The sequence below is a fragment of the Momordica charantia genome (genome assembly GCF_013281855.1).
Source record: "Momordica charantia cultivar OHB3-1 chromosome 10 unlocalized genomic scaffold, Mcharantia_2.0 BLBB01000010.1, whole genome shotgun sequence".
NCBI lineage: Eukaryota > Viridiplantae > Streptophyta > Magnoliopsida > Cucurbitales > Cucurbitaceae > Momordica > Momordica charantia.
Window position 1 is genome coordinate 6435792 of NW_028275158.1, and position 275573 is coordinate 6711364.

The 275573-nt window shown below is 32.4% G+C and overlaps 25 protein-coding genes, 3 long non-coding RNA genes, 2 other non-coding genes and 3 pseudogenes across 42 annotated transcripts; 14 read left to right on the top strand and 19 right to left on the bottom strand.

The window, feature by feature from the left end:
• The first annotated feature begins 314 nt into the window (after positions 1 to 314).
• LOC111008102 (cellulose synthase-like protein G3) lies at positions 315 to 5495 on the top strand. Of its 4 annotated transcripts, none has more exons than XM_088118781.1 (6): positions 315 to 967; positions 2778 to 2978; positions 3131 to 3280; positions 3376 to 3819; positions 3950 to 4297; positions 4910 to 5495. In XM_088118781.1, the coding sequence occupies exons 1-6, from the start codon at positions 362 to 364 to the stop codon at positions 5474 to 5476; spliced, it is 2316 nt and encodes a 771-aa protein (XP_087974907.1). In that variant the 5' UTR covers positions 315 to 361; the 3' UTR covers positions 5477 to 5495. The 4 variants fall into 4 exon arrangements, with proteins under 4 accessions (XP_087974907.1, XP_022136378.1, XP_087974908.1 ...); XM_022280686.2 differs by having other exon boundaries at positions 316 to 967; positions 3155 to 3280; XM_088118782.1 differs by having other exon boundaries at positions 316 to 967; positions 2829 to 2978.
• A 4798-nt stretch (positions 5496 to 10293) lies between these two features.
• TRNAS-GCU (transfer RNA serine (anticodon GCU)) lies at positions 10294 to 10375 on the bottom strand. Its single transcript has one exon. It is a non-coding gene; the product is annotated as a tRNA-Ser (tRNA).
• Positions 10376 to 10551: 176 nt separating this feature from the next.
• Positions 10552 to 15426, top strand: LOC111008124 (cellulose synthase-like protein G3). Its single transcript, XM_022280713.2, has 6 exons — positions 10552 to 11313; positions 12562 to 12711; positions 12906 to 13031; positions 13134 to 13577; positions 13662 to 14009; positions 14716 to 15426. The coding sequence occupies exons 1-6, from the start codon at positions 10702 to 10704 to the stop codon at positions 15277 to 15279; spliced, it is 2244 nt and encodes a 747-aa protein (XP_022136405.2). The 5' UTR covers positions 10552 to 10701; the 3' UTR covers positions 15280 to 15426.
• A 4649-nt stretch (positions 15427 to 20075) lies between these two features.
• Positions 20076 to 23099, top strand: LOC111008489 (26S proteasome non-ATPase regulatory subunit 8 homolog A). Its single transcript, XM_022281220.2, has 6 exons — positions 20076 to 20278; positions 20374 to 20452; positions 21184 to 21286; positions 21977 to 22240; positions 22396 to 22507; positions 22767 to 23099. The coding sequence occupies exons 1-6, from the start codon at positions 20174 to 20176 to the stop codon at positions 22905 to 22907; spliced, it is 804 nt and encodes a 267-aa protein (XP_022136912.1). The 5' UTR covers positions 20076 to 20173; the 3' UTR covers positions 22908 to 23099.
• An 8803-nt stretch (positions 23100 to 31902) lies between these two features.
• Positions 31903 to 36371, top strand: LOC111008287 (protein NLP6). Its single transcript, XM_022280933.2, has 5 exons — positions 31903 to 32409; positions 33097 to 33680; positions 33849 to 33896; positions 34023 to 34965; positions 35067 to 36371. Exons 1-5 carry the CDS (start codon positions 32139 to 32141, stop codon positions 36209 to 36211), a joined length of 2991 nt encoding a protein of 996 aa, XP_022136625.1. The 5' UTR covers positions 31903 to 32138; the 3' UTR covers positions 36212 to 36371.
• Positions 36372 to 37040: 669 nt separating this feature from the next.
• Positions 37041 to 40894, bottom strand: SWEET7 (Nodulin MtN3 family protein). The gene is made up of 5 exons (XM_022281067.2): positions 40769 to 40894; positions 40632 to 40668; positions 40134 to 40512; positions 38393 to 38512; positions 37041 to 37431 (listed from the first exon to the last, which is right to left on the bottom strand). Exons 1-5 carry the CDS (start codon positions 40809 to 40811, stop codon positions 37237 to 37239), a joined length of 774 nt encoding a protein of 257 aa, XP_022136759.1. The 5' UTR covers positions 40812 to 40894; the 3' UTR covers positions 37041 to 37236.
• Positions 40895 to 51602: 10708 nt separating this feature from the next.
• On the bottom strand, positions 51603 to 54890 carry KLCR1 (Tetratricopeptide repeat (TPR)-like superfamily protein). Its single transcript, XM_022280988.2, has 3 exons — positions 53983 to 54890; positions 52472 to 53380; positions 51603 to 52123 (listed from the first exon to the last, which is right to left on the bottom strand). The coding sequence occupies exons 1-3, from the start codon at positions 54618 to 54620 to the stop codon at positions 51889 to 51891; spliced, it is 1782 nt and encodes a 593-aa protein (XP_022136680.1). The 5' UTR covers positions 54621 to 54890; the 3' UTR covers positions 51603 to 51888.
• A 5390-nt stretch (positions 54891 to 60280) lies between these two features.
• On the bottom strand, positions 60281 to 61858 carry LOC148208456 (uncharacterized). Its single transcript, XR_015788502.1, has 3 exons — positions 61688 to 61858; positions 61483 to 61541; positions 60281 to 60656 (listed from the first exon to the last, which is right to left on the bottom strand). It is a non-coding gene; the product is annotated as an uncharacterized LOC148208456 (long non-coding RNA).
• A 7657-nt stretch (positions 61859 to 69515) lies between these two features.
• On the bottom strand, positions 69516 to 70487 carry LOC148208457 (uncharacterized). The gene is made up of 3 exons (XR_015788554.1): positions 70383 to 70487; positions 70053 to 70114; positions 69516 to 69813 (listed from the first exon to the last, which is right to left on the bottom strand). It is a non-coding gene; the product is annotated as an uncharacterized LOC148208457 (long non-coding RNA).
• Positions 70488 to 76379: 5892 nt separating this feature from the next.
• Positions 76380 to 80415, bottom strand: LOC111008250 (phytochrome-interacting ankyrin-repeat protein 2). The gene is made up of 3 exons (XM_022280883.2): positions 79604 to 80415; positions 78093 to 78264; positions 76380 to 76772 (listed from the first exon to the last, which is right to left on the bottom strand). The coding sequence occupies exons 1-3, from the start codon at positions 79736 to 79738 to the stop codon at positions 76558 to 76560; spliced, it is 522 nt and encodes a 173-aa protein (XP_022136575.1). The 5' UTR covers positions 79739 to 80415; the 3' UTR covers positions 76380 to 76557.
• Positions 80416 to 82564: 2149 nt separating this feature from the next.
• LOC111008249 (trihelix transcription factor GT-3a) lies at positions 82565 to 86628 on the top strand. Its single transcript, XM_022280882.2, has 2 exons — positions 82565 to 83008; positions 85812 to 86628. The coding sequence occupies exons 1-2, from the start codon at positions 82751 to 82753 to the stop codon at positions 86403 to 86405; spliced, it is 852 nt and encodes a 283-aa protein (XP_022136574.1). The 5' UTR covers positions 82565 to 82750; the 3' UTR covers positions 86406 to 86628.
• Positions 86629 to 87399: 771 nt separating this feature from the next.
• LOC111008155 (uncharacterized) lies at positions 87400 to 89014 on the bottom strand. Its single transcript, XM_088118005.1, has 2 exons — positions 88817 to 89014; positions 87400 to 87707 (listed from the first exon to the last, which is right to left on the bottom strand). Exons 1-2 carry the CDS (start codon positions 88937 to 88939, stop codon positions 87624 to 87626), a joined length of 207 nt encoding a protein of 68 aa, XP_087974131.1. The 5' UTR covers positions 88940 to 89014; the 3' UTR covers positions 87400 to 87623.
• A 1797-nt stretch (positions 89015 to 90811) lies between these two features.
• Positions 90812 to 101514, bottom strand: LOC111008223 (LRR receptor-like serine/threonine-protein kinase FEI 1). 2 transcript variants are annotated; one of them, XR_015788280.1, is made up of 15 exons: positions 101355 to 101514; positions 100125 to 100321; positions 98695 to 98830; positions 97828 to 97899; positions 97661 to 97732; positions 96987 to 97058; positions 96364 to 96435; positions 96176 to 96247; positions 95896 to 95993; positions 95500 to 95664; positions 95030 to 95362; positions 94559 to 94804; positions 93971 to 94104; positions 91892 to 92216; positions 90812 to 91097 (listed from the first exon to the last, which is right to left on the bottom strand). XR_015788280.1 is itself a non-coding variant. In XM_088118678.1 (14 exons), exons 2-14 carry the CDS (start codon positions 100219 to 100221, stop codon positions 91998 to 92000), a joined length of 1788 nt encoding a protein of 595 aa, XP_087974804.1. In that variant the 5' UTR covers positions 100222 to 100321; positions 101355 to 101514; the 3' UTR covers positions 91461 to 91997. The 2 variants fall into 2 exon arrangements, 1 of the variants encoding a protein (XP_087974804.1); XM_088118678.1 differs by lacking the exon at positions 90812 to 91097 and having other exon boundaries at positions 91461 to 92216.
• A 2841-nt stretch (positions 101515 to 104355) lies between these two features.
• On the bottom strand, positions 104356 to 105784 carry LOC148208458 (aspartic proteinase CDR1 pseudogene; annotated as a pseudogene).
• Positions 105785 to 110349: 4565 nt separating this feature from the next.
• Positions 110350 to 111630, bottom strand: LOC111008307 (aspartic proteinase CDR1 pseudogene; annotated as a pseudogene).
• Positions 111631 to 115226: 3596 nt separating this feature from the next.
• Positions 115227 to 116549, bottom strand: LOC148208459 (aspartic proteinase CDR1 pseudogene; annotated as a pseudogene).
• A 7057-nt stretch (positions 116550 to 123606) lies between these two features.
• On the bottom strand, positions 123607 to 124795 carry LOC111008511 (vitellogenin-2 protein). The gene has a single exon (XM_022281247.2). It carries the CDS (start codon positions 124705 to 124707, stop codon positions 123832 to 123834), a length of 876 nt encoding a protein of 291 aa, XP_022136939.1. The 5' UTR covers positions 124708 to 124795; the 3' UTR covers positions 123607 to 123831.
• A 2596-nt stretch (positions 124796 to 127391) lies between these two features.
• On the top strand, positions 127392 to 130365 carry LOC111008510 (Protein kinase superfamily protein). Its single transcript, XM_022281246.2, has 5 exons — positions 127392 to 128094; positions 128863 to 128998; positions 129080 to 129216; positions 129336 to 129459; positions 129774 to 130365. The coding sequence occupies exons 1-5, from the start codon at positions 127678 to 127680 to the stop codon at positions 130220 to 130222; spliced, it is 1263 nt and encodes a 420-aa protein (XP_022136938.1). The 5' UTR covers positions 127392 to 127677; the 3' UTR covers positions 130223 to 130365.
• A 522-nt stretch (positions 130366 to 130887) lies between these two features.
• LOC111008509 (UDP-Glycosyltransferase superfamily protein) lies at positions 130888 to 132746 on the top strand. Its single transcript, XM_022281245.2, has one exon. It carries the CDS (start codon positions 131148 to 131150, stop codon positions 132606 to 132608), a length of 1461 nt encoding a protein of 486 aa, XP_022136937.1. The 5' UTR covers positions 130888 to 131147; the 3' UTR covers positions 132609 to 132746.
• A 1706-nt stretch (positions 132747 to 134452) lies between these two features.
• LOC111008508 (Major facilitator superfamily protein) lies at positions 134453 to 140599 on the bottom strand. The gene is made up of 3 exons (XM_022281244.2): positions 140140 to 140599; positions 135095 to 136026; positions 134453 to 135005 (listed from the first exon to the last, which is right to left on the bottom strand). The coding sequence occupies exons 1-3, from the start codon at positions 140446 to 140448 to the stop codon at positions 134537 to 134539; spliced, it is 1710 nt and encodes a 569-aa protein (XP_022136936.1). The 5' UTR covers positions 140449 to 140599; the 3' UTR covers positions 134453 to 134536.
• A 13553-nt stretch (positions 140600 to 154152) lies between these two features.
• On the bottom strand, positions 154153 to 161357 carry LOC111008305 (Tetratricopeptide repeat (TPR)-like superfamily protein). Of its 3 annotated transcripts, none has more exons than XM_088118927.1 (8): positions 158644 to 161357; positions 158418 to 158539; positions 158150 to 158293; positions 157937 to 158052; positions 156112 to 156180; positions 155953 to 156018; positions 155398 to 155637; positions 154153 to 154858 (listed from the first exon to the last, which is right to left on the bottom strand). In XM_088118927.1, the coding sequence occupies exon 1, from the start codon at positions 161132 to 161134 to the stop codon at positions 158660 to 158662; it is 2475 nt and encodes an 824-aa protein (XP_087975053.1). In that variant the 5' UTR covers positions 161135 to 161357; the 3' UTR covers positions 154153 to 154858; positions 155398 to 155637; positions 155953 to 156018; positions 156112 to 156180; positions 157937 to 158052; positions 158150 to 158293; positions 158418 to 158539; positions 158644 to 158659. The 3 variants fall into 3 exon arrangements, with proteins under 3 accessions (XP_087975053.1, XP_087975054.1, XP_022136653.2); XM_088118928.1 differs by having other exon boundaries at positions 154153 to 154777; positions 155953 to 156021; XM_022280961.2 differs by having other exon boundaries at positions 154153 to 154777; positions 158644 to 161356.
• LOC111008306 (F-box/RNI superfamily protein) lies at positions 154571 to 155946 on the top strand. The gene is made up of 2 exons (XM_022280962.2): positions 154571 to 154711; positions 155432 to 155946. The coding sequence occupies exons 1-2, from the start codon at positions 154659 to 154661 to the stop codon at positions 155682 to 155684; spliced, it is 306 nt and encodes a 101-aa protein (XP_022136654.1). The 5' UTR covers positions 154571 to 154658; the 3' UTR covers positions 155685 to 155946.
• Positions 161358 to 162291: 934 nt separating the features above from the next.
• On the bottom strand, positions 162292 to 164054 carry LOC111008304 (HXXXD-type acyl-transferase family protein). The gene has a single exon (XM_022280960.2). It carries the CDS (start codon positions 163998 to 164000, stop codon positions 162645 to 162647), a length of 1356 nt encoding a protein of 451 aa, XP_022136652.1. The 5' UTR covers positions 164001 to 164054; the 3' UTR covers positions 162292 to 162644.
• A 5512-nt stretch (positions 164055 to 169566) lies between these two features.
• LOC148208460 (small nucleolar RNA R71) lies at positions 169567 to 169673 on the bottom strand. Its single transcript, XR_015788568.1, has one exon. It is a non-coding gene; the product is annotated as a small nucleolar RNA R71 (small nucleolar RNA).
• A 10270-nt stretch (positions 169674 to 179943) lies between these two features.
• LOC111008290 (pectin acetylesterase 8) lies at positions 179944 to 183604 on the top strand. 4 transcript variants are annotated; one of them, XM_022280938.2, is made up of 13 exons: positions 179944 to 180177; positions 180695 to 180822; positions 180948 to 181030; positions 181312 to 181441; positions 181535 to 181614; positions 181736 to 181822; positions 181913 to 182037; positions 182135 to 182195; positions 182363 to 182416; positions 182507 to 182584; positions 182720 to 182825; positions 182924 to 183069; positions 183191 to 183604. In XM_022280938.2, the coding sequence occupies exons 2-13, from the start codon at positions 180702 to 180704 to the stop codon at positions 183314 to 183316; spliced, it is 1197 nt and encodes a 398-aa protein (XP_022136630.2). In that variant the 5' UTR covers positions 179944 to 180177; positions 180695 to 180701; the 3' UTR covers positions 183317 to 183604. The 4 variants fall into 4 exon arrangements, with proteins under 4 accessions (XP_022136630.2, XP_087974935.1, XP_022136629.2 ...); XM_088118809.1 differs by lacking the exon at positions 179944 to 180177 and adding an exon at positions 180220 to 180241; XM_022280937.2 differs by lacking the exon at positions 179944 to 180177 and adding an exon at positions 180257 to 180300.
• A 1198-nt stretch (positions 183605 to 184802) lies between these two features.
• Positions 184803 to 187082, top strand: LOC111008291 (Profilin family protein). Of its 2 annotated transcripts, none has more exons than XM_088118810.1 (5): positions 184803 to 185079; positions 185175 to 185239; positions 185790 to 185899; positions 186655 to 186769; positions 186913 to 187082. In XM_088118810.1, the coding sequence occupies exons 2-5, from the start codon at positions 185190 to 185192 to the stop codon at positions 186995 to 186997; spliced, it is 360 nt and encodes a 119-aa protein (XP_087974936.1). In that variant the 5' UTR covers positions 184803 to 185079; positions 185175 to 185189; the 3' UTR covers positions 186998 to 187082. The 2 variants fall into 2 exon arrangements, with proteins under 2 accessions (XP_087974936.1, XP_022136632.1); XM_022280940.2 differs by having other exon boundaries at positions 184806 to 185079; positions 185170 to 185239.
• A 7138-nt stretch (positions 187083 to 194220) lies between these two features.
• Positions 194221 to 198116, top strand: LOC111008422 (RING/U-box superfamily protein). Of its 3 annotated transcripts, XM_088128340.1 has the most exons (7): positions 194226 to 194385; positions 194535 to 194786; positions 195526 to 196605; positions 196758 to 196952; positions 197038 to 197189; positions 197422 to 197532; positions 197843 to 198116. In XM_088128340.1, exons 2-7 carry the CDS (start codon positions 194607 to 194609, stop codon positions 197907 to 197909), a joined length of 1785 nt encoding a protein of 594 aa, XP_087984466.1. In that variant the 5' UTR covers positions 194226 to 194385; positions 194535 to 194606; the 3' UTR covers positions 197910 to 198116. The 3 variants fall into 3 exon arrangements, with proteins under 3 accessions (XP_022136818.1, XP_022136817.1, XP_087984466.1); XM_022281126.2 differs by having other exon boundaries at positions 194221 to 194786; positions 197059 to 197189; XM_022281125.2 differs by having other exon boundaries at positions 194225 to 194786.
• Positions 198117 to 199463: 1347 nt separating this feature from the next.
• Positions 199464 to 206691, top strand: BMY2 (beta-amylase 2). The gene is made up of 10 exons (XM_022281013.2): positions 199464 to 200061; positions 200675 to 200896; positions 201499 to 201579; positions 201699 to 201902; positions 202460 to 202654; positions 202897 to 203061; positions 203366 to 203626; positions 204782 to 204994; positions 205378 to 205597; positions 206391 to 206691. Exons 1-10 carry the CDS (start codon positions 199654 to 199656, stop codon positions 206420 to 206422), a joined length of 2001 nt encoding a protein of 666 aa, XP_022136705.1. The 5' UTR covers positions 199464 to 199653; the 3' UTR covers positions 206423 to 206691.
• A 13209-nt stretch (positions 206692 to 219900) lies between these two features.
• On the bottom strand, positions 219901 to 222514 carry LOC111008115 (uncharacterized). The gene has a single exon (XM_022280702.2). The coding sequence runs from the start codon at positions 220622 to 220624 to the stop codon at positions 220022 to 220024; it is 603 nt and encodes a 200-aa protein (XP_022136394.1). The 5' UTR covers positions 220625 to 222514; the 3' UTR covers positions 219901 to 220021.
• A 2639-nt stretch (positions 222515 to 225153) lies between these two features.
• LOC148208461 (uncharacterized) lies at positions 225154 to 226497 on the bottom strand. Its single transcript, XR_015788517.1, has 2 exons — positions 226355 to 226497; positions 225154 to 225626 (listed from the first exon to the last, which is right to left on the bottom strand). It is a non-coding gene; the product is annotated as an uncharacterized LOC148208461 (long non-coding RNA).
• LOC111008116 (protein MODIFYING WALL LIGNIN-1) lies at positions 225515 to 226606 on the top strand. Its single transcript, XM_022280703.2, has 3 exons — positions 225515 to 225649; positions 225728 to 225942; positions 226343 to 226606. Exons 1-3 carry the CDS (start codon positions 225545 to 225547, stop codon positions 226578 to 226580), a joined length of 558 nt encoding a protein of 185 aa, XP_022136395.1. The 5' UTR covers positions 225515 to 225544; the 3' UTR covers positions 226581 to 226606.
• Positions 226607 to 229826: 3220 nt separating this feature from the next.
• Positions 229827 to 234456, top strand: EMB3006 (embryo defective 3006). Its single transcript, XM_022280696.2, has 8 exons — positions 229827 to 230176; positions 230386 to 230454; positions 230651 to 230680; positions 231470 to 231502; positions 232233 to 232303; positions 232803 to 232884; positions 233745 to 233837; positions 234119 to 234456. The coding sequence occupies exons 1-8, from the start codon at positions 230069 to 230071 to the stop codon at positions 234176 to 234178; spliced, it is 546 nt and encodes a 181-aa protein (XP_022136388.1). The 5' UTR covers positions 229827 to 230068; the 3' UTR covers positions 234179 to 234456.
• A 6497-nt stretch (positions 234457 to 240953) lies between these two features.
• CYP707A1 (cytochrome P450, family 707, subfamily A, polypeptide 1) lies at positions 240954 to 243704 on the bottom strand. Its single transcript, XM_022281221.2, has 7 exons — positions 243455 to 243704; positions 243024 to 243342; positions 242488 to 242874; positions 242226 to 242394; positions 242025 to 242131; positions 241738 to 241856; positions 240954 to 241651 (listed from the first exon to the last, which is right to left on the bottom strand). The coding sequence occupies exons 1-7, from the start codon at positions 243640 to 243642 to the stop codon at positions 241558 to 241560; spliced, it is 1383 nt and encodes a 460-aa protein (XP_022136913.1). The 5' UTR covers positions 243643 to 243704; the 3' UTR covers positions 240954 to 241557.
• Positions 243705 to 275573: the final 31869 nt, after the last annotated feature.

Below are 275573 nucleotides of genomic sequence, written 5' to 3' on the forward strand. Positions count from 1 at the left end.
GGAATATGTTTAACACTAAAAGTTGGATTTTTTTTTTTTGAAAGTGGTGTGTTTTGAACGAGATTTTTACCTTTCTTTTTTCTAAAATTAATAAGTAAATTTAGTTGAATATGTATTTATAGAAACAACGAAAAATAAATATTTATTTTCAAATACAATAAATTCAAATCAAAGGTTAAACATAACGGTAGAACAAAAAAAATATATTTATGAGGATTTTTTAAATTTTATATTAAATTTATAAAATGGTGAATTTATCATTTATTATTATTTTTTTATATGTAATAATTTCCTATAAAGTTGGGACTTCAAACTTCACATCATCTCCATACCTCTGCCGTAAAGAAAGGGAAAAAAAATCATGGAGGAATACAGAGCGCGCACCGCCGCCGCCAGGCCCTTGCCTCTTCATACCGAGCACCAATCTCGACGCGCCACCGCCTTCAACCGCCTCTTCGCGGCGGTTTACGGCGGCGGAATTTTGGGTCTGTTTTATTACCACTTAGCTTCACTTCTAAAACCCGCGTCTTTGGGTTCCTTCTTCGTCTCTATTTCTCTGTTCTTCTCCGACGTCGTTTTGGCCTTCATGTGGGTCACCACTCAGTCCTATCGGATAAATTCTCTCCGCCGCCGGGAGTTTCCCGAAAACCTGAAAGCGTTGGTGAAAGATTCGGATTTTCCGGCGATGGATGTGTTCATTTGCACGGCGGATCCGTACAAGGAGCCGCCGATGAGCGTCGTCAACACGGCGCTGTCGGTCATGGCCTACGACTACCCCGCCGGGAAGATCTCCGTCTACGTCTCCGACGACGGCGGCTCCGCCGTGACGCTCTTCGCTCTGATGGAAGCGGCGAGGTTCGCCGGCGAGTGGCTGCCGTTTTGCAGGAAAAACGACGTCGTAGAGAGGAATCCTGATGCCTTCTTTGCGTCGAACCAGTATTGGAACTCTGAGTCGGAGAAGATGAAGGTATTATTTTAAATTGATTTTAGTTTTTATCTTTTTAACAAAATAGTTGGAAATTTATTTTAAGAAAAAAAAACAAATTTAATCAACCAATCCTCTAATGTAATATGAAAACTAGAAAATTATTACAATTTGGCTTATAAAAGATTATAATATTAAGCATTTAAATTTTGGCTTTCAAATAATTAAGTTGGCATCTCGATTTAAGAAAAATGAAAAATTAATGTAAAACACTAGATTTATTGTTTGAGTTTTATTATATGATAAGGGTTTGCCAAGTATATAGATTATGTAGATTATGTGATTCGGAATATACACATCTTAATGTGTTAATTATGTGTATTTATTAGAGTCACATCAGCTAGTTAAAATGAAATAGAACCATTCGATTTTAGGAGACCAAAGGAACATTAAAATAATTATTTTCTCAATAATTTAGGTTCTAAAATAAACCTTCAAAATTAAGTACTTTAAAATGAAATAGAACCATTCGATTTTAGGAGACCAAAGGAACATTAAAATAATTATTTTCTCAATAATTTAGGTTCTAAAATAAACCTTCAAAATTAAGTACTAAAATACTCTATTTGATAAGCATTTAAATTTTCTTTTTAAATTAGGTGTAAAAACATCATTTTCACTCTTATTATATAGTTTTTCAAAATATTTTCAAAATTTTGGTTAAATTTGGAAAATTAAAGAAATAATTACCGAACGACGACCTTAATATTTTTAATATTTTAGAACAATATTATACTTTAAAAATTTAAGAACCAAAATAAAATACACAAAAAATGAAATTTAAACCGACTGTAGCAACCGACAAGTCCTGATAGACATTAAATTGGTGGTTTTGAGTAGCAGACAAAAAAATAAATAAATAAATAAAATAAATTCCCTCGTAGTTGCATCTGGACAGAATAATTCCCTTCACGACAGTCAAAAAATTTTACTCAGAAATCAGAACTTCCATGTCAAGATTTTCCATTCAGTTAAAATTAATTTTAAATGGAGGAATGACTTTTTAAACTTTAATAAAAATAAAATACAAATTTTATCTACGATCCGATTTACTTTCAGGGCATGAAAATCAATACTTTTAATCCCTTGGATGGCTTTTTACTCGAGAATGAGATTTTATCCGTGAGGCTTATTTAAACTTTCCAATCGCTTTCACTAAAAATGTATAATCTCATCTTTCTCGAACAATTTTATTCTTATTTCCTATTCCATAGATTCCGGATCTTTCTAATAATGAAATTGCAACTTCTATCGTTTTTATGTTATCTAATAACAAAATCATAACTTTCTTTTTTTTTATACTACTAATAGTTTTTTCCTAATAAAAATTTATACAACTTTTATATGATTTTATTGTAAAATATTACATGTTACTTTGTTATTATTAATTAATATCAGTAATTTTTTAAATAGAATTTATTATTATGAAATATTAGAATAATAAAATTTAATAATATTTCATATTAAATGATAGTTGTTTCTAATAAGAATTATTTTAATCAGTGTAATTTATTTTAATTATTTATTAATATTAAATTATAAAGTGTTTGAATAAAAAAAATATTTACTGTCCATAATAATACAAATTAAAAGATTTTTGATACACTAGTATTTGTTATATATATATATATATATATATATATATATATATATATATATATATATATATTATTCCCTAGTCAAAGACAGTTTAAACAACATCAAAGGATTTTTTATTTGGATTCTAAAAATTTCTAGTAAACAATTTCAAAAGAATAATATTTCCATTTTGATTGATTTTGATTCTACGTAGGAAAACAAGATTGGAGTGAGTGTTTTAAAGGTGTTATGTTTGGGATTTCAGATAATGTATGAGAAAATGAAAATGAGAGTAGGAAATGTGTTGGAGAAAGGTAAGGTTGGAGATGAGTTCGTCAATGGAGAAGAAGAGCGTACGGCTTTCAATAAATGGACCAAATCCTTTACTCGTAAACAACATCCTGCTGTGATTCAGGTACTATTTTACTTGTATTAAAATCTTTTGTTTTAATCTAAGACTTTGCTATTCATATCTTTTAAATATGTAAAAATAGAATGGAATGAGGGTAACAGATTATGAAGAAGGAGGTAGTATTTATTATGTTTTTATCTTTTTGACATAATTAGAATAGAATTTCATGTGGAGGGCAGGTTTTGTTGGAGAGCGGTAAAAACAAAGACATGATTGGAGAGTCATTGCCAAATCTCATATACGTTTCAAGGGAAAAGAGTGTAACTTCTCACCACCATTTCAAGGCCGGTGCCCTCAATGCTTTGGTAAACTATAAATTCCTTTCTTACTTACTCTTAATATATAACATTTTTAGCTCTCCCCTAATTAATTTATGTCTATGGTTTTTTTCATGCAATAGCTTCGCGTATCAGCTATAATGAGCAACGCGCCAATTATTGTGACTTTGGATTGTGACATGTATTCCAATGACCCACAAACACCAAGTCGGGCCTTGTGTTACTTCTTGGACTCGAAACTTATGAGCAATTTGGGCTATGTTCAGTTCCCTCAACGCTTTCACGGAGTTAACAAAAATGACATCTATGGTTGCGAGTTGAAGCGATTGTTTATAAACTATCCAATTGGTATGGACGGGCTATTAGGCCCATGCTACGTCGGCACAGGGTGTTTTTTTGTTCGGCGGGCTTTCTTTGGAGGCCCATCATCACCCAAGTCACCTGAACTCCCCGAACTCAGCCCAAATCTTGTGGTGGAAAAGAAAATTCAGTCCGAAGAAGTTCTGGATTTGGCCCATTTGGTTGCAGGTTGTGGTTACGAGAACGAGACCAAGTGGGGTTATGAGGTATGATTTCTATAACTACACATATTATGAATCGCGTTCGATTATATATTTTTAATTTAACAAAATTCTTATTTTGGCATCACTCATACAAGAACAAATAAATATAGTTTCTTAAATTTGAATTGTGCAGTTGGGGTTTAGATATGGGTCTCTAGTGGAGGACCATTTCACAGGGTATCGCTTGCAATCCGAGGGATGGAATAGTGTATTCTGCAATCCAAACAGAGCGGCATTCTATGGCCAAGCCCTAATTAGCCTCCTGGACACGCTGAATCAAGCCAAAAGATGGGCCATTGGGCTGCTCGAAATCATTTTCTCCAAGTACAACCCGATCACATTCGGAGTCAGGTCCATGGGCCTTCTAATGGGCCTTTCTTACGCCAATAATGCATTCTGGCCCAGTTGGTCCATTCCGGTCACCGTTTATGCCTTCCTCCCCCCCTTGGCTCTAATCAACGGCATCTCCATCTTCCCCAAGGTAAAATTTGGAGTTTCAAAATCAAAGTTTTGAATTTATATTTAAATATTATTTTGCTCCCTATATTTCTCTTACTTTGATTCAATTTAGTTATTTTTAAAACTTTCATTTTGGTTCGTATGCTTTCAAATTTTATTCATTATACTTTCAAAACATCTCATTTTTATTTTTACACCATATTAAAATGGAGATTCGAACTTTCAACCTCAAATTAAATACACAAGTCTTGACCTATTGAACTATATTTATGCTCTGGTTGGCACATTTCAAAAAAGTTAATAAGTTAAGTATAATGTTAAAATTATAATTTAAAGAAATTAGATGAGAATACTAATGATGTTGTGAACTATCATGGGTGGCTCATCGGACGAGAGTAAAGTGAGATGGAACGTGTTCAAACAAGAAAAAAATTGGCCCCTTAAAATTAAGGAAAAACTTTCTCCCTAATATTGTTGCATGTTTCACAATTCATTATTTTTTATAACTTTTTTATTTGTCAAGTATTTAATTAACTTAATTTTAAGGTATTTTTCATAAACTTTTTAAGTATTAATTCTTATGCGTTTGTGGTTGTAATTAATGTGTTTTTGGGGTGTAAATTTGTATTGTTAGGTTTGGAGTCGATGGTTTGTATTATACGCGTTCCTGGTGGTGGGAGGGTACGGGCAAGATCTTGTGGAATTTATGGTCGTCGGAGGAACATTCCGGCGGTGGTGGAACGACCAGAGAATGTGGAACATAAGAGCGCTGTCAAGCTACTGGTTTGGATTCATGGAGTTCTTGGCGAATTCTGTGGGGATTTCGGCGATGGGTTTCGACGTCACCAGCAAACTAATGGACTCGGAGCAGAGCAAGAGATACGAGAAGGGGTTGTTCGAATTCGGACTGCCGTCGCCGATGTTCCTCCCATTGGCCACGGCGGCCGCCCTCAACTTGGCTGCCTTCGCCGCCGGATTCATTGGGATTTGGAAAGGCGGCGGCGGCGCGTGGGGACAAGTTCTGGTGGGGGAGATGTTGGTGGCTGGATTTGCGGTGGCCAATTGCTGGCCCATTTATGAGGCCATGGCCTTTAGGGCCGACGCTGGGAAATTGCCACCCAAAATTACCTTCTTGTCCCTCTTACTCGCTTTCCTTCTCTGCTCCTTTTTTGCTGCCTTTTTCCATCCATCAATGTTTTAATCAGCCTGCCCTTTCAATCTTTCTTCTTCTTAAATTTTACAAACAATGTAACTTTTTAAAAAAATTACAAAAATAGAGTAGACGTCAAAGTAATAATAAAAAAAAAATTCTAAGACTAAGGTATATATACAAATTATTGATAAAAACAAATTAGTTTATCACATACGATGCGCGTAATGGCACATATAAGATTTTATGTCGAGGGCACAAATGTATGTAAACATAGAAAAATATCAATTTTAAACTTGAACTTGGTAATGTGTATCGATTTGCATCTTATATTATAAATTTTACCCTTCAATTTTCATTTAAAAATTTGTTGAAAAATTATTCTCGTGCGTCAAAGGTAAAAAACAATTTTGATATGATTTAGAAAAAAACAACATTAGAGTTAGTTTTTTTAACTTAAATTTTGTAGTTTTTGTAGGATTATTTAATAGTAGATTTGTCGAGAAGTAAAAATATATATATATATATATATAATATTAGATTTGTGTATTAATGAAACATAAACGTCATTTTTATTAAATTAGTGAATTTTTGTGAATTTTTTTTATTGAATGGAGGGATAAAAATTATAACATATATAAGTTTAGTATTATGAATTTTTAATTTATTAAAAAATAATTAATTAGAAAATTTATTTATTTTTTTAATAAAAAACATTAAAAACAATATTTAAAAATTAGAATAGGACCGAGATTCAATCCCATTACAATAAAAATATATTTTAAAAAATAGATGTGCTAAAGAAAAAGAAAAACAGAAAAAAATAATAAAGATGTGCTAAAAATGAAAAATAAAAACATTTAAAAAGAAAAATAAAAGGAAAATAAAAACAATGCCCGACGATTTTCAGGTGAACCATCCAATTCTGAAAGCTTTCTTTTCAGGAGAGGAAAAAATGAAAAAAAAAAAAAGTCTTCCACCAAAAAGGAAATTTGAAGCAAAAAACTAAAATAAAAAAAAACTCAAAAAGAGAGAAATATAACACCAAATGAAGGAAAAAACAATCAACTAGAAAGCGAAGATATAAAATAGTTCAATCCTACTTTCTCGAACTCTTACTTCTTCACTCCCTCCTTTTTACCCGTCAGAATCCTACTTCTTCACTTCTTCCTCCTTTTTACTGGTCAGAATATTAATAAGGAAGATTTAGATGAAAATGATTGTTGTGTTGTGTAAAAACTACTGTCTTAGAAATAATTCGACACGAATCTAGTTCTAAATCATATGTATGTCGTTGCTCCTCAAATTAATATGACACCCAAATTGAACAACACTCGTTAGAGTAGATTGGAATCGAAGAACTAGCTTAGAATTTTGTAAATAACTAATAAATAAAAGGCAACAGAAACGTGTGGAAAAATCTTTTATAATTGAATATCTCTTTCTTAACCACGTGAGCTATGTTCGATTTAACGATGTAGTTGGATTACAACTTTTCAAGAAAATAATACCATATCTTCATATGTCATATCTAAAGAAATTATTGTCATATCAACATTGTCATTATTATTTTTCTAAAAAATTTTGTCATATCAAAAATTTATACACCAAGTCCATTAGAAATTTTTTCTTTGAGTCAGAAATAAATATTATAACTCGGAAATATATATCAATTATCGTTGAACTATGTTCGATTTGACATCACTAATTCTTTTTGTATATATCTTCCATGAAAGAAATTATTTTCATAGTTGTCACCTACTTATTAATTAATAATGATGTTTGACAAAATCTTATTTTCGACTTTTTGTAAAATTTCAATCCACATACCTCATTTCATTTTTCAATTTCAAGAAATAGGGACAGGTTTTTAGGATGTCCCACAAAAATAAATACCCCATATAACTCTTTTTCCTTTTATTGTATAATTAAAAATGACTAAATACATTTTTAAAACCTACATTTTGAAGTTAAAACAAAGAGAAAATTAATTTCTAAATTATTTATTATTTTTAATCATTTTTTCTCTCAAAAAGAAAAAGTCCTGTTTTCCATCATCAATTAAATTACGGAATTTATTATCCTTTATTTGGGGTAGATATCCTTAAAAGAACTCTATTTTAATTTTTTTTAGTTCAATAACATGTGGGTCGTAGATTCAAACTTTCTATATTTATTTTGATCGATAATATATATCTTAACTAATTAATTTAATTCAAAATCCACACATCAGTATTTTTCAGGATTCGGAGACATAATTATTACCATTCAAAAAAAGTCTCTTTCATACAAGTTACAAAGGTCACCATTACACTAAAAAAAAGAAATAAAGGGTCACTATCGATCAAAATATAGCCACCAATAGTTGCCACAAAACAACAAAAGTAACTTATTATTATTATTATTATTATTTTCTTTTTGAGTTTTAATAGCGACTTTAAAAACTTGAATCTTTCATCTTTGAGAAGAGTTCGGTAATATTTTAATAAGCTGAATTACATTTTAAGGCTGATCTAAAAATAACTATTATTATTTTAACACAATAAATATGGAGATGAAAAAAAGTAGTTATTAATTTCTATAATAATGGTTACATCAACAAGATATTTTTAAATAATAATTGGTACGCGATGGAAAACAAACATGACTTGGTTGACCAATAAGAACACTTGATCCTAGGTTGAGGTACGATGTCTCAGACTCATTTTTCGAATAGAAATACGTTAGCATTAATTTATAGTTCAGCCACGAAATACCTCGATATTAATTTATAGTTTGGCCATCTTCTTATCCGTATCGAGCTAAATAACACATCACTAGCTACCTGTAACTGCTGGCCAACTAAATCCTGTATACTGCATTAGAATCACATAATGGTTGAAAGGGACTGATAGGTGGGACCTATACTATGCACCTAACCCAATTTATATGCAGGTATGAAATTCTGATTAGTTCATTTTTCAAGAGAGATCACACTACTACTAGAACATTGGAGTATCTACTCTCTTTTGTGCATGTCTTTCCTCACATATATCGCTCTTTTATAGACTTGCTCGTCGAGTCAAGAGGTCAGAATCCAACATAAAAAAAAACAATAAAACCTACCGTCCATAATTGAGCAAAAGCTTAACAAAAATAAATTATATGAAATACTAAAAGTTACCATATACAAAAATTTGCTGACTTAAAATTAATTAAAATTTAAACAAACCTCATTATCACGTATACAAGCCCCATCCAAAATAATATATATTATGTATTTTTTTTAAAACAATATATATTTTATGTACTTAACCGGGCATTGAAATGAACAATATAGGATGCAATTTTTATTTTTTTTATTTACATAAACAAACACATGAGATGGGAGATCGAACCTTTCAATTTATGAGAGGTAATATATACCTTATCTATTAAGTTAGGCTCAGATTCACATGTATAATAAACCTATCAATGATAATTTTATGGATAGAATGATAAAATTGTATATGAAAAATATACTAAAATTTTATCATTGAAAAAATAATAAAATAAATATACATATAAAAGATGGCATTTATAGTAGAAGATGGCATTTATAGTATATTGTTTATTTAAGTAAAAAAAAAAAAGAAAAATATATATAGACACATACATTATACTACATTAGAAAAAATAGGTCTGATGAAAGTGACCTTAGTAAAAAAAATGACTACAAAATTGGGTTAAAAGTCTTATAATAAATGGTAGAATAGTGACAAAAGTGGTAAAAAAGAGAGAAGGAAATTCCAAACTCCATTTTAAATTTATCCCAATAATACATCAAACAATCCAATAAATATGAAAATTCATTGCAAATGTTAAATAATGATAAATTAATCATGAAGGGCAAAACTGGTAGAAAAGTAGCATACATCAAGGTTTTAAATTTCTTCTGCTTATATTTACAATTTTATAGAAAATGTCTCTATTGACTCTCTTACATTTTCTTGGAGATAAGACTGCGACTATTTTATATTGTTGTTATTATTATTATTAAATAATATTTAATAGCAATATCAAGATATTATGTTCTATTTAATTGCAAAATTTTTTTAAAATTTAAAATTAAATTATAAATTTATTCATTTTTTATATATAAAATTAAATATCCAATTAAGCCTACCTAGATGTTTTGGTGACGTATTTACTTAGTACCTTCCTAATACCTATTCTAAGTTTTCTCTCGTAAATAACTTTTTAATGTTAGTAGACAATAATATTCATATGAATGACTATAATTATACTACTATACTATGGAAATTTTGTCCAATTTTGTTACCCTAACAAATAATTATTTTGTCCAATATGATTTTGATAAGAAATAAAAAAGTGATTTTAGCGGGGAACCAATAAAGTTAGACAATAAAGAAAAATTAAAAGTACGCCACATGTATAAAATTATACTCAGTAATTCTCATATTAAAATTCTTAATTTTATTTTTAATGTAGTGAAATTTCTCAATTAAGTCATTTAAGAAAAATTGAGTGTCTCATTAAAATTATTGCTTTATTAACTTGAAATGTATAGTTTAGATTCACGTACCAAAATTTAATGATCAACAATATTTAGTGTTTACTGGCCACTATTAAAAGTTTGATAGCTTTTTAAATTTTTATAAAAGAGAAAAAATATATCTTTTTATACATTTCTATCCACATGTTGAAATATGTTAATAAAACAATAGGTTAAAAATCGATCAATTTTGTGGTAATAAAATTTGTTTGACTACCCAGAATTGTTGATACATTAGAAGTAAATTTGAGAATTTTAAAAGATTATTAATTATAATTAGGAAAATACTTAACCCCTTTAACTTCAAAGCCTTAAAACCTCCTAAAATAATCATCGTCGCCTGAGAGATTTGAACTCTCGCGGGGAAACCCCATGTACTTAGCAGGCACACGCCTTAACCACTCGGCCAAAGCGACAAATTGTTGATAATTATATAAAATAACAAAACTAGTGAAATTGTTTGATGATCGAATCTTATCCTCGCCCCCTTAAAAAATTGACAATTTATTTTAGGTCTGTTTTAGCATTTTTATTTCTTCGTTGCAAAGTAGTGGTGACGATAAAATTAGTTCCGAGTAAAACATTTTTCAATTAATTATGAGTTGGGACCTCACTAATGTACTTAAGAATTTAAGAAAAATGGAGAATTTTGTCAATAAATTCCCTATAAAGTTGGGGACCTCACAACTGTACTTTATCATCTGAATCTGCAGGCTGAGCGAAGCGCAGGAGAAGCAAAATCATGGACGAAGACAGAGCACGCGCCGCCGCCAGAGCTTTGCCACTACTAAACTCTCAGCACATCTCTCGACGCGCCACCGCCTTCAACCGACTCTTCGCGGCGGTTTACGGCGGCGGCATTTTGGCTCTGTTTTATTACCACTTAGCTTCACTTCTCAAACCCGCCTCTACGGCTGCCTTTTTAGTCTCTCTCTCTCTCTTCATCTCCGACGTCGTTTTGGCCTTCTTGTGGGCCACCACTCAAGCCAACCGGATGAACCCGCTCCGCCGCCGGGAGTTTCCCGGAAATCTCAACCGGTTCCTCCAGATTACGGATTCCGATCTCCCGGCGGTGGATGTGTTCATCTGCACGGCGGATCCGTACAAGGAGCCGCCGATGAGCGTCGTCAACACGGCGTTGTCGGTCATGGCCTACGACTACCCCGCCGGGAAGCTCTCCGTCTACGTGTCCGACGACGGCGGCTCCGCCGTGACGCTGTTCGCTTTCGTGGAGGCGGCCAGGTTCGCCGGAGAGTGGTTGCCGTTTTGCAGGAAAAACGACGTCGTAGAGAGGAATCCTGAAGCCTTCTTTGCTTCGGATCGGGATTGGAACTCGGAGACTGAGAAAATAAAGGTATTATTATTTTGAAAATTGAAATTAAATTATCTAAAATGTAACCTAATTTGCAAAGAAAACTTGAATTGTTTATTGAATTAACAAAAGGTTACACATATAGCAATGGGTTGACTATGACCTATAAGGAAACCCCATTGATATAGTCTGGAGTAAATAGAATGTAATCTGTTACAAAAGGGAATGATTATATCAATAAATACAAATTGATTGCATAAATATACAGCTACACAAATCTCCAACAATCACTCTTTATCATTATCAATTTTATTTATTAATTAATTTATTCAGCCTGTAGAAATCGACAAAATTATGAACTTGGGAAAAGTAATTGGAGTGGCAGACGAAGCATTGTTCATGTTGGAGGAAAGGACCATTTTTTTTTTCCATAAAAAAACAACAAATTGATATGATAGAGACACCCACTACTTATTCATTCGAGGAGATTGAAATAAATTGACCCACAATTTCGTCTTTAAATATTATTTTTACAGAAAGTTTTTTAATATTTTCAAATTTTTAATTCAAATTTTAAAAACTTTTAAATAGTAATCTTCAAAAACTTATTTACCATTTTTAAAGAAGATGAAGTTACTAATGAAAATAGAAAAAACATGCTTAATCTTAACCATCTTTAGTAAGATAATTAATGTATTTAATGATTTAAAAGGGAGGGTATTTTTCTAAAACTTGTGAGATTAAGTTTTCTTTATTTGTTTTGCAGGTTTAAAAAATTATAATTTAGTTTTCTATGTTAGTAAAAAGTAAGTTTTATTTTTATGCCTAAACTTTTAAAATTTTTATTGCTCAAATGTAGGTCATGTGAGTTTTCAAATGTAGGCTAAAATATGCTCAAGAAACTAAAATGATTATTTTATTAAAATTTTGGGACTAAAATATAAATACGAAGATTTAGTAACCATCAACTTAGAATGTACCTGACTTACTAACTTTCCTTTTTATTTCAAAACTTAAAAATACTTTCATAATTTTACCAAATGTCAAGAGCTGACAAAATGAATAGTTTCCCAATACCTGTTTTTTAAAAGTTGTTACACAGAATAATATAAATAGTTATTAAATGAACTTAAAATATTTATATTTAGGATTAGGCTAAAAATGAGCATTTAACTCAACCACTAAAGTGTATTGCTCATCTTTTAGAGGTCGGAAGTTCAATCTTCTGTCTTCACGTCTGTTGTATTAAGAAAACTTAAAATATTTAAAATTTGTTGATTTTAATTTCAGGTAATGTACGAGAAAATGAAAATGAGAGTAGAAAATGTTTTGGAGAAAGGAAAGGTTGGAGATGAGTTCGTCAATGGAGAAGAAGAGAGTATGGCTTTTGATAAATGGACCAAATCATTTACTCGTCAACAACATCCTACTATCATTCAGGTACCAACTCACTCCAATTTAGATGTTCTTGTTTTAGTCAGAGAAATTTTTGAGTGGAAAGAATTTTAAAAGATTTAAGGATAGAATTAAAAATTATTGTTTTTCATTCCCAAAAAAATAAAATTATTTAAAAAATCATATGATAAAAATAAAATATAAAATAGGATTATTTGATGAAAAATTTGTGGAGGCAGGTTTTATTGGACAGTAGTAAAAACAAGGACATTGTCGGAGAGCCGCTTCCAAATCTCATCTATGTTTCCAGAGAAAAGAGCGTAACCTCTCGCCACCATTTCAAGGCGGGTGCTCTTAATGCTCTGGTAAAGTCTAAACCTCTTCTCATTTTTATAGCGGTTAGATGTATGTGAGAACTATTTTTTCTCGGTCTCTCTAATCTTATTTATCATTTTTCAATGCAATAGCTTCGAGTATCAGCTGTAATGACCAATGCACCAATTTTTCTCACTTTGGATTGCGACACATATTCCAATGACCCACAAACATTGAATCGAGTCTTATGTTACTTCTTGGACCCACAACTTGCCAGCAATATCGGTTATGTTCAATTCCCTCAATGCTTTCATGGAATTAGCAAAAACGACATCTATGGTAGCGAGTATTTGCGGTTGTTTATATTCAATCCAATTGGAATGGATGGGCTGTTCGGGCCAGGTTATCTTGGCACGGGCTGTTTTTTCGTCCGACGGGCATTCCACGGAGGCCCATCGTCACTCGAGTTACCTGAACTCCCCGAACTCAACCCAAACAATGTCGTGGAAAGGCCCATTCGATCTCGAGAAGTCTTGGATTTGGCACATTTGGTTGCGGGTTGTGACTACGAGAATAACACCAAATGGGGTTCCAAGGTATGTGATTGTCATTCGTTGAAAATTCAAATAATTAAACGTTATTTTCTTGTCTAAAAATTGGAATGTATTATGATTTTGCAGTTGGGTTTTAGATATGGGTCTCTAGTGGAGGACTATTTCACAGCATATGTTTTGAAATCCGAGGGGTGGAAGAGCGTATTCTGCAATCCAAACAAGCCGGCTTTCTACGGCGACGCGCCGATCTGCCTCCTGGACGCGGTGAACCAAGTCAAAAGATGGGCCATTGGGCTTCTCGAAGTCACTTTCTCAAAGTACAGCCCAATTACATTCGGAGTCAGGTCCATGGGCTTTCTAATGGGCCTCTCTTACTGCCATAACGCGTTCTGGGCCTTCCTGTCCTTTCCGGTCACCGTTTACGCCTTCCTCCCACAGTTGGCTCTCATCAACGGCGTCTCCATCTTCCCAAAGGTAAAATTACACTAATTTCATGACCACGTTTCTTAAAAACATATTTCACCTCTTAATTAAATTTAAAAAATAAAAATAAAAATTTTAAAACTATATATATATATATATATATTTTAAAAATTTTAAAAAAGTTGATTCCGTGGTAAATAAATGTAGAGATGAAAGTTGTAAAAATACATGGTTATCAAATGAAGTAAAAGAGAAAAAAAAAAGAGAAATATACGGTGTTTATTTGTCAATACCCATCTTTTATTTACCACCCTTAAATGTTTGACAAGTAAAAGAGAAAAAAAAAAAATATATATATATATAAAGATTTTCTTTCTCATAGCAAGAACCTGAGTAAAGTAAGAGATCCTGCCTTGAGATAGTGTCTCTTTTTAACTTACCAATCTTGGGTCCGATCTCATTTTCTAGATGAGGTACTCATATTTTGAACTTAGATAACATGTTAGTATTCCTAGAATTCCATTTCAAAATCCATTAACAATTAGATAAATAACCCTATAATATAAAGTTAGGTCGAGCCTTTTATTTTATCTAGGATAAGAAAAGTGTTTCAAGAGACTTAACTAAAGGCAACTAGACCATAATCTTAGAAGCTAAACTCAAATTTATAAAAGATTTAACCAAGATCTTACCTAGCGTGGAAACTTTGTGTTGGGCATTTCGTCGAACACTTGATGTGCTCATCAATCATTTGCAGGCTTCGGATCCCTGGTTTGCATTGTACGCGTTCCTGTTCCTGGGAGCCTACGGGCAAGACCTTCTGGAATTCCTGCAAGAAGGAAGCACATTCGGGAAGTGGTGGAACGACCAGAGAATATGGAGCATAAGAGCGCTGTCCAGCTACTTGTTCGCATCTATGGAGTTCGCGTTGAAGTCCCTCGGCATTTCTGCGCTGGGTTTCAACGTCACCAGCAAAGTAGTCGATCCAGACCAGAGCAAGAGATACGAGCAGGAGATGTTCGAGTTCGGAACCTCCTCGCCGATGCTCGTGCCGATAGCCACGGCGGCCACCGTCAACTTGGCGGGATTCGCCGCCGGATTGATCGGGATTTTGAGAGGCGGCGGCGGCGCGTGGGGAGAAGTTCTGGTGGGGGAGATGTTGGTGGCTGGATTTGCGGTGGCGAATTGCTGGCCGGTTTATGAGGCCATGGCGTTTAGGAGCGACGCAGGGAAAATGCCGCCCAAAATCACCTTCTTGGCCCTCCTCCTCTGTTTGCTTCTCTCTTCTTTTGCTGCTTTTCATTATTCACAAATGATTTAGATAGTTAATTGCTGGTCGCTCTTTTTCTTGTTAAAGTATTATTTTGCTCCATTGTAATTTCAAAATGTTCTACATTCGAAAATAGTTGTTTTTTATACTACACTCCGTATATTTCTTGATATATGATTATTTTCAAGAGTTTCTGTTTATATGTAAGATTTGTACTAAAATATTTGTAAAAAGAATTAAAATGAATATTTTAAAAGCAAAAGAAGTAAAATGAATTAAATTTAAAATACAATGATTAAAATGAACCAAATCGATAAAACTTGCCTTTTAACCTTTTTTTAGTGGAAAAAACTTTATTATTGTTGTTATTATTATTTATTAAATGAATTTTTATGTCTAACATGTTCTACAAAAGTATCTAATAGGTATTTAAATTTTTTATTTTATATTTGATAGATTATCGATCTATTAGACATTTTAAGTGTAATTTGTCATTGAAGATCCATTAGATTTTTAGAGTCTTAGAGATGTATTAGATTTAGAATTGAAAGTTCAAGAATGTATTAAATATTTTAAGGCCTAGAACATAACAATTTAAGGACTATAATTGTAATTTAACATTTTCCTTCTTCTCATGTATAAAATTCAGAAATTTCATTTGTGTGGAAGATATTGTTTATCTATAGTTTGGTTGCTGTCTTTGTATTGGGATGAATAGGATATTAAATATCTGTTGATACGTCAACATTTTCATTGAAATTTTTATGTATCTATAAATTCGACATCAACATAAAATGGTAAATTGACATTTACGTAGTATTACAAAAAAAAACGACAAAAATATCATTAATATAGACATAATATTAATATTAGTCCTTTTAAATTTATTTAGAAATGTGAAATTGCTTATTTGTTAATTTAAAGTCTTTTTTCTTTATTATTATTATATTTTAATTAAACACTCGTTCTTGGATAACATAATACTCATAGAATGAGAGAGAAATTTAGGGTCGCTGCTTTTAACACCCTTAGTTGGCACTATCCCACATCGGATAAATGTGAAAGATAATTTGCACATCAAATAGCATACAAGACATTACTATATTAGTTCTCATTATTGGATTCTAAGCCCTAATTTGGTATTATAGACTTTAGTATATTAATTATATTAAAGGTTTTTGATACCATGTCAGAAAGTCTACTAGTTAGCATTCTTTCTGATCTTTATGTATTTCATTCTCTCTACCAAAAATTTTAAATCTGAAACGAAAGTTAGAAAGTCAGGAAGCTTGATAGGACACAAAGTTATTAATAGGGTGCGGGAAAGGAGTGTAGGATTGGTATGTGTCACGCGCAGACTGCCCTAGCTCCCAATTCATTCGGAGAACGTCTTTGCTTCAATCCAGTCAACTTCCTTTCCTGCCGCCGAAGGAACCTGTACCTTTACCGCTGGTGCTACTTCAATGGATTATGGGTAAATGTTCTCTAGAGCCTCTAAAATAATAGGAAGGGATTCCGGATTCCCGAACTTTTTGGCTGAAGTCGACCGGCCACAGGCGCATCCGATGGATTCCGCGGATACTTTGCGCTTAAAGGCTTCTATCATTCTGGAGTCGTATTTGGATTCCCTTACTCGTGAGCGATACACCTGGTTAGACGTAACATAAAGTCTTGCTCAAAGGGTCAGCTCCGAGGATATAGTAACTCGAGATGAGCTCAGTATGCTGCTCGACCAATTGTATAATCCATGTAGTGAAAACGAATCACCAAGACCCGATTCGACGCGCCCCTAAGCTAGACGCTTCACTTACCTGACCTTAGAGAGAATAGAATGAGTCGCCCTAGCAGGACTTGAAGCTCTTGCCTTACCAACGAGCCGACGGCTGCACGACTACTACCAAAAAAATTCCTAAAAGGTATTATTTTAATAGATGAAATTTTACATTTCATTCTTTTAAAATTTTCAATTATTTTGTCTCTAAAATTAGATAAATTTTATAGTCTTCTAACAAAGTTATTACTCATCGTGACAATGTAAATAAAATATATTTTATTATTATTTTCAAATATTTTTAAAAAATTTTGTTTAAAATGTTAAAAAAAATCTGTAATTTTCTCTTTTACTCATTATTTAACATTTAATTCTAATTTTAACTATCTAATAAATATTTTATTATTTGAAATTTTTAATTACATGTTTGTTTTAATTTCATTTATTCTAATAAATACAGTAAATTTTAATTGTTTATCTGTAAATTTGTGTATCTAATTAAATGAAATTAACTTTTTTTTACTATTTGAATTTCTAATTACAGGAGAAATTTTAATCACATGTAAATTTAATTGAAGTTTTTTTTAATTGAAAAAGACAAATTTAACAAACTGTAATATACCTTTTTTTTTTAAGTACAAACTATAAAATACTTTATTTTAAAAGTAAGTATTAATACAATAATTGAAGATTATGTTTACTTATTAGATTGATTACTTTTTTTTAACGGTATTAGATTGAGTACTTAAACCTTGTCATTAGAGATTATTTTAAACATTAAATTCAAGAAAAAAAATGATTATTTTAAACAATAAAAAACATGCGGACTGCGGAATACAGACTGTACAGTGATGGGAGAAAATTTTCTCACCCTATTTTATTATTTTTATTTTTAATTGATCATGTATTTGTTTATTATTTATTATTTTTGTTTGCTTAAATTAAATAAACATCAAATCTTAAAAATCACTTTAAATTAGTGGAATGTTATATTTCTATTTTGTCCTTTACTTTAACATTGTTCCTATTTTATTTTATTTTCAATCAAAATATCATTTTTTAAGATAAAAATATTAGTTAATAAACTTAATTATACAATACATTTCATATATATTTTAAAATTTTTCAAATGACTTCATCTCCAATAAATTCATTCACAATTGTGATAGTTTTAATAAATTGTATTTAACTAGTCATATATAATTATTTATATATTTTTTAAAATGTGATATTGTGTACATTTATCCTAGAAAAACTGTCTTTTGATTTTTAATTTAATAGGGTGACTTGGCAGAAGAAACTTGTAATTCTATCTTTGCCCATATTTAATATTTAATTCCAATTTTAGTGATTTTCTCTCTCGACTATTTAAATTTTGGACACATATATGAATTTGAATTATTAAAAAAAAAGCTGACATTAATTTTTGAAATTTACAATATATTGATACCCTCTCAGATTGCTCATTTTATTGTTTTTATTTTTTTACTTCTGATTCTATAAAATTTCAATAAAAATATTATATAAATCACATTTATTTAAGTACAATTTAAAATGTTGAAAAACAGGTGCAACGTGTCACAATCGCACTTTAACGGGACTCACGAAGCGATTGTGCGGCACTTGCTTTCACCCTCTAGCAAGTCAGCCAATGCGGAAACGAATAGCCGGTGGCACAAAGACTATATGTCGCAACCTCCACCCCCGTTCTCGAGAAAACGGTTTTGGAAAACGAAGTTAGAGAAAAAAGAAAACGGAATTAGAGAAAAAGGTTCTGGAAAACGTTTGAAAGCATTTTAGAAAGTTGTTGTAAGCTTGAATGCAAGAGAATAGATTAGCGGCAAGACAATAATACAACGTAATGTAGGGAGGATGACTAGGTGTACCCCTAAGGTAGATTATAAAGCATTTTGCCTTTGGCAGGCGTGAACATGCAAAGTGGCGAGGAGTCACTCGCCACCCAAAGTAACAGGAAAACAAAACAACAAGTAAAACTAAATACATGACATAAAAGTATGTGGGAAGAGGTTGTTATGGGCATGCGGCCACATGCAACAGGCCCTAGACAAGCATGGCCACGACACCACGCAGGTAAATACTAACCAATATATCTAAATTTTTGTTAATAAGTTGCTTCCATGTTAGATTATTTTGCATGTTAATATTAATATTTATAATTGATTTTGATACCATGTAAGTATTTGTACGCAATATAATGGAAGACATGCTTGGGAGATTGACTAAATAGGTCATTCTTCAACTAAATTACATATTGAATCAATTTTTCAAATCTAAATAAAACTCCTAACTTCAAGCGAGAAAAAAAATATCATTGGACTGCTTATAATAGTTGCTTCATATTGCATTTAAATTGAAAAAATAATTGATAATTTAATATAAGACTTAACAAAAAAGTATGAATTAAAATCTATAAACATAGTATAAAATTTTAAAATTTTGGAAGTAAAAAGATTAAATTGATATAATGTGTCAATGTTAGTTCAGTCCAATAGTTCAGGCATCTTTATTCTTTTTATTGAAGTTAGAACTAGAGATTCAATCTCTTATTGATAGTTCTAAATATCCGTCGACACGTCGATATTTCCATCGACATATCCATATTTTCATGAGTTCGAAATCAACATGAAAGGCAAATAGTATAAGAAAATCGACAAAATATAAAAAATATCAACAAAATGTCAATAATATATACATAATATTAGTATTAATTATTTTTAACTAGTTTAGAAATAGGAAAATGTGTATTTGTTAATTTAAATATATTTTTCCGATTTTCTTATTTTTCTAACTTTTATAGAAATATCCATCGACATTGATATTTTATCGATATTTCCATCCACATTTGACATCGATATCAACATTTAAAAATTTTCTGTTATCCCGCGTTTCTCGTACTAAGAAAAGAAAAAGATGTAACTAAAAAGAAAGTTTCTTTCCTCGTGAGACGAGTTCGGTAATTACATTTACAGTACAACTTGTTGGGCCGGGTATGGATATCGGGTCGGAGACGGGGCCCAGTTTCGAGCCCTAGAGAAAAGTGGAATTCCTTCTTGAAGAGCAAGCAAAGGCAGCAACAAATAGTGACCAATTTCCATTCCCGTACCAATTTCAGCAGAGATTCAGAGGAAGAAGTTGAAGGAGACGAAGATCGCCATGGATCCCAAGCTAACTGAGGTCTCGCAGCTCTTCGAGCGCTTCAAAGCTGCTCTTGTCAGGCATGATTATGATTCTTGTAACGATCTCCTCTCTCAGCTGAAGGTATCGATTTGATTTCAGAACCCTAATGTTTCTCCCAGTTTCTACTCCGTCGTTGGTTTTTCAGCGTGCTTTCTTCCTTCGTTTTCTCTTTGTAGGTTTTGTTGACTGGATTCAAAAGTCTTCCTCCGTTGTTTGAAGATACGCCCATTGCTGTCCATGAATTGACAGTAGCCAGTAAGAATTTCACGCCATAGTCTCTGGCTTAGTTTTGTAGCTATTTTGCTCTGGCCTACGTCTTTTATCCGCTAATTACTATATGTTTTCGATTCTTCAACTGGCTCAATGTGCTAGGATTGAACTTCGTACACATACAACTAACTTTGAATTTTCTGTGGCTTGGATCTTGAAATACTCAATTGTGGAGAAAATTATAATACAATCCATGTACCTTCATATTAACAGATAGAAATTTATATTCGTGTGGAACTTGGTAATTATTATTAACTTTCATGATTAGTGACTGTTGAACTACCACTCGAACTATGAGCTTAAAATATTAGATGAAGTTAAGTTTAATTCTTTTTTATCTATTGTCTACAATGATAAGATTATATTGGGGTTTTGTAACTATTTTCCCACCTTAGATGAAATTAAGTCTCATTCTTTCTTATCTATTATCTACAGCGATAAGATTATATTGGGGTTTTGTAACTTTTTTCCCACCTTAGATGACTGATGTCATAGATTGATTAACTATCTAATAGGAGTTGGTTAAACTCAGAAACTACATCACTTGGACATGAATAAGGAATTTACTTTCTGGATCACTGAATATTCTGTTGCAGAACTTTCTGTCCAAAAGAGTTTGTTATCTGTGTGGAACTTCGTTTTTTTTTTCCTTTTTCGTATAGTCATTTTCTAAATTTAAATCTTACACAATTTCTGTCTTTACTTGGGATCTTCAGGGGATATTTATGAGCATGCTGTGTTGCTTAGTGTGAAGGTTGAGGATCAAGATGCATTTGAAAGAGATTTCTTCCAGTTGAAGCCTTACTATACTGATGCTCGGTAGGTTGCTCTTTCTAAATGAAAGTGAAATTTGATTTCCTGTCTGAAATGATTAAGATGCGTTATTATCATGACACATTGCTTGTTTATTTCAGATGGGGTGAAAAATATAAAAATGTGTAATTTGACCTTTTCTTAGTTAGTGCCTTGGGTTTGGGTTTGTTTTTCTTCGTAACATTCTTGGAAAGTTATGTTAAATTCCAAGAGTTAGACTATTTATACTCTTTTGCAAAAGAAAAGAGCCTGTCATTGCTGTAGTAAGATAAAGAGGACAAAATTATAGATTTAACTGGAGTTCCATTAAACAATTTGATTCTTTTTTCATTTGAAGTGGAATTTCCTCGAAGACAAAAGCTACATATTGATATTATTGACGATTATATTTCTTTTAGTGGTGACTACTCTCTAGTTTACTTCAGTGTATTATATTCCTTCTTTCATGAAAATGAGTTAATTTAATTTAACTGAACTGTTCTGATGAGACGGTTGACTGACAATGAACTGCTACAGAGTAACAAATAAATTCTAACTAATTAGAAAAACGTCTGAGTTATCTTGAGGTTTAAAATTGAAGTATATGATTTGAGTGGTAGCCACCTTCCACTGGAATTACACACTGAGATTACTTGATGTAACCTTTAACCTTTTGGGTACAATTTTTTCTCATGAAATTTTGTTCTTTTGGAGCAGTAACCGACTTCCACCATCCCCTCAGGAGTATCCAATCTTGGGTCTCAACCTTTTGAGGCTTCTCGTGCAGAATAGAATTGCTGAATTCCATACTGAACTTGAACTTCTTTCCACCTCTGCTTTGGAGAACCCATGCATTAAACACGCCGTGGAACTGGAGCAATCTTTCATGGAAGGGGCTTACAACCGTGTGTTGAGTGCTCGACAGACTGTGCCACATGAAACTTTTGTTTATTTCATGGACCTCCTGGCAAAGACTGTAAGGTAACTCATCTAAATAAATATCTCTAGCCAATATAATGATAATGAGAAACCACCTCCTGCGAAGTGTTTGCCAAATTTTCTCCTCTCTCTCTCTCTCTCTCTATCTCCTCTCATTCCTAGTTTCATTCATAGTCTGTCTTTTCTGCCACTTCCAGAGATGAAATAGCCGGTTGCAGTGAGAAGGCGTATGATTATCTTTCTATAAGTGATGCACGCCAAATGCTGTTATTTTCCTCTGACCAAGAACTTTTGGGATATGTCAAGGAGGTAAGTTCTGTTGGGTGCATTTAATCATAAATTAATCTACATAATCGCTAATAATTTTTAGGTTAGATGAGAGTTTTATTTTTAATGAATTTCCAAACACTTCTACCTTGATTTGGGGTATGTACTCCTTTGGACTAACCTCCGGTTTGAAGGCTAGGAGTACTTTCATAAGAGAGAGTTTGCACCCATTATTCCAGATCTTATTCTTACCATGTTTACATGATGCACCCGTTGATGATAATCTGTTGTTGCAATGCAGGAGCATCCCGAGTGGGAGATAAAGAACGGTGTTGTATATTTCCAGATGGCGAAAGAATCCGCACCTTGCAAGGAAATACCTTCTCTTCAACTCATCAACCAAACCCTGAGTTATGCAAGAGAGTTGGAGCGGATTGTATGAACCAAGCTAGCAGCTTCTCATGATTTCTCTCTGCTTATTTACAACTTGCCCAGGTCGATGCTTATTCCTCCCCCACCTTTTATGTGATCTTTATGGGATTTTTGCATACGAAATTATTACTTTTAGTGACTTCGAGTCAGATTTTCGTCAATTTATTGGTACTTCTATAATCATGAGAATATTGTTGTTGCATCTGTCTTCTCTCTGTGTCTGTTTACCTGGCTCTGGACTGTAAGATTCAAGTGGCAAGGAAGTCATTACTGCTTGATTATACTCCTATGGGGGTGGGTTCTTATTTAAAATGTCATAGGCAGTGATTTTAGGAGTGCAGCTCATCGAGTCACGCTCTTTAGAACCTTAAACATCGTGTTTTAGAGACCCCGGACCTCACTATTTGGCTCATAGGTTGGATTTATGTAGTTTGAGAAAAATTAAGTTAAGCTTTAATTTCACCCACATCTTAAACTACACACTTGTGCATAAACCTTCACCAAATCTCCCCTCTTTGCACTCTCTAGATCGACCGTAAGGAAGCTTCGAAACCTTTTGGGTGGATTTGCAGAGTCAATCATAGGAATTTTATCAAGGGATGAAAAAAATTAATTTTCAAATGTCAATACAGAGAAGAAAGGTACGTTAGAATTTTTGAAATGCAAATCGAGTAAATATTAAAGAAAAAGAGTCAATTGAAATGACGTTGCCTAAGTTTAATTAGTAAGACAGCATGTTAGTTTAACTCTTATCTTCTTTAATATAAAAAGAAAAGGAAACTTACAGGGTTGTTAATATATTAGAATTTTGATTCATTCACCCTCATTTTGATGGTTAAAGTATAATTTAGTCTTTTTTAGTCTCTAGATTTTAAATTGTTTTAGTTATGTTTATGAACTTTAAATGTGTGATGGGGATAGCGTTGTACGGTCATCTTTTGTAGTAGGTTATGTCTCTTTTTTTAATCCGTTTGTACATTTGTAATCATCTTAATGAAATCAAGTTTTCATTAGGAAAAAAAAAAAGAAGAAAACGTCATGATTTTAAAAGTATATACAGGCCAAAAAAAAGATTATAAAACAACCTGGTTTTTCTTTTTTAATCCAATGAATCTTAAAATTAAAAGAACTAAAGAAAAAACAGATAAGATTTGAAGGACCAAAATTATACATAACAATGATTTATTAGCAATTTAAAAGTTGATGATTCGACAACGACATCCCACCCACTATGCAATTGTTTAACCAAAAAAGGACCAAAATTTATAGAGATTATAGAATAGAGGTCCAATTTGTTAGGGGCTGGGGAACGGCGGTGGCAGCCGCGGCGGCGCGGGAAGTTTGGCGGTGGGGGCAGCCCCCATGACTCTGGAGTCTGAACTTCCCCTTCGCTGTCAAACCTCGAATCTTTCAAATACCCATTTTTTTGAGTTGTGGCTTACAACTTTCTATTTTTTTTTCTTTTAATTTTTTTTGGGAATTTGGATATTTTTTCCAAACTTTTATTATTTTTCTTTAAAAAAAATCTCAAATTGCTATGTATGGTCCCCATTTTCTCCCACTCTTCCAATCCATTTGAGTTTGATTCCCTCTTGAAAAATTATTCGTTGTTTTAACTTTTCTTATGTCGGTAACTCTCATTTCTAGGCTCGTTTAGTAGTATTTTTGTGTTTGAAAATTGTTTATTATTTTCAAGAAATGATACCACTTGTAATTTTCTTTTATCAGAAAAAAAATATTTGGGTTTGACTCATATTCCGGATTTTGTTTGTGTGAAAGACCGAACCTATGCTATGTATCGTAGGTTTGCTAATTGCAAATTATAAATTTGTTAAAGCATAGACAGGGTGACAGTAGAATGAGTGATTTTGAAAAATAAAAATTTAAATATAATTGATTTTTTAAAATCACCTCCCAAATGATATGTTAAAAATCAATTGAAAGTGATTTTAAACTTTTCTAAAATCAAAATTTTAATTTGTCAAGCATGATCAATAGAAATAGAAAGGGGAGTGATTTTGACCATGACAAAATTGACCTTTTTTTAATATAAAAGAAAAAAAATTGCATAGCTCTCAACAACCCATAAATTTAAGAATGATAGAACAATGTTTTATTATATTTTGGAACAAAATGGAAACGAGAATATGAATTGCATGGTCCCAACATCCATGAATTCAAGTATTCACGAACTCACAACCTATTGATTGGAAGTTATGTCAATTACTGCTGAACTATGCTCGCTTTGGCTATTTTTCTTTTTTTCTTAAATCTATTAGGTTGCTTTGTAACATAAGCTTTGGCCAAAAACCAACCGTTAATTATAAACCTAAACTTAATTAAAATTTATAAATTCCAACATAGGATAAATTCATATAATTGCATAAAGTAATTAACAAAGTAAACTTAAAAGTTAAAACCAAAATATTTTTATCGAATTCTTAAATTCTAAACCATCACTTTTTAATATTGCCGACCTTAATTTTTCTTTTCTTTGTTCTTTGTTCTCTACTTTGCGCTGTCTTTAATTTTAATTTTTTTAATTTGTACTTTGAAATAGTCAATTAATTCACTAGTTAATGTTTTTTTTTTTGGAGTACTAGTTAATGTTGTATTTATCACCAACATCGAACCCACATCATCCTATTTGCTGGACCCAAACACTTGGAAAATGATGTTCGGTTGACAAAATTATACAAATCAATTTAAAAAAAAATAAAATAAAATATCGATTGATATTATAATATAAAACAACCAATTGTTGAGATGATAATATATAAAGATATTATGCTCTCCTCTCTCAAAATTTCTGTCTTTGAAAAAAACAATACATTTTTCAATGTTGACAGATAGCTAATAAAATAAATATATTGTATTTTTGGTTTCCATTGGAAATGGAGAACTCCTAAATGTTTGACCTATTGATATATGTCAACTATATAATTTTGTAAGCTTTCCAAGTTTGATTAATTTAATATGATAATTAGAAGTTGAATAGTAAGTAATGTTTGTAATTAGCAAGACGATCAAAGAAACAAGTTGGGATATTTCAAGAGATAGAATTGTACACGTCTTCAAATTGTCTAGTTGAATTGATTACAATAATTTATATCACGTTTATTAAAATTGTTTGACTTGAATCAAAAGAAAAAAAAAATAGCTCAATTGGTTAAAATGTCAGAAGTTTGAATTTTCACTCAAACAAATTATGATTTATTGTCCAAAAGAGCGAAGGTAAATTGAGAGAGAATGAGTTCAAATTTCATGATGACTACTAACTTCTAAATATTTAGGGCTGTAGGGTCAGACAACTAGCTCGTGAAATTAATGGAGGTGTGCCCAAAATGATCCAGATTAAAAAAAAAAAAAAAATCTCCCCTGATCTAGAAAGGACAAAGAAAAGAAAAAAAGAAAAAATAAGAGAGAGAATGGGTTCTCCATGACTATAGATTCTATGCCATAAATACATTAGAATATTCCTCCCTCTTAGAAAGCTAGAATCTTTTCCATAAATATTGGATTCTTTTTTTTTTCTTTTTTTTTTTTTGGGGAGAAAAAGTCATAAACTTTAAGCCTTGTCTAATCAGTAATCACATACACAAAATATTTGGTTATATTTTTAATACTATTTTTTGAAAATTCATTTACAAAATTTCCCATCCTCCCCTCCGCCTTCAAATCGAATTCTCTTCCCAATCATTTGATTTATAATATACTTCATGGAGAAAAATAATGAATTTACATCCTTAACCTTCCACAGGATATTATTTCATTTAAATTACAACGATTTAATTTTATTCTGATAATTTTGATTCAACTTTTCATTAATATCTCATTATTGATTTTATTTCTAGTTTAAAAATAAACAAAATTAGCCAACACTGATACTTAAAGTTAAATTAATTAATGTTATATACTTAAGCCTAGGTGATCGATATTAGATGTTAACTGCTTTTTTTAGATGTTATACTTAAATTAAATTGATTCTTCTTCTTTCCTTTTTTTTTTTTGTTAAAAAACCTATTTTTTTTAATTACATCACATGTTAATTTGAACATAACTCAACTAATTAAGGTATTATTAACTTTTCCTAGAGATAATTCAAACTCAAGGAGAAAAAAAAAGAAAAGAAAGAAAGAAAGAAAGAAAGAAGAAGAAAAAGAAAAAAGAGAGATGATAGATTAGGTTAAATTTATAATTTTTATTCTATCTATTCTCAACATATGAAAAAAAAAATCTATTTACTAAAACTTAGTGACATATAGCACTTTTAAATGCATTTTTTTATTTTATATTTTAAGTGAGCAAATAAAGAGAAATCAAATACTATAGGTTAGATAGGACTAAAATTTGACAAAATAATCGATTGTTTAGGGAAATTATTCTTAAACAATAATTTGAAGTGCACACAAAAAAATTTGTGACTTCATAAACATTCTCCAAGCTATTCTCTCGAGAGAAAAGATTTTTTTTTTTAAAAAAAAAGCTATTGAGCAAGGTTTTAAATATTGGCATTTCCAATATGGATAAAATGTTGATACTGGAAGACATCCTTAAAAATATTTATAAAAATAATTCATAACAAATATTTTAATTAATAGATAAGTCCCTACATATTAATAATATTTTGTTAATACCTTTCATTATTTTGTTAATTTTCAGCAATACTACAGAAATGTTGATTCATCTCTCGACGAAAGAGGCGAAAGAAGCAATCTATAGAAAGATATGATGTCGCTCACTAAATTCTGTGGTTAATGATATTTGTAAATCGGTGGTTCTTGTTTGGAGAAGAATCAACAGAATAGCTAATAGCATAAAAATGGATCTCATAAAAGTATAAAGGAAAAATTGATATACTGCCTTGATCTTTCTTTGCCTCGAACCCCGTACCCCTATAATAATGGTAGAGTAAGGGGTGGCCCCAAAGCGGAATTGACCGATGGTAGTTGGTCGAAGCTCCAGTAGGTAGTAGTCACTCCCTTTTTAGGGAACCGTACGTGAGACTTCCGCATTATACGACTCTGTCCCGAGCTTCCATCGTCGGCCCTTGTCATTAGACCACTATCTATGCGCATGTATTTTCAGTTTGGACTCTCGAATCTTTTGCTTCTCGGATAGTGGCGAACAATGCAGCTTGATGTCAAATCCATTGATATTTACAAACGTTGAGCCGAAATTTAATACCCTGTTCATGAGTTATCGAAAAAAATATCTAAGAATTGAATAGTCCTCGAATCCTTTAATTATTTTCATATGTCATACATCATTCTTGTTTAATTACACCATATAAAACATTATATATATATATATATATATATATATTATAAGATGTTTTTAACTCATCCAAGAAAACATAGTTTTGTCTGAGGATATGGATGAACCCTAAAACCATTGACAGCCACACCTCCTTGGAGCTTTCCCACATCAAAGGAAGAAAATAATAATAATAAAAATAGTCAAAATAAAAATTATATAAAAAAGGTTGGTGGTAACAAAAGAAAAGCACCATATTCAAGTTGAAGAAACAAGTGGGCTAAGAGAAAGGAATCTCAATCTCTTTCTTAAATGAGACAAAAGAGCTTTAAAATAATATCTTTTAAATTTTTTTTGCAAAATATCAACCAAACTCTATTTTATGTGTATTACAAATTTTGTTCTACAAATGGAGTTGGAATTTCAAGTTGATAACCACTCAATTATATTTTGGTTTGCCTATGCATATTAAGAATTGGTTCACAATCATTTTTTTTCTCCCTTTTTAAGTATGCTTGATAATTTTCTTTGTGGGTTTGAGTACCTTGGAAAATATTTTGAATAATCTTAGATGTCTTTAAAAATTAAAAAATTAAGATTTATTTAAGAGTCGGTTATTATTCTGAATTTAACTCAGTAAAATTAGACATCTATTACTTACCTCTGTTGAACTCAAAAAGAAAAAAATTAATCTCTTTTTACCTTTTCATAAGATAAAACTTAATATACGAATAAATGGTTTTTGTCTCAAAATTTCTATCCATTCTTTCATTCCTGTCCCTAAAAACTTTTTCTACTTTTTTTTAAACTTGAATTTTGTTTATTTAAGCTCTGTTATGTAACCATTGTGTTTTTAATTTCCTATTTCTAAAAATTAGCTTATTTAATTTTCTTCGCCATCTTTTCATTTTATTTTTGATATTTTTCACATTTCTTAAAAATACACATTTGACTTTTTAGTAAAATTTAAAAGATAAAAACAATTTTTTACAAATTAATATTTTGAAATAATTAAAAATAATAATAAAAATGAAGAAATACAAGTAGAAATAATATTTATAAGTTTAATTTTAAAAAAATAAAAAATAAAATAATTTATGAAATGAGACCTTGTAACTCAAATAAAATTTTATGTTTTTTTTTGTCATAGAATTAGATAATATAATATGACAAATATATACACACCATATAGTTTCATATTCAAAGTTAAGATTTTCCACCAACATGAACATATTTTAGTGGTAATCAGTCCATACTCCTTTTTTCAAGGTGATTCCAGAAGTTAAAAGATTTTTTATTTTTAGAAGATATCTTCTCATATAGTTTTTCATTTTTTTCCTAAAAAAAAAAAAAATTTAAAATTTTGGACCAGTAGAATACAGACGTGAACCCTAAAACAAAATTTTCAAACACCTGATCATTTTAAAATCTTTTTTAGGCTTAAATATAGTAGATAGCGGGTTTAGCCTACATGATTACAAATTTATCCTACTATAAAATATTTTAAAAAAATAGTACAAATGTGTATTTTATATTAGATGTATTAAGAATATGTTTTATTAACAATTCAAATACGGTATATTAGTGATATATTTTATATTAATATATGAATAATATACTTTATCACATAAATGATTATATGAGATATATTAGTCATATATTTTATGAATTGATAGAAAAATTCTATAACAATGATAGAGAAAAAGTTTTTATATTTAAAAATTATTTTTATGTGGTAAATTTACAAATATGCTTTTTCTAAAAATTTATATATATTTTTCCACTGCCAAAAATAAAATCCAATTAATAAAGTATTAAATCAGTCACTATCTCATCAGCATAAAAATCTTGGAGAGATCAGAGTCTTCACACTCCCTCGAGATTTCTAAAAACTTTATGCTCTCTCATTATATTAATTTTTTAAACGAATTATGTTAATTAATATATGCCAATGTCACTAATTAATAAATTAAAAATTTGCCTTTATTCCAAGAGTAAAGTAATTTTATTTAAAAACATAAGAGAATAATAATGGGGTGGGCAGCTTTGTTATTTAATAATTAAACACCTTTGTCTTCATTTAGGGAAAAAGAAAATATTATTTAAAATAAAGCACCATCATTACCAATATATAATTTGGAGTGCCCCAATCAAAATTGGTTCAAAGACTTAGCATTAAAAGTCAATTAGGAAATAATTATAATTAATATATAATTCCAAGCTTATCTTAATGTTAATGCTAACAACTTTTCCAAAAATTTATATTTTTTTTGCCATAAACAATATTAATATAAACCAACTAATTATTGTTGTTTTTACCTTGTCTTTTTCTCGTATATAATACAAAAAGGAAAAAACATATATTTAAAAAATTGATGACGAAAGACATAAGTCCAATTAGCCAAAAAAAGGGGTAAAAAATTGTAAAGTTTATATAGCTTTATGTAAATGCTTTGTGACATTGGATGGCACATTGAACCAATGTATTCATTAAAAATAGACCACTTCACTAACCCACATGCTTAATTATTGCAATTATCCATAATTGTTTTTAAGAAAATGAAAGTACCAAAAGTTATTTCTATAAATTAATAAATAGCTATAATTTATTGAAAATTTGTTGACTTCATATTATAATAATTAAGAACAACAAAGCACTGGTTTCTAATGGTACTAATGTCTAGATTACTTGTCGTGGATGACCGATGTTGGTCTGATCGAATTATAATCATTTCCGAAAGAAGTAAGGTTCGAAACACCAACTACGAAGATGAAAACTGGTGTATATTGTAGATATTAAATTTAAAATAAAATAAGCTCTTGGACCGTATGAGCACAATCAAACCAAAACTCTATATGAGCGAGTATTGGTAGCTGGTGTTTTATGTACTAAGTTAGACCAAATTAGGGAAATTTGTAAGTGGACCCTTACTTATGCAAGTGAGATCAAAAGCTATTAAGTAGGACATAACTTGACAGGCCGTAAGACTAGACGCCGTTTAACTGAAGTGATTTGTAGCTTAAACACCAAGAATAGATACAAAGGCTAAATGAGGTTATGTTGGGAGCCTTACATGAATGTCAGGCAACGTAACCGACTAGTAGTATGCCGTCATATTCTATGCCTACCTACCAACATCTAGTTGTAGTGTCGACTTATCTTACATGATACCAATGTCATTGCAACCACTCGTAATATAGTCACAACTTGTCCAAGACATCCTATAAGCAAGTGACAGCTAAAGCTATAATAGGTGACTACCTCGAGGTGGGTTGTGATTGGTATATATTCTCGATGCAACCTTACCAACAAACCTATAATTATAACATACTTTCATTTTTCATATATACAGTGAGAAGAATAAAGGTACAATATTCTCTATCATACTAAAATTCCATGAAACTCAATTTCAAATAAACTAAACTCAATTTCAAACAAACTCAAGTTTCAAAAGGTATTTGAGAGACGTCACACTAATGTTTAAGACCCTTCAATCGCAACTCTCCATCAATGCTTATGATTTCACAACCTGATCAACTTCGATCATGGCGCATGCAGTCAAATCTAGTGGATTATTCAACCAAACCACTCAACAATGCATAATTTGAGATAAAAAGAATATGTTTAGCCATTGATTTCCCTTAAAACATAAACACTAGAGAAATGTAAGTGAAGGGTGCTCTCGTTTACTTGATGATTCTCTTGATTTACACACTAGCGTCTAGTCCAGCACAATGGTAGAGATGGGAGAGACAAAAAAGTCTGCGGAGTATCGATTGTGGTAGTGGGTCGCAACACGGAATCAAATCTGTTTATTTTATCCAAAAACTCTCGCAAAAACCAACTTGTACAACTCGTTGTTGGATTCCATGGAATCACACTCCCCAATCAACCACCACCTCTCACCCATTTTCCTTCATCTTTTTGCGCTTTGGAAATCTCTGCATCCATAAAACCACAGCCCCTCTTCCATTTTCCGACGATATGACCGAGCCGGACGCCGATCACCCATCTGGATTTTGCCCCAAGTCCGGTAACCGGCCGCCCAGTGCCGACGACAGGACCCCACTTATGGATTTCGATCTGGACTTGGACATTTCTTGGCCCTTGGATCAAATCCATTCGTTTGCTTCCAACCCCATGTCCCCCTTTTTGATTTCCACCTCCGATCATCTTGGTTCCCCTCTTTGGGCCTTCTCCGAAGCTGATGATGACCATGATTCCAAGTTCGTTAACGACGCTTGCTCTGTTCTCGGTGGGTTTTGGCTCGATTTTGATTTCTTTTTGCCCCCCCCTTTTTTTGGAATTTCTTGTTTGGTGAAGTTGGGTGAAGTTGGAGTTTAATGGGATTTTGCCATGGTGGGTTTTATGATTTTCTATTAATTTTTCCGTCTCCAATCTGGTTTCTGAATATGGAAGAACGAGCTGAGAAGTGAGAATAAATTGAGTGATTCCTAACAGCTTAAGTTTTTGAGATTGGGGTTAGTGGGGATTTGAGGAACTTCCTGTCAGATGGATGGAAAACCAAGCTTACTTTTGCTTCTTTGACTATGAGTAACTTTCTAACTTTTTCATCTTCAGGTTTCTTTTATCTCTTTCCTATGTTCAATCAATGGAGTTTTGGAAATTTTTCTGTCTGATAACGCCATTGATACATAAAATTTCTGGAAACAAATGGCTGATTTAAAGTAACATAAAAAACAATTCATGAATAGGGATAAAAACTACTATAAGATTGAAAACCTTTTTAGGCTTTATTTGCAATATGTTTGTTTATTCAAGTATAAGATTCTCTATGTGGTTTCTGGATGTTGGTCTTCTAAGAGTTTTTATCTTGTCAATTGTGAGTTGTGGTTTGATATTGTCTTATTGCTCTGTTCTTGGATTTAGTTAGGAGGACTCTTTTCCATTTAAAATGGCTTAACTTTACAGCTGAGAGCAGGTACTTCCAATTCGAATTCTGTAGCGCAAAAGCCAACTGAGAACCACAAGTTTAAGATTCTTCCAGTTCCATCTTCGTCGTGGGGACTAACGCCATCGGAGAATCCAGATGGTTATTGCCTAATTAAAGAGAAAATGGCACAAGCCCTTCGGTACATAAAAGAATCGTCTGACCAGCATGTTCTAGCTCAGGTTTGGGCACCCATTAAGAGAGATGGGAAGGTTGTCCTTTCTACTTACGGGCAACCGTTTGTCCTTGATACACAGAGCAATGGACTTCATCAGTATAGGATGGTCTCTTTGATGTTTATGTTTTCTCTGGACACCGACCCAGATGGATATCTCGGACTCCCTGGTCGTGTTTATCAACAAAAATTGCCTGAATGGACTCCAAATGTGCAGTATTACTCGAGCAAGGAGTATCCACGACTTAGTCATGCTCTTCACTACAATGTTCAGGGGACCTTGGCTTTGCCTGTTTTCGACCCTTCCGGGCAGTCTTGTCTTGGTGTTCTCGAGCTAATCATGACCTCACCGAAGATCAATTATGCACCGGAGGTGGACAAAATCTGCAAGGCTCTTGAGGTTTGAGTTCTGTTCCCCTTGTTGAATTACATAAGTTTTATCCCTTGTTGTGTCGTATCAAGTGTTGTGCACTCATGTTAATGCTACTCGATTTCGATTGTACCAGACAAAGGATATGACATGTCTTATCAAGTATTTTGCTAATTCTATAAGTCTCTTCTTCTGCAGGCTGTCAATCTTAAAAGTTCTGAGATTTTGGATCGTGCGAATAACCAGGTCAGTGGCGAAAAGTCATATATATGAAACTGGTACTTTATTGCACTCTGGAAGATGAATATTGTCTAGTTTGTTTTTTCTCGCTCGTTCTCACAGATACGTACTTGGCAATGCTTTTGAAACCAGATTTGCAACGAAGGTCGACAGAATGCGCTTGCTGAAATTTTGGAGGTACTCACAGTTGTATGCGAAACTCATAACTTACCATTGGCTCAAACCTGGGTTCCATGCAGGCATCGTAACGTACTCGCCTATGGTGGAGGTTTCAAGAAAAACTGTACTACCTTTGATGGTAGTTGCATGGGACGAATTTGTATGTCTGCAACTGAGGTAGCGTTCTATGTTGTCGATGCTCACATGTGGGGTTTTCGAGAGGCGTGTTTAGAACATCATTTGCAAAAAGGTCAAGGGGTTTCTGGGAGAGCGTTTTCATCCCACAGCTCATGTTTTTGTGGAGATATCACCCAATTCTGCAAGACTGAATACCCTTTGGTACACTATGCACTCATGTTCGGATTAAAGAGCTGTTTTTCGATCTGCTTACGGAGCACGTTTACTGGAGATGATGAGTACATTCTAGAGTTTTTTCTGCCGCCAAGCATTGTTGATTATCAGGAACAGAAGAATTTGTTGGGTGCACTAATGGCAACGATGAAGCAGCATTTCTACACTCTCAAAGTTGCTTCTGGAATCAACCTTGAGGAGGAGGAAGGACTTGTCGAGGTCATTCAAGCATCGGGAAATGAAGGGTTCGAGTCTAGACTCGAATACATTCAAATTCCCCAACCTATGGAGTTGCCACCCAAGACTGATGCCATGGCAAATGCAGGAGAGATAGCTGCATCAGAACCATTGAAACAGCAATCTTTTGTGGTTGGTGATGCCGCAAAGGACGAAAACAATTCCGCTCGGGAGGGGGAAAACCACAACCCTGTTCCTTGTCCACAGAATAAGGAAGTAAAAAAGCCATCTGAAAGGAAACGTGGCAAAGCCGAGAAATCAATCAGTCTGGAGGTTTTACAACAATATTTTGCTGGCAGTCTTAAGGATGCTGCTAAAAGCCTCGGCGGTATGTTGTTGATTCTGCAGTTTAAGATTAAAACCTATGTTTTGCTTATCTATCCTTACAGAAATGAACTTCTATTTGGAACATTTTTTCCACATCGACAGTTTGTCCTACAACGATGAAGCGGATCTGTAGACAACACGGGATCTCACGGTGGCCATCTCGGAAGATCAACAAGGTCAATCGCTCTCTTTCAAAGCTAAAACGCGTGATTGAATCTGTGCAAGGGGCTGAAGGAGCATTTGGAATATCTTCTCTGGCTACAAGTCCAATTCCTGTTACTGTTAGTTCGAGTTCTCATCCTCTAACTCCGGATGGGTCTAATCAGCAGAACTTTGCTGCTTCTCAACCCTCTGATCCTCAACATAAAGAAACAAACACCTCAGAAACACAGACATATGACACACGAGCTAGATTGGATGATCAATTACACAGGGGTGTGTTGAGTCCGGAAGAACTGATTCATGAGCAGAACGGATTTTTGCCGAAGTTTGCAAATGGCTTAAACAATTATAGAACAGGGAGTGGATCACGGGAAGGGAGCATTGGGACGCCTACTTCTCACGGTTCGTGCCAAGGTAGTCCTGCAAACGACAGTGCAGCAGTAGCGAACAATCCGCTTTCTATTCCCCACCAAGAACAATGTGTAAGAAGAGAATCTCCTGAAGTAACGTTGCATCCAATGGATAGACTGAACATATTGGCGCCCGCTTGTCCCATCCCGGATACACTCGCGATGGTTGAGGCCGAGGAACCATTTGGAGGAATGCTGATCGAGGATGCAGGAAGTTCCAAGGACCTAAAAAATCTTTGTGCTTCTGTCGGTGATGCTGTCCTCGACGAGCAAATACTCGAATTTTCTTGGCCCAACCCTCCTGATAATCAAGCTCTGAAACAACCGATGGACTCTACTATTTGTCACACAGTTCCTCATATATCAGTTAGGCAAGAGCCAAGGAGGATGACAATCAAGGCCACTTATAAGGAAGATATTATTCGGTTTCGGATTCCCTTGAGTTCCGGTATTGTCGAGTTAAGAGAAGAAGTGGCAAAGAGACTGAAGTTGGAGGTCGGTACGTTTGATATCAAATACATGGACGACGATCGAGAATGGGTTCTCATTGCTTGCGATGCAGACCTACAAGAGTGTGTAGATATCTCAAGATCATCAGGTAGCAATATAATAAGATTGTTGGTTCATGATTTAACTGTTAATCTTGGGAGTTCTTGTGAGAGTACCGGGGAGTGAGGGTCGGGTTGTAGATATCGAAAAATCCGTCGACATCTCCTCTCATTATATATTGTATTAGCAGTACTAGGAAGTGAAGATTTAGATCTAGGTATTGATATTATTTGCTCAAACTGTATACAATTTTTCCTGTGAATTGTAAAGATTCTCTCATTTGCTATGTGACCTTTTGTTTCTTCTCTGTTACATTGGTCTTCAAAGGGTGGTGGGTTGAGTTTAAAGATTGAAACTTTGGGGAATTTGAGTTTATGAGAAATCTCAGGCACCGAAAAGGCGGTCGAAAACCCGAATATGAACGTCTAGACTGATCTTGATTGAAACCATTGCTAGGATCATATTATATTAGAGGTGATCTTCAGCTCGAGCTCAAACTTCCCGACCTTGGTGATTTCTCATCGGCCATTTGTTCGAAATTGTTAGAGATAATCTCATGAGAGTTTTGAATGAATGAATTTCACGAAGAGGATCTTGTTCAGCTGTTCCAAAGAGAGGACTGTTGCAAGATTACCAATTTCAGACTGATGAGACTAATTGAGTCCATACTTGATTAAATTTTTGTGGGGTATTTTGTAATTTGTATTTTAATCTTGCTGTATATTTTTCTTTTCTTGGTATTATTTTTTCATGTACTTTCCATATTTGTAATTCATCATAGTTGTGCTTAAATAAAATAATTACATTTCCCCCATTTTCTTTTTTAATTTCCCATGACATTGTATTTGAAAACAACCCATCAAACAATTTCCATTTTAAGTAAATAAATTATTTTAAGAAAGAATGTTTCCTACTTTGATATTTGAGATTGACCCATATACTCAAAATTAATAAATAACCATCCAAACAAAAAAGTTATTCATTTTCTTTGATAGCATGCGAATTACATCCGTCGATTGACCAACATAAACATAGTTCAATTAGTCAAGACATTACGCTACTAGTTTGTGTGATGATCTTTTGTTATTACCCTCAAAATTAAAACACGAGGGAATTTACTGAAAAAGACATGAATTAAAAAGAGTATTACATCAAGCTCCATGGACCTCACCCTCAAGGCCCTCCTTCTTCCATGAGTGATCTTTTGATCCATTGGTGATGACCTCTGATAAAATCACCTGCCCTTTCCCTTCCCTTTCTGCCTTTTGGAGTTTTGTTGATTTGTAGTAGCTCCCATACAGTATCAATTGGGCCAGCCCAAATAGTGTGCCCAGCCCATTTGGAATCTGCAATTTTTTTTTCATTTATTCAACATCAACAATAACAAAAAAAAAATAAATAAAAAAAAAAAATTGCACCAACAATTATGTGGTTATGCTAATTCATACTGTGATTGGTCTATGCCTGAACATATTAATATTTTGTCAACTTAAATATAACTCAACTGATTAAGATATTAATATTTTAATAAGTATGGTTAGTAAGATGATCGAATAATTTTTTGGTCTATTTAAGTAACATTTTACAACATTATTTAACAAATATTCCATTTAGAAAACTATTAAGTTACTTGTTTCCTACTTAATGAACATAATTGTGCTATAAACAGACTTTTTTTTTAATACAAAAAGTTATTACTATTATTATTTTTGGGGGTATATGAAGTACTTTTAGAAATACAATAATTCAAGTAGACTTATGCCCTTATATTTAAAATGTATTTTTCTAGAGAAACATTTTTTTTTTTGGGTGAGTTAGATGCCTGTTGTCTATAACATTGACCTTATACTTTTTTAGAAAAGTAACATTTTATGAAGTATCAATTAGCAAATGGATATAATTCTAAGAACTTAACATTAAATACCATATAACATACCCATTGGTATTTTTTAATCAACTCAAAAGAAACATTAAGATAATGATTCCTTTCCTTTCCCCCAAAATTTCATATTTTATGTATAAAGAATTTCAAAACTTTCCTTGGGTATGAGAGAATAGAATATAAAATCAATAAAAAAAAACCTAATGGGTGTCGGAAGGCTATATATTTTGAACCAATTAGATTTTATCAATTAAACTATCACTATAGACAATTATAACGGACTATAATATAAGATTTGTCTTTTTTGACAAAAATATAAGTGAAGGTGAGAGAATTTGAACCAAGGACGGGTTTTGTGAATTAAATTATTGTTACTCGAGATTAGGGTACGAGATTGAGGAGGAAAAATAAGAGAGGGTGATTACCAAAATATAAGGGTCAAAAGGGAGGCAAGCATAAATAGACCAAGCCACACCATTGGCAAAAGAGGCAATGGAGAGTGATAAAGGCATATATTCCACGCTCTTTGTTGTAATCACCAATTTCTGCAACAAATTAAATTAAAAAAAAAACAAATCATAATTAATTTCACATTTGATGATATCATACTACATATATAGATATAAGTATAATTTTAATTAATGTAATTTCTAATTTCAAAAGGAAAATGTGGGGAAATACTCATGCCTTTGTGTGTATTGTTTTTATTAATTCACTTTATCACAAATAATTGATATGGTAGGGATAAACATTTTGGTAGCAATTAGTTAATTAGGAATTGTAATTTGGAAGTGTTTCTGAAAAATGGTTTACACTTTTTAGAATAAAGTTTAATCAACATGATTGGCTGTTACTGAAAAGTTATAATTTTAGGGAATGATTAGATTTAAGTGAATAAATATTTTTTAGATTAAATTAAAAGCACAATCTATAAATTTTTAGGAGTACTCCTTGAATTTTAAAAAATAATTTTAATGGTTTTGAACTACCTGAACTTTTGCCTAATAGAACATTGATTTTTTTTTTCTAATAGATCACAATCAGTAAAAAATAGGTTTAATAGCGTCGAACTTATTAGACACAAAATTTAAATATTGTTTGGTTTAACCGTCACATGTTTCTTGTTTCTTATTTTTCAATAAATAAAGAAAAACATAATAGTATTTAGTAATTGTTATTTATTTATTTTTAGGAAGAAAAAAGAAACTAAACATGGTTGGTAATTGTCTCTTGTTCTTGTAAGTTTTTTTTGCATGAGATATTTATTATGCTTTTATAAGTAAAAAATTATAAAATAATCCTTTTAATTATGTTTTAAAAGAATTAGAACTAGAAACAGTAAACAAGAAACTTTATTTGATTGTTTACAAAATCTGTATACAACTAACATTTCTTCAAAATAAGATTCGAGATTCAAGAATAATTAGGGTCCATTTGATATTGTTCTCGTTTCTTATTTTTTGTTTCCAATTTTATTAAGAAATGTAAATATTTGACAACTATTTATGTTCATTGTTTCTCATTTTTTAAAAACATTCTCAAATTTGTATAGAAATTTTGGAAACAATAAAAACAAGTTTCTTATTTTTAGTTCTCATTTCCAATTTGTTCTAACATAAATAAAAATCTTGATTTATCATTCTTAAATCCATGACTCTTGGGACCATGATAATTTATTTTTCTTTATTAAAAAGAAGAAACAAAAATAAGAATCGAGGACGTTACCAAATACTATGCTTCTAAAAAAAATTAGAAACTAGAAAAAAAACAACATTATCAAAGAGGCGTCAAACTAAGCATATCTCAAGTGGTTTAGGCACCTATCTCTAACTGTCATGAGTTCGACCCCACCCCTGATGTTGTACTTAAAAAAGAAAAGTTATCAAAGAGGTTTCATAGGAAACTTATTTAACACTTTTAATGTTTGAAAGTTTTTTTACACTCTCTCAAAGTTCACCAAGTAAACTTGTAATTAAACCTACTCTTTTATCATTCAGTCATTAATTAAAACATTAAACAATCAAACCATAAAGTAAATTCCTTTATGATCTGTTGAGATCACCTCATTTGAAACCATAAACAGTAACAAAAACAGTAGAGATTCTACAAAGAAAAAATAACTTAAAAGAAACATTTCATATATCTAGAGAGAGAGGAGAAACTGACCATGACTGATAATGGAGAAGCATACATGCCGATGTTGAAGAGAATGCAGATGGTTCCGACCACCATGGATCTCTTGGTGTGAGTGTGGAAGAACAGCAGCACCACAAGGCTGAGAAGGGTGATGAAGACGAGCTCGACGAGCAGCACGAGCACGAGCTTCACCCGCTTCTTCCGATCAGAGAACACAAAGAAGAGCACGATGTAAACGAGCTCGATTAGGGTTCCCGCACCGTTAATGGTGATCACCAGAATGCTCCCGGGATGCACCGCCGGCAGCCCGTAGAGCACCCACACCAGGCAGTTCACCAGCGTCGCCAGGTACGGGATCGCCGAGAACTGCTCCACCGATCCCTTCTTCCATATTCCCACAAACGTCGGCCTGTGGAAATAAACAGAATAATAAATGACTAGTGAAAACCTATCTAATGCTCACCACCATTGAAAATATAGGAAGAGAAAAATGAGGAGTAATGAAAATTGAAGGGTAATTATTCTTACAATGGAGACAAGAACAGGAAAAGTGCTATTATGTTTCCTGCAGAAAATGAAACAAGCTTTATTATTTTATTATTGTAAAAATGGGAGCTTTATTATTATTATTATTATTATTTCTTTTTGTATGTTATTTTACTTACCTATAATACCAACAACTGTTCTTGCAAGCTCCAAAGAAACCATTGTTGAAGAGGGAGAGAGAAACAGGGAATTAATAGAGAGAGATTTTTGATGAACTCCACAGGCTTAAGCTGGGGGGCTTTTTATAAACTCATATATCCATTGCATGGCCATGTGATGGGGCCCTCCAACCAGAAAGAGATAATTTTTTGATTTATCGAATCTTCGTTAAATAAAGATAATAAATGTTTTATCTGTTGAATTACGTTCCGAGGGATAAAAGTAAAGTGAATAATAAATAGAGGGTGATGATTGAACTTTTAACCTTAAAAGTACCTGTGATAGATATTATTATTTACTGAATCGTGTTCCAGAATGGATAAAAGCTCGTCAAAATCTTGAGAGAGAGAATTTAACAATCCCATCAATCTTGTCTTAGCTGATTAGATGTCTATGTTACATTGCCCCACTACAAATAATTCCAAGCCATCCACATCTAGTTTGGAATTTTCGTGCTTCAAAGTAGAGTTCAAAGAGAAGTTCACTCAAATAATTCATCTAACTTCTTTTAGGAGTTATAATATTTAAAATACTATTTTCAAATTATAAATTTTTAATTAATCAAATTCAATTTTTCTCGTATTATCTCAGAGTATTCATTCACAGCTCGAAACTAATATGTTTCAATTTCGACTTTCTGTAAGTGAGATTGGACAATTATTCCCTCGCGGAGTTCTTCTAAATTTTAAACTTTAGTTCAATGAATAAGACATTAATTACTTTCTTTGAATATAGCTTTGGAGATAAGATACAAATCCATCTTTTTTTTGAAAAAATTAAATCATTTATACTACTTAAAATACTATTTTAAAAAACCATCTAGATTCATTATTAATTTCATTGATTAATATTTTTTTGGTACTTTAAACAACAAATCAATGATTGAATTGCATATCAAAGCTCAACTTATTACTTAAGGTAGTAGTTGTTCTTTTGTTTGGATTTGAAGTAACAAAAGATGGGAGAGGTTTGAAACTTTTATTTGTTAGTTAAATTGTCCCTATTAAAGAGTTGCGATTGTTATTATAATTATGTGAGACAATTACCATATTTATCATAAAAAAAGGAAAATTACCATAAATGGAAAAATAAAAATGTGTATCTATAGATATATTAACAATTTTAAAATTTTGGACAAATAACATAATTTGAATTGAATTCTAAATAAAAAAGTATCACATAAAATGAAAAAAAAAATCAAGCTTATGACATGCTTGGAAAAAAAAGGTAAAATATATATAATATTTTCTTATTACAATATCCAAAGGGCATGTGATTTTATGACACTTGTGACTACTTATATTTCGGATTACTTAAAAAAAATATTTAAGTTGTTTTATAGATGAAAAAACATGTTTTATATTATTTTTCAGTTAAAAATTTGTTTAAAAAGATATCTTTTATCCTGTGTCACACTAATTTCTTTTTCCAATTAATTCGAAAATATAATATATTGGAGTCAAATTATACCAAAAAAGTAATTAATGATTACATAGAAAAATAACAAAATATTGTTTGTGGTAGATTTAAGTTAAAAAGATTTTTTTAATACATGGAGGTTTTAAAACATTATAGATGAAATTTCAAAAGAATAGATTATTGGAATATCAAATGATATATATTATATTTAGATTTTAAAGCAGAAAATGTATAAAAAAATGTTAAATTTTCACTATAATTATGAAAATTATATATCACATCATTCCACGTTCATCTCAGTAGGATATCATATTAAAATTCTTATATTTGATTTTTGAATTTTTTTCCCTTACATTTGTTAGTCAAAATTTTAATGTTGCTGTTCATTTGATCTTGATAATAACCCTTTGTTCCAGGGCACTTTTTTTTTCTTTTTTTCTTTTTCTTCGAAAAGAATTTGTAACTTATTTGTAACTATTACTTTAGATATTAAATGAAACTTTGCAAAATTCAGATGTACTAAAAAAACATTCAACTTTTAATTTGCATTAATTTATCATATTCAATTTGATTTCGAGGATCAAATTTTATATATTTGTGTGAAGATTTGGATAAAAACTTTTAAACCAACTAAATTTAAATATCAGTTAAAGTTATCACTATTAGATGGTCCAAGTTTTATGTGTTGATGATATAAAGATATGAGGATATATAGCTAATTTATATGCATCCAAATTATATACCCCTTTTAAAATTATATCTTTTATTAATTTTTTTTACTCTTCATTTTTTTATATATAAAAAAAGAAATATAGTTATTAAGTAAAAATCATATGGAGAGTAATTCAAGTATTAACAACTCTGAAAGATAAATAATTGATTATATTTTCGTCAGTTGAATATTTACTGTATATGTTTCCTTGATATACCATAAAAAAATAAATAATAAAAACACTTTACGATTAAGTTTTGATAATTAGCTATAGTTTCTAATAAAATTGAAAGCTAAAAACAAAGCAATTATCAAACAGATGGTTAAAAAAATGGTTTTAAATAATCACTCCAAGTACATATATATATTTTTTATTATTAAATATGCTAATTCCCAATTGGCTTTAATCTATCCATTATTTTGGAACCCATAATCTCCTATTTCGAAAAGCTTTCTTCCTTTTAATAAATTGCAAATGGGGTTTGAACAACAGAATAATCCCCACTTTATATCATATCAATGTCAAAATTTCAAGATGCATACATATTATTATAAACTCCAATTAAATACTAATGCATTAATCTCACTAATTCAACCCAAAAAATATATATTAATATTTACATGTAGTTAAATTATGACATGTAATCGATTAGAGCATAGTAATTCAAGTAATTTTCTTAATATAAAAAAAGTACATCCCTTTTATTACACAGTGAAAATATTTTTTTAATATATTAATATATAAAATACAAATTTTTTGTTTTTTCTTTGTCCTCTCTGTCACTAAGTAACAAATACATGTGTTGCTTTAAAGTTTCATATTCTAAAGAATAATTCCATGATATAAAAGAGGAATCAAAATCATGATTTAGTGGAATTGAAAGGCTCATCAATCTTCCCCTCCATTATTATGAATATATTCTTTTTGTCAACCCATATTCTTAATTATCTTTATTTTATTTTCTTAGTGATGAATTATATTGGGAATAAATAATCTATAGTCTCTTCATGGAAGAAAAAGTGCATAATATATATTATACTTTAGCATATATATATATATATATATATTGTTTTATATTAGTGTAGAGGAATTATTCTATTGCTTTTCAATTAATAACAAATTTTGTTTATTACACATTTATAAAATGCTATAGAAACGACAAAACTACAAGAAACTGATTGTTTTAGCGATGGAACTTCTATTGACAAAAACCAATTTGTAAGTAAAAAATGCCCTTTCGACAATGAGTCTGTTATTATATGAGACCAAATGTAATTTCGTTGACATGTTATTTAATTTACATTTTTCATTTACAATTTTATATTTCTTGAGTTCGAATTTATGCTAAATTGATATCTTCCTAGTTTCGCAGAGAAATCGGTAAAATATAAAAAGTATCTGCATAAAATAACTAATATAGATAGAACTACTAATATATTAATATAGGTAATTAGGAATCGGTTTATAATAAAACAATATATTATGATACATCAAAATTGATATACGTACGAAAGTAAAAATGGAAATTCTTATCATAACTACATTAATGTTTCATATTATCATTCAATCTCAGTTTTATTTTTAAAATTACAATAAATCTATATAATATTATATAGATTTATTGAATATATGTTAGTGAACCAGACCATTTTTTTCTCAAGATTATTATCTTTATCCATGAGAAATTATTTAAATGAGGTTGTTTGCCTTTCTCCCACCTACGAGAGGTGGTGCCAAAGCGAGCATATTTTTCAACCGCAATTGACATTATTTTTAACCAAGAGGTTATGAGTTTGATCCCTACTTCCACATGATATACTAAAAAAAACCTATGAGAGGTGATTAACTTGAACATAAAACATATATATCATCACAAATGGTTCAATTCCACACCTCAAACTTAAAAGATAAATAATAATAATAAGAAAAAAGAGATGTATTATAAAAAAAGTTTTTTTTATTCTTTTTTTTTTTCTAACTTCTCGCTTGGACATCTAATAATGTGTGCAAAATGACAATAACATTATATATTAGCTAGGTAAAAATAGACTTGGTCACGTGAAGAGTTAGGAAAAGATTTTCCCCAGTAACTTGGAGACATGATGTGACCGACCTTGAAGCTTCACCAAAGGACAACGTGTAGTCTTGGTAAAACTTCACTTGGTTTTGGTTGAAGGGACTGCCACGCTCTGATCTTAGACATCCGACAGACCAATCTTGTGCAATGGATTTTTTGACAACGCAATCGAACGATCAGACACTTTTATTGTGTTTTCTCCCTATAAATGGAGACATCATTCCTAGCTAACATCAATGTAAACCTCAATTTGAGAGTATAGATCGAGTTTTTACTAACTTAAACGTCAAAGTATTTACTTTCTTTATGTAGGTTTCTTTGCTAACCGATACCCAATCTTACTCATTCTCAAGCAGAATGAGAATACACCCTAAAAAGCAACCCAACAAATAGTTATTATTATTATTATTATTATTAATTAAAACTCATGAATTATTCATGAAAGGAAAGTAATTAAATAATGGAATTAAAGTTAATATTGGGATTTAATCAGATTTCCACTACAAGGGTTGAAATGTGATGAGCTTCAATTAAAGGTTTATTAATTAACTATAACATTCCTGCATGCATGAATCTTAGTCACTTGAAGGAAAAGCCAAAATTATATATATATTTTAAGAATTTTTCAAGATTTTTTTTACTTTTTATTTATTTATTGTAAAGTATTTTCAAAGTTTATTCTGTGATTAATCTTCTAGAATGGGTTAGAAGCAATTTTTTTTTTAAATTACAAAATGAATTTTCTAAAATAGTGAATACCTAACCCTAATTTAGACTTGGGCTATTTTGTGTGCATTATTAATGTTGCTTTCTAGATGGTCAACTGCATGAAATGTTTTCTTGCTGAGATTTCTAAGCTATCATACCATCATTTTGGAAAGATTAGGATGCCCTAGTGAAGGATTTTAGATTGATGTCCCATCCTTTTTCTTCTCTTTTCCAAAGTAGGAGAACTCTTCGATATTCTTTTTGATTTATCACGTGGTATTGATGTCCATGTGAATTGAGCTGGATCGAGTTAAAGAAATATTTTAAACATGATTCAATTGGTTCGAGTGTATGATAAATCTACCCAATCATTATAATTTTATGTAATGTTTTTATTTCAAAAGTTTGTAAAAGAAAAAGTGAAATACTACCTAAAGATTTGAGTAACCTATATATATAGCTTTCTATTGTGTATTATCAAGATGGTGCTTCAAGTCAGCTTAATTATACTCGGTCTAGCTTAATTAATGGTTAAGACACCTGCACTTTTTTTAAAAGATCGAATGCTAGAACAGATCATTATGTACCACGTACATTTGTTAAACTAAAAAAAGCTCAAACTATTATTAAAATACCCAAACCTAGAAAAAGAAAGGGAAAAAAAAAACCCAATACAAAACCACAAAATACTAGCATCTAAATGACCCAAACAAAATACTTATTAGCTTGGAGCCTCCAAAAGGTAGCAAGTTAATTGGCAAAGAAATGATATTAACTGCATCTTCAATCATTCAAGCTTAGAGTTAGATTTGATGAAATTAAAATTTTAAAGTTAGAATTTGATTAATTAAACTTAAGCACAAAGTTTAAAAAATCTCTACAAATATATACTAGGGCTTGGTTTTCTAGAAAATTAAAGAAGAGGATGTAAAAATTTAAATGAGTGATTGAGAAATGAAATTAAATTGAACACCAGAACTAGAAACGTAAACTCAAAAAAAAAGATCAATTAGCTAGTTAGGACAACTTTGTTTCAACTAAAGATGGGGAGACTTGAATCTTCGACATTTAGAAAAGTAATTAATGTCCCGACCAGTTGAATTATGTTCATATTAGCTATTTCAACTCAGATTCAAAAAATTAACTTTTTTCGAATTAATTTTATATTAGGGCAACGAGTCTCTTATTTCTCTCCACAATGGTATATAGATGGAGCACCTTGATTTTTGGAAAAAGCAACAAAATTAGAGGTAGCTAGCCCTATTAATTTGTATGAGCATATATGAAAGCACGTGTAAATGCAAAATTCCCATCTAAATGAATAAAATCTCCAACTTTGAAATTAGGTTTAATTTTGGCAAGATTTTTGGAAGGGCATATATCTTTTGGGCCTTTTCCCCAAGTGTTGGCTTATCACACACCTTTTCCCCTGTAAAATTAGATATTGTCTCCTTTTCGACCTAAATGCTGTTAAATATATATATATATATATATATATATATATTTAATTATATAATATATTTGGATTCTTTTAAGTTTCGTCAAGTCACATGTTTTTATTGATGCTAGTTTTTTACCACGTGTTTTGGACGTGACATCTCAATTTTATTTTATCATATATTAATGATAATTTTATTTATAAAACAACTAAAAACAATAATCGGCCAGAACAAGTAGGGAAAGATTAGACATTTGGATCAACTTAGAAAATGAAAGTCATAAATTTTAAAATGAAAGGTTTATGGTGAATGTAAAAAATGTTTTTTTGTTTCAATTTTGATTGGTCATTGATATATTAGTAAAACTATTCATATTCTGCCTTTTTATAATTATGGTTAACAATTAATTTTAATTCAATTAGTCTTCTAGTATTATAGAAAATAAAAAATAAAAGATTAACTTAGAAAATGAAAAGGGATGAAATTTTAAATTGAAAGGTTTATGCTAAAGCGAGCATACCTTAACGATAATTGACATGTCAAAAAATGGTGACGTTTCTTAAATGGCATATCCACAACGATTTTTGTTTTCTTTTATTTCTTTAATATATTTGAGGTTGTCAATTAACAGGTTAAATTATATTTGTCCTCGAATTTCATGTTTTTGCCAATTTGTCTCTATTTTTACCTTTTTTTTCCCATTTCATTTCTGTATTTGGTCAAGTGAATCAAGTTTACCTTACAATTACGGCCATCTTATCCAATTAAGTTTTAAAACTTGAATAAATCATAAAAATTTAATTTTCAAAAAAAAAAATCATAAAAATTTGGGTATATGTTCTTGACTTTTATTATTATTATTATTATTATTTTCTTGGAGTTGTTTTTAGAATATGTAAACTAACCATTTTAAAAGTGTTTTCAACTGTATTTGTATTCTAAAAACAGTTTGAAAAATATATTATTTGTTTTGGTGCATTTATTTCTTCTCAATATTTTTTGAGCGGTTGTGTATAGATGACAAAATTAAACCCAGTTGATTGTAAATATAAAACACTTAATGTACAAAAAAATAATAATAATAAATAAATAAAACCCACTTACAACGACTAACAATATATATATACCATAATCTTTTTTTAGTACAATATGTGAGGGTGGGGGATCGAATTTACAACCTTTTTGATTAGAGGTATATGCCAATTACCACTGAGCTATGCTCGCTTTGGCATATACATCACATAATATTATAACATCAACTATAGAATATATTATATCTAAAGAGTGTTCCTTTTGGGTGGATTCTTTTTTAATGTATATTACTAATATACTATAATAATAATGGACGTTTAGTAGACTATATTAATACTAAATGTCTATCACTGATATAGTCTATCAATGATATAGTGATATAATCTATCATTAATAGATGAAAAGAAATAAATGAATAATATACAATAATTGAAAGAGAATGATGTAAAAATATCCAAATAGGCATGCAAAAAATTTTTAAAAAATTGTCATACATGTTATATCATAACACTATTGCTATATTTTGTAAATATGGCAAGGGTGCAAACAAATTGGATTCTGTCGAGTTAGTATGATTTTTTGGACCAACTCAAAAATTCGGGTTGGCGATTCCATTATACTGGAATTGTAGTTAGTGTATAACTCAATCCAACCAAATCCTTATGCTTTGGTTTGGGTCATTAGGTCGTAGAAATTTTGATTTTTCCTAGATATTTATAATATCTCTACTTCTTTAGACCCACCAACACAATAGTTAGAAGAGATCAACAATGCAACAACGAGAATAGTAACAAGAACAACAACTCAAATATGAAGACGAGCAGCAAACTCAAAGGATGAGATTATGAACATGAACAAAAACAACAATTCCAACCATTCCAAAGTGAGCATAGCTCAGCGGTAATTGACATATACCTTCAATCATGAGATTGTGAGTTTGATCTCCCACCCCCATATATTGTACTAAAAAAATTCTAGGAACGAAATTGAGGCGGTCGTAAATTCGAATTCAAATTCCCCGGATAAAATTGAGAGAAGAGAAAAGAAAGAGAGGTGTGGAAACTTAAAAAGAAAGGAAAGAAGATGTTTTTTTTTTCTTCTTTTCTTCTCTCTCTCGAAGGATGAAGATTAAAAAGTTGATACGTAGGGTGTGGTTGTAAAATGAAACACCCAAAAAGCATAAAGCTCATGAAAAATGTGGATGTTGGGAGCGTGAAACACACAAATAAACCTTTTTAAGTATAAATTTTCTTTTTCTTTTCTTTTTAAAATATAATGGCCAGATTGGTTCGAGTTAAATCGATTCTAAAATTTTCCAACCCACAAATCAAATCAATTTCTTGGGTTCCGTAAAAATTCAATAAAACCCAAATTTTAACTCAACTCAATCCCGAGAGAGCATTGGTTTCATCAGAATCTTGAGATGGTCATCAAGATGCCTGTGTTTGTTTGATAGGAATGTTGAATACTCGGACATTCATAGATGTCGAGGCATTCTAAGCAATTTTAGATGCCTTCTTGCAAGTCGGATTTCTAAGATTCTCGTGTTGAGGGCATCTTCTTTTGACAATTTTGTCCCTCGTCATTTTTGTTGTATAATATTTTTCATCAATAATATTTATTTCTCATCTATTTTATTTTATTTTAAAAATAAATATATTCACTCATTCATTGATAAATGTCTAAATATAATTTTATTTATATGTTACATTTAGATAAAAAATAAATATTTTTAGTCAATGTATAATATCTTAATTTGTTTGTAATTCAAATCTAGGGTGTAATCTTTCGTTTATTTTACTCTTCTAATAGTCACCAAACATAAACTAAAATTGAGATAAAAATATAATATTAAATTAATAAAAGTACAGTTTTTATATGAATTCAAATAATATTAAATTTAACATATAAATTATATAATAACTGCTAAAAACATTTTTGTAACCTTACATAAATCTAATACTCCCATGAATAAATCATGCAAAACAAACGTGGTTATCAAAATATTCCCAGATATCTTTATAAATTTTCCTACAAAACAAACGTAGCTATTTGAAAGTTCGGACATCTAAAATTCCGGGCATATAAGATTTCAGACATGTGAAGATGCCGGACATGTGAACATACCAAAAAAACAAATGGTCCTTTACACTTTGGGTTGGATTGGGTTGTTTGATTTTTTTTTTTTTTTTAAGTTTTCGAATTTTTTAGTAATGCTGACAATGTAAATTACTACTCGTTGAATTTTTCTCTGTTTTAAAAAATATAACATGCCAAAAATTAAATTATACTTAGATCATAACAAATGATGAAAATAAATTTAACAACATCACGTGGAAAGAAAACAACAAAAATATTGTTTTTATTTTGTACTTTTTGTTTTTAAAATTTGCTCCTTGAAATTATTTAGCCAAACAAGTTACATGAAGAGACTATTTTTTCTTTTTAATAGGAAATTATTAACATAGTAACCTTCTTCTTTCTTGTCCTTGGTGGTTCCGAGGAGGAAAAAAAATAGAGAGAAAAAAAGAAAAGAATCTACTTTTTTTCCCTGGCAAGTAAGAACCTTCTCTTTACATCTTTTTTTTTCTTTTTTTTTTTTTGTGTATTTGCTATTTTAGTTTTAAATCTTAATAATGTTATTCTCCTTCTCCAATATTATTTTCTTTCTAAAATTGCAACATTTTTTCTCTATATAATTTTTATTCAATTAATTAAAATAGAAATAAATGAATTAAAGAATGCTTGCTACTCCTAAATTGATATATAAAGTTTAGAACAACTCTATTATTTGAAACTTAGAGGGCTATGGCCATTGGCTCACTCACTACTAGTTGGAGTTTGTATAGTTTAAAATTATGATTTGCAAACTTATTTTAACATGTGTACTTTATGTTTAGGTCAAATTACAAATTTGACCGTGAAACTTTCATAATAGCATCTAATAGGTCGGTCTTATAAATCCCTGAACTTTAAATATTATATTTAATAGGTCATCGAACTTTAAAAAGTGTTGAACAAGTTTCTAAACTTTTAATTGTGTCTAATAAGTCCTAACTGATTAAATATTTTTTTAAAAATTTATCCATCTACTAGATATAAAATTAAAAAGTTAATAAACTCCGAAACAGCAAAGTTGAAAGTTGTGAACTTACATAGAATTGAAAATGTATCATCCTAAGAATACTTTTTGAAATTTAAAGACCTATTAGACATAAATCTAAGAATCAAACTAATTATAATTCAACTTTATCTTTAAATTACGAGTTTGTTAATCTCACAATCTTAATTTTTTGAATTCCAACACTACATTCTTTTATACATGATAAACCAAACATAAAATACATAATTTTATAACCTATGTCTACAAAAATTCTGACTATACAGATCCAAATTGAGGATGAAATGAGAAAACATTCTTCCAAAATCTTATTCAATCAAGATCAATGTTTTCTTTCTCAATCAACAGCCTTACAGCACAGACATGCATTTAATGAAACAATTAACAGCACAAAGAAAGAAAACAATAAATGAGTTCAGTTCATAAAGGGAAACAGAAGGCCTTGCTCCAATGGAAAGAAAATAAAATAAAATAAAAATATTTAAATCAACTCTATACATGATCTTATATGTTACAGAATGTGCATGTTGGATCAGTAAAGCAGATTTCATATTGGAGGAGACTTCTCTATTCAGATTCTAAACCCCAGGCCTGGCCACTTCTTCGTCGCCTCCTTCTTTGTCTTCCTTGAGTTTGGGTCGATGAGGTTTTCCAGAGACTTCGCTTTTCGGTTTCGGGTCCGGCCTGCTTCCTTAAGCAGCTCAGCCAGTCTCCTCTTTTCATCTTCAAAATCGGGATTTGCTATTCCGAGCTTCTCTTCTCTCAACTTTAGAACAGATTCCAATATTTCGATAGCATCGTCAACTCTGCATTATTTTTATAAGATACTATTAGATCAAGCATTCATCAGATCAGGGACCCGAACCCAGGTGCATAAACCACCTTATCCACAGAATTAAAGTTGATAGAGGAACGTCCGAAATGGTTACAAGCAAACATACTGTTTTGACACCAAATTTATTGCATAGTTATGCAAAAGTTTTAATATCCTAGATAGTGAGTTGCTATAGTTTCCTTTCGACCAGTGTAAGTAACTAACGATGAAATCTGTGACAGTAGGAGGTCGAGCTCCCGGGCGAGATATGCAGATGCAATGAAAAGAATGTATAATATGATTGGAAATGACGGGGAAAGAGGTGAATAATTTGAATTACCTTCCCATAGCATCATAAGTTGCAGCAAGGTTGCTATATACTCCAATGGTATCTTGATGACAATTGCCACACTCCTGTTCCAAAATTCCTCTTGCTTCTTCAAACAACTCAGCAGCTTCGTCTATCTTGAACAACTGCACACAAGCCAATCCCATTTGGTTCAAAACAACCCCAAAGAATGCAGATTTTCTCTCCCCGGTTGTTCTAAGTTTTGATATCGCACTCTCGAAAGAGCTCCTCGCATCTTCATACCTTCCAACCATGTAAAACATCACTCCCATTCGTGCTTCTATCCCGGCAATCGTGCTTTGCTGTCCTGGTTTATCCTCTAACATCTTCATTGCCTTTTGTAAAAGCTTCAATGCCTCCTCGGGCTCGTCAACAGACTCGTAAATTGCCGAAATTTCTGTCAGCCCACCAGCAATTTCCTCGGGTGAAGTTCCGGGCACGGGCTTTGAGTATATCCTCATTGCATTTTCGCAATAAGATTTGGACTCTCGGAGCTTTCCAGTGCGGTGATACAAGTCTGCAAGGCGTATGAAAACAGAGGCGACCAAAGGATGGTTGTCGCCCTTAGATGCTTTGAATACAGTGAGAGCTTTTTGGTATGAGAAAACTGCCTCGTCGAATCGACATAGAGACATGTAAATATTTCCAATGCTCACATCAATGGCAGCAACTTCACTGTCTTGCCCATTTGCAATCATCGCCATACTGGCCAGGACAAGGTGCTCGAGCGCAGACTCGTAATCACCTTTTGCCTCGCAGATGAGCGCCATCAGTCGGCGATCAGCTGCTTCTTCAAGCGATGCAGGCTCACTGTGTGCATGATGAATCTCAAGAGTTTTCTTGCACAATTCTTCTGCTCTATCGAACTGCATTGCTTGAACGTGCGCCTCAGATAAATACCTACATATAATATGAGATCGTCCGAAATGAACAACAAACTTAACAGGATAGCTTCCCTTTAATACCCAAAGCCATTCCTTCAAACTCCATCCATAAAAACTAACAAATTCTTAAAAACAATGAACCTATACCTATATTGAAGTCCCAACAATAATCAACGGATCTTCAACTTTAACCTCTACTCTAGTGATAACGAGTTACAGGACAGACAAAGTAGTCCACGACTCGACTAGACTTGAATCGACTCTAGGCCAATACCAGCACAAACAAATAGTTAATTCAGAGATTTGTTTTTCCATTTTCCGCCATGAAAAAATAAGGCTAAAAATACACGAGAGTTTGCAAAGAACAACCAAAGGAAACAAGAAAACACAAACACTCCATCAAACTGAAAGCTTCACCTAAAGAAAATACATTAACACTAGAAGTAGAGTCCACTTGAACAGTGAAGTCCCAACATATGCAGATCAAGCACAATCTCGAAATCCACATTCAACCTACAAATCCAACTAGAAAGCCACAAACTCCCATGTATTATTTTCAGTAATAAGAGCTCAGAAGACTAAAATCTGCATCTAGTACAAAAACAGTAGAAATCTGACCTGCAAGTTTCTCCAACTCTCGGATCCGTCTCTCCCAACGCATCGATTTGAATCTTCAAGCCCTCTTCATAGCAAGCAATGGACCGCTCGATCTGGCCCAGCATAGAATACGTGTCGCCGAGTTGCATATGGCCGGAAAAGGCAGCGAGGGCATGGTCGGGACCTCGGCCAATGTCGGGGACCTGAATGGCCTGTTCGAGAACCGGCACTGCCTCCTCGAACCGGCCCAAGCTGCAATAAATGGCGGCGAGGACATGGAGGCTCATGGCGAGGTCGAGGCTGGGCTCGCCATCGACGGCGCACCGCTCGAACGACTTGGAAGCGCGGATCGCGTAGTCTAGGGCTTTGTTGGGGCCGTCCCCGGAGGCGATGGTGTCGCGGGCGAGCTTGAGGAGGAAAGGCCCGAGATCGGGGTTGTCGAGGGAGGAATCCGGCGGAAATTGGGCCGCCGTCGGGCTTTCCGGCTGGAGCTTCTTCTTCCCGTTGGGCGAGGGCTTGGATCGGGAAGGAGAAGGAGAGGGCTGTTTCTTAGGAAGAGGAGAAGGGGGCCGGTGATTCGACGGCGGCGGGGTGTCGGGGACGGAGATCCGGAGCGGAGGGGCGTCCGGCGGGGTTTTGACGGAGACCAAACCGGGCATGGCGGCGGCGGAAATGGAAAGCAGAGGATTGAACTGGGAAAAGAGGGCTTTAATTTGAGGAGGAAAAAGGGATTAGGATTATGGATCAAGGGATTGAAACAGCCCACCTTGCTGAACCAAATTAAGATGAAGATTGAGAAAAAATTTCAGAGAAAAAATGAAAAAATCAGTGTGAAGTTTGAAGATTAAAGTTTGAAGTTTGAAGTTGAAGCTGTAGTAGATCAGACGTCAATAACTGTCCTCGCTGTCAAATTTCTTTGTCGGTCTGCTGCTCCAGCTCCAGTAAGATGATGAGAGAAAATGGACAACGAAGGGTGGGAGGGTGTAATCGTAATTTCATTATTCCTTTTTTCTTTTATTTTTCTTTTTCTTTTTCTTTTTCTTTTCTTTTTTCTTTACATTACGTTGTCAGAAATTATTTCCAATTGTTGTTGGGGTTGAATTGAGTAATATTGGCATACAAACCGAACTTCCAACTTCCAATTATTCGATATTATTATTATTATTTATTGGAACTTACTTCAAAACTGATGATTTTTATTTATTTATTTATTTTAGTGAAGCTATATTTAAGGTTTTGGTTCTGGTAGCATAAAATAAATATGTATTTTTAAATATAGTGAAAGTTTGAAATTTTACGGACCTAACAGCATCTAAATAAAATTTAAGTTCACATGTAATATAAACTACATTAAGAAAAAATAGCATTTATATTATATTAAAAAAAATTGTGATATTTTAATAAATATGTAGTATTTTTATTAATGTTTAGTTGAGTTTTTCTATTTTCCGTTTTGAGATTTGTAGCTAGATTTGAGTACTGTTAATATTTTAGGTGTTGACTTTTTTTTTTTTCCTTTAAATGTTTGTTTATATTGGATTTGGTCGTTTCAATATTGAATTTGGATGTTTTTTTGACTGCTTGGTTTTTAGCTTAGCTGAGGTTGGGCATTTTTATAAGCTGAATTTGGATATTTTCGTAGTTTAATTTTGATGATTTGTTGACTTGATTTAGAGTGGTTTATTGGCTAATTAGTTTTAATGTAATTTTTTTAATTTGATTTCAAAGAAAATATAATTTTTCTGATTATTTAAAATTAGGGTTGAATTTATTTAGTTGATTTGTTCAAATCTTGGATTATGTTTGATTAAAATGGTCCACTCGTTGGTTTCTTTTACATAATATTCCTAGAAAGAATTACCTTTCTTCTTTCTTCTTTCTTCCTTCTTTCTTTTTTCTAATTTAATTTAAGGTATAATTTAAAATTATAATTCCAATTATTAAACTTGGGAGGGTAGTGATGCATTGATCAAGAATACTTTTTTTAGTACTACATGGAAGGTGGGATAATCCACAATTTCTTGGTGTTGCATTCGATATGACTTGAACCCAAGACCTCAAAGATATTCCTTCAAGTCGCAAGTCATTCAAACTATCCATTTGAGACAGTGCGCATACCTCCCAAATATAGGGACAGGAAAGCCGAAGAACCGCCGACTCTTGAATTATAAATATATATATATATATATATATATATATATATATATATATTTACATAGTCAGTTTTGTATATAATCAATAATTCCATATTAGTTTTATTTTATGATTATACTTGAAATTATGTATTTACATCAACACATTTTTACCTCTAGTTAATAGTTGCATAGTGTCACAACCATACTAGTAGAGAGTAGGTTGTGACGCCCACGTAGTGTGCAAGTGTCAGCGACAAGCATATGTCGCCCATCGGGCCATGTCAAGGGCCGAGAGTGAAGTGTCGTGATGCGACCAAGGAGGATGGTGCATCACCTATCACACCATGTGGATGTGCTCAAGAATGCCTAGAGAAGGCATATGCAGAATGCAAAGCGAAGGCAACGTCGGTGGTGTCGGTGACAAGCTTAACGGGGGCCAGTTGGGGCCCCGGGCCACGACCCTAGAAGTTGGGGTTCCGTCAAGAGTTTGGACGAGCGGCTTTAAAGTTAGATGCATATTAGTGAGATATGTAAGCACGCCAAGTTTCGTGTCAATGGGAGTTCAAACGTGCACTCTACGTTGGCGAGTGACTCCTCGCCACTTTCGACGTTCATGCCTGCCAAGTCAAGTTTGCCTTAGAATGTACCTTAGGGGGAGGCATGGTGTTGGCTCTCCACCACCCCTGGGCCATGTCAGGGCCTAAGTGAGCCACCCCATGGCACATGCGTGTGTCATGGCGAGGGCGAGCGTCTACAAGACGAGTGTCTTGGGCGACTTCCGTCGAGGATAGAAAGCTCGAGGACAGTGTCGGGCGGCACGGGTGTGCCGGCATTGCGCCTCGGTCCATGTGTCGGAGGTTGTACCACGGGGGTCCCTATGCGGTACGGTATGCTCAAACGACACGGCACGAGCGCAAGAGTCATCGTGCCACGATAGTGTCCGGATGGCTGGATGTCCGGAAGGTCCCGATCATTAAGACAAGCACATGGGTCAGTTCTCGGTATGCGTGTCCAAGTGAGCAGTGAAGTCCGATGACATCCCGACGCTCGGGGTGACATCCTAAAGTACCGGTGGGCACCCGGTAAGTGAGAAAAAGCTAGTCTTGGCCCGGTAAGCGGCAAGACTCATCCCGGTCGCCAAGTTTAGTCATTCCTTGTTCGGAAGTCGGCAGGAATCGTCCCGGCAGTACCCGGTAAGGCCGTTTAGCCCGTTATTGACTAGTTTCTCGGCAGGAATGGTCTTAGAGGCGTCCAATGGGCCCGATAAGCTAGTTCTGACATAGTAAAGCGGCCGAAATGTCCCGGTTGTACCCGGCTGGCGTTTTAAGCTCATTCTGGCCTCGTTATAGGTCAGAACTCATCCCGGTAAGGTCCTGGCTCATCGTAGGAGCGGGACGGTCGAGTGACCGAGAACCAAGATGGTTGGAAACAAGTTGCGACGTCGCGTTCAGAAGACCTTGGCCTAAAGTAGAGGCAAGGTAGAGCCGTGGGACTTGGCCTAGTGTAGAGGCAAGCCGGCTAGAGTCGCGTTAGAGTTTAAATGCACGTACGGGCGACGTGCATTGCCGAGTCAAGTGAGAATTCCGCTGGAAGTGAAGCTCGGTTGAGGAAGAAAGAACCTCGCCTAAGGTCCGACGAAGCCACAAAGGGGCGTGAAAAGTGGATTGGAGCTAGAGTTCCTCGTAAGGCTGGCCATGGTCCAGCTTAGATCATGGCGCCGCACGGTTGAAAAAATGTACGACCGTGACACATAGCATAGTGATGTTTGGGTCAATTTTTTATTTTTTTTAATTAGTAAAGTTGGGATTTGTATTAAAGTACTAAAAGTAGGAAGTTTAAATTACGTATCTAAATATAATTGCAAATTTTAAATTCATGTAGCATATATTTAATTTTAATGTTATATCCCAAAAGGTGGATTTTTTTTTTATGCAGTCGAAATTAGGTGGTTTTAAAAATTTTGATTTCTATAATTTATCTAGCCTAGGATAAAATATATACATAATTCCATAAACTCATCAGGCTACGTAATTCCAAATTATATATAAAGTATAAACCTAACGAGTAACTCAATATTATTAAATTATCTCAAAGAAAAAAAAAACCCAATATTTTAAATGAAATGTATTTTCTACACTAAAGTATTTTCGGGATTTTTTTTTTCAGGCCATTTTGGTCCAACTTTCAAACGTTTTATTTTTGCACCTGATTCAAATATTATGGTAGTCCCTACAGTTAAATTGTTCCATAAATTATTTAACTTAAATAATATAAGCACACGTTTTTTGTGCACTCATCTAGTTGGTAAAAATAAATGTGTCTAAAGTCACATATGCAGTTGGTTACGCATATCAAATGTTTCAAACTAAATTTTACTTTTATAAATGATTAATATGGAAAGTCACTTGAGACTAATTAAATAGATTTTTCTTCTTTTTCGTGCAAATTCACGGACCAAAATAAAACATTTGAAAAAGTTAAGAGACTAGTACTGTTTGCATTTATTGTTTTTTATTTGTCTTTTACCCTTTTTGAAAAACCTAAGCATTTGATAATTGTTAAAAAACCTTTCCAAAATTGTGTTGGAATTTTGGAAACAACAAAATCAATTTTTTTTTTCTTATTCTAGTTTTAAGTTTTTTTTTTTCAAAACATATTATTTTTATTTGATTTTAAAATACTGGTAAATATTAAAAATTAAATATAAGATAAAAAAAATTGAATACGTGATTAAAAAATTAGTATTTTCTATAATTTTTTTCAATTTAAAATTTTAACGAAAGAGAAAGAAGAAATGATTACAAAACATGCTTTAGTGTCTTTTTTAACAATAAACGAGAAATTATTATCCCATACAATTATGTTTTTATTTATTAAAAAAATAAGAAACAAAAAAAGAAAACAAGAAACAATAAATAACAACAATAAAGGAGATGAACCCAGAAATATAAATGTTACCAAATGAACCTTTAAAGACTCGAAACAGGACAAATGTAAAAATTTTCACGAATCAAAATAAGATTTAAACTGTTTTCAAACATTATAAAAATAAAAAAAAAAATAGAACAAAATTATAATTAAAAAGAATAAAGTCAGCTAGCCAATTAATTCTGTCATATTTTTATTATTTGAGCATCAAGTTTGTCGATTGATTATCCCATCAATAATTTCAGTACCTAACACAAAGTTTGTCTCTCAATCAAAACATGTTGTTATCAAAATTCATTTACACCAAACCAAACCAAACATAGTCCAACATGCACAAACCAATAAATTTCAAATAATTAGAAAACAAATTAAATACTGATAAACGTTTTTAATTTACGTAGAAATTATCATAGGTCGTTTTTATTTTCCATTTTCTTATGTCAATCATTTTATGAAATCCAGAAGTAGTTATTTTATTAGATTTCGTTGTAATCATTAATCTTTAAAAAAAACAGTGATTAATATTTGGCATTATTCTTAATAATTTCCAAAGAGAGAGGTTATGCATACCAAACAATATGAATGAAACAAAAAACCTCAATATTATATTATTTGACAACTAATAAGAGGTTTTTTGTTGGCAAACTTTTGCTAGGCTCAAATTAGTTAATGCATATATCTAACTAAAAGTTGGTGGGTTCAAATCTCCGCCCATAATAATTAAAGTCTCGTTTGATAATTATTTTATTTTTGAAAATTTAGCTTATAAAAAAGAAAGTACTAACACTTTTTTTTTGTTTTGATAATCGGGAGTCGGAGCTTTGCTCCTCTATACGTGAGGGCACCCATGCCCATCCTAGAGTTTTTTGTATTAAGCTTATCCGAAAGTTTGAACTTGAGACCTCTAAACCGATATAACCAAGAGACCAACCACCAATGCTTGCTAGTACGAATACTAATACACTTATGAGTTTTTTGTTTTGTTTATAATTATTTACCCTTTTTAAATAGTTTTCAAAATCTAAGTCAAATTTTAAAAATTAAAACAAAATAAAATAAAATTAGTTTTTTAGAAACTTGTTTTAGTATATTTTTAGATTTAGTCAAGAATTCAATCGTGTCTTCCTAAGAAAGGTGAACAAGATATAATACCAAAGAAACTACGAGGAAGCAAATCATAATTCTTAAAAACAAAAAACTAAAACGATCAAAATTGCTATCAAACCAGATTCAAGAGCTCTAAGATAATAACAATATCGTACCAATACGGAAACACAAAATTTTTCACATTCTTTCACATACCATTTATATATTACATGTCAAATATCACTCTCTTTCACACACTATATATCATACTCACTCCAATAAACATCTTACACACTTGATTTTTCAAACGCTTCACAAAATTAAATTTAAAGCACAGAAATTAAGCATATATCACTATAAAACTTTAAGTTGAAAGTTTTTTTAAGCCCTAAATTTGAGCAAAGCCATGGCTTAAGGATTGGTGCTTGCTCTACCTCCAGGGCCCCCAATCCTGGGCTCATGTCGTGTGTTGTGGTCAGGGCTCGCATAGTCTAAAATTGCTTCTGCTCCCAATAGCTTTCTTGTCACTTTCTTTTCAACTGTCACCTGTGTAATTTACAAAGATTGAATTATGATTTTCTTACCTTTTGTTAAGACATTCATCCATCAATAAAATTAAAATTGTATCCATTCATTTATGCTATAATGTTTGTTGATTTGTCACTTAATTCCGTGTCATCGACATCGATGTCATTATTTTCTGTCCTTGGATCTATAGTTTCGTAGAATCACATACACGCAGCGGAGCTTTAGGGACGGGGACGGTTTGGGTTAAGATGTTGAACTTATATTTATCCGTGAACCTAGGGTTTGTTTAAACAAATCCCTGAGTTACGACGGTATCCTAAATATGCTCTTCCCAAACTGTGACTCGTAGGTTTAGGTTCCAAATATAGTTAGGTTAGACGATTCAGACCTTCCTAAACCTTCCAAATTCATAGGCTCCAAAAGTCAAACTCATATTTCAACCTTCCAAATCCTACGATATTTCAACCATTTCTCTAAATTGGAGTGCTTTCTTCTAGTCTTCTCTTTTGTAGGTATATTTCTCATACTCGAAATTGTTTGATTTCCTCTAAAAAAAGATGTCAAACTCATCATATATTAGCTCTGTGAATTAATTTTTCAAACTTAGGGTTTGCTGGACATGCATATCCCATAGATTTAAGCCTAATCCCAAATCCACTTTTCTCAAACTCACTCCGTCACATAGTTTCTAAATATGCACCTCGAAAAATACAGGTTAATTCTGTAAACTCGAGCTTTCTCGACCCTTTAGACTCGATATTTTTAAGCTTAAGATGTCGAACTCGAAGCTGAATTTCTTTTCTAATGAATTTAAATGGTGAAGTTCCAACTTAGGGTTTCTCACCTGCCCAAAAGGGTTTGGTAGCTTCAAACCCTCCTTCAAGCTCAGGCCATCAGCATCCCCTACAAATGAAAACAAAAAACTGATCATCAGTTTATAAACCCTAAACAGATGTATGAAATGATCAATTGAAGAAATAATTGGCATGGTTATAGAGAATTAGAAAGGGAACTCAACAAACCCTAATTCTTATGGATCTTAAAAGTACCTGAATTAGGGGAAGTGAAGATGAGGAAGATGAAAATGAAGGTGCTGAAGGCAGCCATGGAAGCCATTGTTGAAGGAATATATCAGAGCTAGAGGTGGATGAAGGTGATGAATTCAATTAATTAATTAGCAGTGAAGTTGGGAGTGGCTAGGGTTGGAAGAAAACTAAGGGTTTTATAGAAGGAATTAGGAAGATAATGGAGCCAAATTGAGAGAAGTTCAGTGTAATGATGATAGCCTCCATTAAAGCTTCATGTAATGATTCTAAAATTGCTGTACCTGTTATCCACTACTACCTGAGGAATTAAAGTCAACCTCTTTTTCAGGATACTCATACACAAGACCATATAAAAAGACTCATATCTTTTTCTTTTCTCTAAATATCTCTAGGGAATTAATTGTAAATATAAGCTTTTGGTTAAAAAAGAATTATGCTCTCTGCTGTTATGATTTAGTTCATCAACTTTAGTTTATAATAATTTAGTCTTTTACTTTTTAACAATATAATCGATATTTTTTTTAAAAAAAGATATCAGTCATTTCATTAAAGTGTATGTGAGAAACATAAAAAAGAAACAAAAAGGGATGCTATGAAAAAGTAGTTTGATGAATTACAAAAGATGTGGGATTTTTTGATGTTGATGTTGAAGTTGAAATTTTGATATTGATCTAGCAGAATTGAAGAAGGTATGATAATTTCGCTCCAACCATATGTGCCAGATTATCGAAACCCGAGCATATTGCACCACAGGATAGTAGATCTGCAATCTAAATTTTTATGCATAGTTTCCTCGAATAAAATTTTCAATATATCCAGGGAACGGAAGCATCAGAGAAAATTTGCATAAAAGGCAATACAATTCAGTAACTTTAGTACGTAACACTTTTAGTTTCCGTGGTTTAAAAATTATAACAATTCAATCCTAAGTAAAAAACTCATCAAAATTAAGTCTCGATGTTATTATATAACAATTTAGTATTTTTAATTTATAAGTAACGGTATCAAATCTGAACAATATTTTTTATGATTTGAGGCTGAATCTCTTACATAAAACTTAAAACTATAGAAACGTTATATATTAAAGTTGATGGATCAAGTTGTTAGAGTATGAATAGATTACTAAATCGTTACCAACTAAAGTATATTTTAGACTAAATGGTGTATGTATTTTTTATGCGTACATTAATTAATAAAATGCTTAATTATAAAAAGTGCTCCCATTTAAAGAAATATCCAAGATACTATAATTGCAAAATGAAGCTAATGATCTCGATTAGCTAGAAGAAGCAAAGATGATGGATTCTTCCCAAAGAAAAGCTAGGGGTAGCAAAGCATCTTAGAAAATTCGTTTATTACGTGCAAGCCACACGTGCCATACAATGGAGTAATAAGTTTAGTTAACGCTTTCTTTTGCCATAATTGCAATTATTTTTTAGGAATTAATTTTTTATTTTCTGGCACCAAATATAGTAAGGTCAAACAACTCTCCTATGAAATTAGTTGAAGCGGGCGTAAACTAGTCCAGATATTCTATCAAAAAATAAAAAATAAAAGAAAATAATAATAACAATTGCAATTGCAATTACTTTTTTAGATATGATCTCTCGAACATAAATTATTTATGTTATATTGGATGGATCATTTTTAGGTTTTTTAAATAATAATAACAAAAATTAATAGATCTATTAGATTAACCATAGTTTGGTTCTTAACTATTTGTAGTTAGATAGGAATTGAACTCATAATCTCTTGATCGGAGATACAATTACCGCAGTCTGTAGAACTATGCTCGCTTTGGTAACAGATTACTTCTATTTATAAGTAAACGTTCACTTATTGTATTTTGTAGAGTTTAATATTCATTTCTCAATAATAAAACTCTTCTCTCCATTTACACGTAATAAGCTCCAGATCATATATATACTATTTTCAATCAAATCACTCACACATTAACATTTAGGCTAAAATTATATGAATATTATTCCTAATCTATGTAAATAGTTTCAATTTTATCCGTAATATGTGTTTTAAAAGTTTCAACTTTACTTTAAATCTTTTAATTTGCATTTAAGGGAAAAAAAGAAAAAACCTCTTGGCTTGAACAAACACCATATTATATGTTTGTGCAATTATATGTTCCCTAATTAATCATCTCATAACTTTGTAAATCACAAAATGAATTAATAAAATAGATTTCACTTTTTTTCTTTTTGATAAATTACAAAATTCTACACGACCCAACTATATATATTATCAAAAATTACATGCCAAACAATTAAGAGAAAACTAATAAAAGCTTATTCAATTATAAAAATTAATCAATACTTAATATACTTAAATTTGTATCAATCATTCACATGTTTTAGCATTATTGAGGTGTTGCTTTGAGTCACTTACACGTGTGGATTAGGTAGCATTCCACCAAAAGGGTTTAGTCTTCACATAGCAAAAAACCCTACATGAAAAGCATATAATTAATAACATTATTAATATTAAGAAAAATGTTTAATACCATAATTAATTGTAATTAATGACATGGGAAGGTTGGTTTATATAAGTCGAGCTCTGTCGGCAAAGGTTATAGCAAAGGCCCCGCTCTACTGTTCAAAAGTACAAATTCTATCTTATCCTTAATTCTTGATATTTGCTCCTTTTGGGCCATATTTCTTCTTTTCCCTCACTCTATTATTGCAAATTAGTCCTTTTTCCCTCTTATTTTTAGATTTTTAGATTTTCGTATCTTCCACAGGTTAAGAAATCCATATTGAAAAGAAAATGAGACCTTCCATAAATTTATAATAGACATGAGCTACTCCTCTCATTGCCAATTGGTTTTGAGATGGAACCCGTGACTATTAATATTGGTATCAGAGCCCAAAAAACTCAAACGAGCATCAGATAAAAAAAAAAGGATCCGACCTAGATCCGCGATCTTGAGGGGACATGTTAAGGAACCGACCTTACATAGGTTTACAATAGACATAGACTACTCCTCTCATCGCCAATTGGTTTTGAGATGGAACCCATGAATATTAATACCATGAACCTTCAATATTTCATGGGTAAATATAATCAGAACCAATATTTATATCTTAATATGGATCAAACTATTGGGATTGTGAAGCCAAATTGACGTTGGGATGGTGCTATCATGAAGGCGGGCATGCAATTTTCTTCTATTCGTAGCGTCATGGCACTGTAGCGATGATATAAATTCATAATTTTGCATTTTTAGGTTGATTTTTTGTGTTGTTGTCCATTTGAGAGGCGACCAAGGCATGTAGGTGCACGAAATTAGTGGGTGCTGAGGTAGAGTGTTGGCGAAGCGATAGAGACGAGATCCTAAGGTTGTATAACATCGTCGGTAACCTATTCTCGTGGGTATTTAGTGAGGTTTTTCATTCTTGTATCCCTACAATTCTATTGTTGTAGTTCTTAAAAGTTAGTTGGCTTTTGTTGAAGTCTTTAGATTTGAGAGATAGTTATTTGCTCATTGTATTTATCTCTTATTATTGTAGTTGATTATGTTTCCACTGACGAACTATTGGAAGGAGAAAAGTTCTTGGTAAGTAGTTCTCGCATCACAAACATGAGTATACTAGCGACTGCGTTCCGACGACGCTTGCTACGTCAAAAGCATTTTCATCGTTGAATACGAACTTCAGTGACAAAATATTTTTATCGTCAAAGCTTATTTTTCTTGTAGTGGTAGTAGCATAGCTCAAGGATATATTAAAGTTGTGCATCTAGTCTTTTCTTTAAGATCGAAGGTTCAAATCTTCCTCCAAATCCTCGCGCTCAATAAAAAGAAAAAAATTAGTGCCAAGTTAGTTGGCTAAGTAATAATGATGCAAATTCTATGGTCTGTCGAAATAGTAAATTACTACATGCCTATTTAGTGAACATTATTTTGTTTTAGCTTTTTTGTTTCCCTTTAGTGAAATTAAAAGAATATTGTGAGAAAGGGGAAGAACAAAATAAGTAATCATAACGTTAAGCTTAAGCTTTTATGTTTGTCGGTGATTTAACATGTTTTTAAAATGGTATTAGAGCAGGAGATTTTATGTTTGAACTCTTGTATTATCATTTCATTTTCTATTTAATTAAAAATAAAATAAAGTAATCCTAATCCTAAATGATTAAATTTACCCTATAACATATATCTAGAACATAAATCACAACTAAAGACTCAAATATTATTGTCAATACTCCCCATGCATATGCAAAGCTTGAATATAATCTGATTAAGATTGTGAACTATTAATATGAAATAGAAAGGAAAAGAAAAGGACAACATTGCATTGCACAAGAGTTTTGCTCTTAATTGGAATTTCTTACTTTAATATTTATGTTAAACAACTTCTTTTAAGAACCTGTAACTTAATTTTTTTATTTTGATTTATTTTGGTATTTGTACTCCCGAAGCGTCTCTTTTAGTTTATGTACTTTTAATTTTGTTCATTTTGATTCTTGATGTTCATTTTAGTTATGTACTTTTAAAATATGTACTAAATTTCTTGAAATGTATCTATGAATTTGTGTTAAAGAATTTCTGTTATTAGGTATAAATTTTGTGTTAAATTTTACAAATAATGACCAATTAAATTAATCATTTTTTAAAGTACAAGAATAAAAACAGACCTTTTGAAAATACAAAAGACGACTAAAATGAATAAAAACTCAGAGTAAATAAATTAAAATAAACGTTTTGAAAGTACCTGAATTAAAAAATGAAGCAAAGTAGAAAGTATTGAGTCCAAAATAGTATTAATTAAATTAGCTTCTTCCCTAAACTTTGGAACTTTTAATTCTAAAGAAATTTAAATTTTTTCGTTGGTGCATCCTCTATCGTGCTTTAAACACCGAGGATAAACTGCAACAATGTCTACCGCATTTATACATTAATCCTGGATGGTGTCTCATCCGCAAATCAGCTTCGGAATCATTGGACCATCTATTTCTTCACTGTCCCGCTCTCTACAAGTCTTTGGTACTGCATATTTTCCACGTTCTAAGTTGACTTTGTGCTCCCAAACCAAATTGACCACTTAATCTCTGTGAGTCTCTCTATACCGTCTCTCACAAATTAGAGAAATGTTACGTAGAGCTTACCACGATTCTCCAAATTTTCACAAGCTCAACAAAATCTCTCATAAACATTCGAGAGATGTCACGATTTCTACATCTATTTGGACATCAAAATCTATTCTCTTTTTTTTTTTTAATTATGATCCTTCTACCTTTTCCCTTAATTGGAGTGTCTTTATTTAAGCCTCTTCTACCTTTTCCCTTAATTGGAGTGTCTTTATTTAAGCCTCCTCTTTTTGTGTGATAATTCTTGCATACATCAATGAGGTGATATTTTCCAAAAATGAATATTCTCACCCTAATCCAATCTAGTAAACATATCCAATCATGGGTAGCAACACACATATATCTATCTTCACAATTCCCAAGTTCTAACACTCCCTTTAGAAACATATTGAAGCTAGCAAAGAGAAGAAGTTAAGATCATGAAAACAAATTGGGAAGAAGAATCTTGATTAGTTTAATACACAAGTTAAAAACGATATTTGAGAATGATGATGTCCCCTATTCATAATGCATGAATATAGCTTTATCCCTTCAAACACACACCAATTTGGTTCCTCTTTTTTGAGTTTTTTTGTTTCAACTTTTCGAATGTGGAGTTCGTACGACCATTGCCTTTCAATGATGGTTTTGGCATGTGGGTTTGTGTCAATGATCCACACCCACTTGAATAAATTATAGAGCTTCACAAAGAAGGGTACTTTTAAGTACATAATTTATTTATGATATCTCTTGTTAATGTGATCTTTGTAAAAATTTGAAGCACATTTATAGAGCCCTTTCATGGTGGGACAATAATATAATAGAGGCAGTGGTTAGCTCCATATTTCCAAAAATAAAAAATAAAATACAAAAGAAAAGAAAAAAGAAAAATCTTTTTTAATTTATGTATCTTCAAATGATAAAAGGGAGAGATGAGATTTGAAATTGAACCAGGTTGTATCTGAATTAGTCATCACTTTATCAGCTGCATCGTCACTTAAGAGTATTAATTATTGTAACTGGTTTGTTTAATTTATTGTGCTTCGTGTATATAATAACATTATCATTTTAGTTCTTCTACAATTAGATCGTACATTCATATTTAACACTACCATATATAATAGTACTCTCTCCTAAGTTCTTTTTCTAATAAAAAATTGAACCATATATATAAAGCATTGAGGTAAGTTCGTCTGTCGGTCCAAAGGCCTAGAAAATTCAAAAAGAATTGAGAGGGAATGAGTTCAAACTATATGATGTCTGTCTACTTTGATTTAATATCATACGCGTTAGATATAAAAAAAGATTATTGGGAGTGGCTAATAGATAAAGATGGAAAAAGAAGAACGACAAACAAGCATGATCATACCTTGACAGATTTGGGAAATAAGGAATAAATAAGTTCATCAAGAAACCGGAGACATTCAAATGGCGATTGAAAGATACATTAACATTCTTCTTCTAAGATAAAGATATATTAACATTAGTGCAAGCAAAAACAAAAACCCAGAAGGAAACTCAATAAACAAGAAACTGCACCTGACTAGACGAATGGGAGACAATAAAGAAGGCCGATGAAACCCACCAATGCCAAATTCGTGGAAATTAAACACGGATGCAGCTTGGCGAGCAGATACAAACACCAAAAGGCGGATCGGCTGGATTTTTAGAAACGAGAAGGGAGAAGTCATAAGCACAGACTGTAGAAGTACAAAAGAGGAAATGGATGTTACTTTACTTGGAGGTGATGGCTATTTGCGAGGCTTGCATGCGATTCGACAAGAACACCACCGACCAATTCACTTGGAATCCGACTCCCTCGAAGCGATTCATTTCCTTCACGGACAGTGTCAAGATCAAACTGAATTTATTTGGCTTCTAAAAGAAATCTGACAAATGATAGAAGACATGAAAATAACCTCAATGAGACATATCAATCGAGAGGCAAACAAGGTGATCCATGGTTTAGTAAGAGGAGTGATGGGAAATGATTTTAGGGAATAGTGGAGTATCATACTCCCACATAGTTTAGATAGTTTAGTTTTTTCCAAACTTGTGGTATGTACTTAAGTTGTTTTCCTCTTATTTTCTAAAAAAAAAAAAAATATTGATCTCCCCTTTAATATTGTCAATTTGTGATATATACATATTGAAATTAGCAAAGAGATTCTAAATTTAACTGTGACCAAGTAGTTGTCAATATTCCAACGAGGATAATGATAATATGGATAATGTCCTTATTACGATCTGAAAAAATATCACGATAATCCCACACTCCATCGTGCCCTCATTCCCACAATTTTTTTTAGTACAACATGTATAGAGGTGAGGATCGAACTCACAACCTCTTGGTTTGACATATATGTCCACTAATTGAATGCCAAGGTGTTGCGTTGATAGACAATATTGCAATCTTTATCATTGTTTTTTTAGTAGAGCAGGTAGGATATATTGAGGTTCGAACTTCGGACTTTTTAGTCGGAGATAGATACTTTAACCAATCGAAGTATATTCATGTTGACATTTTTAACATGGTTGGTAAAACCAAAACTCCTTAATTACTTATTAGTTTTCAAAAAAAATTGTCTAACACTAATATGATACGGAATATTCTCACCTCGCTTCACATTAATAATCATGGTTAAAATAATATAGCTTTCAGTTCTTGTGTAATTACATAGAATCTTAAACCTTGCAATATTATCGACTTGAATGTAACTCAAAAGCCAAGAAGGATTGATAATATGACGTTTGTTTTTGGTAATATAACATTTTTATAAAGATTACAATACTGAAATTAAGTGCTGCCAAATCAACATATATACAACAGAAGCTTATTATATTTCAAAAGGATTACAGATAATTAAAGTTGGTTTCTGATTTGGTTCGTGGATTAAGAGAATTAATTATGTTCATGGATTGATGCTGGCTCGACCTCCAGGGCTTCCTTTCCTTGGCTCATGACTTGGGTTGGCCCCTGGCTCATGATAGTCCATCAATATTTCTTCCATTCCCAAAACCTTTCTCATCACTTTCCCTTTCACAATAATCTTCTGCAAAAAGTAGTGCAATTTCAACGCTCGATTTCTTTTGAAGTTCAACCGCACGTAAAGATGAGGATTCAACTTTTTAGTCTAGTGTATATAATATATATACTATAATATAATTAATCAGTTGAACTATGTTGGAAAAGGCGGCGAAACTCACCTATTATTGATGTAGATGTAAATTTATTTAATCTTCTAACATAATTTCCTAAATAATATTATATTTATCATATATTTCTTTTTACCTGACCACAAGGATTTGGTTCTGCCTTTGGACTATCTTTTGGGCTCAGGCCATGAGCTCCTCCTACACAATGGAAAACAATATCAGTCAATACTTCATATTTAGATTGTGATTATTCTCTATACATCAAAACAAAGAGATGTTAAACTTTAATTCTGTTCGATGTTTTTTGTTTCTAATTTCATACGTGAATTAGAATTTAGTCATAAAATTCGTTATTTGAGTTGGAAAATAAAACCTTCCACCTTAAGAAAGATAATATGTACTCGTATTGGCATAACAGACCGGCTACTCGCTCTCGATAATAGGTAAATAGTTGCACTAGAAGTACCTGAATTATGGGAAGTGAAGATGAGGAAGATGAGAATGAAGGTCTTGAGAAGCCTGGAACCCATTGTTGAAAGGATGAGAGCTTGGTGGTGTGGTGAATATAGAAGTGGAGTTGGGAGTGGTAGAGTTGAGGAAAACAAGGGTTTTTATACCAAAAACATGGGAGGAAATTGAAGATTACAGACATAATGGAGCCAAGGGGAAAACTTTTGTCATCATGACAGCCTCCATTAAAGCTGCTTCAATTTCATGTAATGATTTTTAAGGATGTTGTACCTGTTATCCACTACCTGGGAAAAGTCGATAGCTTTTTGGATATGTGGTATTATTATAATATTATTTTCTCTTTTCTTTTCTTTGTCCAACTCTGAGAACAGAAATTTGTAAATCAACCAGCTGTTTTTTTTTTTTTTGCCCTTTTTATTTGACTGGCTTTGCATTGAGTTTGAGCTACTACTATAGTGTGTTAGCAGAGTTGGTTTGGTCTTGTAATTTAGTTGATGGAAGGATAAATTGAAGGGAAGTTATCTTGAAAGTGAATCATATTTCATGAATATGATATCTATCTCGTGTGATGTATGGAATATATGACAAAGGTAGAGTGTTAGAGTATTTCTATTGCTCGGTCATGTCATATAGGTCCGAGTCGGACATCCAATTGCTTCGATTTGAATTATCCGGAGGATGCCTTACTATTATATCAAAAAGATGGACAATCAAACCTATTTTTCGATTCAATAGAAGCCCAAAGTGGGTAATGACTTAGTCTTTGAATTTTACTATATAATAATTTAGTCTCTAAATTTTACTATATAATAATTTAGTCTGTATAGTCTAAAATGTGCGAGTTGTTCGAAGCGAGCTTCACCGATGGTACATGCAAAAACAAGTGGTACACACCGACGTCCAAGTTATTTTGGAATATGAGTTTAGACTGATCAGCTTTAGACAAATTCTCGTACCTAACTTAGAGGAGTGGTGGTGTATTTATAGCAGTCAAAGGGGTGTAGCTACCTGTCCCATCGGGATATTTCTCTTCTCGGGTTGGGGACATGCAAGGACCATTGATCCATACGGAGCCCTCCGGATCCAACCCTACTTCAAGGTGGGGTGCATGCATCTAAGTGTCGAATTTCGATACCTCTCTACAGGTCGGTCTGTGCAGCCTCAAACAGGTCGGCCTTTAGAAGTTCTCTCCTCCAACAATCATTAAAAAAATATTGTGAAAATTTAATTCATAGGGATTTTTATAGAGTAGATCAAATAAACTGATTTGGAACTAAATATGTTTGTAAATTATAAAGATTTAAATCGTTATACTATACCAATCGACACTTAAATTTGATGATTTTTTCATGGTAGGGAGTAAAACGTTTACCAATTTTAAACTATATATGGACTAAATTGTTACCTATATTAAAATTTAGGGACTGAATTGTCATCAATTTTAAAATATGGGATCAAATTATTACAAACTAAAGTTTACCGTTGCTACTCTCAATTAAAGCAGGGGGACCAAAAATTGTTTTTAACATACAAAATTTAACTTATATACGTAGTAAAACGATATAATTAGAATTAATATGAGATCTCTACTTCATAAAATAACAACTTAAATGATCTATGTCAAAAAAAGAAAAAACTTAAGTAGTCAGCTCCCTACTTTGAAGTTAATATTTTATTGCAAGTGTGCTTAAGATGACATTAAGACAGTATTAATTCTAATTATGTTTTTCAATCAAAGCATGAAATAATGTCTTAAAATACAACTCAAATTTATATATTTTTCCACCAATATTACTTGCCATGTGTCATTATGAATGCCACATCATGAAATTCATTTTAAATATCTAAGGTGAGAGTACTTTAAAAAAGTATATAAGAACTAAAATTTTAATCTAAACTTTTCTTTTCCTAATCTAAAATTACTTATAATTCCAAAGTTTTTTTTAAGTACCACATTTAGGGGGAGGGAATCGAACTCACGATCTTCTGGTTAGATGTAGGTGTATCTTAATAATCCATTGAGTCGTGTTCAGGTTGGCACCAACAATTCTAAAGTTAATGATCTAAAGATAAAATTAACTCGATCTAACATTAGTTTTCCCATGAATTAGGGAAGCCAAGTCTAATATTTAATTAGTCAATAATTTGTCACAATCATTCATGTTTAGAATTTTTTTCATAGGGTTGCTGGGTCAGCTACACGTGTGTAAGGCATTATTCCATTAAAAGATATATAGTCTCACTTTATAAACCCCATGGTTTGCCATTAATATAACCAATAAAATAAGCTCATATATTATTTCGATCTTGGGAATCCCAATCTATTTACTTTAAAGAGGATTTTTTTTATAGTATAGTTGGATCATGATTTTAATGAAGGTGGATTGTGAGAAGTTAGACTAGAAAATGTATTTTAGATAAGATATAGAAACCAAGGTTTGGTTTTTAGGTTTATGATTTGTAAAAGTTAATTAATATAGTACAAAGATATAGCTTAGCTTCTTAATTATGAGTTAAGATTTTAAAATTCTAATATGGATAGAGAATATAAATTTGATTTGTTCACATAGAAAATAATCCATCGTTTGTTTTGGAGTAAATTATTCATTCCATTCTCTAGAAGTAGTTATCGACTTCTCGATGGATCCGATTAATTAACTACAATTACTTTTGAATAGATATGTAGGTCGGACAGAAGATACTTTTCATTTAAAGTCTTTTTTATGTTATTGTTGTTTGCAATTGTCTCTTAAGATACAATTATTATCTTCTTGTATTAGTAACTTAATACTCAAAAATACATGTGGAACCAAGTAAAATATGTTAGAAATTTCCTGTAATGAACTCTGTAATGTTTATGATAGAATTAATATAATTAAATTAACTATTTATGAAAACCAATGGGAAGATTTTTATAATATTCACAAAAGTAAAGAACTTGATAAAAACAAGGAGAAAAAAAACAATCTTAGAAGTTGTATGAAAGAGTTGCAATCTTAATTTCTAAGTATCACCGTACAAAGTTACCATACAAAGACTTTCACGATGAAAAATCACAAATCTCCACAATAATTAATATAACGAAGAGTCATAGAATAACGTTTCTGTTCAAAATAACATATATAAAAGAGGAAAAGAAACCATAATTTCATATGGTTTTCAAGTGGATGATTTGGGGTCTAACCTAAATTTATTAAGGAGAAAAATGATTAAGATTCCAATGTTAAGTTTGCTTCTATAAATGAAGCTTGTCTGCAAACATAGTAGCAAATGGCCCTATGTACTTCACAAAAAATATATTTTTTTATTGGGAAAATTGCCCAAATTGCCTTATTCTTAAACAATACTTCCTTTTTGTGTGTGTCCTTTTGGCCTATTTATTATCTTTAAAACTATTTCTTCTTTTTTCTCTCTTGCTTTTCATAATTGAAGTTAAGCCTTTAACTTTAATCTCCTATAATCCTAGTTTTGTGCCAAATAATGAAATAATTGTATGATTAATTAAGTAATATAGCTAGTTTAAAATTTAACAAGTCAGATTAAATATTATTTTTGTTTGTGTACTTTATGCTTTTTGGTTTAATTTTGTCTCTATACTTTCAAACATTTATTTTGATCACTGTACTTTTAGTTTTTGTTCATTTTAATCCACAAACTTTCAAAATGCTCATTTTGATCTATATACTTTTAAAAATAAACTATTTTAGTCTTTTCATTTTCACTTATACCTAATTTATTTCAATCATAATTTTAGTATGACATTTCCTTCAATCAAATTCTTGAAATAATGTAACCATGAGTGAAAGACTTCCACCGTATATAAAATTTGTGTGTTAAAATTTTACCAATAAGGATCAAGATGTTCACTTAGTATGGAAACCAATGTACTTTTTGAAAATGCAAGACTAAAATGAACAAAAGTTAAAAGTACATGTACTAAAATGAACGTTTCAAAAGTAAAAATATCGATATGAACCAAAGCATAAAATATAGATACCAAAAATAGTATCTAAACTATATATATATTAAAATGTATTAGGATGTTCTTGGGTTGTTCAGTGATAATAGAAATTTGATACTTTTTTCTTTTTTTTTTATACTTTTTTCTACATAAATATATGGTAAGATATTTTTGTAACTTGGGCATAAATAATTTGTGGTATTAATTTTTATTTTTAATTATTTTATTTATTTTTATTATTATTTTTTTTTTTTGCTGATCACGTGAAAATCAGCTTCAACATCGATATGATTTAAACTCAAAGAATAAGAAAGGAGGGAAAAAAAACCATAAAAAGTTAGCTAAAATGTTTCACAAAGTTCAAACTTTCACCAAATAAAACCTACATAATTCCATCATCCTTTTAATTTAATTCAAGATAGTACTTAAAATGATAAAAAGAAAAAAAAAACTAAGTAGATTTGATAAGAATTTGATTAGTTAAATACAAAAGGAAAATTACAATTAAATAATTAATGATATGATGCTCCCCTTCATAATGCATGTATAAGCTTTATCCCTTCAAATACACATTGTGTTTCTCTTTTTCCATTTATTCTTGCACATTATCAAGTGTGTGGAGTTCTAAATGGAGTTGTAGATTTTTTTTTATTCAATTATATAAATAAAGTAATAAATGTAATTTTATACTATTTTTGTTATCACTTTTAAATTTTTCTCTAAATTATATGACCTTGTGTCCTACTAATGGTAGGTCTTGTCAACCATTAGTGACAAATTATAAAATACAAAAATTAAACATTAAATCTCAAACTAACCTACCCCTAGAATGATTTTTACAAGGATACATAATACGTAAAAGGGTTTACCTATAAAAAGAATGATTTCATATTATTTAACTTACATTGACGTATTATTTAAGGGGACGAGTGAGTTTTACTCTAAACTTACATGTCGTATGTTAAACGAAATGAATTGATAAGAATTTCGTCAATTTTAATAGTTAATGATAGATCTGAAAGTACATATTGTACTGATCTTGTAATTAAATTGTTACTTCCAATAAAGTGATAATTCAAGTAAGGGTGTGTTTGGAAAAGATTATAGAATTAGTAATTTTGAAAAAAGACATTTAAGAATAATTGATTTTTCATAATCGTCATATAAGTGATTTATTTTTCAAAATCGCCGTATAAGTGATGCCCCAAAAATCAATTTAAAGTGATTTTAAGTTGATTTTAAACTTTCCTAAAATCAATTTTTAATTTACCAAACATGATCATCCGAAGAGAAGTGATTCTAAGTATGGGTGATGTACATTTCAAACAAATGACATGAATATTATACTCTAATTCTTTTATTCTATTAGAGGAGAGAGGGAATGAAATATGATATTTTTGAAGGTTTTTTTTTTATATAATTGAGAGATTAGAGTTTTGCTCCCTTGTAGGAAGACATCAAAAGTTTTATATATATATATATATATAAACGAATTTGAGACCTCTAAACCAGTATGGTTAAGAAACCCTAAGTTGTTACCAACTACTCCTTGGGAGCAATATTTCCCATGTAATTTAAGTAATATCAAAAGTTATTCTTTTTTTTTTTGTCGGCCACAAGGGTATGTTATTCTAGCTTTGACATTAGCAAGAATAAGCATAGCCTAAACTGGTATATCCACTCAAATTTGAGGGTCTTGTTGATGAGTTTCTTGAGAGGAAAAAGAAAATTCCTTTGAGTTGCTTATTAGACAACAAAAGGTTCCGAGTGTTCGTTGAAATCTCTAATTCTTTCCTCTTTCTTAGCAGAATTTACAAGGAAAGGAGAAACCTATTCATAAAGCCAATCCTGTATAGAATTTTGTTGTTTTTTCACCTATCTTTCTATAATACTTGATTTGCAACCTTTTGTTTTCCAGCTGCACTTGTTCAGTTTCCACTTTGACTCTCTCAAATCCATATAAAAGCTTCATCTTTAAGTTAAAGTTAAAGCAGAGTCGCAAAGATTAAGAATAGACACAATTGGCAAAGGTTTTCACAAACACACAACACAGTTTTAAGTTTAGTTTAAGGTTTCATCACAACACACTTCAAAAGTAGAGTTCCATAATCCATAGAAGAACACACACACATACAAATTTAAGATAGATGTCTTCATAAAAACAGAATCAAACACTTAACAGCATCACGAAGGGGGATGGAACGGGTTTTCAGCTCTCAGAACTGCAAGATGTCTCTCCAGACGAAACAAATTCGTGTTGAAGACGCTTCATCTCCTCGTACGCCCACTCGAGACCCGGACAGTAGTGTAGGGGGGGATTAAATCTGCAGTCGTTGATGTCGTCTGGCAAGAACGCCCCATTCTCCACTAGGAACTTCACGGCTTTCTTCCTCCTCTCTTTGGCTGCACTGTGCAGAGGTGTCCCTGGGTTCATTGTCAACATAATGAATATTTAGGATCTTTTTCTAAGGCTTTACTTTCTAAATATATATCCATATCCTTATTCATCTCGTATTGCTGGAGTATTAGGCACTTTTGGAAGAAGAAAACATGGTTGTTAATCTAACATTTTGTTAAAAGGAAAAATAGTAACCGTACAAGCCCGGGTTAGCCGGTGCCTGCTTGCTCATGACCCAAACAATATTTTGGACTGAGAGAACCCAGCACACCATGACACGAGAACCAAATTAACAAGACAGAACAGCGAGCATGCCAAGGCACTCAAAAAGGCAAGACAGTGGTGGTGGGAGCGAGAAAATGAAGTTTTACCCAAACTTGTGTTAGACACCCAAAAGCCAAGACTGACTATGGGGGCGCAGGAGCAACAAAATGAAAATTTACCCAAAATCATAAGTTAAGAGGCAGAGAAGAAAGCACAAAAAAATGAGAGAAAAAAGAGGTTGGAACATCATTCAGAGACGAGGACTACTGCTTTTCTTTAATGAAAAGCCGAGTTTTCATCGAGAAAATGACAGCCCATCAAAAGGAGTCAAACTAAAAGAACAGGCTCCAATCAAGCAAAATAAAGTCTTAAAAGAAGTGATTACAAAACACTTTGGACATTGAAGCCCAAAGAGAAACATTGAACCAAACAAAGTCCCACACCTCCCACACTAAGAGAAGATACTGCTTCTGCTAATGGCGTCAATATGAAAAAATTCATTGTCAATGGATTATATGCTTGTTTAGAGTTGTAATTTTAAAGATTATGAATTTTTTGTATTTCTATCTTAGATTTTTAAATGGTAATGTTGATTCTCTATATTTGTTTTTCGAACTTTTTTTTCCGTACAGCTTCTGTTCTATAGGTTATCTAATTCATATTTAGCAGTATATTTAACTCGGCACTCAATAGGGGTTAAAGTGTTGATAGTTCTTGGCTTCTAATTTAAGAAGCTATCAATTTTAGAAAAATTAACAGAACTTTCCTTCTTTTAAAGAACTTCAATATTCTAATTTTTTTATGGTTAAATTCGAAATTTATAGTTTAAAATTAACTCGTACAGCTTGAATTTTATGTTTCTAAATAAAATTGAGTTAATACAGTTATACTCAGATAAAAGTTAGAACCTAATCCCAGGGAACTACATTATCAGTCTATTTCTCACTTTCCTGTACAAGATCTTGACACCATATCCTTGCAATGATTCATCATTAGCAACAAACAAAGAATATGCATAAAAATCAACTCCAGTTCTATAATTAATCAATTCCAAGAGAAAATGCGTCCGTAACGATACTTACAGCCACAAGCACCTTTAGTTCTAGCATCAATGTTGGCACCACGTTCAAGCAATTCATCCATTACTTCAAGATGCCCACCCTCGGCAGCAAGGTGGAGGGGGGTCAGCCCCTTTGATTTGGGGCCCCATGCTATTGCATTCACATCCATTCCTTCGTTGAGCAGACGTTTCACCTGATCAGGAAGGGGAAAATAAAACTTCAAGCAATTATGGAAGGGGAAAATAAAACTTCAAGCAATTATGTTTGCAAAATAAAATTGAGAACAAATGAATAACACCAAGAGCTATCACCTCAAGAATAAAACGAGCAAAAAACCCATAGCATTTTAAAAGAAAACAAAAGAACAACCAGGTTCTAACCAGGAGGTAAATAACCTTCCTCCAGTTTTTGGGTCCATAGGGGAAAAATGAGTAGTGCCAGAGGACAAAAGTTGAAATATCTATATGAGGCGCAAAAAAGTAAGGTGTGAGTAGGATGTATATAAAGAGAACACTTTGGGAAAGGGGAGAGGGAAGGAGAAGAAAAGGGAAAAAGAAGGAACAAGAGGAAGATATTACAAATATATTCAGTCACCACCCTCATTTCCAGGTTTCTGGGTGGCCTTGGCTCCAATTCATTCTTGTTGTGCTGTGTTGGAAGAAGTGAAACAAAGGGAAGTTTCCGTAGCAAGCAGGGTTATAAGTGGTTTTATGGAAAAACTAATTGGAAAGGAATATGAGGTTTTTAAGGATGCAGAGGGGTTTGGTCCTCTTTCAATCTCTGTTTGGGCTGTCAGGTCTAAACTTTATTCCTTTGAGGCGTGCCAAATAAAAAGGCTGCCTTAAGCCTGTTAGAACATTGCTTCTTAATGAAAGTGATTTTCCATCCCAAAAAAAAGGAAAAATAGAATCCACTATGTATTCACAAGTCATAACTCAAGAATGTCCGAAAACTACAACTAAACTCCTGGAGAGGATAGAAGAGGTTTGCATACTTGAGGTTGCTGAAGTGAGTTACCAATAAAAGAAGATAAACAGGGAGTTAATTTTCATTTGATAACATTTCAGTCGACATGCCAAACTGTCAACTAAGTCTAAATATCAAAGGGGGATTAAAATCTATCTTCCCTCAAGACACCAGTACAATGTCAACGTAGTGAAAATGTTTTACAAAACATGTTCTACATTTCTATGCCAACAAACATAATCAGATAAATTTTAAATTTGTTAGGCATTTGTCGAGCATATTACCCAACCTCCAAAGTCCATTTAATGGAAATAGTTAAGAGTGAAGCAGAGAGAAGGATGTGAAATCCTCCATCCTCATCCCTTCCTTGCGGAATAATCTCACCACACCAAATAACATCAGATTGCTAAACGGAATTAGTATATATCATTCTTTCAAGTTTCAACAATTTCATGAAACCTCTTGCCAATAAAACTAATGATAATAAAGGTAACGAAAAAGGAAAAAGGAACAACAATAGAATCCAGCTAAGAAAGCAGTAAGATAGGAAATTATACAAAATCTACCTCTTTGAGATCACCCTTTCGCGCACCAATGTGGAGTGAAGTCCATCCCCTGTCATCCGTATTGAATTCCTCATATCGGAATGAACGCCTTCTTGAAAGGCTTCGACTAATCGGGCTCCTCTGTTCCTGGGGCATGTTCTATTACCCTTCAATCAACTAGAACGCCCCCAATCGTAATAGTTCGTAAAACCACAAACCAGAAACTACAAACAGAACTCCCCTCAAATTCCACAACGGTAAGAATCAATCGTCCTCGAAAAATTATCGTTCGAAATATGGCTACGACAACAAACCCAGAACCCAAAAAGACACAAGAATTACATGATTCTCAGGAAGAAGACCAAAGCAAAATTAAAATTCTTTAAGTGGATTGATGGGAAAACCGAAAGCGAAGATAATTAGCGAGAAGCAGCAATAGAATGATGAGCCACGCAGTAGGGTGCAAAGGGATTCAATCCAGGGCCAAAGACACGAAGATTGAGAACGATTACGATGAATGTCATAAAGGGCTTAAAGATTGTAATCATAATTGATGCGAAACCCACTTGAACGATGATATGCGAGCGAAAATTTGAAGAACGAACAAATGGGGTTTCGGAGTCGGGGTAGAAAAATGCGTGAGGAGGGGATTTTTGGGTGTGATTAGAGAAATCCTGCTTTGAATCGGACGAAACTCAAGGGAAACATGACAGAAACGAGGAGCGGGTGCCCTGATTAGATTATCGAAACCCTAGAAGGAAAGGGAATTTTTTTTAGGCTCGAGAGAAATGGCAGAGCGAGGGAAACAAGAGAGAGCATCGAGTGGATTTCGGTTGGACTACTTGTAGTTCTACGAAAAGAAAAAAAGGAGACATTTTTAAAATGACAATTTCAATTTCACTGAGATTCTGTTGAAAAACAGAACGATCGTTAACCGTAAGTTTTACGTTAATTACAAATTTAGTCATTTGTGTTCTCTTGATTTAATTTCGAAACTTTTTATAAAAAAATTAATTATTACATCTCTACATTTTTTTAATTTTTGGTAAGGTATCTTGACTTATATTCTGAGACTTCTAAAGATATCAAATTATACAAGTACGGTAATTTTTACGCTAAATTTTAAAACGTCTTACAATTTTCCCATATTTTTCGTTTGAAAATTTGTTGAAAAAGATATGTATCCGATGTAGAGTTCAAACAAAAATAATATTAGAGTGAGATTTTTTTTTTCTTTTTTTTTTAAATTTGTAAGTTATGGTGGGGTTATTTAATTGTTGATTTTGTATTTTCATAGTGTGTTTGTTGAGTTTTTTGCATTTTATTTTTGTTAAAATTAATTATCGGAAATTGAATAGATGGCAAAAATAACAACACTTAACTAAGTTTATGGTTCAATTTGATCAAATACTTACAAGTTTAGGGATAAACAAATGATTTTTTCAATTATTTAAGGGTTAAATTATAAGTTTTGGTTCCTAAACTTTCAATTTTGTGTCTAACAAATCATAACCTTTAATTTTGTGTCAAATATATCTCTAAACTTTAAAAAAATTAATAGGATCCTGAACTTTAAATTTTATATCTAATAGCAACTTGACATTTTTAAAATCAATGGATTTACTAGACATAAAAGTGACTTTTTTTTTCAATAAGACCTTGAATTTTGAATATTGTGCCAAATAAGCTCGTAAATTTTTTAAAATATTTATTAAGTTAGTTGTTTATTAAATACAAAATTAAAAAATAAAGAACTATTTAGATAAAAAGCTTAAAGTTGAGAGAACTATTATATGTTTAAAGATCTATTAGACACAAAATTAAAAATTTAAAGATGCATTGATACATTTTAAAATATAAGGACCTATTAAATACAAATCTGAAGTTGAAAGAAAAAAACTTGTAATTAAATATTTTATATTATAGTATAAGTGAAAAATATATTAGATTCACTTATAATTATGGTATTTCTTCCAAAAGTTTAAGGATCTATTTTTCCGTTGGTCATTTTTAAAATTTTAATAGCTCAGTTTTTTTTTTCTATTTTTTCATTTCTCTCTCGTTGATGGTGATCAATTTTCAGTGAGACGGATAGAAAATAGGAAAAGAAAAAAAAATTGATGAATTAACTCATGTCCCAAGTCCATCTTGAACTTGAGTATGACACTCTTGAACCCAAACGGTTTCAATCTCTTGCTCTTAAAAAAACTTAGTTGTTGCATGTGGGAGTGTTTGAGCTAGCCAGAGAGGTACTTCTTTTAAATTCCTTTGAGTAATCATCTATTATTCTTCTATGAATAATTTTAAAACATGTTCCGAATTAATTTTAATGTCTGTTGAAAAAAAACTTGATTCTTTAACCACGAATAAATTCTGACGTGACATGTTTATTAGATTAACAAACAATAATTTAGTATCATATATATCAATTATGGGACAATAAATTAAGTTACATAAAGAGTAGGTTAACTAAATAAAATAAGCGTAGACAAATCAAAATATTAATATTATGTTTTTTATTCATCCAATTAGATGTTTTGATCTAATTAACCTATCAATTAGATTCAAGTTATAATGTTAACAAAAATAATATACCAGAAACAAAATCAAAAATCGTAAAAAATAACAAAAACTTTAGAGATGACAAAAGTACCTGTGGAACATGTAAATTATAAAACAGTCAGTATAACCACTATACTAAAGTGGTAGATTAATACAATCATGTATATGTCGTCTCTTCAAAGGACGACATAAGTAAAATAAACAATAGATGAAAATTTATGAAATAATTGCTCAGTGAATAGTAAACTACCTGAATCAAAGTCAAATTGTGATGACGAAAATAATATTTAAATTAAAATTTTTTAATTATAATAAAATCTTTGGCATCGGGAATTCAGTAAATTAGATATTTGAAAATATAGCTATTAAAAAAAAAGGCGTTTTAGCAAGAAATAAAAAAAGTCATAGGGGTGGACCAAGTAAATTAAAGAGTGCCAAAATTTTCAACGATTCCTTTCCTTCTTAAAGAAGTAAGCCGGAAAAGGTCCGAGAACCGGAAGGGGCCGTTCCTGAACTACAAATTTCCACCATTGAATTTCTTCTCCGAGGCCGGCGATGTCACCGTCATCCACCGTTCTCCGGTGAAGTAGAAGCCGAAACTCTGCGATGTTGTCAAGCATGAGCTCGAGCGCGATGGCGGCTACGGCTCAGCAACACCAGTGGAGCGAGGAGGAGACGAGGGAGTTCATCCGGATTCGCGCCGACCTGGAGAGGGACCTGACGGCGGTCTCCACTGGAGAAGGTCCGGCGACGAAGAAGAAGACATTGTGGGAGATGGCGAGTGCGAGGATGAGAGAGAGAGGGTTTTGGAGGACCGCCGATCAGTGCAAATGCAAGTGGAAGAACCTCCTCAGCCGCTACAAGGTTGGTCCTATTTTGATTCGGTATCATTGATTTGAAATTTTTCGAATCTGTAATTTGAGTTTGTTTTCCGTTATGTTTCGAATCTGTAATCTCCGTTATACTTGCTTTGATCTTTCGATTACTAAGGCTTTCGATGGAGGGAGGTCCAAATTTGTCTATTTCCACTTTCAGGTTCCTAAAGTTAAATCTGCGAAAGCCAGTAATTGAAATGTAGATATCGATGGAGTCTCGAAAAATACGGGCAAGAAAATGACAGGATAATGTATTGTCTTTATTTAAGGATTAAGTTATAAATTTAGCTCTAAAATTTTGATCTTGGGTTTATTTAGTCCTAAACTTTGAGAACTTTCAACTAAACTTGCACATTATGTGACATTTTCTCTTTTACTAAGCTTTCGTTGAGAAACATGAAAGAATATATAAGGAGTGAATAAAAAACTAAGCCATACAAAAGGAGCTGAAGCCCCCAATTAAGCGGAAACGGACATCTCAGAATAACCCCTTAGTGGTAGTTATAAAAGAGTCAAGATACAGATGCCTATAAAGAAGTATTAAACCTGACAACTTCTCAAACCTCTCCTCATGACCTTTCTCTACCTCTAAAAATTTTTGTCATTCCTCTCGAGTCAAATACCCCACAACATCGCAAAAAGCTCCTCTTCCCTTCTCATAGAAAGGAGGATTCGGAAGAAGCTCCTCCATCATGGAACTGCAATCCTTATTTCGCGCCCAATAGATCCCGACGACCCAAGGCTCCCATTCCAAAGAGCTTGAGCAAACTTGCAGCTCCAAGGATATGGTCAAGATCCTCCCACGCTTGTTTGAGACCATACAATTATCAAACAAACTTGGACTAATTTGAGATCGCATTTGATAAATGACATAAAAAGGAGCAATTAAACAAAATAGAGTGACACAATCTATATAAGGATTCGACATATATTACACGTGTCATTTTATTTTATCTATCTATCCACCATTTTTATGCCACCTATCTACCCTGTCATCATTTAGTTCACATTACAAGGATAATACAACATCGCATGGATGTACCGTCCTTGAAACTTTTTAAAGTTTAGGGACCAAATAGATACACCCATCAAATTCATCAAATTCAAGGACTAAATTTATGATTTAAACTATGGTTTCTTCATAAATTGAACTTCAAAAGAAACTAACTTTGAGAGTTGCCTCCCTATTTACCTTACTTCCGAATGGAACAAAAGAACTATCTGTTGACTTCTTGGAAAGAGACATCACTGTACTTCATTTTTTTGGCATATGCTTTGTCAAATTCCAGTGTTATTCTCCTCCATCTTTTTGCTTGGTTTATTTCCCCAGGAACCTAACTGATAAGAAAACTGTCAGCTGTTCCTCCTCTAGAATATAGAATGTCAACCCGTTTCTTAGCTTTCTCTTGTAAACCTTTCTTGCACAATCTTTTGGTTACCAATGAATGGTTGCACTTTTAATCATAACGAATGGATTCTGAAGATTCCTCTTTATGCATTTACATGATGTCTTATGTATAGTTAGAAACAGTTATGTCTGAGATGGATCATCTCCTTATTCATTCTTCTTGTTCGTCTTTGATTTGTGTGAAATCTGTAACTTTTATTTGGATAAGTAACAATTTGTCCCTACAACTAAACATGCAAGTGGAGAAAAGTAAACAAGAAACATCCGCTTGCTCTTTGAAAAGCCAAAGGAGATTCCAAAAGGTTTTTTTTTTTTTTTTGGTGCTAAGTTGAAGTTTGAGCTCTGCTCCCCTATACCCAGGGCACTCGCGCCTGTCTCAAGGTCTGGACCCGAGAGACATCAAGCATTTTTGGTATTAAGTTTACTGAAAGGTTCGAACTTGAGATCGCTAAGCCAATATGACTAATTGACCCCAAAACCTTGTCAACTGGATTGCGATAGAAGATTGCAATAGGTTCTTTAGTTGGCATTTAAAAGGAATGGAACTATCAGAAAGAGACTATCAAAAGAGTTTCATCTACATTATCTTAGCTCCTTACCTCAATGAAGGAAAAGCCAAGAGAGATTTCATAAGGCCCTCTGGTTGACATTTAGGCAATTTTTGTTCTCATGCGTCGTTCTGGACAGAGACCCAAGCGCAAACTATAGCCAAAGACTTACATTATCTTAGCTCCCCAATGAATGTGTGGCCAGCAAGAAGTTGAAGGAGATAACCTGAGGGTTCCATGGCCTACGCAACTAAAAATAAAAAACTTTGAATTACTTATCCTTATCCACCAAAATTAGGAAGAAAATTGACAAGTAAAGCAGTGATGTTCTTATCTTTTCCCATATTTCTGATAAAGATTGAGTCATTCATTGGAGAATTTTGGTGGGGGGAGTTGGAATAATGTATCTCGAATCTGTGTCCAATAGTTATTAAGAGACATAGATTTTGAATTTTCATCTAGGAGTTATAAGGGCAATCACATTATAGCAGGTATATTCAACAATTTTTCCATTCGTCGAGGGTAAAAGTTTCTTTTATAAGTCTTGTTGCAAGTGTTAAAAAGAGGAAACGTCTAGTAGCTTCCTATATATATATATATATATAGTATTTCTCTTTCATTAATATTTACATTCATGTTAAGATTCATTTCATGTAATTCAGACTGCGTTCATCATTTAATTCCAGTCGTAAATGAGACTGGAATTAGCTAGACTTGTCAAACCCAACTTTGGCTCGAAAGGTTAATAAGTCATGGTCATCCCTAGAAGTTGAGGCAATTATTGACAGTACCTGTATTGTTTTTCATATGTTTCAAATGTTGCAACGTTTGTACAGGGGAAAGAGACATCCCATAAAGACTTTGGCTGGCAATGTCCATTTTTTGAGGAAATCCATGCAGTATTTGCTGAAAGGGGGAAAGCTATGCAGCGATTGCTCCTTGAACCTGAAGCCGGTTCTATGATGACGAAGAAAAGAGCGAGGGAGAGAAGTTTAGACGAAGGATATTCTGACCTCAAAGAACACAATGAAGACGAAAGTGAGGAGGAGATGGCCACTCAAAGCCACTCACAGAAGAAAAAGGCTATAAGAACTCTTCCAGCAAAGTCTTCAAGAGCAACTGATTCTAAAAGTTCTAGTAGCTCCACTAGTAATGAAATTCTTGAGATGCTGAAGGGCTACTTTCAGTGGCAGCAGAGGATGGAGCTGGAATGGAGGGAAATACTCGAGATACATTACAACAAACGACGATTGTTCGAGCAGGAATGGCGTGATTCGATGGAGAAGCTCGAGAGGGAGAGGTTAATGGCCGAGCAAGCTTGGAGGGAAAGAGAAGAAGAGAGAAGGAAAAGGCAAGATATCCGAGCTGAAGGAATGGATGCCCTCTTAAAAACCCTTTTAAACAAGCTTGAACGTGGAAATAATCTATGAGATAATGAAACAGTTGAAGCAGTTGGAGCAATACTATTTTTTAAAGAATAGTACATATTAAAAAAAAAAAAAAAAAATTCAGGTTTCTTTTTCTTTGGGTTGGCAGCAAGAGTACATTTGCAATTTTTTACGAATGTCTTCAGTCTGCCAATTGTGTATGCTCACCGAGTTGCTCATTTTTTCTACCAGAAATTTACAGTGCCTTTTGTCCATGTTTATGGAATCAAGCCATTGGAAGAAAAATTTAATTGTTATGGGCATTTTCTAGTTTACAACTTTATTATCTTCATGAAGGGAGCTTGCCATTTCTACTTCTGCTCTCTTTTTTCTTGCCAATTAATTTTTTTAGGTTAAAAAATGCATTTGTTGTCTGAATTTTTATTGAAGTAATAATGTAGTTCATGAACTTGCTTTATAACAATTTAGTCACTGCCACCCACTTTTAACAATTTAACTTGTAACAGTAATTTAACTTGTAACTGTAAAAAATTTAATCAAAATGAATTGATTTTTAACCTACAAAGATTTGACTACATTGTTACAGCAATGAAAGTACAAGGATTAAATTATTATAAACAAAAATTCAAGGATTAAATTGCTATTCACGATTAAAAGTGTTTTTTAACCTTTTTTGCCACAAATCTCTAGGAGGCTTCGCCACCTCAAGGTCGGTTTCGAAAGACAGTTCTCTACTACTACCAGCTCTTTTTGCAATGCAACTTCTCTATTTACACACAAGTTGCACGTATTTACTAAATTGGTTAAATTATAACATTTTTATGATGCTGCAAAGGCACACCAAGCATTGTTAGTTCCTGTTTTCAAGCTACAATTCCATGACTCAATACTCATTATGAATGACTAAGGGGTGAAAGGGCAATTGAACTTTTAATGGGTGATGCAAAGATAGTTCTGTAATGGTTTATCTTCTCTAACCTTTTATGGAGAAAAAAGAAGAAGCCATTTCTTGGGATTCCATATTTCCAAATGCACATAGAAAACTATAATGAGAATCTGGAATAAATATTAGAGTCTAGTTTATTTTACAAGTGACAGAATGACTCATCATTTTTACCCTTACAAGGAGAGGACTAGTACATTTTAAGAACAAGAAAGATGAAGACAATAAGAGCAACTTTCATTGATCTGAACAAGTAGAGAACTTCGAAATGCCTTCCTTCAATATACCGACGCACTTACTTCGACGTGCAAGAAGATTCAGCCAGATTCTGCTGGAGGCTTTTCCTTTGGATGTTTGGAGGCATAGTGATCACCCAATTGGTTATGATTTGCTAGTTGTACCTGAGGTAAGAAATAGATGATCTCAATGCATGGTCGAGGGGGGAAATATGAAAAATAATTTCGAGTACTGAAAGCAAGGAAAAATCGTTCAGATCATCACAATGCACAATGCATAAAACTAGGAAACAATGAAACGTCAAAATAGAGGAAACGGATCTTTACTTTCCATCCATTCTTCCACTCTATTCTATGTCTAATTCAATATTTAGTCTCTTTGACTGTATGGTTTCGACCCGCACGCCAGTATATTCCATTTCTTCCCAAGAAAAATATCAATTCACAAAGTCCTACAAGAAAAATGAGAAACATGGATTCTAGTATGTATTGTGTATGAAGAGCATGATACGGAGAAGAATGAAAAATTGGGTATTCCATTACTTCTCAGGAAAAAGATCAGTTCACAAAAGCCTACAATTCCATTTCTTCCAAGAAAAAGATCAATCCACTTGCTAAACATTTAATTTGTAGAGAAATGATTAGCATCCAAGAAAATCCATCTCAAAGTAAAGATTTGAACTGAACAGACAAATTAGGAATCCAAAGATGGAAAAGAAAAGAGAAATCAATCTCGACTTGTGGATTTGGATGTAGAATATCAAGTTCTTTTATCCCAATAATCATAAGCTTAAGCACATTTCAACTAATCTCGCACAATAAACACAACCTTATACTATATTTAGTATGCTAAGCCACCATGATTTAAGCTCGAAACAAATTATTATTCTAAATTTTACGGTTTGAGCACTTTCCACTAAGAAACCCACGATGATTAGTAAAATAACAACTTCCACCACCAGTCCTACACCAAATCCTTTAACAAATGATCCACCAAAATGCTTTGGTTTTTTTATTTAGAGACCCCAAATTGATCAAACTCTAACAATTTCTTATCAATTGAGACCAATACAACAGCAATATACAGTCCATCATAACCTAGAACAGAAAACAAGCAGGAAAAAGGAGAATTTCTTCGCCGGATATGAAATTTCTCAGTTTGATCGGCAACATAAGATTAAGAAGTTATGATCGAGATTGGAAGAAACGAAAGAACACTCAAATCCAATCGAATCATATGATAGCAAAAAAAGATTAAAGAAACAAACAAGAACCTTGCAAATAGGGCAGATGACTTTAAGGGCAACCGCTCTGGCCTCGAGTTGTGAGCCTTTGGGCTTCTGATTCTTCTCCGCATTTCGTTTTTGAGCTTCGATCTTCTGTTTTCCTCGGGTCATCTTCTTCGTCCAAGATTTCGAGAAGGAGAAGCAGACGATCCGATTTGGGAAATTCTGATCACAAAAAATGGCCAATTTTATTTTATCAGAAATAAATATTGAATTGAAAACCAGGTTGACCAGAAACGAAAAGACAAAACTATCCCTTCATGTTCTTTCTTCTTCAGTGAGATTTTCAGTAACATAATTCTTGTTTTCGTCAATTTACTTTTCTATAAACAAAGATGATATATGGTGAAAATGTTGAAATATCAAAAAAGTTGTATATGTAAAAAATGTATGTATAGAAAAAGCGAAATTTAGAGATGGGATTTTATTTAAAAATTCATTAAAAATAAGCTCTGTTTTTTTTTTTTGGCACAACCAATGGTGTGAATTTGAACTTTCGATCGGAGTACATTTTTTAACCATTAAGATATGAGTTGAATAGATCGCGCAATAAAGTTTTGACATCGTATTCATCGGATTCCAATAAAAAATGAAGGTTTTTTTTTTTTTGGTAAAATTAATGTTTTGAGAGATTTATTTAATAATTAATCTTATGCATGGGTTCGTCCAAGCTTTTGATTGGATGCGATAGCAAAAGCAAGTAGTGTTAACACAACGCTAAAACTCCATGTGGGAACATAAACGTACATCGGAATCAATTAATAATGGTCATAAGAAAAATGGCATTAACAATTTAACAAGCCCTTGCAACTTGCCTCGACACTAGGATTGAAGACGTACGCCTTTGATAGAAAGCTCCAACATTGATGAATCCTTGTGTGAGTTATTAAAGGCTCTGTGTGCGAATTTGACTGGTGTGAATGAATTGGAATGAAAATTAATTTGAATTAGAATGTTATTCGTTTGATGCTGTTTACCATAAAATTTCTAGAATAAGAATTAAGAATTATTGGATGTTGTTTATTAAAACTGTAATCAGAATCAAATATATATACCTCTTTCTTATTTCTAACTAATTATAAATATATTATTGTGCTAATTTTTTTAATTGAAATATTAATAAATATTAATTTATTTTAATAATAATAATTATTGATAGTAATTTTTATAACAATTAGTTTAATATTAATAAATAATGAATAATTAAAATAAAATTCAATCAATTAAAATATTTTTTTATTTTAACACTCATCATTTAATATAAAATATTATTAAATTTTATTATTCTAATATTTAATAATAATGAATTATATTCAGAAAGTTTATTGATATTAATTAATAATATCAAAGTAAAATTTGGAAATTAAAAATTTTAATATAAATTTATAATATTTTATAATAAAATCATATCAACTAATAAAAGTGATATAAATTTTTATTAGAAGAAAAATTATTAATAGTGTAAATGAAAAATAAATAATTAATTAAAAATGTTATTGGTCTCATTGACACAACAAAGATAAATGGTAAAAGTAATAAAATAACTGCAATAAATGCGTGAGATTCACAAAATAAAGAATGAGAATGAGATTAACGAGGGTATTGAAGAGAAATGAGATTGTCAGATTACAAAGTTTGAGGTGAATCTCACAATTTAATTCAATTCCAACGATTTCAATTTGGTAAAGGAAATGAAAAAATTGAATGAAGGTAACAAAACCATCACTTGACTATTACTTGGATTCCTACTCTCACCTCAAAATTCTCCAAAAAAAAAAAAAAGAGAAAAAAAAAGCTTTAATTAGAACTAAAAGATATAAAAATGTAATTTATCAAATCGTTTTTATTCAGAAATAAATTAGTTCTTGATGTGGAGGACTGGCATTTTGTCCCTATTTTGCCCCACATGACTGACATGACAAATGGGTTTTATTTATAATGTGATAACAGTTTTGAAAGAGAAGACTGAATAAATTTTGCCTATGTTGCCCGAGTGAACATAATTCTTTAAAAAATAATTGTTAATACAATAATTATGTATGCTTGTAATAAATAAGTGAGCTCTTGGCACATAACTTAATGAATAAAATACCTATTACATTTTATAAGTCGAAGATTCGATCCTCACTCTTGTATTTGTTGAACTCGAGAAAAAAAAATGAAATATTGTAATTGGGTTCACATCAAGAAGCAAACCTTAGGTGAAGCTTTGGGCTCTTCGATCGGAATCGAAGTGTTACAAACTGGCAATTGCTTGAGACAAGTGACTCTGGATATATCAAAAAGGCCCTATTTAATTAGTATCATTCAAAATGACAATGGATATCATCAAAAGTGGCACCCAATAATGCTTCCTTTTACTACTTCATACAAGCTTGTAGCAAAACACAATGATAAAATTCATTTTGATCCTCACAATGTTAATATTACACTCTTCTAAAGAATTAGGTCTGCCATTTACACCTACAACCATCCAGATGCTTAGAATTCAATTTACCAAGAAAAATAGAAACTTTAATCTTTGAAGAATGCTGTGTAGTGTACATAATTTCGACCTAAAAATAAATAAATGAATAAATAAAACCAGAAATCATCGGCATTGTGGGCTTTATAGAGAGAGAGAGAGAGAGGATTGGCAACAGAAACAAAAGCTAGACTACAAGACTTGTTCTTGTACAGAAACAGTCACAATATAATGTGTGGATCCATTAAATAAAATCACACTTTACAAAGAAACAAAAAGGAAAGTGATGGACAAGAGCAAATTGATTTGTACAGTTGCTCATATTCAATCAATACCGAGAAAATAAGGATAGAAGGAAGGAAGGAATTACAATTGAGGCAAAAGTGGAAATTACAAGTGGAAATTTCTCTCACTTGGGAGTACGCAAGAATCATGCACAGTAAAACTTCAGTAAATAGTAAAAGGAACCATGGGGATACCATTAAGAATTTGATGAAACTACTCATAAGAGAGTCACAGATGGATGCCAATGGGAGAGAGCAGCTTCCAATTATCTAAAGAATTGCAGGCAGAATACAAGTGAAATCGAGAGAGCTGACCTCATAGGGATTCTTTCTCCATGCCCGGAAGTTGGTATTATTTCTCTGAGAAAATAGCAGTATGAAACAAACTCCACCATGCTTTGTGCTTCTCAAAAAATTGCTGTTAATCAGAATTGGAATCATCAAAGTCACTTGGGCATGGCGTCATAACCTCGGATTCAAAGAACTGGACTACTCGATGCATGGTTGGCCGGTCATCTGGACTAGAAGAAACACACTGAATAGCAAGCCTGAGCAATGCGTCAAGAGTTTCTGTCTGCACTCCTTCACATTGTGAATCAACTATTTCTCGTTGCCTATTCTCTGTGATGAGAAAATTTAGCTGCAATAAAAGAGAGATGGATCAGTGAAGATGTGAGTTTCTACCCGAACCGCCTCTGTGAAAGAAACCTTGTATTGTTACTTTGTTCAGACTCTTTTTTGTTTGGTTCTTTTCTTTTTTCTCTCACCCCTTCGGGAGTTTGTATCTTGAACCTTTTTTCCTTTTCATATATCAATGAAAAGTTGTTTCTTGTTAATAAAAAGAACCCCTTCTACCACATGGAACAATAAATTTTGTTGGCTCTGCTTTCTTTCTTACACTAGGCTCGTCACTCGTGAACCCTCAAGCCTCTGAGCATGTTCTCTCTGGTCGTTTGATTACTCATTCTAAAAAAAATAAATAATCGCTAACGAGGTCAAAGTTTTCTCTAAGTTGTTTACTAGGAGGAGGATTAACATCATGACTTCATTCAAAGGTGTTCTGCGTTCTGGTCCTTAGTATGTGTTCTGTTGAGAGGGCATTGAAAGATTAAGATTACAGAGGTGTTAATTTAAGAAAAATTAGGATAGATTTCTAGAGACTTTAGGCCTTCAATTTTCTCCAAGCAAAGGTTGTCAGGGATATGATGGAGGATGTGCCCGTCCACCCTCTCTTTTGTAACATAGGACTACTTATTTGGCAGACAGATTTCATCATATATGGTTAGGGACGATTGTTCACCTCAATGGCTCTCTTTGGGTGTCATCTACAATTTCCTTTTTAACCTTTTCTTTTAAATATTATTCTTGCCTTAGGCTCCTTAGTTCTTAGTTTTTTTAATGCCTCGGGCTTTTGTACTTCCATTTATCCTAATGAAGTCCGGTTTTCCATTTAAAAAGGAAAAAATTTGAGGCTTCACAATTAACCTAATGATGCAGAAAAAATAATCAACTAAAAAGGTAAAATGGTAAATAGAGGAATTTTTCATTTAATTCTTAGTTCGTTTTAAAAAAAAAATCTTAATTCAGGAGTTCTGTTTTTAAAATTTGTGTGTCTCTAGAGTCTTATATTTTTTATTTTAATTAGATATCCTAATTTTTCATTTGTCACGACCCAAGTCTCTGTTCGTTATCTTTCCTAGATAAGTAGGCATGCATTTAAATACAACTGCTGTACATTTTTCCAGCAATCATAACCAAGATACCGCTACTTTAATTGGTCTTCCCGTGGATATTTTATACGTTTAGGCTTGTTGATTCAAGTCTAAAACCCTAGTTACATTAGATTCCACAATTTTCTCCTTCGGTATTATCTCAACTTTCCTACACTTTTCCTTGCAAACAGTAGGCCGGAATCTGATTTCAAATGCTGATAGCTCTGAAACCCTTTTAGAAGCCCCTCTCTCATATTGGAACCCCAAAACTGATCCCGTGAAAATTCCGAACCTCTTTCTGATATCATACAATAAGATGAAAATACGGCAATATTTCTAGTAGGGAGGGAATTGCAATAAGATAAAAGAGCTATTCACTCAAGGACAAGGCTTCCACATAGTAAGAACAATTTGAAATACAGAATTCAAGCGAGGATGGATAAGGCTATGAACTTCACAAGTTCAATCAAGGACAGATTTGAGGTTTGCTAAGTCAGCATAGCCTACAATATCAGTCAGAAAAATTAATATGCAAGAGATACTCAAAGTATGAATTTTCGTCTTAGTGCCACTTGATTTCATGCCACATGCTGAGGAAAAGTTAGTTATTACTGGATTATGAAAGTTATTTCAGAAAGGAAATAGAGTTTAAGAGTAGATCACTATGGAGGAAAGTGCATACCCAGCCAACAATGTTCAGGCCTTTCTCAATAAATGATGCATCTGTAGGTCTTTTTCCGCTCAGTACTTCAAGTACCAGCACTCCGAAACTATATACATCGGTCTTTTCAGTTGCTCTACCACTTTGCATATATTCTGTCATATCAGATTTACAGTACTGAGAGATTTTTTTTTTTTTTTTTTCTGATAAGAAACATCATAGTACTAAGAGATTGCAATATTAAGAATAATGACAGTCTGGGCTAAACAAAAAGAAAAGCACAAAACAGAAAGGAGCCCACAAAACTTACAACATACGGCTTCACTTGTTAAGAAAAGAAAAATAAAGGATAATTATAAATATGTTCTACTGTAAGTTCTGAAGGAGACCATTAATATTAGTGCAAATTCATCCAAGCAACAAATTGGTGATCAGGAATCACTGATCGTGCCATCGTAGATATGGAAGAAAACCATTATATTACAGAACTCTAAACATGATTTGAAGGTCAAAAGATTGATTAGAGATGCAGCAGCAATTGGTAATCATCAGTTCATCATAAAAGAAAATTACTTCCTACACTCCCAAGAAATTCTAAAGACTGCTTACCGGGGGCCAAATAACCAAATGTTCCGGCAACAATGGTTGTAATGTGAGATTTATCATCATCCAGAAGCTTGGCAAGTCCAAAGTCAGAAACTCGAGCATCCAGATTGCCATCAAGTAAAATGTTGCTTGACTTTATATCTCGATGTATGATTCTGGGTGAACAATCATGATGCAGATAGGCAAGCCCTTTTGCTGCTCCCAATATAATATTCAAGCGTGTATCCCAATCTAATTGCTCAGATCTTTCTGTAAGGTGTTATATGCATGAGTTATATTTAAATGACATACAGCGGACTAAGACAACAGTTTTAATGTAAGTAGACTAGGATACCCAACATGCAATATTTAAACTGAAGTGCAAAAATCTACTTAATTTCAAGAATATATCATGTAAATTAAATGACAAATGCACAGTTAGCGTAATGTGCCTCTTCTAAAGAAAATATGATGACGTGAGGAAGAGAATCTCACCATGAAGGGCCTCATCAAGGCTACCCCCAGATAGGTAATCATAAATCAACAGTTTTGATGTGGGAGAGTTGCAATATCCTCGCAAATTAACAAGGTACCGATGCTTTAAACTTCCAAGAATTTCAAGTTCCCTCTCAAAACAATGATCAAACCCCTCATTTATCTTTACAATATTTTTCAAAGCAAAAACATTGCCATCATCCATTGCAAGCCTGTAAACTGTTCCAAAACCCCCAGAACCAATTATGTGTTCCTCATTCAAGGTTTCCAACTTCTTCATGATGTCTTTTGAAGAGTATGGTAAGTCTCCATGAAACATCACAATGGATGCACCTGTAGAAGTCAGTCGATGGTCATAGAGATGCTAAAACCTTGAAACTATGAATTAAGTATCTACATAAACAACAAGATACAAGAAGACTGCAAATAGATAACTCAGATAAAAACCATGACATTGTAAAGAACAGCACCTCCACCGACATCCTTTGCAAGACCTTTCTTGTCATTTTTGCCAAATCTTTTATAAAGAAAGCAACCCCAGAAACACATAAGAGCAACAAGTAGTAGTGCCCCCACTGTAGCTGATGCACTGATGAGCAGCCGGCCAGAGTACTTCCTCCTTATTTGATTTTGGCCTGTAGAAAAAGGAAAAGGGGATGACTATGAACTTAACAACATCAGCTATTAACAAAATCATCTAGTGAATTTATGGAGCTCTCATATGTAACATATTTAAGAAGAGAAAATTACAGGCAGAATATCCACTAAAGAATAAAAAAGAAAAGATGCATCATATGGAAATTAAATGATTCACAATCATGTTTACAACCCAAATGACCAACTATCATAATGATATCAATTATCACCTGAGCTCGGGGACTCGGAATTTGTTCCAGATCCTGTGTTATTTTCTTTGCAAGTGACACTGACTTGTTTCCCGCACAAGCCCCGATTTCCAACAAAGCTGCAAATCAGTGTACTTTCTAATAAAATTGCTATTGCATGTGCAAGTTAAGTCGTTATTGTTAAGAGAATTAAAACAGGAACAGGCAATGCAACAATGCTCGAACAAGCCAAGAAGTGCGCACGTAAAAGTTTTCTCATAATTAATGCCTAGAACACAGGTTTTGAATATGAGATACTTACGAAGTCTCTGAAAACTTGGAAAGAACACCATCAGAAGGTACTGGTCCAATTAAAAAATTTGATGACACATTGCTGTACAAGAATACATGTCACACATAAGGTTGTGTCACTAAATGGAAAATTAAATATTTTTGGAAGTACATATTAATCAAACGCTATAACAAACATTAAAATGTAAGGCTACTTACAGAATAGCGAGCTTATCCAAATTCCCAAGGGACGTTGGGATATTTCCACTAAGTGAGTTGCTAGAAACGTCTCTACAATATCAGGAAAAAAATATACAGTCATTTTATCAAGCAGAAGGCCAGATTCTCATTGCTTCAATGTCTTAGTTTTTCCGGGTGAAACAATTCTCAATTTCATTTTTAATTTAACGATACAGTTGTTGTAAAGTTGCACAAAGTTCTTGGATAACTTTATTTCTAACGAGTTTTAAACTAGCAATTTCTTTGACATATGATAATTGTACATATTCTTGAAAAGTCTAGCCAGTACACCAGGCCATATTATTGGAGTTCGTCTAATAATTTTAACATGTCCATAATCCGTATGTGTTGATGGCAAATTCTGTATAGAGAACAGTTTTCTTAATCAAACATCATATTGTATAGCAGAAGGTAACCTTAACTATAGTCTTGCACAATAATGATCAAACCAATTGAAATTAGGGTCATCAAAACACCCAAACATCAATTCTTAGTTTTGGAGAATTTCTATTAGTACTTCCGGATTAGGAAATTGCAACGTCCATGCTCCTTAAACTAAACAAAACTTGAAATGTCATAGAAACATGAGATAAGAAACTTACAATATTTCCAACTCAGAGAGGTTTCCCAGTTCAATGGGAATCACTCCGCTTAGGTAGTTTCTTTGCAAGAACCTGTGGCCGACAGATGAACAATTACCTAAAATATTCTGAGAACATGGCAACATTGACCAAAAAAACGGGCAGATGGGAAAAAGTGAAAACTGCAATCGAGTGATAGTATGAGTTGAAGCTGAATAACTGACTCTAGTCTTGGCTGTTCAAGTCCTTATTAAGATAGGATTCTTTGAAGTCCATCCTTGTCTACTTTGTATATTGTCTTCTGAATTTTATTTGATAGTTTCATGGTTTTTTTACCCTTACCTCTTGGGTTTTCGCCCTCTTTAAATAAATTATCCATCATAAAGTCTAAACTTCTGATCACGGAAAAGAAGCATTAATGGAAGAAAAAGGCTCCAAATCTGGAACCCACCAACATAAGTGGTGTCATTAAAGAAATAAAACAAAATGGTATATACATTTTTCATATTTATTTTTTTGAAAAGGGTATAACATGTACTCAAAATGTTACAACATTTAAACGTGAAAGGGGCAACTTGTAGTTTCATTTTCACATTTAAGTGGATGTTCCAGGTGGGAAAAAAGATAATAATAACTTTACATCCGGTGAACGACATTTAAATTCAAAGGAGGAAAATAAAGAAACAGGCACATACATTCCCTGCAACTGTGAGCAATTTCCCAGTTCTGATGGTATTGTTCCATATAAATTGTTGTCAGAAAGAGCTCTGAAATAATCCTACAGATTATTAGCCATTCATATGCAAGCTTTTGGAAATATAAATATATATATATATATTTAAGAAATCCTCATAAAACGTACAGGGTCTTCAATTGGTCTAGCTTCCCAAGTTCAGGTGCAATGAACCCACTCAGTTTGTGACTTGCAAGTTTCCTGGATATTGAACAAAAAGATGAGAACAATGATGACAAATGCACAGATGTTTCCTTCTAAGGCAACACAAATGCCAAAGATATGATATTAAAATAAATTTTAATAATCAGAGTTCAAAATTTTGCCATTTGTTTCGTACGAAAAGTATATTTCTCATGGAAGCAAGAGTAATTGACAATGAGTTCAAAACTTAAACTAAGTTTTCCGGCCAGGCCAAGCTCTTTTATAGCATCAAGAGCCAAAATTTAAATCATGATAGTGTCGCCTAACTGGAAAAAGAAATTCAACAATGTAATAAAATCATGATTCTTCAAGCTTAATATACAAAATAATTTGTGCACATTAAACAAATTCACAAACAGTTAAGTTGCACGATTTTAGCCTCTGTAACCCTGCAACTCTCTGTTTTTTGCCAAGAAACTGGAAAAATATTACTACAAACAGGAAAACATAAAAAATGTGAAAGAAGGGGCGAGGGGGCAGAGGCATTTTCCCAAGCTGAACCAGGGCTTATAAAATTCCCTCCAGTTATGATTAACCATGAAAGTTGGAAGATAAAAAATTCCCTACTTCGGTACTAGCTTGAGGTTATATAATACTCTGTAAAGTATCAAAGAAGTTTAAAAGACAAAAAAGACTAAATTCCCTATGATAATCTTCAAAAAGCCTCCTGTTTCTTTTCAACCACAAAGCATCGTATCAAACTTTAGACCTTCATAGAGAAGTTTTTTCAAAAATGGTTTTACTCCTACTTCAACCCATCTATATAGACAAAGATGCCATTTTGCAACTCACAGTGATATTACTCTCTTTGTTTTTGAATCGCACACCACTCCCGTCCAGTTACATGGGTTTGGATCCTCTGGTCTCCACTGAAAGATGACCCCATCAGAACTGGCAACTGCCATCTTAAAGCTTAGAAGTGCCTCACCTATAGATCAAATATAAGATTACGTGAGACCAATATGAAGTATAAAATAGGAAGAGAATTAAATAAAATGAAGTATGCATTGTTTTTACTCATAGGGTGAGAGGGAAATGTAAGATCATATTCATAGCACAAGTGTTCATATTTTATCTACATTTAAATTTTTTGAGTAAAATGTAAATTCAACGATACCTGATAATTCCAAATTTTTTTGATGATGTCAAACAAACCAAGTAACAAAGAAGTGAAAAAAAGTAAGAAATCGGTACACCGCCAACAGAAAACAAATACCATATACATATAGAGGGGGGGCATAGTTAATCCTACAACTTATGTACAGAAGTTGAATTAATAAGATTGTTGGGTGGGTGACAAACCCCTGCATCTTTTATTTCCTTGCTTATACCACCTTTTTAATATGAGGTTGCATACAGTGGCCTTTGTTGTTGTGTGGAGTCATGGCCCATGGGGGAATTCTCCTTCTATTTTTTGGGTCTCTTTTGGTTTTCACGGATAGGGAACCGCTGGAGGTTGCTGTTTTGTTTTGCTTTTATTATTAGGAGACGTTCGCTTCTTTCAGGGAGGAAGGACCTTCATGTCTGGTCCCCTAGCCCGTCATTGGGTTTCTCTTGTACTTGTTTTTTCACTGTGTTGAGCGTTCCCTCGCTTCCCCTAATGCTTCGCTGTTTGCCTCACTCTTGAAGGTAAAAATTTTGAAAAATATCAAGTTCTTTACCTAACAGGTTTCGCATAGCAGAAATTTAATACCTTGGACCGTATTCAGAGATGTTCTTCCTTCTTGTTGGGTCCTTATTGGTGTGTTGCTTGCAAAAGTGCTTCCGAAGACCTTGACCATATTCTGTGAGTTGCTAGTTCGTCCAATTTATTTGGTGTCGGTTCTTGGAGGCTCTTGAGGTTTCCTTAGCTCGTAAGGAGTGTAGGGCGATGATGAAGGAGGTGTTGTTGTTTCATCCTTTTAACTCGGTTGTGGTAGGCTTGTTTTTGGCTATTTTATGGCATATTTGATTGGAGAGGAACAATAGAATTCTTAAGGGGGTTGAGAGGTCTTGGGAGGAGATTTGGGAGATTGTTAGAGTGGGTATCAATTTCAAAGGCTTTTTGTAATTAATTATAAGTGAGATGTTATTCTTTTGGATTGCTTCTTCCAGGCTGGTCCATTTTTGTCGGGCTTGTTTTTTTTGTATGTCCCTTGTATATTCTTTCAGTTTATCTCAATGAATACTCGGTTTCTTAAAAAAACAATAAATACCCAAACTTGTACAAATGAAAAAATTACCATCAGTGGTGAGGCCAATGCTTTTGTTCATTGCCATACAAAGAAGTAGAACGCGAAGGACCAACAAGCCAGAGAATTTGACCAGACTGATGCCCATGGTGGCTCTGGTCAAGGGTCCAATGGCTACTATAAATCATCTGACAGAACAAGCGTTGTAATGGTTTCCTCGGACATATGGCACTTTGGTTGGAGATGAACTGTTCCAAACATAGAAATATATAGACCAATACATATTAAATTTATTATTCAAAAAGAAAACAAGAGATATAAAGAGAGGATGAAGAAGAAGGAAATGATGTCCTGAACGACGTACGTAGCAATTTACAATCATGGAAAAGCTACCCTCATATAAGTAATGATGATATAAATATCAGTGGCTGAAAGAAATATTCTTACTCTTACTCTAGTTAGATCAACTAAACAATAACAGAAAGCTACATTAGTAACTAGAGGAAAATATTTCTACTTCGTACTTCCACATATTCATGTATGTCAATTCACACTGTGGCTCATTAGCAAATAATGGCTAAATTGAGAGTTCACGACCAAATTTCAAATTGACGTACTCACAAAAAATGATTTTCCATTAATTTGATGGAGAGGACTCCGGAAACAATGAAATTGTTGGAATTCGTAAACGGAAATAGAAAAAATCAAGTGGCCCATCCCATAAACATTACTATTGGATCCCAAAATCACTGTTTCTCAAAATCTTACTCATGGAAACCGTTAGAATGGATCGTAATAGAATAGTTGCTACATGTATAGCATAGTTAGAAGCTGCAGCATATTACAGGAAGCGTCGTTAATCAGACAAGTATATCAATACTTCATCACAAACTAGGTAAACTCTCAAAGCCATTTACACGACCCTTCCCCAGCCTCGCAAGTCGTAAACATCATAGAATTCAGTAGATGCGGTAGAGCGACCAGAATTACAACTACTCTCCACTCGCAACAGCTCAAACCATAACAAGCATAACAAAAACCAAAACCAAAGGCGCCAAATAACACAAAATCTCATACTTCCAGAACACTCCAGCAGTCCAATCACAATCCAATCACATCGCAGCAGTCAATTGAGTAAAAAAAACAAAATCGCAGACAATCTCAAAGTCCAGAACTACAAACAAGTCACAGATTACGCGAAAATTAAGCGTTTAACAGCGGCGGAAAAGAAAGGAATGCAGAGGGGGAGAGAGAAGTGATGAAAGTGAAACATGCACGCACCTGAAGTAGGATGTTAGATCCAATTGAGAGAAATGCAGCTGAGTAACAGAGATTGTAGAAGGAGAGAGGAATCTTGAAGGAGAGCTTGGCGATATGGCTGAGTTTGCAGCTTGCTTGCAGAGAGAGAGAGTGAGGGCGAGCGAGCATGTGGAATATTCGACAGGGAGGCGAAGGAGTGGCACGTGCGAAGGGGATGCTTCCAAGCGTGTGACCGACTGCCCCATTTCACTTCACTGTTCACATTCGCTGCTCTGTTCTCCAAACAAAACTGACCCAGTGCCTCCTCCGAGTTATCTCATCCTGATGTGATCCTATCCGTTCCTTCCGTACGCTGACGTGGCATTCTCAATTTTCTCTTCTTTTTTTTCTTTATTATTTATGGATGGATGGTGAATATATTTAAACCCTATTGTAAATTTTGCTTTAATTGAGCTCACCCAAAAAAAAAAACAGAAACTAAAATATTACAAGGTTATTTTGTAAAATTGAAAGGTTGTTTCCAGGTATATAATAGGTTTCCAAACTTTTAATTTTTTGGTCCATGTTTAAAAATATGACATAGGTTTTAAAATTTAAAATTTTATATTTAGTATTAGGTCACTGTTAGATGTGCGACCAAAGTCTCGTCGATGGATCTTTGATCGAGGTGACGATTGTTGGAAATACGATTAAAGTCTCACATTGACTAGTAAAGAAGAAGATTTTGGTATATAAATTAGAGGCACACCATCCCCATGACAATGAAACCTTTTGAGTGAAACTAAAACCAAAATCATGAGGCTTATCTGACAATATCATACTCTAGTGTGGAGATATAAAATTATAGATTTAAGATATTATATATTTTTGTTAAAGTTTCCTCTATTCGTCACAAATTTTAAAATTTACTAATTAGATTTGTAATTTAACTTTCATCTGTGTAGCAATATGAGCCCCGCTCAATTAGTGGATGCATTATTTGACTTAAAATCTTCTTAAAAGTTCAAATATTCTCTTTTTGGGAAAACTTTTCAACTTTTAATTTCATTCAATTAATGAGTTTAGTACTTTTGAAAATTTAAAACAATATATCACATGAAGTTCAATAAAATTATATTTAAACTCGAGTCATAAAATTCTGGGATGAAATACTTAAAATATGATCAAAATATTAAGTTGTCGCTCGAACATTGCTCAATTGATTAGGTAATATACACCGACCAAAAGGTTGTGGGTTTAAATTCTCACCTATTGGTTAGAGACAAGTGTCCATTATCTCTAAGCTAAACACCAAAAAAAACAATCCTATTTAAATCAATATCATGCAATTAGTGGTTTAAAATTGTTCCATAGTCACTTTTCAAGGAATTCAAAATCTCTCAAATAGTGACTAAACCCAGGCATCAACATGGCTAAAAACAACCCACAAATACAACATAAATATCAACGACAAAAAAAATACTTATTAGATACAAATTATCTTAAAAATATGAAATCTCAACTTAACAATGATATTAATTTTACTACTTAATTCAAGTATAGGGTTCAATTATTCATGAAGTTACGAGATTAGAATTATCTCACCCAGACAAATATATGGTTTAAAATAATAATTTTCATTTAAGAACAATGAAATATCTATGATTTGCCCAGGTAAATAGGAGAGACTTGCTTCAGCAGAGGTCAGAAGCTTCTCCTTCCCTAAGCTCTCATCGTTGGCTTCCTCCATCCGGTTATGTTTTGAAGGTTAACTCTGATGTAACTTGTCGATCTGCGTTAACGGGATTTGGTTTGATCATTAGAGACAATAAAGGTTACCTGATGGTGGCGAAAGTAAGTTATATTATGCATCTCTTTACCCCTCTTTTGGTCGAAATTAGAGGAATCTTGGAAGCTTTAAAGCTTGCTCGTTCGAGGAATTGCCTTCGTCTGGAAGTTGAATTTGATTGCCAAGAGGCAATCCGTTCGATTCGAGGAAATTTACAAATTTTGGAGGATGAATTGAACTGGATTTTGGAGATCTGCTCCTTGGCCCTAGAATTCGGATCCATTTAGTTCACTCATGTCTCCCAAAATTGTAACTTGTGTGCCCACTAGTTGGAAAAATGGGGAATTTCTGCCTCAACCACGTGTACATGGCACTCCCATTATCCTTCTTGGTTGTTGGATTTTGTAAAAGGGGACTTCCCTTCAATCTAATTAGCCCATGTGGCTTAATTTAATGTAACTTCTAATTTAAAAAAAAATTAAAAATCTATTGATTTCCCAAAACGAGTATAGTGCAGCGATAGTTAATATATATGTCCAACTAAGAGGTTATAAGTTCAAACTCTCTTCCTCACATGTTTTACTAAAAAAATAAAGATAAGTACTTTAACCACTTGAGCTAAACTCAAGTTATTACTACATGTCCATATAAGTGTTCCACCATTCAAAATATGTACGATTCGCCTCTTCGGTCTAATACTTCACTTCAAATTTGACTTTAGGCGCAATTAGTCATACCTTGAACACCTCCCAATGACTTAACCACATGACTTTCTAATATTCCCACGCGACAACGACATCTCGATGTATTACCAGTAACCATTTGAGTTACCCTCAAGTTAAAATAAGCCAAGTAAGTTGAAAAATATGAATTGAATTAAATTTTAAAACATATTTTTTATTTAAAAAAATAGTACAAATATTAACCTTAATTACCATTTTATAACATTACATCACAATCCGAACGGTGAGAATTGAAACCTTCAATCTTTAAAGAAGTTTTTTTTAGTACAACATGTGAGTTGTGAGTTCATTCCCAAACCTTTAGAGAAGTTACTGATAAACAACGTGTTCTGCTAAATTCCTAACCATTAAGATTTAAGACTTAAAAAAACTCTTAATGAATTTAATTATCAAATGATATAATACTAACAGAAAAAAAAGGTAAAATGCTAGGGATGATAAACAAAAAATTTTAAAGCATACAAATTAAAATTTGACTTTTTTCTTTTTCGAGATAAATTAAAATGTAACTTAAGCTTTATAATAATATATTGATTAACTTAAACTGTTTTCTTTCAGCCGTTACACAACCAACAAACAAAGCAAACATGTAACGGAACGGGAGTTAGGAGTCAAACTAAGCACACACCGTTGACTTGAACGACAATCTCATCGCCTCCATATCATATCCGATCAAAAAGTTCATCTGCGCCAAATTCCCCAAAATCCCAAAATCCGACGACGAAGCCATCGTTAAACAACTCACATCATCCGCCACCCTCTCGAACGTGTTCACAGCCGGCAATCTAACGTCGGCGCCGCCGGAAAAATGGGCCGTGATCGTCGGAAAATCCACTCCGCCTCTCCCTTCTTCCGCCGCGAAGCACAGTCCAAGAACTCCGCCCGGATCCTCCACCCGCCTCGCTCGGACCACTCTCACCAAACTCGAAACGACGCTGTCGTATAACTCCTGGGGCAGAAACGTCAATGTCGTCCCGGAGTCTATAATCATGTTTCCCGCGGCGAACGACATTTTGGCCGCCGCCTCGTGACGCTGGTTCCCGACGGAGACGGCTTCCAGAGTTATGTAGTAGTAGGTGACGGGGAGTTTGGGGACAAACGGCGTCGAAACGACTCCACTCCCCGAAACGACAGCGTTTCCACCGAAGTTTATTTTGGCGGTGAGTTTCGCTTGACTGTAGACGTTGGGTAGGCAATAGGAGAACCGCCGGGTAACGTTAGAATATTTGTTCAACTGAGAGACCAATGAGAGGGGCCCACCGCCGAGTCCGATGACCCCCGAAGCAATGTCACCGAACCCGCCGTCGCTCTCGTGGCCGCATCCGACGACTGTCTTACTCAGCGGGAATGACCCGAGGGTGATCTTATCAAACCCCAGCTCCCCCTTGGTGTAGGACTGATCTCCGTAGGTGTAGCTGTAGTCGCAAATCTGGTGGGCCCCACATCGGGAGACATCGAGGATACGGCAGGGGTCGGACGTGCATGCCACGTGGCGGAAGGAGGAAGACCGACGTGGATCGAAAATGGGGAGTGATTGGTTGAAGCATTTCCGACATGGCAGGCACTGGGTCCACACCAGGTCGCTTCCGGTGTCGGCGATGGCGAGGAAGTCCACCGGCGGCGTTCCGATGGAGACTTCGATTAGATACTCGCCACTGCCAGGGGTGAGCGGGGATTGGATGGCGGCGGGGGAAGCGACGGCAGAGGCGCGGTTGAAGAGGGCGGCGGAGCGGGCGAAGGAGCGGCGGAAGGCATGGTGGAGGCGGTCGTAATGGGAGAGAGATGGGCGGCGGAGAGGAGAGAGAAGAGAGTCGCGATGGAATAGAGAGGTGGTGAAGCCGCCGCGGCCATAAGTGGTTGCTTCAGAGAAAGAGAAGAGAAGAATAGAGAAGAATATGGAAATGGCAGCCATGGATGGCAGTTTCAAAAGCTTCTGAGAGATGAGGATTTTGATCTGCCGATGCCATGGATTCTCCTCTTATATATATACACGAAGTTATAGAGAGAGAGAATTTGCATGGCATCGTAGGATCCGACTTTTCACATAATTTCCCTATACATTTTTGGAGAAGACAATCAAGACCAGGTGAATGAATCGTTTGAAGAAAATAAAAAAAACCTTTTTTTTTTCTTTTTTTCCAAATAACACGCAATAAAATTATTTTAGTTTGAATACGTTTGTTTATATTCTTACAAAGGTGATACATATTATTACGAAATCTTAAGGGTAATTTTAGTGCACGTTTCTATAGTTTTTTTTAAGTACAAAAGTATATCTGGCGTCGAAGCGTACTTCATCAAGCAAGTTACACAATTGAACTATGTTCAAATTAAATAAGTTAATGTGAAATAATTATTCTTTTAGTATAATAATAGATAAATGTGGGTATTTGAATCCAAAAGGTCGGATATATGCCATGTAAAATGGTTATCAATGAAAGAAAAATAAATATCAGTGTCCTTAATTGTAATTCAATAAACATCTTATAAAGTTGTCTTCGGATTTATTTGAAAAATACTTGGCTCTAAGGGAAATCTTGTCCACACCAAGAGAGAGAAATATAAAAGCGAAAAATGTTTTTAAAAAATGATGAGTTGTAAAATATTAAATGGTGTTAGGACAATATTCCTCTTTACTAGTGAGAAGCCAAGTATTTTCTGTTTAGTTTGGGATGTGGATGTGGATTGGCCAATTAGATGCATTGTTGTATTTCATGTGATATATGCCTATGGTATGTTTGAGAGTGATTTTGGCATCGTTTTTACCACTTCCCTTTCCATTGATCACATATTTGGTAAAATTAGAAATTTGATTTTAGGAAAGTTTTAAAATCACTTTAAACTAATTTTTAAGATAGTATCACTCCAATAATGATTTTGAAAAGTCAATCATACTTAAATCTATTCTTTCTAAATTAGTGACTCTACCATCCCTTTCAAACACATCCTTAAAGTTGGTGAAGAAACGGTTATCTTGGTTTTTCAACCGTGTACAACTTCCAATATATCTCCCGAGCTTTTTGCATTAAGAATGTCCTGCTTTTCATATGGTCTAAGAAGTGCTTTTTCCATAATTGACAGATTTCCCTTTGTCTAGCTAGTTGTTGTCACATCATGTCATAGTTCATTCAAATTTTTATCTAATATAGTCTCGTTCAATTTTTTTTTTCATGTTGGCATTAAGTCAACTAATTAAGATATTATATTATGAAAAAAAAGTTGTGAGTTGGACTCTTATTTGACATATATTGTGGTTTTAATGTTAAAAAGGAGTTAGAAAATCAACGGTCGGAAATTTAATTTTCGTTAATGGCGAAAATTAAGGCTAATCTCATCGCAAGAAACATGGGATTTTAATACAACATTTAAAACTATTATTTTCCCCTTCAATTAGTCTCAAATCATTAATTGAAAGTGCGTGTACATAATTACTTCGGGAGGAATGTGTAAAGTTCAAAGACAAGGTGTTGTTTCTAAAATTAAACAATTTCCCATTTGGGTAATTGTTTTTATAATTAAATATATGTTTTTGTTTTTTACCTATGAATCCTGATATTTTAACAAAGGATAAATAAAAGGTAAAACACTATTTTGGTTGCTCCATGTTCTTTCAAAATATTCATTTTGGTCTTGTATTTTCAATTTTGATTTATTTTAGTTCCTGTAATTTCAAATTATTCGTTTTGATCGTTGTACTTTTGAAAAATAACTATTTTGGTCCCTGTTTGCAAAATTTTAATAAGTTTTACACATAATGAAAAATTCTTTAATATAAAGTATCATGATTACATTTCAATAGATAGTATAATATCGTGTTGAAATTGTGATAGAAAAAATGAGATTATATATAAAATTAAGAGACCAAAATGGTCCTTTTAAAAAAATATAAAGATCCAAAAGAATATTTTAAAGTATATTGCCTAAAATAAACCTAAAGTTGAAATCGAAAGTAAATAGACCAAAACTAAAAATAGAATGACGAAGAAAATAATATTTTAACCTAAATAAAATTATTTTCGGATGATTTTAATATCATGAATTTGTGAAGGGTAGTTTCAAAGAAGGTACGGTAACATTAATATTTACAAGTTATTGAGTACCACATGTCAAAAATTTAGTGCCTCATAAATGCATAAAGTATTTTCTGTCTGTCTTATTTTCCAAGTCAAACAATTCTGTTCCTTATTTTATGGGAGACTTTTTAGAACCCTTTTTCAGTTGGGGTTTGTTTTGAATAATGACAGATTTTTAGGCGCTGTTAGTTAGTAAGTTTTAGCTTATAAAGACGTGAAGTTGTTCATGTAATATATATATATATTTTTATAATTATGAGTGTTTGGACTAGCTTGATCCTATTATATTTAGGATATTAAATTTTAGATAGGTGGCCACCATGGAGTTTGAATGATGATTTAGTCCCCTTAAATTCTTTTGAATTTTCTTGACCCATTTGGACCACTAGATCAACCGTGATGGTTTGATGTTGTCGTAATTTGGCCGAGTAAAAAAAGTAAAAAATATACTTGTATTTTATTCCATATTGCTAATTGTTGCAATTCTTTTTAATCACACTTCTTAAAAAAATATATGAGTGTTTTAATTTATTGGGCTATGTTTATATTGACTTTTGTTCTGGAAAATCCTAATATGAGAGTTCATGAAAAAGTTTGTTTAAGAATATGATATGTAAATTGAAATGATTTTTTTAGACAGACAGGTTAAAAGAATAAAATAATTAGGACAACTAATTCTTTGCCGTAAAAAATGGTATTTTGAAATTAAATATTTTTGGGCTTTCCAAAAAAAGACACGAAATTAAATATAGCTCTTAACACGGTTCAAACTCAGAGAAGAAGGGAAAAAATATCACTCTACCATTTTCTCCTTCAAATTGGAGAGATGTTGACAAGACCTAAATTATGGCATTCTTTATGTTTGCCTGTTTGGTACGACTAAAATGAAAACTTTTGCATTCATTCAAATCGTAGGGTCCAAAGTTTATGGTACGAAAAAAATCCAAGATAAAATATCGATCTTCTAAGTGGACAACAAGCACTCTTTATAATTGTCAACAAAGTATTTTCGGATCCCAACATTTGCGGTACTAAAAGAAAGAACACTACTTGTAATTTAGAAAATATCTTGGTTCCAAAGTGATTGATCTAGTTACAACATAAATAAATGCTTATTACACTTTTACTGCATTTTAAGATATAGGGACTAAATCTCATCAATAGATTAAAATTTATCCATTAAATCGTTACATAATGTTAAATTATATATAGAGATTAAATCATTACATAATAACGTATTAAAAGAATTCGTAACATAATAACATCTTTTTTAGCACAATAAATGTGAGGTTGATCCTCCAATACCTCTAAATAATGGAGCTATATATAGTATTGTATCTACTTGAATAATATATATAGATTCACTTATTGTTTTGGCCTAAAAATTTTTAATGATATTCAAAATTTATGTACTTTCTAATTGATCCTTTAGAGTTGAGCGTTTAAATTACCATTGGTATGTTTTGTTAAATTATAAATTTAATCAATAATTTCTTTTTATCAAAATAAAACTTTATTAAAAAGATATCACCCGAGTCAGTTACATTTGAAGTATGACTACAACTACCTTCATTCAAGATCCAAATAGGGAAATACTTGTCTCCCTTTTAACTAGGAGCCTCCTTTCCTTCTGCGTAGTTCCTCGAAAACAACGTTCGATTGACATAAGTTAATTAGCATATAGCTAGTATTTCTTACGAGCCCCCACAAATGAATAGAAAGCGAGGCAAAGAGTATTTCATCAAAGGGAGAAAAAGGGGTTGATCTAAATTCAAAGTAGTAGCTAGAGCGGATTGAACAAATAGACGAGATAAAATGACACGCTTGCGAGAATCTGAAAAAATTGCATAGCCCATGGAAGTTTTTCCCAGGTTAGCAATATCAGAGACCACCCAAATTGCAGCTTCACAACAAGACGTACTTTCCCCCTTTCACTAGTTGGATCGCCTCAAGACAATCCGAAAACACGACAACCTTTTGAATCTCCAAACGAGCCGTGAGACAAAGTGCCTCTCTGATAGCGAAAATTTTTGCATGAAGGGAATAATAACCTACTTCAACGAACTTGGCCAGTGCAAATTTTAAGGAATTTTGGTTAGATCACGTTGTAATCCCAATATTAGTATATGTCAAAGACCGGTGGCAAGCAGCATAGATATCAAAATCGATGTCTCGTCGTTGTTGAAAAATACTTGACAATTGGATTATGTCTGACTGATCATTATTGAATTTTTTTCAAGAAATTTTATTGTGTTTTTGCTTTTATCTCTACTAATTGTCAAAGATCAACATTTTTATTGGTAAGAACCCAAGTAATTTTATTTATTATATCCACAAAATTTTTCTAGGGCGACCTGTGGTTTCGAAAGAGAAATGAATGAATTCGACACATCGAAAACTAGATGATCGAGAAACAACATGTAGTCAAATGTCTATGCACAAACGGTGGGCTTAAACGATAGCCTCCTCGCATGGAGATCATATCCGACCAAAAAGTTCATCTGAGCCAAATTCCCAAAAATGGCCAACTCCGACGACGGCGCAAATGTCAAGCAACTCACATTTTCGGCGACCTCCCCAAACGTGTTCAACGGCAGCAACTTCACGGCCGCAGAGCCGCCGAAATGGGCGGTGATGGTCGGAATATGCCCATCGCGGATCTCGTTTGTGGCGTAGCACAGTTCCAGAATCCCAGCCGGATCCTCCGCACGCTTTGCTCGGATGACTTTGGTCAAAGTCGAAACGACGCCGTCGTATAAGTTCTGAGGAAGGAACGTCAGTGTCGTCCCGGAGTCGATGATTATGTTCCCCATTCCTCCCTCCACGGCAGACGACATGTCGGCCGCGTGACGCGTGTTTCCCACGGAGACCGCTTCGAGAGTCAGGTAATAGTATGTGTCCGGATTTTTCGGGACGAGCGGCGTTGAAACTGCTCCACGGCCCGAAACGACGGCGTGTCCTCCGAAGTTTATTGTGCCGGTGAGATTCGCGTTTCTGAAGATATTGGGCAAGCAATAGGAGAATCTCCGGCGGACGGCGCCGATTTTGTTCAACTGAGAGGCCAACGAGAGGCTGCCGCCGCCGAGTCCGATGATCCCCGACGAAGCTCCGCTGCCGAAAGTGCCCCCGTTCTCATGGCCGCATCCGATTACCGTGTTGCGGAGGCGGAAGGACCCGATGGTAATTTTGTCACGCCCTAGCTCTCCGTACGTGTAGGACTGGTCTCCGTACGTGTAACCGTAGCCGCAGGTTCGGCCGTCGGGCCCACACCCGGAGGCCTGGAGGGAGTGGCAAGTACCGGACCTGCACGACACTTGGCGGTAGGTGGAGGATCCACGTGGATTAAAAATGGGGCCTGATTGGTTGAAGCATTGGTTACATGGCAGGCACTGCGTCCACGTCAGGTCGCTTCCAGTATCGGCGATTCCGACGAACTTTACCGGCGGGGTTCCGAGGGAGACTTCCATCAGAAACTCCCCATTGGCGGGGATGATCGGAAACTTGGCGGCGGTGGTGGAGACTCCGGCGGCGGCGCGGCGGAAGAGAGTGGCGGAGCGGGAGAAGGAGCGGCGGACGGCGTTGTTGAGGCGATCATAAGGGGAGAGAGAGGAATCGCGGTGAAATAGAGAGGCGGTGAAGCCATTGGTGCTATGAGTTGTTGCTTCTGAGAAGGAGAAGAAGAGAAGAATGAAGAAAACTGAAGTGGCAGCCATTGATGGAACTTTCAAAAGCTTCAAAGTGAAGTGTGTGGAGAAATGAGGATTTTTACCAGCCAAAAGTTTCTCCTTTATATATGGAAATTTAGAGAGAGGGAGTTTAATTTGCATGGGATCATATGACCTGGATTTTTCTCATACTTACCTAAAGTAGAATTAATATATATAGTGAAGAAGACCATGTACTGAATTACTAAAAAAATAATAATAATCAGAGAAAACAATCAAATAAATTTATTTTAAATATGTTTGTGGTGCCTTTATATTTATTTATATTTGTCTCTAATATTGTTTCAATTTTATATTTAATAAGTACTTTTCACCTATTATTTATTATGATTCAAAGATTTATTAGACACAAAATTGAATTTGTGTCTAATAAGACTACTGTTAATTTTTAAAAATGTCGAAGAGGGTCAATGACTTATTAGATAATAAATCTAAAGCGGATTTTTTTTAGTACAACAAAGCTGACCGGGATCTATAGATGGAAACTTTTTAAAATTTTAGGATCCTAATAGATATTTTTTAAGTTAAAGGATCTCTTATATAAAAAATTGGAAGTTTGAGGAGATTTTTCTTAAAGTTCATACAAATGCGAAAAGTGTAATAGAGATTAAACTTATAATTGAATGTTTAAATTTTTACAAAGGTAATAATATTATATGAAATCAAGGCTAATTGTAAGGCACGTTTCTAACATTTAGATGGAATTGCCGTGGTATAATTAAGGTAATTAGTTGAATGTATATGAAATTAACTTTAATTAGAAAAATGCAGTGTAACCCTAATTTTAATCCGCTAAATTAGTGGACAAATGATCACATGATTACTAGTAATCTCAAATCTAACTTATTCCTAATTGTATTTGACATTTCTTTTGTAATTTGTCCAATTAATTGCTTGTAAAAGTCATGCCAATAAACAATAAATTTTACTAATCGTGAACTTGAACATAGTTCAATTGGTTAAGGTATCTAGGTTCTATAGAAAAGTAGTAAGTTCCAACCTTCATCCCCACATATTATTATATTAAAAAATTAATTAATAAATAAATTTTACTAGTCATATATATCACAATCTTAAAAAGTATATGCTCCTAAAAAAAAATCTTAAAAAATATATAGAAAACTAGTTTAAATATTTTTAATACATTTTCAGAGTTCTTAAAAAAGTTTAAAGACATGATATATGTACATGGAGAAAGTATCTTTTAAAAAGATGGTTAAATAAGTAAAGTAGTTTTATCAAAATAATAATATAATAAGTAAAATGGTTAATACTTAAAATAAATTAATGCATTATTAAAAGATTGTTTTCATAAAATACAACCTTTTAAACATAAAACTCAAATTTATCATATTCACCTCGAAAAGGATAATATATTCTTTTCAAGAAAGAAAGATTAAAATCATATGGAAATTTCTATGTTTGGTATAATTAGAATGAAAGCTTTCATTTTGCAGATCATAATTCGTAGTATTTATTTCCCTTTATGGATGGTTTTGGATTTTGAACAAATCAGCCATATTTAATTAAATCAGATTATAAGGAGGATATTTTACCTTTCTCAACAAAATAATAATAAATAATATTTGAAGAATGAGTTAGAAATTAAAAGGTAAGAGTTATAATTAATTTTTAATAAATTATAAAATACATGTCGAATACTAGCTAAGCTGGATCCAAACATATTAAAATATAAAAGGTAAGTTGAATTTAAAGGTGTCATGCGTTATTAGGTAAAAAATTCAGAATCTCATTTATAGAAATAAATTAAATTTCCAAAAAAAAAAAATTAATCCAGCAACTATGGAAATGCTATGATTTAGGCTGTTCTGAAAATTGATTGTTTGATTGAAAAATAATGAAACCAAGACTCGATAATTAGTTTTAAAGTGAAAGTGAATATAGTTCAGTAGTAATTGATATATGTCTCCAATCAAGAAGTCGTGAGTTCGATCCCCACTGCCACCGATTGTATCCAATAAAAAAAGACAAATTAATTAGTTTTTTTTTCTTACAATTTGTTTAATTGTTTTGAACTTTGTCAATTGAATTGTATTATGATGGTTATGAGTCAATTGAATGTGCTAGCTCTCCTAAGGAAGGAAAAATATGATGTAGTTTGTTGACCAGAAAAGTCTTTTCCTTTTAAATCAATTTTAGGGCATTAGTTCGTCTTACTGTGGGTATAATGGTAATATATGCAAATAAATTTAGCTCATTCCAAGGATGTTAATAACTAATTATTTTATTTTATATATACATATATGATACAAACATGAATCTATTAAGTTTAATTTGAAGTCAACAACTTAATTCAACGAGATAAAAGTTTCATTGAATTTATTTTAATGTATAATTCAAAGTCTAACTTACGCATCATATATCACAATTGTATATATAAAATTATCCAAAATTATTTGACTATTATAATTAAACTAATTAAAAATCTTAGTAATGTTGTTGAAATTAAACAAAGAAAAATGTTGACATAACCTATAAAAATATTAGCTAAATTATACTAAATTTTGAGGTATTCTTAAATTATACCTCTATTAGTTCAAAAATATCTCTAATAAATCATCAAAATTCTTTTAAAAATACAACTTTAGTAAAATTGAGGATGAAAATATAACGTCACGTTGAGTTGTAAAAATAAAAAGTACATATGACAAGGAGCTGTTTACAAGGAATAAAAAATCAATTATGCCCCTATTGTTTATTAAAATTTCATTTGGTCCCTTTTAACCTTCAAAATTGTTGCAAAAAAACCCTTTCGATAGCTTTTCCATTAAAACCAAAAGACCACTGTTACAATATAAATTTGTTTTTGTTTGGAGATGAAAATTTGTCTTCCTCCATCCACAAGTCTTTTTCCTTTTTCCCCAGTATTAACATACTCGCACTTTCACAATTATGTTTTTCATGTGAATGAGGAAGTTAATGGAATGATTTTTTGAAACAATTTCAAAGATTAAGAGTTGAAATGAAATTTCTGTTATATCATTATCATTATTAAGTTCAACAAAATGGGGAGACACGAGATTATGCTAATCTCAAATTCTAAGAGAGGAGTAGAATAGATATATATACCTTGAACGCTAGCTGAACACATGTTGATAATAATAAGGCTAAGTTAAGATATGCAATCAAGTAGAGTTAGATTGATATTTAATCTTTGAAAAACCATAAATATTATCCTTCCCTTATTCAATTTCAACGACATTTTTAAAAAAATAATAAACCACAACTCAATTCAATAATTTAAACGGATGGATTGGATATTAATAATATAAATGAGGAGGAAATAATAGTGCAAGAGTACATACATGTGCCCCACCCAAATTTTGAGGGTTTGGTGTGATTTTCCATTTTTAGACTCAAACCAAGGAAGTAAAAAGAAGGTTTTTATAAAATTTATAATTATCCACCTTTTCTTATTATTATAATGAGTTCATAATATGAATATCGACCAAATTAATCTTAAAAACAAAACTTGTAGGGCGACCTGTGGCTTCGAAAGAGAAATGGCTGCAGTCGACACATCGAAAACTAGATGGTCGAGAAACGACATGTAGTTCTAATGTCTAAGAACAGACGGTGGGCTTAAATGACAGCCTCCTCTGCTCAAGATCATATCCGACCAAAAAGTTCATCTGAGCCAAGTTCCCAAAAATGGCCAACCCCGACGACGGCGCAAATGTCAAGCAACTCACGTTTTCAGCGACCTCCCCAAACGTGTTCAACGGCAGCAGCTTCACGGCCGCACCGCCGCCGAAATGGGCGGTGATGATCGGAATATCTCCGTCGCCGATCTCGTTTGTGGCGTAGCATAGTTCCAGCAGCCCGGCCGGATCTTCCGCCCGCTTCGCCCGGATGAGTCTGCCCAAAGTCGAAACGACGCCGTCGTATAAGTCCTGAGGAAGTAACGTTAGTGTCGTCCCGGAATCGATGATTATGTTCCCCATTATTCCTCCATTCGCCGCGGACGACATGTCGGCCGCGTGGCGCGTGTTTCCCACGGAGATCGCTTCGAGAGTCAGGAAATAGTACGTGTCCGGATTTTTCGGGACGAGCGGCGTCGAAACGGCATTACGGCCCGAAATGACGGCGTCCCGCCCGAAGTTTATTGTGCCGGTGAGATTCGCGTTGCTGAAGACATTGGGCAAGCAATAAGAGAACTGCCGGCTGACGGCGGCGATTTCATTCAACTGAGAGACCAAAGAGAGACCGCCGCCGCCGAGTCCGATAATCCCCGACGAAGCTCCGCTGCCGAAAGTGCCGCCGTTCTCGTGGCCGCATCCGATCACGGTGTCGCGGAGCTGGAAGGACCCGATGGTAATTTTGTCAAGCCCTAGCTCTCCGCGCGTGTAGGACCTATCTCCGTAGGAGTAGCTGTAGCCGCAGGTTCGGCCGTCGGGCCCACAGCCGGCGGATTCGAGGGAGGAGCAAGTATCGGACGCGCATGACACGCGGCGGTAGGAGGAGGACCGACGTGGATTAAAAATGGGGCGTGATTGGTTGAAGCATTGCCGACATGGCAGGCACTGGGTCCAAGTCAGGTCGCTTCCGGTATCGGCGATGCCGAAGAAATCCACCGGCGGGGTTCCGAGGGAGACGTCCATTAGAAACTCGCCGCTGGCGGGGAGGATTGGTGAGGTGACGGCGGCGGTGGAGGCGGCGGCGGCGGCGCGGTGGGAGATGGTGGCAGAGCGGGAGAAGGAGCGGCGGACGGCGTTGTTGAGGCGATCGTAAGGGGAGAGAGATGGGTCGTGGAGAGGAGAGAGAGAAGAATCTCGGTGAAAGAGAGAGGTGGTGAAGCCGCCACCGCGGCTACGAGTAGTTGCTTCGGAGAAGGAGAAGGAGAAGGAGAATAGAAGGAGAATGAAGAAGAGTGAAGTGGCAGCCATGGATGACAGTTTCAAAAGCTTCAAACAATGAACTGTGGGATTTTGACCAGCCCAGCTTCGCAATTTATATATGGAAATTTAGAGAGAGAGAGTTTGCATGGCATCATATATGATCTGGATTTTCACATATTTCCCTTTACATCCGAGAATTAACATAGTGAAGAAGACCAGGTGGATTATAATAATAATAATAATAATTAAAGAAAGCAATTAATACGATGATTGCGAACAATGCGAGTGTTGGAGAGGTCCATGTGTCCTTCAGAATGGAGTGTCATCGGATAAATGAGCCTCTAACTACGATTCTCGACACCAGTGTGGTGTCTCATCTAGTAGAGAGCACCCGATCGAGGAATTAGTGACAAAATTTTCACTCACCCCTTTTATAGGGGCTCATGGTCAATCGGGAAGGATGCTCATTCCTGTACCGTGCAAATGAGGGTGCCGTCATCGCACTTTTTAAATCTCACTTCAAGAATTTCTTCGTTGCCAAAGCCTAAAATTCTTGTAGCGTCTTAAAGATATCGGTACTTTAGTAGCTCAAAGTATCTCTACAATAATACGATATTGTTCGCTTTAGATATATAACTGTCACGGTTTTATTTTTTATTTCACTCAAAATACCTCGTACCAATAGGGATAATTGTTCTCATCTACATATTAATGATCTCCCCTTTATTTCGTTAACGTGGGGACTTTGATCTCATTCCCAATAAATAAAGATGATCTAATAAATTATATTTTTATAAAGGTAATATGTATTATATGAAATCACGTCTAACTAATGCCCGTTTCTAAAATTTAGATGAGTTGACCAGATATGATATGGTAATTAGTTGAGTTGATATATAATAAAAGAATAATAGTGTAACCCTAATTTTAATCAATTAAATTTGGACATAATGGCATGATCACCTGATTACTAGTCATCTCAAATCTAACTTAGTCCTAATTTAATCTGACATTTCAATTGTAATTTGTCCGATTAATTGTAACGTCATACCAATAAATAATACTTTTTACAGGTCATTATATCACAATCTTAAATATATATATATAGAAAACTAGTTAAAATTGTTATACCTTTTCAAGAAAAACTCCAATCGAGAGTTCTTGAAAAAGTTTATCTTTCGAAGAGATGGGTTAATAAGTAAAATAGTTAATACTTAAAATAAATTAATTCATTGCTAATTAAAGATTGTGTTCATAAAATACAATTTGAAAAAGTTTTTAATGCAATAAAACTCAAATTTATCATATTCACCTGGAAAAGGATAGATTTGTCATTCTAATGGCATTTTCTATGTTTGGTATAATTAGAATGAAAACTTTAATTTTGCATATTATAGGGTTTATTTCCATTTTTGGATGGATTTGAATTAATTTCGGACAAAATTTATCCATCATTAAATCAGATTCTATACTACCATTTAAACCTTTAATATATAGAAATAATTATTTAAAACATAGATATAAAGATGATATTTTACCTTTCTCAACAATAAAAGAAAACATAATAAATAATAAAGACAATATTTTACAAATGAGGTAAAATATAAAGAAAAAAAGAGTAAGAATTAATTTTCAATGAACTGTAAATCAAAAGTTGAATCCTAGGGATGGATCCAAACATATTAAAATATAAAAGGTAAGTTGAATTTGAAGGTATTATGCATTATTAGGTAAGAAATTCAGAACCTAGCTTTTATATGCATAGAAATAAATTAAATTTGCAAAAAAAAAAAGAAAAAGGAACAAAAGAAATTCGAGTTGTCATTTCTCCGCTGACTATTGAAATGCTGTGATTTAGGTAGTTTTGAAAATTGATAGTTTGAAGAAAAATAATGAAACTAATACTTTTTCTATATGGTTAGAGATTCAAAAGCCTTGAAAAAGGCTGGAATAAAATGCACATGGAATCGACTAGAATGTGCATTTATAGATGTAGTGGATTAGAGACACACATATATCGAGTATCTGACAAAAGAATCTTACTAGATGGTAGATACGAATCGAATAAGCTAAAGAAGGTAGTCAACCTAAATGTATATCGTGAATGATGGTAAGTTATTCAAACGAGGCTTGTCAAGAATTCTGTTATATATAATTTTTTTTCTAAGTTGATTAAAACTTATGTTTGTGAGTTATGCAAAAGCGAGCATAGCTCAGCGGTAATTGACATATACCTCCAACCAAAAGTTTGGTTCTTTTGTACTTTCAACGTTGTTTTATTTTAATCAATATATTTTCAAAAGTTTTGTTTTAAATATAAAATCACCAATACATTTCAGAAAATATATTAATTGGGTTGATGGGAAGCCACAAACTGCCACGTGGAACTACCTTACAAGGACACATCGGGCTTTATCAACTCGCAAAGGAGGTGGGTAGAGTTCATCAGACAACGCCAAGCACACCAAAAGGGGAAGGCCGAGTGCCTCATACGGACACCTCCATGCGGTTAGAGGTGTTGACAAACTAAAGACACAATGTAGGAGCGTACCCCAATGCCACTTGCATCAATCTACGATGGATGAAAAAGAACACGAAATGTCGGGAGGGTCCCTATGCTCCCGACTGGCTGTCCTTCATGCTCCCCTTCTCTCACCCACCCCCCATAAATGAGGGGAAGGGAAACAAACTCTTATTGAGGTAAACCAATTTTCCCACACAATTCCTTGTGAAAATTCGGCACACACTCTCACCCGTGAGATTACTTACTTCAGACCTATTTTTTCCCAACTTGAGTTATAACTTAAGCATTAGAGTGCATTCGATAGAGTAACCATATTGGTGCTAGATTTATGTGTACAGGTAACATAACTTAGAGCTTTAAAGATGAAGACGTACATAGTAGTTCTGTGATACCTACGTGGTACTTGCATAGAAATCGACATTAATAAAGTGTAATGTCCTGTTAAAATTGTGATAGAAAAGATAAAATTATAAAATTAAATTAAAGGACCAAAATGGTTACTTTTTAAAATTACAAGGACGAAAACAAACATTTTGAAAATATATGAACCAAAGTCGAAGTATAAAGACCAAAATGAAAATTTTAAAAGTACAAATACGAACATAAATCAAAGCTCCAAGTACATGGACCAAACTAATATCTTAAGCTAGATATTTTTAAAACTAACACACAAACAAAATTAAAAGTTCAGAAACTTATCCGACATTTTTTTAAATTTAAGTTTTTACTAGAGAAATTGATCCAAATGACCCAGCAAAGTTCACTTTGCTCAAATAACCCACCCCTCAAAAATTGTTTTTCCCAACCAAAAATAGTTTTTTTATAACAATTAAGTGAAAGTAAATGTACTAGATTACCCCTCATTTTATATTCATTATAGTGTTAAAGAAGCTCCAGACCTTGGGCGAGTTCGAAGAAAACTCGCCCATGTTTTTATCAAATTTTCTTGGAATTTGTTCACGGGCTAGTTTTTATACTTTGGTATCTCAAACAAGTTTAGAATTGAATGTATAATTTTAATTATCATTCTCAATAACATATTAACATCTGGTCCAGTGGCTTCAGACTCCATGCTTTTTGTTACTTACCACGCATGCAAACCAACATGCCAAAATGTACATTATTAACATAATATACAATATATTGAAAACGTTGCCTAAAAAACAACCGAAAATTTATGAGTTTTGGCTTCTATTTTTGCCCATTTCTTTATTTTTCGGATAAAATTTGTTTGAGTTTTCAACAAGTAATTAGAGTCTTTGGCTTCTATTTTTGGCCACTCATTTATAATATATATTATACGCAAACAAAATTATTGGTTTGAGATTGCATGAGATTTATGCAATTAGATTCAAGCGCATATTTGTGGTCATTTAATTTCAACAACCCCAAATTAAAAAAAAATCAAGAGGTCCAAATTTATGCAATATGGATTGAAATCCGAGATTATACTGGTATCTATTTGAAAGAATGATTGGTTGTTATAAACAAAAGTTCAAGAAATTTGAAAAATAAAAAATAAAAAAATATATAAAGTTGGAAGAAATAGAAACAAAACAAAAAGGGTATTTTGTCCTTCAACATCACCTAATTTATCATCAAGGGCATAAATGTAATTTCAGTTCTTTTTTAACTAATTAAAATAGAAAATAGGTTAAAAAATAAATTTTGAAGGGATAGGTTATTTGAGCCAACCAAAACTTTTTGTGGGTTAAATAAGTTAATATCCCTTTTTACTAAATAGAAACTTAAAAGGAAAGTGACATATGTAGACTAGAAAGTTTGTCACTGTGTTCAAAGGGTTTTTTGAAATTTTGTGAGAAAATTTAAAATAAATGAGAAAAAACGGGTGTATACTAAAAAATTTGGAGTTTAAGAGTGTTGCGTCTGTCAAAGAGACGCAACTGGGTGGATTGTAATGAATGCGTCTCTTTGTCGCATCAAAACGGAAAGAAAACGATCCGTTTTTCTTTCCGTAGAACGCTGTTCAATTTTTTTAAAAATAATTATTTTATTAAATTAGATTAATATACCTATTTTTTTTAGTATTTTAAGTTGAGATTTTATTATTTATATTAATAAATAGGTGTTACTTTTTAAGATTTTTTTTACAATAAATATTTTAATAATTAACATTTTTTCTAGTAAAATCTAAATTAAAATTTCATAACTTACCTAAATTTTTAAATTTTCTATTAAATATACCTGATAAATACAAACCTGGAAATTCACAAAAATAAATACATAGTTAAAATGAAAATACATATCTTGAAATTTCATTGATAGATTAATTGATTAAACTCATTAACTATATTAATCAAAATTCATAAACGACCACAAACTTTTAAAGAGACAATAATTCTAGTCCTCTGAAATCCTCTAAAATTTTCTAAAATCTCTAAATTTAAACATTATATTTGAAATATGTATAATAAAATATTTATCTTTAATAGTGTGGATTTATTTTTGAAAAAAAAAATAAATTTATGACATTAGACATCCTAAAAACATTTTAAATATTAAGAAATCTACCGAATCATGCCTAGAGTAAATTTATTAAAAAAAATAGTACAACAAAAAATTCACACTATTAAACTATCAAAAACTAAAACTACCAAACTTGACCAAAGAACCATGACTTATTTTAAATCTATGTATTTATTTTTATAAATTTCCAGGTTTGTGTTTATGAAGCATATTTAAAAGAAAATTTAAAAAATTAAAAATTTAGATAAGTGATGAAGTTTTAATTTAGATTTTACTAGAAAAGATGTTAATTATTAACCTAATTAAAATACAAAATAGTTATATTAATATAAAATAATAAAAACTTTATTGTAAAAAAAATCTTAAAAAGTAAGCGTATTTGATCCACCTATTATAAAAAAAATCTTAAAAAGTAATTGTATTTGACTCACATATTTATTAATATAAAATAATAAAATCTCAACTTAAAATACTAAAAAAAGGGAGGTATATTAATGTGAATTAATAAAATACTTATTTAAAAAAAAATCTTGAATGGCGTTCTACTTTACTCAGTTGCGTCTCTTAACAGAGGCAACACCCTAAAATTCCAAATTATTCAGTATACACCCATTTTTTGTTATTTATTTTAAACTTATCCACAAAATTTCAAAAAATCCGGGTTCAAATGACCTAAGGGTTGAAAACACTTTTTTCTAACCTAAAACAACTTTTTCTAATACACCAATAAAAATAAATGTACGAAATTACCCCTGCTTTTGAATACAAAATAAGCTGTCTACCCACAAATAATGTGCCAAAACGTGTGTGAATTTGAAGAAAATTTGCCCGACTTTTATGAAATTTGACTGAAAATATTGGTTTAGGGGTGAGTTTTTGCAACTTAGGAGTTCTTGGGTGAGTTATTGTTTGTGATATATATTTTAATTGTAGTTTTCATATGTGATTTATTTCCTGGCTCGGTGGTTTCATTCAATTTTGTCTTTTTATCTTGCACAAGTTCAAATCCTATGGAATGCAATTTATACTATTTTTCAAGAAAATTAACTGGTCGCCTATGAACCAATGTGTTCGAGTGAAATTTATAACTCGAGTGAGATTTCTTCGAATTCGCCCAAGTTTTGGCTTCAATTTTTTGCTACTATTTTATTTTAGGGGCAAAATTCGTCCGAATTTTAGCCTCCATCTTTTGTTACTATTTTATCTCCCGAGCAAAATTTGTCTGAGTCTTCATCAATAAACTAAAAAAATGCCAATCTCCTTTGTAAATGGAAATCACTCTCTTTATTTTTATTTTTTTTTCAAAAATTAGTATCAAGAACCAAGATTAAGTTTTCATCAAGACACGAGAGCATCTAGTATATTAGAAGTGACGGTTAATTAAATTAGAGTAGAAAAAGAAAACAGAAAAGAGAAGAGAGAGAAAATTAAAAGAGGCATAATAGTCTTTTTCATGTAGCCTGGCATTTTAAAAATATCATAAGTAAGTCAAAGAAAAAAAAAAAGAATTTTAAAAAGTAAGTCATTTGAACAAACTAAGCCACGTCTCTTAGGACTGGTTTGGTAACGTTTTCTGTTTCTTATTTTTAATAAGAAAAAAATTAATTACATGGTTCCAACATCAAACATATGATAAAACAATTTTTTATTTATGTTTTGGAACAAATTAGATAATGAAACACGAAAGAGAAACTTATTTTGGTTGTTTTCAAAATTACCATTTTGGGAACATTCCAAAAAAAAAATAAATAAATAGAATAATTAGTTGCGAACTGTTTTGATTTCTAGAAAAATTAAAAATAAGAAACATAATGTTACCACCGGTCGTTAATTTGGCAACTTAAAAGTTGTAGCAAACTAAATTTGTAATTTAATGAGCTATCCTATTTGTGGGTAATAAAATGGGTAATATGATTACCTAAGTACTGTTCATCTGCAGAAGCCATATTTATGTGCAACGAATGGAAATAAAATATAAAAAATTCCATCCGAATTGAATGTTTTATAGAATGAATGGCTGAACCCACCAAAAATTTGAAAATAAAATTTCCACACACATTATCAAAAACAAAAGAATTATAGAGATAAAGAGGATAATCATACAAAGATAAATCTATATATTCTTTAGTTTCAAACTACAAAAAAGAAATCCTCATCTTCACAATATTCCTCTGATTCACAGTAATAATAACAGAACATATAATTTAATACCAAATTTATATGTGCGTGAAGAAATTTCAAGGCTTGTGTGTGTGTATATTGTTGGATTATATGTAAGAACAAGATTAAGCAAAAAAAGAAAGCATCAAAATTAGGTACTCATTTTTTGATTTCTTGGTCGCCGAGTTCATCTTCGATGTCTGAAATATTCATCCTCGCAGAAGCTTGCTTGGCCCATTTCACGATTTTCTCAGCCTCCCGATTGACCTTCTCTTCCTCTTTCATTGCCTTTTTCAGGATCTTTTGCTGCTCTTTCGCTGAGAAAATGCTCAAATCCGAGAGGAAATCGTTGTTTTTGCCCCAGCCAAGGTCATTCTCGAGAATTCTGCCGCTGCTGGTCTTTTTCTCTGGAGTTTTCTTCGGAGAACACCAAAAACAACCGGTTCTTATCGGCGGAGAGGGCGGAGATTGCGGCAGAGAAGCGAAGGATTTGGATTCCGAGTTGGTTTTTGAGCAGATTTTGCCGTCTCTCTTTGGTACTATTGGAGGCGATGAAATTTCATCGATTTCAGCGGACGAAGAGGACGAATTCGAAGGGGACGAAACGTACCTACATTTCGATTTCGCTCTCGAACTTCCCCTCAGCTTCTGATTTTCCGTCGGAGGCGTCGAATTTCCTTTTCCCGGCGAAAAATCCGGCAGACGCTGCGACTGAGATTTAGGAGTAAACCCTAATTCTCCCTTCGGACTCTGTTTGGAAGGCGAGAAAACAGCAAAATCATCCCCCGAGTTTCCACCGCCACAGCGAGTAGATCGATTCTTCGAATCGAAACCAGACCTGGCCTCGGATTTAGCAGCAGGAAACGATTTGAGCTTCCGGAATCGCGACTCGAGATCGGAGGGAAGAAGGGAGTCGGTGAAGCCGGAGCAGTTGATGGCAGAGACTTGCTCGAGAACGCAGAGGTCGTGAGTTTGGGAAAGAAGTTCTTCGACGGCAGAGTCGTCGGTATCAGAGAGGAAGGAGAAATCCGCCATTGTTGAGGAGTGAAGAAAAAGGGATTTGATTCTGTTAGGGAAAGAGACGAACGAAGGCCGCCATAGCCGGGGTAGTGATTGGAGAAAAAGTCGGCAAATGGGGTCTAACGGCTATTTCATATCACTCCAACGCGTGAAACCCACTCTCGGACCGGAGCCTATATTTACCATTTTTAAATATTTTACAAATTGAATTTTGAGTTCGAATTTTCATTTTAAGTAGGCATATATCGGTAGTCGAAAAATAGTTTTGTTTGATAGGATGTGAAATTTGTTGGAGGCAACCGAACTTAATTAAGAGATTTATTTGTTAATTTGAATTTTTACCCGACATGTTATTGTATTAAAAAAATTAATGAAAATCTATACTTAGATATAAAATATCACAATTTATAAACTTTTAGATTGGTAAGATTGAGTGTCTAATAGATTATAAAGTTTCAATTTTGTGTTTAATATAGTTCATAATTCATAAATTTATTTTTTTTTACAAAAATTCATAGATTTGTTAAACGAAAAAATGAATTATAGGATCTCATTGAATACAAATTTAGTTTGCAAAATACAAGAAGGAAGAAGTAAAATAAAAAATTTAATGATTTACGGGACATAAAATTAAGCGTCGGATATATTAAATATAAATTAAATTTGTTAAAATTTATTACATTTTTTCATTTAAGAGATTTATTAGATATGAATTTTTAATTATACCCGAAATATTATCGACCTCAATAAATTAATCCAGAAAAGAAGATATAAACACGTGTACATCTCTGATTCGTTGAAAAGCAAGTGGCAGAGGTTCGAAACTGGTATGACATACGAATTGTATGTACTGTAGTGACAGTGGAGCAGAAGGGCAGGGATAGGGCCACAGCGCTGTCATCATCCGTTACATCACAGCATTCAACTGCTCCTCTTTTCCCCCTTATTTTCAGCCAATCACAAAAGTGCTGCACCCGTCATTCGTCACCGTGTCGTTCACACAATTTGAATTGAATATGCCGATTTCGCTTTCCCTTTGGAAAATGAACATTTGATTAGGTGGGGATATTTTGGATTGGTGACTCGTAAAATACGTTTTTGGTCAAATGGGTCGTTGACGGTATTATGGTAATTGCAATAATATTTTCAAGTTTTAATAAAAAATTTCATTTTACATGTCATGTGTGTAGTTAGATTTCATGTTTTTATGTTAATCTTACAGTGATTTTGGAACTAGAGAGATCACAATATCTACCATTCTCACAAAAACTTTCAAGAGAACTTTGTCACATGGAGGGAAGCAAAAATTAATCTTAATATTACACCACAAATGTTCTTACCAACAATACACCAATTGAAATTATAGAATTGATCGAGATTGAGAAAGTTGGATACCTCTGGAGCCTTATGCCTTATACCTATAAGCTTAACATGATGTTGCTGTTCTCAATGGGAGTGTTAGCCTTGATGCTATAATCCGTGACTCAAATGGTTAGGTAATCACTTCTGCCTAGACATTTTAAACGATATTGGGATATGCGGTGCTTGCTGAACTTTGAATGAAAGCATCACTTTGGAACAAGAATCGGGTATTGGACTGCTGTGGACAAAAATTGACTACTTCGTTATATGGAATCTGACACGGGACACGAGGGTTATGATAATGAAACTCAGCTCTTTATCAACGAAATCAAGGAAAATTTGTGAGAAAGTTGTTGATGGCTTCCTTCTTACCTAAAGGGCTTGTAATAAAGTTACGCACGCCTTAGCAACCATGCTCGAAAAACTCGGCACTTTGAAATTTGGATTGTTTGCACTCTTTGTGAGTAAGTTTGGTTGTGTCAAATATTTATGTCTATGTTTTGGATTTATGTAACCGTGTTGATTGATTACGAGTGTATTTGTAAGTTGAACTTATTGTGTTTTATTGGTTAGTTTAATAAATATTTTTTATTTTTTATTTTGAGGAGATATTAGTTTAACTAAAAGTTTAAGATTAAAATTAGTTTACTAAATTAAATACCTAGAGAGTAGTGCCTTTTTACAAATGGCACATCTCTCTATCTTAATTTATCATTTATAGTTTTATTTTGGAAACAATAATACCTTACAATAATTTTTGTCCTTATCAAGAATCTATGCTAGGCAAGCTATTGGAAAAGAGAATATAACAAGGTTGGAGATTTAAGTGATTGTTTAACTTATTGGTTAGCTATATCGTGTAACATAAGGTTAAAAAGCGATTTTACTGAGTTTGTTTATCTTAGACTATAAAATTACCAATCTGATAAACTGCATAAACTTAAAATACACAAATTAAAACTTATAAAACTCGTATTTTATACACTAATCTAGTTAAATCGTAAAGTCATTGATCAAATAAAATTACCAACCGTCTCAATTTCCACCTCCATATTTGTAACATTATATTCAAAAAATCACACAAGTTCAAGATGTTTTAACCATTGAGATATGTTCACGTTTACATTCTTTCGTATAAATCAAAACATATTAAAAAAGTATAGTGTCTTGTTCTTTCGTATAAATCATTCTTACTTCAATCGTAAGTTCAAATCTCGAATCGATTGCCAAAAAATATATATCCTTTTTTCTTTGTCACTTTTTCCTTTTTCTTTGTCCACTCATCCCACCATGCCACTTGTCTCTCCTCTCTCTCTATCAACCTATTTCATTTCTCTACTCTAAAATATGAATCAACATTTTTTTTCTGCATAAAGACACTAAAAAAAAGAGACAAAAAAGGGAAAAAGAAATCAAAGAAACAAAGATAGAAAAATGGGATGGAAGAATTAGAAGAAGAGATTCCCAATGATCAACAAAAAATGCTGAGATTAGTAGAGTGGTTAGAGCAGTTGAAGAAAGTAGCAATGTCTCATTCCCAATCCATTTCCCATAAGAAACCTCCTCCTCCTTCTCCTTCTTCTTCCTCCCAAAATCAGAATCGAAATCGAAATCAGATCCCCAATGAAGGAATCGTCGAAGCCATGGCTGCCGTTCTCCGCCAACTGCTGCTCCGCCGACGACCAGACCGCCTTCGGGAACTTCAGCCGCTGCCGCCCCAACCGCTCCGACTTCTCCAAGAACATCGCGCCGCTGCCGTCGTTCCGGCGGCTGTCGTTCTCCGACCTCAGCCGATCGTCGTCGATGCGATTGAACGAGGATCTGGCGGCGTCGTTTGGGGCGGATTTGTTTGATTTTCAGCTGAGCGAGTTGCGTGCGATTACTCAGAATTTCTCGAGCAATTTCTTGCTCGGAGAAGGGGGATTCGGCCGGGTTCATAAGGGCTATGTCGACGACAACTTCCGGCAAGGCCTTAGGGCTCAGGCCGTCGCCGTTAAGCTTCTGGATAATCAGGGGTTGCAGGGCCACCGAGAATGGCTTGTAAGCTTTTCCATTAAACCTCTTCTTCTTCCTCTCTTCTCCTTTGGTTTAATTTCAAATTTAGTTAATGATACTTTAAATATTATAAAAATAAATTACAATTTTATCTCTATTTTTAAAAACTTTATAATAAATCAAATTTTGATGTTAATTCCGTCGGTTTAACTCGATGTGACAAGCTCTCTATATTAATTAACAATTACATGACAAAGTTATTTCGAATAAGTGCAAGTATAAAGCTAATGAATTTATTAAATAGAAATTTAAAAAATTAAATAAACAAAACTTTGAAATTTTGAAAAGTCGCACGATTGATCCGACACAATCACACACCTAAAAAGTTTAAGAACTCAAATTATTAGTTAACCTTCACTTTATCATAATAAATCTTTGTTTCAAACAAACTTACTTAAATGCTTTGATACTAGTAAAAAAAAAGGTCATTTAGATATAATAAATAAGAGATGATGGGGTAGGTATGTTAAATGTGTTTTATATGATTTTTTTAACATCTAACGTTATTATTTTATCAGGTTGACTTCTTCTTGCATCAGAATCAAATTACACTTGTTAGTTTATATAAATGTGTCACCTCAACATTAAAAAAACTAAATATTCTTTCATTCTTCTCGATGAAAATTCGGAAAAGAACACCGTGGACTAAACAGTGCCAATTGCCCCAAATTTGTAATTTGAGTTTGCAGTGTTTTTGAGGGTGAGTTTGTGACCAATCCAATAAGGTTTACAAGATTTTCTCTATTTTGGTAGGCTGAAGTAGTATTTCTTGGACAGCTGAGGCATCCAAATCTGGTAAAATTGATAGGCTATTGCTGTGAAGATGAAGAAAGGCTCCTTGTTTATGAGTTCTTGCCCAGAGGCAGCTTGGAGAACCACTTATTCAAAAGTCAGCTTCTTCATTTTCTCAAAACTCAAAAAACCCTTCTCCAAATTCTGAGTTTTCTCCTCCATTGCTGAGCGTTTGCAGGGCTTTCAGTGTCGTTGCCATGGACGACGAGGCTCAAGATCGCCATCGGAGCAGCTAAGGGTGTCGACTTCCTTCACGGGGCAGAGAAACCTGTCATTTACAGAGACTTCAAAACATCCAATGTTCTGTTAGACTCGGTTTGTTTGCTTTCTTTTTCTTGCAGTGTTTTCGAAGAAGAAAACGAGTTGAAAGGACAAAATCTGGGAGTTGTTGATGATGTTTTTTTTGAAGTTTTTACATGTTTGTGGGATCATAGGATTTTACAGCGAAATTGTCTGATTTTGGACTGGCAAAGATGGGACCTGAGGGATCAGACACCCATGTTACCACAAGAGTAATGGGAACATATGGCTATGCTGCCCCTGAATACATCTCCACAGGCAAATTTTCTTTTATTTTCTTCTCTTGTTTCCAATTGCAAACTTGTCATTATTCAAAATTGTCATTTCAGATTTCAACTTAAAACCCTTGTTGTCTCCCAAAGCTAACCACAGGGCAAAGCCCCGACGGGATTAGTGGGAGTTGGCTAAGAGTATATGCAAGAAGTGGACACTCTAAATCTCGATTATAAAAAGCTTAGACTAGTCTAATGGCTTAAACTTTTAGGTTTAGTGGTGTTTTAATATGTTCAAACTTCAGAGAATGTACCCTTGTCTAAACACTCATGCGGGTTGCAACTCGATGTTTACCTTAGGGCACTTGACCACGAAAAGCGACGTATACAGTTTTGGAGTGGTGCTTTTGGAGCTTCTTACAGGAAGAAGAGCAGTGGAGAAATCAAGAGCGAAGAATGACCAAAACCTTGTGGACTGGGCAAAGCCATACCTGAGCAGCAGTCGCAGGTTGCACTGCATAATGGACCCAAGACTTTGCGGGCAGTACTCTGTGAAAGGGGCAAAGGGAATGGCCATTCTTGCCCTCCAATGCACCAGCTTGAACCCTAAAGACAGGCCCAGAATGCCAGCCATTGTTGAAGCCCTTGAAAGCCTTCTTCAGTTCAAGGACATGGCTGTTACTTCTGGCCACTGGTCTGCCTCTGCCTCGCCTAAACATGCCAGAAATGGCGTCTCTGCTAAGGCCAAAATGGAGACAGGACGTGGGAATCTCCCGAGATCGTCTCTGGCTGCTTCGAGCCAGAGATGATCGGTGTCTGTATTTAGGCAAAAATTGCAGAGGTTCTATGTGAATATATATGTAAATCATGAATGCTACAATATGTAAATGCAGGGTTCCTTCCCTTTGATGGGATTGGTCTCATCTTTATCAGAGTATAAATGTTAGAAGTCTGGACAAGTCTCGGAATTGAACTCGAGATTGAGCAAAAATTCGGTGAAAATAGTTTTAGGGTAGCTGTTTTCTTAAAGCTACTGGCCTGTTGCACAATACGATAACTATCTCAACTTTTAGAAGGCAAACAATTCAATCACAATTCTTAAAATCTGGTTTGAAGAATAGACTGATAAAACATGTAATTGAGAGCAACAATTTTGAAAGAGAAACTTCAGAGTTTCAAGGACAGATTATCAATAAAAACAATACCTCTTTTCTTCGAGAAGACGCCACAACATGTGAACTGCATAGATATTGGATCCAGATCAAATACTTGCAATGCAAATTTCCTCAAAATCTGCCTCAATAGAATGCAACTTTGCCTTCTGGGTTGACTTTCTACACTTCTTCCGAATTTGAAAAGTCTCTTCCACATCAGACCACGTCTATATCTATTTATATATATTTATATATATTTATATAATGAGAGAGAGAGAGAGAGAGAGAGAGAGAGAGAAACGTACTGCGTTTCATGTGGCAGTCTTGAACTGGAAGAAGCAAAAACAGTGGAAAATATTCCACCTTTTTTCAATGGGTAAGGCCGCGAGAAGCGCACTTTGAGAATGAAAAAATCTAAAAAAACTCCCAAAACTCATTTCCACTTTGCTTCAGTGCGTGCCCAACTCCCCACTTTCCCCCAAACTTTTCTTCCAAAAACAATTTCCATGGAATTCAATCCCAAAAAGACACTCCATCTTCTCCATTTCCCATCTCCCTTTCTCCTTCTCCATTCCCAACCATGGCTTTCAACTCCAAATTCCCAAAGAAACCCACTGTTTCTCCCTCCCAGTGCAATCTTTGTACCACCCTTTTCTTCGTCGTTCTCTTCACGGTTCCCACTCTGTTTCTCTTCCACACCTCCACCATCTCTGTGTGCTCTCTCTCTGCCTCGTCCGCCCGCCTGAACACATGGTTCGGAGATCTTCGTGATGCTCAGTTTTCTTGGAATCGGCTTGCTTTTGTCGAAGAACGTCCGCCACCCGTTGCTCTGAAAATTGCAGTATTCTCGAGAAAATGGCCGATCGGAACAGTCCCAGGTGGAATGGAGCGGCACGCTCACACGCTTCACACGGCTCTAGCTCGCCGTGGCCATCGCGTTCATGTTTTCACCTCACCACCGCCCGACCATGGCGGTCAAAACGTTTCTTCAGCAACTTCAGCGCCGTACATCCATTGGCACGACGGAGAACCAGGCCGGTGGCGGTACAACAAAGCGTGGGAGCAATACGAAGAAGAAAACCGCCGAGAACCGTTCGACGTTATTCACTCCGAGAGCGTCGCCCTTCCTCACTGGTTAGCCAAAAAGCTCCCGAATCTCGCGGTTTCTTGGCACGGGATTGCGCTGGAGAGCTTGCAATCGGACATATTCCAGGACCTGGCTCGCCGGCCGAACGAGCCGATGCCGCCGGCTTTCAACAAGAACATTCAAGGAGACGTCCCGAAGGTACTGAACGAGATCCGATTCTTCCAAAATTATGCTCACCACGTCGCAATTAGCGACAGTTGCGGAGAGATGCTCCGAGACGTCTACCAAATCCCGAGCAGAAGAGTCCACGTGATCGTCAACGGCGTCGACGAAGAAGATTTCGGCGAGGATTTCAAATTAGGGCAAGAATTTAGGGCCAGAATCGGGATACCTGAAAACGCGAGTATAGTCCTGGGAGTCGCCGGAAGATTAGTGAAAGACAAAGGCCATCCGCTACTCCACGAAGCTTTCTCCATCCTCACAGAGCATCATCCGAACGTGTACCTGATCGTCGCCGGAGCAGGACCATGGGAGCAACGGTACAGAGATCTAGGTCCTCGAGTACTGGTACTAGGATCGATGAGTCCGTCAGAACTTAGGGCTTTCTACAATTCAATCGACATCTTCGTGAATCCAACGCTCCGGCCACAGGGACTGGATCTGACTCTGATGGAGGCCATGGCGAGTGGGAAGCCGGTAATGGCGTCGAGGTTTCCGAGCATAAAAGGGACCATAGTTGTGGATGACGAGTACGGATTCCTGTTCGCTCCAAACGTGGAATCGTTGGTGGAGACGCTGGAAGCGGCGGCGAAAGAAGGCCCTGAACGGCTGATGCGGCGGGGAAAGGCTTGCCGGCGATACGCGGCGTCCATGTTCACCGCTCGGAAGATGGCTCTGGCTTATGAGAGGTTATTTCTCTGCATCAGATATGAAACTTTTTGTAATTACCCTTAAAAAAAAAAAAACCTTTTTGGTTAAAATTTCTTTTTTGTTCAAATTTCTATGTTGCGTTAAAATTTCAAACATTTCATTTAATAATGTAGAGAGCTTCTTCAATAGAAATATATATATATTAGTATAATTCGTTCTCCATTTATTTAAACTTTTGATGAATTAGAGAGCTCTTCTTCTTCAATAGGAAAAAAAAAATAGTATAATTCGTATTCCATTTATTTAAACTTTTGATGAAATTACATTTTGATATTTGAGCTTAATTTATATAGAGTGCATTTAACACCATTATATTCTATAGTTTGAGTAATTTAAAGTGAACTTGAGCATAATTTATCACATTATAATTGGTTACAGATTTAAAACTTCTCCTTAAATTGTTCAACTAAACAAAGGTTTTGTAGTTTAAAAGATTTCTGATTAAAATTATAAATGTATTTAATATAAATAGATCAAAGTTTAAAGATGAAAAAAGTTATATATTTTAAACTATGAGGATCAAAACAAAACCGAGAACTGAGAATTTAGGAGCTAAAATTTGATTTGAAACTCTTTTGGCAATATTACTGTTTTTTTTTTTTGTTTCTTAATAAGAAAAACAGAATTTCATTTGAAAATTGACTCAATAAGTTAGATACTCAATTTATTTAAACTTAGTAGTTGTATTTTTAAACTAAAATAAAAAGCTAAGTCACACAGGATGATCCATGTACCGTTTTTTAGTATAACATGTGGGGGTGGGGATCGAACTCACAACCTTTTGGTTGGACATATATATCAATTACTGTTGTTTTGGATTATGTACTTTATTTCTTCATTCACTACATTAATTTGGCATTACATGTTTTTTTAGTACAATTAATTTAAAGATAGAGTATTGAATTACTAAATTTTAAAAATTGAATAAGATGTCTTAATCGCTAAATTATGATCATGTTGGTTTAGCACATGTAATTTGATACCACATGCAACATAAATGTGGTACAACACATAAATGTGATATATTTGCTTTACCCCGAAAAAACGTGATATATTTGTACATATGTGAGTTAATGTAGCGTCATGTGTGGGTGTGGCCATGTGTAAATGTTGGGACCTCACGAAAACAAGAACATGGCCAAGCTAGCTCAATCGTCAAATATTCCCCTTCACAGTAAAAAAAATTCTCTATACATCTATTTTTTCAGTACTGGATATGTGAGTTTAAACTTCCGACCTAAAAAAAATACAGGTATTAACTAACGATTGAACTATGTTCATGTTAGTATTAGTTGATCTACTTATCAATTAAAAGTAAAAAAGTAAACTACATTAGAAAGTTAGTATAATCTCGTAATTATCAGTATGTAGGTAAGTATCATTCATAGAATAGTAACGAGGATTAAAATAGTTGTTTTTTAAGGATTAAAATGATATTTTAAAAGACAATATGAGCCTAGTTTGATAAATTTGTACCGATCTCTGACCAATATGTCATGAGTTCAAATTTCCTTTCGATTTATTTTAAAAGTTTAGTAACCAAATTAAATGCTTTTAAAATGGTATGATATTATCTGCATTGAGCAAAACCTGATGATTATATTTTTTATGTCCAAAATATCTAATACCATAAAGATGTTCTTGATTTTTCCTGCATTTTATCCAGTCATATAAGACTTGATGGCTTTTCAACAATTCTCTCTTTAAATAGTCATCGCTGGGTTCTTATTCAAACCAACTTCTGTTGAACATACTTTAAAAGATTCATCTATTGGAATTTCAACAAATTAATTTCCCAGCTGGATCTTGAAGAAGAGAAGGTACAACTACAAATTATGCTATCATTTAAGCACAAGGATAGAAATTAATGATATCAAACTGAAACTAGAATATCATACTCAAAATACCAAAATTCATGTACTGAATGATAATAATAGTGATAATCAGATGAATCAATACAATCGATTTGAGCTACTGAAAATCCTATTACGTTCAAAGTGGTCATAAGCATGTCTGGTTCTGAAGAACAACAACACACTCGAAACCAATCCCACCACAGAAACGCATCCACAAAACAAAAAGGTGAAGAAATAGCACCTTCTTCCCATGCACACAACCGCCTCGCCATGGCCGGAGCTTCCGTGCGAATCGTACACAACCGCCGCCAGCATGCCGTACAGCAGCGATCCGATCGGAATGTTTGTGATCAGAATATTGTGGTTCACGCCTAAGCTGTTCGGCCCGAAGAGCTCCGCTGTTATGGAAACTGCGGCGGCGAATATGAAGCCGGAGCTCATACCGACCAGCGCCGTGCCTATGTACACGGTCACCGTGGTGGACGACGCCGCTAACAGGAAGAATGCTATTGGAGTTGGAATTAGCGCAATCGACAGCCATCCTGTTCTTGCGAAGTACAGTTTCCTGCAGAAGAAAAATTGGCGGTGTTTGTGTTAGGTAAAGCAGAGAAAACAGGGGAGGAATTCAATTGGATGGATTAAATTGTTAATTACGCTCGAATGTAGTCCGGTACGGCGGAGAGCAATCGGCCGAAGAAGGAGAAGGCGGAGTAGAGTGTTACGATGGCGTTGGTTCTTGAACTCAGCCCTAGCGATTGCGAAATCTGTCCTATATTGTTACTGTACACGAGTCCGATCGTGCCTCCGCAAATGTAAGCAATGAAATACAGCCAAAAATCAACTCGTTTCACCAATCGGCTCGACGGATGCTCTTCTCCGAGCATCGCCAGTTGATCTTTCTCGATCAATTTCCGGAAACAGCCTTTCGCTTCAACCTCGCCGTCATTTAGCGATGCAGATTCGGACAAAAGCAGAGATCCGCCATTGCCGAAGCTACCGTTCGCTTCACGACTGATCAGCTCTTTGTGAAACTCGAGATCTTCATCGTGGACGAGAATGAAGCCAGATCCGTCGAGCCTGAAGCTAGAATTAACGGTTCGACGGAACCAGTTCTTGGCATAGACAACACCTGGAATACACAGCGGCAGCACGAGAAGGCAGATGGCTCCGATGAAGAGAATACGCGCGATCATCGGATCGGAGGAGGCCATGGAGCCGAAGAGGAGAAGGTAGATTCCGACGATGACGGCGAGGAAATTCAAGAAGAGGAAAATGATAGAGTCGCGCTGGACGGCGTCGGAGGACAGAGAGAGCGAGTGCAGCGGCGGTTGGCGGAGGATGGGGAAGAGGGCGGCGATGGAAGTGAGAAGCGGAATGAGAGCGTTGAGAAGGAGGTAAATAGGAGGCGAAGACGGATTAATGGCGTTTCCGGCGAGAGTGTAGAAAGCGGCACTGACGCCATTGAAGCTCACGGTGAGAGATAACGCCAATGGCCGATTTGCAGAGAAATTTCTGATGCAGAGGACGAAACAGACGGTGTTGAACCAGCAGATGCTGCAACCGGCAAGCAAACAGAGGAAGAACACCTGCAATAATTTTGGAAAACCATCTACTTTCAAGGAGAAAAAAGCTCACATAATTGAAAATCAATAAAAAGAAGAGGAAAATACTTGTTCAATGTTGTCCACGCCGTGGTTTAATATTTGACAAAATAAAAGAAACAAAAAGTGTTTTCAAAAGATGATTGAGTTGTCAAATATTAAATGGTAGTGTGGACAAGATTTCTTATGTGAGGTGACAAATTAATAAAAATTGAAAGCTTAGTATATTATCTGCTGCCATGAGTTAGATCCACCACCTGTAGTACTTAAAATTGATGTCTCAAAATACAATTTTTTTTTTTAATTGGGGTTTGGAGTTTGAACTCCAACATCATACAAAGAAGTAATGTCATTTATGGTTGACAAACTAATATCAAAACTTTTTAACCAAGGTTTTAAATGTCACGTTGATGAAATATGAAGGTCTCAATTTCATGAAAATGTCGATGAAAATATCTATAAAATGTCGATGTTGATGAATATTTCTGGAAAAATTATAGAAATAAAAAAATTTGAAAAAAATTTAAATTAACAAATAAAATATTTCACTATTTCTAAATATGTTAAAAATTATTAAAATTAATATTAATATTACGTTTGTATTAGTGAAATTTTGTTGATATTTTTTATATTTTTTTATAATATTATGGAAATGTGATTTACCCCTTATGTCGAACCTATGAAAACATCGACATATCGACACGTCGATGGATATTTAAAATGATTTTAACTAATAAATTTCTATTTTTTTTTAATTCAAATAACCATTTTAATTTCTATATTTCTAAATATTTTGTTTTAATGTGTAAACTTTGCCTAAAAAATTATTCTAGTCAACCAATAACCATATGCCTATTAGAATTTTGAAAAATAAATTCTAGAAAACTAGTAACAAATATCAAAATAATTTTTCTAACAAAATTTGACCATTAAAACATGATATTGAGAAGTTTAAGAATAAAAGTCCCTAGGCTAAAATAATAAAGATAGTAAAAAAGTTATTATATGTACTATCAATTTTGATTTGACGCGACAACCATAGCGACGAGAGAAAATCAATCAAATACAATATGACAAAAAATAAAGATGAATGAAAAGGTGCCTGATCCTATATTACTACATAGTCTTGATTTGTATATTCTTTAGTGGGAAAGTTTGGATTTGTGTACTAAATTTGGATTTAGAAAAAGTATTAGAAGCCTAATTTATATCTAATCTGTCCTTTAAAAAAATACATTTAATTTGTCAATTTATAGTTTCTAACAATTAATTATCTAATCATGTAAAAAAAATTAATTATCTAAAAAGAAAAAGTTATAACTTAAAACATGAGTTTCAAATTTTCAAATTTATATAATTCATTTAATCAGACATTTATTTTATACCCTACGATTTTGTTTATTTTACAGCAAAAAATAAGTGTTATTTTAATAGAATAAAGTATTCATATTTTTACCAATTTAAATATAACTAGTTGAATAAGATACTTATTATTCTTCCTAATTGATGGTTAGATTTTTGTCTCCTCCCGTCTAATTATTTGAACTAAACAAAATTGAAAATTATGTTTGCAAAAAGAATAAAAGGACACATTGAGAATGATATGACAATGGACCCACATCAAGTTCCATTTCTTTTGCAAAGAAATCTAGAATTTTTAGAGAAGGAAAAGGTCATTTTTTTACAACAAAATATTATAAACGTGACACAAAATAATACATATTTATCATAACTTTTTAATCGTATTTGATTTACATATGCTATTCATTTAAATATTCAGTTATTCACAAAAATAATAACTAATATATAAAAATCGTCCCACCATTACATGTATGTATGTGTATTATATATATATATATATATATATATATATATATATATATATATATATATATATAAACCACTACTTGTCAAAATAATGCAAATTTGTTTTGGCTAGAAAATGTACTATTCTAGAAAATAATCAGTAATTTTGTTCCTTTTATATAAAATTGATTGGTAAGAAAGGGTCAGGGAAAGACAAGGGAACGTGGTTGTTGTAACTAGAAAACTAAATTTAATTCTTATTTTGATGCATACAAATCTATTTTAATTTATACATTTTTATAGTATATTTAATTAAAATATTATATGTTTTCATGTGAATACAAGTACAAAGGTGAGTATAGATGTTAGAAATAGGTTATTTGGCATGTTGCATTTTATCTATTTATTATTTATTATTTGTGATGTAGCGTTATAAAAAAGAAACAAAAAAAGTCCACGCTTAATTAATTTAAAGCCTAATATAAAAAAAGAACTAATTAAAAGACTTTAATTCAATAAAAAGAACTAATATAGATAAAAATAGTCATATTCATCTAAAAAAAACACCATAGTTAATCACAAATCTTTTATTAAAAAAAATGGAAACATAACCAATTGAGGTTAAAAACATAAAATTAAAAATATATTTTTTTCAAATTAAATTGTAATATTCATGTTAAATATAATATAAAAGTTTAAGGACAAGTATATGATAATTTAACTATCAAAATAGAATATTTTAAAGTTTGAGAATGGGGATGGACATTTAAAGGCCAAAATATAAGTTAGATTAAAAAAGTAATGTTTAGTTCTAAAAACACAAAAAATAAAAAGAAAACTACAGAGAACGTGTAATATAAAATATATAGTTGCGTTTATACCCTCCAAATTCACACCAACAAAGTAAAAATAATCGTTTGAACTAAAAAATAAATGTTTCCATATAATTACTTAGAATTTATTTTATAATTATTATTTTTTATTCAAAACACTGAAATATTATTTTATTAATAAAATATATGTTTTATTGTTGTTTTGGATTTTTTACATAGAAAAAGGAGAACTACCACCACATGGGTGTCACGTGCTGATGTCATTCAAAACAAATTATTGTTTTTCTTTTCTTTGAAATGCAAAACAAAGTATCTAAAAAAGACAAGAATACTATGAAATATAAAAAGAAAAAAGAAAAAAGAAATCCTAAAAAATACACCAAATGGGGTTTTTTTTTAAAACAATATAGACCATTTATTAAAACATTAAAAATTATTATACTTGTTGTCATTTTTTAAAAATAATATCAGTTTAGGAAATATGTTTTAAAAAATACAAAAAGACAATGATTTATTCATCTGAAAATAACACTCTAATTTAAAAATAAACTCAACCCAAAGTTTTAAATGTCAATATAGAAATTATCCAAAATTTCATCAATTTTAAATAAGTTAAAATTTATTATTATTATTATTATTATGTCAATGATATTTTTTTTCTCATGCTTATTTTTTCTACAATATAACATAAATTCGACTAATTTATTGTGTGGGTGTCAAGCCCATTAGCAGAAATAACAAAATGTCACAAAAAATTTAAAACTCTCTATATAAACGAGTTCTAATAATAATATGAGTGCAAAACTTTCTCCTTTCTAAAATGAAGTTTTTCAATCAATGTATAACTCAATTGATAGATATATTTACTTCACCAAAATGAGAAGGTTTGCAATTCCAAAAAAATAAAAAATAAAAAACAAAAATAAGACTTCATTCAATTTATTTTAAAAATCAAACTCATGTTGCTACAAAGCTAAAGCTCTTCATAATTTGTCGACAAAAATGGAAGTTTTTCTTTTTTTGTTTTTCGACAAAAATTTCCGTTTCTGTCAGGAAATTCTGAAATTATTTTCATTTCTAATATTCTAACTTAATAGCAATAAAGCACACAAAATATATATTTTTAAAAGTAATAACAAAAGTGTACTAAAAAAAATAGTAATCATCAAAATTTACTGACATTAAAAAAAACTAAAATTTATTTAAAAGAAAACAGTTAATAAACTACTTAATAATAATTTTTAATAGGAAAAAAACAAAACGAGAAAAAAAAAATTGGGGGAACGAATCAGAGGAACCACGTTCAGACCCAATCAGTGAACGAATCCCGATTGTTTTGCAGAAACAAACGGACAATTCTTCCAATTTTTTAAAGAATCAACTTGGAAATAAGAGAATCAGTCAAAAACTGGACCAATAGCACACAATTCTAGACAGAGAAATTGATAGAGAGACGTACCAGGAAATAGGGCAAGGATATGAAATCGGCGATTACGAGCCACTGGAGGCCGTAGCCGATGAGTCCCATAAAAGCGGCGATGAACAGAACCAGCGGCAGCGGGAGGTGGAGGAGAGCCAATCCGGAGGACCAGCCGAAGACCTTGCCGAGATCGGAGGCGGTGGCGAGGTAATTAAGCTGCACCTGAGAAATTCCTAACACCGATTTCAATCTCGACGAGTAGGCGGAGAAATCGAAGTTCGTGCCGGTGAATGCCTGAATCCATATCGTCGCCACCAGAATCAGCCACTTCCGCGACTGGCCGGCCATTCAAATCGACTCCACGAACCACTCTCGGCGGCGACGGCGACGGCGGCGGCGGTGGTGGCGGTGGCGGTGGCGGATTCCCCCTTTCGCCCGCCCCTACCGGCTCTGCCTCTGAAAACTCTTGCGCTTATTATTATCGACGTGTATCGAGATGCGGCCTCATTTATTTATATCCAATCTTTTAAAATTAATTTTCGACTTTCTCGCACAATGGCCATTCGTTTTCTTTCTAACAATTTTGTTCCAGTCAGTAAAGTCGACGATTTGTTTATTATTTATTATTTATTATTTTTTAAGTTGGCAAATTAGACCAACTTTTGATAATTGTTTCATTTTTAATATTATTTGTTTAAAAATTAAGCTTATATATTTATTTGTTTTTCTATCTTTCTTTTTAAAGACATGAGCCAAATCTTGAAACTGATGTTCATGAAATTTAGGTAAGAATTCAAACACTTTTTTAAAAGAAAGGTGAAAAATATAGGAAGAAATCATGAAGAAACAATTATAATTAAAAAAATAGTAAATAAAAAATAAAATCATTCAAAGGAGATAAAAAAATTGTTATAAATAAATTTAGAAGTTATGGTCCCCTGTTGTATATGTCTGGAAGCTGGGGATTTATCTTCTCCACGGAGTTGAAGTTCTGTGAGGCTCATTTTAAACGAGATTTAGACTCTTAAGGAGAGGTAACGTGAGAAGTTTTAAATGGAAAATAGGTTCTCTACACGCCTCATTTATTTATTTATATATATTTTTTATTTGATGGTTTAACAAATTTTATTTTTACTAAGTTTTGGAGCGTTTAGGTGTCGGCAAGAATATGGAGAGATATGAGGTTCAAAGACAGAGCATTTTTTTACCCCAGAGAAGCTGCCTAAGCAATGCTTGAGGATCCCAATAATCAAGAAAGTCTAGAAATGAACTATTGGTGGTTTGAGTGTTTGTTTATTTTTTGAAAAAAAAAAAAAACTCTTTTAAGTGAGGAGGATTTAACCATAAATAAGAATTAATGTTTGGAAATTAAGCATTTAATTAAAAATAATAATTCAAAAATTATTTTTAAAATAAAAATAATAAATGAGAAATTATTCCAGAAACCCGATCCCATAAATTCCTCAAGTTGAAATCTCGTCGAGATCCCTGTAAAATTTGTGAAATTTCATTTAGATGGAGAATTAAATTGGAACAGAGACGAGAAAAGAGAAAGCTTCCCATCCCATACCCCCACTTTGCGAACATCCATTTGGAAGTATTCGATTGAAAGATGAGTAATACAAATCTAATATAAAATATATATATAAATAAAAGCGGGTGAATTTTCTTAAATTTCAATTTATGTTAGTCTTTTTTTTTTATGGATGTAATCTACCATCATATGATATGCAATGAATAGGTCATGTATTGAATTTTCAACTATGAGTTATATAAAAATGTTGTACTCTTAGAAAAAGAAAAAGTTGTTGTCTCGAAGAGAGAGGAAAAAAAAAAACTATTAGTGGTAAACTTAACCCATGCTAAATTCCACCTAATTTTTTCTTTTCTTTTTTTTTTAGTACGTTTAATTTCCATTAAAATTTTGAGCTGTTTTGTTATTCGTCTAAAAAAACAAAAGCTGGTACTAAATAGATCTAGATCTATGAACTCAATCTTAATTGTGAATAAATTAGTCTTTCACAAGAAGGTATTGAGTTTTGGTATAAAATATTCATGTGAAAAATTCTCTCTACCTTTTTCTTTTTTAAATTTAAATTGATTCTGTAATTCAAGAAACATTTCAACTTTATTTTATTTTATTTGTCTAAAGGCTCTTAATTTATTCTATTTTTTTTATCTTTTATCTTTTCTAATAATTTTTTTAGTACGACATGTAGGATAAAAAATTGAAATCACAATCTCTTGATTAAAGATGTATGTCAATTACCACTGTGCTATGTTCGCTTTGGTTTCTAATAATTTATTTTAGTCTCTGAAGAGAATTAAATTGAGAATGGCTTAGTAGCCACTATACCTTTATTATCCCCACTCGTTGTTGCACCAAAAAAAGAAAAAAAACATCCCAACATTTATGGAACTAAAAAACAATTATTTAACATAAATATAAATATGTATTTGGTTAATTTACCTAATCAACAAAATATTTAAACAAATATTTAAAATTACATGTAGTTGATTTGATGTCAAATTCCCAAATGATTTTGGGTTTTTGTTAAGAACCTTGATGACTATTTTATTTTAAAAAATTATGTTATTTCCTCACAATTATTTTGGTTTGTTTTTTTAAAAAACACATTTGAAACTTAAAATTTTAGCTTAATTTTTAAAAATTAAATAACAAACCAAAAAAACATATAAGTGGAAGCAAGATTTATAAGTCTAGTTTTTAAAAACAAAAATTCAAAAGTAAAATAATTACCAAACAAGGTCTAAATGATGAATGAAAAGCTCGCTATAACAATTAAAATAGTTTTTTTTTCTCTACATAGAGTCAAAAACTAAAACAAAAGATTTAAAGTTGAAATATTAAAATAGACTATATATACACATAAATGCATTTTTATTTTCTTTTAGATTTAAGAAAATCTAAAATGTACGGTGGAAGATTTAGCCTTCGACCTTATTTGAAATAATAAGTAATTAATCTAGTCGAACTATCTTTAAATAAGATTTGAATATTTAAAAAAGATGTGGCTCTCGCGGGCTCCAACAACCATGGAGTTTTTCAATTAAAAAAAAGATCATAGAGTTTTCCACACACAACAAAAAAAAATAATGAGAGTTGGAATTTTTTAGTATATGATGAGTGATCTTACGATTAAGTGGGCCATTCAAAATCAAGATGTCCCCGGCCCACTTGAATTAAATGTCCATATGACTGGAAATAATCATAGGATTAATATACTCGTAAGCTATTTAGAGATTATAATTACTTAAAAGGATTCAATGTCCAAAATTTACGCTTTTGTTATGAAATATTCTTTTATGTTTATACCTAAATATTAATTATTTTTTGAAATTCAAAATTGGTTATCTTATTTTATGTCTAATTAGACTTTCCAAAAATAAAAATTACCAAATCCCAAATCCCCAAAATCCTTCATTATTGCAAATTTTCGAGAAAACTCTCCTCCTTCCGCCGTTTATTCTTCTTGTCTCGTTTGCTCTCATTCCACAAACACCATTGTTTCCATTCGTTCGAGCTTCTTCTTCGTCGCCAGAGCAGATCGTTATAGCTTATTCTTTGTCGTCGGCCACTCGTCGATCGTTCGAGCACTCTGTTTATCCCGAGGTTTGTTTAGTCGCTGACTGATCTTTGTAGAGAACGCTGCCATCTGCAAAGGGAACCATATTGCCGCTGGGTCGTCAGATTTAAGTGGTGCGAAATTTAGGTGTGAATTCTTCTATATATGCAGATATAATATATATCTACAACTAAATACCATTTTGGTAGTAATAGAAACTCAACAATCGGATATATTTTATATTTATCATATATGTTTATCTTGTAATTGTATTGGATTGAATTTGCTAGGTTAATGTTAATAAGAGCAATTCATAATAATGAAGTATGTGATAAGGTGTCTAAATTGATAGAATAAGTTAATGTTATATGCATATATAATATATATCTACACTATATAAGTTTATACGAGATTGAGACTTCAATAGTTAAAGATTATATCCGGATATATTTTATATCTATTATTAAATACCAAATTGCAAGATACAATCCAGTTCTGTTGTTTTTTGTTTGTGCTGAAAACTTTTGATGTTATACTTCATAATATCATTAAATCGTGGGTATATTTTTCAACTATTTTGAATTTGAAATCATGGATAAATCTACACATTAATTAATTTAGAAATTGAAATAATGATAATATTTTTGTAATTAACATGGACTATCCATATACTAATCTCATTATTATATATGAATGAGTGAATTAAGAGATTAAGGAAAAAATTGGTACGAGACCCATAATAATTAAAAGATTATGTCTACAATTTAGCGATTTAAATCTTTTAGATTTCAACGAAAAAAAAGTTAATAATAATAAATATAAATGAAATAAATAAGGGTAAAATCGGTATTATAAAAAAATCCTACAGGGAATCTAAAAGTGTAAAATTAGAAAACTTTAGACACGTGTGAAAATAAGTTTGTAAAACAGCCATTGACGTTAACTCATAATTATATGGGAAACATGGAACTGTGGTTCGGGAATTATTTTAAGTGATAATTGAACTTGTTTTAAAGTGAAAATATGTTTGAGAATTGTTTTAAAATATCGGTTAAAATATTATTTTGGTCACTCTACTTATCTGGTTTATTTTAATTCTTGTATTTTAAAAACGTTCATTTTTGTCCTATACTTCTAATTTTGGTTCATTTTAGTCCCTATACTTTGAAAATGTTCATTTTGGTCATTGTACTTTTAAAAATTGATCATTTTAGTCCGTCTTTGCAAGATTTTAACACAAATTTTACACCTAACAAAAACTATTTAGTATAAAGTAATGTTTACATTGTAAAAAATATATTGATTATAATGTGGGGTTGAAATTGTGATGGAACAAAATGAGATTTAAAATAAAATGAAATGATCAAAATAGTCATTTTTTGAAAGTACAGGAATCAAAAATAATATTTTCAAAGTATAGAGACTAAAATGAACCAAAGTAGAAAGTACAGAGACATAATCAAACATTTTAAAAGTATAAGGACTAAAATGAATCAAAACTGAGAGTATAGGTGTCAAACTAGTATTTTAACCTAAAAAATTTATTATCTCTTAATTTGTTTCCAAGTTCACCTATTTTTTCATAATAATGGAAATCGTTCTTTTAGTTTAAAACTATCAACTTGTGAATAATTCGTTAGGAAAAAAAACTTGTGAATAATTGAAGATATTTTCGTCAAAGCTAGCATATCTCAGCGATAATTGACATATACATTCAACCAAGAAGTTGTGAGTTGGATCTCCCACCCCACAAGTTGTACTAAAAAAAGTTAAGAATTTTTTATTTCTTATTTTTGTTTCTTGATTCCTCTTTTTCAATCGATGAAAAATAAAATTGTGTTTAGTAATTGCATCAATTTTTTACTGATAAAAGAAACATAAACATGTTTGGAAACCATTTATTATTTCTTGTTCTCTAAAATTTTCAAATTAAATATTCAAAAGTTTTATGTTATATTTATTATGTATTTTATAAGTCAAAATTGATAAAATAATATTTTTATCTATGTTTTGGAAAAAAAAAATTGAAAACGTGAAAAATAAACAATAAACTTGAATTTTTCTTTTTTTTTTTTTCCAAAATTTCTACATAGTTTTAGAAACATTTCTTAAAATGAGAAACGAAAAATAAGAATAATTACCAAACGCTTATGTTTCTAAAAAAAATTGAAAATAAAAAACAATAAACAATAAATGAAAATGTTACCAAATAAGTCCTAAATTTTTCGGGTCCATATTTTTTTAGTACAACATGTGGGATGAGAACGAACTCACGACATTTTAATTGGAGATAGGTGCTTTAACCAGTTGAACTATGTTCAAGTTTACAATTTCTCAGATCCATCTTGTTCATACAAGTATGTTAGAGCTTGAAGAAGGTTACTCATCAAATTGGTAAAGAATGACTCGTTTGGTAATGTTATTGTTTATTGTTTTTGTTTCTTCATTTTTAATAAAGATGAATAGAATCTTATGACCCGAACACCCATGAATTTAAAGATGATCAAACAACATTTATATTTATGTACTGTAACAAATTGGAAACGGAAACAAGAAATAAGAAAATTGTTGTGATTGTTTCCAAAATTTCTATACAATCTTGAGAATGTTAAAAGAATGAGAAATAAGGAATATAATTAGTTGCAAAATATTAAGTTTTTTAATAAAAATTTGGAAACGAGAATGTTATGCAAATATAATTCATGTGATTTCTCAATTTAATTGAAATTATACTTTTCAAAATTATTTCATGATAGTTTTAATTTGGGGGTGGGGGATCGAACTCACAATCTCTTGGTTGAAGATATATGTCAATTACCCTTAGCTACACTCGTTTTGGTACGATAGTTTTAACTTTTGAAAGTTACTTATAATACTATTATCAATATTCCCTATTTGTAAATGCAAACTTTTATTTTCTAATTATTCAATATTCTAATTACGACTTTTGTAGTTATATTTTATTGGCGCTTAAAAATAAAATATTAATTTCTTGATTTTATTGTTATTTATTTTAAAGCAAGTGTGTTGTAATAAGTGGTGTGGATGAAAAGAGAAGTTATGACAATACAATGAAAAGTTCATACTAAAACAAGATAAAAGACTATATATATTGTCCTTCTTTCAGTACAATTATTGTCCACAAATTTCAAATTAATTTGGTTGTAACAATTAGGATGAGTTGTTTGTAAAAAGAATATAAATGGATATAAGATGAGTTGTAAGTGTTGTACAAGCTGGTTGGTCATTTCAAATTTTAATTTGAACAGGAAAGCTTGTTTGGATTATATTTGTAAATTAAAAAAAAGGATCAATTAACTTTTATTGATGTCGGAATTTGGTTTTGATTTGGCGAACATTGTGGGCAAAACTGCACACTGGTGTGGTGCTAAGCCCTAACATACATCCGATGTCTAAGTTAGTAAAAGATTTTAACGAGAGAAGCAAAAAGTTGGGTTACAAGAACATACCTCACGACTTAGTCTCTCTTATTATTTATGGAGGGAGTCTCATTGGGTTGGCTTGGAGGGATGAATTCGACCGGATTTGAGATTGCTCAGATCTACTCTAGTTGGGTGGTTCAGTCCAAATGGTTTTACTCGGGTTGCTTGACCCATATCGCTTCCTTCAATTTGATGAGGTAATTTCACCCATAACGAACTTCATGAAAGTTGACGTTGTTTGATATTATTATTATTTGAATTCAACTATTACGAAATGGAGATCGAACTATCAAACTTTGTCATGGTAATAGGTGTTTTATTCTCTTAAACTATGAAAATTTTTTTAAAAATTTTTGTTTTTTAAAAATTTTTGTTATTTTAATTAGTTTTAACAAATATGTTATTTTAAAAAACAAAAAGGCTTTACAATGATATGAAAAATTACTTTTCACTAAAAGATGGAAGGGTTAGAATGGAAATGTCACTCTTCCCAAAGTGTTAGAAGGGAAGATCACATTTCGCAACGCTCCCCTATAAAGATACGGAGTCTCATCTTCTCAGTGCGTAATCTCTTTGAAATTTAATCAAGATCGACTTACACCAATTCAAACTAAGTTCTAACTTAGACTTTGAAGTGTAATTGACTCTGTGGTGTAAGATCTTGTACAGACATTCAGTTGGGCTGATCAGAGCGTCCACCTTAAATATGAGGACGACGTCACCCAAAAGTCTACGGCAACGAGAAACATTTATTTTTGTAAAAAAAAAAAGGTCATCAGAAAATTCCTGCTGGCAGTCAATAGTGAAGTGGTTTTGGTTGGTAAAAAAATGTTCCACCAACATTATTCTGCCACAGATATCCAACTGATTAGTACAACCTGATTTTCGTGGTCCGACAAGGATCATGAACATATGCCCAATCTTTTGTTTTTCATTCATAATTGTTCTTCTACTTCATTTTTTTTTTAATATTTTTTTCTTTAAGGATTTTAAGTTAAAGTTTTTTTAGTGAATATAAAATCGTGTGTAGTTGTATATAGTATTCGAAATATAAATTTTAATTTATTATTAGATGACATTGTCGTTTTTTATATCAAGTCGGAATTGAATCTTAAGCTTAGAGTAGAATAATAAAATATTTTATTCATTGAATTATGTTCAGATTAATATTATCTTTAACGTAGGTAAGCTGACTCTATTCAATTTATTGATAGTTATTATACAAGTTTAAGTTTAAGTCAAAAGATTATTTGATAATTTATGTGTCATGAAATAATTTTTTACTTTATTAATAACTTTTTAAAAGTTTACTCTAAGACAACTCTTGAGATCATAATTTAACAATTAAATATTTTGTTTTAGGTAGGAAATCAAAATCTCTGCTTTCATAGTCTTGTACTAAAATAAAATTTTTTATGTTTTTTTCTCACAAATTCATTTGTTCCATTTTAAGCATTTTTTAAATTAAACTCCACTAATAGTTTTATAAAATGATTCTTTAACATACATTTTGTCAACAAATATAAAGATAACGTGACCATATTTGTTCGATAACCATTTTGTTTTTAGTTTTTGGTTTTTAGTTTTTAAAAAATAGGTAACCAATTCAATTTTCTGTTTTTTTTTTCAAAAACTATTTTAAAATTCTATGTAAATTTAAAAAAAAAAATTGCTTCTCAAAATCTGATTTTTTCTTTAAAATTTATTTTTCCCTCACTAAAATTTTAATTTTAATTTTAATTTATTATTATTGGTCTATTTCTCTCCAAATTTTTCATCTATATATATATATATATTTTTTTTTTCAACAGATCAGTTTCATTTCTCTATTTAAAAATTTAATATTTTTTCTAAATTTTTTCTTTATAAAATGTCATATTTTATAACTTTTTTTTCTTCCTAATCTATTTTCTTTCTGTGAAAATTATATCTTCTTTTCTTGTTCAATTTTCCTTTACTCTAACTTTTATTTATCTCTATATTTATTTATTTTATCTAAAAATTATATTTTGAATCTTGTTTTTATCTCTAAATTTTTTCCACTATAATTTTTCCCTTTCTCTCTAATTTTTTTCGTTAACATATATTTTCCTCTCGACTTTACTTTTTTTTTCTCTTTTTGTTTTTAACTTTTCTTTAACTAATTTTTTTCTAATTTTTTTATTTATTTCTCTAAAATTTATTTACATCTCTCTAAACTTGTATTTTCATGTCTCTACATTAAGGATGACAAAAATTTTCACAGAGTCAAGCCTCAAAATAGGAAATGCATGTCCCAATCCCGTCCCCGATTCTATTTTTTAAATTATTAATATATATTTATTACACTTTTTTATTTTTTAAATTCCAAAAACAATTATAAATCCGATAATTTTTCTCAAGAACATCTCTCGGACCGAAGAACGAGGTAGAGATGAGGATTAAAAATTTTCACAAGCACAAGAATGGGGAGAGCATCCTCACTCGCACTCACGCTATTGTCATCTCTACTTTACATGGTTTGATTTTTGGTTTTTTAGAAACAAAAAAAATGATTATCAAACCTATTTGATTTCATGTTTTTTTAAAAATAAAAAATAAATGATTTTTGTTTTTCAAAGACAGAAGACTAAAAATAAAAAACATAAATGACTATCAAAGTTCCAATCAATTATTACTTTTTTTTTTTTTAAGTTAAAAAGAGACCTGTGAAATTTTAGGCCATCGGAAATTGAAAGGACAATTATTTAAAAACAAAGTCTCCCCCACACATTAATTATTTAACAATCAAACTGGTCCGACATGGCAATGTTTGAGGACACTTGTTTCGAGGATTCTTTCCTAATCGGAGTACCTGCATCTTTCTTTATTGGCTGTGGTTTTGTTTCTATGCGTAATATTTAGTTTAAATACTATCTTAATTTCAGTAATTTCACAAAAACTTTCGTTCCAATGAGTGTACTTTTAAATTTTTGTTCATTTTATTACTTGTAGTTTTAAAATGTCAATTTTAGTATATGTAATTTTAGACGGTGATCAACCTAGTCCTTATTCGTAAATTCTTAACAAAAACTTTATATACAACGGAAAGCTTTTAATGCAAAGTTATGGCTATGTTTCAAGAAATTTAGTGGGTGGAGATGTCGTGCTAAGATTGTGAAGGAAAGAAATGAGATCAAAATGAGAATGAATGGATTAAAATGGATTTTGACAGTACAGAGATTAAAATGAACGAAATTTGAAATTACATTAACAAATAAACCAAAGTAAAAAATATAGTGACCAAAATATTATTTAACCATAATTTTTAGGGTAAATTACATTTTTTGACCCTGAAGTTTTGAGTAATTGTCTATTTAGTTCCAAAATTTTTAAAAGAACATGTTTGGTTTTTGAGGTTTGTAAAATGGTTCTAAATGGTTCCTAAGATATATTGACCGTTAGTTGACTAACGTTAAGAGATGTGGTGTTTAAGTTGACTGTTTGTTGCTGGTTTAGCAAAATATATTAATTTAATACTATTTTTATGGTGATAGGACTTTCCATCTTCTTCCCTATTCTCTTTCTTCTCTCCTTCTCCAACGAACCTCACCGCTACTGCCATCCTTCTTGTTTTTCATTTCGATTCTCGTTTAGATGCAACGAAGAACATTGGTTTCTCGTTCAGATTTCTACAGGGAATAGTGTTCCTTTTCCAAATCTGACAAGAAATTAAGTCGTTCCTCTCATCCATATCAAAGAGGAAGTGTTCGTGTTCCTCTTCCAAATTGAAGAAGGAAGCATTCCTCTTCTAGATCTAGACGAGGAACACTTCCTCGTTCCAAAGTGAAGAGGGACCATATTTGGGGAGAGGTTTCGACAACAATGATTGACGAAGAGGGACAGCAATGTTGAGATTCACTTGAGAAGAGAAAGGAGAAGAATGAGAGAAGGAGGATAATAGGGAAGAAGATGAAAATTTCAATCATCGTAATAAAAATAGATATTAAATTAATATATTTTGTCAAACCAATGATATATCAGCACTCATATTTATGTTAGTCAACTAAGCATACTAAGGATATTATTAATAACTATATTCAAAAACGAAAAAGTGTCAATTTTAAAACTTCGACCGTATAAACACCCACTATAAATTTTAGAGATCAAAAGTGTATTTTGTCTAAATTTTTAATATAGATAGATCCCACTTTTTTTTTTTTTGAGCCCACATCATTAATGATATGATCCTAACATGGTTAAATGGCAGGAGTATCCCAAGTAAAAAAAAATTAATTAAATTTCCCCCTTCCTATATTCTTGACACATTCATCAAATAGATTCTTTTTTCCAGCCTGACAATTATGCTTTGATAAGATTGAATTAACGTACAATCATATTCAAAAACGTCAACAAAAATACAACCAAGACAATATAAGGCCATGTGAGAATGAATTGAGGAATGAAAATAAGAAAAATAAAAAATTTATTCAGACCCAAATAATGTGACTAACATGCAAGACCCCACATCATTACAGTAAATGGTCACCCGTATATATCATCCCATCATTAATACGTCAACGTGAGTATAGTTCAAAATAATCGACATCTACTTTTTTTTTTTTTTTTGCATTAGTACATTGATAGGCTATTTGAAGATTATAATTACGTAAAAGGATTGAATGTATAAAATTTACACTTTTGTCGTTAAACAACTTCATTTAAGATGGTACTCATAACCAAATTTACTAATATATTCTTTTATATCTACACCTCAATATTAATTAATTTTTAAAATCTTTGTAAGGATATGTTATAATGGCTATAGTTTATATTACCATTGTTAAGTGTATGTTGCTTAAGTTTATAGTCGGATATAGTTTATATTTCTATATAAATGAAAAAGTAGTCGGATATAGTTTATATATTCATATAAATATAAATATATATATATATATATGTATGATATAATGACTATAGTATTGAAATTTGGCCAAAAATTATAATGAAATGAAAAAATATTTTTGTAATAAATTTCATTATTTAATAGAATATATTAAAGAGTAAATTTGGGGATTATGAGAATAATTGAATATTTGGTAATAAATTTCATTCTTGAGTAGAATGTATTAAAGAGTAAATTAGGGGATTATAAAATGATTGATTTAAGTCCCACAATAATTTAATGTTTACAAAATCAAATTTGGAATATTAATATTTTGTATGTAAATAAAAGACTAATTATAATAAAGGGTAAATTTGACATTTGAAAAAAATTTTAAATCGAGAAATCTAAAACTGTAAAATTTGTAAACAGTAGACATTGTGAAAATAAATTTCCAAAATAGTTCATCCACGTTATTATTATTTTTTAGGTTGGAAATTTGAACTCCTATATCTCCAATTTGTTGTATTGAAAAAAGAAAGAGTAGAAGTCAAAATAAAAAGAGATGTTAAAATCAAGATTTGAAATGTGGAGCTCGACAAATATTCTGAGAAAACTTCTGAAAATTGATTAAAATTCCCTGTTATAAATTGGTTAAAATTGAAGAGTGGATCCACTGATCCAGGAGACGAGCTTTAACATGAAAAATGGTCCCCCCAAATGCCTATGTCTGAGGAAGACTAGTGAGAAAGTTCCACCATGGACCTCTTTTCTCCATTATTATGTGTTATCCATGCGCATGTGTAACCATTTAAAAAAAAAAAAATCAAAAGGTTGGTCGATGATATCGATAAAGTTAATCTATACTTTCGACTGAACGTGATTGTGAATACTAACTACAAATATTCTAAAATTCAAATAAGTTTCAAGATGGAGTCTCATTAAAAAAAAAAAAGGAAAAATCTAATAGGTTACCGAACTTTTAAAGATTTTTTTATATTACGCCCTTGAACTTTTTCATCATATTAACATTTTACCTTAGATAGTACAATCTCATCACCACTTGAGTGCTGGAAAAAAAAAGAGTTAACTGAAAGACTTATTAAACATAAAATTGAGAATTCTAGACTTATTATATACTTTTTAAAGTAAAAATAATAATAATAATAATAATAATAATAAAATAAAAGAATCTTTAAAACTAAATAAAAATTCTAAAAGTTCCAAGACCAAAGCTTATATTTTAACGAATAATTTTTACAAACTCTCTTTATTTCTACAATTTTTTTTCAGAAAACAAATATTTGGGGCATCTCGAGATTTCCATCGATGTTAACAAAAGTACTAAAATGGTCTAAGCAGTAATCGTACAATAATACACCGTCCAGCTGTCCTTCAAGTTTGAAAGTTATTATTGTAATGAGATTATGGTGAGAAAGAGATGCTACAAATCATATTTTGTCATCAAAGTGTTGGACCCCACTTCTTTCTTTTATGGAGAAAATCTAGCTACAAGAAATATTCAACCTACACAAAACTTAGAAACTAATATTTACATATCTTTTTAATCTTTATAAATTATTACAGATATGAAGATTATTCCTATAATACCCCATAATGTTTAACCCTTCTAGGTTAGTAGCAGATTAAATTGGTAGACATTAATTTCGATGAATATGGTAATTTTTTATTTATTTATTTAGGACATTGGAACATATGCTACATGATTAGTCCCACTAGAAAATTGCAATAGGTTAGGAGGTCTTCTCTTACAGAACTTTTAAAATAACCTTTATAAATCCATCAATTTTAATCAGTATTATAGTGAATGAATCAGTTAAATTTAATAATTGACTTCTATATTTAAGGTTAAATATGTGTTTTAATCCCAATGTTGGGATGTTTTTTCAATTTAGCCCCTATTGTATAACAAGTTTCATTTTAGTCTCTTATGTTTTAACAATTTTCAATTATGCTCCGTAAAAATAAACTTATAATAAAGCTTATAGTTAACAGAAATTTAGAGAGGAATTAAGCTACCTGAAAAAAAAATATCAAAATTTCCTCCAGATTTCTAGTAAATAGAAAAAATTCTCAAATTTTTTTTTTCTTTAATACACTTACTTATCTTCTAAATTTTTACCGACTCATAAAGTATCATGCCATGAAAGCCTTATCATCAGCCAATTCCAACATTCATCAATGGGAAGAGTAATCTACAATAAAGTTACAACAATGGCTGAATTACTAGTACATTTGAGATGTCAGATCCAATATCAATTCAGCCATTTTTTAAATCATTGTTTCTATAACTTTACACTTTAATAATATTATTTCTATAACCATCCTTGGTCTACTTGAGAATCAATGGTTTGTTTCGTCAATGGGCCAGGCAACACAAAGTCACAAAGCCCATTAGGCCCAAGTCCAAACTTGTGCTCATGGAGTATGGGCAGAGGAGCTTTAAAGGTTCTTTTTTCACAAACCAACTCCAAAGGGGAGTGGGCAATGGGCAATGGGCATAGCATAAGAAGTGAAAAGGACAAAGCCAACCCCCCCCCCCCCATTGTTTAGAATCTTCATTGGGATGAGAGAAATGGATAGCCTCTCTTTTCACCTATAAATTCAAAGAAGCAAATTCCCATTGTTCATCACAGTTTTTACTGACCTCATTGGGAGAAGGATATGGCCACTGCATTTGTGAGAGGGGCCCAGACAATGAACTCCATGTTCTTCAAGTAAGAGCTTTCTTCAACTCAGAAATGAAACTTGCTTCTTCTGCTTATCAGTTTGTCTTTCTTCATCTACAAGAAAAGGTTTGAAAGAAAACATTTTACCCGTATGTTCAACATCATCTTGTGTGTGATCTACAATAGAGGTGCAAGCTGAAATCCAAAAAACCGAGAAAATTGAGCAAACCGACTTAGTTCTATCGGTTTGAAGTATCACACATTGTTGGTCAGTTTGGTTTTCTAATTATTAGCTTGTTTGGTTTGAATAGCTTCTATAGGTTTTGGGTCATTATGTTCAGTTCTGAATGGTTTAATGGTCTATTTTGTCGGGCTCGATTGATTTTAGCACAAGGTCAATCTATACTAACAGCTCACACCCCTGCTCTAGGAATTAGGATATAGAGTTCATTCCATACAGTAAGATATGCATTTAATTAGAATTCAGACCAAAATTATATCAACAAAGCTTTCCAAATATGCTCTAATCTTTATGCACTTCCATACGATTGTTTTAAGGTTAATCTGCATGTGGTTTGTTTTCGTTTGTACAATTTGTTTTAAGGTTAATCTGCATGTGGTTTGTTTTCGTTTGTACAATTTGTTTTAAGGTTAATCTGCATGTGGTTTGTTTTCGTTTGTACAATTTGAGATATATAACACAACACGTATAGCATACCGATAAAGAGCATTACCTTGTCCAACTAGTTTAGTTGTGTTCGTTGGCAGACCGATCGGGCGAAAGGGTTTCCACAGGAAAAGCTCTTCACCAGATATGATGAGGGAGAGAGTGGAAACAGAAAGCAAGGAAGTGAAGAGCAATAAGAGCCATGTGACGGGTGAGGCAACTCCATGGATGCTTGATGTTCGAACTGGAATTTATTACCCTAAAGGCCACGAGAAGGTCCTCGAAAGCATTCCTGATGGTGGTGGGGCTGCAGTAAACATGCAAGTCAATAGGTTTGACGATGAAAACAGTTAAAATGGTGTTTAACAAAGGCCTGTTAGCTCCATTCATATTTTGCTTTTGAATTCACAAAAAGCAAATAGAGCAAAAGCTGCAGGCCTTGTTGTTGTTAAACCGATTAAGTTGGACAGTATCCATTTATAAACAGCAATTGTATCAATTAACCTTAATAAGTCCAATTCGGAGGTATACACCAAGATTCACAAATCAACAACAAGCACAGAGAAATGCAGAAGATTTGTGGTTGTGTGATAAATTATGAATTAGAATCAACTGTACTTACAAGCTTTCTGATGAGTTGGTATACAAACAAGAAGGTATTGGTCTAATCAGATGATTGATCAACAAGCTGCTTTAAGAAAATAAAAAATTAGATATATCGTAACTGTGCCAAATGGTCGATCTTATGACATACATTTTTAAGCAATTTGAGGCTACTCACAGAATGAAGGGCTTATTCAACTTCCATGGGGCCGTAACTGATTCACCAACTGGGTAGGTTGGAATACCACTGCGAAATCAGAGGAAACAAGAGTGAATAATGTTTCCATTAGCAGAAGGCAAAGTTCTTATCCTACGATACATGTCTTTCCAAATTTTTCTACACATAAGAAGGATAGTTCACATGATTACTTTCACAGTCTACATTTTTTTTCTTCATAACCAGAAGTTGGAACTTTTCCCCCTATACTGGAGCAGCCACGCCCGTCCCAAGACTCGGACGTGGGAGACATGAGGATTTTTAGTATTAAGTTCACTCGAAGGTTCGAACCTCTAATCTGGTATAACCAAGACACCACAAACTCTTGCCAACAAAGCCACCCCCACATTTTATTTGCTCAAAATGAATATTTCAAACCATTCATATTTAATCTAATACCATCCAAATATGATTTACATACATTTTTTCATAAGCATTTGAACTCCTAGAATATTGATTAGATTTAAATTGATCTCCTCTATCATAAGTTCTAATTTTCGTAAAAAATGACTAATGATTGGATAAAAAGGATATTCAAATTGATTGATCTATTTTTACTGTTCTGACTGATAACCAAATGCAGAAGATATTGACATTGATTTATCTGCTCGAAATTGTTAATGCGTTTCTTTGGTTTTCTACACTTCTAAGATTATTTCTTTCTTCTTCATCTATTTTTGTTTTATCCATGATTTTCTGATCTTGTTCATGGTTTCTTCTGTTGTAATTATCCAAAAGATGTTCTCATATTACTGACCAATCTCATCATTTTTTCGTTACGGAATCAGATTTTATCTACGAGAATGGAAGTCTGTGGCAGGCTGTGCTTAAACCAACCAAAGGAATCAAATATATCACAAATAAAGAGAGATATTTGTTAATATGATCAATGAATAAAGAAGACAAAACAAGAGATTAGATGAGTTGGATAAGTAATATTCAGGAAAAAATTTTAAAAAAGACAATTGCAAATGAGCAATAAGACGAAACAAGTACGCAGTTGCCATTTGCTAAATATTTATATGGTAAACAGAACATGGATTTACTCAAGATGAAGCAAAAGCAAAAGCAAACAGAGGTTCAGAGAGTTTTGCAGACTGGATACAGAAGGGAAAATTTTTAAAACCACTCAAACTTTCCATTTGAGCAATTACCGTCAAGTTTATGAAACATTGTCATTAAACTCTGTCGTTATAACATTTTTAGTTGCAATATGAATAACTGGACAAACCACCCTGAACTATAAGGTTGTTATAATTAAATTATAAACTGAGACTCTAAATCACCCTGAGCTATGAGTTTGCAATTATAGAAATTGTTATATTAAACCTAACCAAGTTACAATGATAGGGTTTTAATTGAAACGAATTCATAGATCTGACAGTACAATTATAACCATTCATATTGTTTAGAGGTGTTTTTTCCTTTTGCAGTTTTTCCAAAAAAAAAATAATAACTAAACTAGTTTTATCCAGATTGCTGAGTTCACTTTGATTAATTTATTTGTATTTCCTACAAGCCAGAACTTTCTTCCATAACTAAAAAAAAAACGCATACAATTCCAAGTTCTTAGTGGAATTGAAATTCCATATATTACGCATACTTTATTCCTTGTGCAGTTCTGAGACTGAGAAGGCTTGAAATTCCAAATGCTTAGTGGTTAGGTGAAGCTTATCAACAAAAACGCATACAATGGCAACAGCATCTCAAATCAAAGAAGAATAACAGAAAGCACAAACTGATTGATGAGAGTACAAAAGTGATCAGATGGAGTAGATGAACTTACATGTCCATGCAACTGAGCAATTTATGTCTCGACCCCAACGTTCCATAGAAGTAGTTCTTATGAACAACCGTCAAATATGACATTATTTGTGAGAACAGCTACGTACAGATTCAACCCTGAAAATTGAACCAACACTATGCATGCTCATTACAAGTCATGAAAAATCCTGTTCCAGCATTCCATGCCAGGTATATAACAACAAAAATGGCATACCAGATCCGATCTAGGTTTGGGTCGAGAAAATAATGCCACCTGATCATTATCAATTGATTGAGACCTTTTTCTGTCCATGAGGATCCAAATAGAGCGCCTTATGTTTTCGACATGCTATATCATAGTAGCTGAGCACTTCCTGATCTGTTCAAGCATAAAACCAAGTTCTCAAAACATATGCTTCACCTGTATCAAACCTACATATAAACTAATGATATATAATAAACAAAGTGGAAATTGCCTACACTATAAAATACAGTCTACCAACCTCCAGAGACTAAAGATGGTTCTTTCGTTTTTGGCTCCTCCATTCGGAGGAGAGAGGGTGTAACAGTCTCCAAGATTTCAGAATGTACAAAGAGAACAATACTCATGGATGGGATCTGGTCACTGGTAAAATAAAAACCAAATATAGAAGCAGAAGCAGAATTTTCAGATCAGTTGCACAGAAAACAGTTATCACGGTATCAACAAATAATGAAGTAACGAAGAACCTTTGCAGAAATTAGATCAGTCTTGGCTGGTAACTGTAGGTCGGTCCCAACCATGCACGAGAGTAGTGTAAGTAATTTCATCTAAAGATAATCCTCCAGTGGACATTTGATCACATATTTTAAAAGCTTTATCCATGTCCTTCCCCTTGCAAAATCCATTAGTCAAGGCATTGTAAGTAACAACATCTGGGATGATTCCACTTTCTTTCATCTTGCTCAAAAGTTTATTTGCTTCTTCCATATTCCCTAATTTACAGTACCCATCAATCATGACGGTGTAGGTAAATTTATTTGGCTTAATTTTAAAAGAGGTCATCTCGAGCAAGGTAGCTTCAGCTATATCCATTTGTCCCAGCTTGCAATAACCACCAATTAATGCAGTATAACAAACAACGTTCGGCAACAATCCCTCCCCTCTCATTTCATCCATAAGATGTTTTGCATCTTCAACACGGCCAATGTTGCACATCCCGTGTATTAGAGAAGAATATGTGGCACAAGTTGGGAAAATTCCCTTACCTTTCATTTCATCACGAAGTTGAAAAGCTGCAACGATGTTTCCATTATGACAGTATGCTCTGATTAATATATTATAAACAATGGTATTCGGCTCCATTTTCTTAGTGACCAACTCATTGAATAATTTTTTAACATCTTCCATTCTGTTAGCTTTACAGTGTCCATCCATCAATACCCCATAAGTGTGAACATTAGAAACCAATCCACTAGCTTTGAATTCATCCCAAAGCTTAATAGCATCATCCAATTTTCCTGCATTGCACAGTCCATGCAATAGGAAATTACAAGTATAGATGTCTGGTTCAATTCCTTGCTTAGTCATCTCATCTTTAAATCTAAAGCATTCCTCAACTTTTCCCTCCTTGCAACAACCTAAGATAAGCGTGTTGTACGTGATCTGATCCAATGGAAAACCCCTATCCAACATCTCCTTGAGTATCCGGACAGCCCCTTGCATGTTACCTTCTCCACAAAGTCCATGCATTAGAGCATTAGAGGTTGCCGTACTCGCTGGAGACCCTTTCTCCAATAGCCTAAACCAAAGTTCAGTTGCTTCAGAATGTTTTCCATCCTTACAGAGCCCACATACTAATATGGTCAACAACTGATCACTAGGCCTGAAGTTCCTCGATAGCATCTTCATGGTAAATTGCAATGCAGAATGGAACCTAGACTTAGTACATAACCAATGAATAACCGAAAAACAAGTAACAGGGTTTATAGATAGCCCTTGTGATAATATCTCGTCCAGAGCATTCTCCGCTTGCTTGATTTGATCACTCTTGCAAAACCCTTGCATGAGAGTATATAAAGTAACTGAAGTAGGAGTTATATTTTTGGATATCATCACATCTCTAATCCTAAGTGCTTCATTTATATTGCCCATTTTGCAGTATCCATCAATTAAAGTATTGTACACAACTGCATTCGGAACAAAACCTGCATCAATCATTTTGTTTAAAACATGCATTGCCTTGTCAAATTTTTCCAGCTTTGTCAAACCATTAATAAGCACACTGTAAGTTATAAGACTTGGCTTTACCCCTTCTATTGTCATCTTCTCCTTGAACTCAAACGCATCGTCCAATCTCCCGTTCTGGCATAAGCCGTGAATAATACTATTATAAGTAACAACATTCGGAGAAATATCCAACTTCTCCATTTTCATGAATAATTCAATGGCATTTTCCATCTTCCCTCCCTTGCACAAGGCATTTATTGCATTGGTAAACAAGAAAACATCCGGACAAACACCTTGAGACATCACTTCGAATACTTCACAACACTTCTCAAGTTCATTACCCTTCACCAAAGAGCTCAATAAAAAATTGCAAGTCTTTAACGATGGAAAAATTCCCTTACGGGCAAATAAATAAAACACATCAACCGCACAACCAAAGCCAAGATTCCTGAATTGTGTGCTGTATACATGTATCAACAAATCAAACGCTTGTGTCCACTCAAACCGCCCAACTACTGAAGTTAAACCTGACATTGCATTAGCTATCTCAATATGAAGAGTATCCGAATTCAAATTCGAATTCGACACCGGGAGCTTCCCATCTATCAAACGAATCAGAAGCAACCTCGCGGGGGGTAAAAACTTGGAATGAACAAGCAAAAGAATCAATATACAATAAGAACGAATGGTAAACCGAAACTTGAAGGAACCGGACGCAAAGTAAAAGAAATTAAGACAAGTTTTGGGGTTGGCTCTCAATCCAACGGAGAAGAACAGCTGATCAAACTCAAGAGGGGACAAATGGGGCAAGAGGGCTCTACATTTAGAAGAGTCCAGAGTCGAATTAGAGAGAACAGAAGATACCCAATAGAGCAACTGATCCTGGAACTGCCATGGCGGGTCCTGGTGGTGTTCTTTATGCGGTTGGGTGGATAAAACACAGGCGAGCCGACGCGAGAGGGGGAGTAATACAGGAACTGTCTTATTGATTTTAAATCTCGTCAAATGCATTGAAGAACGAAGGTTACAGAGTGAAGGGATACAGTGAAGGAGGGAGAAGGAGAAGAAGAAGAAGAATGATGAATTGGGATTGTTAAGGCCGGGGGTTGCGCTTGCGCTAGGGTCTGAAATTGAATGAAAGGAAAAGCTGTGAGATCGGAGGCGGAGGAGAGGGCGGGCGGGGAGAACGTGGACGCCCGGAGTTGGGCCACGAGACAAGAAATTCAGCGGCTGGTTTTGCTCGGAAATGTGCTTATGGTGGGTTGGACGCTTTCAATATTCTGCTAAATTGGGCTTTGGCCCACATATTTGGACCACATTTGTTGGGCTTTTTGCCCCTTTTTTCACACGATCCTAGCTGCCTTTTTTTTTCCTGCAAAGAAAATTTTAATCCTTAAATTTAAAGATAAAATACTACTTGGTACCGTGCTTCTTTAATTGATTTTGGTTCATGTAGTTTTAAAATATTCATTTTAGTTCCGGTACTTTCAACTTTTGTTTATTTAGGTTCTTGTATGTTCAATATTGGTTCAATTTACTTCGTGTACTTTAAAATTTTCTATAGTTGTGATAAATCTAGATTACTCTTATTTTTTTATTCTTACTTTTTTGATAAATCTGGATCACTTTTAATTTTTTATTCTTACTTTTTTTCATCCAACGACTATGTTTCAATAAGAAAGGTTTCAATATTTGTATGAACTATTATCATGATTTTATATTAAAAAGTTTTTATTTTAGGTATAATTTATGCTAAATTTTGTAAATAGGGACTAAAATGGTCTTTTCTTTTTTTTAAGTACAGGGACCCACATGGACTAAAATGAAAAAATTTGAAGTTTATGAGCCAAAATTAATATTTTAAAAATACAACAACTAAATTGAATCAAAATTAAATATACATGACCAAAATAGTATTTTAACCTAAATTTAAATAAATTTAAATAGTAACATCGTGTTAGAGCAATCAATTATTACTATATTTCAATTACTCTAACACCATAAATTTTTCTTCCCTGTACAATACTTCCTTGAAATGTGTCAACATACGATTCTTACCCCTACTTATTAAGTTTGGAAGTGTCATTATTCTCTTAGTCGATCTTTCATTATATAGCGTTTCATAGTGTATATTGTAGAGTTTGAGAGATGATTCCAATACATTTGCGAGATTCCAATATATTTTGATATCGTTCGAATGTCAAATGAAAAACTTATGTCCAAAATAAAATTAAAATGCAAAATCCTTATGGTGAAGCATGTTTGGTGTTTCTTCTCTTCCTCCATTGTTCTTGTGGGCATGTGTCTCCTCTCCTTCTACGAGAAAATGAAGATTGTCTCTATAGACACGCAACAATCTTTAGTATACTTTGTCTTCACTCACATGCTTTCTAAGAAATTTATCCTCTTGGTTCTATTTAATCCATTTTCATGTCACATCCACTTTTAAGTTTATTGTATATTTTTTGTTATGGCCAACCGGTCTCTCATATATTTTTTTCAAGAAGTATTAAAGAAGGCATTAAAGTTCAAGGATGCCTGCTGTCATGGGCCGAAACACAGAATCCAGCTCCAAAGCCGCTGCTAATTGGGGCTCTAAAATGGCAGAAATTGTCCACGACCCATCGCCCTTAGCACTGGGCCTCTGATTCAAGTAACTAACTCCTATTCTCTCTACAGTCGAGCCCACCGTCCCCAGAACTGGGCCTCCAAATCCAAAGTCCAATTCAGCAACTGGAAACCTCCGGCCCGACGACACAACCAGGGCCGGCCCACCAAGGCCCAATACATTCCTCGACAACATAAGCCCAGGCCTGTGACACTCGATCCAATCAATCAGGTCCAAGAAATGGGCTTCGTTCGTCGCCTTCGAAATCGCCTCGTGGACGACACTCGCAATCTCCGGTAGCGAATTACGCTTCAATTCCTCGACGCTCGCTTCTCCAAACGCGACCGACAAGACGTTTCCAATGTAATCCGACATGTAGTTTCGATCTCCCCCCAATCTGCTCCGCCCGTCCACTAACCACCCCATTTTGCATGTCGAATGCTCTGCTTCCATGGCGGAAACCATAATTCTCCAAACGTACGCAGAGAACGCTTCGATTTTCGTCCTCCTGACTCCGCCGGAGCTCGCCAGGCTCTGTAATCGATCAATGCTCGTCCGATCGACGTGATACAGCCTCTTGATTAGCTTCTTCAGTGTCGGAATGTTCATTATATCTTCCATGGTGCATTTCACCATCGTCTTGTCGAGATTCGGATGGTAAATCGGCGGCGAACGAGGAAGGATGTTTCTACGGTGGTCTGGTATGGTGGAGATCGGTTTTCCCCGAGCGATTTCCGACCAGGCGAGAAGGAATTTTCCAAATGCACTGGCGTCACCGAGCGCATGATCGAACGTGAACGTGATTGAAATTCCGCCGCAAGCGTAGCTCGTGATTTGAATCTGTAAAGCGAAATCTGGATTTACAGTGACGAGCTTGCCTTTCAGAGGATCGTCGAGGTCGTGAAAATTCAAGGCGTTCAATCGGAGATTAGCCTCTGCTTCTACAAACAGAGCACCGGAGTCATCGCAGATAATTTCGGGCTCGTTTGTGATGGAATTTGGGAGAATTTTACCGGCGAATGGATTGTAGTGATTTAGGGTTTCTGCGAGGGAGGTTTTGAGAGCCTCGAGGATGACGGCGGAGGCGTCCGTCGTCGGGCGGCGGTAGAAGTAGAAATATGTGATCGGAAAACGGCCGGAGAGGAGATCGAGATTTGAGAGATGCAAAATGCGCGGCTCCAGCGAGGGATTGGTGGGTTTGACGATTGATTTGTTGGTGAATTTGACTTGGAGTTTGGTGTGAAGTGGAGCATCGTTGTGATCTTCCATTGGAGGTTGAAGATGAATAGCAAATCTGGGAAGGGAAGATTTGGAGAGATGGGTATTTAAAGAAGGTTGTGCCGAATTAAATTTACCCCAATTGACTTAAGTTTTTGGGTGGAGGTTAATAAAAAGCTGCTATTTCATAGATTAATAATTATGGTAACTCTTACTTTTAGTTGGAAGGAGAGTTGACTCACCCACTAGTTGGTCGTTCGTGGCAATTTTTTGTTTGCCTTTCTACATAAAATGGTAGAATCCAATTACAAATGGCAAATTCCAAGTTCCAAATGGTTCTACTTTTATCAACGGTTAAAAACGCATCTATTTTTTATGTGAATTTGAATCTCTATCACAAATGTTGTATTAGAAAAACTCTCCGACTGTTTTTTTTAATTTACTAACAACTTGTTTCGTTTTAAATTTCTAAAAAGAGTTGTTTTGATCCATTTTTGCTTTTCAATCTCTTTTTTTTTATCACAATTTCAACACAAATATCATTTTCAATAAATTTCTTGAAGTAGGGTTGTTGATGCTATATTCCACCAAACACTGCAGGTCGGTCACATGCTAATCGGAATGAGCTGTCAATGTGTGACCTTCGAAATAGTAGGACCTACACAAAGAACAAAACTTCGACATCCAAGTTAGTGTGAGCACAAGTTGTAGCAAGTCATTCTCGGAGCAGAATATTATACATGAAATATTGGGGTGGAGTGTCTTTTTTATAAGCAAGTGGAGGACAAAGTCGTTGGACCCGTTCCGATCGATGGTTACGGCTGTCAGACCCTCAAGTCGGTTGTCGGACTTGAGGTCGAATTCCTTAGGTTGGTGGAGCTCATCCTCCTCAACTCGGTAGTCGATTAGGTGACATAGTTTTTTTTCCTTCTGGTAATCCCGAACAAAGCAGGAGTGTCTATGTGTCAATACTTAATTTTACCTCCAACAATCATCGTAACTTCGTATTAAATAGTTTTTATTGGATATAAAATTTTTGTTAGAATTCTAATAAAGACTAAAACAAACGCATTTTAAAACCACGCATTGGACACCAAAATAAATGTTTCTGAGGTGATCTAGGAAAAAACAGAAAAAAGTTTTAAAAAGTAAAATGACCAAAAGTGATAAAATCTTAAAGTATTTCCTTCAACTAGCTTTAAGTTTATTTATTTATTTGTCCAAAAAAAAGTTTATTTATTTATTTAAATTATATTTTAATTTCTAAACTTTTATGTTTACTCGGTTGAGAATTGAATTTCTAAATATTACAATTTATCACGAACTTTACACAATAATAATAATAATAAAATACCATGAACTTTCTCTACATGACTCAATAGATAGAATCCTAACTTGATTGTTATTTATTTGACTGAGTAAATATGGTAGGAGCATATTACATTGTGAAGGAATAAAGTGATGACTCAAAATAAGGTGGAAATACACAAATATTTAAGCACACGGGTCAAATCAAGATTGAGTGCTTTAGAGTCGTCTTGATTTGACTAAAAGTGTTTGAATATCTTTGATCCATATAAAAAATATACGACTGTGAGTAATATAAACAAAAACTAACAATCTTATTTTGTAATCATGTCAACTCAAATAAATTACATTTTATTCTTCTAAAATATATCTCAATCAACTTATTTAAAAAGATAGAATAATTTAATCTTAGATCTGGAACTTCACGATGAAAATTTAATCCCAAAATCAGCCATCTCTATAAACAAAAAGTACATTTTTGTATGATCAAATAGAAGGTTTACGATGGAAAAAAACCTGTATTTTCTAATCAAACTTGGGCATGTTTCATTCTCTTGAAAGCTATAATTCAAATTGGGAATTTGCCCTTTTTTTCCACCATTGCACGCGCAATTGAAAGGTTGGAAATTTTCTTGAGGGAAGATGATTATTAGAAGTTGTGGATGAAGATCCTTTTATCTTTGTGTTCCCTTTTTGGTGGTCAAAATTTTGTGTCATGGCAAAATTGAAACAAGAGATAGGGTTTGGATGGTCATGATCTTTTTTTATCACTAGTGCAAATCCTTGTTGATGTGAAGCATATATTTAGAATATGGTTCAATATTTTCAATCTTGTCGGAGAGTTAACAACTACAACGAAATTAGGTTTTGTTGTCCACAATCCATTTGTGTTTAATTGTGTTGCGTTATTATGAACTCTAAGACTATTGTAGTGTGATCAAATCACTCTAATTTAGTTTGGTTCAATTGTGTAAGAGAGAAAATTTGTAAATGATTGAACTGTTAAATGAATTGGAGTATAGTATTATTAGTCTGCATTGGAAAGTAGAATATATATCAGAAGATCTTGACTCGAAACATAGGTTACATACAGTGATTAGGAAAGACTTCTTGCTTATAAAGAGAAAAGAAAGAGAACTTGAATTTTGGTATTAAAAAAAGACATATTTTACATAATATGAGATTCTCATGTAAAAAAATACAACGATGAAATGAATAATAAACCAAATGACTTTATCTTCTTACGAAAGTTGCAATATATAGTTTCCACTACTTGTATTTTAATCTTGAACATAGTTTAATTGGTTAATTAAGACGTATACACTCAATAAAAAAAAATTGAAAGTTCAAATCCGCATCCCTACTGTCTTGAACCTAAAATAAAAAATAAAATAAAATAACTTGAAATTATTCTAATTGACTTTTGTGGTTCAATCCATAGGCTCCAGTAATAACTATGGTAAGCCGATTAAAATGATATATTTTTGAAAATTCAACTAAAAATGTGGAACTAGCCCTTACGTGAGTTGGGTTCATTTCAATATTGAAGGTCCAGTTCGGTTCATTCGGTCCAGCCCATTTCAATCTTTTTGGGCCCATAATGGGCTTTTTCCATACGCTTGCGGTAGCACGATGCAATTGCAAGCCTTTTTTTCGTTTTTTTTCCCTTTAGAATGATGCAAGCCAATATTCTAACACAGAAATGAGAGTAAAAATAAAAATATATGTAATATGTGCTATAAAATTAATTTAAAACATTGCATTTATTAAGAAGTGATTGCAAAAGTACTTTTTTTTTTTAATAAAAATGGTATATTTTGTATAAATTTTTTATAGTTCAACAATTTTAGAGTGGAGGATCGAACCATCCATCTTTGAAATAGTAATTTGTGATTTATCTATTTAAACTATCTTCGAATTAATTATATAAATCTATTATCAATCACTTGACAATTACAATCGGCTACTTTGTGACTTTTCATTCATTTACATTAATAATAATTGAGAATAATTTCTGTCAAAATAATAATAATAATTGAGCTTAATAATTACAAAAATCAAAGCAATTATTTTTGTAGATTGTTGTTTTTGTGAAACTTGTAGACAAAAATTTTGCAACAAAATTATAGATATCAAAGATATATATAAATATTTGGACTTCACACAAGTTTCTTTTAATCACACATACAATTATTTTTTGCAAAATTTCTAGATAAAAATTAAGATCATTATAGAAACAAATAATTGAGTTTTTTTTTTCTTTCTTTTTTTTTAACTACTCTAGTGATATTTATAGATGACTGTTGAAATGTGGTTTAAGCAAATCTAAAAGGAAAAAAAAAAAGTTGAAAAGGACTTGAAGAAATTATGGATAGTGATTTATGAAGTTTTGAACGATTGACAGGAACTTCAAATTATTGTTATATTATTCAAATTTCAAAGGAGAGATTTCTCATCCACCAAAATTGAGATAAGGATTATCTTAAAATTTTTCAGCCACTTTATGTTGCAATTGATAAGCATTGGACCATCCATTATTATAAAATATATGTACATGTAATTATGTGAGGGGATATGTGTCATTTTTTTGGTTTTGATTGATTTCAATTGCCCAGAAAAAAAAACATTTTCCTTCTGTTCATGGATCTTTGCATTTATGCTAAAGAAACGAAACTAAAACAGTATCAATAATTTCATAAACTTTTAGAGTTTGATATATTTATCAAACACATGTTTCTTTAAAATGAAAGTAGAAAAGCGAATGGTTTGTCAAGTAACGTTTTCGTTTATTATTAATTAGGAATAAATAAAAAATAACATCATGTAATATTTCTTTTTTCTCATTTATCATCTACCTCTAATTTCTCGTCGGGATTGAATATGCAATTTTGATGCCATGTTGGGAATTCATTTTTATTTCTTTAAATAATATTAGGAGCTAAATAAGTGGTGACTTTTTCTATATCAAGGGATGTGTCAGGGCCAAAAGTAAAGATGACCGAATGGAATGGCGTAAATTTTTTATAATTATACTATTCAAAAGAATCAACACAATATCAAGGGATGTTGACAAAAATATACAATTCATGTATTTCATTTGCGATATCCATCAGATTTTAAAATTCTCAATTTTCTTTCAAACGAGCATTTTTGTAACAATTAGATTGGTGGGAAATACTCGATTTTAATTCAATAATTAATAATTTTTAGCTATATTATTTTGCATGTGTAATAGGCTTTTTCTAGTGAACTTTGGTGGTGTATCATGCATCGAGATTTCTGGAGGTTAAATAATAATTATTGTGATACTGGAAAATTTTCTTTTTTTTATCAAACTTTACCCACAAATTAGAGAGAATTAATTATTGTCTTAAATTTTTGCATGCAAAAATGCAGCTTGCCTGGGGCCTTCACCACCACATTTTGTTAGTCTTTCCGGTCTGGTCATTGCCCTTATAAAAGGCGATGGCAAATAAATATTCTGGTCATTGCCATTTTTAATTATTTTTAAAAATATTGTTTTTAAGATTGATGCATGATTTGTAAACAATTATATCTTATTGTTCTTCTTGTGAACAATTTTTGAATCATTTGTTGTTAAAGAAAAAGGAAAGGTAAATTGTTAGAAGGCGATTTAAGCGTTTCATACATGATATGTCTATCAGCGGCTCTGTTGACGGCCCCTAATGAGAACAACCGCCCTTGGTTCTCTGCCCTTAACCGACAAAAGTTCTTCCTCGTCCACTATCCTAAAATATACCCTCAGAAAAGGTAAACTTATTATTATTATTATTATTTATTATTTTCATTATTTTATGTTCTTTCCTGGCATGGTAGATGGACGTGGCTGTGGTTCTGGTTTAAACAAATCGCGACTCCAAATACAGAGGCCACTATCTCCGACCATCCTCCCAGCAAATTTTTGGAGATACCAAATTAAATCAAACACTCACTAATGTCTTAATAGAACAAAATAATCAAAGAACCAAGAGACCACTGTCAGCCATGCTTTCCCATCATTTTGGAATAATCAATTTGCCTATTTAATGCAACAATTTTGAGTTGAAATCTGGCCTTTGTCCGGATGGTTCAAGAAAAGCCCTTCAGGGGCAATCCACAGAAGATCCAAACAACTATTTAAAAATGTTTTTAGATGTTTGTGGTACTGTTAAGATCAAGGGGAAAACTGACGATGCTATTCGCTTACGTCTTTTAATTTCCTTTTTCTTTGCAACCCAATAGTGTTAATTCTTAGTAGGGGATGGTTCAAGCGTTTCTCACAAAAATTTTCCCACCTGCCAAGACAACTCAACGTAGAAAAGAGATTGGATCATTCAGGCAATATGATTATGAGCAATTATTTGAGGCCTAGGAGAGGTACAAGGAGCTTTTGAGGAAATGTCCACAACATGGTTATCCGGATTGACTACAAATTCAAATGTTTTACAAGGGACTAAATGGACAAACAAGAACTATGCTGGATGCTGCAGTTGGAGGCACTTTACTCTCCAAAACACTAGAGAATGCCTATATCTTACTAGAGGATATGTCATCCAATAGCTTTCAATAGCCTAGTGAAAGATCGAATGCCAAAAGAACCGTTGGAATCTATGAAATTGATGAGGTAAGTTCCTTGAAAGCTCAAGTTCAAACTCTAACAACTGCTGTGTCTAAACTTTTAGGTCTAGGAGCTTCTCATTCAAATGAATTGGTGGCAACAGAAAATGAGTATTCCTATTATGAGGAGCCAACCATCGAGCAAGCTCAATATGTCAATAAGAGAAAATTTTGGCTACAAAAAAAATCATGCTCAAAACTAAATGCCGACACACTATCATCTATGATTGAGGAATCATGAATTTTTCTTTTGCTAACAACATTGCAACTTCTACCGGGCTTTACATCTCAGCCAGCTGAAAAGAAATCATCTCTTGAGGATTTACTTGGGGCTTTTATCAATGAGTCTAGGAGTCGAGCCAATCGAATTGAAAATCAGGTAGAAAATATGGAAGTTAAGTTAGAAGGAAGTACAATTGTCATCAAGACTATGGAGATACAAATAGGGCAAATAACTTCCACCTTGAAGACTATGCAAATAGGGAAATTCCCAACTGACACTGAAATCAACCCACGAGAGCATTGCAAAGCTGTCACTTTGAGAAGCAGAAAGGAGCTCCAGGAGCCTAAACATAAACAAATTGAAGAACCAATCGGTACAACTAAGGAAGAGGGAAATAAGGAGGACGTTGTGAAGGAGACCACTCCTACACTTAAAGGCTACCGGGCCTACTAGTTCTATCACTTCTAACTAGTCCTTATAACTATTTATCTTATCCTCAACATTTTCAAAAGAAAAAAAAAAACTGATTCTCAATTTGCAAAGTTTTCATAATATTTTTTTAAAAACTTCACATTAATATTCCTCTTGTAGATGCGCTGGAACAAATGTCAAATCATGTGAGGTTTAGGAAGGACATTATGACTAGAAAAAGGAAGCTTGAGGCTTATGAAATAGTGAGCCTGCTGAAGGGTGCAGTGAAATCCTTTAGAGAAAGCTACCACAAAAATTAAAAGATCCAGGGAGTTTTACTATTCTTTGTACTATTGGTAGTTCTTCATTTGATAAAACTTTATGTGATCTTGGTGCCAGTATTAACTTGATGTCTCTTTAGGAAACTTGGTCTTGGAGAGGTGCAACGAACTACAATATCTTTGCAACTAGCTGATAGATCTATCACGTATCTTAGGGGTGTTATTTGAAGATGTTCTACTCAAAGTTGACAAATTTATTTTCCTTGCAGATTTTGTAGTCTTGGACATAGAAGAAGATTTAGAGATTCCCATAATTTTGGGACGACCTTTCCTTGCTACTGGTCGTGCTATGATAGATGTGCATTTGGGTGAGTTGACTTTGCGAGTGAATGATGAGGAAGCTGTGTTTGACATATCTCGATCTATGAAATATCCTAAGGAGGTTAGTACATGTCATAGGATAGATATAGTTGATACAACTGTGGCTGAAATTAGAGTTTTTGTGTCATTTTTGGATCCCCTTGAAAAATGCATGCTTGGTTCAGATATTGAGAAATTAGGGGAATTAGATCATGAGGTTTCTTTCTATAATGATGTTTTGAATCAATTACTCATATTTCATGCTAAGGATGTTAGAGTTGATGTGATGGAGCTCAATGAAAAAATTGATGAACCGCTCCTAAACTTGAGTTGAAACAATTACCTACTCATCTTTGGTATGCTTTTCTTAGTGAGTCTTCTACTTTTTCTGTCATTATATCTGCTTCTTTGAGTCCGGTAGAAGAGAAAAAATGGTTGAGAATTTTGCTCACCCATAAATTTGCATAAGGGTGGTCTATTGCTGATATAAAAGGTATTAGTCCTTCGATAGTCATGCATAAAATTTTAATGTCCAACACTTATCGACCATCAATTGAGCATCAAAATCGATTAAATCCAACCAGGATACGGTAAAAGCTTACATTTTGAAACTCCTTGAAGCAGATTATTTATGTAAAAACATAATTCAGAATTCAGGAGCCCAAAAGGTTATGAATGAGAAATCACACTACACATGCTGGAATGGTAATTAAACCCAAAAACTTTATAAATTGATTTGTAGGGGAATTAATAGTAATACAACTATGTATCAACTATCAACTACTATCATTTATAATATGTCGCGTGACGGCTTAATTTATTATTTTATTTAGTGATTTTTTTTTCCTCTTTCCGAGGACTGCAGTAAGAGTTTGGTGTTGCAGTAATAGCATTTTATTTAGCATTTGAACTTTTTCTACCTATAACTCACATGGGAGGTTAGTTGTTTATTTTATGGCATCAGAAAATGTTTGAAAATTTTTAAGGTCCATTGTTATATTATCATTTTTTTTCCTGTTTTTTATATATAAAAAAGATTGTGTTTTAACAATTGTTAATTATTTCTTGTTCTTTCTTTTTTATTTATTGAAAAAAAAAGTAAAAAATATATTTAATATTCAGGACTTGTTTATTGTTCTCTAAAATTTTAAATTAAAAAGTAAAAATTTCATATGAAAATAATTTTTTCAAAATATATATATATATATATATATATATATATATTCTGCACTGTATAAGTAAAAAGTGATAAAATCACGTTTTGTCTATATTTTGAAAAAATTAAATTGAAAAACAATAATAACAAAGAGATTTAATTTGGTTGTTTTCAAAATAGTGAGAAACGATAAATCTAAACAATTACAAAATACTTTATTTCCTAAAAATAAAAATGTTACTATACAAACTCTTAATTTCTGAGTTATTTTATGACGGCCAACAAGTAAAAAGTTGGGCACTTTGGATCCAACTGTCTAGCTAGATCAACATCACCACCGTCCAACTCATGTGAAAGGAAAAAGATGCCTTGTCTTTTCCTCTTCCCACCATCATTTTTTTTTCATTAAAAAAATTTGTTTTAATTGAGTGTACCCAAATAATTTTTTCCATTTTAATTTTATCATGAAATATATATCCCTTTTTCTATAATTTGGAATGAATTTTTGTTCCTAATGGAAGAATTTTTCGTGTTTAGGTTGAATCCCATGTTCCACTCTTAATATATTGTCTATTAATTCATCTTGAAATATATATCCGGTTAAATTTTCTTCTTAATGGAAGAAATTTTCGAATGTAGGTTGAATTTACATGTCTACTTTTAATATATTATCTATTTAATCTTGGAATGTTCCATGCCTTTCTATAGTTTTAGTGAATTTTTCTTCCCTAATTGGAAGATTTTTTTTTCGAGCTTAGGCTTAATTACATGTTCTATTTTAAATATAGTGGCTCGTTAATGTCGAATTTTTAAAAAGTTTTAATTGTATCTTTAAATCTCAGTTATATTTATTGTTTTGTCTACGTTTTTTTAAGTAGAACATGTGAGGTGAAGGATCGAACTCACAATCTCTTAATTTGATATACACGTTAATTACCATTGAACTATGCTCGCATTCTAACAATAGTTTTGTATATGTTGTTATCATAAGTTGAAAAAATGTCATGTTTAATCAAATATTGATTAAGAGTGAGGAAAAATAATGGGTGGTTTATAAGTAAGAAACTAACATTTCTATCGGCGCCTTTCTATGCAGAGATTTGACTAACAGTAGCCGACTCAATAGTACGATGATACTCATTGCTTGTCCGTAAATTGGATTTTAGTTCAATTGAAAAACAAAAAAAAGCAAAAAAAAAAAGAGAGAGAGAGAGAGAGAGATGGATTTTGTGCTAATCATATAAACTGAGGAGTTTTATTTTTGTAATTCCACGTTTAACTTCTCACAAATTTTGATCAAATTGTGTAGATGATGATGAAACTTTAAAAAATATATAGACGAAATTGAAATTAACGTTAGAATAATAAAAGAACCTAAAATTTTAATTTAAACCTTTAAATATTTTAATTTTATGTTAAAATAAGGAACAATTTAGAAAATGAGAGAAAAAAAAGAAAGACAAAATAAGAGTGATTTGAATGGAATAAAATTATCGTAATTAAATCTTACTAATTTTTTTGGACAATTATCAACTTATACAAGCAATGATTAAATAACTCATTTACAATTGGTGCATGCACTCACAAGTGTGATAAGGACTTGCATTTTCCACACATTTATGGATGTTAGTGCTATACAACTATAGCCCATAACTTATCTTCAATGCACCTTTTCCCTTGGCCATGAGAGAAAAAAAAAAAAACTTCATTTTTTTTTAAATTTCAGATAGGATTTAATCAATATGATCATATTTTAAGAAGCTTATAATGAATGATGCTATAGTTATTATGGAATATATTTCAATAATATAGCTAGTGTACAAATATATATAGTTATTTTTAATATAGTCATTTTTTATAGATCTATTGATTAAGAGAGATCTAGTTTAATCTACTTCGTCTTATTTTTAATACTAGAATTAGTATTTAAAATATTTTCTGGTAAAAAAGTAATTTTTATCCTATCATTAGCTTTGCACTGATTTTGATTATGAACTTTTAATTTTATAAATGGTAGAATTAAATAGATTGACCGTATAAATAAAAATTAAATTTGTTCATGAAAAATAACTCATAAATCTCACAAAATAATCAACCAACAAAATACCCAAAATCCAATTTATATATATATATATATATATATATATATATATATTTGTCCAAACCCAATGATGAAAATACTTTTACTTATCTTAAACTCAAGACAAAAATATCATACTAAAAATACGGAAATATCAAAACTTTACTATAAAACATCAATCACAATAATAGAAAAATAAATTTTCATAGAAATAGCTTGATTCATTTATACAACTAAATACAATTTTTTATTTTTATTTGAAAAGCTCAACTATTTTTCACTTACTAATTAATTTTCAACAACTATATTAACGTGCATTATGAAAACTCAATCAAACCTTACAAAATAAATGAAGAAAATGCACAATTTTGTTTGATTACATCCACAAGATTGAAAATAATACGATAATTTATTAGTGTAATTTCAATAATTCATAATCACATGAAAGAAAATGTTGCATGCATGTGGTTTTGCCAACCAAAACTGTTTCAATTAAGTAGCTAGTGATTGCCCAACTACTAATTGATTGATTCAAAAAATTTAGTGATAAAAAAAAAGGGAATTGTTTTTCTTTAGAGGTGAAAAAGAAGAAGCATCCCTAGACTTTTGCCTACCACCAAAGTCTTTTTTTGAACCTTATCCCACACATGACAAACATTAATTAGTCTGAAGGAATTCATCAACAACTTTAATATCTCTATCCTCGAGTATTTATATTAAAAAACAAAAAAACAAAAAAGAAAGAAAAATAAAATGAAAAGAAAGAGGTTGTTTGAGAATTGTTTCCAAAATTCAATTTATTTTTTATTTTTATTTTTTGGAATTTGTTATTTTTAAAGACCTTGATCAGAGTGTTTTATAAAGGTTGAGATTAATTCTGTACTTGAAAATCACTATTCGTGAATTTATGATTTAGAATAAAGTACAATATTTTCATTTCTTTGAAAAGATAAGTCATTGTCCTCGTCTATGAAACAAATTAAAAAAAATATTGGTTATTGAAGCATATTTTAAAAAAACAAAGTGTGTTAAAGAAAATATATAAAAATACTAAACACACCGCAATTTATAAATTAATTCAAGCTTGCGTTCGTTACATTGTGGTTTAGGATGAGTGTGAGATGATTTTTTTGAATGATAAAAAAATATTTCTGGTAAAACAGAAGTATTTTTTTTCCACAGTTTTCGCAAGTGTAATCTACAGGGAGAGGTTATATTATCCATTGCACCGATCACCATTTAGTAGTTTAAACAATATTTTTGAAATTTCTAAACGCGTTTAAAATCACTTTAAATAAAACTTCTCAATTTGTTCTTCTATCTCAATAATTTTTTTCACTAAGAAAATACTAATATCTCGCGTAGTCATTTTTTATGTGTGATATCATATGAGGAGAGTTATTAAATTTAGATGGACATATCGACATTTCCACCCTAATATTTTTTACATGTTCATGAGTTTGACACCGACATGAAAGCTGAATCGACAATTTAAAAAAATTGACAAAATATTACTAATATATATGCACATATTACTAATATTAATAATTTAAAACTTATTTTAAAAAATGAAATGTATATTAGTTAATTTAAATGTTGTATTTTTTTAATTTTTCTAAAACTATTAATTGATGGCGACATTTTATCTATATTTTCATAAAATTAAGATCTAGCTCAGTCCCTTATTCAAACTCATATAATATTTATAAGAAATATTCGTAGTTTTTTTTATATATACCTTAGATTGGATTTAGACTTTGACCTATAAAAGAAATTACTACAACAATACTCAGGTTAATTAAAAGGTTAATATGCAATTAAAAGATTCTGACAATCCAATAAGACAAGAAGGCGGCCATGTTACTAACAATGTCGGTGGGCTACATGTCCTAATCGGTCACTGTCCATACGACCAAAAGTAGGAACTTTCTTCAATCATCATCCACCACCCTTTTTTTATTCATATAAATATATTATAATTTTCAAATTTTTATATATAGAATATTATTTTTTAAAATAATAAAAAGACTTGCCTTTTGACTTCCTCTCACGTACCCACTGGCTTGGCTATATTTAATATTTTACAATTCTCATCGTATTATAAGTTATTCTTAATTGTGAAACAGGACCTACCTATTTATAGCCATTTTTGACCTGTTTACATGCCAACAAAAAGAATTAATAAAAGTGTATATAAATATTCCTTACTTTTAAAACTTTATCATCTCAATTCATGAGTGTGATAATCTAAGAAATTTTAATTAGTTTGAAGTATTTATTACTGGTTAAAATCTTTCTATTTTTACTTATTTCTTTGTTATAAATAAAGTAGAAATCATATCATTTGAGATCTAAAAGCCCAAAAATTTATAACATGTCAAAATACAATGAAGATATTCATATGGAAAGCATCACATGTTATCTAGCATGAGATAAATTTTCTTTTAAATAATAAGTAAATAATCTCAATTTTGGTATTAGTTTCAATTTTACTTGGTAGGCATATAGATTTGATGGATTTAACTAATTTTTAATCTTGTACCTGTGATTTTCGTTTTACTACATCGACAAATTGGTTTTGATATTGATTTTAATAAAAAGTTGAGTTAAATTGATACACGTAGTACATAATATTTCCATTCAATGCATGGTAAAGTTTAAAAGTAAATATTTAAATATATCATTATGTAAATTCCAAAGATCAAAACAAAATATTATTACCAATAAGAACTAAAAGTAATATATATGAAAAAATATTTATTTATGATTTAAATACTATTCTAATTTCTATATTTTAGTTTTGTCTATTTTTTGTGTAAATCAAATTAAGTGGACAAAACATTATTGAAAACCCTTTATTTATTTTTGGAAAATACAACATTAAAAAAAATTGGAAAGGGGGCGGGTGGGGGAGCAAAAAAATGACGCGTTTATTGGACAACAGCTTTTCGGAGTTGATGGGAACCAGACGTAGCGGCAAGAATTGTCTGCGGCGGATGACCACAATAAAAGCTTCCAGATGCTCTGTGGGCCCCACTTCACCCGATAACCGATTCACCGTCAATCACTTTCCTTCATTCATCATGCATCGCCGCCGTCCAATTCCATCTCCGCCAATCACGACCATCCGTCCCTGTGCACTGTTATGCACCTGATCAGTTCCCTTTTTTCTTATATGATCCACAATGATGGAGAATCATATTTAAGATATCTATAGTTAAATTTAAAGTTAAGTTAAAACACCATTTTTCTTGCTGTACTTTTTTTATTTATTTTATTCTATGTATTTTTAACATATGTATTTTAATTTCTATATTTTAAAATTTGATTTATTTTAGTTTTTGTATTTTCTAAAGGTTGATTTTGATTCACGTAATTTTAAAAAATTACTATTTTTAAAATTTTAACAAAATTTATATGCAAAATATAAATTATTTAATGTAAAACTATGATTACATTTTGAGAAATATATTGAGTGTAGTATTACGTTGAAATTATGATAGAAAAATTAGATTATAAATAAAATTAAATGACCAAAATGGTCACCTTTAAAAAATACATGGACAAAACGGACCATTTTGAAAGTAGGGAGAGTAAAATAAACCAAAGTTGAAAGTACATGGACCAAAATGAACATTTTAAAATACATGGATCCAAATGAGCCAAAATGAAAGTTTTTCCATTTACTTTGATAATTAAAGGTCTATTTGAATAAATATTTTCATTTACATGGAGAGAGTTACATATGAAATTTTATAAGGAATTAAAAATTTTAAACTAAATAATCAATTAAAAAAATAACAATAAAATACTAAAATAAATTTTTATGTAATTTTAAGAAAGTAACATAGAACATTTAAGAATTGAAAGACTAAAACGTAATATTGAAAATTCTGGTAACCAACCTAAAATAAGTGTTAAAGTTTAATGATAAATTTGGAAACAAACTTGCTAGTCAATCCTACTAGCCTAGCACAACCAATTTCTTATAGCGAATTTTTTAAAGTTAGCTCTTAGTTTTAATAATAATAAAATGCTTCCTGTTTATTTTTTATGGCTTGATCTTTGAATTGGATAGGATTTTTTGTTTTTTTTTTAAATAAAGCATATGTTATTTGTTGTATAAATTATAGTGAGATCCACCTATTAATTAAACTATATGAAAAGTAAAATAATAGACAAACTGCATTTATTTAGTTGATTCATATAAGTTAAAATTTTATAGTTGGAAAGAAAAGTTAATTTGCAATTGGAATTAGATTCAATTTCCAATCACTTTGATGATTTGAAAAGGGGAACGACCTTTCAAAAAGTAAAAGGAAAAAATAAAAACTTCCGTTGGAATGATTGTAAATTCGGGGAAGGGCAAAACTTTGATAATAGATTATTGTTAATAATTACCCGAATAAATAAAAATTAAATTATACCCAAAAATAACTTTGAAATCTTAACAAATAAAATAAAAAAAAATATTAATAACTCCCTGAATTCTCCATCATTTTTTTAAAACAATATACTAGATAATCTTTAACTCAAAATTGTATATTTGCTTACGGAAATAAATTCTTATTTATAGAAGAGAGGCAGTAGATTCCAACTTTGATCTGTTAAATCGTTTATGAAATCAATGAGGTAGATGATTGCATAGGATACATCTCAACGTCAGTCTTTCTATAAGTTTAGTGGTCTTCCGAGATATTTATAATTATTCTAGTAGAGCTTAATATATAGTTTGATCATTGCATATTTTTGAAGTAGCTAGAGAAAAGTTACCTTTGATCTTTCCTCATCGTACTATGTATTAGGTCGTATTATGTCCTCCAACAGTATATTAAAAATAAGTTGGGATATAGATAAACCAAGGTTTTAAATGTCGATGTCGATGTCGATGTCTCAATTTTATGGAAATATCGATGGAAATATATGTAGAAGTTAGAAAAATATAAAACATCGTAAAAAATATTTAAATGAAACGAATAAACATTTTTCTATTTTTAAATTAGTTAAAAACAATTAATCTTAATATTATGTATATATTAGGGACATTTTGTTAATATTTTTTATATTTTGTCTACTATGATGAAAATGTCGATTTATCCCTCATGTCGATCTCGAATCTATGAAAATATGGATATGTCGATAAAAATGACGACGTATTGACCGATATTTAAAACCATGGGATGAACATTATTTATTAAAATTAAGAAAAAAAGAATTTATGCTTCATCAATGTCTACTTTAAATTTAATCAAGAAAATGACAGGTGTCGCTAGCGGATAGAGTTCTACGGTGGGCATCCATCCACCGAATAATTTCTCTTAGTCTCTCTTTTCACTCGCACGTTCCACCTACATTTAAGCCGGACGTTGGAGGGGGAGCGCGTGGAGCCGACAACGACAAGATTCGTGTCAGCTGTTACACGGGTCGGGTCGGACCCTCCAACAAACGGCCACGGTCATACCCTGCGAAATCTTTATTTTATTTTATTTATTGAATTTTAGACAAATTTCTTTTCGAGCCTATTTCGGCTTGGAATGAGTGTCGGTTCTCGGGTTCGACGCTCAGAATCCGGAGGGCAAAGGCTGAGTTTTCGCAGTCTAATGTCTAATAATCAATTAATCAGTCATTAACCTCTCCGTGATCTCTATATAACCCCACATTTTAATCACCAGAAGCAGCTCAGCGCCTTGGCCCCCATTTTTCCATTAACGACTGAAGAAGATCCTTCAGAAGAAAGAAAATAAAGCATTTGATTCGCCACATCTGACTTTTCAGCTTCACTTTCTGTTGAGGTATTTTTTTTAGGAAACTTTTCCTCTTCTGCTCTCTTTTTCTTTTTTCCCTTGATAAATGCAGGTGGGTTCTTATTTCGAATCAGTTTTTTTTTTCATTCGCTCGTGGGTTTTCTTTCTTGGGTCTCTTTTTTCCTTCTTGGTTAAGCTATTTTCCATTACAGATTGTGTAAAAGTTTATTGTGTATGATGTTTATTTAATCTCTTAGAACATCATTAACAGCCTGCTGAGTTCTCTTCTTTATTCTCTTCCTCTGTTCTTGGTTTGTACAGTGTGCTGATTTTGAATTTTGTTGTTGTTGTTGTTTGTTGTTCTTTTAGTGCATTTGGGTTGCTTGGTAATTAAGCAAACAAGATGAATCCATTTTTGGATTCTCCTTTTCACCTAAAAAATGGCATCATATTTGTTAGTTTACACTATTTGAAAAGAAACGTTTGATGGTAACTGTTATGCCTGCATGTTTTTTCGTGATGTTTGATTTTGTATTTGAATGGCTTTTGGTTATTATCTCTTCAGGAAGAAGATGGCCGGTGAAAACTTTGGTTTAGGGCTATTTCTGATAGCATCTCTACAGTTTTTCCTTAGAGGACAGTGTATTAATGTGGGGATTACTTATGTTCAAGAAGCTGGTGCCAAGGGAGCTGGTAAGAAACTCGGGAAATTCGAGTGACTCGAGTATCCGATTTACTGATTAGAATCAAGTGTCTTGTTTTGAGTTTGCTTTTAGTTTCATTGAGAAAATCTTGAGGATATTTCGTGGACTGTGCAGTTTGTTTGGATGGAAGTCCTCCTGCTTATCACTTCAGTGACGGGGTTGGCGCTGGGATCGACAATTGGTTGATTCAACTCGAGGTTTGTTCGTTTTTCTTAGATATGGAGTAATGAGGTCTGTTGTAGAAGTGACATGAATTGGATCAGTAGGCCAAATTGGAAGGAACAGTAGAAACTTTATTCAAGATTTTCTGTACAATGAAACATAACACAACATTTCAATTTTCTGTTGCTGAGTTTAGAGATTGAACATTGAATGAAGCTATAATGAGCTTTTAAACTTTGAATCCGTTGTAAAATACATTCTGAATGATACTACTGTGTAATAGTTATTGCTTATTTCAACTCCATTTCAATTTTAGGGAGGAGGATGGTGCAACAATGTCACGACTTGCCTCCAGCGCAGAGACACTCGTTTAGGTTCATCGCGGAAAATGGTCACCGAGCTTGCATTCTCGGGTATTTTGAGCAATAAACAAAAGTTCAATCCAGGTATGGCCTCATCTGAACGATTTGATTCTATTTGTTAACTTTTAATGTATGTAGTTTAGGGATTAACTGATAAAAGATACTTGTATGCCATAGATTTTTACAACTGGAACAGAATCAAGGTTCGATACTGCGATGGATCTTCTTTTACCGGAGACGTAGAAGCTGTCGATCCTGTAAGTCACAATGGTTTTGAGATTAGAAAGTTTAGATTCTTTTACTGATCAATATGGTGAGAATGAACCAATCCACCCCTCATTGGCGTTTCTGAAAAAAAGAAGTGATACCTTGGATCAGGCTACCAATCTGCATTTCAGAGGAGCGAGAGTTTTTCGTGCCATCATCGATAACCTACTCGCCAAAGGAATGAAAAATGCGAAAAACGTACGAACTGAGAACTTTCTTCTTCATTACTACACATCATAATCCGTATAAATGCCCCTTTTGACATGGATCTGGATGTTGCTAATACAGGCTATTCTCTCGGGTTGCTCTGCGGGCGGATTAAGTTCCATTCTGCATTGTGATAACTTCAAATCTCTACTTCCTTCTACTACTAAAGTAAAGTGCCTCTCAGATGCAGGGTTTTTTATCAACGTGTATGCTCGAATCATGTGTTTTATCTCGGCTTTTCTTCGTTCTGGTCGATTGATTTTTCCTTTGTGCAATCTAATGTTATAATTTTCTTGATACCAGGAAGGACGTCTCTGGAGCACAGCATATCCAAGACTTTTACAGTGATGTAGTTGCCACACATGTATGCTCCTCTCGACTTTTACATGGATATCGATACGTCTTAGTTTATATTTAATTGTTATCTTTGACGCGCATGATCAATCTTTTTACCAAAAAGAATTGGGATTTTCTTTTGGGATTCTAAATTTATTAATATCAGCTTTGGTTTCCTTTCTCAAAACTTTTCAGGCCTCTGCTAAGAATTTGCCTATATCATGCACTTCCAAAATGAAACCCGAGATGGTAAGTTTACGATTGAGGAAAAAAGTCATGTTTCTGTTTTCGTTTCTTCTCGAGAACTTTCTTTTGAAATCCCGGGCAATATATCTGCAGTGTTTCTTTCCCCAAAATGTGGTTCAGCTCATTCAGACTCCAATCTTTCTTGTAAATGCAGCTTATGATTCATGGCAGGTTAGTAACTTTTATAGCTCAAAAGATCATTAGAAATCAATACTTCCCAAATTATAGCCCATCTAGAACATGTAAAGAACCCGACTTTTACCGCTCGATCGCTTTCTGAATTGTCATGTTACTGAAATCATCCAGATAAAGAACATTCTGGCACCTGGTGTTGCCGATCCACACGGTACTTGGCACGACTGCAAGCTCGACATAAAAAACTGCTCGCCTATTCAACTTCGAGTCATGCAAGGTGAACTGCCTAAAAGACTATTCCCGCAAAATCGAACTCTGAAGTCTTCGAACCATTTCGAAAATGTGCTTATTCTAATCTTTGTGGTTTTGGTTCAGGGTTCAGGGTACAGTTTTTAAGTGCATTGAATGGCCTTGGAAACTCTTTATCAAGAGGACTGTTCATAGATTCTTGCTATGCTCATTGCCAAACTGAAATGCAGGAGACATGGTTACGAGATGACTCTCCCGTGCTCAGTAAGACGGTAAGCAGCAGTTATCAGTCAATCGATGTTGAAAATTCGTTACTACCGCAAACATAAATGTCGTTAGCGTTCTCTTTGAAGTACTAACTTTCTTCCGTTCTTGAATTCACATATGTTGCAGACCATTGCAAAGGCAGTTGGAGACTGGTTTTTCGACAGGAGTCCGTTCCAGAAGATTGACTGCCCTTACCCTTGCAACCCGACATGCCACAACCGCATTTTTGAAGCGAAAGACAACCTAGAATGAGGGGGTTATTTCCTCATTACGTTATAGCTCATAATAGAGAAAATATAGTTTGATTGTGATTTATAAGAAAATATAGATCAGGAAATCGTCATTCATCCAAGTGCTCGGAAATAAGAACGAAGGCCATCGCTGCACCAAACTCGGGTCATCGGTGTGTCTTCTTCCATTGTTTGAGCTAGCTAGAGCTTAGCATTGTCTTATTATTGAAAATTAAACATGGTTCCATTCAATGTGGATTTCTATTCTATGGAAATCAATATCACCTGATATAGTGATATTTTCTCTTCTTGTTTGAGCTTTTAATATCACCTGATATACTTCAAAAACAAAAATTAATTGGGAGCTATATGCCAAGAACATGAACGACATTTTTGTCGACTAGAAATTTTAAAAATTTGAAGTTGCGGTAGAGATTATTAACATGGAAGTAGGGCTGGGTTGGAATTTATCAGAACTAAAAATTCGATTCGGTTCACGAATTAGATAAATTTTTGGTCGATTCAACCCAAATCGAACCGAACATTTTATATATATATATATATATATATAAAATTAAAAACTAGGGTTTTATTTTAACTTTCTCTCTCCCCCTTTATGCCGTGCTTCCCTTTCCCTTCTCTCCATCACACTCAATCTCATCTCCTCTGCTCACCTCCCTCAATCTCACTCATCTTTCCTTTTGTCGAATGCTGTAATTTTCAAGTGCTTTCTCTCTTTTGATTTTATATTGGTTTTTTCCATTTTTTTTATTCTCCAAAATCAATCTCTTAACCCACAAATTTTAGTGGGATTTTCACGCTTCTTTTCTGTTTTTCCATTGAATTTCAATCCTTGCTTCCACATTTTTCCCCTCCTTGGCTTAGTCCTCTGGGTGCTTTTATTTTCCCTCTTACGGCTCTCTTGTTGGAACCGATGACCCAATCTGAAAATCGTAGGGTTGGGTTGGGTATCAACATCGGTTCGTTCGGGTTGGTAAAAAAATCCATTAACCCGAATTTTCTGGTTGGAAGGATGGAGTGCAAAAATAAAGCTTAGTATAGAGATTTAAAATTGTTACTAATGATTAATTTGAATTCCCACGTCATGCTAGTTAAAAAAAGAAGAGAAAAAGAAATATCATGAGATTTTCATTTGAAATCATTACAAGCCTTGGACAAACAGATCAAATTGATAAATAGTCGATTAAGATAAATTGTATCGATTTTGGTAGCTAGATTTCATTTTAGTTGATTTTATCAAAGTCTTTTTTGTTTTTTTGTTTGTTTGTTTTTTTCTTTAACAAAAGTTATTTTCTTGTTTTTGTTTTAACAAAGTTCACTTAAATGGACCAATTAAGCATCAATTCAAATTCTATCATTAAGACCATTCAAATTAGTCCATTTATAATTCTAATATTAATTATAGAGATTAAATAGGTGGATCCAATATAATTAAATGGATAAGACATGGATTAAGTTTTTTGTTTTTGTTTTATTTTTTTTCACTCCACCTCCGACATTACATTACATGAACTTCAAAATTGAAAACTGAATAGGCGCAGTACCAGAGCATAAATTTATAATTCAAACCACCAAGAAAATCTGAAGCCATCCCGGGAAAATTGTCTTAAGACCATTTACGACTTACGAGATTTCTGCCGAGCTCACTGGTTCATTTCCATGGAAGCTGAAGCTTAGAAGCCCGTTAGGTTTCCCTTAACATGGATTGGGCATTTGCCCATAAAGCTTGGGACAAGTGGGCTTCCGCCAGCATCGGCACCTTCGGTAACCGACGCCAAACGCTAATTTTAATTTTGTATCGACTCATAATCGGTTTGCTCAGATACGATTTCTATCTATGTTTGTTTGTTGTAGGTCAGCCATTGAAAGCTGCTATGTTGATTAATTATGATCCAACCGGACCTTCCCGCTTGCTTTCAACCATGTAAGCCGCCTTCATTTCTCGCTTTGAATTTGCCCATAAATTGCAATTTTTAATGTTCGTTATTGTATAGGGTTCTTCGCGATTGATTTAGTATACATTTCATTTTGTGATCTTTTCTTTTACTGGGATTAAACGATTTCCAAACTCGATTAGCATATTGCGTAGTGAATTGTTATTAATCAAGTAGTTTATCTTTCCCTAATTTGTACTCATTATGCAAGTTCCTCTCGCGTAGGATTTCCTCCCCTTGATCTCGGCATCTGTCAAAAAGAAAAAAATTAAGTGTTTTATTATCAAACATCGATGTTTGAACATGGAGCTGGAGCAGTAGAATTGCTCCTACTGTTTTACACATCCCCATTGAATCCATTGCTTTGTTTAAAGTATTTTAATCTTCTGGGTGGTAATTAGGAGTTAAATTATCTCAGTTTTTTTCCTAGTCCCATCTCTATTTTAGAAACATGAACCCTTTGGGGTCTTCTCTGTGTATTCGTTTTCATTTTGAATTGTTCTGGAAGCGCTAAGAGCTTGTTTTGTGCTTGTCCTTCAGTGCAGAACAAGAAGGAATCTTGATCAATCCCATAGAACTGAATCAGTTTATCGATTTCATCAAACGTGACAAACCCCAAACAGAGAGTTTCAGCATTGGTTCAAATCAGTGTAAGTGCTCTTATAAGCAGCAAAGTTTGAAAGGAAAAAAATTTGAGGCTAAATCGAATTGTTTGCTTCGCTATAATGTGATTTTTGTCATGTAACCATTTCTGACTTAGCTGATTTATTTTCTTAAATGAAAATTATATAGGGAATTCCTTTTAGCTGTTTGTTTGTTCATTTACACAATGTCCCTCCTTTCCTTGATCTGGTGTTGGTGCTAAAACTCCATGGTTTCACCCTACATTAATATGTGCATTAAGTGAGAGTTCGAAGGAATTTTATTCATCTTTGAAAAAGGAATATATATTCTTTTAGATAAAAGTAAGTATATAAATAATAGTATCTTAAAAGTTAGGCAGGATAAGGTCTTCTCTTTTGAGCTAAAAGTTTAAAGGAACAGCAAAAGGATGAAAAAGGGGAAAAAGAAACTTTCCAGTGAGCATACTCACAGAAGAATAATGCTTATGAAAGAGTCTAGAGATAAAACAGTAGCCAGAAACCAAGAACATCAGAACATTTCTGATATCATCTAGGCTTTTCTATGTTTACCTTAAAGTTAGGATGGCTTCTTCTAGCAGAATTGAATCAAAGCACTTTTAGCTTTCTTACACAACTCGTGATCGAAAAGAAACTACATTACAAAAATTGGCAATTTAGCCTTTGCTTATCTGCAATTCATGCCGTATTATTTACAATCTATATTTATATGTAGTTCAGGGTTAATTCATACTGAATCTGATGTTGATGGAATTTCGTTACAGACATAATGACATCGGTTCATGAGAATTGGTTTTGTGCAAGGTGCATGAACACTATAAAGCATGCTGGTGAAGGTGTTGTTATTGTGCAAACAGCAGCATTTATCTTGGTTGCTATGTAAGTATGGTTTACTGCTAAAAGTTTCTATACTTTTGGCCACTTCTCCAGCTGTTTTAAGGATTGCTTGCATCAGTAGAGTATCGGTAAAATTCGGGCAGAGGATTCTTGTTTACACTTACATTTTTCCTTAATCTTGATAGGTATGATGGTTCCATTGCAGCAGCATCTCGCGCTATGGCAGCAGCTGATCAGTTATCTTGGCAATTAGGCAGGAAAAATCTTTAGTTTCCTTGGAAGTAAACCTTGTATGAATGACAAATATATCTGATAGAAAAGGAATGACAAATCCCTTGACTCATTATCTTGCTGATGTATAAGTGTAGCTGTTTCTTCCATGTTTAATTACATCTGCCCGAGCTCTTCCTACCGCAAGTTGACCGATGAAGAAAATGCAAATGTTTTTCATCAATCAACTTTTGACCATGGTTTTAACCGTTACATGACCGTAGAACTGTTTTATAATACCAATAGGAGTGTTATCGGGGCGGGAAAGGGGATGAGTGTGGGTGACTAAATATCTTATGTTCTGTATATTATCTATTATGCTAAGCAGGAAGGTCGAAGGAAATTAGGTTGAAAATCCTTCTACAGAGGTGTTATGGTTGCAATGTCTTGATGAATTGGTTATTAGAAGCTAGTCCCTGAGGAGCAGTCCGGTTGGCAAGAGCTTAGGATCTTTTAGTTATAGTTTAGAGTCTCAAATTCGAACTTTCTGGTGAACTTAATATCAAAATCTTTGATGTCTCTCGGGTCCGAATTTGAGGCGGGCGTGAGTGCACTTGGGTATGGGGGAGCAAAGCTCCGACTTCCAATTATAAAAATAAAAAAGAGAAAAAAAAGATGGTACGAAGCTTGATGCTCAAGATATGTATTTACTAACACTTACAAATTTGCTCTTTATTCTGTACAGTATCCATTTTTTGTTAAGAGGATAAGTACGTAAAAGTCTCCTAAGTGAAAATATTAATAATTTAAAACCTTTGCTGTCCCTTAAAATGGACCATGGACATGGAGTGAGCTAAACTTTCTTGAAGATTAGTAGTATTCTATGAACCTAATGTAAGACGTGAACAAATTTGTAGAAGCAGATACTTCTAAGTTTCATGCTGGGTTGATATTAGTCCTTCATTTTGTCTCTGTAGATCGAGAAAGAGGACTCGGTGAGAAGATGATTGTAACATGAGAGAAGCAAGAAGGTCAACTCTTTTAAGTAGCAACAAGAAATTTTGTCATACAATGCAGTTTTTTTTTCTTTCTGGGAACGTCGTACAATGTAGTTGTTAATGTTTGAGCAATAAAAATGATGGTTAATGGAAATATACCTTTTCCAAATCTAAATAAGAGGCAATCATTTCTTTATAGTTTAGTTCAGTGCTAACTGACACATATCTCTGGCCAATAGATTATGAGTTTGAATCTCTTTGACTCTACATGTTGAGCTAAAAAATGAATAAAAAAAATTTATATAGATTAAGGAGTCATTCTTCCTCCTTTTAAAAGATGGTTATCCTAGGTCTAACTTGAAGAACATTTTTTTTTCTTTATGATATAAGATTGCTCTCAAAAGTCAGATTTCCTTTCTTTATATGAAGAAATTTCTCTTCTTTTATTGACTTTTATTTAGAATAAAGATAGATGAAGGAAAACATTGACTATGTAGCATCCATGTAACATTGTGCATGCGAGCTACGAGGGTATTTTGAAAAACTTTTTTAAATACTGTTTAGATCTCTATATTTTCGATTTTGGTTTAGCTTGGTTTCACATTGTCTATTTTGATCCTTATACTTTCAAACTTTTGTTCATTTTAGTCTCTGTACTTTCAAAAAGTCCATTTTAATCGATATGCTTTTAAAAAATGACTATTTTTGTAGATATTTGCAAAATTTTAACACAATGGAAATCTTATAATACAAATTTATGACTATATTTTAAGAAATTTAGTGAGTGAATTGTCATGTTAAAATTGTGACTAAAAGAAATGAGATAAAATGAAAATGAAGGGACCATAATACTCATTTTTTAAAACACATAAAGTAAAACAGACGTGTTTCGAACCAAAACTTACATTTTGATAGTATAGAAGACATAATGAACCTAGCCGGGAGTAAGAGACCAATATAGAATTTAAAACTACTTTTTATAAGGAAAAATGGCAATAATTAGATAATTAAAAACTTGAAAATATGAATGTTCATTTTTCTCATGGCCCCATCCCCGCGGGGACCCACCTAAATAGGGCGGGGAATCCCCTTTTAAATTTCCCACGGGACGGGGATAGGGGAAAAGTTTTCCCACCACCTAAATGGGGATGGAGACGGGAATACATTCCCCGTCCTCGTTCTCTGTTCTCAGTCCCGCGTCATTTTTTTAATATTTATATATACATAGACACTAAAATAATTATATTATCCTCTTTAAATGTATTAAAAAAATGTATTCTTCCCTACCCACCCACCTAATATATATATTTGAGAGAATTAGACATTATAAATTAAGCAACTAAATAAAAATTTCTAAGAAAAAAATATTTATTGACAAATAATTTAAAACATAAAAAAAGAAATGAGGAAAAATTTCCCGTGGGGAACTCGATCCCCGTGAGGAATTCCACCCCAATCTCCGTGAAATTTCCGATTCCCGTGAAATTTTCTAGGGAATTTCGTGGAGAGGGGGAATTAAATGGGAAGTGGAGGCGTCCCCGTCCCGTCCCATGAACATCCATACTTGAAAATTCATTACATAGATGTAATGTAGAAAGAGAAGAAAAAAGAGGGTAAAATATCCCAATCATATTGCTTGTGACTCCAAAGAGAGATTGTGAAAAATATGCAATCATTTCACCAAAATTTGAAGATTGGTTCCCATGGATGAAGATTACTCCATGTGCCAAAAAGTTTCACTATTTAAATTTTTTTTTCTTTATATATAAAATATCCCTTTTCTTTCCCTCAAAATAATTTAAAAGATATTCTCTTTATATTTTAAATATAAATCATATCTTTGCGGAAATGCTCAAAAGATTTGATGTTTGTATGATAGGTGTTTGAATTATGGTTCCAATTTCACATAATCCCTCTTTTTGAATACACATACATTCCCTAAATAGAGGGATAATGATGGTATTCTAGTGGCAATATTTGGAAGTTGTGTGCTTAAAAGTTAAAAGTTGGTTTTTATCATTTAAAATAAAAGAATTTAAATATTATTTTGGTCTAGTACATTTTTTATCCTGGTTCATTTGATTATTGCATTAAAATGTTCATCCTAATATATGTAATTTTGATTTTTGTTCATTTTAATTATTGTACTTACGTAACATTCATTTTGGTTTCTCCATTATTTAAAAAAATGATCAATTTAGTCCATTTTGGTTTAATACAAATTTTAATGGTTATATTTTAAGAAATTTAATAACTGAAGTGTCACGATAAGATTATGATCGAAAAATGAGATAAAAATTAAAATGAAGGAATCAAAATGGTCACTCATTTTGAAAGTACGAAAACTAAAATAAACAATAGTCGAATGTATTAGGATTAAAATGAAAAAAAAACAGTACAGGACCAATATAATATTTAAATAAAATAAAAAGTATTTGGTTTGATACTTTTTCAAAAAGCATGCTTTTTCTTTTTCCTTCTTGTTTTCTCTTTTCTCAATATGAACGGTTTGTTTGTCAGAACAATAAAATTTTTCTTTTGAAGGTTATTGGTCAGAAAATAATCTTGCTTCAATCACAGTTCTTGAAAAATGTTTAACAGATTAAATTATCAAATAGTTCTCAAATTTGTAAAGAAACAAACAAATTGTTATAATGAAAGATAGGATGGAAATGAAACTATAGAAACTTAAAAAGGGGTAAATAGAGTAGAATGGAGATTGAGATAGCTTTAATCTCTAATCCTATAATATTTTAGTTAATAATGAGGCAAAATTACAATAATTATATTTTTATTATTTGGGTCATTTCTAATTTGATCTCTAATCTATTAAAATTGTTAATTCCATCCATTAATGATTTATGCATTGACGGTTTCTTTAATCAAGTTTTTACTACGAGAGAATATAAAAATTAGTTGACAAAATAATGATCGAACATAAAATACACTTCGATAACTCAATTGAAATTACTTTATGTCTATGAAATAGATATGTCCACTCACGAACAATAGACACTTTTTTTTTTTAATCATCAACTTTAGAAGAAAATTATTAATGCACTAATCCATAAAAGTTGGACAAAACATACCAACTCATATAGTACTTGACTTCACTACTTCTCCTCCTTTTATGCAATTATGAACTCCACGGAACTTTATCAATTCCAACGCAACTTATCCTTTTGGAGCTGACGTAACAAACTACGCGAGCCTCCCAACGAAGCCAACAGAAATCCTATCCGAATAAAAAAAAGAAAAGACAGTTTCATTATGGTGGTATACCAGCCGCCTGTTCTGGAACTTCCAATTCCCATCGAAGCATATAGATCCGTAAATGGATTTGTATGTATAGCTACTTCAGTCGTACTCGTCGTTTCTCGAAAGTATCTTTTGTCTGGGAACATGGTCAACCAGAAATTATTATGTTCGCGATTCGTCATCCACTGATGCAGAAAATGCTCCAGTTTTCCATTCTCATATGAGGCCGGAAAGTTTATTGGCAACTGGTCGGCACGAAGTTCTTTATCATGCTCAAAGATGAGCCGATCGTTCGTTAGGGACGGTTTGAAATAACTTAAAATGTTATATATATATTAAAATTAAAATTTAGGGAAAAGATCAATTTAACCTCTAAACTTAACTCATGAATCCTTTTTTAATCTTAAACCTTTTAATATCATCAAATTAAGGGCACTACGTTATATTTTAATTACTTTTTTAAAAGATATTTTTTCTTAAAATACTTCTATAAAATGATTTTAATTAAAATACTTGTGTGTTTGGTTACATTTTCTTAAAATGATAATCATAAGTTTATCTGGACCAGAGTCAAAAAGCGAACATAGCAGTAATTTACATACTAAAAAAAACTAAAGTGATTCTAAAGTTTATATAAAAAAGGTGATTCGCAATCCTTCATTTTAGAATAATTCATTTTTTTTTGAGAATTAACCATAAATCAATTTGATTTTGTATTTTGGAGGTCTAAAAAATATTTTTGGCTCTCCAAAATCCAAACACACCCTAAAAAAATACAAACCACGCTCTAAACCTTGAACTTAGAATGAGTGCTGCGAATTATATCTTGTACAAACTAAATTAGAAAGTTTCTCATCAACCAACCAGTAAATCATACCATTCAAATTACAAAATACTCAAAATCATGTTGTAGAACTTTCCAAACTGAATCATGAAAATACTCGATCTTAACCGCAAAATCAAGCCGAAAAAAAAAAGCAATACTCCTCGATTGACAAAGCAATAGAATGTTTTTTTGGTCGCAAATCACTAACTTGTCGCCTTCATTTTTTATTTTTAATTTTAAAAATCATACTTATTTTAGACCATTTCATTTAGTAAGTTTTTTACCTCTATGAAAGTATATTTATGAACTTAAACAAATTTTAAACACTTCTCAAAAGTTGCCCAGGATTTTTGAAAAATGTCTATAAAAACCATATAACAAAACAAAAAAATACATAGGTCAAATCAATGTTTATAAGATTAATATTTACAAAACAAAAATAAAAAAACCAAATAGTTACCAAATGAGAGGCATAAATTTGATGACACGTATTTACTTTTCATAAAAAAGATAAAAATATCTCTTTTATCTCCATTTCTCGGACAAAGTTTTAAAATAATGTAGTTTTAAAAATAAATTACAAAAATAATTTTAGTTTAAAAATAACTACAAAATAAATGTAATTTAAATAAATAAAATCAAATATAGGTTAGGTTTTCAAAACTATTAACAAAAATAGGTTAGGTCAGTCAAAACTCGCGTATGTCTGCGATTTTCGCGCAAACGTGTATATTTGACGTGGTAGGTGACTAGGCGGAAGTCGCGTACATTGTACGCGACTTTCACCTTTTTATTTTTTTATTTTTGGAAGTCGCATACATTGTATGCGACTTCCCCTTATTTATTTATTTTATTTTATTTATATTTTAATTTATATATTGTTATTTTATTAATATTGTGAAATTTAATTGAGATGTAATTAAATTTTTTATTTTTTTGTTATTATATTTTAAATTTTGATTAAAATGTTAAAGTCTGAAAGTTTAAAATTAGATCAAAACCAATTCGATGATTAAAATGTCATTTAGCTTATTGTGCTTCACCTTACGTATGTTTTATAAAATAACATTTAAATTTAATATAAACTAAATCGATAAAAAAATATTAAATTAATAAAAACATAAAAGTCAAGGTATAAACTACATGAATTTGGGGTATGGATAATTAGGATTTTGTTTGTTTTATAATTATTTTGTTTTAAATTATTGCATAAGATGTCCATCATGTTATAGGTAATTCATAATCTATTTTTCGAATATGGAGAAAATTCATATTATACAATTTATTATTTTTCTTAAATTGTGATTTTTTAAAATAAATAAATAAATAAAAAGAAGGATATTGATGGGAAGTCGGGCTGCCCCTTCTAAATTAAAAAATATATATATATATATATAAAAAGAAGAAGAACAAAGGAAGTGCCTGACTTCAAAATTCAATATAATAAAAGAGGGAAAACAAACAAAAGGGAACTTCTGAATTAAAAAAAAAATCCAAAAGGAGTGGCTGCACTTCCCAATTCTGGAAAAAACAAAGGGGCTGCGACTTCCAAACTCAAAAAAAAAAAAAAACAAAAGACCCGTCAGCAAAGCCGTGGTTCCAGTGGAGCCACATCAGGGAGAAGTCGCAGCCAATGGCTGCGACTTTAGTGAAATCGCGGTCAATAACCTCGATTTCATCGCAGACAACGGCTACGATTTTAGTCAAATCGCAGGCCACCCCACGATTTATCTACCCTATTTATGTAATTACTCTGAAAACTACCCTAGTTTTGTCATTTGTTTTTTAAAAAATAATTATTTAAGAAAAAAATACAAATTTCTCTTACCTATAAAAAATTTAGTAGTAGACAGCAAGAATCTCTCGTTATCCAATCAATAGGAAAGTATTGTGGCACAAAAGATGCTCCAACTGACGACTAATATGTCTACATTCTAGACAAACCAATACCCACACAAACTAGTCTTGTCCAGCCATAAAATCGCTAATAACCAAGTCACAATTTTTTTTAAAGAGTTAAAAAGATTGAAGGTAAAATTCAAAAACTGAAACTTTTTTTCTTTGTAAAATTTCATGAAGCCTAAGAAGATCCGAACTCGAAGACAAACGAAGGCCCAAGAAGAAAGTACCGAGTTGGGTCCGGTGGCCCACAGGTGCAAGTTTCGAAGGGTCGGGTGTTTGAATTTTTCCCCCAAACGGAGGCAGAGAAAACGCCATGTTCTTCGTTTTCAATCTGAAATGTCGACAGAGTAATAACATATTAAATTCGACACTGAAAATACTCTACTCGGGTTCCCTTTGCTTAGCATTTGGATAATCAAGAACAAAGAAAGGGACTCCATTTCCATTTCCATTTCCACATCTCTGCAAGTTACTTTGTCTCTTTCTCTCATCTACTCATCACAATATGCCTCCCAATCCCACGCTTTCCCTTCTTTCTTACTTTCCCAAATCTTCTTCCCTCTTATAATAATGTTGCATTAATCTCAAATCTGTGTTTATGGGATCCTTCTAGATCTGGGTTGTCTGAATCTTTGCCCCTTCTCGCCTTTTTCCATGGAGTAAGAATCGGCGTTCGCTTGGAGGGATGGGATCCAGTGGAAGTAAATCATCGAGAAGTTCGCCGCCGTCGTCGCCGTCCCCGTCGCCGTCGGCTCCCTCTTGTTCTGGGAGAGTCCGGAGGAGGAGATCCAAGCGCCATAGAGTTTTCAGGTCTGCTTGCCTTGGCACGTCCTCTGGATCGCACCACAGCGACAATGACGATAATGTAAGTGATTTCCCCTTTCTTTGAAATGGGAAACTGGTTTTTGTTGTTTGTGTTGTTGGGTTTTTTGTTGATTGTAATTCAACGGAGATGGAGAATGATTGCCGAGTTTAGAGTTTCTGCATCATTGTGGAGTACTTTTTTTGTATTCTGCTTTGGTTTTTATCTTCACCGTCGATTTTGGACTTGTAGCTGGCATGAAATTCTTTGATCATGAGTGCTAAATCACGGACAGCATATCTATGGTTCATACCAACTCGTATTAGTGCAGCCTTTTAATAGATTTTCTTAATTAATCTGAAGTATTTTCCATGGAGAAGTTAACTGCTTCCTTTTCACTGTTTGTGGTCTTACTGTATGTTTTTGCCTGAAATGCGAAAGAAGAAGAAGAATAGGCTCCATATTTGCACAGAATGTAGTCAGGTTTCTTCTGTTGTCAGTTATTCAGTCTATGAATTTACATTTAAGTCTTGAGCTAGTGGTGTTTTAACTTTGCATTGTGTGTTGTGTTTTGATTCATGTTCATTTTTTCTCCATGAAAAAAATGATGTTTTGCCCGTGCAATTTGGATTATTGATTACTCAGGTATCTGGTCTAAAATTTGCTTATCCTTTTAGTTGGATTGCATAACTGATTTTGTTATTTGATTTACTGATGGGCAGTCTAATTCCCATTGATCTGTATGACTGTAATCGGACAACGATGTCAATGAAGCTGACCTGGTTTTTGGATTATTCTGCAGGACTGTGAAAGTGAGAACAAAAAAAATACCCATGATTATTCATCTGCAAATCAGACTGCTCAAGCGTTAGATCAGATGAAAATCGATGGTTACAGAAGGATCAAAGCTGAGGAACCTGTTGAATTGCCTTGCATATCATCAAATGTTGAGCTTGATGAATGGGATCGAGGTAGTGTTGCAGTTACAGCCCCCAGAGCAGGAAGTACCTCTGCCCGTGCATCGTCCCTTCAATCGTTGAACTCTTCAAGTAACTTCCTTTCTCGCTTTAGTTTCATTCCCGGTAATGTAAGCTTCAGACTTAGTAGAGCAACCAGTTTAGGATCATCTAGATCTTATCCTGTGTCTTCAACAAGTCTCTCAATGTTGAATAATGAAGATGAGCTTCATTTATCGGACAGACCTGCTAGAGGTGGCGTGGATGATCAGGATGAAACTCAGCAAGGTAGCGACTTGCTTCCGGCATCTCTGGCTAGTGCAACTTGTTTTCAATTTTGTGGAGATAATTCTGCTAATTTTAGGTTAGATACACAACCTTCTGGTCTTTCTGACAACTTACAAGACAATCAGACAGTTTCTTCTACCCATGACATAGCTACTGATTGTGATGATGCAAGAGTAGAGCCTGATGGAAACCTTTCCCATCCAAGGATTCTTTCTGAAAATGAAAGCAGTTTGATTAGACAATTCGACAGACGAACTGGATCTAGGGAACCAGTTGAACGCAATTTTCGTTTCAGTCGGACCCTTAGTGTTGGAAGACTTCGTGATAGAGTTCTTCGAAGATCATCGTTATCTGACTTCACATTTTGTCCTCCGCAGCAAGAGGATGAGGAGAGAGATGTAAGTCAGACTGGTGATGACCGACATGTCCAGACTGCCGAGACAAGGGCTTTTTCGTCTGAAAATAATGCTATGACCTCTCCAACAACGTCGGGTTATCCAGCTTCTAGTCTATCTAGTTCCTTATTTAGCACCCAAGATTATGAAATGGAAACTACCAGACCTAGAGAAGCTAGATATCACGATTTGCTGGAACACAGGTCAAATTTCCTTGAACGGAGGAGAAGAATTCGTTCCCAGGTTTGTAATTGTTCTTGATGGAGTTTTGAATAGAATACATTCTAATGTTAAGTTGGTCATATTTCATAATAGTGGCAAATTTTGGGGGGGATACAAAATTAACTCTGGGTGTTTCTTATTCTTTTCGCTCTCTCAAATCCACTTATATGCAGGTTCGTGCCCTACAGCGGTTGGGAAGTCGTTTTGAGAACCTATCTGGGCATGAGAGATCATGTATCTTATCTGGTCAACATAGAACCGGCCATTGTACTTGTCGTATCAATAATCGTGACACAAATATAAATGACAACACCAGCGCTAGAGCTAGTATATCAAGAATTGTAATGTTAGCTGAAGCCTTATTTGAGGTAAAATAATATGTTATCACCTTCTTTAATGACCTTCCTCACATTTTGTCTATACTAGTTGAATGTTTGTACTTATTTTAATTAGGTTCTGGATGAAATTCACCAGCAATCTGTGGTTTTGTCCTCTCGTCCCGCATCTTCAATTGGCTCTATGCCTGCACCAAACGATGTTGTAGATTCTTTGCCTGTTAAATTTTATTCCAAGTTGCAAAAGCATCAAAGCGAGGAAGTTGCCCAGTAAGCATTCGTTTTTATTTTCTACAAAATCAATCAACGTTTGTCTGTCTTCGACGCGATCGAACTTCTATTTCTTGTTGATGTCATTAACTTCTTACCACATATTTATTAAGTTTAAGGTCCTCCTTTGAAAGTTTTTGTCCATGTGCATGTTTATTATTAATCTATTGTGCGATGGACACATCCTAAGAGTTGACTTGTGTAACCACTCTCCGGTATTATAACTATACAGATGCTACATATGCCTGGTCGAGTATGAGGAAGGAGATAACATGAGAGTGTTGCCTTGCCATCACGAATTTCATGCATCATGTGTCGACAAGTGGTTGAAGGAGATCCACAGGTAGTTTTTCGGTCCATGTAGCGTTTTCAGCATCTCTAATGACATTCAATTAGCATACATGGATGAATGCCTCATTTTCTGGAATTTTTGGAACATGCCATGTGACTTGTCTTCTAGGTACATATATCATTCACTGGCTTTCACAGATAACACTCATAGAGTGGGCCTGACTTCATATGCTCAAATGATAGAAACATTGTGCCACGACATGCTGAATGAATGAATTTTACTGTTGACTTGGGCGACCCGTGTATTTTGTATGCTACTGATGTCCAGTGAACCTCACTCACTCGTCTATGTTATTATGCAGGGTATGCCCGCTCTGTCGAGGGGACATATGCAGCAGATCTGATGCATTATCGGACGATGTCAAGTGAAATTGACTCATTTTCAAAACCTCTGCTCTGTCTGGATTCTTGGAAATCTTTAATGATTCTTTTTGGTTGGCTGAGCAAGAAAGTTTGAAAATGATGCTGGAATTCAGGTTTTTGTTCTATAATTTGTGATGCTTTTATAAGTATCAACTTGCTGGAGTGTTGTAATGGAAATGGAAATGGAAATGGAGACCCAATCACTTGAGAAAATTGTTTTCACAGAGATACACATTAGATTTTCTCTTGCTATTGTCCAAGGATGTGAATAAGATAATGAAAGTTTTTAATAATTTAAAATTTTATTTTATTGCTCTTAAATTATCTTTATAATCTGGAAGTTAAGAAATAAACCAGAATTTCTTTACTATTTTATTTTTTCGATAACATTTTCATTTTTTTTCCTACACAATTTTCTGCTTTTTAGAGTAAGAAGTTAAAATGTGTTTGAAAATTACTTAATATTTTTCTTATTATCTACTATTCCTCAAAAAAATAAAATTGTGTATGATAATGTTGTTATTGTTATTATTTTTTTTATGTAGGGTTTATTTTAAAAAAGATCTAGTCAGGAGAATTATTTTCTAGGATGTCTATCCACATAATTCACTTGGTTTGGATTTATCTATAGGTTTATTTTTAATGGGATTTTAAATCTAAATTTAATATGAAGGAATGTAATGTTGTATTTTTTTAAGGTATGAGAAAACAGATATTGTAAGTATTTTTATTAAAGTCAATTTATAGGATAAAAGGAGAGATATTAATCAATAACTAAAAAGAAGATAGCGGTAACTTCAAGGTTAAAATAAAATTCAAATCTCGACTCTAATTCTATCTTATCAAAAGAAAAAAACATATAAAAATATTATAATTTTTAATTTATAAGCCAAACATTCTTAATTGTGCAAATATTCAACAAAATATTCTCTAAATTTCAGTGCAGCGCAATACATACAAATGGAGTAAATGTGTGAATAAATAAATTGGATAATAAAATGTAGTTAATAGAACATTTTGGTCATTATACTTTTAAGTTTAGATTTATTTTGGTGTCAGTATTCTCAAAATATTCATTTTAGCCCTTAAATTTTGGTTCATTTTAGCCATATACTTTTAAAAGGTTAATTTTTATCTCTATATTTTAAAAAGTGACTATTTATGTCCTTAATTTCAAAATAATAATACAAATTCTATACATAATAGAAACCTTTTAATATAAAATCATTCTTACATTTTAAGAAATTTTAAAAAATATATCGATTATAATGTGGTATTGAAATTGTGATAGAAAAAATAAAATTAAAGAATCAAGATGGTAACTTTTTCAAGGTAAATATACCAAAATGAACATTTTGAAAATACATTTACTAAAATGAATCAAAGTTGAAAGTACAATCATTAAAATCAACATTTATAAAGTAAATAAACCAAAATAAACATGAGCCGATAGATAAGGACCAAAATAATATTTTAATCTAAAATCTAAAAAGAATAATATCAACTAATTGAGATCTTTGTTAATTATTGGAAAAAATATATATATTTTTTAATACTTAATTTTCAGTATCGGAAAGGGAGAGATTTGTTTGTTTGCTAGCATTGGCAATGAGTGCGAGGCGAAGGCGCATCGTCTTGCCGGAGGAAGTGGACGCAGAGGAGAGCAGCAATCGGAGTTCTTAGGGGCTACTGGTTCTAACGAATCAATGTAATTGGCAATTGTTTCTTAGCTGCAAGAATTCGGAAGAAGATGAGCGGCAGCTTAAACGACGATAGCTTCCACCAAGATCTTCAACCCCAAGCCAACCATGGCTCCGACTACTTATCCCACCAACTCCAACCTCCGCCGCCGCCTCGTCGTCCTCGTGGTTTCGCTGCCACCGCTGCTGCCGCCGCGACTACCACGGCTTCTGCTACTGGCGGTAAGGCGAAGAGAGAAAGAGAGAAAGAAAAAGAGCGGACGAAACTGCGCGAGCGCCATCGCCGAGCCATTACTAGTCGAATACTGGCAGGACTTCGCCAGTACGGTAACTTCCCCCTCCCTGCTCGTGCTGATATGAACGATGTGCTGGCCGCACTTGCTAGGGAGGCTGGCTGGATTGTTGAGGCCGATGGCACAACCTATAGGCAGTCCGCTCCGCCTTCTCAGTCCCAAGCGGTTGGTGCTTCTTATTCAAATCCTCGTGTGTTTTGAAAATTCAATTTAAGAGTCATTATGACGCTAAATTTTTCGTACTTTGGATATCTTTGTGGATTGTTTGAAGTAACTATAGATTGATCTCTGATGCCGTTAGGAGAATTGAGAACGAACGAAGATGATTTAATGGAATATCAAATCATTTCTGTAATGACTAACGATGAATGCGGCAAAAAAGAAATAGAGAACGTAAATGAAGTTTCTATGATAGGTGATGATAACAGGCTCAAAAGAATCAACTCATCGGTTATTCTCGTAGTTTCATCGATTCTTTTACAGACAAACATATAACTTAAAACTTTGCTGCACTTTACGTCTGGATATCTGGCGATGCTTCATAGGTTTCTGCTGTCCTTGGAAAACCTTCGTGTCTCTGTTGTATATGTTAAATAGCAGACAACGTAGGTGGAGTTATAGTTCTACCTGTTTAGCAGATCAGGATAATAAAATATAAAATATGTGCTACGCTAAATATGATCAACTTTGGTCGTCCTAGTTTCAATACTGCTTAAATCCTTTGTATTATCCATTCTTTCTAAAGCCTTGCTCAGTGTTCGTTGTAAATATTTCACAGGCAGCATTTCCTGTAAGGTCGGGCGAGAGCCCTATCTCATCTGGTTCTTTTAAGGCTTGCTCTATTAAAGCAGCATTAGATTGTCAGCCATCTGTTCTCAGAATTGATGACAGCTTGTCCCCAGCATCTTTGGATTCGGTTGTCATCACAGAAAGAGATGCAAAGAACGAGAAGTATGCAGCTTCGAGCCCTCTTAACTCAGCTCACTGCTTGGAAGATCAGGTGATTTTTTTCAGCAATAAGCTATTTTTTCCCCACTTTATTGTGCCATTTTTAATTTCTTATTTAGAGCAATGTATTGTGACTTAACTAACTGAAATTTAAACCTTGCGTGCAAGGCACACAGTGTAAGTGATGTCTTGATATACATCAGGTATTCCCAATGCCTTTATGGACATGAAAATCAACTATTTAGGACATTTGTGATGTAAAGCATACATATGTAGTACAGGCATAAAGATCAACATATTTTGAATCTGCTTCATATTCCCTTCCGCCTACATATTCTCTAAAGGGACTCATGGCCTAAGAAAGGCTGAAGTCTTCCATTGTAGTTGAGAAATAAGATGACGTGTTGTCCTTTCTGCATAGGAAATTAATGAATAATTGATCTAATTATGTTTTTATTCAACTAAAATTTCTGTACTATAATTAATGGAATAAAATGAGACAATTCTTTAAGGGGGTTTTATTGCAGTTTTCTTACTTGGATCATAATCCTGTGATGCATCAAGCATATTCCTTTCTATCTGTTTGCTTCCCTGATTTTTTGAAGCTTTGTAATCCGAAAAAACTGAGAGTATTTTTTTGGTCAACTGGTGTAGCTTATCCAAGATATTCGCTCTAGGGAGAATGAGAGTCAGTTCAGAGGCACTCCTTATGTCCCTGTTTATGTAATGCTCGCAGTAAGTGGTTTTTGTTTTATTTATTAATCAGTTCTTGTTACTCCAAACTTTCTTCAGATTTACCTTCAAATCTTTTTACTTTGTCAAAATTGCTAAATTATTCCAAACTTTGTTGCCAGACTGGTTTTATAAACAACTTCAGTCAATTGGTTGATCCTGATGGCCTCAGACAGGAGTTAAGTCATTTGCAATCACTAAATGTAGATGGCGTTATTGTGGATTGTTGGTGGGGTATTGTAGAAGCTTGGAACCCACAGAAGTATGTGTGGTCTGGCTATAGAGACCTTTTTAACATCATACGAGAATTCAAGCTGAAAGTGCAGGTAGTTTCCCAATAATGAGCTGCACATACGGCTCCATTTGTGTGTAGATCAGATCATGTAAAGTATGAATCACAGTAGAAGTAGAAGAAACCCCATCACTAAATATGCTATGTTTAAGTTCTTTAGGGGTTTCCCCTTGTTTATTTTTCACCAAACCCAAAAATGTTTCTGTTATCTACTTTGTCATAATTTATATGTTGCCACCCTCAATTTATCGACTGGCCAAAATAGTTGCAAAAGGCTATATTATTGCATTATCTGATGAGAGTGAACAGATATTCTAAATCTGTGATGCTTAAGTGAACTAAGTTTTGTCATAATTTGGGATGGTTACCCCCGGGGGGCCCTAAGATAAGAATAACAGTCCAGTCCATCTTCAGTTTTGGAAATCTTTTTCTGAGTTATGGTCTTGCTCATGAGAAGATGCATAGCCGGCTTTAGGAGCATTGTGATTAGTCATTGTTGTGTAAAGTTCACAGATTTACTATGGTTGGTTCTCATAAAATATTTGTTTTCTAACGATTGTTGAATCACTTCTGGAAATGTTATTTCAAAAGGTAGTGATGGCATTTCATGCATTTGGAGGCACTGAATCAGGTGATGCATTAATCAAGCTCCCGCAATGGGTTTTGGAGATAGGGAAGGAGAACCCAGATATTTTCTTTACAGATCGTGAAGGAAGGAGGAATAAGGATTGCCTATCTTGGGGCATTGACAAAGAGCGAGTTTTAAAAGGAAGAACTGGAATTGAGGTAATGAAGTGATTTGTGTGCAATAATACTGCAATGTCAAACTGTGATAAATTTAGATAACTTGAGATATCTAATGTTTGATTTTACTTTTATACGTTTTTCTAAGTTCTATAAATGCCTATTATGTAACTCTAACTTCCTTTCCGATTCTGGCCTTGAGATACTTTTAAATTGAGTATCTATATCTATCATCCCAATTATAACCTGGATTTATTGCCATATTGAATGTCAAATATTTTCAGGTCTATTTCGACTTTATGAGAAGCTTTCATACCGAGTTCAATGATTTGTTTGCTGAGGGTCTCATCTCTGCTGTTGAAGTAGGACTGGGGGCATCTGGAGAACTAAAATATCCTTCTTTCTCAGAAAGGATGGGATGGAGGTATCCTGGTATCGGTGAGTTTCAGGTATCTATTAAAGATTATCTCTTCATCATATAGATAATCCCCTGTTCTTAGGATTCCTTGGCCATCAAGTATTGTGTTTCATATCTCATGAAGATTCCATCAGCGTGTAGGATGGAAAAGAATTGTCATCATTATATTTCCTTGAAAATTCTGGGACACATTTCTAAGTTCTTCTAGAAAGTACTGAGCCTACTCGTGAAAATGGACCATAAACACTCAATCACCTTGTAAGACCTAGTAGTATAATTTCTTGGAACCTAAATTGCTGATTGTTACCTTTACCTCTGGGGAATTTGGTGTGCAGTGTTATGATAAGTATCTACAACAGAGTCTGCGCAAAGCTGCTGGGTTGCGTGGTCACTCATTCTGGGCTAGGGGGCCTGATAATGCCGGCCAGTACAATTCTAGACCACATGAATCAGGGTTCTTCTGTGAACGAGGTGATTATGATAGCTACTATGGTCGCTTTTTCCTCCAATGGTATGCCCAGACGCTGATATATCATGTAGATAACGTGCTGTCTCTTGCAAGCCTTGTCTTTGAGGACACAAAATTTATTGTTAAGGTAAGAGGGTGCCTCTCTCACTGGAAAATCTTAGCTTTGTGCTAGATTTTTTCCATGGTCTATGACTTGTCACACTGATTTATTTTTCATGAATTAATTTTCTTGCTCTTTTTGTGATTATTTCTTCTTGAAGTTAGTATACCACCAGGCACACGAGATGTTGAAGTCACCTTCCTCATTCTGAACTTATTTTTAATTATTTTAGAAGTTGTTGTCATTGTCAGTGTATCATCAGTGGCCCTCTGCAATGAGTCTCATGCAGCTGCTACTTAAGTTTTGGTACTTAATTTACTTCGTTTAGCAGTCTTAGCATCACAATTAAACTTGCTTCTCAGAGCACATTCTTTCCTTTGAGATTTTTTAAAAAATGAAGTTTTTTATGTTAACTGGACTTGCGTTTGAATTGTGTCTTCTCTCATGGTGCATAATGCTGGTTGTAACTGTAAGATATGTCCTAGGAGCCTATGACTCCACCATTGTGCTTTTCTTATATTAGGCGTGAGAATGGGAGTGGACAGTGGCATTCCATCGGCAGGATGGATACCAGACATCGAACTAACAGAATACTGGGAGTAAATGTGAAAGTTGGCTGAAAGGAGTTCGGTGTAATATATATTCTGTTATGAGAGAAGAGGGAATCAGGGAAGTGAAGAGCCTATTAATGTTTGAAATTTCTCAACTTGGGGAGAGTATCTTGGAGCTCTTGAGTTTCCAGATGTGGATCTAGAGGGTCATAATACAATAAGCCCCCATATTTGTCATCCTGTCCCTCTTTTCTCTCTTTTCTTCTCCATTATTCTCTCACTGACCCAAGTTCGTAGCATTGTATTTGGAGAAGTATAGGTCAATATATTGAACAAGGCAACAAGCTAGAGTATATAATTATGTCTTTCAACTATCATTGCATGTTTTTTTTTTTTTTTTTTTTGGCTACAACCATCATAGCTGTATTCCCCACTTGCATAATTAATCTTCAATCATGGATATTACAACTTTCTTTAAGAAAATCCGCATGCTATAATTTATTTGCAAACTTCCATCTCCACTTTATGAGTTCAACTTCTGAAATATTTGATGTTATCAATCAATCCTAATTCATCAGTTCATTGTCTTATTGTGCAATCAGTTCTGAATTGGATGTTTTCTATAATACAGATTCCTGCAGTTTATTGGTGGTATAAGACTTCTAGTCATGCAGCAGAGCTAACAGCTGGGTTTTATAACCCCTCTAACCAAGATGGTTACTCCCCTATTTTTGATATTTTGAAGAAACATTCCGTAATAGTCAAACTTGTCTGTTCTGGCATGCCGGTTGCTGGTCACGAAGTGGATGATGCATTGTCTGATCCAGAAAGTTTGAGTTGGCAGGTGATGAATTTTTTAAGTATCTTATGTCTTTTCTTTACACCATTGAGCATATCCGAGTGCCTCTGCTATGATTTTGCTGGCCATTGATTAATGCCTTGATAAAGTCTAATGGGCTGTTTCGAAATGGTTTTTGATACAGTTTTCTGTTTTTGATACAAGAATTTTGTTATGATTTGTTCAGATTATTGTTTCTTATTTTTTTCCCCTTTTAGTGAATTTTATTAATAACGTTATTATTCCTTTGAGATTTGTAAAAGAAAGTATTAACTTTAATGTGTGCAACATTTATTTATACGTTCCTGGTTGAAATACAACTGTTCTTTTTCTTGTCCCTGCTCCCTTATCATTGCCTTTAATGGGAGATCTTCATGCCTCATCTACAGATTTTAAATTCAGCTTGGGATCGAGGCTTAACCGTAGCTGGTGAAAATTCTCTTTCATGCTATGACAGAGATGGATATGTGAGAGTTGTTGATATGGCAAAGCCGAGGAATAACCCTGATCGCCATCATTTCTCCTTCTTTGCATATCGACAGCCATCTGCTTTGATTCAAGGAGCCGTTTGTTTTCCAGAGTTGGACTACTTCATCAAGTGCATGCATGGTAAGTTTCTAATTTGCTCTTGTTTTTATATTGGGGTACATTGTTGCGTCAGAAAGCTATAAATGGGGGCATTCCCCGCCCCCATTTCATTTTCCATCCCTGCAAAATTCTCTATGAAATTTCGCGGGGACCGGGTTCCCACAGGGAATTATTTTCGGTTTATTTTGTTTATTTATTATTATTTTTTTGAGTTCTAACTGTTTATTATTATTTTTTAAAGAAATTCTCAATTAAATATTTCTCTGGAGGTTCCCATTTAAATAGTTAAACTCCCACGGGATCTTTAATTTAAAAAGGAGAACTTTTAAATTTCCTAACAATGTCTAATAATCCATTAAAAAACAAATCCTAAAATTTAAATTTCACAATTCAAATTATATCCGTATACTGTGTAAACAGGCCCCTAATTGATACTGCATGGTTCTTTCCAGAGCTTCTCAACATTTTCCAGAAGAGATTATTTACCATATAATATATATTATTGAGATAATCTTAGTAACTGCTATTTCTGTCGTATTATAATTATTTTCTAATTTGTTATTTCAACTGAGAGATTTCAATATCTTAGAGCTTTGGTTTTTTTTACGTTCGAGGATGCATATACTACTCATCCCTTCCTTCCATAACATTGCAACCAAAAAATGGGAAAATACGTAAGGAAAAAGAAATAAAGCAACATAATGTAACAAACTTTCAAGAAACTTGAAAAGTTATGCACTTAACCATTAAGATTTATAATACATGGATTCATTATATTTGTTTGTCTATTGCCATTTTTGACAATCTTTTGCAGGCGAGATAGAAGGCGATTTGATGCCCTGTTGAAGTGAAAAATTCCCTCTCATTCATGGATTAATTGCCGGCCATCATTCTAGACATGATCAGGTAAATTGCTGTCTGTCTCAAACCTCGTAAAAAAAGAGCATAGCGGCTGTAAATTTATCCTCTATGCATTTGAAGTTGCTTGCTTTTAGTTTATCTGACAGTGACCATTAAATGGTAAAATTCAGTTGGCTTAAGTATCAATGGCTGGTCGAATCTTCCACCCTATTTATATATTTGTTCAAAAAGGAAAAAGAAAAAAGATTCATTTACCTCTTTCTTTCCCTCTCTCTGGAAGTTTTGGGTACTCTCGCCTTCCAATGGAAGGGAGTCAATGTTTAGGGTATAGAGAAGAGAGATGAAATATAAGAGCATTTCGCTTCCTTACATGAAGGCTTTTACTAATAGGTAATGGATTTAGAAAAAGAAAAGAAAAAAAGATTCTCTTGCATCTGTGGTTGATGTCTTCATCTTCTTTCTCTAGAAGTTGTGGGCACTCTCACTCGCACTTCAATGGGAGGGAATCAAATGTGTAGGGTAATTAGAGCTATGAAATATTAGGTCTTTTATTTTTTTTAGGTGGAGGTTTTTTCTGAATAGAAAATTGGGGAGAAGTAGATTGTAAAAATAAAATTTCCAATGGTGTTTACTAATTTAGAATTAATATTGTTTATTGATCCTGGGGGAGAATAACTATTGAATGGGTGAAGGGGCTCTCAGGTAAAACCCTAAACTAGCAAAATTAATTGAATGGAAATGAACCTACCACATATTTAGATACAAATTTGAATTTTGAATGCCCTAATAACCATGGTATAGATACAGATATGAAATAAATCTTGTAATTTCTCTCGTACATCCAATTAAATAAAACTAGCTGTGGATGACCTCTTTTAATTTATTGTAATAGTTTTGATATTTCTTGTCGTTATTTTTATTGAATAAGTTTTTTGTTGGAAGCTAAGTTTATTATTGAAGTTTCTTAGTGTATTTAAATTCTTGTTAAATAATTCATAAAAAATTAACATGGGCTGATATAATTTTTTTATTGAAAACTTAGGGGACGATAAGAATGAATAATTTAAAGCTTGCTTGGTACGTTTTCAAAGTTAGCTCTAGGTAATTGTCCTGTATTTTGTTTCTTAGTTTAAAATTAATTTTGGAAACAACAAAATCAATCTTTTCGTTATTCTTTAGAATTTTTTGCAGAATATAAATAAAGCATCATTTTGTTATTGTCGACTTATAAAACATATAATAAATATTAAAAAATTATATATAACATAAAAATTTGGAATATTTAGTTAAAGAAATTAAATTTTCATTTATTTTTTTAAGTTTAAAATTTGAGAGAACGAGACAAAAGAAACAGTGACTACTCATGTTTCTGTTTTTTAATTTTATTTTTTTAGATAACGACAGATAAAAACAATTGGTAAATGTATTTTTATTTTTATTTATTAAAAAAGACGAAATGAGTAAAAAAAACAAAAACTAGTTCTCATGTTTTGAAAGTTTACTCATAAATACTAGTTCGTCCTTTTTTTATTGTCCTTTTTTCTTCTTTTTTCTTTTGGGTAAATTGGTGATGAACAATTCAAAATCATAATGTTTTTTTGTGGTCCGATATAGATATCTTAACCTTATGAGTTATATTCATGTTGACGTTTATTACTTCTTTTTGAAATCTCTATTTGGAAATGTCTCTGTCCATTCAACTAAGAATACTGCATCCTTTCACCCACTTCTTTTTGTTAATACAAACTTGTAGAAAAATTTCACTCCATAAAATTAATCCATTATGTATTTTAAACAATATCCTAACTTCTCATTTGTTCTAAATATAACATAAATTTGACTTTTCTATAATATGTTTTACCTTATGCTGTGATTTGAATTATATATTTTTTTCCATAAAATTTTGAACTTTCAGATTATTTCACGGTGTTTACACAATTGATTTGAAGTTCTATTATTGTAAGATCTAAGATTTTATTTTCATCTTTTAATTTTACTAGACAGCAGTATGTTGGAGAAAGTAAAATCAAATTATAAAGAGAGGAAATTTTAGAGAGAAAAGGAGTTATCAAGAGAAGAAAATAAGTTAAGTTGGAATTTTAGAGAGAGAATAGAAGAATAGTTAGAGAAAATAAAAGAAAATTCATAGAGCCAAGTGTCGAGATTAAGGGAGAAAATCTAGGAGAATGTAAAAGATAAAGGAGTTCGTTAACGAGAATAGTATCCAGAAAAAAAAAGTGAAATTTTGGAAAATAAAAATATGTTTTATTTATTATTACTATTATTTTTTTTCCCTCACAAGAAATTTGCATTTAAAAGACTGAAAACAAAGTCATTATCAGATACAACCTTAAATGCTATTAAATAACTGTAAAACGATATAAAAAGTTTACTAATAAAATACATTCATCGAGGAGAAAAAACTTTTGTACCCTATCGTATCAGGAAAAATTACACGTGATGCATTGATTTTGCTTTGCTACGATGCTCGTTTATATATTAATATTCGACCTAGAATAGAGTACTACATTTGAAAGATTTAATTTAAAGATCCCAATCATGACTTTATTTCTATTTTTGAGGAGAGAGATTTTTCTATAATCGAGTGATCATTTCCTTCAAATTAAATAGAAAGGTAAATAAATCCCCACATATTGAAAACAAAAACCCAAAATATCAATCAAGATAGTTCAATGCAATACACAAACCATTCGTCACAACAAGAATTGTAATGTTTTCATTTGTTATTTATGTCGATTCAATAAATGTTTTCAAAAACAGTTTCATGCATTTGTTTTCAATATTGCTTTCAAGAATAAATTTAACAGGCTTTAAAAACAAAGATTATTGCGTCTTGAAAGTTGAAACCATTATTCATGATTTTATAATTGTAACAATACTTTTTTTAAAAAAAAATCAACTATTCTAAAAGTAGTTGTTCATGAAAGGCTATGGGAGGTAGGGAGAGGCTCAAAAAATAGCAACAATGACCGAAATATAAATTTTTAGTTACATATCAGATTGATGACAATTTAACTCCTACACTTTAATATGTAATAGGTAGTTTTTAAGTCTCTAATGATTTACCAGCCTAAAACATAGCTCAACTGATTAAAGCTAACTAAAATGTCGTAAATTTAAATTCCTACTCCATAATCAATCAAATGTACCTTCATGGAGGTACAAGACAAAAAATGTCTTTTAATTTTTCTTTTGTTCTAAAAAGTAGAAAACAATTTTACATTTCTATTTTAATTATGTAGAACATGCTAACCATGACCCACACCAAAAAATGAATGAATCCAATTACCAAAAACCCAGAGTATTTATGGGTATTATTAAATTTATCCAAACACCAAAAGTAAAAAGTATACCTCCTTAAGAAAAGTGGTAGCTAGTATATCAGCCAAGGAGAAGAAAAGGCAACATTGACAATTAGGCAAAGATGCTTGGAAAAGTATAAACAACTCCATATGAGAATATTTTACCACTTTATATGAATAGACATAAGTTAGTAGCTCAATCATTTTAATTTACTTTCACATGATAATTTGACATTTTCGGGATGCCTCTAATAACCAACAAATGAGAATTAAAAATATTAAATTTAATTTACATTATCCAAATACCTTTAGCTTTTAGGTGAAATATTGATTTATTATGGAAAATTTAATCCATTTGATATTATCTCCCATCTCTTTCATTTCAATAATTTAAAGCCAAGCTAACGTGTAAAGAGAAAATATCAAAATATGAATTTAAAAACATATTTATTGGCTATTTCTTACAAGAAATGGGAATTTGAATTGAAAAAGAAAAATAGTTTAAGCTTTAGCTTTTGAGAAAAGAAAAAACTGGCTATTTCCAGGAGAGAGTGAAAATTGAATTGGAAAATCATAGTTTAAGCATTTGACCCGACTAATAATTATAAATTTTAAGTATATACATGCGAAAGAAAAAAAACACAAACACACTAGGTAAGAAAACATAAATTTTCGTCAAATAAAAAAAATATTGAAAAAAAGGTAATCACATGTTTGGTTTAAGGTAACATAAGTTTCCTTAATGAAAATCTTAATTTTATCTGTGAACCATTATCTATGAATTAGATAAAAGTTATTTAACAATTAGTTCACTTTTTTTATTATTATTATTATTATTTAAACTTTATAGACGAGGATAGATACTTAATAGTTAAGCTATACTCAGTTTAGCAAAATAGATTCATTTAAATAAAAAAAAAAACACACACACAATTGAAAACTCAATATATTCCCTAATAATACTTAATGCAGAGATAATAATAATAGGAAAAAAAGAATATAGTAGCATTTTCATAATTATATTTTAATCAAATTTGATGAATTACTTGAATAGAGGGAGGGCCTATTCATGTCTTTGCCTTCTATTACACTACCGTACCGTAAGATTTTGTTAAGCATCACCGCACTTACTCTTGATATGGTAGAAGAAGTTTAGTCAAAGTTAATTATTTTGCTAGAAATATATTGTCATGGGCATAGCTAATAAAAATAAAATTAAAATACAAATTTGGTCCTTCTACTTTCAAGTTTGATTTAGGATTATTTTAGTTTATGTACTTTTAAAATGACAATTTGTACTTTTAAAAAGTGATCATTTTGGTCTTTTATTTACAAAATTTTAACACAAATTCTGCATTTACAAAATTTTATACAGAATTTGTGATTTTAACACAAATTCTGCATATAAGAAAAACTATTTAAATATAAAGTCATGATTACATTTTAAGAAATCGAGTTTCAGTATAAAAATGAGATTAAAAATAAAATTAAGAAATTTAAATAGTTAAATAGTCACTTTTTAAAAGTATAGGGATTATTACGAACCAAAGTTAAAGAACATTTTGGAAGTTAAATTCACTTTTCTAAAAAATAAAATCACATTTTGGAAGTTAAATTCACTTTTCTAAAAAATAAAATCACAAAAACCTATTGGCTATTTCCTACTAGAAATAGAATCAGAATCAACTCACTAGCTTATATCTATTTGCCGAGCTCAAGGAATCGGACTGTCTCCATTTCCATAGCCTCATGGAATGATGGAACAAGACGGTCCATGATTCGACAAATTGAAACAAATTTCCCCTTTTTCCGGAATATCACTTCTATGCTCTTAGTTCTACTCCGCTCATCATGCAACAGAAACAACGGGTAGAAAATTTCAGGAAACTCGGCTTTGTGGGGAATTCAACAGTCATGAAAATTACCAGAAAAATACAACTTACAAACAGTTCACTATATCTTTCATGAAAATTACCAGAAAAATACAACTTACAAACAGTTCACTATATCTTTCTTTCTTTCTTTTGTTTTGTTCTTCTTCCAGAAAGACTACCAAGCAAACAGATCAGTTAATTGAACCAAACACTAATTACAAGCTAAACGACAGTTCAAAAAATTAATCTCCATCATTTTTTAGTTATATTTTAGCAGAAACAGAGCATGAATTAGAAGCAAAGTTCTAACAGTTCAGTTATTCCATACGGATTAGAGTCGGAGTTCTATGGTAAAACTAGAGCTAGATTTTGTCAATGTTTTCTATGGATGTAAGCAACCGAAAGGAAACCAAAAAACTTCAACGATTACTAATCTGGCCCTATGATACACAAAATCATTTACCTCAATTGAGAATCACATCTTAAGCTCCTCGGTCCACAACTCCGTAAGCGGAAGACGGAGCGAGAAAGATAGTTAAATAAGATTCAGATGCACAGACCAGATCCATTAGGCAATTTTCAGATTGATTGATTTTGGCGATGGAGAGAAATCGAAACAAGAAACGATAAACTAGAACTCCGATCATGAAAACAATTAGATTAGCTCGCTCTCTCTCGAAAGTAAGAGAAGCTCCGTACCTGAGATCTGGAGGAAGGCTAGAGTCCAAGCAATCTTCACTACGGTTTCCGATTCAGTTGATGCAAGGCGGGATCCAATTCGCATTCGGATAAAGATAACACGGCAGCAAAGAAATTAGGCAAAAAGCCAAACCAGAAGCAGAGAAAAGCGAAAAACGAAGACGAAGAGAGCCCGGCCACCGGCAAACGCAAACCGTAGGCGGAGCGAAGCAGTTCCCGACCTGCACCAAGCGAATTAGATACCGCCGGTGTTGTAACTGAGAAGACACACGCCGAGCATTTTCCGGCGAAACTCCTCATCGCCGTCGCGGCGGACGGTGAGCTGAGGTACGCAGAGGAAGGACGGATATTAAACCCTATGCAGTGCGACTGCAAGACGCGGGCAGAGACTTGGGCCGGTTCAGGGGTTTTTATAGCGACCAGAACCCAGACGATGACGACACGTGGCTATTGCAGACTGAAAACGGTGGCGATCCGACGGCTGTAATAGGCTGAAATATTGGGGGTCCACGGGCACTCAATGATCGTCACTACACTACATTATGTGACAGCGAAGAGCTACAGTGACGTCATGTGTAAGCTTCTTCCCCAATCTCTAATTTGAAGGAAAAAAAAAAAGAAACTCCAAATTTTTTTAACTACGAATCTCTTAATTTAGAATTATGCTATTGGATGTAAATATAAATTCATAGATTTAAATTTTACGTTGGTTCTTCCGCCTCAAAATTTTTAAATTTTCTATTTCAATCGTTTATAAAAACAATTATTTATTTTTATCATTATTTTGTTCACTTAATACACTGCCAACATATATAATTTAGAGTCATACCATCTATTTATTATGCAATTAATGAGAAGATAAAAGTAATTATTTAAAAATTTAGAGGTTAAAACAAAAAAATTTTAAAAATTCGTAGATTAAAATGGAGTTAGTTTGAAAGTTTTAGGTTAATCTCAACATATCTTAATAGATAATATATTAAGATCTAATGTTGAATTCAACTCTCTCTATATTTACTATACTAATAAAAATATCTTGAACTAAAATGTGAATCAATAAAGTTTTAGATACTAAAATGAGATATAAACTGAATCCATAGTTTCACAAATTTAATAAATATAATAATTTTTTAGGGAATGAAGTTAAATTGTTAATATGCAAATGTTCAGATGGTAATAAAACAAAAACAAAAAATAAACCGAAAATACCATTGCTCTTTTATTTGTTTATCGGGCTTTCATATTTCATCTTATATATGTCCTTTATTAGATTTGAGAATAATATTAGGAAAAGTATTTAAATTATGAATATTAAAAAAATAGAAAATGGACATAAATATAGAACTCGAATTTGATGTCAATTTCTCCTCCTTTGGCCGTACTTGTTTGTTGGTCTAAGGGCAATGGGAGGGACTGGAGTTGCTTTTTTCCTTTTTAGCCTAACCGCACAACATATTTGATCTAAATTCAAAAAATAGGTTGAAATATATTAATAATTTGTCCTTTTTTAACGTTTTAATCTTCTTTATTGTAACGACTTAATCTAAGAACTAGGCAGTTTGATTGGAGTTGATTTTTTAGTAAAAACCCGACATCGAAATCAAACTGAAGTAAATAGAACATACTGAAACTGATAAAATTTATTCAAAATATGTCGACCTATTATTTTTCAATTTTATACTCCAAAAAATTTAATTGATCGAAAAGTATTGTTCAAAGTTCAAACTAATTATCTGGTCAGTTTTCATTTTACATTGTACCTCTAATTTAGTCGGTAAATTATGATAACTACAATGAATAAGTCATTCAGCTAAAATTCATTAAAAATTTAATTGAAAAACAACCTAGAGATAAACGAATGAAATCAATAATTCGTTTACAACTCGTAATCAAAGGTATTTTAATCATCTCCCAATTTGTATGACTTAATTATTAGCCTTAAATAATTAAAGTTCTTTTTTTTCTTTTGAATATTTGTGGTCATTACGAAATTGTTTAGTACAACAAATATAGAGTGGATAATTAAACTTTCAACCTTAAGAAAAATAATTAGCATTTTATCTATTATAAGCTTTGCTCGAATAGACTAGCTATGAATTGTAGCTAGGTTCAAACACTTTTTTTTGGTTGAATTTGAATATTTTTCGTTACTTGATTTTGAGTTTGTTAACTTTTGGTATGATTTATTGATTGACTAAAAGACGTTAACTTTATCGTTTATTTAAATTTAGAATTCAATTCGATAAATAACTACCGGTCAAAGTAAAGTACAATTTCTTTTATTCTTTTCAAACATTGCGTGGGATATTTTAAAAAAACAATTTACTAAAAATTCATGAGAACAAAAATTAAAGCCAGCCAAAGATATTCAAGAAGTGATGGAAGCACATGGTGTTTGTAGCAATGTTTGGCCCATGAAATTGACACAAAGCTTCAACTGTTTCCACTTTTCATTCCAATCATAAAAAGCTTCTTGGCAAAAGGGGAGAGGCAAGAAATAACCAAACATGACCTTATCCAATAATTTTATCCCATAAAATATTAAAGAGATATTTGCAACTTATCTTAAAAATAAAATTAATAAAAAAAAACACTATTGATACGATTAACTTTATTATGTAACAATAGTTTTTGTATTTTCAATTTTTTTACAATTTTGTCCCTATTGTTAGAAATGTTATTAACCTTTAAGGTTTCTTATGTAGGGAGATCAATAAATTGATGAATGGCTGAATGTGTGTATTGATTACAAAGACTAAATCGTTACATAATAAAGACATTTAATTTTGATAAGATTTTCCACTATAAGACTAAATTGTTACAAATTTTAAATTATAAGATCTAAGTTGTTATATACTAAAGTTGATGGATTAAATTGTTATCAATTTGAAAGTATATAGGTTAGATCATTAGAAATTAAAGTTTTAGGAACTAAATTGTTACTTTGTTAAATACCAGGAGCAAAACTATTTTTTAACCATAAAAAAACTACAAATTCTTTCTTTTATTTTTGTAATTGTTTTTAAGGGCTACTTTGTATCTCTAAATCAATAAATACAAATTGTGAAATAAAATCACCCTTTTTCCCCCTAAAAGTACACCATCCATGTAAATAAACTAGAAGATAATAAGAAAAACATTTTTTTTTTGTCTTAAATAAAATAGCTTAGAAATAGTTGTCCAGCAACCCTTAATTTTTACTGTACTATATCCTCAAAAATCCACCCTTTTGTTATTTTATCGAATTCATTAATTTTCATTTATGGTGTAATTAATGTTAGATACATTAAATCTTTTTGAAAAATATTATATATCTATAATATCAATTATTTAGTCCTAAAACTTGAGACTTTTTTAGTATAATAAATGAGGTGTGGATTTAGACTCTAACTTATGTCCAAAAAAAAAAATTAATTGACACGTTAAGATCACAAGTTTGAATCCTCCCTACTTGTATTAGAAGAATATAGATTTTTCATAAGCTATCTCATAAAATATAGATTTTTGCCAAGTTATCTTGGAAGAATAATAAAAAACAACAACAAATTTTTTCTTTTATTTTTTCAATTGTTTTTAGGGGCTGTTTTGTATATCTTCTAAAAGTTACAAAATTGTGGAATTAAAAATAACCCTTTTCCCCTGAAAAGACATCATCCGAACAAGCAAAACAATTTTTTCTCTTAAATAAAAAAGCTTAATAAACATATACTTTTACCTTTTTTGGACGAAAAGTTATTTTTCAAAATAGTTCTCCAACTCCCAACAAGACTTAAATTTTTACTTAGTCTTATATCCTCGAACCCACCCTTCTATTATTTTATCACATGATCATTTATTTATCACATGATCATTGATAGCATAATTAATGGTAGAGATGTTAAATCTTTTTGAAAAAGTATATACATTCGTATTATCAATTATTTAATCATATAATCTTAAAAGTAGGCGTTGGGATATTTTACTTTCAATTTTATAATTGTTTAAGGGCTATTTTTAATAGAAGTTATATATTATTATACTTAAACTCAATCAAGAAAAGTCAAAACGAGCATAGCTCAGCAGTAATTGATATATATCTTCAACCAAAAGGTTGCGAGTTCGAATCCGCTTCCCAATATTTTGTACTCAAAATTTTTTTTTATCAAGTTCATTAATTATCATTTCTGGCGTAATTAATGTTAGATATAAATCTTTTTGAAAATAGGCGTCGAGCTGTCTATTGAGTCGCACTAGCCTAACGATATCGATAACGAATCAATTATTCTAAAGATAGGCTCACAATACCCTACACGTGACAAGAGCTATGGTCTAGTGCGTCGTAATTCTCATAAGTTCAAATCCATCTCCATTTCGACTTAGATGGAAACAAAATTCTAAGTGCTTTGTATCTCATTTTTGTTTTCTTTCTTGAAATCAGGATGCCCAAAACTTTAATTGATTCCACTTTGGACTTTGTGATTTGAAACCAAAAAATCATTTTGTGGAGGGAAGTTTGGTGATTTTCTTTGTCAAAAAGAAAAAGAAAAAGGGTCCCAAAGAAAGTTATTGCATATAGAACCAAAACCCAGCATGTTTTGTCGTTTTGTGCTTCAATTTCATCCCATGGCCTTAGTGACAAGTGGCAAAAATTAAATCGTTAATTTTTGCATAGCCAAAACAGGGACTAATCCAATTCTCCTATCCACACAAATTGTCAATTAAATTGGCTCCCTAAAAACTAAACAATAATAATAATAAAATAATAGTCCTTGAATTTTTAGCATAATGTCTATTCTGTCTTTTAAATATAAAATTTTTTAAATTATGCCATGAATTTTAGATAATGGTTTTATTTAAAAGAAAGTTAGTTCGTTGGTGTGGTGTGAAAAGTACTTTCAATCAATTAATTGCATTTTAAAAAGATTTCAAAATGTTTAATGATAACTAAAAGTGGTTTTTTTAGTACAATATATGGAGTGAAAATTCTAAAATGATTTTTTTTTTTATTTGGAACTGTTTTAAATTGTTTTGAAACACTATGTACTTTGGGAAGAAAATTAATGAAGTGCTTGTACTTTTTTATCTATATTAAAATTTCTAAAATATTTTTAATTGGTAACTTAAAAATTTCTTTTTACTCCTTTTTAAAATTTTAACCAGATACTATATTTTTTTTAAGAAAACTTTTAGTTGTTGATAGCTTTAAAAGGCATTGTAGACACGCTATAATAAAAAAATTTAAAAACACTTATAAAAAGTATTTCACTCAAAAACACGTTTTCTTAAAGTCATAAAAAACTCACATTTACTCTACAATTAATATCATCAACTAGAACACTTGGATATATTTTATTAACCTACTGGGCTATATGTCACCCGAATCAATAAAAAAAATTAATAGACTTTTGCGGTGTGAGCAGTTTTTAATGACATTAACGATAGAAATTAAATCAAAACATAATATAAAGTTGATGAACTAAATATACTGATACTCAAAGTTCTATCTTTTCTTAACACTAAAAATATGATTGGATCTCAAAAATCCATGTCATTTTCAATTCTATTTTAAATGTTGTAAAAAATTTTAATTTTACCTTTAAATTATAAAAAATATGATCCACTCAAGTGATCACTCAATGAACAAAAGGATGATATTTTGAAGTCTAATGGATAAAATTAATTACTCAATTTTATTTTGATACAAGATTCTGTCGAAGTGACACGTCAGACAAATAATTCGAGGTGAACTCTAACATGAGTTAATGAGCTACATGTAAGTTAAAACTCAATTAAATGTAAGAAATAATTGTGTGTCGAATATCTTCAACAGATTCGAGCTGAGTTCTACTGGTCAAGACATTGACTAGTTCCTCCTAGTCCTCGACATGTCTTGAGACAAGAGGGCCACAAGGGTATGATTTTTGGTTTTCACTCCTAACACTTCCTCTATATAAGTTGACATCTTTTGAATATAATAAATATCAACTTTACCCAATGAAGAAATCCAACAAACCCTACTCGAATTAAATAATCGAACCTAACCCTTACTCAAAATTTGTTATTTATGTTTATTGCACTGCTGTAACATAAAAAAATAGAAAAAGAAAGTTTTGATATCTAAGAAAAAAAAATGTCTGAAACCAAATGAAAGTGATTGTACTACCACACTTTGTAATTATTGTAGGTTGTTTTCTGTAAAGGAACAAACGAAGCTTTCCAGTTTCCAATTGCCAAACCTCAAAAAAGGGAAGGGTATAATGGAGAAGAAAAGCATATTTATATGGTCCCCAAATTTACGAGCTTCCCAAAAGCTCTCCAACCTCCAGTCTGTAGCATCCAATTGCAGATAACAAATCAAGCTAGGAATTAAATGGAGGCCAAGCTAGCTAAATGAGGTCGACGAATTAAAGGGTTCGATATCGATATTAAAGTTTTGGTAAAATACCGTTGGACTTGTAAATAGTGCAAACAAAGTCCAACATTGATTACCGAGAAGATCACGAGTATTTATGTGAGGGATAACATCTCCATTAGTTAATCTTTTTATGGAGGTTCTTCCTTCTAAATGACCGGTATATATCATTGATTTTTTTTCTTCCAGATGAAGTAGCAGGTATCGGTCTGTAGATACTATAAAAAAGAGATGGTTGTGACACGAAGTATGTACTTATTTATACTCTCGTGCACCTACGTTGTTACTCGACTCGTGTACAACCCTCCCTCGTTATGTTAAGAAATAATTGATCTGACCACCACTTTGATTCAATTTAAAGAGGGACCTAAGTTGATTCATCAATGGATGAAACTCATTATTTATTATTATAAGCTTAATTTTTTAGTATTCTATTATTATACTCATAAATCAACCTAAGGTTATTTATGAAAAAGAAAGTTTAACTTTTTACCTAAATATTAAAGATAGTTCAACTTTTTAACAAAAAAATGTTTAGGGTGAAAGCAAAAAGGACAATTAGACCAACTTAGAAAATAGAAACTATAGAGTCTTGAATAGAAATGTAAACGAACCGTTAACTTATATAAATCGGATGTAGAAAAAAATATCAATTACGGAAAAAATAAAAAAACAAATATAGATTGAATCCATTCTGCCGCCAGGAAAACATGGAAGTTTTAATTTTATGAAAATGTAATAAAAATATTGATAAAAACTGTTAATGTCGAAAAAAAATTTATAAAAATAAATTCATAATAAATATTTAAAATAACACAATAAACATTTTCACTCCATTTAAATAAGTTAAAATTTATTTAATATTAATTATGTTCATATCAACAATGATGTTTTTTATATTTTGTCTAACTTTTTTGCGATACTTCAATATTTTTTATATCGAACCTATAGATATATGAAACTCTAAATCAATCACAATTGAACTAAATAATGCAACTAAAATTCAGTCGACCAATCAATGTTTAACTTCAAAATTATTAAATGGAACACGACTAAGTGATATATGATAGAAAGTAAAACTTTGATAATTCTTTTGGAAAGTAAAAAATTAGTTCCTCTAGAATCAAAGGCCTTAACAATTTTCTCTTTACACATAACATGATGAATAATTCATAATTTTCAAAGAAACGGAACGAAAATTTCTCATGAAATTTATTTTTAAAAAATTTATTTTTGGCTAACAGAAATCTGTTTCAAAAGGGGAAAGAGAACGAAAAATGGATCCTAAACAGAGAAATCATTTCGCCTTGGAGCTACAAGGCAAACTCAAATAGGTTCCATTAGAGGGATGGAATTTGAGCTCGCAATGGAGATGGCACCAGTATTTCACAGATCCGAGCATTCCAACTCGCCATTGAACTCTCGTATTCCCTTTCAAATCGAACCGACTCAGGTCCGATTTCAGAGCGTAATCCGCTTCCTCCATCTGCTCCGGATTCAGCGGAATCGACGACGAAGCGATGGCGTACTGGAACTTGTGAGAGCTGTTCTTCCTCACAGCGAACGGATCGGCCACTAGCCGCGCGATTCTGATCCCTAGGAAGCTGAGGAAGAAGCTGGTATCGGAGAAGCTAGCGTGCGCTTTGGCGTTGTCATTCTCCGCCTCGACGACGATCGTCAACTGGACTTCGAGCCGGCCGGCGACGTCAATCTGGAAGCCGTCCAGATGCGCGCCGATGACGCTGATCGTCGGAATCCTAGGGTGGATCACTAGGTAGCCGACGAACACGACGATGCCTCCGATTATGACGGCGATCGATAGAATGGTGCAGAGGACGGCGGCGAACCAGACGAGCGGGTGAGTGCGGCGCTTTGCGTCGGAGATCAATCTCGGTGGCATTTGGGGCTCGGAGATTGGGGATTTGAGGCCGTCAACATCCGGCAGGATTAATCTCTGCAGCAATTTTGAAATTGTGAGTTTTCTAATTTTGAATCGGCTTTTGCAATTGAGGTTTCGTAGAGGCTATATAATTTTAGGTTTTCGCAATTGAGGTTTTTGGGGGAATTCCAAGTTTCAATTGGAGGGGAAGGTTTTGGTATCTCTACCTTTCCTGCCTCCAAAGCATTTGAATTCTGAACCTAAAAAACAAATACAAAATCCTGTTTGGAATTGGATAGCAGAATTTTGTGTGCTAATAGTTTAGTTTGGTTCTCAGGGAATCTTGCCCACTCTCAACTTTTGTTTTCTTGTAAAGCAAAATACCAAACTTGCACTGCTAATTCCTAGCTGTTGATAGAATTTAGACATTGTTCAGGCCATTGTTTCAACTTCACTCTCACTTTCTTAATTGTTAGAGGTATGAAAAAGAGATTAAAAATATTTTTATTAATCTTCACACATATTCGTGATATTTTCTTTATTCAGTATTCCCAACAAAACAATCCTCTCTCTCTTTGGACAAAGTATCATCAAGTCTCATTTCAAATAATCATCTATCTGTCCAACTCTTATCCTGGTCAACTCATTTTCTCATCTTCCACGAAAATACCATCAAGCTCCCTTCAAATAGTCATTCATCTGTCCAATTCTTTTTCTCTCGAGCATACTACCTATTCGATAGAGCTTGTCAACTATGAATCACACCATGACTACATCTTTCGGTGTCAAGGATTCTACCAATATGCTAAGTTAAAGACAGATTCTAACACCACTTGTTTGGAGCAATAGACTTTTCCACATATTTTACAAATAATACGATATTATTCACTTTAAACATAATTTCTCGTGACTTTTACTTTTTGTTCACAAAAAGGTTCATACTAAATTGAGATGTTTGTCTCTCACTTATATATTCATAATCTTCTTATCTAGCAAATACGATACCTTAGTCGCATCTCCAACCATTAATCGAAACAATTTTTCATGGAACTAAAGCTTCATTGTATAATAATGTGAAACAAGATATAGGGAACACAAGGAGTTGTCACTATCTTTTCTTCTTCCTTCCACTTCTTTACTCAACAACAATGGGCATGGCTAGTAATAGCAGCTATGGAGCTAGTGTCCAACGAATTTTAGTGAAGAGAGAAAAGTACAAATTTGGACCAGTTATGTCATATCTAGTGATGGGGACAAATTAAAAGGGGAGGACATAATTGAGAATCTTATCCTTCGAAGAGAAAAAAAATCTCTAATTCTTCTTTGTAGTTTGATGTCTCTATTTATTTGTTTAATTGTATAATTGAAAAGTCTTTCTTATTTTGTGAGACTAAAGATAAGAGACCACTCGTTCTCGCAACTAAGACGTATGAAATGTTTTTTTTTAGATAAATGAATAAAGACTACAATAAGAGGGCATACAAAAAAAACAGCCTAGCAAAAGGAAACCCTAGAGAAACGGGCTCCAATCCAAAAGTATGACTCCTAACTGATAATTACAAAAAGCCTTAGTGACTGATCCCCATAGAGAAGTGTTAAACCTAATAAGATCCCACACATAATCCATAGATCTCTCCACTCCCCTAAAAATTCTATTGTTTCTCTCCTGCCAAATACCCCATAGAGTACTCAGAAAACACGCTTGCCAAAGAAAACGTCATTTGTCTCGAAATGGGTGGAATAACAATACTTCCCCATCATCACCCTACAGTCTCTAGAACGGGCCCAAACAATCCCAAAACATCTAAAGAAACAAAGCCATAACTCCTGCGTGAACGAACACACCACTGCGGACCTAAACAAAGGGAGGGAATTAACAAGTCTAGGTTTATTTTGTTGGTTTATGACTCGTAAAATTAAGTAGGTAGCTTAAAAATGACTTTCAAAAAGTAAGTTTAAGTAATTTGGATTTTACAATTTGAAACCAATATTCATAAACTTATTACGAATATTTAGTTCATAGTTCTAATAAATTATATATTATATTATAGCTAATCAAATATTCTTTGAAATAACAATTATTAACTTTGCATTTGGAAAAAAAAACTAAAATTTGAATGGTAAATCAAACAATCTACCTAATAAAAAAACATAAAGACATTGATTAAAGGAGAAAAAGGCTCAAGTTTTGATGAGGAAAAAGTTGAGAGAAAGAGTAAGAAAAAACTCTTTATATAGTTATAGAAAATAAAAAGTTACCAAAATTTTAAAATTCCTTATTAATGATAATTAAAAATAAGTTATATTTCTTAACTCTTTATATAGTTATAGAAAATAAAAAGTTACCAAAATTTTAAAATTCCTTATTAATGATAATTAAAAATAAGTTATAATTTTTTAATTAATTCGTAAAAATAAAGAGACAAAATTATATATATTCTAACTTCTAAGAATAAAAAAAATAGAGAGAATTTGAGGATGTGGGTGTGAGGAAAAGAAGGAGAGAATGACAGAGAATTGCATATATATTTTTTTAAAATTGACCCCAAGATAAGTATAAAAATGTTTAAATTAAAAAAGTAAAATAGGAATTAAAGTTTCCCTCTATAGCTTCTTTTATATATAGAATAGATGAATTTACGTAACTAGAATTATGTGCCGCACATGATATTATTAAATCCTTAACGACATGTAAGCTCACAAATTAAAACTTAAAAGTAGCTCCACTTCACGACTCCAAAGATGCAAATCGAATCCTTTAAGCAACGCATTCAATTACACTCATTAAACTTTTGACAAAACCAATAAATACCTAGAGAAAGAGAAATTGTCCGAAATTATCCTTTCAGAATAGTTTTAAGGCAATTCTTTGAATAAACTAAATTTAAAAGTAATTCCCTGTTGAAATTGAAATACAAACGTGACCATAAAATCAAGCTACAAAATCACGAAGGAAAAAAGGGAAAGAAATAAAAAGAAAAGAAAAGAAAAGAAAAAAGAGTCTTTCTAATAATGGAATTGGAGAAAAAGAAATTTAGCAATTAATCCCAATGCTAGGAAGAATAATTATTATTTACGAAAGGAATCTAAAAGGCAATTTTTTTTAAAGACGTTGTTGTGTTTTTTAGTACTTCAATTTCATTTCCATTTTGTTTCAAAAAAGAAAATCTCATTTCCATTTCCTCATTTTTAAAAAAAAATATCATTTCTATCGTATGTTAAGAAGAAAAAAAAAATATATATATATATATATTAAATTAAGTTAAATTACATATATCAAACAGATGAATACATGCACATTGTGAATCTATGTCTCTCCCCTCCCACATTTGAAACTTCAAGTATGCAAATGAGTGGATTTTTAATTTTTATATAAATAATTTAGACTTTTTTTTTTATATTTAGTAGACTTTTTTTATACAATAAATGTGAAGGTAAGGTTTGAACTTCTCGCTAAGTGAAAAATGAATGTATGTGGATTGGACGACATATCAAGACAAGTTAAAGAGCATGTGAAAGTTGAACTAGTACAAAGACCATAAGAGGGTTTAAACGACAAGATAGACTAAAATTTTATCTTGATCCTATGAATTGTCTTTTCTTAATAATTTAAGAATCTAAGTTATTAATCACAAGATATGAATTTTTGTCTGAGTTTTAAAACATTATTTTCGTTGAGAAGCTGAAAACAAGTAATCCTATTTTGATACTCAACAATAATGTGGTTAAACTTTTGTAATTCCAAGCTTGTGGTGTGAGCTTAAAATCAAAAGGTAAAAAATCAAAAAGAAATTGGAACAACAGGGTAAGAGACTAAAAATATTATTTATCTTTTTATTTATGCCGAGCACTTTATGTAAAACAATTAAATACCAATAACATTTTAAATCTATGTAGAATTAAAATATACAATTAATGTTATATGCATACATTTTTGTACACATAGATTTAAAAATAAATTCACTTGCAAAATACAAATATTTTAGGGCAAGGTCAAAGTACTCTCCTCCCATGAGGAGAAATTGAATGAAAATAAAGGATAAACTAACCATTTATCTAAGTTGTCGTTTTTATGAGATTAAGTCATGTGATTAATTAATGAGTCTAACTCAACGGTAAATGACATTCTGTGGCGTAAGAAGTTTAAATTTCCGTACTCAACATTTGTTGTACTAAAAGAATCATGGATTGAGAAATTTGAATATATAAGGAATTTGTATAATTTATATTTAATGTGAGTTTGATAATCATGAATTTATGTAACTTGAAATTGGATAATCAAAATCATAAAAAAAAATTCAAAATCATAGACAATGATTAGAAAATCTACCTATCAAATTTAGACTCTAACGAATAAAATTAATTTTATTCGTAGTTTTTAATTGTGCAAATCTAACCCGATTTAGTAACATTGTAAATAAGCATTAAATCATAATATATATATATATATAGTTTTTGGTTAAATTATGGAACAGTTAATTGAAGAACTGTTAGAAAATTCAATCTGAAATTTTTTTTTCTTCCTTTTTTTTTTTTGTTGAAGTAATTAGTTCACAAATTCCCTTTCAAACTTGTAATTTTCCTCCATCCATTATCACATACATATATCCAAAATCCCAATTGGACATAGCGTACCAATATTGAATTAAATTGACCAAATTGCCAAATCTAAGTCAACTTTACCCCCAGAAAACTAATAATAAAAGAAAAAAAAATTAAACTACCACACTTTCCAAGTTTCCATTCAGGTTGGTCTCAAACAAACCAAATTGGTATCTCTGTTTCCAAGCAACTAAAAAATGCCAATTGAAAGAAAAATTTCAACTACTAACTCAAAAGTAGCAAGCAACCCCATGAGCTCCCAATTCCTCTTTAGTCACATTCAAGCTACTCCTTTCTCTGTGCTTTAAATTCTTCCTTCACAAAACACCACAGCCCGCCATGGAAAAACGCCGTCTCGGGTACACCTTAACCCTCTCCATAGTTGTCTCGCTCGCGCTCGTCGCCTTTGTTTCGTGTATAGCTGCAGAATTACACAGAACAAAGGTATAGAATTCATGAAACAGAGTCTTTGTTCAATAAGGATTTGGTAGTTTTGACTAACTTTCATCTTTATTTTGGTAGATCAAAGACCTCAAGTTGGATGGGAAGCAGTGTTATTTGCCAGAAAATCGAGCATTTGGATATGGAGTTGCAGCCTTGGTGTGTTTGGTTATGGCTCAAGTTATTGGGAATATTTTACTTTGCAGAAGTTTCAAGTTCAATTCAAGAGAGAAAAAATGCAGCAATCAATCTTCTAAAAGACCAAATTTAGCCATAATTCTTCTGGTTGTTTCTTGGTAGGTGTAGTTCATTTATATCTTGTTTTAACTGTTCCTAAAAAATTCACTCAAATCACCTACCCATGGTCATAAATATTCAATTTCAACCTCTCATAAAGATTTCATGAACTCATCATCTAATCTCATTCATGTTTGTATTCAATTTCTTGAGAATTTGATGACATTTCTATCTACTGATTCTAAATCTTCAAAGAAAATCGTCAGATTTCGAGAACATAATAAGATTGTTTCTTATTCCCCTAAATTTCTGAATGATCGTTGTTTCTCAAGAACAAAACAGAAGTAAAATTGTATCATAAAACAAAAGGTTTCTTCTAAAGGAACACACAAATCACTATTCGAATCGTAATGGAATCAGATCGGAAGTGAAATTCAAACACGAGATTTGATTTTCTAGGGCAAGCTTTACCGTGGTGATCGTGTTGCTGAGCGCGGCGTCGAGTATGAGCAGACGGCAGCCGTACGCGGCGGGCTGGTTAGGCGGCGAGTGCTACTTGGTGAAGGCCGGCGTATTCGTCGCCTCTGCAATTCTGATCCTCGTCACGGTAGGCTCAACCGTTGGCTCCGCCGTAACAATCTTGAGGAAGAGCCTTCAGATCGACGAATCCGGAAAAACTAGCGCACAGCCAAAATGAGAGAGAGGGAAGAAGATAAAATAAAAGCGTCGGAACGGCGGCGGCCGGTGGCCGGTTGCCGGCGGCGTGAACGCCATTGGATGAGAGCTCCCCCGGTCGCCGTATTCCTGTGGATGGCGCCTCCCCAAGACGGGCCGCGAGATCTCGAGTTCACAGTTTTATTTTATTTTATTTTTTCATAATTGTAAATCGGGGAAAATGCACACGAATTGGATAATGGATAGTTTATTTGGCACAACATTTTTTGGTATAATAATTGAATAATATATTTTTAATTAAATTATAAATTGATTATTATATTTTCAAAATGTTTGTTTTGATCCCTTACTTCCAATTTTAGTTCATTTTAATCCTATGTTCATTTTTTTCATCTACTTTTAAAAAGCAACAATTTTGGTCCCTTAATTTTATTCTTGATCTCATTTTTTTAAATTTAAATTTCAACACGACATTAAAATCAATATATTTTTTAAAATGTAAACATTACTTTATACTAAACAATTTTCGTTGGGTGAAAAATTTGTGTTAAAAATTTATAAGAAGCGACTAAAATGATCACTTCTAAAAAATATAGGGACCAAAATGAACATTTTCAAAGTACCATGGTTAAAATGAACTAAAATTTGAAGTACAATGATCAAAATTAACATTTTCAAAATACATGAATTAAAATGAATTCTATATATATGAGTTAACATTATTAATAAAAATGTGTCATATTTATTAATCTATAATTAATAAAAATTGGTGTCGTTAATTTTATATTTATTGTTTAATATAAATTGCCATATAGTTTAAACGGTAATAATTATCTATGTAATTTAATTTCAAATATTTGTCGATTTAGACAGAAAAGAAATAACAAAACACACGTCTATAAACTAAACTAAAATTTGATACAAAATTTAGAGGTTAAAATATATTTAAAAGTTTGAAGACTAAAATAGAACCAACAATAAAGTTTAGAATTGTATTAAAAAAACAATAAAGTTTAGAAATTAAAATAGGATTTTGGATTAAAAAAAAGTAAAGAAACTAAAATACATTTAAACTTTTAATTTACGATAACAATATTATAAAAATAAAATTCATGAAAATTACACATTAAGACAGTGTGAATCTTTCGCTACTTAGCGAAGCAAACCACAGATGTTGACTATGATTGGAAATTAGGTAAATGCGTACAATCTTGGATATGACAAACTTGAAACAAGACTATTTTTGTAAGAAATTATTCCGAGGAAAACTTGGAAAATTAAAATAAGGATGAGAAAAAATGGGAGATTAAGACTTGATGATTATGCTTTGTTTGGAAGTTGAAGATCTCTCCCTAGAAATGTCAGGTTTCACTTTTATAGAAATGTCGATAAAAATATTGATATTGATAGATATTTATTAAAAAAAATCATAAAAATTAGTTAAACTAAAAAATAAATATTCAACCATTTTTAAATATGTTAGAACTTCTTATTATGAATATTATGTTTATATTAGTGAATTTTTTTTTTTAATATTTGTCGATTTTTTGATACTCTATGAGATGCCTTGCTCTTTGTTCAGAATTGATATTTACGATTATGAGAGCAAATGTAAGTGAATAAAAGGCAGCCATCAAATGTAAGTGAATAAAAGGCAGCCATGAAGATCATCTGTACTATTGATTGAACGTGTAGTTATTAGTAAACATTAAGAGTGAATAATATGAATACTAATGATGGTGGATTTGTTTATTTTGGACATGTTTATATATTTGAACATTTGTCTCACTGTCATAAGAGCAGATACAAGGATGTTAGATATTCACACCAACTTAAAAGAGATTAAGGCCCGGACATATATTTGTTAAGAAAATAATTTTCTATACATCTTATTTAAAAAAATATAAAATCAAAAAATAGTTATTAAACGGCTATTTGATTTTTGGTTTTTGGTTTTCTGAAAATAGAAAATAAAAAATATCAAATATATTTGAGTTATGTTTTTATTTTTTAAAAGTAAAAAACTAAAAATAAAAAACAAGAAAAACTAAAATCCAAGAAGTTATAAAACGGGTCCTGTGTGAAAGCTTTCATGAAAGAATTCGGTAAGGAACTCTAGTCGGCCCACTGGGTTAGCTTGGCGGATAAAATCCCTTTATGATTTAATTCTGAGATAATGTCTTGAATAAGTTATTTTGTAAATTTATTTTAACAAATGGCCAAATATTTACAAATTTTACGGTCTTAAGATTTTTTTATTTAAAATTTTTTTCAAATTTTAAATTTACCCTTATTTATAGTATTTATATTTATTATAATTTGATTTTTATTTAAATGTAAAAAATTAATATTCCAAATTTGATTTTGTAAACATTCAATTATTGTGGGACCTAAATCAATCATTCTCATTATTCCCTAAAGAATGAAATTTATTATAAAATATTCAATTATTATCATAATCCTCGAATTTACTCCTTAATATATTTTACTAAATAATGAAATTGATTACAAATATTTTTTTTATTTTATTACATTTTTTTGCCAAATTTCAATAATATAGCCATTAGAACATACACTTATTTATATATATATATATATATATATATAAACTATATCCGACTACCTTTTCAGTTATATAGAAATATAAACTATATCTTGCTATAAACTTAAGCAACATATACTTAACAACGGTGATAGAAACTATAGCTATTATAACATACATTTATACGGAGATATAATTTATATATAACTATAAAATATATATGACTATATTCTTCTACAATTAACAAACAAAGCAAATAACCTACCAACCTTCCGGTCGGCGACTAGACAATGGCCGGGATAAACGGAAGGCTGAAATGATCGACGGGCGGCCGGTGACAAAAAAGAAACCTCGGGATAAACGAACGGAAACAATGGATGGACAACCAGAGACGAAGGAAAAACTAGATAGATTGTTATGAAGAAAAACGGAGACGATGGTCGAAGACGAAGGAATGGACGAAAATAGAACGATAGAAGAAGAAGAAAAGTCGGAGGAATGAAATTTTTGAATTTTTTCAATAATGGAGGATTTTGGAGATTTGATATTTTTCCTTTTAGAAATAGTAAATTGGATAATAGATACCATCTGAATGGGTTGTTTCCATAAATTTTATACCATTGTAATTATACTCTCTGAATAGTGATGTACTAATCCTTTATTTTTCAAATGTTTCCAATATTGACCCTGTACTTTTAAAGTATTACATTATTAGCAAGTAACTCCAAAAATCTCCCGCTTACTCCAGTAATCGTAGTTCAGAATTCTCGGACTTCAATTTCTTCGTCAGTTTTGATCGTCGCCGCCGCTGCTCGCCGGAACTGGCCGGACTTAACTCAGAAACTCGTTCACTTGCCGCCGCTTCCTGTTTTCTTCTCCTATTGTCGTCGCGTCATTTCTGCAGAATTGTGTTTGTGTAGAGCGAAGCAAGATAGGGTTGGGGATCGAACTGTGCAATCGTTTGCGAAATGGAGAAGAAGCACGAGGTTAGTACTCCAGCGAGCTCTAGCCATCTCGATCTGAAAAAGTCGTTCAAGCTCGCCGTTCGTTCCCTCCTCACTTCCTGTTCCAGGGAGGTAAGCACGAAAGTTCCAATATATGGTATAATGTTTCGTTCCATAGGCATCGTCTTTTCAGAATAATGGAAATTGTGGAATTGGTGATTGATAATGGGAATTTACGTTCCAAGTGGCAATTTGCTCATGATAGATTTCTTATTAGTTATTATTCTTTTGAAAGAGACGCTAAAATTTGTATAGTTGTGCTTGTTTGTTACATATATTAGGAGTTTCGGGAATGCTTTTTGAGATTTACAAATGCGGAGCAAGAATATCTTCATCGTCTTTTCATTCAGGTACAAGTGTGCTACTCTTTTATTTTTCCCTCCATCCTCTCAGGAAAGCTAAAGTGAGAGCAAATTAGTATCATACGGACATAGTGTAATGCCGTAATTTTAATTGGAGATCTTCAGTTCCTGTTACTTTTGTTGCTGTGCAAATCCTGTCTTTTCTTAGACAGTGGAATAATGTTGTTGTTTATCAAACTTTCAGGTTATAACTTCTTTGCATGGAAACATAGAGGTATATTTCCATTTGAGGCTTTGCTTCATAGTCCATCCAAATAACTCCTGGGATTTTCTGTTTAATAATGTGATAATTTTATTTCTCCTTTTTCTGAACGTCAAGTCACTTAATGACATAGTGCTTATTCTATGCATAATATTGTTCTAGTTGGATCTTCTCATTTCTTAAATTTAACCATCATGTCACTGAATTGTTGCTTGTATTTATATCCTCTAGATCTTTATCTATAATTATAGATATGTTTAGCGTGGAAGCTCTCATCTAGTGTTTTCACAAGGCGAGGTTCACTTTAAGACAAGAAGCTTGTTACTTGTCTTATGGCGTGGGAATGTGACTGAATGTACTGGAAATGAGACACATAATTTAGAATAGAATGAATATCCTTTTGTATGGTAACTAAAATACAGAAATATATGATAACACAAAGTTTGTTTGATTAGATACGAATACATAAAATTATGATCAGGCATATCACAGATAGGTTTATTTGATAAAATTGCTTCGGTTGCTTGTCTTTTTAAGAGTAATGAATGGGAAAAAGAAACTTTACTCGAAAATAGGAAAAAAATGTTGAATATTGACTTGCAGTAGAGTGCAAATTGCTTTTCTTTGGTCGGGGGCTACTAGCAACCCACGGAATCTCTTGATTCAAGGTGCTTGCCATAGACTAGTGTTCGCCTGCCTCAGAATAACTTTTACCATAGTCGTGAACAGCATTTCATCTTAATTCTCTTTTGACATATTGCAATATCTGGTCAATAACACTGCCACTTCTGAAATATACAGGACGAGTTTGAGTCATTGTGCATTGAAACACAGGTAATGCTATTGTTTCTGTCAACTTATTGTGATTATTTATGCTTTGTTAACATGTTATTAGCAAGAATCGATCACATTCTCTCTGACAACTGCAATTTTGTCAACCATGTTGATTGCTTTGAATGTTAATAATTAGCTCGTGCTTGTGAGTTGCGAGCAACCTTGGATGTGTCATCCGTTGTTTATTGATTTCCTTTGGTAAGACCTGTAGGACATAATTTTATTTTGTAATTGTTTTCTTACGATCTGATCCACTTCAAAGGTTTTGCTGTCATTCTTATTTTTTATATGTGGGTCTGATTCCTTGGACAAGTTCAATATGATTATGGAGAGGACCTTCATTGTAACTATGATATATTGTTTTTGAAAAACTAAACTAGTTTTCACAGTCTTGAATGTGTCAGACATCTTTATCCAAATAAGGGATGGTGGATTTCAATTAAAGAAGACAATAAACATGAGCGATGTAAAAAAATAGTGGAAATTGGTGATTGGTTACGGCTTACATGAGAGGAGAAGTAATTGACATACTGTAATGTTTCGTTCTGTGCAATGACATTTTTCTCCTCAAGATCCAAGTTCCTGTCAAATTTATTGCGAGTAAATTTTGCTTGTGGGGGGTTAGTCTGAAATGATTATGTTTGATTGTCTTTTGTGCCAATGCAGATGACTCTCCCACTTTCATTTTGGCACTATTTGCTTTGCATTGTAACAGTAATACTCTATGCAGGTGGGACCTATACTTGATAATGTTGAACAACTTTTGGAAGAACAAGGTCTAGATCCTTTATATTCCAAGAAGTAGGTATCTTTTGCTGTGTGGTTATTTTCTGAATTAGTGGTCCAAACAAGTTAGGTTTTCTGATAGTCGGATCAATGATATGAAGTTACAATTATAGTTCTTGTTGTATGAAGAATCTAAGCATCGTCATATACGTTACCTGAAAAAAAGAACTTTATATAACATTTATAATGTTAACTAGTCGGATGGGGAAGGGGGGAGTCGGAGATTTTAAGACAATATGCTTACGGCATTTGCTTTTTCTTGTACAAATTTTGTCAATACTTTTAGAACTTTAGATTTCTTAACACTTCTTATGCTTTCTATAGTGCCTTTCTTGTACTGTCTCATTTAATGTTATATGTTAGTTTTTTGGTTTTCTTTTTTGTATAATTATTTTTTCCCTCTTCTTTTTCTTTTCACATTGGATGGAAAAGAGCTTTTAGACTCGGGCTTCCTTAGGCCTTTACAGATTGAGTTTCTCAGGTGGATTAAACGAATAACAATGTCTAAATGCAGGACTAATATAATGGATATTGCTAATTATCTGTCCATGACAAAGAAGAATGAGATCCAGCGCTTGAAGGATATGCTGAAAACGGTGAGCAACACTTGTAATAGTCACGAACTTCTCCATCTAAAAACCAAACCAACTTAACTGACATTGTTACTCTTATTTTATGATTTATGCGGGCGTGTGTGTTTTTATACGTATAATACTTTTTCGGGGGTGGGGGGAGGGTGTTGTCATTCTTAATTTACTTAAGTGGAATGACATAATGTAGGCTTTTCTTCATTATTAAATCTAACTAAAGGTATCACCACTTTTTCTTTTTGAAGAACTGAAAAAGTTGCAACAAAACTACTAGTTTTATATTCAATGGATCTTTTTTCTAGATAGGAATTTGAAATGAACTATTAGTTTTGTATTAAATGGATCTTTTTTCTGGGATAGGAATTTGAAATGAATGGGGTATGCATTTGCTTTGCTCTATCTCTAAGCATGCATCTTAGCTGTTAGGTAAAAAGGCTAAAGAGTACCATTTGCTTTGGTACACTTGTGAGAAAAGGCTTTGCCAAGGCCAGAACGTGTGAGCTTCTTTTGGTGGCAACCGCAATATATTTGGAACACTTGTCCTTTTGCTCGTGTTTTCTTGGTTGTGTTTATACGTGGTACTCTTTTTCCCATGTATTTTCTATATCTCTGAGTACCTAACATTCTATGTGGTGCTATCTCTGACCTACTGATAATTTATCTGTCTTATCTTTCCATTCCACTGTGGTTCCTGAAGATGATCTGTGCTGTCTTTTGTTGTATGGTCAGAACTAATTGATATGTGGCTTCTCAAAGAGTCATTACAAAGATTTTCAATTACTTCATCTACTAGAGTTTTCTTTCTACCTAACAGTTTCTTAACAAATAAAGTTTCCAAGTTCTCTTATGAATGAAATCTTTTTTAGGCTGAGGAACAGAACCAGCATGTTCAAGCCCGTATTGATCTCCTAAGGAAAGGAGTGCAAGATGTCTCGGGCACAGCAGATGCTGTTGAAAAGGTGCAACTTTTATTTGCTTACCTTTTTCCACCTCTTAAATGGACAAACATTGTGAAATGGTAGATAAAATGTTGGCTGACGTAAGGAAACTTTGATGGTTGGTTAGATTTGTTTAATTGAACATATAATCATAGTTTTATCTTAAAAAACAGTGTTCGACAATGGGAAGCCTGAAAATAATGGTTACTTTCTGATAAGATTTCAAGAATTTGAACAATCTGAAAGAATAAAACTCAAGACCTAGTTCCTAACCTCCATATTTAACCTGCAAACATTCACAGCTATGGAATAGATGCAGAGCTTATGCAACTGATGGCGTTAACGAGACCTGTGATCCGTAATTCGCGTCCAACTCGCTGTTGCCATCCTATCTAACCTTCTTGTGTTAAATGCATCTGGGATTGTTGTTATGTGACGAGTAGATTTTTTAGGTAGCTTTATATGTCGGTTTCTTCAGCTTAGCACAAGGTTTCCATTTAATATCTGCAATATTTTACATGTTATAAGTTGTGGATCATGTTTTATTCATTCAATTCATACACTCTGTATTGTATCAAAGAAATCTTCAATGCCCAATCAGGCATCAGCTAAGTTAAAAATTGTTTCTCCTCTTCCACGATATCTAGGGACAATTTTAGTAGGCTTTAGCATCCTCTTTTTAGAAGTGGAGATTACCCACAATTGGGAATCCTCTCTAGAAATAGTTAAGAATGAGTTGGGATATTTTTATAGATAATGTGTCTGGGAGTTGTAGTTGAGGTTAACAAACTCTCCAATTGAGTTGTGGGGGTGGGGTCCAGTGCCATAGATTGAAAAATATATATATATATATATATATATAGGAAAATGATCCATTTTGACATTTATGGGAGATATATCAATTTTTAGTCTAAATTTTTAATCTCATCTAATTGCATCTTAACCTTTAACTTTAAAAATTGTTGCAATTTTTACCATCTAATAAGATTTTGTTTGAAAATTCGTTGATAAAAGTATACTCGTATGTGTGTTGAATTATAAAATATATATTTGGTATGAAATTAAGTAAAAAACAACATTAGAGTGGGTTTTATTTGGTTGAAATTTGTAAGTTTTGGTGGAGTTATTTAACTCTAAAATTTTGTACTTTGGACTTAATTTTCATTAAATTAGTGGGTTAGTTAATGGAAATTAGATAATGAGTATAAATTGCAATACTTATCCAAATTTAGAGTTTTATTTGATAAAATTAGAAGTTTAGACGAAAGTTGATGCAATTTATCAAAGTTTAGGGGCGAAGAAAATGAATTTCCCCCTCTAACAAAAAATAGTGACAAAGATTAGTTGGCTTAAAGATTCGCTAAAGATTTGATTATCTAATCAAACTATGTCCTAATTTAATTTGTCAAAGTACATACATTTTTGCAAGAAAAGAGAGTGATTAACTTTTATTATTATTTTTTCTTTTTTGCAAGAAAAGAGAGTGATTGACTTTTATTTCTTGGGAGGGATGGTGAGTTCTTTACACGAAACAATCTTTGTCAATTAAATTAGGATGTAGACATTTGAATTGCTCTTAATTTGTGATTTATCACTCTTAAGTTGTGATTTAACATGATAAGCATGAACTACAATTTTGAATCCGTTGAACTTTGATTGATATTATATTATTCTAAATGACGATGAAAATGTATTTAAATAGTTTGATGAAAAAGTAAAATATTAATTAATTACTCGACAATGATTGCTATTTTTTGGGAGATTCATTACACATAATTTATAAAAGGTTTCAACCCCATGTATTTGTTGAACTTAAAAAGGAGGAAAAAAAAAAAAAAACAAGCGCCCAATCAACAATTAATTGTCATGAGATATATGTACTGCATACTTCTTATTAAACCAATCACATTTTCATTAGTAACCAAATGATTTTTTTAGCCAAAACGAGCATAACTCAACGGTAATTAGCGTATACCTCAAAAAACCAAATGATTTTTTTTTTCAAGTACATAATAAAAATATAATAAAAGTCTAATTAGTTATTATTAATTCAATATGCGACACTATAGAAAAAAGAGAAACTTGACACTCATGACAATAATGATTTTAGCAATCACAATCCAACAAAATGTCAAAAAAAAAAACGATATTTAGAATAATGACAATAAAAAATATCTTAGAGAAGGGATTGTAATTACAACAATGCAATTAAAGTCATAACTTATAATTGATAGGTGGATGAGTTATGAACTGAAAAAAAGAAAAAAAGAGTAGATGAGTTGTTGAATTTTTACTCTTCTCATCATTTTTTTTCCTAATTTTAATGGGATCAGAACAATAAATCATACACGTGTCAGATAGTTTGGTATCATAAAAAAAGATATATATGTATATATATATATATATTTTTTTTTTTTGGGTTCTTAGAATGGATGAAACGAGACAATATATTAAAAATAAAATAGACCACGGGGTTTTCCTTTAGGTTTGAAATTGCTTAAGTTGTAGCCAATTTGATTTACAATTGTTTGGATATGCATTGAATTGGGAAATAAAATATATATATGAAAATGGAGAAAAATGGAAAAAATGGAAAAAATCTCAAAAGCGAAACACATGCAATCTTTCTTTTGTTTTCTTATTAAAGATGGCAGCCACGAATGCAAGCAAACCAATGTCAGCTCTTTTTGTGACGCCACGTGTCTCTCTCTCTCTCATCATTTGATTATAATCCTGTTCTCTCTCCTCCCACTGTTTTTCTTTTTTTGTTTTTATCGGTTACCTTGACTTCATTTTCGTTCCTATGTTTTCAAAGTTTTAAATTTTGGTTTATTTCATTCTATTTTTGTAATATCTTAATCTCATTTTCTATCACAATTTTATTACAAAATCACACTCAATATATTTATTGAAATGTAATTATAACTTGATATCAAAGAGTTTTCGTTAGGTGTATAATTTGGGTTAAAAATTTAGAAAAAAAATATTAAAATAGTTACTTTCTAAAAATACATGGATCAAAATTAACATTTTTAAAAGTACGGAGAGTAAAATTAACTAAAGTTGAAATTATCGAGACCAAAACGAACATTTTAAAAGTACAGAAACCAAAATTAATATAAAAAGCTAACGTATATAGACCAAAATATTATTTTAAATCTTTTTCCTCTAACTATATACTACTGTTCAATTTTGTTCCCAATGATTAATTAAAAGATTAAGCATAATCTTCTATGTTTTAATTTTATTTATTTTTTTATTTTTATCCAAAAATGATGTTGTACTTACTAGTTAATTTAAGAAAAATAAAAAACTGACGTATAAAATTGTTTTCTAGATCGAATTGATGAAAGTTGATAGAAATATAATATTGAAATTGATTGAAATTATTGACAAACCGAGCCAACCAATAAACTTTCGGTTTTATAATTTATGAAACTGAACTTATTAACATTTGTTGTTCATATGGATGAAAAGTTCAATTTGGTTTGGTCAATTTCATCACATTTTTTTTTGGTACTTGTATAAATTCCTACACAATAATTGATATGAAATTGAAATGGATAGGTCAAGTAACTCGACAAGGTATTAGTTATATATGAACTAACATGTTTAATATTCAACATTCATACCATAGTTCCGACTCGATATAAAATTTCAATAATATCCTATACCTACTTAATCGAAAAACTTAGAAATGTATTTACCATAAATAGTTCCGCTTCATTTGTCATATTACAATTTTATTACAATTCAAATCCAAAGTAGAGTTTTTGAATCTACCATCTTAAAACTAAATTAATAATTAATAATGTTATACCTATTTGAATTGGGTTTAAGTTCAGTTTTTGAATTGATTTTTTTTAAATGGTGAAATATAAATTTAATTTTAAGATATTAAAGAGAAAACTGAAAATTAGTGTATATTTTTAATGACCAAACAATATATTTACCTTCTTGCCAACTTAAGTATGACTTCATTACGTTGATGTATCACTGTTGGATTAAAATCTCGTAAATTTAAATCTACATCTATTTGTATAAAATATATATATATATATATATATGTATATATATATATATATTTATTTATTTGTAGGCATTTGAGAAAGTCAACGAAAGCAGCCACAGTTAGTAGTTGCACAGAAGTCCAAACCATCAATCCCACATGATGGGGATGGAAAATAGCTGGTGTAATTATTAGGGTTAAATTATATATAACATTTTGGAATATTTTATCAATAAAATCTTTAAAAAATATATTTTCGTATATTTATTGACATGAAATTGATTTTTTATTAACTACAATATAAAACAATCTTCCACCTCTCATTTTTAAGAATCTTTTATCAATGCTTTAATTAGTTCAACTATTAATAGATTGACCCATGAATTTAAAAATTAGATAAGATATCAATACAAATTTATTAAATGCATGATTAATTTATAAAAATGTTCAAGATCCAATTTAATGAATCAAAGTATGGAAATCAAATTCAACAAACTTTCACGAATCGAAAATGCAGTTTAACCTAAATAAAACAAGATGAATAGCGACTTTATTGTTACAAATCATTTTTCAGTTGTAATTGTGATTGAGAAAATGAATTCAAGTTATCGAAGGTAGATGTTTCAACCTCAATATAATTCAAATATGGGCTATTTAAAGGTCTACTTATTCTATATTAATTTGAGCATAAATGATAAATTTTATGTTTGCGTAATTGATATATATTGAAATACTTTATGTTGTATGACATAAAGCGACCTTCCACGTTGCAAAAAAAGAGATGGTACTAAAGTTTGAGATCAACTTCACTTAGACTCCTCTTGACCTCAAGAAAGGTCAAGTGAGGGTATCAAATAGAACTGCTCTCAACCGTGCGTTCACCCACCACTGTAGATCTCATGTATGGAATCTCACTATCGTGTTTAGTAACGGTTGAGTGGGTTCCATATGTCAATGCTTATAAATACATAGACGTACTCCACAGACAGGTCCACTAACTTGAACATAAGAGCTCTTTTTCTTTACGGTAGGTTTTTTTGCACTCTTTGAATTCAATTCTTTCCGCCATCAAATTTTTATCATAAACATACTTGTCCTTTTGGCTCTCTTTTGTTAATAAAAAGTTCTCTTTTTCTGTAATTAGAACAATTTAAGGACGATGATATCAAAGCTTGGTACTTCTATTTATAACATCTTAGTATCTTCAAATAATATTACCCTATTTTAGTTAATGCACAATTACACTAAAATTTGTCATAGAATTGATTTAGCTATGGCGAAAATAAAAAAAGAAGAATAACGTTACCGTCCTTAACCTCAATTAACGTGAAAAACAAAACAAGATTTGAATTTTTGAAAATCTTTCCAAGTTTTCAAGACTCAACAAAATTAAAATTTTGAAAAAAAAAACACGCGTATATTTGAAGATTAGGTAGATCAATATTTGAAAATGTGTCGATCTAAGAATTTCGTTCTATATTTTCAAGAAATCTATATCTATATAGAAACAAAACCATTTGAAACACCCCGCGACTATACAATAATGACATTATGAATACGTCCCTCCACCTACTTAAATTTCTCATCCTTACCCTTTAACTTTTAATTATTTCAAACTTAGCTCTCTTAATTTCACAATTTTCAACTTTCTTTTTGGGTAAATATAAAAATAAATTAATTACTTTTGTAGAGGAAGATCGAATCAAATTTATCTTATCTATTGAACTATGTTTCGATTCACCTAAAAAATCAAAGAGACTCTTGTGTTGAAATCATTCATAGATATTTTCTATTTGAAAAATACAATAATTAGATGCGATGTAAGCCAAATCACGTGGCTTTTTTTCATTGGAAATATAGAAGAATTTATTTATTTGAACATTAATTTTTGCTGTTGAACAAATAATAGTCATGGGAAAGTCAAAGTTGAGAGAGAGAATTAAATTGTCTAATTAATGTTTTTCTTTTCTTATTTGTTGTAAGTCAAGAATTCAAAATGTTGAGTATAAGGGTAGATGGGATGATTTATTTGTAGCATTAAGAAGTTAACACGTCATGGTCATGTTTGGCTGTCTGTTCAATGTTTGACTCATAAATACTAAAATAACCATAATTCACTGCACCAACAACATTCATTTCCACAAAAAGTTTTGCTTTTTTATTTTGCTTTTAATTCCTAAACTTTCCAACATTTTATTTTAGGACAGTACTGTACTTTACATTAAAGAAAAAAAATAACTTATGATTGCAGTTAATTTTTCATAAATTATGTTACAATACTTTCTATTGAGCAGGGAGTAGAAATTATTTACTATCGTCTAATATTAAATATTTACAAGATTTTCTTTTGAAAAAAAAAACAAAGAAAAAATCTCACTTCTCGCCTTTAAAGAACATGCTTGCAAAAGTCTTGGTGGTTGGCACGAAACGAAAATGTGCAAAATGATTTCTTAAAAAGGCTAGTTGATCTTTCTACTCATTCTGATCGTACTCGCATGTTTACCTACCCTGAGTACGAGTTCTTTTATTTCCTTTCATTTTGGTAAGTACCTAATCGGACCAACATCATTCTTGGATCTTCTTCATTGGTGGTTTTTCCTGCACCTCCCGTGCATCATAGGGTCAAAAACTATAGGGAATTTCATGGTGTATATATAAAAAAATTCAATAACTACAAAAGCACCCAAGCCCAATTCTAATGATTTGAATTCCTTTACCATTTAAATAAAAAAGGAAACAAGTCATATTTGTGGTTGTCCTATAAAAAACGTAAGTGTTAGATATCATTTTACATGCAATAAACTACCCATCCTCACTCTTCACATGGTTCACATGAACCCATATCTTAACTATGTGAATAGAGTTGTTCGATGGAACATAAGTTGAGACTACGATGTTCCGCTGATCCTTATAAAAGTAAGATTGTGAAATGGACGACAAGCATCAATAGAGAAGAAAAAGCACATTCATAAAAGGCGAAAAGTCGGAGGAGAATTTCAAATCTAAAATTACAACATCTATCAATCCATATCATCATGGATCTACTCGATACAACAAGCAAACAATCTCTATTCTAACATATATAATCTTTTCCCTCTTCGAAAATACACAATAAGAACTCATCCAAATAACTCGAGAAGAACGTTTATTTAGATTTATTGGCCTTGCGGCAATTTTTGGTTACAACAAAAAGAAAAAGGGAAAAAAAAATATTGGTATGTAAATGTAAATACATCAATCATTCCTTGAGGACTTTTCCTCTTTTCATCTCATGAAAATTGTAAAATAAAAAAGAATAAAAAGGGCAAAAAAATGAGGACCGTTGATTTTTGGTGCCTTGCAGATATTGTTGTTGGTCAGATTGAATAAGGCTTTGTTTTCTTCTTCTTCTTCTGGCTTTGCCATTTAAAACTATATCCATCTCTATACTTATAACTAATAATGACTCTCTTGTGAGTCATAAACTGTCCCCTTCCCCAAAAAACAAGGTGGGTTTCTCTCTCCTCCCCCCTCTCTCTCTTCTGATCCATGACCCAGCATTTGGTCTGATTCTGACTCCACCGAGAGGGTATTTCGTAAATACGTTATCTTGAATATGTTAACTATTTCTTTATTTTTGGATCGCAGAGAGAGAGAAGAGCAATTTTCCAAGGCAAACTGTTTCTACATTTAGAAACTGCTATCTGAATTTTGGGACTCAAATTTTTGGAACAATCTTCTTTCTCTCTCTCTCTACTTCTTTAGAGAGATTCTAATGGGCAGTCCATTGTGGGGAAGGGCAAAAGGGCCGTATTGAATCCCTTCTTGTGCTCCCACTACACTCCACCTGCATAAATTTCAAGCCAAAAATGTTAGAACAACATTTCCCAAAATACCCCTTTTGAAAAAAGTTAAATTTTTTTTTTTACCCACCTGTACTTTGTGGTTAAATGATGGAGTAGAACCAGCATCTCCAGCTTGGCCAATTCATTTCCTGGGCAGGAGTGGGTCCCATTGCCAAATGGCATGTAGGTATTGGGCTTTTGAGCAACCTGTTCCAATCATATCAAAACAATCATTGAGTTTGTGGTTTTTCCAAATTTGTAGCGCAAAAAAAAGTTCCAACATTTTCCATCAGGATGATCTTGTGTTTTGCTAAATGAGGAAAGTAAGTAACAGTAAATAAATAGTGGTGTTTGTTTGTTTGTTTGTTTTTTTACCTCAAATCTTGAAGGGTCAAACTTTTCAGGGTGGGGGAAAATTTCTGGGCTGTGATGAATGTTTCTGAAGAGAGGCAAAACTTTCCATCCTTTTGGAATCAAATATCCTGTGGAGAGAAGGAACCGAGTAAGCAAAACTGGTTTAGATTTTGAAAATTTGAACAGTTTTTTGTAGTAAAAGTTTTGTTTTTTGGTTTTTACCATCAAATTCAACATCTTCCACTGCTTCTCTGAAGGTAAATGATAGAACAGAGGCCACTCTTAGAGTTTCTTGAATGACCCTTGAAGTGACTGGCATGTTTTTGGTGTCACCCCAGGTGAGATTATCATCTCCACTCTGTTTTGCTTTCATTATTGCTTCTTGTTCAGCCTACAACCGAAAACAGAGGAGAATTAATTTTCAACCAGAAGAGAATTTGAAGTGAGATTGGTGAGTATGTGAAAGTTGAGAGATGGGTCTTACAGTGACAGCTTGAAGAACACTTGGGTTTTCTCCTAGATACTTCAAGATCCATGTTAGAACACTCGCGGTCGTGTCCCGGGCGGCGAAGATGAGACCGATGACGTTATCGGCGATCTGCTCGTCGGTGAGGCCTTCCTTTTCGCCCATGAACGATCCGAGGAGGTCGTTGTGGTCGCGCTTCATTTCTCTCCTGGTTGAGAGGATCTTGGTGAGGATATTTGCTAGCTCTTTCCTGGCTTTCATGGCCTTGTGGAAGAGTGTTCCGGGCAGGTTTATCGGCATCGAATTGTAGCCTTTCTCGAGAATGTAGTAGCATCGCTTCAGGTCCTCAAAGTAGAGAGCTTCGTCTTTTCCGAATATCGAAAGCAACGAAACCTCGAATGCGAACTAAACCAAGAAGAGAGGAAGAAGAAAGAATAAGCTTTTAGAACACCAAGTTTACAAAATGGGGCAAAGAAAAACAGAGGAACAAGAAACAGAGAAGTTCTGTTTTGCTCTGTTTCACTCTGTTTTCTTCTTTGTGTTGAGACTTATACCATCTTCATTTCTTGGAAGGTGTTGATGGATTGGCCTTCCCAAGATTGAACGGTGTTCTTGGCAATGGATTCGATCGACGGGACGATGTTTCGGATCTTCTCAGGCATGAAAGTTCGAAGCACGAGCCGCCTCAATTTGGCATGGTAATCTCCTTGATGAAAAAAGATGGCATTTTTGCCGAGCATCCTCTCTTTACTGGCCGGGAATGTAGGCTTAAAGAGATGAGCTTTAGTGACAAGCACAAACTTGGCAGCCTCAGGGCTCGAAACCATCACACAAGGATACCCCAATATGTGGGACTTGAAAATTGGCCCATATCTGAATCAAAACAATTTAATTAATCAAAACCCACTTCAAAAACAGACCCAAAAACAACAAAATGATAACTTTAGAGAGAGAGAGAGAGAGAGAGAGAGGGAGAGAGGGAGACCTCTTCTTTTTAGAGGCAAAGAAGACATTGGGGTCTTGAGAGTAGAGCTGGAAGGTTTCTCCCATGTAGGGCCAGCCCATTGAGCCGGGGGGCAGGGGGAGTTTCCGGCGAGGGGCAGCGGAGGATTTGGAGAGAGAACGAAGGAGGAAGAAGAAGAAGAAGAGAGAGAAACAGAGAAAACAGAGCATGGTGATGAAGTTGAAGTTTGAAGTTTGAAGTTGCAGAGGAGGGTGAAGAAAGATGGGATTGAGAAAGGGGTATATATAGTGTTTTGATGGTGAATTAATGGCGAAGGGAGAAACAAGAGAGAAAGAGGGGCTTTCAGTACAGCTCAAGGCGCACACACGGAATCTCATTCCAGCTCATACTTCTCTCTCTAGGTTCATTTTTGTTTTACTTTTATTTTCTTAAAAGAGTTTTGGCTACACAGAATTAGCGTGTCCCAAAGCCAACAAAGGAAAGGGACTCTCGCAGCACGTGTCCCAAAGCCTAAGGGTTACAAAATTAGCGTGTGGGGGATCCTCCCATTTTTTTCTTACACAGAGATTGAGAGAGAGAGATCAGATATGTGGATATAACTTTCATGACTTTATTTGATCCGAGGAAGTTGTTGTGGTCTCTCCTAATTGAGAGAGAGAATTTGAAGTTGATGACGATACCCTTTGTATCTCAAATATATGTGGGCATAGCTTTCACGATTTTACTTTTGGTTTCACTCAAAAAGATCCCGTGTTAATTGATGGATCATTTCTTTACGTAGTCAATGTGGGACGTTATTGTTTTCCTTTCTCTAACAAATCTAATGACTCTTGAGAGGGGGGAGAAAGAGAGAGGGTGGAGTCGGTAATAAAAGCAAAAAAAACTAGAGAAGATGTCCTTTTTTTTTTTTTAATTAAATTAGAAGATGTCCTTTGGCTAAGACAAAAGGGGACTTTGTATAATATATGTTTAAGAACCTTTGGCATTTTTTAAATACTCACTAATCTACTCTTTTTTTCTTAGTTAGTTCCTACTTTTTTTTTTCTATTTCTTTTTTAATTCTCTGTTACCCACTTTCAAATTCAACCTCCTACTTCCTTTCATTAAAGAGAATCTTTGAATTGAATTCCCCAAGAGTATATTCGTATTGGTATGATTCTAGAAAATGTACTCTAAACGTAACTCTTTCTACTTATACAGTATCATGAGATGTGTGTGTATTTTATAGATAATTCTCTATATGTGCTTTTATCGATCAACTACTTTTTTCTTTAAAGAATCATTTTTTGTGTAGACAAGATATTTCTTTGTTTCAAAAGAAAATTTCTGTCGAATAAGAAATATATATAGATTTTTTTCTTTCCACAAAATGTGAGAGAGTTAACTCATGTGGGTTGGAAGTAGTCATAAAATTAACATTTTTTAACCATATTAACAGAAGCCAAGTTTTGTGTGAGATTTGTTGAATAATTTTATCACAATCTCCTCATGAACAATTGTAAAACACCAAATTCAACCTAGAATCTTAGGTGTGAGAGAGCTAGTTAGATCATGCAACCTATTCTTTCCTCTTTTCCATACCCAAATTTTTTTGTTAAATTAATATATAAGTATTTAACAACCGAGACAAACAATTTAATGAATTTGTTTAAATAGAACCGATCAAACTTTATTTCACTCAAAATCACATTCGTCACGGACAAACAAAACTACATAACATTGAGGTATTTAACAATAAGAACAAGAGGATTGATTAGTTTGATAGGCCAAGTTAAAATGTTTATACTAATAAGGTCTCGAATTTGTTTAAAAAAAAAACTAACTAATATTCTATTAAAAAATAAAAATCATATCACTCAATCATTTATTTTTACTATATTTTTTTATTGAAAAAATATTGTCAACTCTCGTGTCGATATTGAACGTTTTGATTTATGAAAAGTTTAGTCATATAATTCCAAGAGTTCATAAGTAATGATCTTAATTAAACAAATTAAACACCCAACAACTCAATTTTGGAAATTATATATATATTTCATAAAACCCTATCCAATTAGCATGCATGCACAACTAACTAATGTAGTTGACTTTTGCTTCCTCAATAATGGAAATTAATTAGGCATATGAAGTCAAAATATTAATTTCTGCTTAGCCCCTAAATTAAAGTGTTCATTGCCAATCCAATAATATTTCTTTCCCATTCAAATATTGATGGAAAATATACTGCTTGCACCATTATAAAAGAGTGATTAATTGCATCAAATAGGAAGAATTTGGTCTTGTTAAAAGATTTGAATATATTATTAATTCAAAAGTCTCGATCCCTTATAATTTTATCGCCATCTATGATTGATATGAAACTCTAGTTGCTTCGTACCTAAAAATTTATTAGAATAAGTAAGAATATATTTTTTGAAACAACAACCCCTCTAATTTTTTTTTTTTATTATTATTTTTTTATAAAGTTAGAAGTTTCAACACCACTTATATTACCAAAAAAATTACTAGAAATACCTGTCATAAGTGTAGCACGTCACTCTCATAAATCATTAGATTCATAATAAAAAATATGTACTTTCTACTTTTACTTATTAATCGAGACAACTATATTTTACCTGTTACATTGAAGATTCCCTACAAATCATCTCTACATCCCGGTCGAAACAAAAAGGAACAATCTTCCACACGCAATTCACTTGGTATAGGGCCCTTTGAAGGCTAATAAATGAATGAATGAGAGAGAGAGAGGCAAAAGTCCAAATTTATTTGGCAGCATAAATAAAAGCTAACCCCCATATCCCTTGGAAATTCAAAGGCAACTGTATGAAATATTGATGCATTTTGCCTTTGTGCATTAATGAAGGCTAAAAGCAAGTGTATGTGTAGTAGTTGCATCTACCTCCATCAAGTTTGACCCATTTATGGAAAAAGTCAATGTCTTTGTATTTGGACTTTATTGGACACCTCTTTTGATTATTATTTGAACTTTGTGGAAAAAAGTGTTATTAATGAGCTTTTATTTGTATTTGGAGTGCAAGCTATAAAACATGATTAATGGTGAAATTGATATGCCAAATGAAGTTCGTATATCAATCTATTGGAGTGCAAGCTATAAAACATGATTAATGGTGAAATTGATATGCCAAATGAAGTTCGTATATCAATCTTTGATATTCATCGTCTTGCTAGCTCTCATTTTTATAAAATTGTAATTTTTAAGTTTAAATCTTTTTTTGCCCCTCGACTTATTAGTCTCTAAATTTGCATGAAAAAGGTATTTTCATTTTTATAGTCAACTTTCTATTAATTATTTATGAAGTCATTTTGAAATCTAGTACGTGTTGTTTTCATTATTTGTTTACTTAAAATTCTCAAGGTAAATGTATATAAAATATGTGCCCAGTCAAGTATGCATTAAATAAATTTATTAGAAGAATCAGTAGCTAGGGTTAAGATAACTTTTTTATGCAGAGACTAAACCAAATGTTAAAATTTAGGAGATAAAAATAACAAACACAAAAAATTCAAGAATCAAAATATTGGATATTTTAACATTTATGAATATATATTCTATTTTGGTCCTTTCTACTTAAAAATATTTATTTTTTTGTCTTCAAACTTTTAAAAAATTATTATATTTGTCCCATTAAAATTTTTATATTAGATTTAACATAGACTTTAAAATCATATCACTCAATCATATCTATAGGATAAAGTATCAATTACCTTCCGATTAAAGGGTTGAAACTCTCCCAAAATTTTTTAACTAAAATATATATATATATATATATATATATATATATATATATATAGTGCTTTATGGTACCAATGCATGATTTCTTTTTTTTTTATAAATGTAGTACAAAATTGAAAAAAGTAACTAGAACAATACATTGTATTTTACTTTATATTTAAAAGCTAATCATAAAATAAAAGCCAAACGCATCATAAAATATAAGAATGAAAATAAAAATACGTGTATTTATGTAAATGTAATATACATTTCGATTCATAAAATATACACATTAAGGTGTTTTTATTCAACAAAGACGACTTTTAATATGCACATTTTTTTTAGAAGGGATCAATTGTAAAATAGCACAATATTGTAATTTATAATGTGATTGGTAATTATCTCTAAGGCATAAAAATGCATTTCGCTTTGAAAATTTGTACAAATAGGAAATCATCACGATTGAATTAAATCATATGAAGATATTTTGTAAAATAATAAATAGTGTGATATTCATTTAAAATGTCACATTAGCAAAAAAAAAAAAAATAATAATAATAATAAATAAATAAATAAATAATTATAGAATTAATGTATAATGTTTTTACATGGTGTTCTCAACTGATTAAGATATATATTCTGATCTCAAGAAGTTAATCAACGTTTAAATTTCTACCTCCACATATATTATTATTATTGAATTATATATATAAAAAAATTTCATGCCTGAGCTTTTATTTTTAACTTTGTTTTAGCTAATTAATTTACAAATAATTATTACCAATCATCAACCTTTCCATACTACATGAGTAAATCATACGAAAATAAATGAGTCAATATTTTTTGAAGTGGCAGAAATACTAAATATTTTTCTTTCATTTATCTCTCAATCCAGTTAAATTGGTTATAGACATGTAATGATAATAATTTTCAAGTCGATATGAGCATAGTTCAACTGATTAAGCAATTATTCTCAATCAGAGTCGTGGATAATTTGAACTCTCCATCCCACATATTATTTGAACTCTCCATCCCACATATTATTGTATTAAAAAATAAATAAATAAACAATTTTCCTACTCTACTTTTTTTCCATACCTTTGACGCCTGTTTAATTCTTATGAAAAAAATTGGTTGTATTTGTCGAAAATTAGAAATGTTTACTATTATACTTTTGAAATTTTCTATCCCTTGACCATGGCTTGCATGCATGTCTCTCTCTCTAACATTTTTAGAGAGAGAGAGAGAAAGATTGAACACTCATTGTCCAAAGTTGTTATATTCAAACTTTAGAATAATTCTCATATTCATAAAAGTTCCATGTCAATGCATTGGAATGTAAGAAAAGTGTAATTCTAGAGAGTCCAAAAAGGTACACCAATATTTACCATTTTTATCAAATTTATTTATTCAAGCACCTTAAAACTTTATTAACATAATATTATATTTTTTCTTATAAATATAGATCTTCTGAAAATTCGTGGGAAAGAACATGAATAAAATTTAAAATTCAAGTATTAAAATTATACATGTATATAGAGACCAAAACTATGTAAAAGTTGAATTCACCAATATAATATTTAAACATTAATTTATGAAGGTCGATGAATTACTGGGATGTACAAAAAATATACATTTATTTATCATTAACACATTTAAAAGTATAAGTTTTTTTTATCCTTTAAAAATCGCAAGATATATTCCTTAATGACGTTTTGAAAATCAAACTATTCTTTTTCTTCTCCTTTAACAATTGAGTAATTAAGATGAATTTTTTAAAATCAAGAAGGATAAATTGGATATTTAACATTCATTATATATAAAATTATATATATATATATAACTTTTGAAGAATAATGATATGTGGGGAAAAATTAAAAGTTTGTAGGGCCTAATAGTCAGCGGTCATAAATTAAAACAGTCAAATGAAAAATATATCAAAACTTTGCAGAAATACAGAGTTTCTGTTATATATCAGTCAATTATTACAGATTCAAAAAAAGAAAAATATAATAAAAGAAAAAGAAAAAAGAGAGAGAGAAAGAAGTACAGAAATTTGTACAACAGCAACACACCTGCATATGTACCAAATCCAGAGAACCTTAGCCACTTGTCATAATTTATTTATTCTTTATTCTTTATTATTATTAATTTTATTTTTGAAAAAAATCTGGATCCAATGGATATGTACAAGGGGAGGAAATTACCTTGGAGAGCTGTATATTGGATGGATGATTAGTGTCACAATCACACCTTTTCAAAGCAGCTCAAGCGATTGTGCGGCACTTGCTCTAGTTCAAACGAGCAAGTCAGTCGAGAAAAACTGTAAGTTGCGGACAATCTCGGTCGTGGGTCTAGCCTCTGCTCACGTTTTAGGAGAAAATTGGTTTTTAGAAAACGTGAGAGAGAAAAACAGTTGAAAACATCTTTAAAACAAGCATTGTAGACATCGGATGCAAGAAAGCTTTGATTGCAAGAAAGTATACAACACTTGGTCTGGGGGAGGTTTGATGACTACTTGGTCCCCCCTAAGGTACATTATAAGGAATTTTTGGTGTGGCAGGTGTAGACGTCCTAAGTGGCGAGGAGTCACTCGGTGGCCTATAGGGCCCGTGTGAACTCCGATTGGCTTGAAATTTGGCGTGCTTACATATCTTACTAATACACACCTAGTTCCAAAGCCGCTCGGCCAAATTCCACCTACAACCCCAAAAACCCGATACAAGAAAATTACACTAGAAAGCTTCAAAGACATGAAAGGAAAGCGAGTGGTGAGGATGGTTTGGACATGCGGCCATGGGTAACACACCCTGGACAAGCATGCCCACAACAATTAGCATCCAACTCTATCATCCATCATTTTCATCTCTTTTTTTTTTCTCTTTTTCAATTTTACAAATCTATTTATTACAAAAAAGCGTGTCGATTTCGTGTTCTTTTTTTATTATTAATATTTTTCTCCTTAAATGTATCATTCATCTCGATTGTTTTTATCACGTCAAAAACTTTAGTTTAAATCTTCGTTTGGATTTTTATACTTTCGAGATGTTTAAGGTTTATTTCAGTTTTTGTAATTTAAATTTTTATCCATTTTAGTTTTTGTATGCTTTTATAAATAACATCTCGATTTCAAATTTGAAAGATAATGATGGTTCGATTCATTTGTTTTTTTTTTCTTTTCATCATAGTTTTGATGTAATATTATAATCAATAAGTTTTTTGAAATATTATTAGAGCTTTATATTAAAGGGCTAGGTTAGGATTTTGAAAATATAGACTCAAAATAGTCACCTTTTAAAAGGTACGTAAATCATAGATGAACAATTTGAGAATATAGAGACTAAAATAATAAATTTGAAAACTACACCAATCAAAATGGACACTTTGAATATATAAAAACTAAAATAAACAAAAATCGAAAACTACACCGACCAAAATAGAATTTAAACCAAATCTTTATGATATAAAAATTGTCCGATCTAAAATGGTATGAAATAATATGGGTGATATAGTTTCTAAATAATTACTCTTTATGATTAGTTAAGTATCCATCTTATTTTATCCGATTATAACAAAAGTATAGCTTTTATCAAAAAAAAAAATTAATACAGTAAATGTGAGGTGAGGATTTTAATCTTCAACCTCTTAGAAAGAAGCCGGTAAGTGTTCATGTTCGCAACCCTTTTATCTATTCACGTAAAAAAAGCAACTTTTTCCGTTCATTGGTGACCAAAACATTATTTTTTTTTTAAAATTTTGTCTCACAATTCTCTTTTAAAATTTAAGCTCTCTAATGGATATGCAATTATTTTCTTTTACTCGTCAAATAATATTTAAAAATGTCAGATTTGTTATATAATATCAACATTATTGTGGGTGTAGAAAAATTGAAGAAAAAGTTTTGATACACCTTGTAGAGTAAAGTTGAAACGTTTAAACATTATTAGAAACAAAATTGGAAAAACGGTATATATTTGAGAGATTAAATGATAGATATGAATCTAAGTTATGTTGATTTTGTTAGCTTATGAATATGATTGACTTTCATTCACAAATGCAGTAGTGTTAGGCGGTCTTGTGACTCCCTGATGACCCTATTTAGAAATTGAATTTTTATGCGTTTTTTTTTTCAACCAAATGTAGTAAGGTCAAGCAGTTGTCTGTGAGATTAATCAAGTTACACAAATTGGTTCGAACATTCATAAATATAAAAAATAAAAAAATGATTACTTTCATTCACAAATGTAATGAGAAGGAGAAAGATTTAAAATTTTCATAGATTCTTTTATTCTGATTGGTTGTACATTTGATAACTTTGGCAATTTTATTTATGACATTGATGAAGAAGGGTGACATTTGAGCCAAAACGAGTACAACTTAGTGGTAATTGACATATATTTTCAACTAAGAGGTTGTGAGTTCGATCTCCTACTCCCACATGTTGTACTAAAAAAAAGAGATCGGTGACATTTGACAATCTTTTTTTTTTAAATGAAAAAATAATGTTAACAAAAAGCGTATATAAGTAAGTCATTTTCAATTATTCTTAATCTCTAGTTTCTCCTTAAAAAAGGTAATTTACCGATTCTGTGAAAGCGATACTCTACCCATCACTTTTATCATTTGTAAATTATGATAAAAAGAAAAATCATTGCCCTGGGGCAGACATCTCCTAACCTATATTTCCAAATTTTTGTTTTAATTTAAATATAAGAAATTAAAGAATGTTGAGAGCCAAATAATTGTCACCGAGGAAACAATTCAAATTTCCCCCATACAAAGATCATGCAGCTACTCTTGGTTGGGTGCTAAGATGCAAAGGCTCAACTATATGAAAAATCCTTCACCAATATTGCTCTTACTTGCAGTGTGGCACATTCTGATCGGAGGGAATTACACGTGGCTTCAACTTTAGAGTGCCCGAGTTTCGTCACCTCGGTATTGGGGTCCACTACCGAACCGACGTCCTTTATGGCCGAGTCGACCAAGATTTCCTTTGTTCCCGTTCTCATTTTTTTGATCGAACCGACATGGATGCATTCTACTCGACGTTATGTTCTGACAGACTCCACGACTCACGGCAACCTTAAAGAGCCGTTGAGGCCTTGTCAAGAATCCTGTCGGAAACCTCGTCTATATATAGAGATCATTTGCTACTATCCCAAGTACGTGAATACTGTTAATAAAGTAACTATCTCAATTATGCTTGAGAACTCCCTTGAACCCCCACAACGATAATAAGAAAAACCCCAATAACAAGACGATAAATCAACCACAAGAAAGTTAAACAGATTTGTACTTGAAAAAAATGATTAATGATCAAGAATAAAGAGAACTTGTATTCTAACACAAGAATACAAAGAAAGCTTAAAAGCTTGAGAGAGACTAAACTCAATCTAAAATTTTCATTATGTTGTGTTTGAAAAGCAAATGCACATCCCTATGTATAGTAATTAAAAAAACACAATGAAAAGACACAACATTTGGCCTAAATAGTCCAAATACAACCACCACCCCTTTAAATCAATTCATGCACCCTTTTAAATGCAAATATATGAATTTGAAAAATACATAATAAATTAAATATGTTGATGAATCTGGATTTTTAGATTCATGGACAAAATGTCTTTTCAAGCTTGAAAGGATGCAACTCTTCACCAAGTATGAGAACCTTAGCTTAATTGGATGTGACCATTTAATTCTTCTTGTAGTCTTTTAGTTCTAACTCTTGTGATTGGATCTTGTGGCATAATGATTGGCTCATGATTGGGTTGAACTTTGAGTATAAGCTCCATTTGAGCTAATTTGAGCTTGTTCCTCTTGTAGCCTTTTCTCCATGCACTCCGTGATAACTCATTTCTATATCAACTGTATTTTCTTATCTCGAATACAGCTCGAATTCTTTCTGACTTTGGTGTCGGAGCGTTCCTCCAGGTCTCCTGCTTCAGCACAGTTCGACTCATGCTTCATGTCATCCTTTCGTCTGATCCGAGGTTCGTTAGCTTGGTCATTTTCGTGATCAAACATTCTTAATTATTGATGTTAATTCTTATCTTCTTAACGTGGGATCCTTAACCTGCCTCTTCAAGATAGTGCCTCTTTTAGATTCACCAATTTTTGAATACTTTATTTGGACCAAATGCTCATTTGAACGTTTTGGACTGAATGTACCATATTAATGTGCATGGAGTTTCATCTTAAAATCAATGGACAATTAGAGGAATAATTCACTTATATTATAAACCATTGGTAGGTCCCCTATATTTTCAACATGAGATCATTCTTAACATTAATTCTAGTCCACACAAATGTGTATATAGAATTCATCCTTTTAGTCTCAATTCGACCGATCTTTGCGTTACCGTTAGTTCGATTGTTTTGAATTGGAATGCATGTGTTTGGATGTTTTTGGGAACTAATTTTAGGAGTCTTGAGGAGGAAATGTGATGCACGTTACATCCTTATATACCATGCATTCTTATAGCTCAAATCAGTAGAAATTTAAACAAAGTTTAGAATTATAACGGTTAAATTTTAAAGGTTTTTTTTTCCCTTGAGAGAGTGAGATTGATGGTTACTGCATTTCATTGAATTTTTGTCTCCATAAGTTTTTATTTTCTACACCACTACTTAAACTCTAGTTAATGGTGAACTTTCCACATAAATATCAAATTATAAATGAATGAATTTTCAAATCAACTATCATTTCAAATTTAAGTTAAATATTAAATATTTTCATGATTAGTTTTGTGAAGGAATATATATATATATATATATGTTTTCTTTAGAGTAAGGAATAGATAAATCTTAAAATCATGATTAATTTAGTTGAAATAAAGTCAATAATTAAATAAGTAACAAAGGTAACGTGGTATAATTATTTCGTTTTAAAAAATTAAGCTTAAAAATAGTACTTCTACTTTGTATTTCATTGTTTTTGTTATTTATTTTATAAATATATTTTCAAAATCGAAACTTATTTTTGAAAACTGGAAAAAAAAGTAGTTTTTAAAACCTTGTTTTTATTTTTGGAATTTGGTCGAGGATTGAAATCTACTTTTATGAAAGGTGAAAAACACACCATACAAATTGTGAAAAGTCAAATATAATTTTTAAAAATAAACTAGTTTTCAAGCTGGGCTTACGTAGTTAAAAAAAAATTTGTCGGTATATGTGTTTGGAAGACATTCTATTTTCATAACACTTCCAAAATTTGTATTCCCACTTTACGTAAAAATATTAGTTTGCTTGATCACAAGAGTTGATCAAGTTCGGATCCGTAAAGTTCAGATTCGGTTATCGAAGTACGAAAGACTAGTAAAATAGAGTAAGCACACCGACACTTTATTCAGTATACAATTTAATCTATATTCGAGAGAGAATATAGTTTCACGTATCTTGTATGAGAGTCGGGATTTTCTATTTATAGAGGCGAGCTCCCGACAACGCTTCTAAGAGGGCTTCCGACAACCTAGGACCGAGTTGTCGTGTTGGGGAACATGTATGTCATCTCTACACCTGCGGATACTCTTTAAGATCGGCTCGTACCAAATGTAGGTCAGTCGGTAAGTAGAATGTAGATCGGCTCGACTTCTGCTGTGAACTGATTAAAATTATCTTTATCGAATCTTCTTATTTGATTCCTCGAATAGTTGATGATTTTTGATGTGTGGACATATGATAAATCGCTCTCCTACATAGTCATTGGTTCTAAATTCACCTTTTATTTTTCTTTTTAGAATTCTTATGCGACATCATACGAGTTCATATCTGGTGCAACATTTCTCAAGTATAAAATGAATATTTAAAAATACAAAAATAAAATAAAACAAATACAAGAGTGGACATAATTTAAAGACTTCTTATAAAATATAGCCTAAATGGTTCAAAATTGTTGACGTAATTCAACTTATTACAATAAAATGACATTATTAACAATTTTCTTTTTATTTTTCAATTCTTAAAAATTACTATATATATATATATATTACAATTTCTCTCTTTGTTTTTCACCTTTTAAAAAGTTTTACGAATTCTGACTCAAATTTAAAAAATAATTAGAGATTATTTTTAAAGATTATCGGTCTATATTTTAGTTGAAATAATTTTCGAAATAATATATATTGTTGATGCGTGGATTTCGGTCCTCCGGTTCACTACCTCGCATCCACCAAACTTGTTGATCCGAGACTAGTACCTGCAAAATCAAATCGAGCTAAATCGGTGTGACTCTAGTCACACGGGCTCCGATGCTTAAGTTAGCAAGAGAATAACGTAAATGTAGTCAACTCTCTTCCCCCTATACCTCTAAGGCTGGATCAATACTTATAGCGTGAAGTTGTTCCAGAATCTTCCGTAGCTAACCCTAATTCACCGTTGCAGGGCCTGGGCGACATCGTCGATCGAAGACAGGGGATCACTGGCTGGGCCGTGGGCCGAGCACGGCTCGGGACCGAGCCCCGGGTCGGGACCGAGCCCTTCGTGGCTCAGTGGGCTTCCCTCTGGTCGCTTTCCTCATTCTCTGCCCCGGCGTTAGGTCACTCTTTTGGCCGGCCCGTTATGTCCCGGGCCGGTCTTCCCCAATCAGACTTCAACTCCTTGTCTCGTTTCGGGTCATTTTCGTTCTCCATAACAATGGCCCCCACTCTCAAAACAGAAGACGAATAATTGTGTAATGATCTTTGTTTTGAGAGTACTTGTCGCTTTGTCGTTACCACGTGATCATTGTATATCAGTGGCTAAAAATGGGAAGGTTGCTAACGCACAGGGCTTCTACCAAAAGCTTTTGATCCAATTTTGGATCTTAGTGCTTGGTTCCTGCCACTGGTTTTGTACCTTGAACTTGTCGATACTATTCATGAATTGGAAGTTTTTCCAATTTTCGTTGACCATAATCAAGTCTCCTGAGCCTGGTTTTATTCTCATCTGAGTTTAAACCATTTTGGCCTTGGGATCTAACTTTAACATAACTAATGTCGATACCTTTGGGTTTCTAACCTATTTGGCTTTTGCCCATGTTTTATACCTGAGGGTTTACTCTCGGGTTTCTAACCCACTTGGCTTTTGCCAATGGCCTTTATACCCTGAGTTTAGTCGGTACCCTTAGGTTTCTAACATATTTGGCTTCTACCGGTTTTTTACCCCCAGTTAAATCAACATCCTCGGGTTTTTAACCTATTTTGGCTTTTGCCATATGATTTTCTACCCGTGGGTTTCGTTGATCGGTTAGGCTTGCCTGTTTTCTGTTTTAACCTTGTTGGGCCCGTACGCATGCCTTTCTCAGCACCTCGGGATTCTTTTCCCTGGTTTCACTGATTGGCTTTCAGATTATTGGCCTGCTTCTAGGTCCGTCCCAATTTTGAGTTCCTTGATTGGTCGTAGATATGTAGATGTTCAGGACGTAGATATGTAGATATTTATATGATGCCCCCTGCTTGAGAAATTTATTTCAGAATGAACATAAGAACTCAAGTATCACGTCGAACGTCAAATACTTTATTAGTAGGAAAATCGTCATGTCGAAGATTTTGTCACAATAAGCTTAGTTGGTCCAAATAATGGAGAAACATAAAAATGTCCAGAAATATGTCGAACTAGTGGTAGTATCTTTTGAGGTGTTGGGCGTGCCATGGGTGTAGTAAGGCCTTCCCCCGCTGGTCTTCTAAAGCATAAGTGCCTATTCGCACCACTTTAGTGACTTTGTATGGGCCCTCCCATGTTGGCCCGAGCGCACCGCTAGTTGAATCTTTTGTATTGGGCATAACATTTCTTAACACCAGATCACCTTCTCTAAAGTCACGTTGTTTGACCTTCGAGTTGTAGTATCGAGCTATTCGATTTTTGTATTCAGCCGTTCGTAGTCGTGCTGTTTCTCGATGTTCTTCTAATAGGTCGAGGTTGAGCTTTACGGATTCGTTGTTGTCAAGTAGAGTGAACTGCTCAACCCTTGGGGAGGGGAGTCCGATCTCGACTGGCACTACCGCCTCAGAGCCAAATGATAATGAAAATGGCGTTTTTCCTGTCGAAGTACAAGGTGTCGTTCTGTATGCCCATAATGCGTTGGGAAGTTCCTCTGCCCACAACCCTTTGAGCTTTTCTAATCTGGTCTTTAGAGTTCTTTTGATAATTTTGTTGACTGCTTCAACCTGCCCATTAGCCTGCGGATGTGCTGGCGAGGAACAGATGTGCTTAGTGCCCAACTCCCTGCAAAATTCTCAAAAGGCAGCATTGTCGAACTGCTTCCCATTATCACTGATAATGGCGTAGGGTATTCCGAAGTGGCAAATTATGTTCTTCCAGATGAAGTCGGTTACCTTTTTCTCTGTAATTGTCGTTAGGGCTTTGGCTTCGGCCCACTTAGTAAAATAGTCGACTGCCACTACTGCAAATTTGGTCTGGCCCTTTCCTAGTGGGAGAGGCTCTATAAGGTCTATTCCCCACTGAGCAAAGGGCCAAGGACTCATTATGCTTGTCAGAGGCTCTGGCGGTTGTCTAGGTACGGTTGCAAACCGTTGGCATTTGTCGCATTTTTTGGTGAATTGCTTTGTGTCATTCAGCATGGTCGGCCAATAGTACCCTTGTCGAATTATTTTGTGACTTAGGGATCGTGCTCCAGAATGGCTCCCACAAACACCCTCATGTATCTCTCTCATGATGTAGTCGGCTTCATCCGGCGTTAGACATTTTAAAAGCGGCAACGAGTAGCCTCTTTTGTACAGATTGTCGTCTTTAAGCACATATCTGGCCGCTCGTCATTGTAGCTGCTGGGCCTCTATCTTTTCAGTAGGCAGGATCCCATCTTTCAAATATTTGATCAAAGGGCTCTTCCAGTTTTCTTCTGGTTGCCCTTGATTGTCGATATCCATGGCTTCCTGAGCTTCTATGCTTGGCTCGGGTAGAATCTCGACCGGTACAGTTCTGCCTAAGTCGGTTTCATAAGCCGCAGCTAGTCAAGCTAACGCATCGGCGTTGACGTTTTGAGCACGTGGAATTTGTCGAATCTCATATTTTGAGAACTGGTCGAGTTGGTTTCTTACCTGTGAAAGGTATTTCGCCATTCGCGGTTCTCTAGCCTGGAACTCCTCTTTCACCTGACCCACAATCAGCTGTGAATCACTAAGTATTAGTATGTTCCTGACCCCAACGTACCTGGCCACTTTTAGTCCTGCTAGTAGAGCTTTGTACTCGGCTTCGTTGTTGGATGCATGAAAGTTGAATCGCAGCGCATATTCGAATCTTTCTTTATCTGGAGAGATTAGTAGGAGTCCTGCCCTGCATCCCCGAAAATTTGAGGACCCATCTACGTAGAGTGTCCAGAGTTGTTCTTCCTCAACCACTTGTGGGTCGATACTATATACTTGAGGCTCTGTTGGTGTTAATTCTGCTATGAAGTCTGCCACAACCTGCCCTTTCATGGCAGTTCTTGGCTTATAGTGAATGTCGTACTCGCTGAGCTCTACAGCCCACTTTACCAGTCGTCCAGAAGTGTCTGGCTTTTGTAAGATCTGTCGTAAGGGAAAGTTGGTGAGGACCATTATTTCGTGAGCTTGGAAATACGGGCGTAGTCTCCGAGCTGAAGTGACCAGTGTCAATGCCAGCTTCTCCATTGGTGGGTATCTAAGTTCTGCATCTACCATTGCTTTGCGTGTGTAGTAAATTGGGGATTGTCGTCCATCTTCTTCCTTTATTAACGCGGAACTCACCGCAGTGCTGGATACAGCTAAGTATAAGTAGAGCTCATCACCCACGATCGGCTTTGCGAGGAGTGGAGCTTCCCCTAGGTACTGTTTCAGCTCCATAAAGGCAGCCTCGCACTCTTCCGTCCATTCAAATTGTCCTTTCTTCCTTAAGATTTTGAAGAATGGTAGGCACTTGTCAGTGGAACGGCTAACGAATCTGTTGAGTGCTGCTATCCTTCCATTGAGTCCCTGCAGCTGCTTTAGAGTTTTAGGTGGATCCATCTCCAGAACAGCTTTGTTCTTATCTGGATTGGCTTCGATTCCCCTTTGGTGCACTAAAAATCCCAGGAACTTGCCTGAGGTCACTCCAAACGTGCATTTGGTGGGATTCAACTTCATCTTGTACTTTCGCAAGATGTCAAACGCTTCTGCCAAATCCTCCTAGTGTCGCTCGTTCTTTCGACTCTTTACCAGCATGTCGTCTACGAAGACTTCCATATTTTTGCCGATTGAGGCTGCAAACATCCGATTCACCATTCGTTGGTAGGTTGCACCTGCATTCTTTAATCCAAACGACATCACGGTGTAGCAATACAAGCCTCGACTCGTGACAAAAGAAGTTTTCTCCTGATCCGGTACATGCATCTTGATTTGATTATATCCAGAGTAGGCATCCATGAAACTCAATCTTTCATGTCCTGCAGTGGCATCAACCAGTTGATCTATTCGAGGCAAAGGAAAAGAATCCTTTGGACATGCCTTATTTAGATCCATGAAGTCGATGCACATTCTCCATTTGCCGTTTGGCTTCTTTACCAGCACCACGTTGGATATCCACTGGGGATAATGTACTTCCCGAATGAAGCCTGTTTTCAGTAGCTCATCCACCTGTTCAGCTACAATCTCGTTCCTTTCTTGGTTGAACGCGCGACGCTTCTGTTTCACTGGCTTACAGCTCTCGTCGACGTTGATTCGATGTACCATAACTCCTCGGTCGATTCCCGGCATGTCCTCCGGTGACCATGCGAACACATCAGCGTTGCTTCTAAGGAAGTTTATAAGGCTTTCTCTTTCCTCACTCCCCAACTTGGTTCCGATGTTGACACGTCGATCTTCGGCTGTCAGAGGGACAGATTCTACCTCTTCAGCCGGTTCTCCCCTGTCAAGGGTGGTCGAATTAAGTCGATGACCAGGGCTCGGCCTTGCCTCTCCCGAAAGATCTGTCGCTTTAATCAGGCCCGCCACTGGTCCTCCCTTATCAAGGGTGGTCGGATTAAATCGATAACCAGGGCTCGGTCTCGCCTTTCCCGAGAGGTCTGTCGCTTTATTCAGGCCCGACACTGGTTCTCTCCCGTCAAGGGTGGTCGGATTAAGTTGACGATCAGGGCTCGGTCTTGCCTCATCTAAGTGATCAGCCGCTTCTTTCAGGCTCTTCTCTTCGAACCACCGATGGCTCTCATCAGGATTCATGTCGCTTTCGGACCAAGTCGATGATCAGGGCTTCGTCCTACCTCGCCTGAATGGTCGGCCACTGCACCCTACACGCCTTGGATCGAAATTTCACCTCAGATCGGGATTTTGCTTCGACGAAACTCGTTTTGCTGTATCGTCCCCACAGACGGCGCCAATTGTTGATGCGTGGATTTCGGTCCTCTGGTTCACTACCTCGCATCCACCAAACTTGTTGATCCGGGACTAGTACCTGCAAAATCAAATCGAGCTAAACCGGTGTGACTCTAGTCACACGGGCTCCGATGCTTAAGTTAGCAAGAGAATAACGTGAATGTAGTCAATTCTCTTCCCCCTATACCTCTAAGGCTGGATCAATACTTATAGCGTAAAGTTGTTCCAGAATCTTCCGTAGCTAACCCTAATTCACCGTTGCAGGGCCTGGGCGACATCGTCGATCGAAGACGGGGGATCACTGGCTGGGCCGTGGGCCGAGCACGGCTCAGGACCGAGCCCCGGGTCGGGACCGAGCACCGGGTCGGGGCCGAGCCCTTCGTGGCTCAGTGGGCTTCCCTCTGGTCGCTTTCCTCGTTCTCTGCCCCGGCGTTAGGTCACTCTTTTGGCCGGCCCGTTATGTCCCGGGCCGGTCTTCTCCAATCAGACTTCAACTCCTTGTCTCGTTTCGGGTCATTTTCGTTCTCCATAACATATATATATTACAATTTCTCTCTTTTGCTTTTCACCTTTTAAAAAATTTTACGAATTCCGATTCAAATTTAAAAAATAATTAGAGATTTTTTTTTAAAGATTACCCTGTCTACATTTTAGTTGAAATAATTTTTGAAATCAGTAGTTTTTAAAATTCTTTTTTAACTTGACTAACATTTCAAAAAAGTGATTGAAAGTACTTATCAAGAACAAGGAATTTACTAAACCAACTTTACTTATAAAAAATAAATAAAAATAAGAGGAAAAAGAAAACATTTTCAAGTGGGTATAATTAATTTTGTTTTATAATTTCATAATAAAAAATCGAGTGAACTTAAACAAAACATGGACCCATAGAGACTGACCCACATTATAGGGTTCCACCAAAGACCAACCAATTATCTACATATAACCAACTATTAATTAATACCAAAAAACATAGTATTATTATTAAAAGCAACATAATTGCCCTAATTAATTATGTCAGCAAACTTTTTGGGAAATCCATCAATTGGACAAGTGGTGCAAGCACAAGTGGAGTTGATATTCTCTCAATTTTGCTTTAAGAGATTTTCTAACTTTTTTCTATTAATAATTTGGTAAAATTTGGTCATATACAGCTTGATTAGCACTTTATATAATTAATAATAATAATAATACACTAGCCCACTAGAGAGAGCTCAGTTTAAGTTTAAATTTCTTTACTTTCACCTACGTGCATCTCTTTCACAAAAAGAAAAGAAAAAAAAAACATTGAAATCTTCCTTTATATGGATTATCAAATAAAATATGTTTGATAGGATGAAATATATTATTTGAATATAATCCTCAAATATAACCCACTTTTTAATGCCATGGTAAGAATAGCTCTGCATCTAAGATATCTGTTCCTTTGCTTTTGATGTAAGATGTTATTTCTCAATATTTGCATTTTTTTTAGTTAAATCTTTGTTCAATAGTTTATTATTGAAATTGAATAATGAAATGATGATCATTTGAATGTTTGTAATAATATCTTAACAATGATTTTTCTTTCAACTGGGAGAGATATGATATCTCCAATTATATGTATTTTGCTGAATGATTTCGTTATCCAAGCTAAATATGACGAGAATCTTAATTTTTAAATCATGAAACATGAGCTCATCTAAACATAATTCTACAAGTCAAGTCACCTGTATCAAAGGTATTTCTTATTAAAGGTCGTGATTTTGAATTTACACCACATGTTGTACTAAGAAAAATCATAAAAAATGAGTGATTTTACAAAAAATAGTTGTAGCATTCGAATTAGACTCAAATGAAAGGTAAAACGCACTAGCTAAGAAAATTCATACTTAAGTTGTGACCATTTTTAAAATACATATTAAGTAAAATTTTTCCTATAAAATACTTCTTTTAAATATGTCGCGTCACAGTTTCAGTGCTACCTTTTCAATTTTAAACCGAAAAGGGACAAAATTTTTAAATTGATGTATACTTCAGATAGCAAATGAAAAATTTAAGGTAGGAAAAATATTTAGTATTTATCCATCAACACCTATTTTTTACTAACCATCATTAAATTTTTTACAAGTAAAAGAGAAAAATACAGAAAAAGAAACCCTTTTTTATTGTCTGTTTCAATTTTTTAAGCAATCAGAATGAGTATCAAATTAAGGGAGACAAAAGTGAGCAGAAGGGCATGGGCAGTTTTTAAGCATTTTTTTTTTTTTTTAAAGAAAGAACATAATAACATGATAGTATAAGAAAACAAAAACCTTAGTTGGATAGAAAAAGTCAAATAATTGGGACAAAATTTGTGAATTGGATTTGGTTGGGAAAGCTGTTTTCTTTTTTGTGGTTTTGAAGAAAGGAGGAGAAATCTACTTGGGTTCCAGCTATCATATAATTTTGTTTTGTTTTTTATGTCTTTTATAGTGAAAGGAGAAAGAGGATGGAGATCTTCCACTTGCAATAATTTTAATAATATGTCCAAAGTTTTCCCCATAGAGATGGATTGTTACATCTCTTCTTTTTTTTTTTTTTTCATATATATCCTTTTTAACTCTCTCTCAACTATATACTATATTGTCTTAGGGTCCCACTCTAATATCAAGCATACACTTTTTTTTGATAGAGAAAATCTCTTAATATATGTGTATGTATAACTATACATCAATTTTGGATTTCGAAACTCTTGTATGATTAATAAAGATCTAATGTGTGAACGGTTGAATGAAATGATTTGAAAATGATATGCGTAAAGATCTGAATTTGATTTTTTTTTCTCTTTTACCTTTTAAAGATATATCTTCTTTTCTGATATCATACGAGTTAAATTTATCATTTAATTACATAATTTTTCAATTAAGGTTAATGATTTATTTTTGTCTTTTTATATGTTTATAATTACATGATTTTAAATGTCGATGTCTATAGAAATATCGAGGTTTCAATTTTATAGAACTATTGATGGAAATCATCTCAACGTTGATAGATATTAGAATGAAAAATTCATAACAAATATTAAAATTAACAAATAAGCTTTCCACATTTTTAAAATAAATAAAAAATTATTAATATTAATATTATCTCTGTATCTGTAATATTATGTTGATATTTTTTAATGTTTTATCGACTTCTTTTTCATTATACTGTGAAAATGTTGTTTATATCAACGTCAAAATTATGGACACAAAAATTTCAAATGAAAATGCCACCATGTCGACGGAAATATTTAATATCCTCGTGTGAATTATCCAAAACAATTTGAACAGATAAAAAAAAAAGTGGAAAAGAACAATTAAAGTGACTTTCTAAAACTCTTGTAATAAAATAAAATTAATTGAGAAGTGTGCTTCCAATAAATCAATTCCAAAGTGCCCCAAACAAGTTGCATCTTTGACTAAAGAATCAACCCTACAACCTTTTTTTTAGCATTTTAATTAATTATTATTTCAAATACCAAACCAATATTTACTTTTTGTTTCAAATGTATTGTCTCATGCTATAAAATCTATAATTAATGACATTTTGCATCCCTCTCTTTTTCTGTTTGCCACTAATTTAAATATTGTCTTGAAGAGCCATTTTCCAAGGTTTAGAAAATTTATAAAAATTTAAGGCATTGTTTGACTATATTTATTATTATTATTTTTAGAATGTATTTAAAAGTTATTATTTTGATTACTTTTTTATATAGATAAAAAAATCTAATCGTCTTTTAATTTAATATTTTTTAAAAGACATTTCTTTGTTTTGTAGTTTTATTTATTTATTTAATAATTAAAATTAAAATATTATAAGCATAAATCAAGTTATGTAAGAAACACATCCAAGAAAATACATGAAAAGACCAAAAGACCATTTGTGTTTTATAATATTTCTTTCTTAAAAACATAATTTTATAGCCTAGAGTAAATCTAATTTTTTTAATTATTTCTTAACAACCACATTATTTAGGTAATTAGGCCTCTTTTCATTTAATTTTCTATTTTTTAAAATTAAGCTTATAAATATCTTTATTTTTGTTATCCACTTTTTAAGAAATATTTCTTTTCAAATCTAAGTGAAATTTAAAAAACGTGTTTATGTTTTTAAAATTTAATTCAGAATTCAAATGTATTTTTAAAAGATATATATATGAAAAACATTCTAAAATGAACGGTTAGGAAATAAGCATAGATTTAAAGACAAAAATCAGACATAGCCTTAACCATGCAAATTAATATTTTAGTAACTTTTTCCTCGAGAACTCTCGTCCTATTAAAAACTAACTTCAGATGCAATTTTTAAAATGTTTTTTGCATTTTATATATATATTTTAATTACCCAGGAGTTGACGGGCCTTTAACTTTTGTGCCCCCATTCTTAGAGTATTAATGATCTAGTTCTTGAACTTCACTTTGTAACAATTTAGTCCCCGTAAATTTTTAAATTTGTCACAATTTGGTTGCTCAAACTATAGTATGTAACAATTTAGTCCCAGTAGTTTTAAATTTGTAACGATTTAGTCTCTAAAGTGAAAATTTTTGTTAAATTTCTTTCTACATTTGGATCGATAAAACGATGAAGGACTAAATATGTTTATAAATTACAAAGACTGAATCATTATAAGATAAAAATAGATACTCAATTTTGACAAAATTTTTCACGTCACAAATTAAATTGTTACAAATTTTAAATCATAAGGACTAAATTATTAGCAACTTAAAAGTAGAATGGCTAAATCGTTACGAATTAAAGTTTATAGATTAAATAATTCAATTTTAAAATCTGTCAATTGATCTAATGAAAAAAATATATAATATATACACATAAATACATATAGTCTATGGGCCAAGAACTGAAAACCAGAGAAGCCCCAGTTTGGGGAAAACCACTTTAGAGCAGAAAACCACGGGAGTGAGAGAGAGAGAGAGAGATGCAATTTTTGTTATGAGGGGTCGGCTGGAATCAGATAAGTTAGCAACTTGGGGTTGGGGCAGCTTCCAATGCTTCAACAATAATTATAATAATAATAATTCCCATATCCCCCACCATGACCAGCACTCACAATTCCCCTTTTTATTCATTGAATTTGTGGATATATTTCTAATCCAACCATATATTTATTATAATTTTTAGATTTGAGTCTCATCGAAGACTTGCTGTTTAAATCTGATGCGACGTTGATTAATTTAGAGAATATGATACGTAATTCGACTCCATCGGATAAATCAAAGCATCTCAACTATTTTAATCAACGTAAAATTCTTTAAATGGAAATAAGACAAAACTTAGGTGAAGGAAACGAGAAATTTAAAAAGACAAATCAAATATCTTCCTACCCCACAATATTTTCAAATATTTTTGCCACTTTCTAGGGTGGCAACCACTTCAAATTCAACCAGCTTTTTCATGATTAGAAAATCCTATGCAGGGAAGTTTTTTGGTTTTTGCTCTTTTTTTTTTTTAATAGCCTTTCCTTATTATTATAGCCTTTAATTTGCGTAATCGCTTTTTGCACAAGTCATTTTCTTACTTTTGAGATTGAGCTATGACTCTCTCCTCTGTATCAAAGTGATAAAAAAGGAAAAAAGAAAAAAACGAGTTAAAATCCTTTGATTAATGTTGTATTTTTTTGTATTTATTATTCATTATTAGGATATGTTGTGGCATGTCTATAAGATAAATTTTGACTTAGATTTCATTAGGTGATAACCCGCTAGAGATAGTGGAAATATCGCGTCAATTTAACTTTTTAAATTTTGTTTTAAAGAATTAACTTATTTACTCTTAGCTTATTTTTAGAATATTTTTAAAATATTTATAAAAAGAAACTAAAAATATAATATAGTCTTAGTTTTGTTTCTTATTTTTTTTAGTTTTTATAATCTTATTTATCCTTCATATTTATTTTTTTAAGTTTGAAAAATTATAGCCCAATTTCACTAACAAGAAATATGTTAGTGGGCAAAGTATATGATTTTTAAACACAGAAAACTAAAAGTAAAAAAATTTGTCAAAGTGTGATAGATTTTGTTTTTGTTTCTAGAACTCAAAATTATTTTTCAAAAAGTTGAAAAAATATTACATAAACAATGTTTAATTCTTAAAGGAAACCCGGATGAGTTTTCGTGCCACTTTTAGGAGTTGAATATTGTATTTAAAGTTAAAATTTGGTGAGGATTATTTTTTTAATTGATTTGTTTGATAATAAATATATTTTTTATGAATATCTAGGATGAGAATTTAGAAGGGACAAAATACCATCAATTGCTTTGAAATTCAAAGCCATATTTTAATGATTTATTTCTTCTAATTTTCATAGACATTAATACTAGGCTAATGAAGCAACTTTTTTGACCAAAGAAAAATCAAACAAATAATTTTCCTGATAAATCAGTTGTACAAATTTGATTGATTTTTTTTTCGTTCAATTTTAGGTGACAAAAATTAGTGCTATTTAATTCATTGTTTAGTTGGACATTATTTTCAAGGATCAAGAATATGATATTTAGAGGTCAAAAACATCCAACTTTAGATTTGTTCATTTCTTGGACCCTTCCATCATATTTATAAAATTTTTCATAAATACGTGTCATTATGAATTTTACATGTAAATTAGTAATTAACCTCCTTTCTCACTTTGAAAAATTCGTAATCTCTTTTTATCATTGGAAAGAAATGCATCCAATTCTACATTAATTTAATTTTCACTTTGAACCCATCACACATCTATTTCCTAATTTAATAATTACATCTTCCCCTTCTACTTCAAGTTTCCAAACTTTCAATTCTTAAATTGTTTCATCATTCAATTGTTAACATATCAAATCATTCGTTCACGTGCCAACATTATAAAAATTATCTACATTAGATAATCAAGTCAATCACGTTATAGAATTGCAGAGAATTAAAAATTATAATATAATATTAATTGAAAACAAAAATAGAATCTATATGATGAGATGATATGATAGTATGATTGTACATTAATCTAAAAAAATTGATGGTTGAGATGAAAAGGTTCTATTTATTTATTAAAAGCATGAAGAGTCAAGATCCCTCAAATCTTTATTTTAAAAATAATAATAATAACAAAAAGGTCAATGCCCGTTATATACGTGGTCCAACCAAAAACACTCTGGGTGGGGCCAACTAAAAACTACTCGAAAGGTGTGGAACCCCATGCAATTTTGGGACACGTGTTTGTTTCTGATTTGAAGTACGCATGCAGGTACATCTTCTGTACGTACGTCACTTAAAATAATTGAAAGAGAAAATAATTAAAAAAAGAAATAAATAATTTAGTTTATAAATTTTAAACCAAGCACTAATTTTTTTTTCTTTGAAACACATGCAATTAAGTTCTTACTTATTACTTAGTTATACCTCATGGTTCAAAATTCCTTCGACGTGTCGACGGTCTCAACATCGATATTGGAGGAGAAAGTCGTTTTTCTCCCAATGTCGTCGACATGTTTACATGTCGAGAAAATGTCGACGAAATGTTGATTTTTTTTTTCATTGAATCCTTAAATGGCTCAGAAAATCTGGATCCATAGTGGCCTTTTAGTTAGTTGAAACTTGGAGGAAAATATGTTTTTCAAGAAAAAATCTAGATCGAAAATTTTGAATCCAAACCTTAAGAAAAGAAATTTCTGTTCAAAATATTTTTTCAAATTTCTGTAAATTCAAAGCTTGTGGAAGAGCAACAACAAAAGTCGAAAATAATACTAAAAGATTATACGACATTCGGACATTTTCTATTTTTCTTTTAAAGAAATTAAAGTAGCATTCTTATCATTTTGATTCAAAAAAGGAAAAAAAAAAAAACAAACAAACGTTAAATTAATTTAACTATAAAAATCTAACAAAATCTTTAAGAAATAGATTATATTTCTAAAAAATTTAATTTAACTAAAAAATCTAAAAAAATCTTAAAGTAATATTTAAAGGAAAAATAAATTTTAAATTAAATTGAACTAACCAAATTTTAAAACAAACAAATAAAAGAAAATCAATTTAACTAATTATTATTAAAGATTTAAATTTTAGAAAAGTTAAATTCTTATCTTTAAGTTAAAACCAAACAAACAAACATCAAATTAAATTTAACTAGAAAAAATCTAACAAAATCTTGAAGTGAGAGATAATGAATTTAAAAAGACAAAATTTAAATTAAATGTAACTAAAAAATATAACAAAAGGTTAAAGTAATTGAATTAATTTAACTAATTATTATTAAACATTAAAATTTTAAACTAAATCTAATTTTTGAAAAACTTTATATATTTTGTTAAATTTTAAACCAAATCTAATTTTTGAAAAGCTTTACATATTTTGTTCCATTATAACTAGATTGAATTAGAAATTATCAATTAACATTAAACTTTAATTTACTAATTCAAATAATTTTCATACATGTATACATGATTTTGTTTCGACATTTTCATCACGACAACATTTTCATAAGTATATTACTTATATATTTAGATATGATGGTTAAAAAGTGATTAGTATAGACTAATTAAGCTACAATTAAAGTCTTATTTACTAATTTAAAAAATTTGTATCAATATCCACAATTTCTGTATTTTTTTTCGAAATATCCATTAACATCGACATGTCCATCGACATATTCGTAAAATTTGGATCTCGACATTTCTCTCAACATCAACATTTTGAACCTTGGTTATACTATATCATAACTCAGTGGTAAATAATTTTGTTCCTTCCTTTTGAAATTGAAGATTCAAATTTTCATTCTCTAACGTTTTATATTTAGAAAAGAAGAAAAAAACAACGTACCGCGTTTAAGGAATCATATTCATGACATGAACTCATAAAATGAAATTAAAATTTTAGGATCAAAGCGAGCACAGTAATAATTGATATATACAAGGTTGTGAGTTTGATTTCCCATCGCCACATGTTGTACTAAAAAAATTAAAATTTTAAGATCCTCCCTTGATATTTTTAAAATATAACAATTAAATAAAAATAATCATAAAAATTCAAAATTAAAATTTATAATTAAAATTTTCATTAAATTTCTTTTTAGTACATTAAATGGAGTGAGAATTGGACGCACAACCTTTTGGTTAGAGATAAATATCTTAACTAGTTTAGTTATGCTCAAGTTAATATCCTCATTAAACTATTTTGATATAATCTTGAATAAATATCTATTACTAAATCTTTTACCCTAGAAAATATGTTGCTAAATTTTTAAAAATTTGAATGGAGTGTTTGAACTTTTTATTATTCTACCATTTTATTTATGTCGTTTGAATAAAATTTTATTATTCGTCAATCCAGATAAAATTTATTAATATAGTAAAAATGAAGTTAGGGTTTAGAAACTATATTATTAGATATAATCCTCAAAGTTGGAGAATAAATTTATAATTTAGTCTATTTATTTTTTTTAAACATTTATTTATTATAATAAGAAAAATGCGGGCGAGAGGAGTGAATGGATTACAGCTGACAGAGAGTGTGACATTGAACAAAGGTTTTGGAGTCACGTGAAGAAAAATATTAATTAATCGATTTGAACTAATTATTTTAATTAATTAAAACAATAATAATTATAATAATATTAATGATTGAGATAAGAGTAAACCAGACAAAGCCAGTTGTATTGTATTACTTCCATTTCAAACTCTTTCATTTTTGTTTTTATCGATTTTTATTTTTGAACAAAATTTAAGTTTGATTGATTTTGTTTTTTTGTTTTTTTTCCTAATTATAATAATAATTTTCATAGCATTTCGACATCTCCGATATATATAGGAATTTCAACTAATAAAGATCGGTTGATATTAAAAACTCATCAATAGTTTGAATTTCCTTCCTCTCTCTAATTATTTAGAAAGAATAATATATGATATATATCTAGTTGGCAGATATTTACTTTGGATCATTTTTATGTCTTTACTAGTTTCAAGTTTCAAAAATAATTATTTGTTTAATTATCTTTCTTTTTTAGTATGGAGAGGGACGGAAACCTTCGACCTATAAAGAAGGAGCAAGATGAACATAACTGACTGTAATTAGCATATGTCTCCAACCAAGAAGTTATGAGTTCGATCTCCCACCTTACGTATTGTATTAAAAAAATGTCTTAATTGCTAAATTATGCTCGTGTTAGATGTCGGATTATGATATTGATTTATTCGATTAAAAGTACTTGCTGTTATTCTTACTTTAAATATAAAGTAGACCAACTTAAATTTGGTTTCTAACCTTATGGACTTTACTAGCTATTTTATCTTTATTATCCTATGTCCATTTCTAAATTTTCAAACATTTATCTTTAGTTCCTAAATTTTTCATGAAAAATCATTTTTTATAATGATAAAAAAAATAATCTTAGTTACTAACGGTTAATTTTTTTAATTATTTAACAAAAATTTGATATAAAACATATATTTTCTTCCCTTACATACAGCTGAGTATTTGTTGTAATTAGATTTTGAAATGAATTTAGATTATTAAAAAATTAATTAATATAAAATTTTCAACAAATACAAAAATATTTCCTTATGCAAAGTTAGAATCTAAACCAACCATTTGAAAGTTGAAAGATTAAACAAATATATTTGAAAAAATCAATTTTTTTTTCAACACCCACCTTTCTTTTCACGAGTTTGAATTGAAATGGAAAAATAAGAGAAGAATTTATTGTAAAATAAATAATAAATTTGCATGTAACTTTATGGAATGATATGATATATATTATATAAAAATTCAAAATGTCAAATTTCATTAATTTATAGAACATTTTTGAGTTGAGTTATTGACATCATGGAGAGTAGCATTAATTTTTTAGAAAAAGAAAAATGCAATCCAAAGTTGACCACATTCTAACGAATTAATTAAATATGTTGAGCCTCCCAAGGTTTTTGCTTATGAACAAATTCCATTTATATAAATTGGTCAATTAAAAGGTTAGGAAAGAGGTTAAATATATACAATAAAGTTTTGGATCGGGTGCAATGCTATACATGTCACAGTCAGTTTGAAATTATTGTATCTAAAAACCATATAGTTGACTTTGTAAAACTAGGGAAATTCAAAATTTTGATTTATTTATATTTAGGTTAAGAATTTGAGTCTATATTTATAATATGAAACAATACAAAATTATGTATATGCGTTCTTGGAAGTTAGATTTATGAAAACTATTTTTTATCCCATATTCTAAAATCTAACATTTATAAATTAAATTACTTGTATGAAACACGTGCATGCAGGTGGAATTTCATAGTTTTATTTTAAAGCATAAAAACATACAAATTAATTAAATAGTTAATTTTTTTAATATGATTGGACTATTTTATTTCTCACTGTTTATCTCAAAATATATATATATATATATATATATATATATATATATATATATATTTTTTTTGTAGTTTCCATATTTATCTCACAAATCGACGTCTCAATAATTCTCATCACCGGCTAATCTGATCGATTGTGACTAAAAAAATTTAAGAAGTGTCAATTACTTGGAAACTTCCCATAAGTAAAATACAACAAACAAAAATAAACAACTTTAATACATAGTCCCCTATTACTTGAATTTTTTTACTTAAAAAAACACATATTCATGAATTTATCATCTTTTTTGTTCCTAAATGGAAATAAAAATTTGTTTTCATTCCTTATTTGAGTCAATCCTTCATATATAAAGGAATGTATGAATCCTTTCATCGAAACTCTAGAATAAATGAAAGATAAACGTATTACGTAAAATATTATTTGATTAATGACGACCCGAATCTCTATTTTTTATATTTATATTTTTATAGTTACAAAACTTTTAAAATATAAAAGCATTTTATATAATGGTTGAAGATAAAAAATTACAAAAATTTTAAAATTTTTTATTAATTATAATAAAAATAAGTCATAATTTTTTAGATTAATTTATAGAAATAAAGAGTATACATATTCTAATTCTTTATATTCTAATCTTTGACATGATTAAGAGAGAAAAAATTAAATTAAAAAGATTAACATTTGACATGATTAAGAGAGAATTAGTTTGAAAAAAAGTAGAATTTGTAAGGACGGAGATAAAGTATTCTGAAAGAAAATGAAAAAAAAAGAAAAATTGGAGGAAATGTCGTGCGAGAAAGAAACACAGGATGAGAGAGAAAACTTTATATTTGAAGGACAAAATTGTCCTAATATAACTATGAAAACGTTTAAATTAAGACGGCAAAATAGGAAGAAAAAGTTTCTTCCTATAATTTATTTTATATATAATAAAAATAGGATTCACAAAAACCAAAACTAAATAAATATAGGTTACAAATTCCTACAATTTATTTTGGATCAATTTTAACAATCGAAACACAAATTCATAAACTTTAAATTTTCCAACTTCTTAGACATCATAAACATAAGGTTGTATATCTCCCAAAAAAAAAAACAACTAAGGTTGTAAAATTGTGAGCCAAATATACTATTTTTAGCATATTGCTAAATTAATATATTTAGGGCTCGATAATAAATTTTGTTTTCTTATTAATTGATAAGTTTTTTTAATTGTTTTATAATCTATTTAAAAAAAAGTTTGCTAGATGTCGAAACTTTTTTTTTTAATAAAACTTTTTTGTAAATGGTTTTTTTTTTCTAATTACAATATCTCATTATCAAAACTTCTGGCCACTTCCATAATATTACCTTTTCTTTAAACTAAAGTGAAATTAAACAAACAAAAAATAATAAGTTTTTTTTTACAACAAATTTCGATCCAAATCGACTTGAAAGGTTGGGTTGACTGGACAAGTTGGATAGATTGGAGCGAGCTGGTAAAATGATCTGCATAAGGGAAGAAACACTTGACACTTGCGTCAGTTTTAGAGTTCGACCTTAATATTGAGACTAAGCTAGAATGCGATCACTAATTACAGAGTGGAGCCCCCTATGTATGAGTTTGGTTGTTCGACAATGGATCCGACCGGCAGTTGAGCATGTTAGATCTAAGGTCTATCTATCGAGCGTGCTCTACCTGGATAAGTAAACTATCGGTGTCTCTCCATCCAAAATATGGCTAAGTGTTGCAGGCTCTTCTTTGAGTGAAAAAAAGCATATGGGGTCGATTTGATGGTATATCCCCTCTCAGTCCTCCATATAGTGCAGTACCATTTCATGCCTCCAACAATGTCTTTGGTCTTTTGATTTTTAAAATTTAATCTAGAGTACCTGACTATTATCAAAAGCGGAAAACAAAACAAAATATATGATACAAAATAAAATTATCATCCAACACAATCATGAAAAATGAGGTATATTCTTTATAATTTCTTGTAAAATTGATTTAAGTCTTTTAAAATTGTAGTTGACTTAATTTAAAAAATTGATATTATGATGTGTAATTTTGTCAAGTAGAATCCTATATAATAAAAACCACACGATTAACATTCAAAATCATTTGACACTGTTTGTCTTTAGCGACGACTTTGACTTTTCCTATAAAAAAATGAAAAAATCAATCCATTAACTTGCAAGTTATATCCGATTAAATCACACGCCATCAATTTATTTTTAAATATGAAGGTAATAAGTAATTTCTCACCTCATAATTTGAAAATTTTGGTAGCTTGGTAAACCCAACCAATTAATCAATTTGATAGATATTGAGACGTTCAAATGAAATGTAACGTCAATAAGAAAAGAAGTAGATGATATTTACTGCTAAACTATGGATCAATATTTAAACTTTAAAAGATTAAAGTTGATACATAATTATTTTAAAAAATAGTTTGAGTTGCACCGAATCAACATTTTACAACTACACAATATTTTCTAAGGTCTTCCTTTTACCTTCTTAGAATCCCTTACACACAAATAAGCCCAACCCAACTCTTCCTCCAAAGATCCAGTAGCCCAAGTCCATATTCATTTTAAAAACACGGTAGATCGTGCTCATATTAGGTCGAGATACTTTTTAGACCCAATACTAGACACCCTTCCTCGATCATTTGTCTTTAGATAAGAATCAAATTATGAACTAATCCGCTCCCTTCTGATTTTAAGACTGGAGATGAACCAAATTCACTCATCTTTCACTGGACGATGAACTCAACCCAAATATAAAATATTCGAGTGAGTGGAGGAGATATTTTTTCATATTATCGATATTTGTTGGACACTCCTATTCTTTGCATCCTTGGTCTCTTCTCGAGTGAGCATATTAACTAATTGATCAACATTATTTCACGCATCCTTTTACAGTGTTGTAGTTCATTTCAAATGGCCCATATGGCTGAATAGGGTCTGAAAATAAGGTGTACCAAGTTCATTTCAAATGGCCTATATTTGATTTTGTCATCTCAAAACACATGTTTTTGCATAAAACATATAAACCATCAAATTTAAAGGCAGTTGAATTTACCATAAACGTCCTCCCGTGTAACTTTTCAACAATAAACTTGCGGTAAATTGTAATTGGTACCTATCTTTGACCGAAAGGTCATGAGTTCAAATTCTAAAAAAAATAAGCAACTTATCTACTATCAAATGTTACCAAGTGTCTAGATTTCTCGTCATAAAAAGAGAGTAAACTTAAGTGTCAAAAGTCTCCTATTTAATAACTGTTTCATTTTGTTGTTTGTTCTTGAAAATTATATTGGATTCCCGCAACATTTTTTTGATGGAGTTTTCACACTTTCTTTAAGCTACAACATTTAAATTCTTAACGAAATTTCATTAACAAAGATAAGTTTTTAAAAGTTAATTTTTTTAGTTTTTAAATGTTGATTTTGAAAACATTTTAAAAAAGTCAATAACAAACAAACACACGATTTACATTGGCCCTTGTCAGAGGTTTCCTTCCCTCTCTTTCAGCTCCTGCTCTTTCAAAATTTTCATTCAAGACATTAGGACTTGATTTGAATTTTGATATATATATGTCATGAAAATTTAACCATTCAAATAAAAATTCACCGTGAAATATTAATTTTTAATTTGAAATTCAACATTTTATAATTATAAATTATTATAATATTCTAGGTCTTTAAGGTTGCTTATTTGTCATTTCTTTCTTTTTCACTTTAAAAGAAACATATTTTCAAAACGCAGACCA

What these genes read in the sequence shown, in the direction of transcription:
- LOC111008102 (XM_088118781.1), top strand. Translation starts at nt 362, where the DNA reads ATGGAGGAATACAGAGCGCGCACCGCCGCCGCCAGGCCCTTGCCTCTT. An exon ending in AACATCCTGCTGTGATTCAG is followed by an intron (nt 2,979 to 3,130) that starts GTACTATTTTAC and finishes TGACATAATTAG; the next exon opens with AATAGAATTTCATGTGGAGG. An exon ending in CCGGTGCCCTCAATGCTTTG is followed by an intron (nt 3,281 to 3,375) that starts GTAAACTATAAA and finishes TTCATGCAATAG; the next exon opens with CTTCGCGTATCAGCTATAAT.
- LOC111008124 (XM_022280713.2), top strand. Translation starts at nt 10,702, where the DNA reads ATGGACGAAGACAGAGCACGCGCCGCCGCCAGAGCTTTGCCACTACTA. An exon ending in ACACCAAATGGGGTTCCAAG is followed by an intron (nt 13,578 to 13,661) that starts GTATGTGATTGT and finishes ATGATTTTGCAG; the next exon opens with TTGGGTTTTAGATATGGGTC. An exon ending in GCGTCTCCATCTTCCCAAAG is followed by an intron (nt 14,010 to 14,715) that starts GTAAAATTACAC and finishes AATCATTTGCAG; the next exon opens with GCTTCGGATCCCTGGTTTGC.
- LOC111008489 (XM_022281220.2), top strand. Translation starts at nt 20,174, where the DNA reads ATGGATCCCAAGCTAACTGAGGTCTCGCAGCTCTTCGAGCGCTTCAAA. An exon ending in ATCTCCTCTCTCAGCTGAAG is followed by an intron (nt 20,279 to 20,373) that starts GTATCGATTTGA and finishes TTCTCTTTGTAG; the next exon opens with GTTTTGTTGACTGGATTCAA. An exon ending in CTCCTGGCAAAGACTGTAAG is followed by an intron (nt 22,241 to 22,395) that starts GTAACTCATCTA and finishes TGCCACTTCCAG; the next exon opens with AGATGAAATAGCCGGTTGCA.
- LOC111008287 (XM_022280933.2), top strand. Translation starts at nt 32,139, where the DNA reads ATGACCGAGCCGGACGCCGATCACCCATCTGGATTTTGCCCCAAGTCC. An exon ending in CGACGCTTGCTCTGTTCTCG is followed by an intron (nt 32,410 to 33,096) that starts GTGGGTTTTGGC and finishes AGCTGAGAGCAG; the next exon opens with GTACTTCCAATTCGAATTCT. An exon ending in AAATCTGCAAGGCTCTTGAG is followed by an intron (nt 33,681 to 33,848) that starts GTTTGAGTTCTG and finishes CTTCTTCTGCAG; the next exon opens with GCTGTCAATCTTAAAAGTTC.
- SWEET7 (XM_022281067.2), bottom strand. Translation starts at nt 40,811, where the DNA reads ATGGTTTCTTTGGAGCTTGCAAGAACAGTTGTTGGTATTATAG. An exon ending in AACAGTTGTTGGTATTATAG is followed by an intron (nt 40,669 to 40,768) that starts GTAAGTAAAATA and finishes CATTTTCTGCAG; the next exon opens with GAAACATAATAGCACTTTTC. An exon ending in CTTCTCCATTATCAGTCATG is followed by an intron (nt 38,513 to 40,133) that starts GTCAGTTTCTCC and finishes AATTTGTTGCAG; the next exon opens with AAATTGGTGATTACAACAAA.
- KLCR1 (XM_022280988.2), bottom strand. Translation starts at nt 54,620, where the DNA reads ATGCCCGGTTTGGTCTCCGTCAAAACCCCGCCGGACGCCCCTCCGCTC. An exon ending in AGAGTTGGAGAAACTTGCAG is followed by an intron (nt 53,381 to 53,982) that starts GTCAGATTTCTA and finishes TATTATATGTAG; the next exon opens with GTATTTATCTGAGGCGCACG. An exon ending in ACTTATGATGCTATGGGAAG is followed by an intron (nt 52,124 to 52,471) that starts GTAATTCAAATT and finishes AAAATAATGCAG; the next exon opens with AGTTGACGATGCTATCGAAA.
- LOC111008250 (XM_022280883.2), bottom strand. Translation starts at nt 79,738, where the DNA reads ATGCCCCAGGAACAGAGGAGCCCGATTAGTCGAAGCCTTTCAAGAAGG. An exon ending in GAAAGGGTGATCTCAAAGAG is followed by an intron (nt 78,265 to 79,603) that starts GTAGATTTTGTA and finishes CTTCCTGATCAG; the next exon opens with GTGAAACGTCTGCTCAACGA. An exon ending in AACTAAAGGTGCTTGTGGCT is followed by an intron (nt 76,773 to 78,092) that starts GTAAGTATCGTT and finishes CAATGAACCCAG; the next exon opens with GGACACCTCTGCACAGTGCA.
- LOC111008249 (XM_022280882.2), top strand. Translation starts at nt 82,751, where the DNA reads ATGTTGTCAAGCATGAGCTCGAGCGCGATGGCGGCTACGGCTCAGCAA. An exon ending in ACCTCCTCAGCCGCTACAAG is followed by an intron (nt 83,009 to 85,811) that starts GTTGGTCCTATT and finishes ACGTTTGTACAG; the next exon opens with GGGAAAGAGACATCCCATAA.
- LOC111008155 (XM_088118005.1), bottom strand. Translation starts at nt 88,939, where the DNA reads ATGACCCGAGGAAAACAGAAGATCGAAGCTCAAAAACGAAATGCGGAG. An exon ending in TCATCTGCCCTATTTGCAAG is followed by an intron (nt 87,708 to 88,816) that starts GTTCTTGTTTGT and finishes TTCTTACCTCAG; the next exon opens with GTACAACTAGCAAATCATAA.
- LOC111008223 (XM_088118678.1), bottom strand. Translation starts at nt 100,221, where the DNA reads ATGGGCATCAGTCTGGTCAAATTCTCTGGCTTGTTGGTCCTTCGCGTT. An exon ending in TGCTCACAGTTGCAGGGAAT is followed by an intron (nt 97,059 to 97,660) that starts GTATGTGCCTGT and finishes TGTCGGCCACAG; the next exon opens with GTTCTTGCAAAGAAACTACC. An exon ending in CTCTCTGAGTTGGAAATATT is followed by an intron (nt 96,436 to 96,986) that starts GTAAGTTTCTTA and finishes CTGATATTGTAG; the next exon opens with AGACGTTTCTAGCAACTCAC.
- LOC111008511 (XM_022281247.2), bottom strand. Translation starts at nt 124,707, where the DNA reads ATGGCGGATTTCTCCTTCCTCTCTGATACCGACGACTCTGCCGTCGAA.
- LOC111008510 (XM_022281246.2), top strand. Translation starts at nt 127,678, where the DNA reads ATGAAGGAATCGTCGAAGCCATGGCTGCCGTTCTCCGCCAACTGCTGC. An exon ending in GGAGAACCACTTATTCAAAA is followed by an intron (nt 128,999 to 129,079) that starts GTCAGCTTCTTC and finishes GAGCGTTTGCAG; the next exon opens with GGCTTTCAGTGTCGTTGCCA. An exon ending in CCAATGTTCTGTTAGACTCG is followed by an intron (nt 129,217 to 129,335) that starts GTTTGTTTGCTT and finishes GTGGGATCATAG; the next exon opens with GATTTTACAGCGAAATTGTC.
- LOC111008509 (XM_022281245.2), top strand. Translation starts at nt 131,148, where the DNA reads ATGGCTTTCAACTCCAAATTCCCAAAGAAACCCACTGTTTCTCCCTCC.
- LOC111008508 (XM_022281244.2), bottom strand. Translation starts at nt 140,448, where the DNA reads ATGGCCGGCCAGTCGCGGAAGTGGCTGATTCTGGTGGCGACGATATGG. An exon ending in TATCCTTGCCCTATTTCCTG is followed by an intron (nt 136,027 to 140,139) that starts GTACGTCTCTCT and finishes AAATTATTGCAG; the next exon opens with GTGTTCTTCCTCTGTTTGCT. An exon ending in GTACCGGACTACATTCGAGC is followed by an intron (nt 135,006 to 135,094) that starts GTAATTAACAAT and finishes TTTCTTCTGCAG; the next exon opens with GAAACTGTACTTCGCAAGAA.
- LOC111008306 (XM_022280962.2), top strand. Translation starts at nt 154,659, where the DNA reads ATGGCCACTGCATTTGTGAGAGGGGCCCAGACAATGAACTCCATGTTC. An exon ending in ATGAACTCCATGTTCTTCAA is followed by an intron (nt 154,712 to 155,431) that starts GTAAGAGCTTTC and finishes GTTCGTTGGCAG; the next exon opens with ACCGATCGGGCGAAAGGGTT.
- LOC111008305 (XM_088118927.1), bottom strand. Translation starts at nt 161,134, where the DNA reads ATGCATTTGACGAGATTTAAAATCAATAAGACAGTTCCTGTATTACTC.
- LOC111008304 (XM_022280960.2), bottom strand. Translation starts at nt 164,000, where the DNA reads ATGGAAGATCACAACGATGCTCCACTTCACACCAAACTCCAAGTCAAA.
- LOC111008290 (XM_022280938.2), top strand. Translation starts at nt 180,702, where the DNA reads ATGGCCGGTGAAAACTTTGGTTTAGGGCTATTTCTGATAGCATCTCTA. An exon ending in GTGATGTAGTTGCCACACAT is followed by an intron (nt 182,196 to 182,362) that starts GTATGCTCCTCT and finishes AAAACTTTTCAG; the next exon opens with GCCTCTGCTAAGAATTTGCC. An exon ending in CAGCTTATGATTCATGGCAG is followed by an intron (nt 182,585 to 182,719) that starts GTTAGTAACTTT and finishes GAAATCATCCAG; the next exon opens with ATAAAGAACATTCTGGCACC.
- LOC111008291 (XM_022280940.2), top strand. Translation starts at nt 185,016, where the DNA reads ATGGATTGGGCATTTGCCCATAAAGCTTGGGACAAGTGGGCTTCCGCC. An exon ending in CGCCAGCATCGGCACCTTCG is followed by an intron (nt 185,080 to 185,169) that starts GTAACCGACGCC and finishes TGTTTGTTGTAG; the next exon opens with GTCAGCCATTGAAAGCTGCT. An exon ending in TCCCGCTTGCTTTCAACCAT is followed by an intron (nt 185,240 to 185,789) that starts GTAAGCCGCCTT and finishes CTTGTCCTTCAG; the next exon opens with TGCAGAACAAGAAGGAATCT.
- LOC111008422 (XM_022281125.2), top strand. Translation starts at nt 194,607, where the DNA reads ATGGGATCCAGTGGAAGTAAATCATCGAGAAGTTCGCCGCCGTCGTCG. An exon ending in GGAGAAGAATTCGTTCCCAG is followed by an intron (nt 196,606 to 196,757) that starts GTTTGTAATTGT and finishes ACTTATATGCAG; the next exon opens with GTTCGTGCCCTACAGCGGTT. An exon ending in CAAAGCGAGGAAGTTGCCCA is followed by an intron (nt 197,190 to 197,421) that starts GTAAGCATTCGT and finishes ATAACTATACAG; the next exon opens with ATGCTACATATGCCTGGTCG.
- BMY2 (XM_022281013.2), top strand. Translation starts at nt 199,654, where the DNA reads ATGAGCGGCAGCTTAAACGACGATAGCTTCCACCAAGATCTTCAACCC. An exon ending in CTCACTGCTTGGAAGATCAG is followed by an intron (nt 200,897 to 201,498) that starts GTGATTTTTTTC and finishes CAACTGGTGTAG; the next exon opens with CTTATCCAAGATATTCGCTC. An exon ending in AATTCAAGCTGAAAGTGCAG is followed by an intron (nt 201,903 to 202,459) that starts GTAGTTTCCCAA and finishes TTATTTCAAAAG; the next exon opens with GTAGTGATGGCATTTCATGC.
- LOC111008115 (XM_022280702.2), bottom strand. Translation starts at nt 220,624, where the DNA reads ATGCCACCGAGATTGATCTCCGACGCAAAGCGCCGCACTCACCCGCTC.
- LOC111008116 (XM_022280703.2), top strand. Translation starts at nt 225,545, where the DNA reads ATGGAAAAACGCCGTCTCGGGTACACCTTAACCCTCTCCATAGTTGTC. An exon ending in CAGAATTACACAGAACAAAG is followed by an intron (nt 225,650 to 225,727) that starts GTATAGAATTCA and finishes TTATTTTGGTAG; the next exon opens with ATCAAAGACCTCAAGTTGGA. An exon ending in ATTCTTCTGGTTGTTTCTTG is followed by an intron (nt 225,943 to 226,342) that starts GTAGGTGTAGTT and finishes TTGATTTTCTAG; the next exon opens with GGCAAGCTTTACCGTGGTGA.
- EMB3006 (XM_022280696.2), top strand. Translation starts at nt 230,069, where the DNA reads ATGGAGAAGAAGCACGAGGTTAGTACTCCAGCGAGCTCTAGCCATCTC. An exon ending in TGAAGGATATGCTGAAAACG is followed by an intron (nt 232,885 to 233,744) that starts GTGAGCAACACT and finishes AATCTTTTTTAG; the next exon opens with GCTGAGGAACAGAACCAGCA. An exon ending in CAGCAGATGCTGTTGAAAAG is followed by an intron (nt 233,838 to 234,118) that starts GTGCAACTTTTA and finishes AAACATTCACAG; the next exon opens with CTATGGAATAGATGCAGAGC.
- CYP707A1 (XM_022281221.2), bottom strand. Translation starts at nt 243,642, where the DNA reads ATGCTCTGTTTTCTCTGTTTCTCTCTCTTCTTCTTCTTCTTCCTCCTT. An exon ending in TTTGCCTCTAAAAAGAAGAG is followed by an intron (nt 243,343 to 243,454) that starts GTCTCCCTCTCT and finishes GTTTTGATTCAG; the next exon opens with ATATGGGCCAATTTTCAAGT. An exon ending in GGAAGATGTTGAATTTGATG is followed by an intron (nt 242,132 to 242,225) that starts GTAAAAACCAAA and finishes TTCTCTCCACAG; the next exon opens with GATATTTGATTCCAAAAGGA.